At 46.7% G+C, this 227,644-nt stretch overlaps 1 protein-coding gene across 1 annotated transcript; it reads left to right on the top strand.

Moving 5' to 3' along the window:
* Nucleotides 1-6,822: 6,822 nt before the first annotated feature.
* ATP1B4 (ATPase Na+/K+ transporting family member beta 4) lies at nucleotides 6,823-223,978 on the top strand. The gene is made up of 9 exons (XM_086918519.1): nucleotides 6,823-7,081; nucleotides 8,625-8,689; nucleotides 68,097-68,256; nucleotides 102,794-102,922; nucleotides 121,134-121,238; nucleotides 137,108-137,304; nucleotides 176,400-176,456; nucleotides 178,223-178,318; nucleotides 222,963-223,978. Exons 2-9 carry the CDS (start codon nucleotides 8,627-8,629, stop codon nucleotides 223,122-223,124), a joined length of 969 nt encoding a protein of 322 aa, XP_086774645.1. The 5' UTR covers nucleotides 6,823-7,081; nucleotides 8,625-8,626; the 3' UTR covers nucleotides 223,125-223,978.
* Nucleotides 223,979-227,644: the final 3,666 nt, after the last annotated feature.

Genomic DNA, 227,644 nt, shown 5'->3' with positions numbered 1-227,644 from the left:
GCGCGTCATCAATTATGTGTGTCATAGCTGATTCCGTGCTGTGGCCTGCTCGGAAGCCTAATTGGTGTGAGTTGAGGAGGTCAAAGGGCTCGATGTGATATGTCAGTTGGAGGTGAACACTTTTTTTAAAAATATGGCCAAGGTAGAGATATTGGAGATATGGCGATATTTGTTTGGGTCGGTAGGGTCTGCTGTGGGTTTCTTTAGTATGGGCGATACTTGTCCCACTTTGAAGAAGTCCGGGAGGCATCCTTGTTGAAGTGAACTGTTAATGATTTTGGTCCAGAGCGGGGAAAGCCATGGGATAAATTCCTTTACAGCGTTTGCAGGTAGAGGGTCAGAGAGGTGATTGGAGTGCTTCAGGGTACTGAGGATCTTGCCTATAGATTCTTCCTTGTAAGTATCAAAGGACGACCATGTAGCCTTGTTTTTAGCTCAATTGGTGTTCTGCTGAGGGGGCTGGAGTATAGGCTTAGATTAGTGAGGAGATCGTTCTTGATGTTATCTGTTTTTTGTTTAAGAAATTAGAGAATTCTTCACAGGACGGTAGAGTGCTAGTTGTGTTATGTAGTCGTTGAGGTTCTCCCTTGGATTGAGTTTTGATTAACTCAAATAGTTTTTTTTGCCGTTTTTTTTGCTTGGTCCAGTTGGTGGCTAAAGAAATCTGCTTTTGAGCGTTTGATTTTTCTAAAATAAGCGTTTCTCTTTTTCTTTAGTGTTTTAAGGTGCATAGCCGAAGGGGCTGATCTTCAATTGCGTTCCGCCAGTCTCATAGCTCGTCTATCTTCGATAAGCAGCCCGTCGTACCATGGTTTTGAGTTTTTAGAGGAGACTCTCTTTAACTGAAGGGGGTCAACTTCGTTGGCTATCGTGGTCATTGACTTGAGGTAGTGGTCGGTGAGAACCTGAACATTGGTGGTGCCGGTAGGGGGTAGGAGAAGATTTAACTGGGAGAAGGTGAAGAGTTGGGATTGAGTTTCTTCAGGTTTCTTTTCCAGACCTTGAGTTTGGAGGATTGAACCAGGCTGAGTTTTACATTTTCATTGATGAAGAATATGATAATTATTCACACCTATTATATTATTCACACCTATTATATTATATGTATTGTTTTTTGTATGTAATAATTCACAATATGATATATAAAAGAAATAGTCTCTATTAAAAAAAAAGATGATATAAGAAGAAATAAAATCAGAGAACATATCAATACTATTATAGTGTGATTTCAGTCATTAGCTTCTAGCTTTTTCTCTCTTAAGGACATCAAGCACAAAACCCGGTGTATTCTAGCTCTTTCTTACCACGGGCGCATAGGGTACCAGATGGACGACCGCACCCCGGGGCGCGACCAAGACCTGTTTTAGCGCGTATATTCAATTTCAGGGATCGTGACGTTATTCCACAAACGGCGAGGGTGGCGCCGCCCATACGGATCCAGAATTCCGAAATTTCAATTTTCCCTGACTACACGACGGCGGTGGCAGCGCAGCGGAGGAGTTTCCTTGAGGTGAAAAAGACACTGAGATCTCGCGAATTGCCCTATTCCATGCTCTTCCCGGCGCGCCTCAGAGTGGTGGCTGATAAAAAAAACCTGTTTTTTTGGCACTCCGGAATAGGCGCATGACTGGCTCGAGGGGTGGCGTCCGACGGAGGGCTCCGGCAGACAGAACGGACGGCAATGGCGACAGGGAAAGACCGATGAGGCTGAAGCAACCGGACAGGAGGAGAACGATGAGGCCAGCATGGCCAAAGACGCTGGGGAATGACCCCTACTAACACAAGGGAAGTACTTTTCTTTTTTTCCTCTGTGAAATATAGACTGTAAAGCTGAACTTTACTGGTTGGAAGTCACCTCCCTTACTTGCTAACGAGACTATTGGCAAAGAGCTGGGACTCTGGAACTGTTGGGGCTCTATCTGGTCCTCCTTGGACTTTCACCCCCCCCTATGCTTTTGTAGGCAATGTTGTTTTTTGACAGGGATAATGAGCACTCTGCTGAGTTGGGGTGGCGGGCAGTTTGGAGTCCGCATGGCAGGGAGGCAGGGAGGGGGGGAAAGTTTGTTGTTTCCTATGTTCTATGTTCATGCGATGCTCAGATATGTAACGAACGGCACGGTGTTTTGATTCGCAGAAACTGACTACTACCTCATCCACACACTGATCCACGGGGGCCTTGGAGACTCTAAGTCTGATGATGGGGGATGACTCACACACTGATCTAAGAGAAGGCTCTGAGGGAGTAACCCCGTCCCTATTTATACTCACTTGGAATGTTCGAGGTCTGGGTGACAAAATTAAACGAGGCCTGGTTCTGAAATGCAGTAAAAGGGAAGGTGCGGCGGTGGTACTCCTACACGAAACACACCTCACTGGCACGGCTACAAAGGCAATGGACAGATGGGGTTTTAAGATGGTGGCCAACTCCGAATTCACCTCCGGATCTAGAGGAGTTGGCGTCTTGGTTAAAAAACAATTCCCTTTACTCATTCAGTCGGTTAAATCTGACAACGCAGGTAGATTTGCTGCAATACATGCACAGTGGGAGGGGAAGCCCTTTAATACTGTCTCAGTCTACATACCACCAGCCTTGCAGGCGATGGCCCTAACGGACCTTAACGCCTTCTTACTGGGGCTTCCTGCAGGAGACTTACTTTTTTGGGGAGATTTCAATTTGGTGGCTGATAATTTAATGGATATAGTCCCTCCCAGGTTAGCTGTGTCTGGTACATCACGGTTGGGGGGCTTTTTGACGGCCATGGGCTTGAGGACCTTTGGAGGAAGTACAATCCTCTGGAGCACCAGTTCACCTACCACTCCAGCATGCATAATAGCCTCACTAGACTTGATTATTTTCTTGGATCGGTGGGTGGCCCTGGCACTGTTCAAAATGTAGAAATCCGGCCTCACAGCATTTCAGATCATTCCCCTCTGCTGATTAACTATGCACATCATCGGCCCAAGCGGCGTCGGACCTACCCAATCCGCTCTGGCTACCTCCACAATCATAAGATTAAGAAAGAGCTGAAGGCGGGAACGAAACACTACTTTCAAGACAACACCGATTCCGTGTCCTCCTCCATCACCCTGTGGAAGGCCTACAAGACAGTGATTAGAGGGCAGGCGATAGTCTCCATCATAGCGCACAAGCGTGCAGGGCAAGCGGAACTGCTAGCTTTGGAAACGGCACTGGCTGAGGCAGAGGCACAGCATGCAACTGACCCGAACCCCACTACGGCGCACAGCTTGCAAGTAGCACAACACCGTCACAGAGCACACCTGACTGAGGGGGTCAAGCTACAAATGTCCAATGCACGACACAAAATGTACGAGGCAGGTGACAAGGCGGGCAAATTACTTGCATGGCTGGTCAGACGTGACAGGCGTGACAGGTGGATAGCTCAACTTCAGGTGGATGGAGGGGACCCTATTAGAGATCCACATACAACAGTACATATGCTAGCACAACACTACATGACTAGGTACTCCTCTGCTTCCACGATATCGGAGGAAGAGTCATACACCTACATCAAGGACCTTAGAATGCCCACAATAACCGCGGAGGAGGCGCAGGCCTTGGATGAAGACCTCACGACGAGGAGGTGCAATTGGCGATTAAGGCTCTGCAGGCGGGTAAGGCACTGGGACCTAATGGTATACCAGTTGAATTGTACAAACAACAGGCAGGCACGATTGCGCCACATCTGCTGCATATGTTTAACGAAAGCTTGGAGAAGGGGGAACTTCCATTGGATCAACGCACGGCTACTATTGTAGCTATACTAAAACCAGGGAAGCCGGCTGACCAATGTGCGTCCTACCGCCCGATCTCCCTCATAAAGCTGAGGCCAAAATACTCGCTAAATTACTGGTGCGGCGTCTCACGTCCCACTTACCCAGACTCATACATAAAGACCAGTCTGGCTTTATGCCCGGCAGGAACACGGCGCTCAATTTAAGGAGAGTACATGGCGTACTGGCGCGTGCAGAATATCTTCTGGGACCGGCTGTAATACTGTCCCTGGACGCGCATATGGCGTTTGATATGGTCCACTGGCCCTTTCTATTTGCGGTCCTATGCCATTTTGGCTTTGGGCCAGGATTCTGTGCCTGGATCCGCCTACTGTATGAGAAGCCCATGGCGCATGTTGTTGCTAAAGGCCACATCTCGGCGGACTTTCAACTGTCCAGAGGCACGCGTCAGGTTTGCCCACTGTCCCCATTACTGTTTGCCATGGTCTTGGAACCGTTGGCGGAATGGATAAGATGGGAGCCTACTATCAGGGGCCTCCGTTGGACTGATCATTGGGAAGATAGAATATCCCTATATGCAGACGATATCCTACTATATCTCACCTCTCCCAAACGCTCAATTAACACTCTCCTGGATGTAAGCACAGCATACGGCCGAGCATCTGGCTATTCGATCAACTGGTCTAAATCCACCATGTACATACTGCGTGGCCCACCACCACGTTTACCGGACACCTGCCCATTACGGACTGCAGACAGTGGGTTTAAGTATCTAGGGATATACATTACAACTAGCCCGGTTGACTTCTGTGCACATAACCTACAACCCCCCCTTGGTCGTCTTAAGCGTGACATACGGCATTGGGAATCGCTGCCGCTGACCCTGCTGGGAAATGATGGCCTTACCCCACTTTCTCTACATTTTAGAAAATTCACCCTACCCCGTACCAGCCGCATATTTCAAAACCATTGCAGCACAGGTCTCGGTGTTTCTGTGGGGTCCTAAGCCCGCATGTATAGCGCAGGCCAAACTAACACGAAGCTGGTATGACGGGGGCATAGCGCTACCAGACATCAACCTTTACTATTGGGCATCACAGTTGAAGGTTATTAACCAGTGGCTCCATCTCTCGCAGACCGAGCCGGCTCTGAAGGCAGACAGGGCACAGCTGGGGTTCTCTGGTATGCTTGCCCCCCTTTACGATAAATCCCTGGTCGCTACAAAGTTTGGCCCACTACGACACATGCTCACTATATGGTACGCGGCACTGACCAGGTTGAAATGGCAGGGTGTGTTAACGCAGTTGACTCCGTTGTGGGACACAAAGAAGCTTGGGAAACTCAGGCACTCCAAGGTTTTTGACCGCTGGGATGACAGGCATCTCAACCATTGGGGATCTATGGCAAAAGGGACATGGGTTTCCCTTTGAGACACTGCGACAACAATATGATCTGGCACCGTCAGAACATTTCCGATATATGCAGATATGCCATGCATTAACAACAGCGCTACCACCCGAACAGGACATCCCAGAAGCATCCCCGCTCGAGGACAGAATACTCACCGACAATATGCCATCAAAGGCGACATCACTGACATACCGTAAGCTAATAAATAATTTACCTGACCCACTCACGGCCTTGCGGGAGAAATGGTCACATGAATGTGGAGACATTGATGACTCGGAGTGGCAAGAGGCAATTGCGTCTCCGAAAGAAGTGGGCATCTCCTCACGTCTCCGCTTGGTGCAGCTACATATATTACACAGATCTTACTACACTAGAGACACACTGCATAAGATGAAACGGATTGCACACCCATACTGCCTGCGGGGATGCGGTGAAGTAGGGACCTTCTATCACACAATATGGGACTGCCCAAGAATTGCACACTACTGGGTTCAGGTGATGCGCACCATGTCTCAATCAGAGGAACTTTCCGTACTGCCTGACCCCAGGCGTTGCCTTTTAAATATATGGGAACCCAATGACCTCACACGCTCTGGGCAGGGCTGGATGACACTTGGCATGATGATGGCAAAGAGGAATATAGCGCAGAAATGGGGCGGACAGAGTCACCTACACTAACGGCTTGGAAGCACGATATGGACGCTGCGATGATTTCAGAACGGGCAGTGTTCTGCAATAGAGGGTGCCCCAAAAAATAAAGTAGGATTTGGGGGGCATGGAATAAGTATAGAGGGAACATTTGTGAGCCACCCTCAGATAATGACAGTTCCAGCTCTGATACGGAGTGATACCGCGAAGATCATGTACTTGATGACTGCCCATGTTATGATCGATGGAATGAGATGTGCTTGTACTTGTGAAATAATCATAATGGTTTCTGTTGACGAACTACTGTGCTTGAATTGCTTTGTAATTTTGCTGAATAACGTATCGCACTGTTTTAAAAAATGCAAATAAAAATATTTTTTTTTTTAAAAAGTCAAAATGGCCTGAAGTGTGTCACTGCATATGCACAACCATGTAACCATGTAAGCACACAGTGGATAGATAGACAGATAGATAGAGATAGATAGATAGAGATAGATACATTTTTTTAAAATGTGTTAGGCACGACCGCCGAAAAAGTACTGGCAACGCAAATACCTCGTCCCTCACCTTTAAAAGGCCAGACCTATTAGCTTTGCCATGCTTGTTTTTTTCTCTTTCTAAGTGTTTCTTTAGCATGAAATCATGTGACAATTAAAGTCCATAAATTGTGGCTGCTGAACCGTATTCTTATTAAAGGCAAACATGTAAAAGGAGCAGTTCCTGCTTTTTGCCATCTGGTTATCACTGCCACTTTGATATGTAAAGTGTGTTTTGTGCAGGCAGCCTGGCCTCACACCTGACTCACAGCCCCCACATCAAAGTCGGAGCATGTGAAAGGGACCAGACATTTCCTCTTTGTGCTGATAGTTCCAGTCCCCTCTGATCCTTGTTGTTAAGTATCTCTGGAAACTTGCCATGGCCAACTCACACAAGCAGACCTGGCTTGGTCCTAAGAGATAAATATAGCCCAATTGCTTAGAGGATTGTGCCAACTTCCAGTAAGGGACCATAGTGACTGACAAGCACATATTGAACCAAGACCACTTCAGGCTGTGGGACTGGTGCCCTGCTCGGAGCGCCCTAAGCAAAGGGAGGAATTTGATTTAGGTTCGAGTAAACCTTTTCCATTCAAGTCGATCAGTTCGTTCTCAAGAGCCACCCTACACCTGCCAGTGCAATCTCCCACGTCATATAGTGACGGTGTTGTGTTCTGACCACCTGAGGTTCATCTCTACTCTGCCACAGCTGCAGCAACTCTGAAAAGCGCCAGGTATTGTGAAGTGTTGCATTTCTATGTTTGTGAGCTGGACGTGACTTTAGCAATGCTTTTTGTGCGTCGAAACGGAAATTGCAAATGTTGTGCACTGCTGTCCACTGTTCTGCAATGCTGCACACGTTACTCTAGGAGTTGTTGATCCTGTGTTGCAACATAGATTTAAGCCTTTTAGCTGTATCTAATATGAAAAATAAGACGCCCTTTATCAGATCAGCAAGCGAATTATGGATTCCTGGCACATATATGTATTTTTTGTTTTGGAATGACCTGTGGCACTAAATCACAAAAGCATCAAAGTGTCAGAAAATAGACAGCCATTAATAAGGGTGGGTGTTGATCTACGTAAACTTGCTGGCCAAAAGCTAGGGAGTCGGCGTTTTCTTTGTAGACAGAACATAAACATTGTTTTTGCTGTGGGAAAATAACACGATCAAAATATAGAAAATATCTGCAGTGCTTAATTTGAGGTGGTGGGTGCAAGTGGAGTCCACTGAATCTTTTATAGAGAACATCACTTACTTTTCCTCAATAAACTTTGATCCAGAGCAAGAGAGAGAACAACACAAAGGAGGGAATGAAGAAGGAAGAGAAACACAAATACAGAGACAAAACAGCACCAAAGGGATTAAGAAGAGATGATAAAGAGCCTGCAGGAGTGAGATATTGAGGCAGGAAGGATCTGATGGCGGATTAATGAAGCATGACTTGTAACCAAGACTTGGCTGCCTTGCAGCAGCACCCCACCTCAGCGCCTGGATACCCTCAGGGGTGATAAGCAGCGCTGTACAAATCCTGTTTGTTTGATTGGTTAATTAGCACCTCAGCCTTCGATGGAACCGGCCATGGACTTCTGAGCAAAACGTTGGACTCCAGCACTTATGTGCTGACAAATTAAGCTCTGGCTAAATTTGATATCTGTGAATAATAGGGCCACTTGAGCAGCTCTGGTAATCCAGCCCTAGAGGCTGTATTCTTTAGGTTCAAGCGTCGATTATTCCACACTATATAGGATTTAGTTGGTCTTTATGACACTTATAATCCCAATATATATTCAGATATTGCCTGATATTTACCATGGAGAGAGCCTTCAACACCAATGTTGGAGATGACTGTGGGACGCAATAGCGAGGGAATGACTTTTTGATTTAGAGTCGATGGTTTACAAAAAACCCTCCGATTTGTGGAGGAACTGCTAGATCCACTGGTGCACATTCCTGTGCCATTGGGATAGCATTGTTGAGGACGTATGCTGGCATTATTCTCTGGATTTAAAATGTCTGAGGATTTGGCATTGAAGCCTATCTATAGATGAGGCCCCGGGATCAGCGATGAAGATTGGATAAGAGTTATCTCCGACAGCAAAGGCTACCACAAAAATTAGGAAAAGGTGTCTGCTACATAACCATAATTAAAAGTAAAGTGGGATCTATGCTAGTTTTATTGTTTCTGCAGCTAGGATATGGCTATATTGAAGTTCTAATGCTTTAAAAAAAATCTGTTTCTCTGCTAATTGTCACATTTTTTTGTATCCAAAAAGCCATGGCCATGAACTATGTTGCCTGTGAGAGTGAAGGTTGCCATGGGAACAGCCTGCAAGTGCCGGTGAGTACCAGAGTGTCTCTTCATTTGGACATACATGTTTGTGTTAAGCATTTTGTCCTAGCAGGTTTACTTCCAGAAACCTATTTTTTTTAAATAAAATATCCTATGAGACCACAATTAAGAGTTGTACCAGCCCTCAATGCACATACTTATGCCACCGGATAGCACTCCCTAACCTCTTGATTGAATTCTATGCATAATGTGTGGTTCTCTCCCCACAAACCAGCAGGCTGCAACTGGAAGCCGCCAGACACGATAATACTTGTGGGTAATATCTCTTTGGTCTAGTGAGCATTATGTAATGAATAAAGATTACTACCAAATAGTAGTAGTCCACCCTCCCTTCCACCAGTAATTCCACTCATGTATGTCTCATGGACCGTCAAGCTAATTGGAATAGGGTGTAAACTATGTGTACTGCTTATACCAGAGGTTTGCCTAAATCAACTATGCTACGGTCTTGGATGAGGTGGAATTGTCATGTGTCAAGGTTGTTTTTTTACTTCTACTTATCCTCCAATAAGCAATTACAACTTTACTTCCCTGCAGATGCTTATTAAAAATAATAAATCATAATATTTCTGATTTAAAGGGAATAGTACACATTTTTCTGATGATAGGTGGCAGATTTTGTGAGCTGGCTTCATGGTCTCGCAAACTGATGGAAAGAGGACAATAGATCAATGATAAACTGTAATGACATGTTGTGGAGGTGAGCATAAATTGAGACTTTCAAAATGTTCTGACATGTCAAATGGTGGCTGGTTTGTCTTAAGATATGTTCGCTCCCCACTTTTTTAAGCTTTCTAAAGTCCTTTTTCCTCCACGTGCCTTTCCAGTGCCAGGGAGCTGTGATTTTAGAAAAGTTCATTTTCAACTTAAGTGAAAGGGAGATTGTGGTATATCATAAATTTCATGGCAATGTAATCGATTTTGACTACAAAATGTATGTTTTCTGGAGGAGATCGTGCAGTTAGAAAAATAGGCAATGGGAAGCAATCAATAAGAAGATTCTGAGGTCCATTTTCAATGGTCAATTCCAGGATTGTGAGGATTTTAGTAGATTGGTTTTCTAGATGCGTGGATGCTTTTTGAGAAGAAGCTCTAGAAGTGATCCGACAAATCCGCAATTGGGTTATCTACAAGACACATGGAAATGGAAGTCTCTTTAATGACAGGGACTTTTCCCATGAAAGGGAAGGGAATCATTGTAGTGAGAGACCACTTTCTGATGTGAAGTTCCATGGAGAAGATAAGAATTGGATGCTGTGGTTCAGAGTCAATTGATCCTCAATGAATTATTTCATGAATTTTGTGACATCTCCTGTGGGATGGGGGAAGGGGGGTGATGTGTTAGTGAAAAGTTGTGCGCTGATGTCAGGGTGAACACCCTAAATATTGATTCAGAAATATCGACTGCCCAAAATATCGAATAGAAAATATAGAATGGACAGAATATTGAATGACCAAAATATAGTTGGTTAGAATATCGAAATTAAGGTAAGAAATATCAATTCTATAATATCAAATTTAAAATATCGTTTTACCATAATATCGATTTTTTTTTAGTGTTATGTATGCTAGTATATGTGTTAAAAATGTATATTATATTTGTAATGTATGTTTGATTTTTTAAAATAATGAATGTTATGTTATTTAATTTTTGCGTAATTTAATTCCATGGCGGGTTGTGGGTTTATAGGGGAATAGGGTGGGAAGTAATTCAATTACAGTAAATTAAATATTAGTATTTATAAATTAATAATTCTTTTTAATTCAATTTTGCGTTTTATTTCTGTAGCGGGTTGTGGGTTTATAGGGGAATAGGGTGAGAAGTAATTTAATTGTAATTAATTAAATATGTATTTGTATTTATTGATAATTAATCAATTGTTAATTAATTATTAATTGGTAATTATTTTGTATTAATTGGTAATTACGTTTTAATTAATTGATAACTATGTTAATTGTTTTAATTTATTATTTGGAGTTGGTTGTGGGTTATAGGGGAATAGGGTGGGTAGTAAGTTAATTGTAATTAAGTAAATATGTATTTATATTTATATGTATTAATAATTAATTATTTGTTAATTAATTATTAATTGGTAATTGATTTTTATTAATTGGTAAAATTTTTATTTTATTACATTTTTGGTATTGAAAATGTATAGTTTTTTAATGAAGTATTAATAGGTAATTAATTTTTAATGAATACCATTTATTGTTATTTATAATTAATTAATTATCAAATATTTTGTAATTGGTAATTAATTTTAATTAATGTTAAATTGGTATTGATAATAAATGTATTCTTATTTAAATATTAAATCATTACTTTCCCTACTGTTGCACTCTCTGGAGTGGGAATAGTCATTTTTACCCTCCCGCTATCCAACGCTTTCCCTATTGTTGCACTCTCTGGAGTGGGAATAGTAATTTTTACCCTCCCGCTATCAAAAGCTTTCTCTACTGTTGCACTCTCTGGAGTGGGAATAGTAATTTTTACCCTTCCGCTATCCAACGCTTTCCCTACTGTTGCACTCTCCGGAGTGGGAATAGTAATTTTTACCCTCCCGCTATCCAACGATTCCAACTGTAACACTCTCTGGAGTGGGAATAGCAATTTTACTCTTCCGCTATCCAACGCTTTCCCCACTGTTGCCCTCTCTAGAGTGGGAATAGTAATTTTGACCCTCCCGCTATCCAATGCTTTCCCTATTGTTGCACTCTCTGGAGTGGGAATAGTAATTTTACCCTCCCGCTATCCAACGCTGTCCCTACTGTTGCGCTCTCTGGAGTAGGAATACTAATTTTTATTCTCAAGCTATCCAGCACTTTCCCTACTGTTGCACTCTCTGGAGTGGGAATAGTAATTTTTATGCGTGTAACAAGAGGGAGAGAGAGGACTAGTTAGCTAGTCCGAGTCTCCGAGGGTTTATATGTGATTAAACAAAGAGGACTAGCTTAAGTTGACCAAAGTGTTACAGTACTCAAATTAGTTCTGTCACGGGCACCTTGTTGGTGTATTCATGAAGCCCTCACCCACCAACCTAGTTGGTGGCATGCTTCATCATCGGGCCCACCCAGTGACACCTAGTATGTCCCGGGTGTGCTACGACGCCTGATTACAGCGGAGCTGGTATATTGCTGAGAGTGCAGTGAAGTTGGGTGAGTTGTGATTTAAAACGGCTTGGTGGTGGTCCCAGTACCCGAGGGTAAATTAAATTTTAATAACTGGGCCGTCACCAGCGGTTAAAAGTAAGGCTACAGGACGCGTGAGGGTGGCGAGTTACTGCCCCCTGCATCCTTCAGATGGTCAACATGTTTCAGCCAGTGCCTTAGAGTATTCTGGCTTTCCTCAGGACCGTTTTTTAAAAGGTGTGATGTGATAAAACAGACTTAGTGTGGTGGTACAGACTATGTGATACACTCACTAAGGCGTTTTTCTATATGTGAAAGGGGGATTCCCTTCTCATGCATACCTGTACAAACAAACATTAAGAACAAGGACAAAACATTTACAGAGAGAGTCAGTAGTCAATTTAGACATATGGTCAACAATGCTTAGGTTGTCGGATCTATAGTGCAAGGTGAGAGGACTATAGTCGGCTAGGTGTGATGTACTGGTGGTGCCATCAGAGTGAAAATACGCAACTAATTAGGAGCGTGGTGTGGCTAAAACACGGAAATCACACTGAAAGGAGTTGACTTAGTGTGGCAGAGCGCAAGAAAATTGTTCTTACGCTTTGGGTTATTAGCCAAGGCTTCCTGGAGGGAAGCGGTAAGGGGATGACCCTATGGGAGAAAAAGAGATAGGCTGTAGGGGTTAAGGACCTGTGAGGAAAGAAGCGCTTACCCAGTTTGTTGTTTGGAGGCTTGTCAGGTTTGTCATACTCACAGTCTTTCTGGTCAGTGCCTGCCTTGTACCTGTTGTCCCGCCGTCGTCCTCCGGTAGAATGAGCCTGTCGGCGTGTGGGCTTTTTATACTATGGTTAACGAGGTAATGATGAGCACCTGTGGGAATAGTAAGGGTGGAAAGACTATCCCTTTGTGTTGTTGCTGCTCATGCTCGTGGTTTGCACACTAGTCTCTCGTGCATGCTCAGTATATCAGCGCGATTGTTATGTTGTTGCTCATGCTCATAATTTGCACACTAGTTTCTCGCACATGCTCAGTATGAATGCGTGATTAAAATGCAGGTGATTTGTACTCTAGTCTTTTGCATATGCTCAGTTTGATAGTGCGATTGCATTGAGGTACATGTAGCAACAAAAATGTGCCGCCGTTGGTACGGGGAAAAGGGGCAACACCCGTGTTAGGTGTGGCATGGTCTTATCTGCGCTATTTGATGGCTTGCCTTGTCTATCGTGTTTGTCCTTCCTCTTAAGCCTAGCCTCTTTACTTGTTCCTTCCACTGCTCACATTTAAACAACTATTATTTACTTTTTGCTTAAGCACTCCACACGTATCTGTTTTTTCTCCAGTCCGTGTTGTTCTCTCTCGTCCGTGTGGTTCTCTTGCGCTCCTTTCTCATCCATTTGCTTCTCTTCCCCAACTCCATGCTCTGTGTTGCTTCTGTGGTGTTCTTTCTCTCTGTGCTCCCCCTTGCCCTAAATGTGGTATGTCCCCCTTTCTTCTCCCACCTGCTCCTCAGTTACACTACGTTCCTCCTCCTAACACCTGCGTTTTTTGGGGGGGACTTATGAGCTGAAATATATTTACAGTTTTATTTCCTATTCGATGTGGAGTCTATCATCGGGAGTCAGTAAATGAAAGCATAGGATGCCCACATGTTCTGGCGGTTCGCGTGCATTCTCACACGTGCGCGTAAGGCATTGTACCTTTTTTTATTTCTTTGTTTTGATGATGCTGCCCACCGACACAACATCGTCCAGCACCACCAAAAGTGATTGGCAAATGTACTAGGTCCCAAAGGAGAGACCTATTGGATTTGCCAATACTTGGTATATACTGTTCATCAAACATCACCAGGCGCAGCCAGATAACACCACGCACCAGCTAATCTTACATTTTCTTTGCCAGGTATTATCAAGACACTACTATTACCATACCATACGAAAATATGATGAAGGAATATGAGAATGGACCCATACAGAAATTAAAACAAATGGTTTTATTACATATGTATATATCTGTATTCAACTATATCTATATATATATATACATATATATACATATATATGTGCTCACAGGGTTTCGTCTTTATTGCCTTTCCCCCTGTGGCCAAATATCTTTAATGTGTCCCTCCCTCCTCCTTCCAGTTCTCCTTTTCAATCTGTTTCCTACTCCTTCTCTATCCTGTCCCCCCCATAGCTACTATATTATGGTATAGACATGATACACACATCCCGCATAATGTAACGTTGTGTTCCTTTATCCCATTTCTGCGATACACTTTCTCCCTTTTTCTGTCTCTTGTGCTCCTCACTTGTCCACTTCTTCACTCTTCTAATCTCCACGAGTATTATTTTTCTCAGGTTAGAGGCAGTGTTGAAGGAGCTGTCAACACATACAAGCCAACCTGTAGGGATTATTATATGGAGCAGTGGGATGTATTGTGAATGGCCTTCACGCAAACTGATGCTTTCCAATTGAAAGGCTGGTTTTGGTTGGCCACCTTAGTATTGATTCTGGCATCAACATTATCATTTGGGCTTTTGAATAATGTAAAACTAACCAAAAGCGTATCTGATAGCTCTACATACACTGAGACACAGAGGAATCAAAAATAGGTATTTTTCCTCCTAATCAAGAGAAGAAAGCTATTTTGAGGTGGAGAGGTCAACCCGTTGAGAACTTGTGACCCAGACTTTTCTCTTGATACCTTGAAGAGTAATTTTCAACCTGAAGCTTGTGTTCTATTTTGCATATAAAGTTTGACTCAGAACTGGAGGTATTTTGGAACCTAGGGGCATATTATCAAGAACAGCGTTAAAATTATCACCGCTTTAGCGGCAGGAAACTGCCGCTAAAGCGGCAATAATGGGCTTGATAATATGCCCTTGTGAATTCCCATAGAAGCCAATGTTCTGGTGTGAACCTGGGCTTCAATTGGAATTCATAAGGGCATATTATCAAGCGCATTATCGCTCCTTTAGCGGCAATTTCCTGCCGCTAAGGCGGCAATCATTTTACCGCCGTTCTTGATAATATGCCCCCTCGTCTTAAATTGTTCTAAACATCAATGGTAAGACTTTTCATTGAACCTTGCCTTCCTTAGAAGCAACTACAGGGCCAATACAGGCTTCTACATAAAATTTGTTATAAGTTCTCTCGTAGGTAAATTAGACATTCCATTGTGTACCACCTAGGGCCGAATTATGCATTGTGATTGTTTGCGCCCGGCGCACCTTTTAAAAGGTGTACAGGCGCAAGCAATCGTAATGCGCTTTATTATGTTGAATGCGCTGTCCCCAGGGCAGCCGCGAACTCGCGCTGTCCCCGAGGCAGCGCATTCATGTGAAAACACAGAGCGGCTGCTCCATGTTTTCACAGTGCAGGCAGCACCCGGCCGGCTCTTTCAAAGGGGATTAGAGATCCCCTTGCAGTTGGGTGCAGTCAGTGAGTGACTGCGCCCGCCTGCAAGGGGATGTCTGGGTGATCCATAGGATCCCCTTTACCCCCTGCAGAGGGCTGCTTTCAGGGGGCGTACTGACAGTGCGCCACCTTTTAAATGGTGCACCTTCAATGCGCCTTCTAAGGGCTTCTTTGACTCTGCTCCCACTTCTGTAATATGGCGCGGGCAGAGAGTCAAAGGAATGCCCTCATTTGCATAGGCCACACCCCCATTCAAATGAGGGAACACCCTCTGTTGATAGCGCTGACGCTTTAAGTGCGCCAGCGCTATCGTTGTTATAGAAGGTGTTGCACAAGCGTCTGCGCCCCTTTCTATAATACCAAAGTGTCCCGGGGTGCGAAATGCCCATTGCACCCCCGGGGCACTTATTGTAATACGGCCCCATATATTGTAGAATGTTTCGTATTTGATATTCAACCAGGGACACATTTCTAATGTTGATGGGGACTGTAACTGCTTTTGCAATAGTAGCTTTATGAAACTCTGACACTGACAGATAACTAAGGGGGTCATTAGGATGGCGGGCGGACTTTGCCCGCCCGCCATCCTCGTGGTAATAGGGACCACCCGCCATAAGGGCGGGGGTCCCGTGGGGAGTATTAGGATGTGCCCGCCACAGTGGCGGGCACATCCTGCATGTTAAGCATTGTGGCGGGCGGTGCTCTGAGCACCGCCCACCACAATGCTTAAAAAGCACTTTTGCATTTGCATAATCAAAGCGGCAGGCACCGCGCGGTTTATGCAAATGTGTGGCCGTGTGCACCCCCCTACTCTCCTTCACTCTGGGGGCCCGCAGGGGGCCCCCAGAGTGAAGTCCGCATGCCTTTCCGTGGCGGCCGCCACGGAAAGGCATTGAAGAATGCCTATCATATTATGGCTGGCGGTGTCTGATAGACACCGCCATCATATTATTCCTTTTCCACCCCGGCCGCATGGCGACCGGGGCGGAAAAGCGGCGGACGGTCTTTCCGTCCGCCGAGGTCCCCCCCGCCATAGTAATATGGCGGGGGGGAAATCAAGAGTGAATGTCGGGCGGATTGCCCCCGCCAGGCTGGCGGTGGCCACCGCCAGCCTGGCGGGGGCAATCTGCCCGACATCATAATAGGCCCCTAAGTCTCAACAATGTGACATAGTGATGGAGGCCACAAATGAAGCCATGTGCTTATTCGTAGATATATCGAAGTGAAAAAGGACTCTGAGAGCAAGAATTACCAGTATCTCACACAGCGCAGTGCAGCAGCCGCATGAGAAGGAGAGAGCAGGAAAGCGCTATATTTACAGAAATACAGCACTCTCCTCCCCTTTCCCTAGTGCCGGTGCTGAAATCAGCTGCTGTTCGCCACGGACACATCTTTTCACCATGGTTCAAGGGTGTCTGTGTTAGTCTAGTATAGGTTTTGTACTAGAGGGTTACCCTTGCAGCACAAAATACTATACTTAGACTGACTTTGAAACTTTTCCCACTATGGATGTGTGATGTACATTGCAGAACACATGCAAAGACAGAAAATAAAGGAGGAAAAAAGCCTTATTGCTTCATGGCACCTGGTTCTAGTGCGTGCTATTTTCTGACGCTAAACCTTGTCTAGCTTTTTTAGTAAATTGGGTTTAGTGTTAGAAACCTTGGTGGTTGCATGGGAACACCCTTGCACCACCTAAGATATGCCCCCTTGGTGCTAGATAATGCAAATCAGCACTATGCGCTGCTTTGCGTTACTTTTACATTATTTTACCCCGATTTGTGCCACTTATGTGACGCAAACACTGCATATAATCTTTATAAATCTGCCCCTGAAAGAATTAACCTTCTTTGCCAGTGTGATGTTGTGTTGCCACCCTAGAGGTTTTGGAATTAAGCCTTGACTTTGCTTGCTGTGGATTTGGGAGCAAAGGTAATTTTGGCTCACTGTTGTTGCGACAATTGTAACAACAGTGAGCCAAAATTACCTTTTACATTCAACATTATAGAGCGCATTGTGATTGTTTGCGCCTGTGCACCTTTTAAAAGGTGCGCCGGGCGCAAACAATCACAATGCATAATTCGGCCCTAGGTGGTACACAATGGAAAGTCTAACTGAAAAAGCAGTTTACCTTCCTCCGTGCCAGAATTTCCTGTAACACATACTTACTGTATTCTGATGAGTTCTTGCTTCAGACAGTTCTAACCCCACTTGAGTGGTACTGAGAAACTGTAGTAAGTAGCCTTTCAGGCATTTAATAACCGTTGTACTAAAATATTGAACAGGGTTAGAGGTATACACAAACCCGGGGCGGTGGGGAAGCTCACAGGTTACTAGGGCGTGAGGAGAAAATTACTAATCCTGTACGGTCTACGACTGTATACGGAACTAAATGAACTGCTTGTTAGTTAATATACCTCCCAGCTCTGTGTCCTTACATAGAAAAGAGAGTGATGAAGGGTGTCAAACACGGCTGAAAGATCAGGTGATCAAGAAAGGTGTATCTCTTTCGTCCATCATATCATAGATTGATGATTAGATAGCTATGGGTATGATTATGACTTTTGGTGGTGCGGTGGCGGGTGGCCTGCCACTGCCACACCCGCCCTGCCAAGTCGCTGCCACGCGCCCGCTAGATTGCAAGAAATTGTGATGGTCTAGCAGGCAGGCGGCGTGGCAGTTCCATCAGCAGTGCCTCTTTCAAAGCAATGGGAACCCCGCACAGGCTCCGCATGGCATGGACTGTCAAGTCCATGCTGTGCAGGAACCTGGGCTCATGCACACAGGGGAACATGTTGTGCCCCCCCCCTGCATGCACCCCCAGGCTGAGGGGGCACAGGGGGCCCTGCAGGACCCCCTCTCATGGAGTAAAGACCTCCATAAAAAAACACTAGTGGTCCTGAAACTTGTAATATGCATGGCGGTGCCGCAGCAGTACCACCTGCATCTTACAATGGCCCTGACCGTCGTGCCACCACCAGGGAATGGTCTTTCCCTGGCAGACTCAGTGCAGTTCACTGCCGGTGCAGCCGTAGCTCGACTGCCACTGCCGTGCCACCACGAGTCTGCCGGTCCTTGGACTGCCAGACTCGTAGTTATGCCCAAATTGTGCTATGTCTGTCCCCTTGTTAACAATCACCAAAGTGCTGGCTACTCGAAAGGTCTGTAATTATATAATGACATCTTTTTCCAGTTTATTATTCAAAAATAAACCGCCATGGCCTTATTGTTAATATGTTGCTTTTCGCCAAGTGAAAGTATCTATCTAATGACCCATTCATGAATCTTCACCACCTGGTTGTTCAGTGCAGAACAACAGCAATAAGATCAGGTGAGAACCTGCAACCAGGTAGTGCGCCTGCCATCGTCTAAAGGAAATCTTTGTTCTACCCCAAAAAAAGAGAAGGTTCACTCTTAACAGGAAGACAACTCTCAGTTCAATCTTGTGTTTATTTAGATGATCAGGAGGTACTTCATCACACCTTGAGAGAACCCCATCACAAACTTAAGACAGACATCAGACAGACTTAAGACAGACTTAAGATAAACTTAAGACAGACTTAACACAGACTTAACACAGACTTAACACAGACTTAACACAGACTTAAGACAAACTCCTAACTTAAGTCGGTCTTAAGTCTGTCTTAAATCTGTCTTAAGTTTGTCTTAAGTCAAACTTAAGACAAAATCCTAACTTTACTACTACTAAATGCCTTCTGTGAATACCAAAAGTAGTAAGTTTAGGATTTTGCCTTAAGTTAGTTCTGTGAATCGGGCCCGTCGAGAACCCAGGCGCCTTGTTCACTTCTGAAGCTGCCGGGTTAGTCAGATAATGTGGCGCCTACTGTTTGTTGCTGCAGCATTCCACTTTGATCAAAAATGTTGGCAGGTGGATTTCTTATTAACATGAAGCTAATTTAGCCTTCCTTCTGCATGCTTCAGGGGGATGGGTCACTTAAACAAAAATAATAATATAAAGCTTGCGCAATTCTAAAAACCTTGCAGTTCTTGCAACCCTTTATTTTAACACCAACTCATAGCGTAATCCACCCCTTCTTTAATTGCTGTTTTCCATTAAAATGGTCACAGTTTTTTTAATAAAAGGCGTGCACTTCCTTGAGAGTCACACACAGGCTAATCTAACAAAATGATCTTTTTAAGAATGGTAACGAAGGGTATATATGTTCTACCTAAGGCAAGACACTTCTGCTTTTAACATTTTGTTTTACTGGGAAACAGGTTTAAAATATGTAACTGATTATTATGGTATTTAATAATAATATATTATATGTGTTGTATTGCGTTGCGTTATGTAAAGCTCTGAACCAGGGCCAGTTGGAACCGTTACGAAGACCTATCCATTGTCCACCTATGACTCGTCATTTGACAACACAGTTAGAAGCAGAAATGGGGGAGCATGAATGGAAAAAATTACAGAGGACTAGGGAGACCTTTGCTGGTGATAATAATTTAGAACCAGGCTTCCGTTTTTGGAATATGAATGTAAGAACATCTTGAACCCAGTAGAGCCCAAGGCACCTCGAAGACACAATCCAAAAGAACATGATGTTATTTGGTATCAGATTCCACTGGCAGGCGTTGGACTAATATAGTCTTAGAGACCGCCGTAGCGGGCTCTACTGGCCATTAAAGGCGGGCCTTTAATGGCCTATAGAGCCCGCTACGAAGGATATTAGAACATTCCGCCCCTAGAGGGCAGAATGTTCTCATTTGTAAAACAAAGACTTCACAGAGGAGCTGAAATGCCCTTGGGCTCAGAGAGGCCTTTGTTCATAGCTGTTGCTTTGAACAAACATTAGAATGTTTTATTGGTGCAATGCAATGGCCTCCTCCTCAGATTCCCTCACTGCCACCCAGAAAAAGTGCCCCTCATTTCTCCATAGCCCCTCTCTGACATACATTTCATTTGTTTTAAAGTGCTGGTAAAGGCTGGCTTTACTAATACACTCCCCTATCAACATAAATTGCACATCTGTTCTTTGCAGCAGGCATATTAACCCTCTCTGCTACTTTATGGCGAGTCAAAGCTTCCTCTAGACAATACTCCAGTCTCTCTCTCTAGCAGAAACCTTAATCCCAAGAGTTATCATGACGTTGTTATTGTTGCCTGAAAGTTGGAGGCACAAGGATCTCTGCAGCAGGTGCTTCTAAATCTTAAGTTACTCCTAAACACAGCGCCCCCCTGAGGTCGGTGCACTCCTGCCCCCTCCGGGTCAGCGTCCAGTGCAGGGGCACGGGTCGCACCGCCCTACACCCGCACCTGTGTAAGGGGGTCGAGGTTTGAACTGTGATGTGATCATACGTCAGTTGTGTTCATGTTTTGTTAGCTGTGATTGTGGCGTGTGTCAGTGGTGTCAAACATGGATGTGAATATAGGGTTAGGGAGTTGAGTGGGTGTAAGTATGGATGTGGGTAGAGGTGTGTGGGTCACAAAGTAGAAACATTGTGGCTGCGAGGGGGAATTCTGGGAGAGATGGTTGAGCTCAGTAGTTGCAGCAGCAAAGGTTTGCGTGTGGACAACATCCCCAAAGGGATCTTTTCTGAATCGTGTGGCTCCTGTGCCCCCCTCCCCCATCCTGACATATGTCAAAGATGATTGTAAGGGTTACCTCAGTTCTATGAAGATAACCTTAGCTGACGTGCTTTAAAAATATCACACAGGCATCTCACCTTCTGAGTGCGCTGTTTTGATCTGTGCTAGTTCACCTCTGAACCTGTTGAATCCCTGGGCTCAGGTTCCTCTTTTGGCAAGCTTGCTAGAACCAGACAAGTCCCAGATGCATCCTTGATTAGGAAACAGCCACAGCAGGAAGTAAATATGCGAAAAATGAGACTGTGGAACGTTTTTCATGTGTATGCAGTTTCCCTAAACAAACTCGAAAGCAGATCCTATCACATTTCAGAATGTCAAAATATCATAAATGTCTTGGCTATTTTAATACATGATTTATTAATAGCACATTGCAGAATGATTTATGCGTTATACAAGCACATTTCATACTTGGGTTAAAAATAGGCACATGTCCTAAGTTTTATAGGTCAAGCATGAAACATAGTTGTGGTAAGTTAATGTATGCTACACATTTGAAAAAGCATGCTGGCTAAATCACGTGCCAACTAAGTGTATGTGTGGTTGGTATGGATGCATGCACATCTATTTGTACATGTCAATCACAAAAGGGCCAAAACAGTTCTCTTTACCCAGTCCTGTATCTGTAACAGTTAACAACAATAGGGATTCTAGAATGTTGGTTTGTCTGATGACGTCAGTGAGGGTTTTAAAATCTATTGTGACATCAGTCAATGGATGGTCATATGAGGGAAGAAACGCGGTGCAGCACATAATGGCGGGTAGGGGAAGGTGTAATTACAACTAATTAATTCAGTGGAAAGGCTGACAGAGGTTCTAATTGAGTTTATCCTTTGAGACACCTCATCCACAGGAGGCAACCCTCAGTTTGTTTTAAATGTACATAACATGGATATATAGCAACCTGGTTGATCCAGAATACCATAGAGTTATCAACACGTTACAATGAGAGAAAGAGGTCATTAGGCGAAAATCTCCCACACCTTCCCATTTAAATCAGTGAATCAAATACACTATGTATAATAATACAGGCAGGACACACCAAGCAATACTAAGAAAACAATAATACAAAAGATACTTGCATCATGATGATTTTATTATGAAAGAATACAATCTTGGAAACACGATGGAGTCTGAGAAACCCTCCTCTGGACCACCCCACCAGGCCCATAGACATACTGTTTCTTATCTCCTCCATCAGTGTTGACAGGCATGTTTGACTCAGAACGCAGACTACTGTATGGCGTTGCCTACATCCCAGTCCTTTTTTTCCACAGTTACGCTTCCCAAATTCTATACTCTTCATCTTCAAGTGTCACTGCATTTCGGACGGTTTTCACCACTTTCATGGGTTTAGTGAATTTTTACTACTCCTCTCGGTGTCTTCATCTTAACTTATTCCCCATTTTTCACATCCAGAGTACTTGTCCTATTCCTCTCATGATAATGTTCTTTCCTTTTCTCTTGATATGCCCACTCTTTCATCCTCCAGTCACTGTCAACTGTCACATCCACACAATCTTTATTTCCCTTTATCCATCCTAGAACAAACATAGTACATACATGGCAACATTTCAAATCAATAAAGTAGGAGATTAAAAAAAATAAAATCGGGGAACTTATTTCCCCCGTTTACTTCTATTAAAGCAGAGGCAAGTTTACAGAGAGACAGCTAAAATAAAGCCATTTTTGGCTTAGAAATTGGAGTGTCTCCCACTGTAATCAACTCTTTTGGCAGGCGTATTAGTATTCAACCTCTTCTTTCTAAACAGCTCATACTGATGCATGACAGCCTGTAAGCTATCAGTCGTTTTCTTAAATCTTTTTAAAATAAACCATTAGCTCTTGCCAGTTGTTTACTCTCTTTGAATGTTTTATTAAATCTCTCTACAACTCTGTTGTGTTCAGGGTGATACAAGGCACAATTCTAGTGCACTATGCCTTTTAACTTTAAAACTTCCATCTGCTTCGAACAGAACGGAACTCTGTTACCAATCAGAACCGAGGTCGGGAATCCTCCTCTAAAAATATCTCCATATGGACTTCGAGACAGCCCCAAACTTATATCACCAACTGCTTTCACCTCTGGTAAATGAGAAATACAGTGAGTGCCTCCCCCCAGGTAATGGTCACAATATCCATTGCAACCTCCTCCCAAGGATCACCTGGAAGACTTCGGCAGACCATGGGAAGTTCCTGGTGTTCAATATCTTTGAATTATTCAACATCCCCTTTAAGCTCTCACAACTCTATCCACCTGTAAATCTATGCCAGGCCATCATAAATCCAGTCTCAATTGTTCCTTGATCTTACTCATGTTTAAGAGCCCATCATCTGACAACTCAAATCATTTTCCATGGTCTCAGCCCGGAAGACTGCACTCACTTATCCAACTTCCTGAATAGAATTCAAACTTGGATGGGAACCAGCCACCTAAAACTAAACCCAGCAAAAACTGCATTTCATCTCATCTCTCCAGAGAAAGCTAACTTGCTGATCCAAGACAGGATGGATCTCCTCCCAGACATTTAAGGTCACCCTTCCATCATTCAGAATGGCACATGTCTGGGATTCACCCTTGACAAATGTCTGAGCCCCCAGAACCATATCTCCTCCATGGCTAAGAGTGCTCATTATAAGTAAACAAAAGGAGAGAGAGTTTTTTGTGGAACCCCTCCTGGTCCCCTAAGAACTAATCCAAACAACAACAAGCATTGCAATAGCCAATAGGTCTTGCCTTTGGGACCTGCTGCATAACTAAATAGTTATAAAGTCCCAAAGGCGAGACCTTTTGGCTATGCCAGTGCTTGCTTTTCTCAGCTTGGCCTGAGCATTACCCGATCCTGAATGTCTGCCATTTTTTGCCCCGATTAACATTAGCCACACCCCTTCACTTGCCAGGTTAGCCCCACCCTGGAAAAATTTCTGCGGACGCCCATGTGAGCACCTACTGAAATAGCCATAAGGGATAGAATGTAATAGGCTTCTGGTAGAGTTCTGGTACACAGAACTATACTTAGAAGATTTAATTCGCCTTCATTAAAGCACCAATAAGTAGAGACACCACTTGTGGGACATGATTATCCCACACTAGAGCTCCCAAGTACACAGGCACTAATGGCAGGGCTTGTTATTCACTAGACCTCACAGCCATTACTGATAGGGCTTGATTGGCCCACAAAAAAAGTACACATCCGCAAAGGAACCACCAATGCAACATATTGGGCACACACTAGAGAGTCCATGTAGATAGCACTAGGTTCTACCTTGGGACAGTGCAGTGACCACAACTAGTTTTTACAGCACTTGATGGATTTACATCAAAGCACACATTACACATATGCATCCCATGAGGAATTTAGCCTCCACAATAGTCGGTCATTTGGGCATTAAACCAAAAAAGACCACAAAATCTGCAGTTTGAAGCCGCAAATCAGCTGTCCATTATCGGCCGACTCTTATATCAGGTTAGGATGCCTGCGGATGGTGGCTAAGAACTTGGTCCTCCATGCAGCTTGTCTCCGCGACCTACCCAGCCCCAATCCTGAAAGCCTGTAGGATATTGGCAGCATACAATCTGAGGGGTTTGATAAGAACTGTGGAGTTCTTGGAGCTACAGCATACCAATCAGCTCATTTGAAGCAGAAAAAAAGCAGATTAACTGATTGTGGAAGCCAGGTTTTATATGAGCTGGGGGTTCTAAGGCAGGCACGTAATGACAAAGAGTTCAGTATAAGAGTTCTACTCTCCCATGCAAGCCTCCATTTCTGGAAGCACAGATATCAGTAGTCAAGTGTAAACTGAGTCGTGGATTAATGAAAATTCTTTACAATTTACCGCTATCCATGCCTTTTAATTCCCACTCTGCACCCCTTGTATGGGATTTACTATTGCACATTTCTTCACACTCATGGTAGAGATATCTACACAATTGTGCAGGCTATATATACATTTGTTCGGAACCAAGACGTTCTGTTTTTCCTACAGGAGACATCTTATCCAGGCAACCACATTATACCTCTAGTGTAGCACCCATGAATAGCTAAACAGGATAATCACAGCTTATGTGGTGCTCAATAATCTCACCATCTAAAGTTAGTTTTAAGGATGGCCCGTCTGCTCCAGCCCATTAGCCTCCTTCTGCGTCTGTGCCCATTGTAGGAAAGGTTCCCAGATGTCGCTGGGCCTGGAGGTGGGTGGCATGAGCAATTTGAGCTCGCAGAATGTGGTCAACTGAGTGTGTCCGTATCTTACGTCTGCTAGCCAGCTCCCCTACATACCGCCACCTGTCTTTTGGCAAATAATAACAGCAGCGCATGCAATGTACGTGTTTTTGGCGAAGTGTCTTTGACATAGCCTAATAAGCCTATTGTGGATGACGGAACTTCGGACCATCCGACAATTTGGTTTACTGAAATAAAAATTGTTGACCAGTACTCGGTAAGCGCCGGACAGCCCCACGCCATATGTCGGAACGTGGCCGGGGAAAAGCCACAGCGCCTGCAGCTCTCATCTCTAAGCCCCATCCTATGCAGGCTAATAGGAGTTCTGTAGAATCAGCCTATAGTCGGGAGAAAGTTTTGCGAGTTGCCCACAACAGAACTCCCATTGCGCTTCAGTTAGTGGGGTGGGCAAGTCATAATTCCAGTATTGCATGGATTTGGGATGAACCAGTGGTGCTGGGTCTTGCATTTGCTTATAAAGTCTTGTAACTAATTTGCGAGGGGACGGGGAGCCTACCAGGTTTTCCAATGCGGGCAGCACTGGGGGGGGGGGGGGGGGGGGGGGGCGACGGGAAATCGCTACTAAGAGCCTTCGGAGTTTATGATACAAAAAATAGCTCAGAGAAGGGCACACTCTGTTTATCTTACGCCGATGGACGGGGCCTGAACTCATTATTGGGAAATAGATCAGCAATTGTATGCAGCTGTCGTTTTTGTGCTAGGGTTTTACTAATTCCGTCCGCGATGCAGGGCAACAGAGGGTTGTGAGCTAATGATAGTGAAGGGGTATATAATATTAGGATTTCTGCCCTTTTACGCAGCTCCTCCCATGCCCATCCCAACATACTTGCCGTATCTATGTCGTCTCTGGGGCGGCCCGCTGGTCGACAGACAGCCACCTGTAAAGGGACAGGTGCGACTGCGTCCCGTTCCACCGCTACGTGGGGCTGGAAGGGCGTTGGGTGCACCCAGAAGTGAAAATATTGGGCCTGAGCACATATAAACGCATGCCCGGTGTGCCCATGCCCCTCTGACGCAGTGGAAGTTTCAGCATATCCCAAGATACCCTGGCCTGTCCACCCGCCCATGCCAAAGTAAACAGATGCGACCTGAGAGTGTTAAAAAAATGTGACATAATAGGAATCGGGATATTTACAAATAAGTACAGAAATTTGGGCAGAACGACCATCTTGGCTACAGCTAGCCTGCAGGTGAGGGACAGCGGCAGTCTTACCCATATCTTGACCTTCTCCTCCAGCCACATAACAGTCCGCCCATAATTTAGATTACAGATTTCCTGTGCATTGCGGCTTATCCATATGCCCAGGCACTTAACTGCTTCCGCCTCCCACTTCAGGGGGTACTCGGAATCAACCCGCGGTGTACTCTCTGTTAGGGGGAATATCACCGATTTCGACCAATTCACGAGACTTCAGCCAGGCCCCCAAACCGAATGAATTCTCGCAAAATTGGATCCATATTATCTTCCGGGTTAACAAGGTACAGAGGTAATCAAAAGAAGAGTGACCAAAAGGATAAGGTATATGAAAGAGGTGGGTGTCGCACGTGAAGTCTGAGGCCAGTTGTAAGTGGTCCGATGGTAAGACCAAATTTCAAGAAAAAATACACTGTTTTTTCAGGAAACCCTCACTCACCCTAGTGGTGACATGCTTCATCATCGGGTCCACCGGGAGAGATCGAATACCTCCCCGGTGTGCTGCGACGCCAGGAGACTGCGGAGCAGGTTTTTGTGTGAAGATGAAGTGTGAAAAAATACTGAGGTTTAAAAATGTCAAAGGTTGTACCAAAAAAACTTTATTCCCTGGTCAACCTGACATATTAAAATAAGATATGTGAAGGGAAACTAGCCAATTACTTTATACTGGTGTTTACCCTGTAAAGAAGGTCAACATGTTTCTGCCCGTTTTTATGTGTTACTTTACTGGGCTTTCATCAGGACCGGTAAGCGAGTGTGCCAATGACAGGAGGGGCGCGCTAAGGCCCGCCCTGCCAATGGTCGTGAAAGTTAAAAATAGCACTATGTGTAAAAATGGTGCAAAAAGAAAGAGAAACAAACTCATAAGTAGTGGGGTTTTACCTCTTTTGCGAGGAACCTAGGAGTTTGTAAAGAAATAGATCCACGCCCCATAGAACACAGGAGGGGGGTGGGAGCGACAATGGCACACCGCCCGCAATGCTCAGCACCCGCTCTGCACCCTCGCTGGATCTCGTGAGATATAACAAGGTACAGAGTCACATCATTGGCATATAAAGAAATAAGGAGGCTTCTGGAACTGAAGCCCATATCCCATGCTGTGTGATGTTGTCTGATGCAGGTGGAATGCGGTTCCATTGTTATTGCAAACAATAGCGGGCAAAGGGGACAGCCCTGCCTTGTTCCTCGTGATATGGGGAAGGGATCAGAAAGTAAGCCATTCACTCTGATCCGGGCACTGGGGGAGGCATAGAGCAACCGTATTCTATTTATAAAAAGCAGACTGAAGCGCATGCGACCCAAAATGGCGAGTAGATAGGGCCACTCTAGTGTGTCGAACGCTTTCGTAGATTCTAAAAATACGACTGTGGCATGGACGTCAGGGTGCAGATAATGAAGGACTGAGAAAATAGTGCTCAAATTATGCAACGTCGATCTCCCAGGGATGAACCTCGATTGGTCAGGTATTGCAACCATGGGCAACAGAGGCTGCAGCCGATTGGCAATTAGTTTCGCTAATATTTTAACATCGACATTTATTAGGAAGAGTGGCCAATAAGAGTCCATCTCCATTTCTGGATTTCCAGGTTTTAACAAAGTGATAATTACAGCTTCCCTCATGGTAGTGGGTAGGATTCCCTCTTCTAATGCTTCCTCATACACCACCAGCAACCGGGGCGCCAATTCCCCCACATACGTTTTGTGAAAAGCTGTGGTTTGGTCATCAGGGCCAGGGGCCTTATTAAGGGGCATGCTCTTTATAACCTGGGTGACATTGTCAACCGTAAACGAGAAGTCCATATATTTCCTGTGAGTGTTGTTTAACCAAGCTAGGGCAGTCAAATCCATGAATGACTGCAAGCCCTCGGGGCAAGTCTTCTGTGTGGCAGTATAGAGATGGGAATAGAAACCAGAGAAAGCAGCTAAAATGTCCTTCTGTCCCCTGATCATAGAGTCTGGTGTGGTGTGTATTTCATGAAATGTATGTCGAGGATCTGGGTGGCTTTATCATACCAGCCAGCGTGGTCTGTCTCCCTCCCCGTATCTCCTTGCCTCGGCATATTTACCCAAAAATTTTACCTCCCGCTGTGCTTCCTCGGAGTAATCCAACAATTTGGACTTCAGTAGGCCAGTGGTTTCCGGGTCGCCAGAGTCGTAACATTTCTCCTCCAGTGTCTTTATACTAGCCTCTATTGAGGCAAGCGTGCCTCTTATTGCCTTTAGCACTCCTGCCTGCCTGGCTATACATTGGCCCCTAATAACAACATTAAAAGCCTCCCAGACTGTAGCTGCGGTATCTACCGAGCCTGTATTTAGGTCGAAGTAGTCATTTATAATAGATCAAATCTCTTCTTTAAAGGCGTCGTCTAGGAGGGCATGTGGTGGAAGGCGCCAGGCAAATGCGCGCCTTGGTAAATGTGGAATCGATAACTTCAAAAGACATGGAGAATGGTCGGATAGGGATCTCAGCATGTGTTCCACCCTTGTGGTCCAAGTGGCAAGATCCCAAGACACAAACTAGTAGTCCAGACGGGACCAGGCATTGTGATGACCAGATATGCATGTACCCTCCCTATGTGAGGGATGTCTAGCACGCCATATATCAAGCAAATCTCCATCAGCCACTATCGCCCTAAGGGCAGCACTAGCTGCTGGATGCAAAGTGTGGCCTGTCCCTTTCCTATCTAGGTCATCATCCATGATGGCATTAAAATCTCCTCCCCATAGTATAGTAGTGCAGCCCGTCACCCTAATCTCGGTCCAGACAGTGTTAAAAAATTCTGGGGAGTCAACGCTACGGCCATAGATAGCCACAATGTCCATAGAGACACCACATAAGAGCCCCTGTACCAGGAGAAACCTACCCTCAGGGTCCCCGTGTATCTATCCCTCCTTCCAGTCCAACCCCCACTTGAGCAGAACAGCGACCCCCCTTGCATAATTGGAATATACTGAGAAATACACATGTCCCCAGCGATTATGGTGGAGACTCTGTGATGGCGTAACTTTAAAGTGAGTCTCCTGCAGTATGCTTATATCAATATTATGGCTGGACAAGTAAGCATGAATCAGTGTTGATTTCCTACAATCATTTAACCCTCGAACATTCCAAGTAAGTTATTGTATTCGCAGACATACATATAGCGCTTACTCACAGCCCCGTGTGTGCAGCCAAAATTCCGGTACGCCAACCGTGCATGACAGCATTTTGTCACCAAATTGTACTTTATACTGGTAGTAAACAATGGAACCACCCCTACTTCCCTCCCACCACTCACTCTAACCCCCTAAACTGTTGTGTTCTTATCTAGGACCCTAATTCGATATTTCCGATTTATGCCCTTGTGAGGTTATAATCAATAATGTCCTGACAACGGCATAAGAATCAGATTCATATTCAGTAATAGCCCATGCAATACAGTACAGCTACTCCCATCGACTCCTAGAAAGCACAACGCGTTCTTTAAACAAACAAAGCCTTCAACAGCCCGGGAAACCCCCCCCTGCTTTTACGTAAAACCCGGCACCTTTCAGGTATAAAATACCAACAGTTGCCTTAAGCAAACACACGGTGGTTTGGAGCAGAGTGGCCATCTACTTGCCCGAGAGCCCAGCTGATTCGAGTGCCCACGGAAGCCGCCCCTCCTGTTTGACGCACTGAGAGAGACGCTGTCTTTTTCTCCAGCCGAGAAAATCCAGCTCCGGTGTTTCCAGCCTACCCTTGTGGGTTGCTGGAATATCGATTCCTGAGGAAAGAGATGCCAGACCTCCCACAGGTACGGAGCTGACTAAACCCTTAGGAGAATTCTTGATGCAGATTCTTGGCAAAACTATCTTAACCACCTTAACTTAACATCGCTACTTCCTTGTCCCCTCCCGAGTATTAGGCTTAGGTCAGGTACACCGGGGTAGGCTTAGTTAGAAGCACTAGTTGAGTATTTTAGTCAATGTATTTGTGTATGTATATATTTTATCCATTTTAAAGTATCATATGGCTAAGAAACCGTATCAAAGCTTTTACAGTATTATTTCATAATACTACTTTTACTGTACGCACTTTACTTTACTCTAAGTATTGCAATTCACTTCTCTAGTATGAGAAAGAAGACTGCTCAATAAATAACACCTTTTTATTGAAAACGCCCGTCTCTATATTTCTCTGCACCCTGGTGAAACTAAGTATGCACTGCTGACTGAGTGAAATATCTGTCTATTGTTTTCACACGACTCTAGAGATATACTCTTATTCTGAGGGAGCAAAGTTGTCATGTTTATGCGGTTGTCGGAAACTAAATCCCTTCTTGTCTGAGCCAGGGAAGCTAATCCCTCTCTATTCATCCAAGAAAGTTTCCAGTGACCTCTGAGCTAGCTGGTGCAAACCTAAATTATGTTTAGCATAGTCAGTAGAGACCTAGATGACCTCAGTCCTACGTCTACACTGCTGTTTATGTTATTCCAATGCGCAGAGCCTATTGGGAAAATTGGAACTACACTACAAAACAGGTTGTAGTATACCGACCCTAAGAAAAAGAAAACACATATGTAGGTATATCGAAACCGGGATATCTCCCATGGGGGCGCAGCAGCACTGGCAAACTACCTTGCTTCGTACAAGGTGGCCGGGAGTTCTGCAGGTGATGCTACCCGCCCACACCCACATTCAACAAATCTATAATCAGCAGCTTTAAGGGAAAACAGCAAAACATCTGATAAAGGCGTAATCAACCATGCTCAGGCCCCACACCCTAGTAGTGCCAGCAGTCAGTAGATAGACCATACGATACCCAGGTTAGTCATTGTCACTTAGACGATCTCCTGATGACCCAGCAACCTCATGAGTTCCTTTAGTCTTCCTCCCTTCTACGTGCTTGGCAAATTTCAGTGCAGATTTTGCGTCAGCGAAGAAATGTGAGGTCCCGTCAAATATCACCTTTAGCTTGGCCAGGAACAGCAAGGAGTATGGGATTTCCATCTGTAATAGGATTCGTTTGCCCTAGAGAAATTCTCATTGCGTGGCCTGCCCCTCTGGGGTAACATCAGAATAGAACGAGATGCTGTTCCCTTTATGCATGATCTTTCCTTTCTCCCTAGCCGATTGGAGAACAAGGTCCCTATCATGATAATTTAGTAGCTTCGCTATGATAGGCCGGGGCGGTGCACTGACAGGAGGCTTCTGTCCCAGTGATCTAAGGGCTCTCTCAACCACAAAAGCCGTGGATAAGTGGGGGTCAAACAGATCATGCAACAATTCCATTACGTATGTCTCCATTTTAGATATGGCCGTCGTCTCAGGAATTCCGGTAATGCGGAGATAATTACGCCTCGATCTTGCTTCCAAATCGTCATTTTTGGCTCTGATGACTCCTAGCAATTTGTCCATATGGAGCAGTTGCTCCTTCCTCTCCGCCTGGAACTCGTGATACTCCGTGTGGGGATTTTCCAAGACATCAAGCCACTTATCATGCGCCGACACCTGCGACCTGACTGAGTCCAACTGCGCAGTTAAAGTGTCAAGTTTAGTGTCTATGTTTCGGAGGCTTGAGCGCATTTCTAGCATAAGTGATTTCAGGTCCTCCCCTTGATCTTCCGCCTGTGAATCTTGTTGACCCTCCACCTGTGCATCCTGCTTTGGCTCGGCATGTCGGGTGGAGTGCTTAGTTTCGAAGTTTGGTTTTGGTTGTTTAGCATTTTGCATTCCCATGGCGGAGGAGGCACTGCAGCCGCGATAGTGGAATTCAGTATTGGCTTCACACGACAATGTAGCAGGAGATCTCGGTGTCTCATCCCCTGTGTTGAGAACATCAAAGAGAGGTGAGATGCACACCGAAATACTCCCACTTTAATCGTGAAACTTAACCTTGTTAAACTGTAAGGGCGTGCATGCCCGATTCACGCTCCGTCCCATTGCACTTTTTGCAATATAACTGAAACACTAAGGGAACTCAATGTTGGTTCCCCTTCGAGCAAGGGAGATATGGAAGATATGTGAGCTGCTGCTATGTAGAAACATTAACGTGACACAAAGATTTGGTGCTTGTGAAAAATGAGTCGGCACTTCGAGAGCCTGGGTAGGGAAATAATGGATGCAGATAACATGTCACGATACCCCCGAAGAAGGGTTAATCCCGAAATGCATTGAGTGCTTTTTAAATAAAAGACGTGACATGTGGAAACCCTCTTGTCTCCTGTGTTTGCATAAAACACCTTCACATTGGATTCGAATGGATAAACTGAATTGAAGTAATTAATTTAAAAGGATGAAGAGTAAACTGGATAAAAAAATTAATAAGTTGAAGATTAAAAAAGGATTTGATTGATTGGATTCATTCAAGCAATTTTGGCTGTGCTGCTCGAAGGGGAACCAACATTGAGTTCGCTTAGTGTTTCAGTCATCCCCTGTGTTGCCAGCTTACGGCTCCTTCCTAATATCACACCGTGGGCATCTGTGATCTCACTCTTCACTCCAAGTTAACCACACCGCCCAGGTCTAGTCTCCTATCCAGGTGAGCTACACCACCTCCTCCCGGGCACGCATCCTAGTTTTTGTGGCACCACCTGTAACCCACAGCAGGGCCACGTCTGCCTCTAATCCTCTCCAGGTCACCCCGCAGCCCGGGCCTCCAACCACCACTGGTGGAGGAGTGGAGGAGTGTGGCTCAATGGTTAGAGCGGCAGACCCTGATGCAGAGATCTGGCCCAGGACCAGGGTTCAATTCCCGCCTCGGCGGGTCTTGGGCTCAATTTCCTCGGACCTGACAATTCTCGCCTCAGTGCCTATTCTAATCATGGGCCCCACGCTGCAACTCTGGGCAATAGCTTGCTTAACCTCCACATCGGCCCCAACAGCGCTAGGATGCCTGGCTTCACCCTGGGGGTGCCCAGGAGTGGACACTTCACAGGGAAAGCCAGGAGGGGTTCCACAGAGGTATGAGTAATAGCGCCAGGAAACCGCTTGGTGACAGTGCGCTCTACAAATACCTTGACATTTACATTTACCACTCACACCCGGCCCTCATCATCTAGTAGCACAGGCGCAGCAGCGACCAGGGATCTCGGTGAAGGAGAGTGCGCGCAGGGAGCCTCCTCTCAAGATGTCACGACTATCCTCCGCAGTCAGGACCGCATCAATAGCCTCTCCCAGGGGCCACCACAGTTCCAGCCATCACCCAGCCGCTTTATTTCACCCCTGTAACAGCCAGGGTGTTACACACATCAGGTCTGCTGGCCAGGTGGAACTCAGATGTGATGCCGGCGAGAGTCTGAAAATGGCGGCCAGGGAGCCAAATGCCAGGCCTCAGCACGTAACCCAGCCTCTATTTGCAGCACCGGAGTGTGAGGGCAGCGTCCGTCTTCTCCGACCTTTTCCGCAACCATTACTACCTCAGGCCGGGTAATCACAGCAAAGTCACCCTTGTCAGCGTAACAGCCAACAGCCGCACAAGGCCCGTTGGGCCCTCAGGGGGAGCGGCGCGAGCCGTCTCCCCCTGGGGTGTTCGCACACATGGAACAGTCCATGCGCGAGGTAGGGAAAGAGCGTCAGGCAGGTTAGCGCGCGCTAGGTTGTGAGGAGAGTAGGTCGTTAGGCAGAGGCGCGAGTAGGGAAGAGACGGCGAGGTTTACACCTCAAGCGGAATCCCACCCACCCACCCTAAAAAAATTATAATTATATATATATATATATATATATATGTATATATATATATTTTTTGTAGACATTCGCCACTTCAGGGCATGATATTCCCTAACAGATAATTTGAGGCTAAAATTTCGAGGGAAAAAGTCTAGAGTGGGCTTCTCCAGTCATTAGTGGGGGGGTAGGGGGACTTATAGAGAACAATTGAGGGGAAGGATGTAAAGAAAATGTTGGGGAAGTTTATTTCAGGTTGGGATATAAGAAAAGTATATTGATAGTTTCGGTCTGAATTCATATTTGTAGTGCAAAAGTTAAGATGACAAATGGTTTCGCTTTCAATTGCCAAATTGCATATTATAATAATAATAAACGGTTATCTGATGGGAATTCATATATCTTGAATAAAGTGGCCTTTTATGCTATAAAGAAAAGCGTGTGGTCTTGATTTTGTGGACGATGAGAGCCGTGAGCTCGATATTAGACCCGCCCGATCCTACGGGGCAGACAGTCACAGACGCTGTGTCCTATTCAATTTCCGCTATGACGCATGGGCACTAAAACCGCAAATGTTGTGCCTCCAATGTGCTCACCATGGGTACCTGCACAGCCGCTGAGGAATCTCCGGGGCTCTGCCCGTCAGCGCTGGGCCTCTGCTCCCGTCGCCACAACGGGCAAGATTTTGGCGTACCCCGCCAGTCGCTCCACAGGGGCACGCAGTCTTCCGTTCTCCGGATTTCACTCCGCCCGACTCAGCCGCAGTGGCCAGGTAACTCGTCGGGTTAATCACAGCAGAGCCCCAGCGTGTTCAGTGATGCCTGCAGTGGGCATTGGCAGGCCAGCATCCACCCGTAGTGCAGGATTTATGAAGGATTTGATCCCAGCCGGCAGAGCACGGTCAGAAAAGCGGCCATTCTGCTGCGCTGTCGGCCACCCCACCACCTGAATGGAGGCATGTTTGGCAGTAAATATAAGTTCCAAGAATATTTGATATTTTATGATATCAATTCAAATTTTAACATTTTTACATGTAACACGCATGACGTAAAGTATAAGCCTCTGAGTTGCCTTTTTCCTAAAAAGTGTTAATTCTGTTGTGGCCTTGTTGGGTCTCATGTTCTTTTAATTTTGTATGTTACTTTAATGGCAGTGTGTTTATTTATGAGTCCAGCACATGCCACCATGACTGATGTTCCATCCTGGAAGGGTGGCATGTGGTAAAGGTTAGAGGCAGTTGTAGCTTGCTGTCGCTCTGGCCGGTCTTTACGTTGGATACTTTTTCTTCAATAAAGAAATTCAATAAATTGGATTGTGCATCCTCCTTTCACTGGCGACGATTGGTTAATGAACCCTGAACCCGCACAGAACTATTTAGAAGGTTTTATTTACCTTTTGGACAGCTTTCATAACTACGTGTTCAGCCAAGCTTTGGCGAAATAACACTGTTCCTTTCAGAAACACACATATAGTTTACAGATGAGATTGCATGGACAGAAATGTTGCAATATTCAATCAGAACATATGGGTGATGTTTACACTCCTGTTGTTGGCTGTTTCATTTTTTGCTTCTAATAAAAGTAAGAACATAAAATAATGAATAAGCCGAATTTAAAAAAATGTCTTGCATACTCAACACTTGTGTTGTTTTTAAGAACTTTAAACAAGTGACGTTTTAGATACTGGTGCTTAATTTAACGAACTCTGAAAGCTGAGCAATAGTAGCCTGGATTCGAGCACGTATTACGCATACTACTGTGACGTCATCAGCCACCATTTTCACGGAACTAAGTTTTGGAGGCTTGAAGCACAGCCTATTGACAGTAGTAATTCGCACATCACTTCCATAAATATGAGTGACACCGCCTCAAAAAATAATATATAAAATGTGCACGCTGCAGACAGTTCACAATTCACAGCTTCCTTGGGTGGGGTGACCAGAATTTTCAAGCCAAAAACGGGGACATTTCACAAAAATAGAAGAAGGACTACAATTTTACTTCAAGTGATGAGAGCGCTCCTCAGCAGAGAATTACAGAACAGGCAGTAAGAACATACATAAAATCCAATTTTCAAACCCAGTAGCTTGCCTGTGAATTGCATTGCTTTCTTGAAACAACTGCTAACTATCCCTGCTTTGTATAACCTAAAAAACACCTGCCACAGTTTTCAGTCGACCCTCTCTTAAAACCCGGACATGAGCTAAATTTCTTAAAATCTGCTGGGACAGCAGGTGAAAAACTGGGACCGTCCTGGCAAAACGGGGACGCCTGGTCACCCTATCCTTCGGGCATACGCATATTATGAATATTTGATGTGGCAGTCACACGCAGTAACAAGTAACACATTCACATGATTTACACAACATACGTTTCAATATGAGCACCGTAAAACAAGCGGCAGCAATCTATAGGGATGCAGACAAGAGCACCAGGTGGCTCTCTATTTTAATCACAAGCTATTCAGCTGCAAACTATCATGGGTAATAACTGCCACAGAGATGCGCTTTCATAGAAAACGGCACAAATGTCTTTCATAGCTAAAAAAAACCACAACAACGCCAAAAGTAATGTTTGCTCTTGGGTATCACACTGACGTACTGAGGGGGACGGATACATATGAGTGACGGCTTTGGTTGGCGTCTCGACAGACTCAGAAGCATTTCAAACGACATTGTTATTATGTGGTATATTAGGTCTGACACATTGCTTTGGAAGAGTCGGCTAGCAATTCGAAGAATCATTTTTGTGACTCAAATGAAGTTGGAAAACATGCGAGTTGGCAGATCGCTCCCCACGCCACCACACAGCCGCCAGCTGCCTCGTGTCCTGCTTCCTGCCGCTGCCTGGTTCCCGCCGTCTGCCGATCCCTTCCTGCCGCTACGTCCCTGCGGCCCCGCCCCCTGCTCCCCATTGGCCACCCATCTCCCGCCTCCCAGATGCTCCTCCCTCCCTCTCCCCCTCTTATGGAGGCCAAAGTCAAGCCTGTCTGCGCCCATCCGCGCCTGGACAGCGACCAGCGCCAGAAAACCCTGGACCCCGTGAACGCCACAACACCAAACTCCGCTACAACGCCAGCACCCACTACGCACTCAACGCCGGCAGTAACCACACCTGCTTCCAAGCCGCCCCGAAACTTTCTCACAGACCTTTCTCCTGCCACACCTACAGCTTCACCTGTGACAGAACCACCAAACATCCAAGGACTAGACCCAACCACCTCCGCTGCATACTCCTCAACACCCGCTCCGCACGCAAATACAATGCGCCATCGAGCACTGGTATCTGCTCGACACCTCCGCCCCAGACGTGGCCTTCCTGACCAAGACCTGGTGGAACGACTCATCAGCGCCCGACATCGCCATAGCCATACCGGACGGCTACAAGGTCACCCGCAGGGATCGTGCCAACGGAATCGGAGGAGGAATATCCATTGTCCACAAATCCACCCTCAAGGTCGCCACCCACGCAGACGACACCCTCAACACCGCCGAACACCTGCACTTCCGGATCCACACCGCCCCCAACACCACCCTCAGAGTAACACTCATCTACAGACCACCCAGAACCCGAGCTCAATTCAGCGACTCCATCGCCGACCTCGCCAGCACCCACGCACTTGCCTCCGGCGCCCGACATCGCCATAGCCATCCCGGACGGCTACAAGATCACCTGCAGGGATCGTGCGAACGGAATCGGAGGAGGAATATCCATCATCCACAAATCCACCCTCAAGGTCGCCATCCACGCAGACGACACCCTCAACACCGCCGAACACCTGCACTTCCGGACACCTGCACTTCCGGATCCACACCGACCCCAACACCACCCACAGAGTAACACTCATCTACAGACCACCCGGACCCCGATCTCAATTCAGCGACTCCATCGCCGACCTCGCCAGCACCCACGCACTTGCCTCCACGAACTACATCCTCCTCGGGGACCTGAATTTCCACCTGGAGAACAACAACAACGCCAACTCCGCCACCCTGATCGCCAACATCGGCCTCGGACAACTCATCAGAGCACCCACCCACGCTGCTGGCCACACGCTGGACCCCATCTTCTCCACAGGCGCCCACGTCGCCTTCGACCACACCACCGAACTCCACTGGACCGACCACCACTGCATCCATTTCACCTTCAACAAACCAACCACGCACCACCGCAAACAACAGCTGCCTCGCCGCTGCTGGAGCAAAGTCACCGAAGATCAGCTGATCATCACCCTCGCCCAAAACCCACCCACCTACCCCACCAACCCAAACACCGCAGCCCGCAACCTCAGACAGTGGATCGACGAATGCGCCAACACCCTCTCCCCACTCAAGAAACCCTCCAACAAGCACGCCATCAAGAGAGCCACCTGGTTCACCGATGAGCTGCAGACCTCCAAACGCGCCTGCCGGAAACTGGAGAAGGTATGGATCTACGAAGGCACTCCAGACAACCACGCAGCCCACAAGGACGCCACCCGCAGACATCACCACCTCATCAGATTAGCCAAGAGATCCTCCTTCAAAGACCGCCTGGATAACAACGCACACAACAGCAAAGAGCTCTTCAGCATCGTAAAGGAACACTCCAACCCCAACGCCAATGACATACCGCCCTCACAAGAACTGTGCAACTCACTAGCCATCTTCTTCCACTGCAAGATCGCTGACATCCATGACAGCTCCAACACCATGACCGCCCCGACCACGCCACACCCCACCTCCCCTGTGAACACCACCAGCGCCAACCGCCTGACCTCTTGGTCCAACGTCAACGATGAGGAGACACGCAAGGTCATGAACTCCATCCACTCAGGATCTCCGTCAGACCCGTGCCCACACCACGTATTCAACAAAGCAGACGCTGCCATCGCACCCCAACTACGGAAGGTCATTAACATCTCCTTCGAAACAGCGACATTCCCGGAAAGCTGGAAACACACAAAAATCAACGCCCTCCTCAAGAATCCCAAGGCGGACCCCAAGGACTTCAAGAACTTCAGGCCCATCTCCCTGCTCCCGTTCCCGGCGAAGGTCATCGAGAAAATCGTCAACATGCAACTGGGCCGCCACCTGGAAGACAACAACATCTTGGACCCTTCCCAGTCCGGGTTCAGACGAAACCACAGCACGGAGACAGCCCTCATCGCAGCCACAGACGACATCAGACATCAACTAGACAACGGCGAAACATCAGCCCCCATCCTCCTGGACTTGTCAGCCGCCTTCGACACGGTCTGCCATCGCACTCTAAAGACACGCCTCCTAGTAGACGGAATCCAAGAGAAGGCCCTTGACTGGACCACGTCCTTCCTTTCCGGCAGAACCTAGAGTATCTGCCTCCTGCCCTTCCGATCCGAGGCCACAGACATCATCTGCGGCGTCCCCCAGGGCTCATCCCTCAGCCCGATGCTGTTCAAAGTCTACATGGCCCCCTCGCACAAGTGCCCCGCCAACATAACCTCAACATAATTTCCTACGCCGGCTACACCCAGCTCATCCTCTCCCTCACCAAGGACCCGCACACCGCCAAAACAAACCTCCACGAGAGAATGAAGGCCGTCGCCGACTGGATGTGGAACAGCCGTCTGAAGCTGAACTCGGACAAGACGGAGGTACTCATCCTCGGACCCACCCCCTCAGCTGGGACGACTCCTGGTTCCGACCACACTGGGAACAGCACCAACACCCACCGACCATGCACGCAACCTAGGATTCATCCTTGACTCCTCCCTCTCCATGTCTAAACAGGTCAACGCCGTCTCCTCCTCCTGCTACAACACCCTCCGCATGCTCCTCAGGATCTACAAGTGGAACCCGACCAAAACAAGAAGAACGGTGACACAGTCCCTCGTCAGCAGCAGACTGGACTACGGCAATGCACTCTACGCAGGAATCCCAGCCAAACACCTACAACGACTACAACGCATCCAAAACGCCTCCGCCCGACTGATCATCAATGTCCCCCGCCGCAGCAACATCACCCCCCACCTGAGAAACTAACACTGGCTCCCCAACAAGAGGATCACCTTCAAGCTCCTCACCCACACACACAAGCACTCCACAACACTGGACCAACTTACCTGAACAGCAGACTCAGCTTCTACAACTCGACCCGCCAGCTCCGCTCCGCCAGCCTCGCACTCGCCGCTGTCCCCCGCATCCAACGAACAACCTCCGGTGGCAGATCCTTCTACTACCTCGCCGCCAAGACCTGGAACACCCTCCCTACCCACCTAGCACAGACCCAAGACCTACTCGCCTTCAGAAGACTCCTCAAGACCTGGCTCTTCGAGCAGTAGTGGCACCCCCTCCCCTCAGCGCCTTGAGACCCTCACGGGTACGTAGCGCGCTTTACAAGTACTCTGATTGATTGATTGATTGACTGACACCATGTACTGAATTCTGACCTGTACACATACACATAGAAATTATCACTGCAAAGTCAACAGGTACGACTTTTATTTTATTTGATTTATTTTGAGCATATGCCATAAAATAAAAGAAAATATGACACTGTCTAACTCGGTGACAGTATGCTTGCAATAAAAACTCGAGTGGCGGGGGAGGAGTTTCGCGGGCAAGCAAGATGGCCGCGTAAGCTCGGAGCTCCGCGGACCCTCCGACCCTCCCCAAAGATCCTGGAGACTATCCTGTTCCACAGTTGTGGATTCCAATTGGTGAATGGTCGCAGACGCGGGAACCGCTTTCCGCTTCCAAATCCGACGTTTCTGAACAAAGTTACGTCGTGTTGAACTTTGTGCCATGGATGCGCCATTGTCCTGTGGACGGCTGATGATCGTAACGACACGACGCATGATTGAAATGCGGAGCGAGAATCCTCGACCTCGACTGGCGGAGTGTGCATAGCTGCGGAGTCGCCTGCTGCTGGCTTGCCTTTGTGGTGGCTTCGCCTCGGTCCTACGCAAGTGCCTACTTTGTTCTCGCTGGGTAGCCCTTTGTTCTCTTCGAACCCATCATGGCCGGCAGGGGTGACCCGGACAGGACGGCGAACAGGGGCGGTAAGAGGACGACTCTGCAACAGTCAAACAAGATCGACCGCTATGCCCAGCAAAGGACCTCGCCTTCCGTGGTGGCTCAATCCAAAGACTCCCTACGTACGGGCTCGCCTGAAGGTTCGGAGCCCACTTTAAGTGACATCATGGGAGCCATCACCAGCATCAGGACGGAGATGCATAAACAGCACGAGGTCCTGGCACACAAGGTGGACACCCTGGCCATTGATCTCAACCTGATCAGGGCCGATTTGGGCAAAACTAATGATCGGGTGAAATCCCTTGACATTAAGACCTCCAGCCTAACGACCGATGTCTCGGACCTGCAAGCGGAGGTCCGGACCCTACGATCGATTAATGACCAGTTCTCCAGACGGCTGGAGGACTTCGAAGGGCATGCTAGACGACAGAACGTCTGCCTCATTGGTGTGCCGGAGGGAGCGGAGGAAGCGGCTGTTGACCTCTTTGTGGAGGACTTGGTGCAGACTCATCTCGCACCAGCCGGACTCAGTAACTTTTTTTCGGTTGAACGGGCTCACAGGATACCTGGCGGCCCCCTGAAGACGGGTGTCGCACCAAGACCCATCATCGCCCGGCTCTTCAATTTTAGAGACCGTGATGTTATCCTTCAAGCTTCCAGGCGACATGGGCCACTTAAATTTCAAAATGTTGAAGTGCACTTCTACCCAGACTTCACCAGGGCCGTTCAGAGACAGCGTCAGAGCTTTGCAGGGGTGAAGCGGCGCCTCAGAGACATGGGGCTCAAGTACTCTATGCTGTTCCCCGCTAAACTGCGGATCGAGCATGATGGCCGAGCCCTGTTCTTCGATATGCCTGAGTCTGCGAGCCACTGGCTGGACACTTTGCCGCGACGCCGAGAAGAGCATGATGAACACTCCGAAGGTGCATCTGGAGGCCTTGATCTACAAGAATAGTTCTTGTTGTGCTTGCTTAAGCGGTTGGTGTTCCCGATGACTGTGACTGTTGATACCACAGCTTTTCCACTTTTGTTTCTCCTATCTCTTACATGGGGGGTGGCAGGGGGGGACTGCGGGGATTCCTTACTGCTCTAGGGTCTTTTTTGTAGTTTAGTTTATGGGGCGACAGGCACATTGCTGGTTGGGGGGGCTTTTTAGTCTGCTGCAGGGGTGCAGGGTGGGGGGTGGCGGTGGGGATGTTTCTGTGTGTTTTCTTTGTTCTCTTCTTCTGTTTCTTGGGCAATGGATCGTCTGTACTGTTATGTTTCACTTGTTGTTGAGGCTTTTCGGGGTTGAGCGGGACCTGGGGCACGACGATGGGGGGTAGGAAATTGCAAGTTCTCAGTTGGAATGTCAATGGCTTGGGTGACCGTATTAAGAGAGGGGAGGTGCTGCAGTTGCTTAAACGACATATGCCAGATATTGTTCTCTTGCAGGAAACGCATTTGGTTGGAACCACGTGTAGAGCGCTCAATCATAAAGGGTTTAAAATGGTGGCCCATTCGGGGTTCTCTTCAGGATCTCGGGGGGTGGGTGTTCTGGTGCGTACGTCCCTTCCGTTTGAGATTGACTCTACTGTGATTGATGAGAGGGGGCGGTATGCCGCTGTTGCGGGACGATGGGAAGGGCGTGCCCTGACATTACTTTCGGTTTATGTTCCCCCGGGTTTGCAGACTGGCACATTCCAGGACCTTGGTGGCGCCATTTTGAATCTGCCCGCGGGGCTGTTGATTGTGGGGGGTGATTTTAACTCGGTTTGCTCCGGGTCCTTGGACCGACATCTGCCTAGAGACCTCCGTAGCACCCAACTGTGGTTGCCCACCTTCCTTGAGACACTGGGGCTGGTCGATAGTTGGCGACTTCTGCATCCCACCCAAAGCCAGTATTCTTTTCACTCCGGCGCTCATGGTAGCCTTTCCAGAATCGACTACGTTCTCACCCTGGCGGCCCACGCGCTGGCGGTCTCCGAGGCCCGTTTTTTGGCACGGGGTATTTCCGACCATTCCCCGCTGTGGGTCTCATTCGACTTTAATATCGTTATGTCGGAACGACCAGTGGTAGTTAACCCATGGTACTTCCGGAACCCAAAACTCGTAGTCTCCTGGCTAAGGCCATTGACCTCTATTTCACAGAGAACGTGGGGTCGGTTGTATCGGTCGCCACTCTGTGGGAAGCATTTAAAACAGTTCTGAGGGGAGAGGCCTTTACTCTCATAGCGGAGGCCCGTAGAGTCAGAGATGCCGATATGGTGCGAGTCGAGGCGGAGATCATGGAGTTGGACTCCCGGTTAGAGGCGGGCCCCGAGCCTGCCCTATTGCACAGTCTCTCCCTTAAACAATCGGAGTACCGTGATCTTGCTACCGATGCTGCTCTCGTCCTGGGTAAGGAACAGCAGGGTCGGCTTTACGACATCGGCGATAAGGCCGGGAAGTTGCTGGCCTGGCTGGACAAGAAGGAGAGGGCCAGCGGTGTCGTCACTGAGATACTGGGAGGGGACGGAGTGGTGGTCACTGACCCGAGTGCCATTGCTGAGTCCTTTGCGGATTACTTTCGGGGTGTCTACGCCTCTTTCTCGGACCGGTCTGAGGCCGATTCGATTGCCTTCCTTTCTGACATCAATCTTCAGTGCTTGTCGGACGCGGATCGGGATGATCTGGACAGGGACGTTTCCGTTGATGAGGTCGCACTTGCGATCCGTTCCTTGAGGCCTGGCAAGGCGCCTGGTCCCAACGGTATTCCGGTTGAATTGTATAAGATTAGATCGGATATAGTGTCCCCACACTTGCGCAATATGTTCCTAGAGGCACGGGAGAATGGTCTACTTCCCCTTGACCAGAGGTTGGCCACCATTGTGGTCATTCACAAGGAAGGGAAGCCGAGGGATTTGTGCCGGTCGTACCGTCCCATCTCTCTCTTGAACGCAGAGCCTAAGATTCTCGCCAAGATGCTTGCCAATCGTCTGATTGGCGGTATCGGCGACTTAGTGCACCCGGACCAGTCGGGCTTTATTCCACACCGCAACACTGCTCTTAACTTGCGTAGACTTCACGGTGCCCTGGCTAGGACCCACACGCTCGAGGAGCTGGCTGTCTTGGCGTCCTTGGACGCCACGATGGCCTTTGACTCCCTCGAGTGGAGTTACCTGTGGGCAGTGTTGGCGAAGCTCGGTTTTGGCCCGGAATTTGTGGGATGGGTTAAACTTCTATATGCCGAACCGCTGGCTAACGTTGCCGTTAATGGCCATGTGTCGGCGACTTTTGCTCTTCGTAGGGGCACCAGGCAGGGCTGTCCTTTGTCGCCTCTCCTGTTCGCACTTGCGCTTGAGCCACTCGCGGCCCTGTTGCGGACTCACCCGGATCTGCATGGTATCAGGTGGGCCCCTGGTTTTGAGGACAGAGTCTCTCTATACGCAGATGACATTCTGCTGTACCTCACCTCCCCCTGCACATCCCTTATTGTGGCCTGTGATGTGCTGCAGCTTTTTGGTCGGTATTCTGGCCTTGTTATCAACTGGACCAAGTCGTACCTGTACGTCCTGAAAGGGGGAACACCGCGCCTCCCCAGGGGCTGCGGCATCCAGGTGGCGAGCCAGGGCTTCAGGTACTTGGGGATTTACATCTCCAGTGATGTGAAGGCGCGCTACGAGCACAATCTGCTTCCCCCTCTTCTCCGCCTTCGGCGAGACGTGGAGGGATGGCGCAAACTTCCGCTCTCTTTGCTTGGGCGCGCGGCATTATTTAAAATGATGTCCTTGCCTAGGTTCCTTTATGCCCTGCAAAACACCCAGGATCCGGTCCCAGCCCGATACTTCCGGGAGATCGAGGGCCTACAACATGCCCTGCTTTGGGACGGCCGACCCCGCATTGCTATCACGAAGCTCACGCTTCCGTGGTATGATGGGGGGATAGCGTTACCCGACGTGTGAAGGTACTATTGGGCCTCCCAGCTAGCGGCTATCAACCACGGTCTGTATGGTCCGGAAAACAACCCTGGATACGTCATGAATAGATGGCTTCTGGGCGGCGGGAACTACTACAGGGCGCTTTACTCGAGGTCTCTTGATGGGCGGATGTCGGGTCCAACGAAAACCGCGGTCCACATTTGGAGGGCAATTACCAAGGCTCAGGGATGGAAAGGTAGACTGACCAAATTGACCCCATTATACGACTCGGACATCCTGGGCACACTGTGGCATACCAAGGGTTTTGACAAATGGGACCGGATAGGCATTTCCAGGGTGGAAGACATGTTGTCGAGAGGCGAGATTAAGACCTTTGCCCAGTTACAGGAAGAATTCCAATTGGGTGACTCGGAATTTTTCCGGTATGCCCAGTTACGGCACGCATTGCTGTCTGCCAGACCGGAGGAGGGGGCGATCCCGGACAGCTCCACATTGGAGGATAGGGTGCTGGATGGCCACATGCCGGACAGCGCCATCTCACTGTCCTATAAAAAACTCATCAATGTCCACACCGACCTCCTCCTGGGTGTGAGGGGCCAATGGATGCGTGATGGGTTGGAAATTGATGATGAGGACTGGCAGAGTGCGGTATCCTCCCCTAAGGAGGTTGCCATCTCTTCCCGTCTCAGACTGGTGCAGCTTAAGATTTTGCACAGGGTTTACGTAACTGGTCCCCGACTTGTGCACATGGGCTACTCTGAGGACGGGCTTTGTCGCCGTGGCTGTGGTGCCCTTGCCACCTTCATGCACATCATTTGGGAATGCCCCGCAATAGCCTCCTACTGGCGACGCGTGCATTCAATCATGGGTGAGGTGACTGGGGTAGCGGTGAATGCGGAAGCCAGGAGGTGCCTTCTTAACATCTGGGATCCGACGGACCACAATGTGGCCCAGACTCAATGGGTAACCCTTGGCAACATGGTGGCTAAACGTGACATCGCGCAGAAATGGGGAGCTACGACAGCTCCTATGGTTGTACAATGGAAAGCCAATATGGATTGGTGTATGTTTAGGGAGAAGACCGTTTATGTTGCCAGGGGTAAACCTAAAAAGTGGCAGAAATTGTGGGGGGCCTGGAATGCATACAGGGGAGACATCTGCATACCCCCAGAACCCGCTCCACTGGAAGAACATCTGTCGCCGTAGCCTGTGACGCCAACTGCAATGCTGTATATAAGCTATCCTGTGTTTTCCTCCCTCCCCACTCCTGGCCTTTCTCCTGTTTTCAAACATGTGCTCCACATACCCCCCCGGCCCCTCCATATCGCCTCACTGATGCTCATACTCCATTGCCTAAGTCTTTCGCGCCTGAGCTGGCGCTTCTCTTCATTTCTTATTTCTCTGTGTTTTTCCTACAAAAGTGAAATCAACCTTCATTGTTCTGTTGTATTGATTTTTGCACTACTGTTTTTTCTGATTCAAAATGCTGCCTTGCCTCCGGGATGTCAGGCTAAATAGCTGTGTGCACTGGTTTTGAATAAAGGTTTTAAAAATTTAAAAAAAAAAAAAAACTCGAGTGGCAGCAGGGGGGAGGAGGGGGCTGCGCGATTCACTTGCAAGAGCGAAAATTGCTGCCATAGGGCTCGATCCCGCAAGTCAATCACCAGACGTGCACGCGTTGCCATTGTAGGCAATGGAACGTGTTCACGTCTTTGGCTGAAAAGCCAAAGTGATCGCAAAAGGTCTTTTTGCCTTTGCAGCGCATGCTCGCTATGTAGGCAAGACCGAAAAAGGAGCTATTCCAAAAAGGAAAATCCTTTTTAAAAAGAACCCTCACTCACCAACCTAGTTGATGACATGCTTCCTCATAGGGTTCCCACCCGATGGGTCAAATTCCTCCAGGGTGTGCTACGACGCCTGATTACAGCGGAGCAGGATTTTTTGGGTGTTCAGAGTGAACAGTGAAAAAAGGTGATTTAAAATTATCTATATGCACCCAGAAATGTTAATGGTGGGTCATAGGACAACATTACAAACGACGGTGAATGTCTTCTATGGTATAATTGTCCATGGACATCCATGGGGGTAAACAGACTAAATATCGAGTTTTTTATTTCGACCTACAAGAATATCAAGTTGGAAATATCGTAGGGACAGAATATCGAAATCAAGAATATTGACAATTGGCGCATGAGGTGGAGAGCGACCTTGAAGTACTGACTGTAGACGAGATTGGTCGCACGCCCCCCCACCCCCCCCCCCCCAGTCAGACACACAGCTCGGGGGACAACGAATAGCGGCTGCACATGCTGACAGGAGCCACGTGGAACTCGGTGAGCAATCCGAACAGAGGTGTGGATCTCCCTAGGGCCACACGACGACGGGGGAGACTCACACCCCCTCCCCCCCCCCTCACTTTGTCCGGAGTCTGGAGCTGAGCTGTACACTTGCCCGGTATACACACTCAGGGGGCGATGAACGCTATGGACACCACTATTGTACGTAAACATACCATAAAGTTCACTCTACATGACTAAAAGCTCGGCGAATAGGCCTGGTAGACGTGGAACTGACCCACATCATAGGCGGCACTAGCCAGCACACACCTGGAAGATAGCCACGACCACCGGGCGGCGGAAGTAGCGCCCAGAGGGAGGAAGGGAACAATAGCGCCAGGCTCGGTCAGCAACAGGGAGGGAGAGGAGGAAGGACTGCCACTGCACCACTACCAAGGTTGGTCGTGTACGCCTGTCTCCCCGCGACTCAGACTCACCTCCACAATAATGGGGAAGAAAGACCCGCCGCCAAGGCCACTGAAACAAGGCCCTATGGACAATTTTGCAGCACCACGGCAGGCCAGGGAGAACCCGGACGTCTCATCTGGGGCCCCCGTCGACACTGGGATTCTGCTCGCAGCGATACAGGCGTCCAGAACGGACATTCAGGAATCAGGGGCGGCACTGGAGGTCAAGATCGGCGAGGTGGGATCGGAAGTCACTCTCCTGCGCCAAGATTTCAGAAACCTCTCGGCCAGAGTGACGGAGACAGAATCTCGCATCGGAGAAGCAGAGGACGCGATCACCACGGTCCGGAAGGAAATGGCAGAACTCCAGGCATCACACCGACAACTTCTGTGGAAGGTGGACGATGCAGAAAATAGGGCACGCCGCAACAACCTGCGCTTTGTAGGTTTTCGTGAAGGAATTGAGGGGAACAATATGTCGGCATTCCTGCACAAGTGGCTCAAGGAAACCTTCCCAGGGGCACACTTCTCGACGTGCTTCGTGATTGAAAGAGCCCACAGAGCACTGCTGGCGAAACCCCCGGAGGGGGCGAGACCTAGACCAGTGATCGCACGTTTCCTCAACTTTGCCGATAGAGACCTGATCTTGAGGGAAGCTAGGAAACTAGGTGAAATCAGGCTGGAGAACACTAACATCATGATCTTCCCCGACTACAGCCAGGAGGTGCAGAAACAGAGGCGCTCCTTTGACTCGGTGAAGACTAAACTCAGATCAATGAACGTTACGTACATGCTGCTCTTCCCGGCGAAACTCAAAGTCATCTACAAAGATAAAGCAATCTTCTTTAATCACCCGGAGGACGCATGGCAGTGGCTGGAGGAGAGGCCGATCTTCAATGGCAGGGAAACAGCTGGTCGCGAGGAACTGGACAGAGTCGTGAGAGAAAAGACACAATGGGGCCTGCCCAAGCAACAAAGAAGGAAATCTAAAAGGACATTCGCCCGTACTGCAGGAACCCCATACCATGCACACGCATCTGCAGGAGGCCGAAGGGGGAGGTCGGAATCCCCGGGGGCCTCCAGCACAGCTGATCGGAGACTGCGGGGAGATAGCAAACGGACCTGCTCGGAAGGAGACGACGAGGAAGGTACTGAACTCAGAGACTCGGAAACCGAGGCGGACGACCTGACCAGCCATCGGAGTTCTGTCCACCCCCTAGTGACTGAGATACACAACCTGGAGCAGGAGAACTCCGACAAGATGAGTGGGGCCGACACCTCGACACAGGATTCCCACTCCTGAATGCAGCTGCAGTGGACTATTGGAATCGTCGGCCGGGACGACGGCGACACGCAAGTTGTCACCACCCCTTTGTTTCTTTCCTTTGTTTTTCTATCTTTACTTGGGTTTCTGTTGTTAGTTTAAGACGTTTCCTTAAGGTCTCACATTCTGTCCACGGTTGCGCCTGGGCGCGACGCCCAGCAAACGTACTGTACTACATCCTGCCGGGGTGGGATAGTGAGATCTAACTGAAAACAGGGAGGGAGTGGGAGGGCGACAGACCGACTCCTACGGACAGCTCGGACCTCTGGGGGGATGAGACTGGACGGGGAGGGAGGTGGGGAGGGGGAGGGGAGGCAGGGGGAGACAATTTCAACCAGTTGGGGCATGGGGGGAGAGGCAGGGGGGGGGCAGCCACAATCGTACGAGCTAAAGCACCACTATTGGCACACATCCTGGAAGTCCATGAAACATAAGACTCACTCCACACCATGGCAGGTACACTAACTGACCCACCACGGGAGAGCAGGGGGGTGTCACTCCTCACTTGGAATGTCAATGGCCTGGGGTCCAGAGTAAAGAGGGGGTTGGTGAACGCATATATCAAGAGGGTGGCTCCGGACTTTATACTCCTACAAGAGACACACCTAAGAGGCGAAAAATGTGCATTTATAGCTGGAGGGAGATACACAGTCTTGGCACACGCAGGCTACACTACTGATTCGAGGGGAGTGGCAGTGTTGATAAATAAATCATTCCCGTTCGAGGTGTCACGCACATGGATAGACCCGCAGGGCACCTACGCTGGGGTACAGGGAATATGGAAAAGGCAAACATACACAGTGCTCTCGGTATATGCCCCGCCGAAACTTCAGGCGCGGACTCTCAGAGCGATCGCTTCCATCATTATAGACACCGCAGACACATTCCAAATAGTGGGTGGAGACTTCAACGACGTAATGTCGGAGGAGCTAGACCGTACAGGGCCAACTCGCAGGGGTGGGGCGCCAACAGCACTGTCGCAACATATGACCAACTTGGGTCTCACGGACATCTGGCGATGGCGCCACCCTACTCGTGAGGCATACTCCTTCTACTCTGGAGCACATAGAGTATTCTCTAGATTGGATTACATATTTATGGCTAGGCAGTACCTTACTGCTGGAGACGAGGTGGAGTTTAAAGCGAGGGGAATTTCAGATCACTCGCCAATGTATGCAAAAGTGGGATCGGTAGGGGGAAAGGGAGGTTCAGAGTGGCGTTTGGCAGCTTGGGATCTCCAAAAGCCAGAGATAGCACGGGGTCTCAGGGCCGACATCAAAGTCTACGTGGCGGAGAACGAGGGCTCAGTCGAATCAGGGTCAACCTTCTGGGAGGCATTGAAACCAGTCCTCAGGGATAGGGCACAGAGTAGGTTAAGGGCAGAACGGAAGAGGCAGCTGGCAGAGACAACGGAACTAGAAATCACAATAATGCATTTAGAAGAGGAATACCAGGCACATAAGGAGGAGACTACCCTGAGAAGACTGCTAGACAAACAGCATGAATATAGGGAGATAGTTTCGAATGAGGCACGGACACAATCCTTGGCAACACTACATCGGTTATACGACATAGGAGACAAGTCCGGCAAACTCCTAGCCTGGTTGGGCAGGAAGGAAAGGGCAGCAAGATGGGTGGAATAGATTAAAAAGTTAGACGGAGGCCTGGTAAATACAGACCGAGAGATAGCTGACGCTTTTGCAACCCACTATGCGCGCTTCTACACAGCGCGGGAACTTGGGACGGAGGACGAGGCACTTCAGTACATGGGGTAGGTTGACCTACCTACACTGCCTCCCGACACCAGTTTAATACTGGAGGCGGACATCACACTTGACGAGATATCAGAGGCAGTAAATAAACTTAAAACAGGGAAAACACCGGGACCAAACGGGTTCCCGGCGGAATTTTTTAAGTGCACCGCAGATCTGTTGTCACGCCACATCAAAGCCCTGTACGCAGCTTCCTACCAGGAAGGCCGCCTACCACCAGACCTCACACTGGCTACCATAGTCCCTATGTACAAAGAAAGGGGGAGAAGGAGGTACTTAAGAACAGGTCATCCTCCTAAAGAGATTAATGTAGCAAAAAAGAGCCCAATATCTGGGTTCAGGGACCTGTCTTGTGTGGTGGCTAACTTCCAGATACTATCTTAAGTGTAGCCCAACAAGAAAGAAAAAATGTCTTTCTTATAGTCCCCTCACTCACCGGAGTTTCCTCACGGTGACATGCTTCATCATCGGGGTCCTCCCAGTTCTCTACGAAAAGGGGCGTGCTACGACTTGCGAGCTACGTAGGAGCACTGAGTAGTGAAGGACTATGTGTGGTGTAAGGAATGTGAAGTGGAGTGGATGGGTGTGTGTGTGTTTAAAAATACTGTGCTAGTGGGCCTCAATGTTTTATTCTGCTCCTAGACCAGTATGTTAAAAATGGGGTTATACTGTGTACCAACCAATAATGTAGTTGGGTTCAGTATTTGGTCAACATGTTTCACGCTACCCCCAGCGTTTCTTCAGGACCATACAGGGACCAGCCCTGTATTGTACCACTCCTAAAAAACCTAAAGTTAGGAATTTATTAGTGCAACATATATTTACAGTGATTAACGTTGTCCCTATTCGGTACACACGTGGTTCTACATACATACGCTTGACTTTTAAGGCGAATGTATAGTTCAATGGTGAACCTGTAAAAGAATGAATAAAGAACAATTAAAAAACACCTCGCCCCTATCTCTGCCGAGATCGGGGACTTTTTTCGTCCTTCACAAACATGCACGTTTTTGATACATGCACATATATGCATACAGACTATATGGTGTGGTTTCACCATATTGGTGCGTGCATACTTTCAGATCCGGTGTCTGTTCGCCAGATGCCCAACAAGTGAACTTAACGTGGAAAAAGACAAACGGAAGTGACTATACATAAAACAGTGGTCACACATTTAACACACAACCAAAGGAAACGTTTGAATATTTACTTTTGTTGGCGCTTAATAGCACATCATGGTCTCTTAGGGGGGCGGTATTGCCTCGGTGGAAAACAATGCTAGAAGGATTTTTAGGGTTGTAGAAGACGTGGTTAGTGATCGAGCGTCTTTTACATATATCATTTAGTTAGAGGTCTAGTACTCGCTACCCTCTCTTGGCGGTTAGGTCAGATACACTTACTTCCTAATCAGCAACCCGCGCCGTGTTACCTATCAGCTTCCCCTCGGACCGCATCTTGCAATGTGGTCCGCGGGTTTGGTTTTTGTTTGTTTCGATTTCCGGGTTGGAACTAGACCGTCGCGCTCAGGCGGCCATCTTAGATGGATGCAAACGAGCGTCACATGCGTCTTTCTTCCATGCCGTTTGTTACTCGCCCTTATTATCGAACCGGCTTTTTAGAAAACACAATGTTTGGGGTAATGTTATAATAAAAACAAAGAATAAAAATGAAACAATGGGCATTCTTCACAAATAGGGATTGAAGAAAACGTGGACAAAAAAGTTACCACAGGATTAGTTGATATGGTTTATGATATATAACAAATAAACCAAGGATGGAGTGAAAAAATGGAGTTTGAGAAGTATTGTTTTAATCATCTTTTTCTATAATGGTTTTAGGGGCATTATAGTTCTAGGATGTTATTTTTCATGAAAGTTATTTTTCAGCTCTAGGATTCAGGTACATTAGTTTCAGGATGTTATATTTCAACGATTGAAGACACCCCAAGGTATGTCGTCATTCAACCCACTTATATCTGTCTGTAATCTGAAAACCCAGCGTTGCTCTCGTTCGTGAAGAGTTTTTTCAATGTTGAGCATAGAAGCAACATACGTTGTAAGAAATCCACCACACGCATGACTAACCACTTTATTGAGAAGAATCACACACCAAATGACATGAGATGGGTAGTCCTTGAGTGTGTGGTAAATAAAGACAACATTGAAAAAACTCTTCACGAACGAGAGCAACGCTGGGTTTTCAGATTACAGACAGATATAAGTGGGTTGAATGACGACATACCTTGGGGTGTCTTCAATCGTTGAAATATAACATCCTGAAACTAATGTACCTGAATCCTAGAGCTGAAAAATAACTTTCATGAAAAATAACATCCTAGAACTATAATGCCCCTAAAACCATTATAGAAAAAGATGATTAAAACAATACTTCTCAAACTCCATTTTTTCACTCCATCCTTGGTTTATTTGTTATATATCATAAACCATATCAACTAATCCTGTGGTAACTTTTTTGTCCACGTTTTCTTCAATCCCTATTTGTGAAGAATGCCCATTGTTTCATTTTTATTCTTTGTTTTTATTATAACATTACCCCAAACATTGTGTTTTCTAAAAAGCCGGTTCGATAATAAGGGCGAGTAACAAACGGCATGGAAGAAAGACGCATGTGACGCTCGTTTGCATCCATCTAAGATGGCCGCCTGAGCGCGACGGTCTAGTTCCAACCCGGAAATCGAAACAAACAAAAACCAAACCCGCGGACCACATTGCAAGATGCGGTCCGAGGGGAAGCTGATAGGTAACACGGCGCGGGTTGCTGATTAGGAAGTAAGTGTATCTGACCTAACCGCCAAGAGAGGGTAGCGAGTACTAGACCTCTAACTAAATGATATATGTAAAAGACGCTCGATCACTAACCACGTCTTCTACAACCCTAAAAATCCTTCTAGCATTGTTTTCCACCGAGGCAATACCGCCCCCCTAAGAGACCATGATGTGCTATTAAGCGCCAACAAAAGTAAATATTCAAACGTTTCCTTTGGTTGTGTGTTAAATGTGTGACCACTGTTTTATGTATAGTCACTTCCGTTTGTCTTTTTCCACGTTAAGTTCACTTGTTGGGCATCTGGCGAACAGACACCGGATCTGAAAGTATGCACGCACCAATATGGTGAAACCACACCATATAGTCTGTATGCATATATGTGCATGTATCAAAAACGTGCATGTTTGTGAAGGACGAAAAAAGTCCCCGATCTCGGCAGAGATAGGGGCGAGGTGTTTTTTAATTGTTCTTTATTCATTCTTTTACAGGTTCACCATTGAACTATACATTCGCCTTAAAAGTCAAGCGTATGTATGTAGAACCACGTGTGTACCGAATAGGGACAACGTTAATCACTGTAAATATATGTTGCACTAATAAATTCCTAACTTTAGGTTTTTTAGGAGTGGTACAATACAGGGCTGGTCCCTGTATGGTCCTGAAGAAACGCTGGGGGTAGCGTGAAACATGTTGACCAAATACTGAACCCAACTACATTATTGGTTGGTACACAGTATAACCCCATTTTTAACATACTGGTCTAGGAGCAGAATAAAACATTGAGGCCCACTAGCACAGTATTTTTAAACACACACACACCCATCCACTCCACTTCACATTCCTTACACCACACATAGTCCTTCACTACTCAGTGCTCCTACGTAGCTCGCAAGTCGTAGCACGCCCCTTTTCGTAGAGAACTGGGAGGACCCCGATGATGAAGCATGTCACCGTGAGGAAACTCCGGTGAGTGAGGGGACTATAAGAAAGACATTTTTTCTTTCTTGTTGGGCTACACTTAAGATAGTATCTGGAAGTTAGCCACCACACAAGACAGGTCCCTGAACCCAGATATTGGGCTCTTTTTTGCTACCATAGTCCCTATCCATAAACTAGGAAAGCCCAAAGACGAATGTGCCTCCTATCGCCCCATCTCCCTCCTAAACATGGAGGTGAAGATTCTAGCTACGGTCCTGGCGGGGCGTCTGAGATCGGTGCTCCCAGATCTCATACACGCAGACCAATCCGGATTTCTACCAGACAGAGCCACTAAACTGAACCTTAGACGCACGCACAATTGGCTCCAAGAGGTTAAGGACAGAGAGGAACCCCACTGGTTCCTATCCCTGGACGCAGAAAAAGCGTTCGATGCGGTACACTGGCCCTTTCTCATGGCAGCACTACAGAAGTTCGGCCTGGGCCCGAAATTCCAGGGGTGGGTAAGACTTTTGTATACAGCACCGACCGCACGCGTCAGGGTGAATGGTCGACTATCCAGGGAGTTCCAGATTTCCAGGGGCACGAGACAGGGGTGTCCACTGTCCCCTCTTCTATTTACGCTAACGATCGAGGTCCTGGCGGCCAGGGTCAGGCAGAACCCAGACATCAGCGGCTTCACATGGGACAGACTAGGGGGAGCACAAGAAAAAATATCATTGTACGCCGATGACGTCCTACTATACATCACCAAACCCGAGTGCTCGATCCCGACGCTGTTTGAGGAATTGGAGGGATTTGGAGCGAGGGCGGGTCACACCATCAACTGGAACAAATCTGTTCTCTATGACCCACGGGGGGCTGATAACTGGGGGGCCATACCCGAGCAGCTGCTCACTACTGCAGACGGCTTTCAGTACCTGGGCACATATATTACGATAGATAGGGCACGCTCATTCTGTAAGAATATAGAAAGAGTAATGACAGACGCAACTAAAGACATGACCAGATGGAGGCAACTGCCGCTCACCCTACTAGGCAGGGCGGCCATGTATAAGATGATTACTCTCCCTAAGTTCCTCTATGCCCTCCAGAATGAGTACTATCCTCTCCCAGCCAACACAATCTCCAAAATACATGCAGACTTACGTTCATTCCTATGGCTGGGGAAGCAACCCCGTATTGCCCTCCAAACACTCCAACGGCATCAGTACAGTGGGGGGATCTCACTACCCAACCTTGAGGCGTACTACTGGGCAGAACATCTGACCCCCATTAATGACTGGATACACACCCCAGCAGACCACTCGACATATGCGCTGGAGAGACATAAGCTATCACCACATACTATACATTACTACCTATACGGGGGTAAGGTGAGGAGGTCGCTCTTGCCGGCCACAACGATCACTCTGAGGGCGTGGACACGTGCCACGAAACGCATGGGCTGGGAGGGGAGGTTGACACGTCAGACGCCGCTCTGGCACTGCCAATGGCTAACAGAAATAAGGAAATTGAAGGGGTTCCAAAGATGGGATGACATAGGGATCTCACACATCGGGGATGTGGTGTACAGGGGTGAATTGAAATCATTCCGCATGCTACAGACAGAATTTGGCTTGCACCGTTCACAACTATTTAAACACACTCAGTTCGCTCATGCGTGGAGGGCCCAAAATGTCACTCTGGCAGACGTGCCGGAATACGCACCACTGGAAGGCAGGCTTCTCCAGGAACAGATGGTCCATCAGGAGGTCTCCCTCACATATAAGACACTAACTAATCACATGTTGGGCGACCTCTTGAAATTGAGAGGAAAATGGGAGGCAGAGGTGGGGGAGATGGAAGACCTAGATTGGGAATTGGTCCTGATGCACCCCCGGGAGGTTGCGATCAAATCACGGCTGCGGCTCATTCAACTGAATGTGCTACATAGGACCTACTTTGATAGAATGCGCCTCCTTAAGACCGGGAAAATCACTGACCCCACGTGCCTCAGGTGTCGACAATGTCAAGGAGACTTCTATCACACCATATGGTCATGCGACAAAATACAAATATATTGGGCACACATCTTCACGGAATTGGGAGAAGTTTTGGGGGTAGAGTTGGTACGAGACCCAAAGTTAGCTCTGCTGGGCATGACAAACGAAGTGGACCTGCCACGCCCGCAACTAATATTCCTAGTACTGGCACTAGTGGTTGCTAAGACGGACATAGCGAAGTACTGGGGGGCCGCAGAAACACCAGGGATTGAGGAATGGAGAAGGGGCCTGGATCTTTACATGGTAGCGGAGAGGGTGACATATAAGGCGAGGGGTTGCCCCAAGAAGTTCAGAAGAGTGTGGGCCAAATGGAGGCAATATCACGGGATTGAAGTGGGACAGTAAGAAGCAATACACTAGACATTGTATGTAAGAGACTGGATTGGGACCTAACATGAACCCGTAAGGACATGACTACGGGAGCAAAGAAGAGCCAAGGGTACACTGTATTGGGCTACGGAATACTGCTGGGGAGAAGGGGGTGAGAGGGCGGGACTCGGGATTTGATGACCAATGACTACACATCAAGGTGCTTGACTGATACGATGTGGCAAGCTAAAAGTTGGGGAATGTTTTCTTGGTTCTACAGACCACAGTTGGGTGGGAGGGGGATAAAAATGTAAAATGCAGGCATCCGCCGTGACACGGCAAGCCCAAATGGGGAAAGGTGCAAAATGCTACTGGAAACAAGCACAGCTACGCCGCCCGGCCTCCGGGATGTGGGCTGAACGGCTGTGTGATAAGACATACCCTGTGAAATGCCGCGGGGATTGGATGGTAATCCTGTTTCTTTGGGACTGATAATATTCGTGTACCTCCTGCAACAAAAATAAAGTTTAAAAAAAAAAAAAAAAAGAATATTGACAATTAAAATATCGACCTGAAGGTAAGAAATATTGTTTTTGTTAATATCGACGTTAGTAATATCGGTAACAAAAATATTGATGTTACTAATATCGATATTAATATTAGTGTTATGTATTTTATATGTTTGCTTTTATAATTTTTGTTAATTATTGTACTAGTTTATATTATATGTAATACATTTTTAGAAGTTAGTAATAATTTATTTTAAGTAAATTATGCGTTTTAGTACCGTAGCGGGTTGTGGGTTTATAGGGGAATAGGGTGGGAAGTAATTTAATTATAGTAAATTGATTACATTTTTTTAGGAATTAGTAAATATTTTTTAATACAATTTGCGTTTCAGTTCTGTAGCGGGTTGTGGGTTTATAGGGGAATAGGGTGGGAAGCGGGTTGTGGGTTTATAGGGGAATAGGGTGGGAAGTAATTTAATTGTAATTAAGTAATTATTTAATTTTTATTTATTGGTATTGATAATTAATTTTATGTTAAATAATTATTAATTTAAAAAACATTTATTAATTGGTAATTCTTTTTTATTAATTGATTAATTGGTAATTATATTAAGTGTATTAATTTATTATTGAAGTGTGCTGTGAGGTTATAGGGCAATAGGGTGGGAAGGAATTTAATTGTAATTATTTATTTTAGTGTTGAGTATTGATAATTAATTTAATGTTAATCAATTATGCATTGGTAATACATTTTTAATAATTAATATATTTTTGAGGGGTAATTAATTTATTGTTTGACTATTTAAAATGTATTGGTATTTATCAATAATTTTTGGGTAATTAATTATTAATTGCTAAATGTTTTTTAATAATTGTTGGTATTGAAAATTATTTTTTTGTACTTTTATTATTATTTGATAACCATTTTTAATAATTATTATGTAATTATATTTATCATCAATTTAATTGTTAACTAATTATTAATTGGTAATTATTTTTAAATAATTATATATTGGTAATGTTGATTAATTTATTGTAATTTAATAATTAAATAATTAATTTTTACCAAAAAAGTATTTTTATTATTTGTAAGTTATTTTCATCCCTACGCTATCCAACACTTTCCCTACTGTTGTACTCTCTGGAGTTGGAATAGTAATTTTAACCCTTACGCTATCCAACACTTTCCCTACTCTTGCACCCCCTGGAGTTGGAATAGTAATTTTAGCCCCTACGCTATCCAACCCTTTCCCTACTGTTGCACCCTCTGGAGTTGAAATAGTAATTTTTACCCCTACGCTGTCCAACACTTTCCATACTGTTGCACCCTCTGGAGTTGGAATGGTAACTTTAACCCCTATGCTATCCAACACTTTCCCTACTGTTGTACCCTCTAGAGTTGGAAAAGTAATTTTAAACCCTACGCTATCCAACACTTTCCCTACTGTTGCACCCTCTGGACTTGGAATAGTAATTTTTACCCCTACGCTGTCCAACACTTTCCCTACTGTTGTCCCCTCTGGAGTTGGAATAGTAATTTTAACCCCTACACTACGCAACACTTTCCCTACAGTCGCACCCTCTGGAGTTGGAATAGTAATTTTAACCCCTGCTCTATCCAACAGTTTCCCTACTGTTGCACCCTCTGGAGTTGGAATAGTCATTTTTACCCCTACGCTATCCAACACTTTCTCTACTGTTTCACCTTCTGGAATTGGAATAGTAATTTTAACCCCTATGCTATCCAACACTTTCCCTACTGTTGCACTCTTTGGAGTTGGAATAGTATTTTTTACCCCTACGCTCTCCAACGCTTTCCCTACTGTTGCACTCTGTGGAGTTGGAATAGTAATTTTTACCCCTACGCTATCCAATATTTATTAGTTAATGTAGTGTATAATTTATTTACATTTTTTTAAAAATAATTTGTTATATATAGTTTTGATATTCTTATTTATATTATTGTTGTATGTGTATGTATGTATTTAAAATGTATAATTTTTTTACAATTTATAAGTTATTAGAATAATTCATTGTAGTTATTGTTTAATTTATTTTTTTACATTATATGTATTACTTATCATTTTAAACATATTTTTAACTATGTTTATTTTAATTATATGTATTATTTATTTAATTTAACATTATTTTTAAACATTTTTTAAAAAACGATATTTTTGAGAATATTTTTTTCCGATATTTTTGTACTTACCATAATGTAGATAGGACTTCGATATTCTTGACATCGATATTCCTCCCCTGATATTTTTAACATCGATATTTTTGACGCTGATATTATGTCAGATATTCATCCATGGGGTATTTACAGTGACATGGTCTACATGTTTCATACTTTATAAGTGTAGTCGCAAGGCTTTCTTCAGGGCCAGTGAGATAAGTGTGTGCACTCACTAGGGTGTCAACAAAAGGAGAGGGTGCTGCACTGTTCCTGGAAAGAGATGAGGATTTAAGGAAGGTTTTAGGAAAAGATTTACCTGGCGTGACCAAGGGTGTTATAATGGTACCCTGGGGCATCCATTATGTTGGATGTAATTGCCTCACACACCCCGAAGAGTGTCATGCTTCATCATCGGCGGTTGCTCCTCGTCGGGGAGGCGGTGCAACCCCCGACGGGCTCACCTCAAAGAGGGGCTCTTTGGCGGAGATCTTTTTCCAACTGCCTTTTGGTGAAGACACTGTTACCAACCATTTCCCTATGATTAGACATCAGACACAAGCATTTTAAACTAACCTATTCAACTCGAGGGCACTACCCACCCATATTGTTGCCACTGTTGACCTAAACCCACCCATTGGTCCCCCTACCCATATGCTCCCTGTTCCAAGCACACACAGGGATCTTATTCAGACACTGGAAGGCTTGTACACGGCCTGGTTAATCCTTGGTTTTTAAAACCCCCCCCACCCACACCTTAATCGTCTGGGGGTTACCTGAATAGGTTTAGTGATCTACAGCGCAGCACTCCAAGCAACTGATAGATGACCAACACCAGGGAAACCTTTTTGCTTACATGCATTAACCTATTTTGTACCGTTAATGTATACATTACCATGCATATTAATTATATCCCCCGACACCTCATGCATACATGCCCCAGACTTGTCTGAACTACAGGCTGATCCTCTTCATTATGTCCCCATTAAGCGGAATTAGCGGTACCAAAGCCAGTGCACTCCGCTACCTCGACACCTTCTTAAGATGGCCGCTACAAAACCGGCCGCGCACACGTGATCTACATCAGGGGGAGGTACTCAGACGTGACGCGCAGGGTGTCCGCTGTTGCTGAAATAGCCCCGCCGCCGAGCTCAGACATCTACTCGAGCTCGGCGGTAAGGGGTAGGTCAACGCACACGGACTCGGAGCGCTGAAGGTGAGTGCGCTTAGCGCTACACGCAGGACATACGCGGAGCCCTTCGTCCCATACTGATTACTGGGCTTGAGGCAGCCCACTCGTTGTAATACAGGGACGCTCTCTTTCCCCTTTTGTCCACCTCCTATCTAGCCACATCTTAAGGGCTCAACTCTGGAGTACCACACCGCCGATCCCTCATGTGGCCTCTAATATATGACCATTAGGTGAGTAGGGCAATATACTAAGTGGGTCTAGTGTCGGTTTTGTATTCACAGGTCACAGTGTATGTTGCCCACTTCATTTGTTTAAACTGCCCACTGGTGTCTGCACTTTAGACCTGCCCATTATTGCAAACACTACAGGAAGGCAATCATGGATATACTGCTGCATTTTTTAACAAGGTCACAGTGTATGTTGCTTTCTTTATTTGTTTAAAACTACCCACTGGTGTCTGCACTTGAGACCTGCCCATTATTGCAAACACTACAGGAAGGCAATCATGGATATACTGCTGCATTTTTAACAAGAAATCTCCATGTTTTTAAGCATTACCCTCACTTATCACAGTCCTAGTCACAGTTCTAGTTATTGTGTGTGCTACTCACCTTGAACATTGCACGCTCAGTACACTTGGCATGCGATGGATGTGGATAATCACCCTCAGTACCACCAGCATGTCAGTATATATGTATACATTTTCTCCCTGGCATTCTTGTGACTCAGATATTTGTATTGAATATAATGACTGTTTCCTTATCCCTTCTCTATGTATAGGCATAGGAGGATCCACTAAGGTAACAAATACAACATATATGAGATTAGCATGTTGTTGTTTTCACTTTGGTCCTGAAGAATCGCGGTTACTATAGCCCTAGCGAGAAACATGTTGACCACATGCACTCCTAGCCTCTTCTAGGGTCACACAACCCTAACTAGTTGACACCTAGGAAGCTAGCCCCACCTTTTAACTGTAGCCAGAGGACCCCCAGAATAAAGGTAATTCCGGTACCCCTTGCTACATTTTTAACCAGTTCAATAGGAAGACACCATCCTGCCCACAAAACCCCACTTCACCAAAAGGCAGTTGGAAAAAGATCTCCGCCAAAGAGCCCCTCTTTGAGGTGAGCCCGTCGGGGGTTGCACCGCCTCCCCGACGAGGAGCAACCGCCGATGATGAAGCATGACACTCTTCGGGGTGTGTGAGGCAATTACATCCAACATAATGGATGCCCCAGGGTACCATTATAACACCCTTGGTCACGCCAGGTAAATCTTTTCCTAAAACCTTCCTTAAATCCTCATCTCTTTCCAGGAACAGTGCAGCACCCTCTCCTTTTGTTGATATCTCTAGTACTTAGTACGGACACTAAGCTGCTACTGGACCTTCCACCACCTTGAGTGGTAAATAGTGTCCTTTCGCCTCCCTCCCTTTGGAAACCCACTCACTAGGGTGCACACTTTATAGACGAGGTGTCCCTCTTGCACATAAACAATCAAGGATGGTGATTTGTAACTTTTATGTGTGCTGCTTTGCACAGCACACATGGAAGTTGCAAATGATCAATTTTTCATGATTGTTAATGTGCAGGAAGGGACGCCTTCCTGCACATAAACAATCATTCATGGAGTTTTGCTGTGCAGCACACATAGAAATAGCAAAAACTAGGAAAAATAAAGACTTTCTCCTTGTTTCACCATGTTAAGACCTGGTTTACCCTTGATAAATGAGGTGGCCCATATTCCTAAAAATTTTAAGTTAAAACTGAGATCCACAGCATTATTATTCACATTGCGTAGAATATATTCTAATTTATTTGTGGATCCTTTCACAGTATGCTTAAAGTTATACAAGGTAAATGTACCCCTACCCTTACCTATATCCATGAATCAATGCATTTTTTTCTGCATTCTACGAAACAAGCTCAGTTCAGGTTGGACTTTAGCTCTTGAAGAAAATCACTTTCGGTTATGTCCAATTTTGTCAAATTTCGTTTAGAGCTATTTTGATTTCTAGTAAATTAGTTAAAGGGATCATTTGCTAATCTCCTGAGGCGGAAGCCGGGAGACGTCCATTTTTAAAAATTGTATTTTCACTTGTGTGTCACCCTTAATCCTCCTGTAATTTTAACTGTGCACTCACCCGGCTGCTAGCTCCTCCAGCGGGTAGAGACGCTCCTGAACAGCGACTCCTTCGCTGCACCGACCTAAACGCTCGAAAAATCTACATTGCACCGCCATTCCCGGCGAGGAAGTGAGGCCACGCCCACATTGAGGCCACGCCCACCCGCCACAGTATTTAAGCGCTGCCTCAGCGCCAACTAGCCAGAAACTGCTAATCTCCTGAGGCGGAAGCCGGGAGACGTCCATTTTTAAAAATTGTATTTTCACTTGTGTGTCACCCTTAATCCTCCTGTAATTTTAACTGTGCACTCACCCGGCTGCTAGCTCCTCCAGCGGGTAGAGACGCTCCTGAACAGCGACTCCTTCGCTGCACCGACCTAAACGCTCGAAAAATCTACATTGCACCGCCATTCCCGGCGAGGAAGTGAGGCCACGCCCACATTGAGGCCACGCCCCTTTCCCCACCCATAAAATGTGCAACCACAGGACGCGCAGCGGACGAGCGCAGCGGGAGCGCCGTCTGCGCGCCGAAGGCGCGCCTAAGGCAAGCCCGTCTGCGCTCGTCCGCGCACGACCGGGCCTAGGGCCAGACTCTATGCCGGTCCCGTCACCCACAAAGTTGAGCTACTCCCGCAAGGAGCTACTCAGCCTCAGACCCAAGAAAACCAGCGCATGCCACGTCCAGCAAGACCCTAACACCCCCTACGTCAGCTGCACCATTTGCAAACCGACGAAGCTACACCTCCCTAAATCCCCGATCCCACCGCCGGTCATCAAAATGGCGACAATCAATTGCAAATCGCTCCCGAAGCATGCCCTGCATATTAATCACCTGATTGACGACCTAAACCTGGACATACTCTTCTTGACAGAAACTTGGATCACGGGCCATTCCAATGCCGATATGGTAGCGGCTCTCCCCCCCGGCTTTTTCATCCTGTCCCAACCACGCCCTTTAGGTAGAGGAGGTGGAATTGCCATCATTTTCAGGGAACACCTATCCGGCCGTATTAACACAATGACAACCCCGGACGCAGAGAGCTGTCTCTTCACCTTTCAACTCACTCCGACCAGTTCCCTCTCAGGCCTTCTGGTGTACCGGCCTCCTGGCCACTTCGCCCCCTTCGCAGCCTCCCTTCTGGAAATTGTTTCCTCCTCAGCCCACCTCTCATCAAACTTTCTCCTAACAGGGGACCTCAACATTCACTTTGATGATCCGTTGGACACAGGCGCCGCCGACCTTATCAGCGACCTGGCTTCCCACGACCTTCTTCTCGCCAATTCAGGTCCTACACATGTCAAAGGACATCTTCTCGACCCAGTGTTCTCAAACATCCCTTCCCTCCAATTTACCAACTCCCAACCTCTCCCATGGACGGACCATTTTGCTTGTCACTTTCAACATTCCTGGAGCTATCAGGAAACCCCATAAAGCCCCCACCTTCTCCATGAACAGATCGTGGGCCAAACTCTCAACAGGGGACTGGGCTACAGTGCTGGAATCTTCTACCCCGAGCCTTTCGATTGACCCGTCCGAGGCCGACACCCAAGTAAGAGGCTGGCTCCACTCCTCCCTTGATAGCCTCATTCCCCTAAAAAATCGGGAGATCAAAGACAGGCCAATAGGTCATGCCCAGTGGTACACCCCGGAACTCCGTGACCTCCACAAGGAATGTAAAAAAGCGGAAAGATCGTGGAGGAAAGACTGGCTGCATAGTAAAAAAGACACCTACAACACAGCAGTAAGACGATATAAATCGGCCATCAAACTAGCCAAGTCCACCTTTTACGATAATAGAATCAAAAACGCGTCCAACTCTACTAAGGAATCCTTCCTGATAGTTAAGGAACTACTTAACATCCCCTCTGCTCCCGCAGCCTCTCCCCCCCCCACCGGACAGATGTAAGGACTTAGCTGCATTTTTTGACTCCAAAATCACGCGGATCTTGGAATCCCTCCCCCCAATCAGCCCCCCCATCCCGGTGGAGTTAGACGCCCACACTACCAGCCCGCGGCTGTCCTCCTTTAGAGAAGTCTCCCTCGATGAGGTCACTAACACGCTGGCTAAAATGAGAAGTGGATCCCCCTTGGACCCAGCACCCGTCAGATTCTTAAAAACTGTTTCTCTCAGCACCTCACCTATCATTAGGGATCTTATAAACACCTCTCTGGCCCAAGGCATAGTGCCCTCCTCCTGGAAGGGCGCAGTCGTCAAAGCCCTGCTGAAAAAACCCAACCTCAACCCGGACGACTTGGCCAACTATAGACCCATTTCGCTCCTTCCCTGTTTCAGCAAGGTGGTGGAGAAACTGGTCAATGTGCGACTCTCCCAATTCCTCGAGTCGAATAAAATACTACGGCAGTCACAAACCGGATTCCGGCCAGGCCACGGCACAGACACCGCTCTCCTCTCCGTCATCGAGGAGACTAGGTGTATCCTGGATTCAGGAGGATCAGTGGCAGTGATCCTCCTGGACCTCAGTGCCGCATTCGACACGGTGGACCACCGTGTACTGCTCCACCGCCTGGCTAAGGCAGGAGTTGTGGGAGCCGCACATGCTTGGATCAATCCTTCCTCACGGGACGCTCATTTCAGGTGTGGGACGGTAACTCCCGATCAGACCCCCTCCCGCTCACGCGTGGTGTGCCCCAGGGGTCCTCGCTCAGTCCCACCCTGTTTAATGTCTACATGGCCCCGCTGGAGGACGTGGTTACCCGCTATGGGATAAAAATAGTCAATTATGCCGACGACACACAACTCGTCGTCTCCCTGTCCCAGTTGGACAAGAACCCTGAAATCTTACTTAACTGCCTGCAAGACATACATACCTGGATGTGTGAATCCGCGCTGAAACTGAACGGGACAAAAACAGAAATCATGTTGCTGGGCAACAAATGGTCTTCTGTCCCCCCCTCAGCCTGGCCAGACTCCTTCGGTGACATCCCCACGCCCAAGACTGAAATTAAAACACTGGGCTTCTGGCTGGAGCAGGACCTTTCCTTGAAGACCCAGGCAGTTAAGACCGCGGGCACATGCTTTGGTCTTCTCCGCTCAATTCGGAAGATCCTCCCCCTCCTGCCCCCCCTGTCCAGGAAACTTCTGGTGCAAGGGCTCATACTTTCACGCCTGGACTACGGCAACGCCGCATATCTAGGTGCTCCTGAAACCACCCTGACCAAACTTCAGCGCGTACAAAATGCCGCGGCGAGAATCATTCTCAAACTTCCCCCTAGAGCCCATACCACACCGGCCCTCAAATCGCTGCACTGGCTACCGGTCCGCCAGCGAGTGGAGTTTAAGGCCTTGTGCATCACGCACAAACTCATTAATGGGGTTGGACCTGCCACCCTCAAAGATATGATCACACCTTACAAAGCCCACAGAAACCTCCGCTCGGACAACGAACATCTGGCCACAGTCCCAAGATTCAAGAAGGCGCGCACCGGTGGACGACGCTTCTCGGTCAAGGCCTCCTCCACATGGAACGCACTCCCTCGTCTGTTGCGTTTGGAACCTAGCCACACGGTGTTCCGCAAAAGACTCAAAACCCTCCTCTTCCCCAAATAGTTCCTGGTTCTCGCCCGTCCCGGATTTTACAGTATTATAGCGCGGGGATGCCTTCGGGTCACCAGGCGCTTTACAATCTCAAAATAAATAAATAAAATATCAATGTTGACTACTGCTCTACACACATGATTTCGACCCCTCTGGTCTTTGATTGTCTTATTGAGCAATTGTCCATACTAAATCATTCTAAAAGTTGGGTTACGGAGTCCATATAAGAACTCTTTAAGTAATTTGCAAAGTTCATCCTTTGGGACTGATTATCATGTGGTTTGGAAGGCCTCCTAACTGCATTTGCTCTGTCCGAATCGGATCGGGAACGCGTCTTTCCGACCAATTCGGAAAGGTTTCCGAGCGACCAATTACGATGCGAGTTAAGCATTAGGAATATTCTAATCGGAGCCCAACGGCATTTGGAATGACCGAGCCATATGGAGCAGACTCGTACCAGGCACTGTGCTGCAGGTATCAATCGAAGAGCCAGATCTTGAGTCTTTGCAATTTCAATTTATGTTACTATCTATATTACAGTTCAAGCATTGTTGGCCTTTCCGTGAAGCTCTGTCAGGGGAACATCAATTATGTGGGGTTCATGATGAAACGTAGACCCATATCTTATGTCTTTAACCCATCTTCTAAATAAGGGACGAAGGCTCTGACACCCACTCTATCTCAAGAGCTGTCAGTTATTTGGATTATGTCATCAGGTTGTTAAGGTGTCGAGGATAGATTTTTATCAGAACACATGTATTGTATGTTGAATGAGCAGGTCAATCAGGACCTTGTTTTAAACAGAAAAAGTGATGCTCACATTATATGTAAAGCGCTCTGATACCCACGGGTTTATCTAGTGCTATATAAACCTATAAATATATAAATGAAGGGCCCCACTGTCCTGTGTAGCCACAAATAGGATTGTCCGGTTGGTGTATTATGCATTGCTATTGATACCTGGGTAGGGCACTCCATCCCAGTGATTAATGAACATACACACGCAGGATGCAAACACCTGGAATTTATAAACCAGTGCTTGTAATATGATTCATTATTGCAGTCACAAATAACTAAAGTATGAGGACTTTTCTTGTTGAAAAAGCTTTATTTTGATGTTCGAAATGTTATCCTTCAAGTTTGACAGCCAATACTTGTTTTGCCACTTACTTGGTGCGCAGGCCTGAGACTTTTTCAAGGCTTGTTTGTGAAATGTGTTAGTAACTAAGGGCCTGATTACGAGTTTGGCGCAGTGGAGCCAAAGACTGCCGACCGTATTACGAGTTGGAAATGCACATAATACAGTCGGTGGTTCTTTGCTGTTCCGATGGCGGTGCCTGTTTTCCTGGCACCGCAATGGAACAGCAAAAAAGTTTCAGTACGGCATGGACATGGATGTCCATGCTGTGCTGGAACTTTGTGCTTTGAACTATTGTGCTATTATAATATTAATATTGTTGTTTTTATGTGTTTTTTTAGATTGCTGAAGGGCAGGCAGCTGCCTCAACAATCAAGAATTGCAAAAATCATGACAAAACAAGCATTAACAAAGGCAAAAGACCTGTGGCCAACAGCAGACCTATTCGCTTTGCCAATACATTTTTACTGACATCTATAAATTGTTTAGCTTGTGCAGTATGAAGTAGATTTATCAGTGATCACAACACTAGAAATCCCTAATTGAATTACAGATCAGTGGTCTTCTTAAAAGATGTTCATTACAACTGGTGATAACAACAGGTTGAATGCTACTGGTGCCAAGTAGGAGCTATAAAAAATGACTTATTTTCCAACCCTTCCAGGAAAACAAAGTTGGAGGCAGCCAGCAGTCTGTTGATGGCAAGGTTGACCGTCAGAAGAAGGAATCCAAGAAAACATGGGGAGAGTGGATGTTAGATGCAAAACACTTCATATGGAACCCCGAAACGAGAGAGTTCATGGGGCGGACGGCTCGTAGTTGGGGTAAGCCTGTCCTAGATGCCATTTAGGCATGGTTCTGCATTCCCTATCACTGGTGCATCTATTTGCTGCAAATCTGTTCTCATGTTCAAGTTCACAGATCTCTGATAATTTCCAGGAGGCAAAATTGTATTCAGCTACTAAAAGTGCCTCGCTGTAGGTAACTGCAACAGGCTCTTTTATTTTCCTTGTACACACATTACAGTGCAGTTCTGGGGTTGCCTGGCTCCTCTTTCCTGTTAGCAGCACCATTTTGAAGGGTTTTTGAGTCCATTGTTGCTTATTTTATGTTTATGCTTTACTATTTTAACATGATTAGTTTGATTTATTTTGCCGGTAAGTGTCTGTATGCAAGGTTTGTTTTGAATTTACCTTCACTAGGCCCAATTCACAGAATGAACTTAAGACTCAATCCTAAACTTACTACTATTTTGGTATTCACAGAATGCACTTACTACTTTTGGCATTCACAGAATGAACTTACTACTTTTGGTATTCACAGAAGTTAGGATTTTGTCTTAAGTCTGTCTTAAGACAAACTTAAGACAAATATACATTTCCTATAAAAAGCAGATAAAAGCAAACATTGCAATCTGATAATAAGGAGATAAGTAAACTGATAAGTACATAAAAATGCAATTCCAATGAAACATAAATAGAGTAACTTCCAAGTTCTAGATTATTCTGGTTGGGTGGCTCCCTGGTATGGATTCATTACATAAAGTTTAGTTATGTGTGCTGCAGATTTGAGGGTTTTTTCATGCTAAGGTTTTCCATCTGGTGTCAGAACTGTAGGAAGTGGTAGTAGCAGAATGGCAGGATGCGGATGAAAATCCCTCAATCGCCCCAAAAAGATAGTTCTATTGTTGTATATATTTCCAACTTTATGTGGTCATCCAACTTGAGAAAAATGGGGGTAGGGCTAGGAATATGAAAAAAAAGAAATTAGCATCCTAATATCATGTCTGTACACATCTGGAAGTTATTGGTAGAATATGCCCTGTTTCGCCTACATCCTATTACAAAAATATACATATAACGGGTCATCAGAAAGCCCACTCATAACAAACAGGGAAATAATACAAGGCAACACAATTTGTGTTTTATTTACCTTCACCTTCAATGATTAGGGGGTGGCGATCTTCTGAGCTGATCAGGATATTCCTCAAAACAGAGAAGAGCAAAGCCTGTTTGATTGTGGAAACTTAACGGCCGAAGCGCCGCACCAGCCACTAAGGGCCGGGCCTTGCTCCGCCTGTATCCCGGCCGGGCTTGGCTCCGCCGGGCCCCTCCCACCACCTGCGATGCCCAGAAGAGCGCCAGGAGGCGCATAAAGGCAGCGCCAGGCCAGAGTTCAGCGGGGGTACCTGTTTGATTGTGGAGACTTAACGGCCGGGCTTTGCTCCCCCGAAGCGTCGCATCAGCCACTAAGGGCCGGGCCTTGCTCTGCCTGTATCCCGGCCGGGCTTGGCTCCGCCGGGCCCCTCCCATCACCAGCGACGCCCAGAAGAGTGCCAGGAGGCGCATAAAGGCAACGCCAGCCCCTCGTCCCGCGGGACGCGCCGGGCAAAGCCCGGGCAAAGGGTGGGCCCTCTGAGGCCTGAGGAGGCCTGAGGAGGCCGGGACGGGCTACAGACCCTGGATCTTTTCTATGAACTACATCATTCATGTGAGACTTTGGACTTTTTTAAAAAGGTTTAATCTGTGTTTTATTAATTCTTGTTTTCCTGTAAAAATTGTCTGTTATTAATGGTGGTCTGATCGACTAACTTAAACGTAGGAGTATAGTTGGTATACTTGTTAGTGTTAGTGCTATGTCTAGACTCACCAAAGATAGGCCTGCTGCTGGGCTGAACACTACGAATAACTTTTTGGTTAAAAAGGTTAACCAAATCAATAATGAGCGCAGGGCTTCTTTAGGACGTAGTAACCCTCCTGTATTACCTGCAAATACGCACACTCAAGTGATAGAAGGGACAGAGGGATTTACAGAAGGGAACCCTACTCTAAGTAGTGAAGGGACCCCTAGTACCGTGGTACAGGTACAGGTACATGCAGAGGCGCGTTTAGATCTGCATAATTCCTCTAGTGAAGAACTAGACTCAACCCCTCTAACACCAAGACCAATTAGACAGTGTAGAAAGATTCCGGCAAAACGAAGGAGAAAAATTACAAAAAAAAGAGTTGCTAGTTCCCGTCCTAAAACTAATATGGTTGATAACCCTGCGACAGGTGTTAGTAATTTGGAGGGTAATAGTGAAGGAGGGTTTAGCTTAACTCCTAACCACTATGAGAATTTGATCAGCACACTAAGTAAGATGGAGGAGAAAATTACTGAACTGGTTAATCCTCTATTAACTAGATTGGATGCTGTAGCCTCTGAGGTAGAAAGACTGAGAGGATTGCTGGCGGCACACCTGGCTCCTGCCATAGCCCCGAAAGCAAATGCACTAAATACTAATTCTAACAAAGCTGAGAAGGGAAAGACAGTTAGGACAGAGAGTGCACAGCAGCGGTGTCCCAAAGGTCCGTCAGAAACCAGGGCCGTTAATAATAATTTGTCACCAGCAACTCAGATACAAAAACAAGCACCAGCTACTGTGAGTAGTGGACCAGGGTCAATTCAGAGAATAAGACCTAGGAATGTAAACCTCCCGCCTGACTGTGTGCCCTATGTGGTGGTGTTGACAAATGTCCCACGGTTTGAAGAATATTCTGGTTCGCAACTTGGGGAGTCTCAAGACTCATTGAAAAATAGAACAGTGGCCTGGTTAAACAAAAACAGTGGTTTTCCAACTTATTTCTTTGACCAAATTATTTCAACAGAAAGGGTTAACTGGGTTGGCCCCTCGAGGAAATCAACAACAGGGGATTGTGCGGTTATTAATTTTAAACACCCACAACATGTTGCTACAGTACTATTGCGTGCATCTTCATTAGTATATAGCCCAAATAGCGTCTGTGTGGGTCCACTGGGATATTTTTATGCACCCGGGCCAATACCCCTAAAGACTTTTGAAGTTTCAGGCTAATGTCCCAAACTCGCCCACCCACACCGGCAGCACCATACATGTATAATACTGCTAGCCAGGGGGTAAACAGTTGGCAGCAGTTTGCACAGAATAATAATGCTGCCAATCAGAGTTGGAGAGGGTTTAATGTGGCCACTCAGAATAGATTTGAGTTGTTTTCGGGTTGGATGCCTGTGATTGACTTGAGGAGCAGGAGGGTCAAAGTACATCACGAAACCCTGTAGACCAGCCAACAGAGGCAAAACAGCCCATATTACACAAAATAATGTTCTTTGTTGGAATATTGCTGGTTTGGCCACTAAACTGCAAGATGAGAACTGGGTCAAATATATTAAATGTTTCCAGATTATATGTTTACAAGAGACCTGGTCAGTAGAATGTGATCTTTTTATTGAAGGATATAAGGCATACTTTGTACCTGCTAGAGCAGTAAGCAGGGGTGGGCCAATGGGGGGGCTGGTCACGTTTATTTCTGTAGCTATGACATGTACAAAACAAAGAAGGGCATCAAGTAACCCTGGTATTTTAGGCTTAGTGTTAGCAAAAGATAATTGTATGGTTGGGTTGATTAATTTCTATAATTCTATCAATAATTATACAGCTCCAAACAATCTAAAAACCTTAAATGACTATGTAAGCACTTCTATGAAGGACTGTTCACATAACCTAATGATCATGGGATATTTTAATGTTCACCCCTGTGGGGATCTTTTAATGAAAACTCTTCAGGAAATGCATTGTGCCAGAAATGAGGGCCTGCATTTGGAACATAGACTGGAGGGGGATTCTTTTAATGATTTACTAAACGACCATGATCTTACATTAACCATGGCACTGTGTGACCCCTTGAAGCGTTTTGACACTCCGACCTTTATAGGGCATGGGAAAGGGACATTTATAGATTATGTGCTAGTTACTTTGCCCATGCAGGTCTTTACAGATTCATTTATCATTGAAAATAATTTCAGTGATCACAACCCTTTGACTATCCACCTTAAGGGTCCTTGGGTGGTCAACACAAGTTGTAGTCAGTCCATGGGCAGGGTAAAGACAACGGATGGAAGCCGCCGCCTAAAATGGGCTATGTGCACTCCTGATCTTATATATAAAAGTATTAAAGATACCTGTAGTGAGGAAATTAACAGCTGCACTCAGGATGACTCTAGCCCTATGCAGGTACTGTCTGCATTTCAATGTCTAACAGACAAAGTTTCTATTCTAATGACAGAGCCAGCAAAGAAATCTGGGAAAGAGGGGCCGCGTTGGTTCAATCAGGAATGCTCTAAAGCTGCACGCAACCTGGGATCTGCCTTGGCAGCAAAACCACGAAACAAGGAGACAGTCAAAGGGTGTCGTAAAGAGTTCAAACTAGCTACTGCCCTTCGCAAAGAATCTTTGAGGAACGAGGCGTGGAATGAAATCTTGGATCCACAGACCCTGAAAAATAGTTCTAGATTCTGGGCGGCAGTCAAGAAACTATTTCTGGTGCAAGATCCAGGAGATGGATTAGAAAGTGTCATAACTAAGGAGGAGTGCGTTGCACATTTTAAGCAACTATATGGAGGTTTGGTGGACAATACTATGTACATTGACCCTGATAATGGGACAACACCCCTTAGAGTAAATAGAGGTGAGGTAATGGAAGGGATAGAGGGGCTTACAGCCGGCAAAGCACCAGGACCAGATGGAATACCCCCAGACCTCTTTAAGTCTGACCCCAAGTTCTGGGCACTGATTGTTGAGGCTGTTATCAATGCAGCCGCCAGGGTCGGGTGCCCATTTTCCTGGGGGGTTTCTACCATTGTCCCGATTTTTAAAAAAGGGGACAGGGATAGCCCACTCTGTTACAGGCCTGTCTCCCTAATTAATTCTATGGTCAAAATAGTGGGGAGAATAGTACTGCAGAGACTTTCTGACTGGGTGATGGACAATAACATCCTGTCTATTTCCCAGTATGGCTTCTGCAGTGGCCGATCAACCATAACACAATGTATAAACCTCTTCTCAATACTCAGTAAATACTGTATTGCCCAAAAAGGCACTGTCCACCTAGCCTTCATGGACCTATCCTCAGCCTTCAACTGTGTGAACAGGGGAAGGCTCTGGGGGTCCATGAGGGAGAAGGGAGTGGACAGTGGGATTGTAAATTTTCTAGTAGACCTACATAGTAATACAAATGTGAATGTTAGGTACTCCCAAGAGTTGAACATAACTGAGAATTTTAGAACTGGGAAGGGTGTGCGTCAAGGTTGCATATTATCTCCCTTCCTTTTTAACTTTTATATAAATGATCTTGATAGCGTTTTGCAGGAGGTGAAATCCGAGTGTCCGAGGGTGGGTAGAAGGAGTATCCCCGTTCTTTTATACGTAGATGATGCGGTTTTAATATCTAGCACTGAAAAAGGCCTTCAATTGTTATTCAATGCTTTTAAACAGTTCATGGAAGAAAGAGATTTGCTGGTTAATAACTCCAAATCATTTATTATGCAAGTTGGTAACCGACCAAGAAGACATTATACTTTTAAACTAGATAATGAAGTAATTCCTTTTTCTAATACATTCTCTTATCTTGGAGTCCTTTTTGACTCTAAATTGTCATGGGGTCCACAACTTGTAAAGAAAAAAGGTGATGTGGCAAGGGTTAACGCTTCCATTTTTAATTTTGCTTCTAAATCAGTAGCAACCGCAGCCTATGGCAGTGAACTTTGGGGTTACATGGCTTTTGAACAATTACAGATAGCAGAAAATGCATTTTTAAAACGCCTTTTGTGTGTCCCGGCCGCCACTTCTAACTTTGCAGTCCATGAGGAGTTGGGAGCAGAATATTTGAGCGATGTTCTCTCCTTACGCCCATTGACTTGTTGTTTTAAATTATGGCTAAGCCGAGACATCCCCCTAACACACCTAATTGTAAGTGATTTCATCTCTCATGATAAGGCATTAGGTACCCCATCGCTGAAGTACTTAAAAACAAGTTTCTGTGAGCTGGGCAGACCTAAACTATTTGACCGCCCGACTGAAATTGTAAAAGGGGATGTTGAAGCAATTAAGCAGTGTTTTCTCCTGAGACGGAAGGCCGTGAGGGAGGGTGCTGAGCTACAGAAAACAAGAGTAAGGAAATACATCATGGTTAAAACTTGTATGACAATGGAGCCTTACCTACTCGCTACATTTAGTACCCATGAAAAGTTCTTGTTAACAAGATTTAGAATGAATTTGTTCCATCATCTGCTTTTAAGACCTAAAAATGCTGCTTATAGTAAACTACCTGTATCCTGTGGCTGCGACGGAAAGTCTCCACAGGATATGTTGCATTTTATGTTTTTATGTAGATTTTATGATTATCCACGTAAACGCTACTTGCTTGATCTTTTATAAAAACTTAATTTTAATCAGATACGACCAGCCTTTTTATATTTACAATTGCTGCACAGTGATAGTATCCTCCAAGTAATTGAATTTTTAAAATTGTCTCTTAGAATGAGAATCTGTCTGGATCAGTGAATGTTAATATACAATGAATTACAGTCTTGTGGAACAGGGATATTTATTTATTTTTGTAATTATATTTCATCAATGTTTATGTCTGTACAGTATGATATGTGTACTTTTATGGTTGAATCGAACCGAAATAAAGCCTCTTTTGAATCTTTGAGAAGAGCAAAAATAAAGTTAACTTGTGGAGACACACAAAAAGTGTTTTTCACAAGGCTCTCAGGTTTAAGAGCAGTTATATCAAATGTGGGGGGCCAGGATTTGTTAGGTCCAGCATATAAGCTCCTTACTATATATAATGGCCCAACAGTTCTATAAAAAGATCTCCGGTAAAGTGCCCACTTGGGAGTGCCCGTTGGGCATTGCAGTGCCGGCCCGACAAGTAGCTTGCCTAATAATGAAGCATGACACCCATACGGGTGTGTGATGGTACTTGCTCCTATTGGAGCATATTCCCCCATTGATAAACTGTGTCAATACACACTTATTCTACCATCTTTAAAAGGAACTGCAAACTCTTGTTGGATCAGAAGAGACCAGTGCCAAGATTGAAAAAATTGAGAACTACACTTCTGTGCCACGATGCTCTCATAGACAAAAAAATTAGAAGCTGGGTCCCATTTCTTCACATTGTGTCTTTTTTATCCTGAAATGTCATTCAATACTAATAATGAAGGGAAACATTTCTGGGAGAAAATTCTTGAAGGTCATGAGGATGTTTCCTCGTGTTAGCTAGAAGCAACAAGGGTCCCGGGGCTCCAAGTAAAATATTGGGCTTGCATAGAGGGGTGATGTCAGCAAGGCAACACAAGGCAGCCCAATTAGCTCCTCTGCACTCAGGGCAGAACCTAAAAAGTGCTTTGTCATCGACCCTTGCATGTGCAGGGTGCCAGTGTGTCTGGGGTCTGAACCACAAACCGAAAAAGGCCAGTCCGACTGGTGATTGTCTGCTTTTGATAGTCTTCTACAGTTTGAGAGAGGCTTGTTGTGGGAACTCATGCTCAAAATTTTGGCTTCCTTTGTGCCAGTAGAAGTAGTTGGAATTTGGATGTTTTAAAGTTTTTTTGTTTCTGCTGAGGTTGCCAGCCTTGATTTCTCTTCGACTTCCTTCCTTCTTCATCAGGTGTATTTTTTGAGCATTAGGAGGTATCTCTGCTTCTAAATAAATAAATAGTGCATGGCTGCAACTTATGTCACCAATTACCATTCTAGCAATTGTGGCATCTTTTTACTCATTGAAAGCCATTGCTGCCTGGCACATTAACAGGCTGTCAAACCTAAGATTAACGTATCCGGGGGCGTGGCCAACTGCCGAGCATGGCGGCAGCTTAACTCGGGAGCTCCACAAGGCTGGCCGGCCCGCGCAAATATCCGTCTACCGATCCGTACACTAACCCGCCCGAAGGGGTGAAATCGGCTCCGGGAACCAAGCGGCGCACATTGAGCCGCCCCCGGTGAAAATCCGACGCTGAGAAGTGCTCCGTTCGGCGACGGCGAAGTGGGGCCTCCGCCTACCCAGCAGCACCGGCCTGGAGTGCTGGACGTGCCCGACCGGAAGTCCACCCTACCCGGCCGGAGGACGTCGGCTCTAGCCGGCACCCACGCCCCACCGTCAGACGGCAGGCACCAGCACGGCATCTGATCAGCGCGGCAGCCAGCGGAATCGAACACGGCTGCTGCACCTGGGTCTGGCCGACAGTTCCTCCTGGACGCGGAATAGGCGCCCTCGGGGGCGGAAGAGTCCCTGCATCGCGGAGGAGCCATCTTGAGGCTACGCGGCCGGGCGGGCCCCCCACACGCACGACAAGGTAGGGCGAAAGGCGCCTAGGTCCACGCAGCCCCCCCGCAGCTCAGTGAATTGGACTCTGGCCCGAGATAGCGTGGGGAAGGAGGGACGCTCACAGCCTGGCAGCATCTGCGCCTAAAGCGCCCATAAAGACTTAGGAAGCGGCGGTGCGACCCACGTGGAAGGGACACCGCCATACTCGAACGATACCTACGAGGTGCCCATAACCCAGACGCCACCAGCGGCGCGTCTCGGCCTCACATCGAAACAAACTGCAGCGACCACGGAGGTGAGGGGCACACACGTGGCGGGACAATAAGACTGAACCCCAAGCAGATTAAGACCTGGGCCTGGCATCAGGGGGCTGCGGTGCGCCCCGATCCGAACTCCTGCAATCTGCGACAACGGCGCACACCCAAGGGACGGTGAAAGCAGTGAGAGGCTGGACCAAGGACCGCTGGACGGACCGGACAGTGCAGAGCCAAACACAGCGTCATGGCAGGCAAAAACACGAGGAGTACAACGACGCAAGCGAGGCTTGATAAATTTGCCTATACCCAGAGTGGCCACTCGCAAGGGCCTGGGCGTCATTCCAACGGTGCATCCGCAGACGCGAATGGGGCTGGGAAAGTTACACTGGAGGCCATTATGAAAACCCTCACTGAGGTCCAGGCGACAGTAGGCACCATCTCCACCGAAGTGAACCTGCTGAGAGCAGACTTTAAGAAGATGTCAGAGAGGGTATCCCAAGTGGAGGTAGTCACAAAGTCGCTCATTGAAGACACCTCAGATCTACAGGTGGCGATGGAGCGACTGGAAAAGACCACCAAGCAACTGCAAGAAAAACTGGATGACCAGGAAGGGCGCTCACGAAGAAATAACGTCCACATCCTAGGCCTTCCGGAATCGGAGGGGAAAGGCGCCATGGACCTATACATCGAAGACCTTATCAAGACCAAACTGCAGCCTAAAGGCCTGTCCAACTTCTTCTCCGTTGAGAGAGCACACCGGGTCCCTGGGGGTGCGGCCAAACCAGGAGCCTCACCGCGGCCGGTGCTGGCTAGACTCTTCAACTTTAGGGACAGGGACGCCATTCTGCAAGCAGCCAGGGTGGCACCGCCTGTGAAAGTTCAAAACTCTACTTTGGCCTTCTTCCCAGACTACACGGCCGAGGTGGCCAGACGCAGAAAATCCTTCACTGAAGTAAAAAAGACGCTGCGTGACAGGGGCCTGCCCTATTCGATGCTCTTCCCCGCCAAACTGCGGATTGTGGCTGAGGGGAAGACGTGGTTTTTCGACACGCCTGAGGTGGCACAGGAATGGCTGGATGGCTGGAGGCCGGTGGGCAAACCCCAGCGCCCGCACAAGGAACGCCAAGACCGCCGCAGCGAGAGGACGACGGAACACCGGGCGGCCAGCCCGGCTACTGAACAGGGCGCAGCCGGGGGATTAGACTCTGATCTTGAGAGGGACCCGTTTGATTCCGGTCAGCCTAGCAGGGGTTGACTACCTGAGCTGTATACGACATGATTTGGACACAGCCCTTGGGACTTCGGACCGATGGAACTGAGTAGGGCGGGTTATGGCCGGTGCCTGTAGGGGACTCACCAACCCCACAAGCAAGTAAGACTAGATAGGGAGGGGACAAAAGCACTCTGCCAAGTTGGGGATGCGGGCGGGACTTCGTCCGTGGAGCAGGGGAGCAGGGAGGGGGTGGGGGGGGAAGAGTTGTACTGTTAAAGTTAAAGTTAAGGTTACTGGTCATCATTATGATTGTACAAGGCACAGTTACACTAATAGCCGTCAGCGCCAGGTATCACGGAGTGCGGCTCCGCACACTGGCCTCACCACATTGCTGCCCATTGGCATCATGGGTAATGAACCCAAATGGCACACCAAGCACAAGCAGCACCCGCTGAGGGCGCCCCTGTAACGACACTGGTGCCCCCGCTGAAGCTACTTACATGGAACGTCAGGGGGTTGGGGGACAAAATTAAGCGTGGTTTGGTACTGCAAACCATCAAACGCCATAAATCTGAACTGGTGCTACTTCAGGAAACACATCTAGCGGGGACCACTTGCAAAGCACTGAACAGGCGTGGCTACACCATGGCAGTACACTCCGAATTCACCACAGGCTCCAGAGGCACCGGGATACTCCTCAAGAAAAACTCATCCTTTTTGGTCACTAGCCACAAGACAGACGATCAGGGGCGTTTTGCGGCACTCTCTGGCCAGTGGGAGGGGAGGGCCCTAAATGTGATATCTGTGTACATCCCCCCAGCGCTTCATTCTACAGCACTGCCGGCTCTTGGGCAGTTTCTCATCGATCTCCCGGAAGGTGATATGATCCTTGGGGGAGACTTCAACGCTATAACAGACCCCTTACTAGACACCTTTCCCATACGGGATCGCCAGAGAGGGACTGCCACGCTTCCTGGATTCCTGACTGCCATGGGCCTCACGGATGTGTGGCGTCACTTGAACCCCACGGCGAAGCACTACACGCACTACTCAGCCCCCCACGATAGCCTCTCACGTATTGACTTCTTCTTCTTTCTAGGGGTGGGATTAGGCTCCATAGACGGGCTGGAAATTCTGCCGAGAGGCATCTCTGACCACTCCCCGATCTCCCTGCACCTTTCTACCAAAGAACAAAAGCGCGCTAGAATGTACCCAATATATCCCAATTATCTGCAGATTCCTGGTATCAGGAAAAAACTTAAATTGACTACAACACACTACTTTGATGAGAACACGGGCTCGGTCGCCTCACCCTCGGTGCTGTGAGAGGCGTACAAAACGGTCCTACGAGGGGCATCCATATCGGCCATTACTGGGCATAAAAGGGAATCCAGAGCTGAACTGGCTAATTTAGAATTGGCACTACACACGGCGAACAATGCACACATGGCGGACCCCACCCCTAACACCGCACATGAGTTACAGCTCCGACAGCAGCAGCACCAAGCACACCTCACTACAATCACTAAAGGGCACCTTGCGAACACCGCACACCGCATATATGATGTGGGTGATAAGGCAGGGAAAATGTTAGCATGGCTGGACAAGCGGGGCGGCAGCAACAGGGGGATACAACGACTATATGATGCTGGGGGCCAGCTACAGACTCACCCGGAACGGATAGTACACACCCTAGCGCACCACTTCCAGGGGATATACACACCGACACGATCGGTCACAGAACAGGAGGCCCTGGCGTCACTCAGCCACATCTCAATCCCTGTGCTCGCTCCTGAAGCGCGGCAGGAACTTGATACAGACCTGACGGAGGGAGAGATCCAGTTAGCGATACAGGCATTGCAGTCCGGTAAGGCTCTGGGCCCCAACGGAATTCCTGTGGAATGGTATAAGGCGGTGGACTCGGTGCTGGCCAAGCCTCTCTTGGACATGTACAAAGAGAGCGTGGAGACGGCACTGCTTCCGCTCGACCAACGCACGGCCACTATCGTGGCCATTCCCAAACCAGCCAAACCACCGACAGATTGCGCCTCGTACCGTCCCATTTCCTTGCTCAATACAGAAGCAAAGATCCTGGCGAAACTCCTGGCCAGTCGTCTGACCAAGCATCTGAGTACCCTAATACACCCCGACCAATCGGGCTTCATGCCTCACAGGAGCACAGCGCTGAACCTACGGAGGGTGCATGGGGTGCTGGCGCGGGCGCATCTTCTTACAGACCAGGCTGTGATACTCTCCCTAGACGCAAAAATGGCGTTTGATCTGGTGGAGTGGGAGTACCTATTTGCTGTCCTGACCCGAATGGGATTCGGCCCAAAGTATCTTGCATGGGTGCGATTACTCTACACCTTGCCGGTGGCGCAGGTGGTTGCAAACGGTCACATATCATCGACCTTTCCACCTGGGCGGGGAACCAGACAAGGGTGCCCGCTATCGCCCCTTCTGTTTGCGTTAGTGCTGGAACCGTTGGCAGTCATGCTTAGAGTGACGCCGCTATTCCGGGGCATCACTTGGGAAGACGGGTGGGAGGACAAGGTCTCCCTATATGCGGACGACATGCTGATCTACATGACCAGACCAAATGAAGGGGTCCCTGCCCTGTTGGCTCTCTGCGATGAACACGGCAAGGCCTCGGGCTATACCCTGAACTGGTCCAAGTCCATACTTTATGTACTCAAGGGCCCGGGTCCAGTGCTGCCAGCCGACTGTCCCCCCAGGATAACCACCACCTCATTCAAGTACCTGGGTATTTTTGTGACTACCGATGCTACGCAGTTCTATACCGAAAACTTGCAGCCGCCTCTGCAACGCTTGCGTGCTGATGTCAGATACTGGGCTACACTGCCGCTGACCCTCCTAGGACGGGCGGCGCTTTATAAAATGATGGCTCTCCCAAGGTTTCTCTATGTGCTCGAAAATTCCCCTTATGTGGTGAACCCACGGTACTTCCGACAGGTCGCGGCATTGGTTTCCAGTTTGCTGTGGAGTAATGGCCCAGCACGGATAGCGCAGAATAAATTGGTGAAGAGCTGGTACGAGGGGGGGATCGCGCTGCCCAATCTCCAACTATATTACTGGGCGTCCCAGCTTAAGGTTGTTAATCATTGGATACACGTCTCACGGGAGGACCCCGCGTATAAGGCGGACTGGTCACAACTGGGGACTGAAGGCATGCTTTCAGTGCTGTACAACTACCCGCAAATAAATGCCTTACTTGGCCCAACGCTTCACACGGCGACGCTCTGGCATGCGGCACAATCGCGTCTAGGGTGGAAGGGTAAAATCACCAGGTTAACTCCGTTGTGGGACACTAAAACGCTGGGTAACCTGCGGACATGTAAGGGGTTCGCACGTTGGGATACCATAGGGATCTCGGTGGTGGGGGACCTCTGGGACAAAGGCACGGTTGTTCCTTTCCCACAGCTCCAACAGCTATACGGCCTGGGCCCCTCTGAAACATATCGGTATGTGCAAATCAGGCATGCTCTATTGCAAGCAATCCCGCCAGACACCACACTCCCAGAATCATCACCACTGGAAGACAGGCTACTGACCGAATTTATGGAGCAGAAGGCGACCTCACTCACATACAAAAAACTGATTAATAACCTGCCAGATCCCACACAGAGACTTAGAGAAAAGTGGGTGGGAGAACTGGGTGAAATGGATGACACGAAGTGGAACGAGGCACTTGCCTCGCCACGGGAGGTAGGCATTTCGGCCAGATTCCGCCTAGTGCAGCTTAAAATTTTACATCGCACATACTATACCCGCACACTACTACACAGAATACAAAGGGCACCACACCCATACTGCCTCAGGGGTTGCGGGGATGAGGGAACTCTCCTCCACACGATATGGGAATGTCCACAAATCAGGGAACTATGGAGGCAGATTATGCGAACAGTCTCACAGGCCATCAATGTATCTGTCCTGCGGGAACCCCGTAAGTGCTTGCTGAACATCTGGGACCCTACAGACCTAAACAGGTATGGACAAGTATGGGTCACACTGGCGGTGACAGTGGCCAAACGAGACATTGCGCAGAGGTGGGGGGCCCCGGAGTTGCCGACGGTGGCAGGGTGGATACGAAACATGGAGCTCCTAATGGTGAAGGAAAGAGCAGTATATGTGTTAAGGGCATGCCCCCGCAAATGGAATAAGGTGTGGACGCCATGGAACAAATATAGGGGAGAACCGTGCGAGGCCCTGCCGGAGGGTGAGGACTCAGAATCAGAGGATGATGAGGACTAGTAGCAAAGGGTATGCCACCACGATGATGGGGGGGGCCGGGAGGATGCGGGAACGCAACGCTACCTTAGGCGAAATGCTGAATAACTGAACCTGTAGATAACTGTATGTGGATGAACGCACTCAATTGCTCAATGATGACCATAGTTGGGTTTTAATGTTTTCTGTTTTTTCTAAAACTTCGAATTGTTGATTTCAGACAGATATGTCAGAAATGCATTGTCGGGGAGTAGCTTATGGATAAGAAGCAAAATTGGGCCATGATCTACATATGATTGTCTCTCCTAACTATTCCAATACATGGCCGTGGCAGACACTGATAGTTGCTGACACACGATATGTTAAGTTCTTTTCTCATTGATGACACATGCTAATGATATGTAATTGCAACTAACGAATGAAAGTATGAATATCTCTTTTGAACTCCTGACAATAAAGAATTTTCACAAAAAAAAAAAAAGATTAACGTATCCTTAATCTGGGTAGCATTAATGTCTGCTTTTCACAACACTACAAATCACGTTTATCAAGGATAACCCTTTGAAAAGGAAAGCTCCAAATGGTTGCCATCTTGCCAATGTACCAAAACGAAAGCCTGTAGATGGGGTTTAAGGAATTAGTTTGTGAGCATAATTTCCTCCCTATGGCTGCACCTTTACATGTGAGGCTAATAGGAAGCCCTTGCACGATATCCATCGTCCTTCTGATCTCTCTGTAAAGTCGGTTTGTACTCAGTACATGCAACAAACAAGGCTAAATACATGCAATACAAGGCCTATAGCCTTTATGATTGGTGTGGTCACTAATAATTGGGGCCTAGGATTGGATAGCAAATCTTTAACTAAGCAAAGCCTGGGGAGGAGGCAAGCAAAGGCCTCAGTTTGTACTCGGCTGATAGCAGAATAGTTTTATGAGTTGCATCCTGGCTGTACAAGTGCAAATCGGGAGTTTGAATCTATGCAAGGCACTATCGTCTCTCCTGAGTCCAGTATATGAGCGTCATTACATAGTATGATAGTAACTACTTAGAAAAAGTGGAATGAAACACTATTAAATGTAAGTGATCATTCAAATGACAGCTAAAGATATCTTTGACACACCACCACATAGGTATTGTTTGTTTCACCACTGTGTTAATACCCCTGAGTTGTGTTCTCTTAACATGCTAAATATTCTAGGCAAAGGCTCAGAATACCATCACTGTTACCAAGCATTGGCAAAGTCAATGGGTCTCGCCTATAAGAACTATTGATTTTGGCAATGTATATTTGCTGTGTTGTACACCAGTGTGGCTACTCTTCAGCATGGTCAAAAGTTAGTGGCATGGAGTGGCCTTGAGGGGAGTGGTAGGAGTAGAGTGTCATAGACTGGATTTGTTGGAGTAGAGTGTTGTTGAGTGGAGTTGGGGGAGTAGAGTGTCATATAGTTGAGTAGAGGGGAGTAGAGTTCAGTGGTTCAGTGGCAGAGAGTGTTATAGAGTGCAGACTAGTAAAGTGGGGTGCAGTAGAGTGGAATGGGGTGGAATCAGGTTGAATGGGTTGGAGTGGATTGAGGTAGTGGGTGCATTGGATTGGAGTAGATTGGGGTGGAGTGATGTGGATTAATTTGATTGGAGTGGGGTTGATTTTAATGGAGTGAGATGGATTGCATTGAGGTGGATTGGAGTAGGGTGAATTAAAGAAGGATGTATTAGATTGGTTTGGGGTGGATTGGATTGGGGTGGGTTGGATTGGATTGGGGTGTTTTGGAGTGGGATGTATTGTTTTGGATTGGAGTGGGGGCAGACTAGAGTGGTGCAGATTGGAATGGGGGAGATTGTTTTGGATTGTAGCTGACTGTAGTTGGGCAGATTGGAGTGGAGCTGATTGGAGTGGGGCACATTGCTTTGGACTGGTGTGGGGCAGATTGCTTTGGGTTGAAGTGGGGCAGATTGTTTTGGATTGGAGTGGGGCAAACTTTTTTGGATTGAGTGGGACAGATTGTCGTGGGGAAGATGTTTTGGGATTAGAGTGTGGTGGATTGGATTGCACTGGGATGGATTGGGAAGGGGTGGATTGGATTGGGTTGAGGTGAGGTAAGGTGAGGTGGATTGAATTGGAGTGGGGTAAATTGGATAGGGGTGGGTTGGATTGGTGTGGGGTGGATTGGATTCAAGTGGGGTGGATTGTGGTGCACTGGAGTGAAGTGAATAAGGATGGAATGGGTGGACTGGAGTGAGGCAGAATAGGGTGAGGAAGAATGTAGTGGGGCAGATTGGAGTGGGGCAGATTGTTTTGGGTGGAGTAGGGCAGATTGGAGTGGTGCAGATTGTTTTGGATTAAATGGGGCAAATTGCTTTGGGTTGAAGTGGGGCAGATTGTTTTGGATTGGAGGAGGCAGATTGCTTTGGGTTGAAGTGGGGCAGAGTGTTTTGGATTGGAGGAGGCAGATTGTTTTGGATTGAGTGGGGCAGATTGTTTTGGATTGGGGTGCGGCAAATTGCAGTGGGGCAGATTTTTTGGGATTGGAGTGGGATAGATTGGATTGGTGTGGAGTGGATTGGATTGGAGTCAGGTGGATTGGAATGGGGTGAATTAGGATGAAGTGGGTGGACTAGGGTGAGGAGAACGGAATGGGGCAGATTGGAGTGGGGCAGATTGGAGTGTGGCAGATTGTTTTAGATGGAGTGGGGCAGACTGGAGCAGTGTAAATTATTTTGGATCGGAGTGGGTTAAATTGGAGTGAGAAGATTGGACTGGGGTGGGGGATTAGAGTGTGGTGGTGTGGAGGTGTTTGGATTGGTCTGGGGTAGATTGGATTAAGTGGGGTGGATTTGTATGTTGTGAGGTGAGGTGGATTGGATTGGAGTAGAGCGGATTGGAGGGGTGTGCAATGGGGTGTACTACACAATTATGTGTTAAAACATCGTTTCAGACAACACACATAAGAAAGAAACAATGTAGCTTTCCAATAAAATAATCCTCTTCGTTTGAGAACAGTGCCTACAAGTAAAAACAAAAGAAAACATGAGTGCAAAGTAATCAAATACTTGGCAAAATGAAAAAAGTTAACTAACAGGTTTTCCGCACTTAGCTGCATTTACTAGACGGCCCTCTAAGTTTAGCACTGGTGACCTGGGCTGGGAAGCTGACATGTTAGTCCCTCTGGGGAATAAAATGTAGTGATCCAACAGTATAGCGCTGCGAGGCCAAGGACAGAGCCCCCCGCCCTGGGCCTCCTAGCACTACATAATGGCTACAAAGCTCTGAGAAAGGGGCCTTTCTCTAGACCTTGCAGCATGATGGAGAGCTGTGAGGCCCACCTCGCTTGGAATTCGCAGAACTGGTTAACGGCCCAAATACCACCTCCCCTGTGCCTGCAGTAGGGAGACACACTGCAAAAGAGCCTTCTGTTGCCTGGAAATGGAATACAGAAAGGGCAGGCAAGACTTCTCCACAGGTTTTTAACAGAGGTGCTGCCCCGCCATTGTCCCTTAGAGCAGATATAGTTGCTGACTTGGCTGCCGTCACGTCCCTACCTAGTCTTTCCCCTCCCGTCACAAGTGCAGCCCAAGAAGTGCCGGCGCGCCCTGACCAGCGAGGTCAATACACCTTGCTTAACATTGACAATGAGATTGGGTTGTGGGGGGGACCCTGAAGGAGCAGGTGGGCTGACAAAGAAAGCGTAGCCTTTCAGACAGAAGCAGGCCCCTTGTTTTGAACTGAGCGCGGGGCCTTGGGCAGCTGCCCACGCTGCCCATGCCTAGCGCTGGCCCTGATAATCGCACATGGCCAAACTGCAGGCTCACTCTCTCCAACCCAAAAATCAGAGTGCCTACCTCCATGGATGAAACCACACCTAAGCCACCTTACTCATGGAGCTCTTCAATTGTACCTTGAGCAACACTCTCTTATTAAGTACGCACTAGTGTTTGCAGATTTTCTTTAAACTCAATCCATAGACATTGCTTTTATTACATTATTACAGAGTTGTGGGCAGACGCGGCCTCATGCCCAGAACAGTCCACTGCAGATCCTGCAGGGTACTTCAATTTTAGACACGACTGCTTGGATAAAAGAGGCAGCGGCTTAGCCACCCTTTACAGCAGCCCGCTTAAAAACATTTTTATAGGCTACAGCAGTTCTAGGGCTCTAGAAGCATCGTCATTCCAAATCCAGCTTACCAAACATTACTCCTTCAAAGGTCTTCTTATCTATCGTCCCCCAGCCCATAGCCTGTCTCCACCCACATCCTGGGTCAATTCTTAGACAATACAGTTGAATCTTCCGACTGCACCATCCTGGGCGATTTCAATCTTCACTTAGAAAATACCCAAAATAATGACACCACCCAACTTAAAGATGTGATGGATGGCATGGGCCTTATCCAACGCACCAACAGCGCTACCCACAAGGCAGGCAACCTGCTGGGCGGAATTCTTTCCAATAACATTTTCCTTCAAACACTCCCTTCCCTTCCTCTAGTGTGGTCTGACCACTCCGTGTCATGTTCATCCTTAAATCCCAAGTGGACACACACGCCCCTTCTCAGGCAACTACATCTAAACCATCTCGCCTTTGGCATACCATTTCATCAGAATCTTTATAATCATCTTTAGCAGAGCTCCAGTCAAAAATCACAAGAACCACAGAAGCATGCCCTCTGAACTGTGGTTCTCAGATAGACTTAAACTGCAGAATCAGACGTGCTGCAGGCTGGAAAGAAAGTTAAGGCTCAGCTATGGGTTCACTGATAGGGGATCTTATAAGCAGTCTCCGGCAATATACAAGGAATTTATCCTTAAAGAGAAAATTCACTTTCACACCAACATATTTGAAGCCTCAAAAAATTCATCCAAAGATCATTTAGAAGGCCATGAATGTAGAAATCATATCTTTCATTGAGATTCACGAACACCGTGACCCCATCCAGTTTGGCTTCAGAAGCCATCACAGTACCAAACTTACTCTGATCACAGCATCAGAGCAAATAAGAGAGGCAGTCGACCAAGGGGGTACTGCTGCCCTAGTCGTATTAGACCTCTCTGCATCTTTCGACAAGGTCAATCATAACATTCTTTTGGATCATCTCACCTCTATTGAGATTAAGGGGCAAGCACTCACACTACTGAACTGACCAAGAACACTCTGTGGCTCTGGAAGATTTTAACTCTCCCACCTTCACATTACCTTGCGGTGTTCCCCAGTGATCATTGAGCCCAGCCCTTTTTAATAAATATGATCTAATCCTTCGATTTCTCTGTAGTGTCCTACGCCAATGACACCCAAATTGTCTTATCTGTGGCCAGTGATCCAACCAACACAGCTACGCGCTTTTACAACTGTCCCGGTCATGTTGAAAAATGGATCGCTCTAAACTGCTTGAAGCTCAACTCCATTAACCCCTTCCATGCTCATGACGAGCTCAACTCGTCATGCAGTACACTGCTCGTGTGCTCATGACGAGCTGAGCTCGTCATGAACAATGGGATTCAAGGGAGGTCAGCATCCGGGTTGAATTGCTGTAGCATTCAAGGTGTTAAAACAGAGGTTCTACTCTTTGGAAAAAAAATCCCCTTCTGGTCTCCAACCTGGTGGCCGCAGGAACTTGGCTCTCTTCCTACTACCAGTAATAAGGTAAAAAACCTGCAACAGTTTTTGGCAGTAAACACTCTTTCGAGGGCCACATTAATACTATCACTTCTGCCACCTTCTACACGTTAAACCTCTTAAGAAAGATCTTTCCCTTCATCCCTCCCAACGTGCACAAAACTGTGACTTCAGCCCTCATACTATCTAAGGTTGACTATTGTAATGCCTTATTCGTCAACACCAGGAAAAAGTGCCTTACCAAAATCCAGACTCTACAGAACGCAGCTGCCCACTTGCTTTTAGGCATTCCGAAATATGAATCTGTTTCTTCAGTGGTCAGTCTCCTTCACTGGCTTCCAGTCAAGAAGCACGTGGATTTCAAAGCCTTGGTCATTGCCTTTAAGTGACTCTACGGCATTGGCCCGGATTGCCTCAAGCAAAGCTTCCAATGGTATATTCCATCCAGACCACTCCCGTCTGCCACAGAATACAATCTCTTAGTGCCTAAATTCAAAAAAACTTGCTGGGGAGAAAGAAGATTAATTATGGGCACAATCAGATTCTGGAACTCTCTCCCCTTAGAATTGAAACGGAAAACTAATCTGTTCGCTTTTAGAAAAGCCAACAAACCTGGCTTTTTCAGTCAATAATTCCTACCATCTTTCATCCTCTATAAGCAGTTTTACCACCTCAGAGATCAGCGCCTACACACCTCCAGGTATGAGTCGCGCTCTACAAATGTTCATTTCATTTCAAGGACAACAGCGTTTTCACCACAAATGCAGTAATAAGGAATGAGCATTATTAAATTGTAATAATTATAGCCAATTAGGGGAATCTACAATATCATGAATGATGTGGCAAAGGAACATCGAGTTGCAAATTGAAGGTGGTGGAAAACATTTTGGAAATGCAATGTTGTGCATTAGTGGCCCCATGGCCAAGGAATCTGTTTGCTCTATAGGACTACATGCTGGTGTTGCCTAGATATAAATATGAGGTATGTTCAAGTTAGGAACATTTTACCAAAACAGAGCACCTTTGGCACATTTTCAGAACAAAGCATTACTAGGTAAGTTGTTTTGAATTTTTCTGCATGATTATGCTATTTAAAGGGCATGTTGTCATTTTCCAATTGTTATCTTAATAAATCTTCTAACGCGAGGCACTGTGGGAAAATGCATACAGAACAATCTTGCGACATATATTGTTACCAGTGTCTAGTGCCTAGAAGGACACACCATCGCACACTGATAGTTGATGGTAAATAGCCATAAAGACACTGAATAACTTGAAAAGACACTCCGGGGAGGTTGCATCGATCTGGACAGAGATTGTGAGTCCAGTGAGGTTGAAAGGGAGGATAATGATTGCCAGGGATGGACTAAGGAACCAAAGCAGTCCTGGAAAAATGCCCAAACCATCCCTACTACCTTCGTCTCCTTGTGCAATGTCTCACTTTCCATCTTTCCATACTCTCTTTTGCTCCTCTCTCTCTTAATCTCTGATCACTTTCTCTACCGTCTTTCCACTTCTACTCTCTTACTCTCTCTCTCAAAGCTTTCCTGTGCCTGCCGCAGTTAACTCCGGGGAGCTGGGGAAAGTGACAGAGGCACCAGGAGAAGCCCTGGGCTTTCAAGATCGGAGTACAAGGGGTACACACCACCAGGTAAATGCCTGGTGGAATAAAAGGCCTGCCTGGCCTACATGAAGATGGGGGAAAGAAGGAGGAAGGTAGCAGTCGCGGCTGGTGACATTTGAAATAGGCGGGGCGTAAAATTGGCGGTGGCTGGACAATAATAACAGACAGCCTCATAATAATAAAATAATAAAATAAATGTAAAAGAAAACTTACCTTGACTTGGCTTCCCGCTCTGGCTCTCGACTCAAGTCCTGTCCCGAGGGCCGAGACTGCAGACTCCCGCGCGCCATCCTGGATTTTTTTTAATGCCTCGTCGTCACTGAAGGCTGCAGGCAGCCTCCCTCCCCTCCATGGCAGCCGGCGCTGATTGGTTCGGCCGGCTGCCCTAAACACGTCATTCCTCTTGGTCTGCATGCTGCAGAACAGAGAGTGGGAAGAGGCTTGGGGGAGCGGCTTTCCCACTGTTGCTAATACCGTCTGTTTGGACAGCCTCTCAGGCTGTCCAAACAGTCCGTATTCACAACAGTGGGCAAGCCACTCCCCCAAGCCACTCCCCCCTGCCCTGAGGCTCGAGGAAGTTTGCTGACTGATTTCTCGCTGTGCGAGAAGGGCAGGCAGAAACAAATGGTAGTTATAAATAAATAACTACCATTTGTTTCTGCCTTCTTCTCGCACGGCGAGAAAACAGGGGGGGCGGCGCCCAAACGCCCCCACGGTAAAAGCGCCACTGGAAGGTAGACAGAAAAACAGTAACACGTGGAAAAGGCAGGGAGGAAAAGAACTTTAAACTGAGATAATTGGGCAAGGAGAGTATGTTGGTGACTCAAAAGGGAATGATGTGATACACACAGACTGCTCAGACTTGGTTTGCAGGCAATCCTGAGATGCGGCAACGACCAAACTGGACATCTGAGAATAAACTGTACCACAACACATATTCTTCTCCAAATTAAGCACACACTTTAAGTCATCGGGCCCGCCATCCTTGAAATGCGGTAAATCTACAATGTAGGAATTCAGGGCGAGTCAAAAATGCCAAGTAGCCAGCTCTGCATTACCTGTTGAAATACAAACTCAGTCCAAACTCTATGTATCACCACCAACCCCAATAAGAGCACTCCCCAAGTTAAGGTTAAGGTGAATTTCAATGTGGTTTGAATCCTTACGTGGGTTATGGCTGAGAAGAATCCGATTTACTAAAATCATGTCAACCAGTGTGTCAGCTTCCTAGACAGCACCCTGTAACTATCGTCTGCAATTAAGGTGATGACGTACCAAATGGTGAGTGGGTAACTACAAATAGCAGTTAATGCTCCTAACTCACCTAGGAGCAGGAATAAAAATTATTTTAGGCCCACTAGAACAGTATTTTTAAATCACCAACACCCACTCCACTTCACATTGCACAACACTTATAGTCCTTCAAAAAGTGCTCCTACCTAACTACGCAAGTCGTAGCACGCCCCAGTTCGTAGACAGCTGGGATGGCCCCAATGATGAAGTATGTCACCATGGGGAAACCCTGGTGAGCAAGGGGACTCAAGAAATAAATTTCTCTTTCTTTTTTGGCTGTTTTCTGACCATAGTGGCCAGAAGCCTAAAACCACGAAGTAGGTCCCAGAACCCAACACCTTGGGTTTGTGTCTTACTATACGTTCTTGGAGGGCGACCTAGTCCTTATCCTCCTTCTCCCCCATCTTTTTGTACTATCGCCTCACTCTGCCACTTCCTCATACTTATGCCGCTTAGTGTGATGTGTTGCCTCACAACTCAAACTTCTACTTAGCAAACAGTTGCTATAATATCAATAATATCTCAATATCTTGGATTTCTTTGAGCCTGCTAACCTTTTCCACATCACCCTAGAACATAACAATGTTGAAAAAATCCCATAAGACGCCAAACTCTTCTTTAGATCTCAAAATAATATAAAAGATCTCATTCCACGGCGTAAGCAATGCGATACAATGAAAAATCAACTTTGAAACTTTTTGCATGCGCACTAACAAAACACCAATATTATGTCTCAAAATAAAATCAACAAAATCACAACACCCAAACCTTTCAATAGATTGTAAATCAAGTCCAATCACAAAAAATCAACTGCACAGTATATTTTATAGCACTTCAACAACACCACACGAATCCAAAACCTGAGCTACTACAATGCACTGGTTTAATGCAATGCAACACAGCATAATGCAACACATCTCATGCTAACTGCGCAGAATGCAAATCTCCCTACTGATACTCATGTACTTCTACTCAAAACAACCGCAGGAATACCTGTATTCATCCAATTGGGTCCAGGACAGTGGAAATGGCAGTGCAGCTAAATCGAAGTAATTAATATTATACATTTTAACTCTATCCCAAAACAGTGGCACTAATTTGCTCTACCGACAACTATTGATACTAAACCATTATTTTAAGTGCTCAAAGTTGGGATTGGGGAACTCGTGTATAGATGGCTAGAATAGAGATAAGCGTGGTCAAATCAAATTTACAACAGACAGGGTTCAAAGTCAAAAACCATGAACCTTTATTTAAAATGTAAGAATTATGACCGAAGGCAATAACAGTTAGTTCAAATCAGACTGACAATAAATATCAAAATGCAAATAAAAGGGAATTAGCATAGAGCTCAGGTCTAGCACAAAGCATAATAATGCATTAGCAAAAGACAAAAATGTTATCTGCTCGCTTAAAGTCAAGAGAAAGTCCGTAAAATATTTAAGAGCAAAAAGGCACAGCCTGTCAGAAAGACAAGCTCAATGGGAGTCTCAGAAAAGTCTTGGATCACATACAAAAAACTGATTATTTCATATGGTTAAATGAGTGGAAAATTATGCACTATCTCTATAATAGCATTGTCGTTGAAGTGTTGCTAGACAGATAAGCGAAAACAAACTTTAAAATTCCTTCACCGATGTCATATTTTTCAAGACATCATGTGCGCAAAAGCAAGTTTCCCCAGTTAGTCTATATGAAATAGCATTGGGTCACCAAGTCAGAGCTGTGGGGGTACATTTTGAAGGGAGGACCCCATTTTAAACTATAACCCCAAAAACGTTTTAACCAATGTGTGTCATAGAGATGGTACATATTAATAGTACATAATAATAGTACCTATTAATAGTACCTATTGATTTGTGTCCAGTCTTCTCTGGGTTAGTTGTAAACTCAATGACAATGGAAGAAGTTTAATCTTGGCATAGGCAAAGCACCTAATTGGCAGTGGATCCTTCTTTCTGGAAAGGTCACGTGACCGAGGCATGCTGCAAGCTTCGCTCGCTCCAGGTGAAGGCCAGTTAATCCTAAAATGTTATGCTGCACATACAAATGTCGGTCAGGAAGTGCTCAGCAGTAATTACAGGACAACTTCAGTCAGTCAGTCAGAATAACTTTTTTCAGTCTAGCTATCTGATAAAGTATAAAAGAACATTAATGAATACATCAATCACGCTATAGTCCTCATACCATAATCAACATAATCTTAAAATCATTAAAAAATAAGTTAGATAAATAGTTGTTAAACACATAAAAACCCATACAGACAAACAAGCATAGATGTGCATCATATAATACATGTAGCCCAGAGCTTTGTGGTGCGTTGGATATAAGCAGCAGTTAAAAAGCAGATCTTCACAGTAGGGAGAGATTGTAAGTAAATAAAAGCAGCTCTGCACATATCGAATATTCGCCTCCTTTAAAAAAGGTAACAAGTATAATTTTCTCAGTAATTAATGAAATAAAGTGTCACGTGCTTTGTGCTGAGTGATCATCACAGGGACAAACTGGTAGGTGGTGGTGCAAATGATCCAGAATGTGCACCGGGCATAGTCCTAAACTAATGAGCAGCAATCTGAGATGCTGGTCACACACCCACAATAAATATGGTTCAGTGCTGGTTCAATGCCAGTGTTCGTATAGAGCCTCAGGTGCACCTTGGCAGTTGGCTTGTCTACTATCCACCACCTTCTCTCTTCCATGCAGCCAGCTAGAAAAGTGTTCTTCAAAGAAGTGAGGGACTAGCTGTTACACTGCCGGGGGAAGTAAACAAATCTTCCCGCCCCAGTCTTAGGCAGGTGTTATAAATGTATCTTACCCAGGGGATAGGTAAACATTGGGCAAGTTCAGGCAGTCAGCAAGGACAGCCCTATTGAAAGATGTTGACCACATTCTGAGCCACAGGAGGAGTGGTTGCATTTTTATAAAATCATTAATATACACAATCCCAAAATCTGAATGGCATATGAATTTATTTGCATACATTAATTAAAACCATTAAATTACAATAAAAACATTAAAGGAAAAAGACAACACAATTCATAGAAGTTAAAAACTCTGGTAAGTTGACATAGTTGAGTCCTAACATTTGATTCGGTGCTTCTTCACATGTTTGCTGTTGGCCGTTGCTCTTTCTCCGGTCCCCTGTGAAAGTAACAGCCGTCTCGCTACTCAAGTCTACAGGACTTATTTTGTCACCAGTCTGCACGGTGATACTCTTTCTCTTATAGAGGGCTTGTGCTTTTCGGATGTGTTGGAGAGTGTTCTTTAACAGTTCAATGTTTTTTAAAAATAGTCCAGTATCAGCGTTTGGACCTTATGAGGGCTGGGGTGGGGGGCAGTTCCGGGGTACATAGCACCCCTGATAGATTGTACAAATCTTCCGCAGCGGGCTAGGATGTGAGATTCTATTTGTGCAAAACATACTGCAGAGGCCTCATGGCAAGTGATTACTTTTTCTCTCAGGCATAGGTCTCTGAGAAGGATCCTCCTTTCTGTGGCTAAGGCCGGGCAACAGCACAAGAGGTGTTGACATGATTCACATTTGTAGTCACACAGTCGACATGGGGAACAGTGTTTAGGGCGTGGCTTGGATGCCGAGGAGGTAGGCAGCGTGAGCTCGGAGCTCCGTGCCCGATCCCGGAAAATATCCTGAAAATCCATTCGAACCCCAAGATAAAGGACATAATCCGGTACTGGACGGTACTGCGGAGGGTCCGGGACCCGCGGAAGACGACACCGAGCCTTCCCGCAGCAGTATCGTAACTTCGAAAGCTGAACTCGGCCGAGAAGTCGCGGACCCCAAAATGGCGGCGATGGCATGAGATCGCTGGTGACGGAGACATCTGCCCGGAGACCCACTGAAGATCGCTCCCGGACACGCTAGAGGTGCTGGCGGCCGCGTCACGCCTCTCCCCCGGCGCTGGCAGAACTTTGGGCGCGCCCTTGGGCGGTGGTTGAGGACCGTCTCCTGACTGGGGCGACAACGGAGCGACAGTGACTCGGAGACGAGGACCCCGGATCTCAGGCGCAACTGGCGCTGGCCGAGCCACGACCGCTCGGTGCTTCCTGCCTCTTGGTGACACTTCTGGACCTGAGGACCCGGCCGGAGGGAGGTGCCCGGCGACGCTTGGAGGGCGACCAGGAACATATTTTGAGGACCACCGCCCATCCCGGCCCAGATGGGGAAACCGAAGGGGAAGGGAGATGGCGCGACCGACACTGAGGCGGCGGAAGGAGCGGAGAGAGACCAGGCGGCGTTACAACGGATGCAGGATCGTATCCTGGAAGCCATCGCCACCACAAAGGATGCCCTGCAGCAAGATATAGCTCAGGTGGCGACGGGCTTGGGCCTCCTGAAGGCCGACCACGGCAAACTGAAGGACAGGGTGAAATCCGTGGAGTCCACGGTTAAGGATTTAGCCCCGGCCCAGGCAACGGTGAAGGCCCAGATGGCCGATGTGATGGACCGTCTGAAGGTACTGGAAAGGAGGGCCGAGGATGCGGAAAACAGGAACAGGCGCAACAACGTACGCCTAGTGGGCCTGCCGGAGAAAATTGAAGGCGACGACATGGTGGGCTACTTGGATAACTGGCTGCGAACGGAGGTGGCACCTGAAGGTCTGTCCCCCTTCTTCTCCCTGGAGCGGGCGCATAGAGTTCCGGCGCGTCCGCCAGCCTTGGGCCTTCCTCCTCGCCCGGTGGTGTTCAAGTTGCTCCATTACCGGGACAGAGACTGGCTTTTACAGAGGGCGAGAGAGGCAGGGCCCTTTCAAGTGGAAAACAACAGTGTCACCATGTTCCCGGACTACACGTTTGAGACTCAGCGACTTCGGGCAAACTTCTTGTCCCTCAAGCGAGAGCTCCGCCAGGAAGGCATCAAGTACTCCCTGTTGTTTCCTGCCAAACTACGAGTGGTGGTGGACGAAAAGTCTTTATTCTTCACGACTTCCGCGGATGCATGGGACTGGTGGGACACTTATAAGGCGGGAACGGACGGTGCCAAAGTCAGGGAGGAGGAGGCCAAGGCGGATAGGCCGATCAGACAGTCCCAACGGATCAGGAAGAATCGCAAGAGGACCGGGAAACCCTCGATGTCACAGACGGAGGCGGAGAGGCAGGCGGCCCTACAGGCGGTGGTGGACTTATCTAGAGCCGCCAGGACTCAATCTGGGAAGGGCACGGATTCGGAGGCCCCGGGAACGGGCTCAGAGACAGAACAATCGGAGTTTGGTGGAGCCCGGGGCCCTATTGTGACGCCGCAGACCTCGGGAGAGATATTGGAGGTGTGCTGAACTGGTTTGGCGGAATGGACTCGCTGGTTGGACACCGGGGCGATGGACCCACAGCAGTGGAAAGACATATTGATTGAGGTTTTGGGGAACTGTAATGTGGGGATTGTGGGGTGGAGCACGCGGGGCTGATTTGTTGGTGGTCTTATAGCATTGAGCCGCGCCTTACTGGCCCCTAAGGTCATCGCAGTGGGGACTGCGAATATTGCCACCTTTCCTTGAGGGGTGGTCGGGAGTGTTGGTTTGGATGGGGGTACTTCCAGTTGCGGGGGGGCCTGTCCTGGGGGGGTGGGAGTTGCGGGCCATTGGGGTTGCTCGAGGGGTTGTTGTTGTTGGAGGGGTTTGGCTTCCTGTTTGGAGAGGGTGGGGGGGAGGGCCCGTGGTCGCGGGACTTAGGCGAACACTGTTCTTTGTTGTATGGTCCGGTTGTGTAGGGGGGAATGGCTAGTACTGGAGCATTGAAATGTGTTACCTGGAATGTGCGGGGCATGCAGTCCATGACGCGCAGACATAAGGTTCAGGCATACCTCAAGCGTAGGGGGGTTCACATAGCGTTCCTGCAGGAGACGCACCTAAATAAGCAGGAAGGGGCGGCTCTACAAAGGCGCTGGAGGGGGCAGTTATTCTACACGACATTTTCAGCATTTGCGAGGGGGACATTGATTTGGATACGGGCGGGGGTCCCCTTCCAAGTCTCGAAGTCGTCGATAGACCCAGAGGGCAGATATGTGGCTGTGGAAGGAAGGCTGAGAGGCAGGATGATATCGCTATGCAATGTGTATGCTCCTAATGTAGACCTGCCCGCTTTCTTGTCTAACGTTTCGGGCAAATTGGCGGGTTACTTGGCAGGGCCGGTCCTCCTGGGGGGGGACTTCAACTCGGTTGAGGATGTACTACTAGATAGGTCCCATCCCCCGCTTCGCGCATCCCCAGCACATAGGATCGCCAAGCGTAGATTAGAATGGCAGGAGAGCTGGGCCCTCACGGATGCATGGAGGGCGTTGCACCCCACCACTAGGGATTACTCCTTTCACTCGCACCTGCATGATTTACATGTGAGGCTGGATGCGTTTCTTTGTTCGGAATGTGTGCTCCCTGCGGTGGGTGGGGCGGAATACTTGGCAAGGACGATATCGGACCACAACCCCTTGTTGATGTCTCTGGAATGGATGGTGACTGTTAACAGCGTACCAACATGGCGCCTGCAACCTGACACCCTGGACGACTTGTTGTTCAGGGAGGCCCTGAGTGACCGTATTGAGAGATATTTTGAGGAGAACAGTGGTTCGGCTTCCACGAGGGCGGTTGAATGGGATGCTTTCAAGGTGGTGGTGCGGGGACACTGTATTGGGCACACGGCAGGGGCACGGAAGACTTTGTTGGATGACTTAGATAAGGCTGAGACGCGGCTGAGGGAACTTGAGAAGAGGCGCCCGAATCACCCAGAATTGCAGGAGGGGCTTAGCGGGGTGCGGGAGGGGCTGGCGGTAGAGCTAGAGCGGCTGCGTAGCTTCGACCACAAGGCGTACGTGACGAGGGCGCATGCGGAAGGTGATAAGGCGGGGGCGATGTTGGCTTGGCTTGCTAACCCTATCCGGGGGGGAGGGCCGATCATGAGGATCCAGGTGCCAGGGGAGGAGCCCTGCCACTCCCAACCCGGGATCCTGAACAAGTTCCGAGCCTATTATGAAGGGCTTTATCTGAGTGGTGATACGGGAGGGAAGGAGGAGCTTGAGGAGTTCTTGGACGGGCTGGAGTTGCCGCGAGTGGAGGACTCGGAGGCAGAGGAGTTAGGGCGGCCCATCTCCCTCGGAGAAATAGGTTGCGCTGTAAAACAGATGGCTAGAAACAAGACCCTGGGCCTTGACGGTCTACCGATCGAATTTTATGGCAAATACCTGGAGCATCTTGCTCCACGGCTGCGCGAGGTATACAATGAGGCGCAGGAGAAGGGCCGACTCCCGGGCTCCATGTGCGAGGCCCTTATGATCCCACTCCTGAAGCCGGGCAGGGAGGGTACGGTGCTGTCCTCGTACCGTCCGTTATCTATGTTGACGACGGATTACAAAATCCTCAGTAAAATTCTAGCCAACAGATTGCTGGTGCATATGACGAGCCTGGTTCATGGTGACCAGTGCGGTTTCATACCGACACGCAACACCACTCATAACATCCGCAGACTCACGAGACTGATGGGTGTGGACTGGCCAGACACCATCTCCCCATTTGTCCTGTCCATCGACATTGAAAAGGCATTTGACAGCCTCGAATGGGGATACCTGTATGAGGTGATGCGTCGCTTTGGACTGGGAGACGGATATATACGGTGGACCGAGGTCCTCTATACTGAGGCGGTAGCAAGGGTCCGGGTAGGTGCGCTGATCTCGAGACAATATCCGATCAGGCGTGGCACTAGACAGGGTTGTTCCCTATCCCCGCTACTGTTTGCGTTAGCAATGGAACCCTTCGCTGCGGCAGCCAGACTGGGCCGCCACTACGCAGGTTTGCCTTTTAGGGGGAGGCCACACCTCATCTCCCTTTATGCGGATGACTTGTTAATGTTTTTGGCTGATGCCGGCGCTGAACTCCAGGGGGCACGGAGGCTACTGGAGCAGTTCGGTAGGTTATCGGGCCTGAGGGTCAACTGGCCCAAATCCTGTCTGTTCCCCCTGAGGCCGGGAGAGCCGTGCCCACTCACTGCTCAGGAACTCCGATGGGAGCCGCGCTGCCTACATTATCTAGGGGTTTATGTCTACCACACCCCATCCGACCTGCTAGATGGCAACGTAACTCGCTGTATTAACGCCCTGCGTGGATCTATGGACTTCTGGGCGACTCTACCGCTCTCTCTGGCTGGTAGAATTTCCCTGCTAAAAATGATAGCCCTGCCCAGGCTTTTGTATTATTTTAGGACACTGCCGGTATGGATCCCGAGTTCGATTTTCAAACGCCTGAGGTCACTGATCATAATGTTCCTGTGGGGCACGGGCAGGAGACGCATAGCGCTCGACACGCTGTTACGCCCCAAAGATGAGGGAGGTATGGCAGTGCCGGACTTCGAAGGATATTACCTCGCTGCCCAGCTGCAGACTTTTACTCAGGAGGTGGCGAGAGTATATAGAGGTCCCGAGGACGCGAGAGTCGAAGGCACCCCGCGACACGTTCTGGCGTATATCACGCTGCACCAGAAACTCCGAGTGGGAGGCCTGACGGTCGAGGAGCAGACTTTCCGTCTATGTTGGGACCGGGCCCGTACGCGGGCAGGTGTCCGCCTTATGTACGCCCCCGAAATACCGCTGGGAATGATCACTGCCCTCCCACATGGAGGTGACTGGTCGCGCTTGCTCGGGTGGGAGGAGGCGGGAGTACACGTGCTGGGTGACCTCTACGAAGATGGGATGTTGCTGCCGTTTCGGGACCTACAAGAGAGATTTGACCTGCCGAGGGGTGACTATCTGCTGCACGCGGCAGTCACAGGCGCCATGCGAGCCCATTGGGGGGAAGGGCAGCAGGAACCGGGTACCTCGATGGCATGCCAGTACGCCATGATGGCGGCGGGAACCTTGAAGGCTGTCACGTGCCTGTATTCGAGAATGCAGCGGGAGGCCTTGCAACCTTTGGCAGCCCTGAAGGCCAAGTGGGAGTTGGACCTCCAGGTGGAGATACCGGACACGACCTGGGGCCAACTGCTGAGGAGGGCGCGGAAGAGTTCGAGGAATGCCAGATTTCAATTGATCCACTTTTATGTTATCCACAGGGCATACCTCACGCCCGGGAAAATCCAACAATACTTTGGGGCGACCGACGCTGCTTGCCCCAGATGTAATACAGCGGGGGCGGATCTATGTCATATGCTGTGGGATTGCCCCTCTCTGGGCGACTATTGGCAGGAAGTTGGGCGGGCCCTTAACGAGGCGACGGATAGGGATATTCAGTATACTAAGGCAGTTGGCATCCTTCACTGGTTCCCACACACACCTAGAAATACGATGTCAAGTAAATTTATAGATTTAGGGCTTATCTTGGCCAAGCGGGAGATCACACGAAATTGGAAGTCCAGAGTGGGGCCCACGTATAAAAGATGGTATGGGGAGTGTCTGAGATGGGCCGCGTGTGATAGCACCCTGCGATACCAGATGGCCTGGAGGTCGAATGACGAGAAAGCACTGGAGAGAGCGACTGCATGGGAGATGATGGTGCAGGCGCTCAGGGATGTGGGCGATGAGGAGCAGGAAGGCGAGAGCGAACTAGCAGGAGCAGACCCTAACACTATACAGGAGAACACACCTTAGCGATTGTTTGCTTCCTCCTGCAACACACCGGGCACTGACACATGGTTACACAAGCGCAGCACGACCACGGGGGAGGGTGGGTAGGAAGCTGGATTGGAGGGATGTTGGGGTACCAAAATTTGGGGAGGGGGAGGGGCGTAAACCACAAAAGCATTCCAGGGTTATGTGCACAATGAAGCGGTCAGACAATGTAAGAAGTATGAGACCAAGACGGAGATGAAGCTGCCCGCATCACAAGCGGGGAAAGCCCCCCGGAAGGAAGACACAAAATTCTTCAATTGAACTGGTCCATGCTCATACTGATGTTGATGAATATCTTGTCTGTACTTTTATATTGGTGATGCAATAAAAATGATGTTAAAAAAAAAAAAATGGGGAACAGTGTTTACAACGCAACTTTTACAACGCAGTACCTTTACGACGCAACCATTACAACGCAAGTCATTACAACGACTTGCGCTGGGGGGCGCTCTAGGATAGAGAGTAGTTTTAATTTACTATCCAACACCTTCCCTACTATCCACGGGGACTGGAGTTGGAATAGTAAATTAAACTATTGACTATCCAGCGCCTCCCAATGCAAGTCGTTGTAACGACTTGCATTGTAAAAATTGCGTCGTAAAGGCATGCGTTGTAAAAGCATGCGTTGTAATGACGTACATCCGTCGACATGCTCCTTCAGTATTTTGGGTTGCCCAGGCCCTGCGGAAGGCATATAAAGGAGCTAGTACTTTTAGAGACAGATAATAGCCTTTTAGTAAAACCCTTCTCATTTGTTTCCAAACCCTCCTGATCGCTTAGTCCCCACACCCCAGCCCCATAGGAGGCAACAGCATTTGGCTTTATAAATGCCCATGAGTTCCTTAATGGGCTTCTGACCTAGTCTACAGGCAAAGATGAGGATAGCCACTACAGGCTCTAATGGCAACGGCTCTACTGGACTTCAGAGGACCCTACGTTAGATGTGTGTTGAAAGAAACTCCTAGATATGAAAACATGGGGACAGTACTGACCTTATTGATGTTGACTACACAGGTTGTGCTATCTTTTTCCCTTGCACCAAAGACCATTGTATGTGTTTTGGCCTGGTTGACCTTTAGGTCTAGGCTGGTCATGAACTGACAGAAACGGTCCAGCAAGCGTTGTAGACCGATTGCTGTCTTGGCTATTAGTACAGTATCATCAGCGTAGCTTAACGTGGGAATGCTGTGATCACCTTTATGAGGACAGTCTACCCTAAGCTCTAATAGCTGTTCGTCCTGGCCATTTGCCTACAGAGGGAAGAGGAATGGGGCCCTGGCGTATCCACCTAGCCACGCTAAAGGCTGTGGTTGTTTATCCCCGTTCCCCAGGCCACATCTCATGCTGGCAGTGTCAGTGATGTTGTTGTGAAGCTCCCTAAGGAAATTAACAATATGCTGCTCGACTCCCATGTCTGTCATGATGCTCCACAGGTCCAAATCTTCCTGAGAGATCAACATTCGATGTGTAGGAAACATCCCTGCATCCCTGTGAAACATTTACACTATCTGCTGTGGGTATTCTTCACAAAACAGTGCACTGTCACAAACATTTGTGATACTCACCCATTCAGAGTCAAGTGCCTTGAAAAAGTCAGAGCCTTGTTGAAAAGTGGTGTAGGTGTTGTGAAAAACAACAAAACCTGGGATTTTGGAGCAGTTGGCTAGGATAGGCATGGACCACAGTAGCAAATAATTTACAGGTTAGCGCATTATTTGGGGCCATAAACCAGAAAACAAGTGAAGATGGACGGTACCAGACATTTGCTGGGTGAACATAACTCCAGACCATTGGGGGTGAGAGCTCATAACACTGGGTTTTTAAAGATGCCAGGTGGGACATGGAAATTGCGAGAGTAGAAGGAAGCATAGTACTGATGCAGGTACATTAATAGTTTTGATGCTAGCGATAAAGCACTTGTCCTGCTTCTGTACGACTCTCTGGTACCATAAATCGTCAATGGAAAGAAGTATGATGGTAAATAAACCTTACAACAATTTACTATTACTGTCTTAGATGTTTTGATTTGGACTAGTGGGGCATAGAGTTACCCAAATATGGCACCGGACAACAATTCACTGAGATGAGTCTGTCCAACATTTGTTGTTGAAGGAGATGTCTCTCACACCTGTAAAGCTTATTTTTCTGAATATCATCGGAGAGTATGTGATAATGACTTGACATAACACGACAATGGCAGAAAGGTGGACATTGTGGATGTTTGTAGTTGAAGCTAAAGAGAACATCAGCACATCCTGCAGGTAATGATATGGCCAAGGTGGACCCTCGGCGTATCTTATTGCAATTGTGTACACTGCTAAATCTGTGCATGCCATTTTTGGAGAGGTTTTTCAACTCTTTAACAATGACATTTTCTATTATTTACAGCTTATATATTATTGTTCTACATCATCTTCTATGCATTTCTTGCTGGAATGTTCTCCTTGTGTATGTATGTATTGCTGCTCACCATAAGCCCATATGTGCCGACCTACCGTGAAAGAGTGTTTCCACCAGGTACGTACCTACAATCATGTTCTTGTACTTTTTATCATTTACATTTGCATTTTATTGTCAATTCTTGTAAAACAATCTGCAAGACATCTTACTTTGGTTTACTGATGGCAGCATTGATTGCAGCCTGAGCCATGTCACATGTGGCCCTGCTGCAATGACTGTAGATCACTATTTGGAGGTCAACAATATCATCCTAACAAATGGTGTATTTGTAAAGTGCATCTTCAACCACAAAGTTATTTTGCTGCTGAATAACGTGTTTGTTTTTACCCAACTCAATGGTGCTTATTTTACTGACCTGGAAAAGATAAAAGGCTCAGTGAACCCACCTGGGTTTGAACCTATGACCAGGAGATCAAATGCAGATCCCTGGAGGGTTAGTCCACCTAGCCACCAGTCCTGACCTACAAAACTATCACATTCACTACATTGCCTACTTCACCATCATCAAGTTAACTATGCATTTACTATTCTTAGCTCAATGTCCACTTTTCTTGATAATGTTGATAGCGCACACAACCGATGTACTCCCTGTTATGTTATGTTATGTTATGTTAAAAATACTTGTTACCGCGTACGGTCACCAATTGGTTTCATGGCGCTCAGAGACAAGTGGAGAGAGGAAGCAGGAGGGTAAAAGGGGCTAATCATGGGCTAGATGGAACAGATGAGTTTTCGAGTGTTTACGAAAAGTGATCTAGTCCGGAGTGAGCCGAATTGAGAGGGGAAGGGAGTTCCAGGTAGACGGAGCAAGGAAAGAGAAGCAGGCACCGCCGTGTTTCTTCCGTTTAAACCTGGGAGTGATCAAGAGATTGTGAGCAGAGGACCGAAGGTGCCGTGAGGGAACGTGAGGGTGAAGGCTGAGAGAAATAAAGGAAGGGGCAGAAGCAGATAGAGATTTGAAGACAGTGCATCCCATTTTGAAAATGCAGCGGTACGCTACCGGGAGCCAGTGCAGTCTTTTCAACAAGGGCATGACATGTTGGTATTTGGGCTGTTGAAAGACCAATCTGGCTGCCTGGTTTTGTACCAGCTGGAGCCGGTGAAGGTGGTATACGGGAATCCCCACGTACAGACAGTTGGCATAATCAATACGTGAGGTAACCAGGGCCATGATTACAAGGATGAGAGCCTCTGATGATAAGAACCTTCGGATTTTCCCGATTCTGCGTAGGTGATAAAAGCAGGCCGAGGTGACAGCGTTGATTTGGGGCCTCATCGATAGGTCGCTGGAAATGATGACACCAAGGCTCTTCACAGAGTTGACTGGGCAGGGGGGGGAACGCAGGGCTAGGGGCCAGAAATTAGGACTGCAAGGGTTCGTGGACCCACCGATCAGAGCCAACTCAGTCTTGCTGGGGTTGAGCTTCAGCTGGCTGAAGTTCATCCACTCATAGATGGTGAGCATAATTGATTGAAAATTAGAGCAAGAGAGAGGGGAAGAGTTGATGGGAAAGATTAGTTGCAGATCATCTGCGTAGTTGAAAATAGTGACAGAAGAGTGACGAAGAGAGGCTAGAAGGGGCTGCATGTACAGGTTGAACAAGAGAGGGGACAAAGCGGAACCCTGGGGGACACCACAGGAAAGTGAGATTTGGGGGGCAGAGAAGGTGGACAGCTGGACCGATTGGGAGCGGTGTTGAAGGAAGGACCCAATCCAGGACAGGGCCAGGCCCTGGATGCCCGCATTTCTGACACGGTCGATCAGGATAACATGATCGACCGTGTCAAAAGCGGCCGAGAGATCTAATAACACCAAGGCCTGGGCCGAGTTCTTGTCCGCCCCCTGTCTCAGAGCATCCATGACCGCTACCACCACTGCCTCCGTAGAGTGGGCCGGTCTGAAACCTGCCTGCTGGTCATCAAGAAAGTGAGTTTTCTCGATGAAGGCGCTCAGGCAGCGGGTAACATGGGTCTCCAATACCTTCCCCAAGTAGGGGAGAAGGGAGATAGGACGATAATTACCTAAGACAGCAGGGTCAGAACCGGGTTTTTTCAGGATGGGTACTACCACTGCTTTTTTGAAAGCATCGGGGACAGAGCCTGTAGCAAGGGAGCGATTAAGCAAATCAAGTGGAGGACCTGGGCAGGCCATGAAAGCATCCTTTAAAATTTGGGGGGGGGGCAGCTGTCATGGGGAGAGCCGGAGCTAACTACACGTAGTATCGAGAAGAATTCATCTAGAGAAATAGGAGGGAATTTGTGCAGACAACAGGGATTCGAAGGAGGGAGAGCACCTACCTTAGACAAGGAAGGGGGGGAATATTATTTTTAATGGTGGAGATTTTGTCTATGAAAAATGAGTTGAGAGAGTTACACAGACAGAGTATGGTGCTGCCCACTGGGCCAGGGTCAATTTAAGAAGCTAAAGGTGTCAATTTTATATGGCAGTAATGTAGAACACATTTGTTCCTACAAGAATGGCAGACAATGTTGTCTCAGCATTAAAGGTTTCATTTTAATAAGCTTAGCGATACAGGAATTAGTTCAATGTAATCAAAGTTATTTTGGGCCAGATGTACGAAGTATTTTTGCATGCGCAAACAGGTTTGCAACCCGTTTGCGCATGCAAACATACCTAAGGGGTGTGTACAAACCCTAATTAGCGAATCGCAATTTATTTGCGACTCACTAATTAGGATTTACGACCCTCTATTAGGAAGGGGCATTTCAAGGGCGTCCCTTCCTAATACCGAGTCTAAGCCCTATGTATGTCTGTTTTGCGACCCTAATTAGCGAGTCGCAATTCATTTGTGACTCACAAATTAGGATCTGTGACTCGCTATTAGGAAGGGGCGTTTCAAGGCCGTCCCTTCCTAATACCGAGTCTGAGCCCTATGCATGACTGTTTTGCGACCCTAATTAGCGAGTCGCAATTCATTTGTGACTCACAAATTAGGATCTGTGACTCGCTATTGGGAAGGAGCGTTTCAAAGGCATCCCTTCCTAATACCGAGTCTGACCCCTATGTATGACTGTTTTGCGACTGCAATTGTGTTTGCAAAACCGTCGTAATTTACCACCTACTTCAAGTAGGTGGTAAAGTATTTGAGAAGGGGTCCCCAGGGGACCCCTTCCCCTTTGGGAATGCATGGGAAAATATTTTTTAAGGGCAGGCAGTGGTCCCATGGACCACTGCCTGCCCTTAAAAAAAATCAAACAAAAATGTTTCTTTTTTCTTTTAAATGCCTCCCGTTTTCCTTAAAGGAAAACGGCTGCATTAAAAAAAAAAGCTGCTTTATTTAAAAGCAGTCCCTGACATGGAGATCTACTGATCCCAGCAGGCCACCATCCCTGGGAGGGCAAATTGCGAATGACTCATTAATATTCATGAGCCTCGTATTTTGCGACCCCATTGGGAATCGCTAACAGTGTCTCTGACACTGTTGACCATTGGCTTTTGCGACTCACAATTTTTCGTAATTTGCAAGTCTCAAAAGCAAATGGTCATACATCTGGACCTTAGTCCCTAAGTTAGAGTGCAAAGCTCGGTTAAGGTGCATCATTAATTGAGCACTCAATTAAGTTCAGATTAGCACAATATAGAATTTAAAATGGGAAAGAAATGTTGCATAGATTCACCTTATACAGGAAGGGGAAAGGGCAATCTCTTCTACACCAAGAAATCACAGTGGTACTTGGTTCACAGCCTCTAAGCCAATCAAAATAACGCAAAAGAGAAACATTTACAACTCAATACATTCAGCAAGAGTCTCAGAATTCTGCTACATCAAACTTTCACAAGAAGCATCTGCACATGGAACAGTAAAGTGACATGGTACGTGATTCTCGCTAGGACAGCTTGGTTTAACCTCGAGGGTGTATACTGTATTCAGAACAGTCTGTGACTGTCTTTGCCCTCCTATGTGCAACACATTTTATTTATATCCTACTGAGACATGAAAATACAAATCTATTCGCGTGATACAACAAAACGCCACAGCAACGATGGAGTCTGTGGTCCAGTTTGGCTAAGTCAGCTAGAATGTGAGTTTTCATTACTGAAAAGCATTTGAATTCAGCAAAACAACTATATCAATGTCGATATAGAGGATGCAATATTTTTGTCATGCAATTCATGGCATGTAATACAGTTACTCCCATTGCCTATGCTTGTGATGCGCACATTAAAGTGCTTCGGTGATGTACCAAGAGCAAAGTTGTGTTATACGAATTACGCAGACCCATCGTGCACTTGATGTGCCCTGTTCACTTCTGTGAAGTGTGTGTATCGTGTCATGTAAGTAACCCATTCCGGAGCAGTTCTTCCTTTGGTAAATGGGGTCCTAAGTGCTTCATTCCTTCTCTGCAACAATCCTAATTCTCGCTTAACTTTGCACCCGAATACGGATTTCGAGTTTTGCAGTAATAACTCCTGCATCTGCAAATATTTACTGCACTTGGTTTTCGCCACATAAAACATAGCTGAATTTATGGAGGAAAACTGCAAAAATTCATAGTTTGTAAATGCATCATGGGGGAAACCATGCAGTATTAACGTGCTGTCTCCAACGCTTAACCCATTCTATGCTCATGACGGAGCCGCTCCGTCATGAGCCTCGGTTGAGCTGTGCTCATGACGGAGCGGTTCCGTCATGGCCCGCTCAGCGCGCCTGCGCGGAGCGAATTTCACGCCTGCGCTGAGCGTTCCATTGAGCGGGAGCGTTCGTGACGGAACCGCTCCGTCACGAGCACAGCTCAACAGAGGCTCGTGACGGAGCGGCTCCGTCACGAGCATGCGAGCGCCACTCGACCCCCCCACCCCCTTAGCGCTGCGGCGGAATTCCCACCGCAGCGAAGGGGTTAAATTGAGCTGGTGGTTTCCGCTGCACAGCACCGGCACTTAATTCCCAACACAAGCATTAATGACAGTGCACCACATGGTGGCTCTGTCTGTCTAATTATAACCCCTTCCGTGCTCATGAACCACTCCGTCACGAGCCAAGGACGCGCTGTTCTGGTGACGGAGTGGTTCCGTCACGGCGCAGCCACCCCGCCCACGCTGCAGGAATTCCACGCCTGCGCGGCCGTTCTAATGAGCGGCAGGGCCGTGACGGAACCACTCCGTCACAAGCACAGCGCGCCCGTGGCTCGTGACGGAGTGGTTCCGTCACGAGCACGGCGGCGCCGCGCGGTCCCCCTCCCCCCAGTGCCGCGGCAGAATTACCGCTGCGGCCAAGGAGTTAAGATGAACACAACAACAGTGTTTAATAATTCACATTAGAAATGAATGATTCTTGCCACCCACACCTTTCTTGTAGTTGTGGGTGGCATGGAATAGCCTGAATTGTCACACCTGTAGGAGCGAAGTGGCTATTTGTTTTCTTGGTACTGTCACTGGGAGCACTGGCCGGGTAATGGGCGGTGCAAGCTTCTGTTGCCTCCTGCAAAGGGCCCTGGCTAACCCTATTCTAAGATGACGTTCTCAGAATGAAAAATGAACTAGTACCCCTGCTCTGTCAGTAATCCCAGGTGCAGGAATTTAGAATGATACCACGATTATTGTAAAGAAGAGTTGTGCCGAGATGGTAAAGCACATGATACGCAAATTAAGGTTCTGCTTATGTAATGCCCAGATAGTACTGTCCTATGACACGTTAGATGAAGCTAATGACAGCCTGGTACCGCCAAGCATTAGAAGATAAACAAAGGGTGGACCAAGGAAGCAATTGCAGCTGCGCCTTTAAAAGCATTGAACAGGGGCGTAGCTTCAGGGCTGGAGGTGTTTGGGGCATTACACCCCCCTAATAAATGTATTCTGTTGTAAATAGTTGGGTACAGTTGCTTTAAGTCGGGTATTGTGAGGTGTTTGTTGGATTTCACTTGGGATTTTTACATAAACATACAAACAAAAACACTTTCACACCCAAACGCCCACTCTTGTCTCTGTTTTAACACCTTAGCCGCGGCTGTTATTTCGCAGTAGTGTGGCCGATCCGCAGAGTGGGCGGGCCGCGTCAGCCCTTGGACGTTCGCAGCACCAGCGAGGTAGTGCTTGCAACGGCTAACATCCAACGGTAGCAGGGAAGGGGTCAAAGGTCTTAAAATGTTTTTTTTTGCAAAATATTGAGTTCGAAGTACCACTCACAATCAGCACTCCTCTCCCTTCCTACTGCTCCTTAAGGGCCCCTGTGGCACTGCTTTTGTATAATGTATTTTGATCAGCAGAATTGTTGGGCAATCTATAGCTCACCCCTTCCCCCACTCCCATCTCACTGACCAAGCTACGCCCCTGGCATTGAACACCAAGGATTTTAAGAGAAATGAAGAAAGCTGCAGCAAGCTGCCAGATAATAAATCTAGTTATGTAAGTTGGGTCTGCGCCACGTAACCTAGGAAGATCAGATGCCAAAACACTCCACTTTAACAGATTCCTTTCCGGGACTAACTTGAACCCAGAATATGGAATAACATCCCTAGAATGATTAGACAGGGTGGCTCCTAAGGGGCTCTGGCGTTTTAAATATCTAGAAGCAGGGAACAGGCCCTAAAAAAAGAAGTGGGGGGAGTAACCTAGTTTAGTGACCTCATTCACTCATTCATTTGCATCAGGTGTGAGTTCCCAGACTGCTCCCAGCCAAGACTGGAAGAAAAGGAGGCCTGATGACCCCTCAAATTCGGCCTTTGTGGGCCATGCAGGAGTCTTAAACAAGAAAGCCCCCTCCCCGCCTGAACTTGTTGCTTGTTGCAGATGTAAAGCAGACAACGTGCAGGCGCTGCTGAAAGTGTCCTGGTGTTTGTGGAAATTAAATCGGGACAGCGTTCACCCCACTCGTGCCCTATCTAAAAGCATAAACTTGGATTAGAACCTTCAGTGCTGCTGACGTGGAGTCGCTTCTGCCGTGAAGCCTTGGCCTCTGCCCCCTCTACCTCTTGAATGGTGTATGCCTCCCCTGTGAGACCCTCCCGACTGTGAATGACCTTGGCCCCTGTCTCTCCCGCCCTTCCCTTGAGAGCTGCAGCAGGCCTGCACAATGACCTCTAGGACCTAGATGGCCCCATTAATCCTGACCTTAACCTCTGACCCTCAGCGGTGCACGAACCTCTACCCCTCTGAACAGGGCAAAAGCTGCCACTGGACATTTTACAATTACTTCCCTTTGCTTTGACGTCCTTCCAGGCTACGTTTTTTTACGTTCAGGAAAAAATGAAATTAATATATGGGTCCGATCGGAAATAATGGGCAAGAAAAAAGATGTTGTTTTATTAGAATGGAATGTCCTGCAGCGGAAGAAGCTCAACGCGCGCGCCTCCCACTGCTGCTGCTGTCGAAATTTACGACTCGCTCCCCCTGCTGTGTTTCATCTCCAGATCAAGATCAAGTGTGCCTTGGCCGATGCCTTTCAAGGCAGCTTCACCCTGACCTTGAATCTGGGGCTAAAAGTCTTCTGAGGTCTGGCCGGGGGGAGTATTAGCTCAATATTAGAGCACACTTTATCCCTCCACCGATGCACCAGCAAGCAGCACAGAGGCAACGTGAGAGCAGTCATACTTGGAGAAGTGTGGCTCACTGGTTAGAGGAGGCGACCTGGAAGCAGAGGTCAGCCCGGGACCAGGGTTCGATTCCCGGCTCGGCGGGGTCTTGAGTCCCAAAAATGTCCACGGACTCGACAATTCTTGCTCCGGTGCCTACTCGATTCATGGGTTCACACTCTGCGACTCTGGGCAATAACTTGCTTAATCTCCACAACAGCCCCTCGCGGCGGGATGCCTGGCTTTCACCTTGTGGATACCCTGCCGGGGTTATCTCACAGGGGAATACCAGGACAGGTTCCTTAAGCAAGCGCTTAGATACCGGGTCGGTGATTTGCGCTATATAAATATATGTACATTTACAACACGTGTTTAGCCCTCACGTACTCGGGTGAGTTGGCTCTTGCCAACTGACCCGAATTAGACGTCAATGACCGGAGTTCCCACGTGCAAAACTTTTCGGACTCGCTATACTAAGCAGGACTCGCTTACGCTACTCTAATTTCACGCCCTGAGGAAGCCCCTTGGTCTGCTGGCCCTACGAGGGGGCGAAACACGTGTTGTCTGTTCTTTTTCTTACCTGCCCTATGATCCATGTTGGCTGTAATTGACTCTGCCTACATACAAGAGTCAAAGGCCAAATAGATCCTCTAATGAAGCAATACATTGGAATCATTCCAGATAAAAGTGTGACGACTTCTACTTGTTCTGACACTTTATTAAACAAAGCAGCACCAGTACTACCTGCACCAGTGGCCCTGAAATTGAGCGTCAGCCCCATTACTGCAGCACCAACACAACCTGAACAAAAGGTACTAATGCTGAGCAACACAATTAGTACTATCTATACCCGGTGTACTGATGCTGTTAAACCGCACCAGTGGCCCTCACACTGAGCGACAGCACCATTACTACCTACACCAGTGGCACTGACACTGAGCAACAGCACAAGTACTACTGCAACTATGGGACAGACACTGAGCAATACCATCAGTACTACCTGTATCAGGGGCACTGATGCTGAGCAACAAAACCAGTACTACCAGTACCAGTTGCACTAACGCTGACCAAAGGCACCAGTACTACCTGCAGAAAGGGCACTGAAACTGAGCGACAGCACCAGTACTACCAGCATCTATAGTACATAAATCCTAGGGCAGCTTTGGTAATATATGCACCAGGAATACAGACACGATGTGACAGCTTGATCAGTGATACTGACACTGCGCCACAGCTTCAGTACTACATGCACCTGACATACAGACACACGTTGATAGCAGTAGTACTACCTACCTCAATGGTACGGATGCCATGCAACAGTACCAGTACTACCTACACCAGGGATACAGACACAATGTGACATCGTGGAGTACCACCAGTAACAATGGTACTGACATACTACTACTGCTTCAGCACTACCTGCATCGTGGATACACATGCAATGTGACAGCATTAATACAACCTGCATAAAGGGTACAGGCGCTGTGCGACAGTATCAATACTAACTGCTCCAGGGACACAGAGACAATTTAATTGCATGAGAGTGATCTGCATCAAGGATGCAGACACTTTGTGACGACATCAGTACTACCTTCATCAGGGATACTGGCACATTGTGGCTGCATGAATACCACCTGCATCAAGAGTACAGACGCCGTGCGATAGCATTAGTACTACCTTACAGCAGCAGTACTACCTTCATCAGGGATACTGGCACACTGTGGCTGCATGAGTACCACCTGCATCAAGAGTACAGACGCCCGCGCGATAGCATTAGTACTACCTTACAGCAGCAGTACTACCTTCATCAGGGATACTGGCACACTGTGGCTGCATGAGTACCACCTGCATCAAGAGTACAGACGCCGCACGATAGCATTAGTACTCCCTTACATCAGCAGTACTACCTTCATCAGGGATACTGGCACACTGTGGCTGCATGAGTACCACCTGCATCAAGAGTACAGACGCTGCGCGATAGCATTGGTACTCCCTTACAGCATCAGTACTACCTTCATCAGGGATACTGGCACACTGTGGCTGCATGAGTACCACCTGCATCAAGAGTACAGACGCTGGGCGATAGCATAGGTACTCCCTTACAGCAGCAGTACTACCTTCATCAGGGATACTGGCACACTGTGGCTGCATGAGTACCACCTGCATCAAGAGTACAGACGCCGCGCGATAGCATTGGTACTACCTTACAGCAGCAGTACTACCTTCATCAGGGATACTGGCACACTGTGGCTGCATGAGTACCACCTGCATCAAGAGTACAGACGCCACGCGATATCATTAGTACTACCTTACAGCAGCAGTACTACCTTCATCAGGGATACTGGCACACTGTGGCTGCATGAGTACCACCTGCATCAAGAGTACAGACGCTGCGCGATAGCATTGGTACTCCCTTACAGCATCAGTACTACCTTCATCAGGGATACTGGCACACTGTGGCTGCATGAGTACCACCTGCATCAAGAGTACAGACGCTGGGCGATAGCATTGGTACTCCCCTACAGCAGCAGTACTACCTTCATCAGGGATACTGGCACACTGTGGCTGCATGAGTACCACCTGCATCAAGAGTACAGACGCCGCGCGATAGCATTGGTACTCCCTTACAGCAGCAGTACTACCTTCATCAGGGATACTGGCACACTGTGGCTGCATGAGTACCGCCTGCATCAAGAGTACAGACGCCGCGCGATAGCATTAGTACTACCTTACAGTAGCAGTACTACCTTCATCAGGGATACTGGCACACTGTGGCTGCATGAGTACCACCTGCATCAAGAGTACTGACGCCGCGCGATAGCATTAGTACTCCCTTACAGCAGCAGTACTACCTTCATCAGGGATACTGGCACACTGTGGCTGCATGAGTACCACCTGCATCAAGAGTACAGACGCCGAGCGATAGCATTAGTACTCCCTTACAGCAGCAGTACTACCTTCAGCGGGGATACTGGCACACTGTGGCTGCATGAGTACCACCTGCATCAAGAGTACAGACGCCGCACAATAGCATTAGTACTCCCTTACAGCATCAGTACTACCTTCATCAGGGATACTGGCACATTGTGGCTGCATGAGTACCACCCGCATCAAGAGTACAGACGCCGCGCGATAGCATTGGTACTCCCTTACAGCAGCAGTACTACCTTCATCAGGGATACTGGCACACTGTGGCTGCATGAGTACCACCTGCATCAAGAGTACAGACGCCGCGCGATAGCATTGGTACTACCTTACAGCAGCAGTACTACCTTCATCAGGGATACTGGCACACTGTGGCTGCATGAGTACCACCTGCATCAAGAGTACAGACGCCGCGCGATAGCATTAGTACTACCTTACAGCATCAGTACTACCTTCATCAGGGATACTGGCACACTGTGGCTGCATGAGTACCGCCTGCATCAAGAGTACAGATGCCGCGCGATAGCATTAGTACTCTCTTACAGCATCAGTACTACCTTCATCAGGGATACTGGCACACTGTGGCTGCATGAGTACCGCCTGCATCAAGAGTACAGACGCCGCGCGATAGCATTAGTACTCCCTTACAGCATCAGTACTACCTTCATCAGGGATACTGGCACACTGTGGCTGCATGAGTACCGCCTGCATCAAGAGTACAGACGCCGCGCGATAGCATTAGTACTCCCTTACAGCATCAGTACTACCTTCATCAGGGATACTGGCACACTGTGGCTGCATGAGTACCGCCTGCATCAAGAGTACAGACGCCGCGCGATAGCATTAGTACTCCCTCACAGCATCAGTACTACCTTCATTAGGGATACTGGCACACTGTGGCTGCATGAGTACCGCCTGCATCAAGAGTACAGACGCCGCGCGATAGCATTAGTACTACCTCACAGCATCAGTACTACCTTCATCAGGGATACTGGCACACTGTGGCTGCATGAGTACCGCCTGCATCAAGAGTACAGACGCCACGCGATAGCATTAGTACTACCTTACAGCATCAGTACTACCTTCATCAGGGATACTGGCACACTGTGGCTGCATGAGTACCCCCTGCATCAAGAGTACTGACGCCACGCGATAGCATTAGTACTCCCTTACAGCAGCAGTACTACCTTCATCAGGGATACTGGCACACTGTGGCTGCATGAGTACCACCTGCATCAAGAGTACAGACGCCGCGCGATAGCATTGGTACTACCTTACAGCAGCAGTACTACCTTCATCAGGGATACTGGCACACTGTGGCTGCATGAGTACCACCTGCATCAAGAGGACAGACGCCGCGCGATAGCATTAGTAATCCCTTACAGCATCAGTACTACCTTCATCAGGGATACTGGCACACTGTGGCTGCATGAGTACCACCTGCATCAAGAGTACAGACGCTGCGCGATAGCATTGGTACTCCCTTACAGCAGCAGTACTACCTTCATCAGGGATACTGGCACACTGTGGCTGCATGAGTACCACCTGCATCAAGAGTACAGACGCCGCGCGATAGCATTGGTACTCCCTTACAGCATCAGTACTACCTTCATCAGGGATACTGGCACACTGTGAGTGCATGAGTACCACCTGCATCAAGAGTACAGACGCCGCGCGATAGCACTGGTACTACCTTACAGCAGCAGTACTACCTTCATCAGGGATACTGGCACACTGTGGCTGCATGAGTACCACCTGCATCAAGAGTACTGACGCCGCGCGATAGCATTAGTACTCCCTTACAGCAGCAGTACTACCTTCATCAGGGATACTGGCACATTGTGGCTGCATGAGTACTGCCTACATCAAGAGTACAGACGCCGCGCAATAGCATTAGTACTACCTTACAGCAGCAGTACTACCTTCATCAGGGATACTGGCACATTGTGGCTGCATGAGTACTGCCTACATCAAGAGTACAGACGCCGCGCGATAGCATTAGTACTCCCTTACAGCAGCAGTACTACCTTCATCAGGGATGCTGGCACACTGTGGCTGCATGAGTACCGCCTGCATCAAGAGTACAGACGCCGCGCGATAGCTTTAGTACTACCTCACAGCATCAGTACTACCTTCATCAGGGATACTGGCACACTGTGGCTGCATGAGTACCGCCTGCATCAAGAGTACAGACGCCACGCGATAGCATTAGTACTACCTTACAGCATCAGTACTACCTTCATCAGGGATACTGGCACACTGTGGCTGCATGAGTACCCCCTGCATCAAGAGTACTGACGCCAAGCGATAGCATTAGTACTCCCATACAGCAGCAGTACTACCTTCATCAGGGATACTGGCACACTGTGGCTGCATGAGTACCACCTGCATCAAGAGTACAGACGCCGCGCGATAGCATTGGTACTACCTTACAGCAGCAGTACTACCTTCATCAGGGATACTGGCACACTGTGGCTGCATGAGTACCACCTGCATCAAGAGTACAGACGCCGCGCGATAGCATTAGTACTCCCTTACAGCATCAGTACTACCTTCATCAGGGATACTGGCACACTGTGGCTGCATGAGTACCACCTGCATCAAGAGTACAGACGCTGCGCGATAGCATTGGTACTCCCTTACAGCAGCAGTACTACCTTCATCAGGGATACTGGCACACTGTGGCTGCATGAGTACCACCTGCATCAAGAGTACAGACGCCGCGCGATAGCACTGGTACTACCTTACAGCAGCAGTACTACCTTCATCAGGGATACTGGCACACTGTGGCTGCATGAGTACCACCTGCATCAAGAGTACTGACGCAGTGCGATAGCATTAGTACTCCCTTACAGCAGCAGTACTACCTTCATCAGGGATACTGGCACATTGTGGCTGCATGAGTACTGCCTACATCAAGAGTACAGACGCCGCGCAATAGCATTAGTACTCCCTTACAGCAGCAGTACTACCTTCATCAGGGATACTGGCACATTGTGGCTGCATGAGTACTGCCTACATCAAGAGTACAGACGCCGCGCGATAGCATTAGTACTCCCTTACAGCAGCAGTACTACCTTCATCAGGGATACTGGCACACTGTGGCTGCATGAGTACTGCCTACATCAAGAGTACAGACGCTGCGCGATAGCATTAGTACTACCTTACAGCAGCAGTACTACCTGGCTCAAGGGTACAAACTTAGTGTGACAGCAGCCACTCTCTTTTCTCCAGGTGCACAGTAACAATTTAGAAACAGCAGTCCTAGCTATACCAGATGCACAGAAACAATGAGGAAGTTAGAGTATTGCCTGGCTCTTGCAAGTGTGCAGACATATTGTGACGGCAGCAATATAATGGGCATCAGTGGGAGCAACAGTACTACATGCCCAACTGTAAAGAAAGTGTCACAAGCAGGCCTTTGAATAGGCAGCTCCTGCCAGGAAATACGTGCCTGCACCCCTCTGATTTAAAAGGGAGAGTACCAGCACTTCTCAGAACATCCTTTTATTGGGACAATGCCAGCATATCTTGGTAGCAAACAAATAGACCTGCACTTCTATATTATCAAGCCCTGCTCACAACAGCAGAACCTGCACCATGACTACAAAAACAATGCTGCAGTGGCAGCAATATGTGCATAAGGACTGCTGAACGTCACCAGGTGTGCATACATTCATGACAGCAGCAACCTTCCCTGTACAAGTGACGAAAGCACTGGCTGAACCAGGTCTAAGCAGTTTTAGAAGAAGAACACTGCACCAGAGACAGAGAGTGCAGCAGAGCCAGCACTCCCTGCCCAAAGTGTACAAAATGTAGCAGCAGAATTACTATGTGCAACAGATATTTTAAAACAAAGGGACGGAAGTAGGAATACTTACATCACATGATGGGACTACTGTACTCGACACCTTACACCGTGTTTGTGCCTTTGAATTTTAATCGAGTGAGACCAGCCTTATTGTACCCGCAATTATTAGACTCACCTAAAGTCTGCTGCGTTTTACCCTGTTTCTGGCAGGGGTGTATTTTGCTAATTTGTGATAATATTATATATATATTTTTTGTGTCACTTTAATAATACCTTTTCCTATAAATTTGGTCCTAAAGACAGGTTCGCAAATTGTAGAAAGATATTTATGATGATAATGATTAGATTAATGGTTTTCGGCGCCCCCCCATTATTTTCTACCAACATAGCAGACCCTAAAATTGAGGTTTTTGTTTGTAAGGTTTTTTTAGGATAAGCCTCCACATTCTTCACACACAGCCAGATGCCTCGCATTTTCAATTTTTAGATAATTGTAATGCAGGTTGCTATTCATCTAGTTTTACAAGTGGCGTTCTGCTTCTATATGAATTCGTAGTCTCTGGATAGCTGATGTATTTACTAAAGATTTTTAACTGCTTTAATTGTTTGTTCTGTGCTTTTATGACTGGTATTGCAAATCAAATGAAGAGCATTTGATTTGTTTTGACCTACGTCACGCGAGCCTAAGAGTTACATCAGCAGGTCCCAGTGCACAGGTGTGGTGTCACACAGTTTGGAGAAACATTGTGACAGATTCCACGTTAACTGCTCCAAGTGAGCAGAAGTTACAGGGCAGCAGCAATACTGGCTGACTTCACCAGAACTACCTGTCAGATGAGTACAGAAACAGTGCAACAGCAGCAGTGCTGCCATCAAGAGGAGTACAGGAAAAGCACAACAGCAGCCGTGCTGCCATCCAGAGGAGCACAGAAAAAGCACAACAGCAGCAGTGCTGCCATCAAGAGGAGTACAGGAAAAGCACAACAGCAGCCGTGCTGCCTGCCAGAGGAGCACAGAAATCGCACAACAGCAGCAATGCTGCCATCCAGAGGAGTACAGGAAAAGTACCACAGCAGCAATGCTGCCATCCAGAGGAGTACAGGAAAAGTACCACAGCAGCAGTGCTGTCTGCCAGAGGAGTACAGAAAAGCACAGCACAACAGCAGCAGTGCTGCCATCAAGAGGAGTACAGGAAAAGTACCACAGCAGCAGTGCTGTCTGCCAGAGGAGTACAGAAAAGCACAGCACAACAGCAGCAGTGCTGCCTGCCAGAGGAGCACAGAAAAGGCACAACAGCACCAGTGCTGCCTGCCATAGGAGTACAGGAAAAGCACAACAGCAGCGGTGCTGCCATCCTGAGGAGTACAGAAATCGCACAACAGCAGCAGTGCTGCCATCTACAGGAGCACAGAAACAGTACAACAGCAGCAGTGCTGCCATCCAGAGGAGTACAGAAAAAGCACAACAGCAGCAGTGCTGCCTGCCAGAGGAGTACAGAAAAAAGCACAACAGCAGCAGGACTGACTGCCATAGGAGGACAGAAAAAGCACAACAGCAGCAGTGCTGCCATCCAGAGGTGCAGAGAAAAAGCACAACAGCAGCAGTGCTGCCTGCCAGAGGAGTACAGAAAAGCACAACAGCAGCAGTGCTGCCATCCAGAGGAGTACAGGAAAAGCACAACAGCAGCAGTGCTGCCATCCAGAGGTGCAGAGAAAAAGCACAACAGCAGCAGTGCTGCCTGCCAGAGGAGTACAGAAAAGCACAACAGCAGCAGTGCTGCCATCCAGAGGAGCACAGAAAAAGCACAACAGCAGCAGTGCTGCCATCAAGAGGAGTACAGGAAAAGCACAACAGCAGCCGTGCTGCCATCCAGAGGAGCACAGAAAAAGCACAACAGCAGCAGTGCTGCCATCAAGAGGAGTACAGGAAAAGCACAACAGCAGCAGTGCTGCCATCAAGAGGAGTACAGGAAAAGCACAACAGCAGCAGTGCTGCCATCCAGAGGTGCAGAGAAAAAGCACAACAGCAGCAGTGCTGCCTGCCAGAGGAGTACAGAAAAGCACAACAGCAGCAGTGCTGCCATCCAGAGGTGCAGAGAAAAGTACAACCACAGCAGTGCTGCCATCCAGAGGAGCACAGAAAAAGCACAACAACAGTAGTGCCGCCTGCCTGAGGAGTACAGAAAAAGTGTAACAGCAGCAGTGCTGCCTGCTTCTGGAGGACAGAAACAATGCAACAGCAGCGGTGCTGCCTGCTTCTGGAGGACAGAAACAATGCAACAGCAGCGGTGCTGCCTGCTTCTGGAGGACAGAAACAATGCAACAGCAGCGGTACTGCCCTCCAGAGGAGTAGAGAAACAGTGCAAAGCAGCACTACTGCCTGCACCAGGTAAACAGAAACAGTACAACAGCAGCACTGCTACCTGCACAAGGCAAACCGAAAGAGTGCAACAGCAGCACCGCTGACTGCACCAGGTACACAGAAACAGTGCAACAGCAGCACCACTGACTGCACCAGGTAAACAGAAACAGTGCAACAGCAGCACTTCTACCTGCACAAGGCAAACCGAAAGAGTGCAACAGCAGCACCGCTGACTGCACAAGGCAAACCGAAAGAGTGCAACAGCAGCACTACTGACTGCACAAGGCAAACCGAAAGAGTGCAACAGCAGCACTACTGACTGCACCAGGTACACACAAACAGTGCAACAGCAGCACTTCTACCTGCGCAAGGCAAACCGAAAGAGTGCAACAGCAGCACCGCTGACTGCACCAGGTAAACAGAAACAGTGCAACAGCAGCACTTCTACCTGCACAAGGCAAACCGAAAGAGTGCAACAGCAGCACCGCTGACTGCACAAGGCAAACCGAAAGAGTGCAACAGCAGCACTACTGACTGCACCAGGTACACACAAACAGTGCAACAGCAGCACTTCTACCTGCGCAAGGCAAACCGAAAGAGTGCAACAGCAGCACCGCTGACTGCACCAGGTAAACAGAAACAGTGCAACAGCAGCACTTCTACCTGCACAAGGCAAACCGAAAGAGTGCAACAGCAGCACCGCTGACTGCACAAGGCAAACCGAAAGAGTGCAACAGCAGCACTACTGACTGCACCAGGTACACACAAACAGTGCAACAGCAGCACTTCTACCTGCGCAAGGCAAACCGAAAGAGTGCAACAGCAGCACCGCTGACTGCACCAGGTACACAGAAACAGTGCAACAGCAGCACCGCTGACTGCACAAGGCAAACCGAAAGAGTGCAACAGCAGCACTACTGACTGCACCAGGTACACACAAACAGTGCAACAGCAGCACTTCTACCTGCGCAAGGCAAACCGAAAGAGTGCAACAGCAGCACCGCTGACTGCACCAGGTACACAGAAACAGTGCAACAGCAGCACCACTGACTGCACCAGGTACACACAAACAGTGAAACAGCAGCACTTCTACCTGCACAAGGCAAACCGAAAGAGTGCAACAGCAGCACCGCTGACTGCACCAGGTAAACAGAAACAGTGCAACAGCAGCACTACTGACTGCACCAGGTACACACAAACAGTGCAACAGCAGCACTTCTACCTGCGCAAGGCAAACCGAAAGAGTGCAACAGCAGCACTACTGCCTGCACCTGTCTACAGTATATCTCAGTGTCACACTCAACTCGTTTACAAATTCATCCAGAAACAAGAAAACAAACCCAGTGTGCTAGCCTCGCCCAACACAATACAAAAAAGTAGAAAAAAAATCAAAGCTCCAAAAACACTTAACAGCATGTTAAACTCTCTAAAATTGTAAAATCAAATTAAGTGCCTCCACGCTTCGTTATGTCATATAATTAAATTAGTGCAGACTCCGCCACTGCCTGGAGAATGTTCCCACAGCACCACAGTGCTCTTTGAATATTTGAAATGCACCTTTTGTATATTAGTAATTGTAATGCCTAAGTTTTGACTGAATTCGACTGTATACGGAATAACTCTGAATGTCTTTCCTCCAAGGAGTAATGATTAGTCCCCACACGAGTGGGTTTCACGTGGCCTTCAACGCGTCAGAAATTTCCACATGGTCACCATATGTAGAACACATGCACAGATTTCTTGAAGGTATGTTTTTATTTTTTCATTACATTGATAAAATAGTCTCAATCTATCAGTAGCTAAAAAGGTTGATCCTGGAAAGCGTATTGTATTTAAAACTGAACTTTGACATATTTTTATGGTATATATAAAAACAGACATGTCTATTATTTATGCGCATGTTCAAATTGTAATCCTCTATTTATTTCCATTGTTGAGTGTCGGGAAGGGCTATTACTTACAAGAGGCAAAGCTTGAATGGGTCATGATGCTACTCCTCACCCACAACAATGGTAATAAATTGCATATTACACTCTGCACATTTGCATATAAGGTTTATGTCATGGCATTTTTTTCTTGTATACAACTTCGTAAAACCGATATATACCCAAAAACTGGTTGCAAGTGGTTAAAGGTGTGCCTTAAGTCAAAAATCCCTCTGAACAGGCCTTGTGACTGGTAGGAGAGTTGCTTCCATGTATTGACTAGTTGGAATATGCGATCGGTGAGGCAGATATATATATTTATACGCCTAACCTCCCTTCGATGTGGTAAAGGAGCCAGGAATACGTATACTTAAGCGTGGATTTCACATTTATTAGCCTGCTACCGAAAATCCATCAGACGCGTTTCGACTGTCCTGCAGCCTTGTTCACCAATAGTGAGGTGCCATTTTACAACTATGTTTACACAGCGTGACGTGGGCATACCCCTCGAAGCAAACACAGAACATTATGATGCTCTTTCTAATTGATGAAGAAAAGGGAATTTGAATCAATTAAATTAAATTAATAGAGCAAGGTACAATCAAGCCCTAGTGGGCAAACTTCAAATATTCACTTTTCCCAACGCTCCAGTAGTGCAATGCCCTGCTCCATATTTACAAGGCGTTGTTCGGCCACTTTGCGTGGCTTAATGCCGCCTTGTAAATATGGACTTCCTTGCGCAGTTTTCTGCGGCAAAGGGGCGTACAATGGGTGTTGCTGTGGGCGTACCCATGCAGCAACCACTGCTTTTTGACTCTGCCCCTGATTTACAAGGATCTTTTAATCTGAGGCAGCGCCAAAAATCTAACGCCTTTGAAAAGGAGGCGCAAAGAGGAGAAATACTTTTATTTTTCCTTGTTTTTTGCTCTTTCTTTGTGTGCTGCATTGTGCATCGCACAAAGAAGGAGCAAAATGCCATTAATGATTGTTTTTGTGCAGGGTCGGTGTTCATTCTTTCACTAACACAATCATCTCGGCAACACAGGCCCCCTTGCACCTTATCTTGGATGGCTTCAGTTTTGGGTAATTTGTCAAAAAAGTGTAGTTGTTCATTTTGTCTTCTTGCGTTATTCTGCTGCTTCGGCCCCATCCTATATTACATTCTATTACACCTCGGCTGAGCAATCCAGTAGCTCCAGATTGTTATCGTCAGTTAGTCATCGCACTAAGCTTAATTTTATGTGTGCCGTGCTTCTTACTTATTTAGGTGCTTAAGCGAGCTCGTTAGTAAGCAGAAACGCGATTTTAAACTCGATTTTACAATATTTTCGGGGTTTTTTTTAAACTGTTTAATATCGTTTAATTGATTCCCTACCTTATCAGGACCATTGCCCACACACTTGCACTACAATTGTGCCCCCACTGCTCTTTTAGCGGGCCGAGTTGACCGGTGAATCCTTGTGTAGCCGCCATATTGGGTGTAGTTGGGGAGGTCTGCCTGTGACATCACGCTGAGCGCTCTAGTGCTCAGGCGGCCAGGTCAGGTGAGCCCTATTTAAACCTACCATGCATACGCACAGTGGTGACGCGCAACGTGCGCGTCCGACTCGCGCCGGAGACGAGCCAGAGTCCTGCCCGTCTGCGCCCGTCAGCGCTAAGGTGGCGCTCGAGGCGGGGGACTCTGTGCAGCTTCATGGCTCTCGTAAGGCTCTCATAGGTATGTCCAGGGAGTTACTATACTCCTATAATACGACTCCCATGCACTGTCATGGGGTTGTAACCCCGGCCAACTGGTATGGACCCGTGTGCTGTGGTGAGTGTAAGCTTATGCTGACTCCAGAGCCTGTCCCGGAAGTTCCCTCTCACAATCCTGTGCTGCGAGGAGGACTCATTAATGCCCGATCACTTTGTAGAAACGCTCAGAATATAAACAACTTGATCGTTGAGACCAATCTGGACTGGCTCTTAGTCACGGAAACCTGGTTAAGACCTTGGTCCAATCCTGATTTAGCTATAGCTCTTCCTCATAATTATCGGATACAGAGCATGGCTAGGAGTGAACAACGAGGAGGAGGGCTGGCCATAATTTATCGCAGCTCACTTAAATGTTCCACCCACGAATAAGCGGTCATTAAAGGTGACGAAGCTTTAGCCTTTTGCTTAAGTATCCATGATTCTTTCACCTTTTCCGGCGCCCTCATTTACCGTCCCCCTGGCTCTCCTACTGAGTTCCTTGAAACTGTGGGAGATGCACTGGCGATTTGGTGCACAGATACTCACACTTTATGGTGTTAGGAGACCTAAACCTGCACTTAGACTCCCCCAAAGAGCCAGGAGTGAGTGGCTTTACAGATATTATTGACATTCTTGGTCTTACTCTCCGAAACCGAGAACCGACCCATGTAGCTGGACACTTGCTGGACTTTATTTGCTCCAATTCGGCTAGGTTGATGGGTAAATCGCCGCGCCCCCAAATTTGGTCCGACCTCTTTTTCATCCCTTTTGATATTGCACTAAATAACTATGTCTCAGCCGACTCCATGAAAAAGAGAAGATCTGACAACACGTATAAACCTAACTGGAAGAAATTTTCCAGCAGACCAGATCTGATAGGAATGTTAAAAGAAGCCATGCCCGCTTTAACAGGCAACACTTCAATAGACAATCAGAAATTCTGTGACTGGATAGGTACGACTGGCGATCTATTAGGACCAGCTGGTAGGAAAAATTCAGCTGCCATTAAGGGCAAAAGGAATGCCCATGGTTCTCGCCTGCCCTGAAGTTAGAGCTGGGAGAAGTGAGAGCACTTGAGCGGAGATGGCGTAGGAAATACGAGTGGGCCCCTCGTAATATCTACAAATCAGCCAGAAGGCATTACCATGCAGGGATTAACCTAGCCAAGAAAGCCTACTACCTTCAGGCTAAATCCACGGCGGGCTCTGGACAAAAAGAAATCTTTAAAATAGTAAAGGATTTCACTAACCCATCGGCCCTGTCACAAGAGATTCCTCCATCTCAAAACCTTTGCAATCTGATCGCTGATTACTTTGAAAATAAGATCCTCGACATTGTGAAGACCTTTCCCCCGACATCTTCTTCTCCAGAAAACCTAGAACAGGTTGAAGGAAATAAGACAGTAATGAGGATCCCCTGCCTCGAATCATTTGCGCCTGTCTCCCTTGAGGAGACCTCTAAAGCCATTCTGGCCAGTAAATCTGGATCTCCTTTTGACCCATGCCCCCCTTTGGTTTTGCAGGCATTGGTGGAGGTTGTTAATCCTACCATTAACAGCATTATAAATTCATCGCTAGCCACAGCAGAAATCCCCAGTGAATGGAAGCTCGCAGCAGTTAAGCCCCTTCACAAAAAGGCCCTAGCTGACCCAACGACCCTCTCTAACATGCGGCCCATATCCCTGCTCCCATTGCTGTTCAAACTGGTGGAAAAGTTCGTTAACAGTCAACTTACGAGCTTTCTGGAGGAGAACAACATCCTACATTCCAACCAGTCAGGGTTTCGGTCGAAACACTCTACAGAATCTGCCCTGCTGTTCACAGCAGAGACCCTTCGAATGGCCATAGACCAGGGAAAGAAGGCTGTCCTGATTTTATTAGATTTGTCGGCAGCCTTCGACACGGTTTCACGTAACATCTTAGTGAACCGGTTGGTGGCCGCAGGAATAGGAGGGACAGTCTTGGGTTGGCTTAGGAACTTTCTAAACAACAGACCCCAAATTACAGTTCTGGGCAAATTCCAGTCGGAAGCTAAGGTGATCCGCTCCGGGGTCCCTCAGGGCGCGAGGTTAAGCCCTGTCCTCTTTAATCTATACATGGTACCCCTGATTGAGCTAATTGCATCATTTCATATTAGTACAATATCATATGCAGATGACACTCAGCTTATCCTGGTACTGGATGGGGAACTGCCTGGGGCGGAGGAAAACCTGAAAAAATGCCTAACAGCCACATTTAAATGGATGACTGAGAACCACCTCAAATGCAATTCCGGCAAGACGGAGATCTTGCCTTACGGAAATCAAAATCTCTTTTCCCTGAAAAACTGTGGCCGGACGGTGCTGAAGCCCCCCCTGATACCATCTTATCTGCTCGAAACCTTGGCATTAAATTTGATGACCAATTGTGCTTTAAACAGCAAGCGGTGGCCGTAGCTGGTATGTGTTTCCACATAATTAAATCTCTGAGGAAGTTTTTTGACCTTCTTCCTTTGTCAGACAGAAAATCAGTCGCAGTTGCCTTAATAACTTCGAGGCTGGATTACTGTAATAGCCTATATGCTGGAGTCAATAAGTCTGTACTCCATAAGCTACAGATGGTCCAACATGCTGCTGCCCGGATGGTGCTACGCTGGCCCCGTAAGTCATCTGCGTCAGCTGTGCTTAAAGCGCTGCATTGGCTACCAATTGGCAAAAGGATCCTATTTAAGATCTTGCTGATCACATTTAGAGCTTTTCAACAGCAAGGGCCCAAATATCTGTGTAACGGTTTTAAACAGTACCATCCCACCCGTTGCCTGAGGTCTGCTAGTCAGAACCTACTAATAATCCCCAGATTCAGACTGGCTACCAAAGGAGGAAAATCTCTCTTCGTACTGGGTGCTAGGGCTTGGAATAAGCTTCCATCTTACCTTAGGTTATTGTCCCACGAAACTCAGTTTAGGGGCGCTTTAAAAACTTGGGTGTTTTCTCTTACAGATGTGGCCTGCAGAGCATTGGTGTAAAGTGTATAGCATTCTCCATCGAGTTGATCTCTTTCCCTCAACCTTGTCATCTGGTTGTTTGAGCGCCAAGATACTCCTTAGAGTGATAGGTGGGGAGTGGTGTGGCTCACTCGTTAGAGGCGGCAGACCCGTAAGCAGAGGACGGCCCGGGACCAGGGTTCGATTCCCGACGCGGCAGGGTCGTGGACCAGGGTCAGCGAGCTTGATAATTCTCGCCTCGGTGCCTACTCCAGTCAGGGACCACACTCGGCAACTCTGGGCATTAGCTTGCCTCATCTTCACAATGGCCCCCCCAGACCGCCGGGGATGCTTGGTCGCACCTTAGAGATACCCATTAGGGACCATCTCTCAGGGTGAGCCAGGACGGGTTCCCCAGCGGTCGAAGCGCGGAGATACTCCTCCGGGAGTTGACTCTAGCGCTATATAAACCCGCAATTAAATTAAATAGGTGCGCTATAAAAGTGTCCTTTACATTTACATTTACATTTACACAGATGGACCTAAAGGGGTAGTACCAGCCCCCATTCAGCTCTATGCTGTCTCACAGGCCCCTCATCGCCGCCCTCCTAGGGAGTCGTGCACAGGACATCCCAGGCAGCAGGTCATCTTTTCTCCTGCGGCCTGTTAACTTGTGCCTGGTTCTGCTGGCAGACTCTGAATCAGCCTGCTTCTTTTTGCAGGGTCTATCTATGGGGTGGTATTGTCAATGGTCGGTGTCTTCTGACCCGTTTATTCTGGTCACTCTTGTGCCAGTTGGGGTTCTCTTCTCCCCGCTTCTATTTTCCAGCCCCCCATTCTCTCTCTATCTGGTCCAAGCCTACCTCAACACAGGGATTCCAACACGATATAATAATAATAATAATAATAATAATAAAGGATTTTATAAAGCGCCTGGTGACGCCATCTCGGCGTATCCCCGCGCTGTGGAGAGAGAAACAGGGGAAGTGAGCGACCTAAAGGGCGAAAAGGTGAGTCTTCAAGAGTCTCCTAAATACGGCCTCTGTCTCAGCCAATCTAATGTGCAAAGGAAGAAGGTTCCAATTTTTGGCCGCCAGCGCCCTAAAGGAGCGCCCTCCCATTCTTGCTTTGTTTATACGGGGGGCACACAGAAGCCCGGTACCCTTGGAACGCAGTTCTCTGTTGGGCACATAGGGAATTGCAAGATCCTTCAGATATTCAGGTGCTACCTGAGAGGTAATCCTGTAGCACAAGAGGAGCGCTTTAAACAGGATTCTCTTTTTTATAGGGAGCCAGTGAAGAGCAGCTAGAGAAGGCTTGGAGGCTGCTCTTCTGGGAAGCCTGAGGACCAGACGGGCCGCTGTGTTCTGGAGAACCTGAAGTTTTTTAATGTTCTTCTCAGTGGTACCTAAGAGAAGGACATTCCCGTAGTCAATGCGGGAAGTGACCAGGGCTTGAGTCATCGTGCGTCTGGCCTCTAGAGGAAGGAGGTCTAGGGTGCGATTTAAGGTCTTCAGTACACCAAAGCACTTTCCTGTTAGCCTCTGGACGTGGCTGTCATAAGAGAGTCTGGGATCAACCCAAACACCCGGGTTCTTAGCTTCCTTGCATGGGGAAGGCATGGTACCTAGACAGGAAGGCCACCAGTCCCGGGTCCAGCTGTCCGAGTTACCCCCAATCACCAGCACCTCAGTTTTAGAACCATTGAGCTTGAGGCAGTGTTGGTTCATCCAGCCTGCAAGCTCCTGCATACATGTTCTAAAATTAGCAGCAGCCAAGGTGGGTGTCTGGGATAGGGAGATGAGGAGTTGCGTATCGTCGGCATAAGATACAATATTTATGCCGTACGATTGAACCACCTCCGCCAGTGGAGCCATATACAGGTTGAACAAGGTGGGGCTCAGGGCAGAGCCCTGAGGCACCCCCTGTTCCAGGGCAATGCTGTCAGAAAGGGAATTGCCTCTCTGAACCTGGAAGCTTCGATCTATAAGGAAAGATTTAAGCCATCCCAATGCCTCCTTTGTGACCCCAGCCTGGTTTAGACACTGTAGCAGGGTGGAATGGGCCACAGTGTCAAACGCAGCACTGAGGTCAAGCATTATGAGTGCCATCGTATGACCCTCATCAGCTCCTGCCCTGAGCGTTTCAGTAGCTCTCAAGAGGGCTGTCTCGGTGGAGTAATTAGTCCGAAAACCGGACTGGGAGCTGTGCAGGCATTTATTAGCTTCAAAGTGAGCCATAAGTTGTTTGTTAGCAATTTTTTCGGTCACTTTGGCCAGATAGGGTAGTAGAGAGATAGGTCTTAGATTTTCCAAGGTGTCCAGGCTTACATTAGGCTTCTTTTTGATAGGTAGAACAATAGCCTTCTTCCAGTCAGTAGGTAGGTGCGCAGAGGAGAAGGACAGCCGAATAATCTGCCTGAAGTAGGGTTCCAATACCTGTAGGCCCTCTCCGAGTACTTTCGGGGGAGCAGGGTCCCGAGGTGAGCCAGATTTGACGCTTTTACAAATGTTTATAAGCGTATCGGGAGTGGGAACCGAGAAGCATTGGAGGCAGGACTCAGTGGGCTTAGTAACAGCGCTCTCTGTAAAATCATGGCCAGACGGCAGCTTATCAGAGAAACTGGTGTAGATGTTAGTGATCTTATCTGAGAAATAACGAGCAATCTTATTGCAAGTTTCCACTGAGTTGTCACAAGGCGCATTGTCATTAGTGAAGACAGAAATTTCCTTAAAAATTTTAAAAAGCTCTTTGGAAGAGTTCTCTGCCTCCCCAATGCGTGTCTTGTAATGCATGGCTTTAGAGATACGGATTTTTTTGTAGTATTCCTTTTGCGCTTGTTTATATTGAAGTTTAATAACTGGGCAAAAATTAGTGCGCCAGTCACGTTCTAATTTCTTGCATGCAGATTTGCAGGCTTGCAGTTCTGCGGTATACCAGGGAGTGGTTTTTCTGGGGCTGGTGAAATTTTTTTGGTTGCGAATAGGGGCGGTTTTATCCAGGGCCCTTAAAATTCTGTCCTGCAACTGACTGTAAGCTATTTCACAGTCAGTGCTTTCAAGAGAGTCTCCTATTCCAATCAAATTATTGAACGTATCCTGAGAGAAATTTTTCCATTTCCGGCGCTGGTACCGAAGAACCGTGTCATTTTTATTCAGATCGGGCTCAGATCTATGCAGGTAAAAAGGAACAATAGAGTGATCTGACCAGGGTACAGGAATGGGAGAAAGGGCATGTACTCTGGAGACGTTCCCAAAAATGGGGTCGAGAAGGTGACCTTGTCTGTGAGTGGGCTCAAAATTTATAAGATCTAGCTGCAGAGACTGGAGAGCAGACCTAATGTCCTTGGCTCCAGAATCAAGGGGGTCCTCAAAGTGAGCGTTCAAGTCGCCTAGCACCAGGAGATTATTCTTCCTAATAGCAAGGTGAGCAGTGTTTTCGAGAAGGCTGGATGTAAAATCATACAGTCTCCCGGGAGGTCTGTACACAAGAATGCCAGAGAAGGAAAATTGTGAATTAACTAAAATAGTAAAAAGCCCAGCTTCGCAGTGATCAATGGTCAGAGGCGATAGGGAGCACTGCAGGGGGGTTTTTGTGGCAATAGCAATACCGCCTCCCCTGCCATCCTTCCTGTCAAGTCTGGTCAAGGAAAAACCAGAAGGCATGGCTTCAATGATGTCCGGGTCGGAAAGTTCCCCAAGCCAAGTCTCCGTGAAAAACATCACATCAAAGTCATCATCCTCCAGTATTTGATGAATTTGTATAGCGTGTTTACCCAGAGAGCGGCAGTTAATCAAACCAGCCTTAGTTCGTATTGAAGAGCCAGCCCTGATGGGTGGTTTGTTAGGCGTGAAAGAGCATGTAGGACAACAATGCACAAGCAGCGCCTCCATGGTGTGAAAGCAGGATAAGGTGACTCCAGGGCGGAGGTCTAATAACGCCTGTCTATCATACCGTATACTCTGGGATGTGGAGTGGCCAAGAGTCGTCGCCCCGCGCCCCGTCCTGTCGCGGACGGGCGCAGACGGGCTGGACTTTGGCTCGACTTCGGCGCGCTTCCGGCGCGCCCGCTGCACGCGTCCGCTGCGCGACCGCGGACATCTGCACATTTATGGAGGGGGTAGGGGCGACTAGAGCGCGGATGTTGCAGCCCTGAGCCCGGAAGTGATTGGGCTCCTCCTCCACCCTCCGCAACAAACGTCCAAGATGGGCGCGGCGGACCGGGGCGGGAGTAGGCGGTCAAGATATCCCAGCAGCTGCTATCAGCCAATAGGTGAGGCACAGGAGAACAGTTTACACATTAAAACACCGAACAATATTAAAATTAGCCAAAACGCGCTAAGTTTAAAAAACGCTGCCACTACAGCGCTGTCAGTGCATGCTGTGTACACGAGCGTCAGCGGATAGAGCAAGCCACTGCCACCGGCTTTCTCCTCTCCACAGCGCGAGTGTTTTAGAGCAGGGAATTTAAAGAAAACAATACAGCGCGACTAGAGCGCGGATGTTGCAGCCCTGAGCCCGGAAGTGATTGGGCTCCTCCTCCACCCTCCGCAACAAACGTCCAAGATGGGCGCGGCGGACCGGGGCGGGAGTAGGCGGTCAAGATATCCCAGCAGCTGCTATCAGCCAATAGGTGAGGCACAGGAGAACAGTTTACACATTAAAACACCGAACAATATTAAAATTAGCCAAAACGCGCTAAGTTTAAAAAACGCTGCCACTACAGCGCTGTCAGTGCATGCTGTGTACACGAGCGTCAGCGGATAGAGCAAGCCACTGCCACCGGCTTTCTCCTCTCCACAGCGCGAGTGTTTTAGAGCAGGGAATTTAAAGAAAACAATACAGCGCGACTAGAGCGCGGATGTTGCAGCCCTGAGCCCGGAAGTGATTGGGCTCCTCCTCCACCCTCCGCAACAAACGTCCAAGATGGGCGCGGCGGACCGGGGCGGGAGTAGGCGGTCAAGATATCCCAGCAGCTGCTATCAGCCAATAGGTGAGGCACAGGAGAACAGTTTACACATTAAAACACCGAACAATATTAAAATTAGCCAAAACGCGCTAAGTTTAAAAAACGCTGCCACTACAGCGCTGTCAGTGCATGCTGTGTACACGAGCGTCAGCGGATAGAGCAAGCCACTGCCACCGGCTTTCTCCTCTCCACAGCGCGAGTGTTTTAGAGCAGGGAATTTAAAGAAAACAATACAGCGCGACTAGAGCTGTTTTGTAGGTTGGGGAGCACTAACTGTATATTCTCAGTTGGTAACAGCCCCACATTTCATGAGGCGGTCGATCAGCCGCTATGTCCTCTGCACTGATAGGCCAAGTGTATGTTCTGCCTAGAATTCACCAATGCTCAATTTACAGTTCCACCGTCATGTAGAGGTCTCCAGGCCTAGTTTCTTCATGCCCCAGGTTTCTATTTCCATGAGGCAAATCCCCACCTCCCACACGCCTTTTTCTGGAACATGACAACCACTCAAGTCTCCCTGACGCTACCTCACCTGCCAACCTCAGCTGCCTCAGCCCGGGTCCCTCACCCCCAGGATCACGCCACTCGTGATAGGGCGCCGCCTCGGCCTCCCGAACCAGCGGCGAGAGGCTCATCTTCAAGCCTACTGTGCACTAGGCTACAGGAGGCCGCCCCTTCCTCCACAGGCCCTGGTGACGCAGAGATTCAGAGATTCAAAGTCCCCTCACCCCGCCCCCACCCCTCTTCTGCTAAACGTTGTGTATAAATTTAGGCAGTGGTTACCCGAATGTTGTCATGGCTTAGTTTTTTTAGGCGGGCGCTTATTTGCAGCAGGTTGTTTAGGGACTTTAGCCCTTTCTTGTGGGATCCGAAAGACTGAGCTTCCATCTTGTTTTCGGCGCTTCATCAGATTCCAGTACAAACTTCCTGAATATCATTGTTGTCCATGGATCAGTGTTGTGTGTACTGGGACCAAGAGAGCAAATTACAGGAACCAAATTGTGAGGGAGAGAGGAAGTAGGAAAGAGTAATCGGGACAGCTCTAGACATCATTCTGCCATTGTATTTTTTCTGTGGTGTTAATGCCAACTCTACTTCGAATATGGAGAGTAGGGACTACTTATCTGTGCTTAGTTACCAGTCTGGACTGTACAGTTTTAATAGGTAGTTTCTTAATTTACATCTGATCAGCACCTCACCATAGGATCAGGCACCATTTGTTTCAATAGAAGGCCCCATTAAGAGAAAGTTATGCCTCTTCTCAGCCCCTGGCTCTAATTGATGTAGGTGCCGAAGCAACAGTCCTAGCGACACAACAATACTCTATGCTCTGTCACACTCATGGTGAAGCAGGGAGGGATAAAACGGCTGGCCAATGAGATGGAGCCGCGTGCCTTACTCCTTATGGGCTCAATATGCTCCTGAATTGGTTCTAGTCTGAAAAAAGACAGCTGGGGCAGACACTGTTACGCTGAGAGCCATGAATGGGTGCACTGCTTTCACCTCTGTCTATGGTAGGGGCAGCAGCGTGTCACCAGTTGTTTGTCAGAATATCAGGCACACACATATCTTTTTTACAAAACAATTGTAACCAGCATGTGAACTCCCAACAATTCTTGAAGATAAGTATACAATAGGCCAGTATAAACATATTTTCTTAACTCCTCATCTTAAGTACATTTACGATATCTATGTATTAGAAAGGGACAGATAAGTGCAGTTAAGAACAGTAAATCTATGCTTAGTCATAAAACTTTCATCCACGATATTTTAGTAATTATATTCTGGCTACTACATTTTTATAGCATGTTTACTCCTCAATTCCTACTTTCAGTCCCCCATAATGAGTACAATAAAGCAAGTCTGGCTAAGTTAGAGATGACTACAACAAGTTATTAATTAATTCAATATACATTCAAAAATGACTATTCCCTGCCGCCCAAGCCATTTTTAGGTCTCGCTGAGTCAGCGCATATGCTGCTCGGCTGAACATTTAGTCTGTGGGCTTTCAAAAGTCCTACCAGAGACGCTTTTTCTAGCCACGGGCGTGCGGTTTCGCGCACAATGACGAGCAGAGGCGCCATATGGCTTTTCTCTCTCGTCAATGTGCGCGCACATCGCACACCACTCGCCAGACATGCAGCTGTTTTTTTTTCACTTTTTTCGACGCGCGCGCGCACCACTCGCGAGCTTTTCGTTTTCTTTCAGCGCGCGTGTTGTGTTGCGGCGCTCACCTCAGGCAAAGAGTACGTGGGTCCTCTGGTCCACACATCCTGACATCATTAGTGGTGCACCACCTTCTATGCTAGCTAGAGCTCAGACAGGGCGTCGTTGTGCGTGGTTGGCAGGCATCGGGGTGTTTTTCAAAAGCCTGCCAGCCCCCCAGCAACGTTTGCCGTACAACAAGAGCGACATTCTGACGCGGTACACGGGACACAGGACACAGGGGGCTTATCAAGGCACTCCTTGGCGGTACTAACCAATAAATATATCAACGAGACATACATTCAGTTTTTTCAGGACCGCATTGGTTATCATATAGACCAGTTAGCACGTGTTCATATACACTTTGGACAGCTTTAAGGAAGCTGATTTGGTTGATCTACTTTGGCTAGAATGGGTACAACTATTTTTAGCTGACAGCGTTCTTTGCATATTGACCGGTTTGGTTGAAAACATTTCTGTTATTCTATGGTGTGGAACAGTTGGATTCCTTTGACGACTTGTTGGATGACATACCTAACTTAGGCTCTGATTCTAAGGTGATGCGATCAAAAAAACCACCACTACCTTCTTCAGTCTTGTCAGCGCCCAGGAAGGCACAGCTGGAAAAAAGCCTGCCTGAAACGGACCGGTCACCCGTTGACCGGTTACAGAGAGCACTGAGGTCTCCAGATCAACTCCGACTCCGGACCGTCACCCCAAGCACTGAGCAGCAGGGCACAGACGACTGCACACTACGGAGCATCTGCAGAAGCTGTCAGTGCCTGTGTGAGTCCACACACTGGACAGCAGCTACACCGTCAGCCCAAGCTGAGCCAGCAAAGAGCTGGTAAGTTGCAGGCAGGCAAACATTATATACAGCACATAAAAAATCGATAGAGTGCTCACTTATGCAACAAGCCTTATTGGACACACCGTGAATTCCATCTACATTCTCTTCTCCAGCAGAATGGCATCCAACACAATCCGTCACAGAAATGGAAAGTCAGCACTCTAGTTTTATAATTAAACCCAGGAAATTGCGGACTTTAAGTCCCAGCTACTATCCTCCTGGAGTACAAGACATATAAGAGCAATAATGCAATACATAACTTCAGAATCACTGCTGTAACAGAACAAGACGATGCTGCAAACGGGAGAGACTAATTCCTCATAAGAACAAGCATTGGCATAGCCGATAGGTCTCGCTTTTGGGACCTTATAAATATTTAGTTATGCACCACAATATCCTGAGTGCAACGACATCAATTGTTGCAAGGCTAAACACTCATAAGGTCCCAAAGGCGAGACCTATTGGCTATGACAATGCTTGTTATAGCTTGGGGGCCTGGAATAGTCCAAACTCTTACACTTGTAGGAGTGTGATGGTTAGTAGTTGTGCTGTTACTGTCATTGGCAGCATTGCAGGGACAAGTTTGGTGCAAGCTGCAGTAGCCTCCTGAAGAGAGCCCGGGCATTTAAAAAAAAAAATGAATTAAGAACTGCATCAAAATGGAGCTTCCAGCATATAGAACACCTTAACCATTATCACAACAACACATCAGGCCTTATCTGTAAATAATTATGTATACCTAGTAAGTATCCACTGGCAGAGTAGCACAATATTTGAACGTGAGAATAAATTATAAATACATTTTGAGAAATGAGTGTCTCGGGATGTAAGGTCCAGGCAGTAGAGTTGGACTCCTGTATGTCAATCACCAGCTGGGTTCTGCATTTTGCAAATTTGTATTGCCCATGACATATATTTAGTAGCAGTAAATTCCGTTCCGCTCGCGGAATTTGCGGAATTTGGGTAATTTTGCGTTCCGCGTAGAACGCGAAATTGCCCAAAATACTGCATTCCGTGACTTCGCGAAAGGTTTTGCTTGTTCGCTTTCTCAAAATGCGTGTTCGCAAGATATTTCACCCCGATCAGGTAAATAGCAATTACAAACAGAAAAAAAGTATCGCGAACAAGCAATTTTGCGTGTTCGCGGATATTTTTACCATTTCGCAGAGATTTGCAGAACTCAATTAAGCAAATTCCGCCCACCCCTAATATTTAGCTCTAGTTTCGTGTACAAGTTCAACTAAGTCTGCAGATGGCTCGACTTATGCATGGAAGGTATACACAAAACGTGATCTTAGACACGTGAATCCTTTAACTCTTTTGTACATTTCAACATAATGTGTAATTTCATGCATGAAAAAACCCCACACTTAAGGCGTTGGCAGTGAGTGTTCCAGGGCGAGTTCTTGGAAAGATTGGGAACACCTACAAAAACCAGTAGTTGGGAGTAGTCACAAACTCTGCTCCGACACAATACCACCCTGGAAACGGTCAGTGATTCACTCCTGTTGCAAACAGAAATAACTCAATTTCCACAGTGGCAATGGAAATAGAAAACCAGCAAAACGAGTGGAGGTGTGAGCATAACCTGGACAACCTTTGGGATTTCCCTAAATGCCTAAATTGACAACACCCATTCAAGGTCCTTAACCCCCATTTACCCTAACTGAGATTCGAGCAGCACTATTGGTAAGGAAGCCTCACATGGGTCATGGGTCAAATTACATCCCAGCATATGTTTGTCCTGGATGGTGCAATTCGGGTACCATTTTATTCCAAGATATGAATGGTATCCTTAAAACTGTTTTTTTCATGTAGCATGAAGAAGTGGTGTTATTCTTGACTCTGCTAGTTATTGTCCAATTTCCCTCCTGGATTTAGCTGGAAATAATTATATTCTCTAGGCTCTTTATAACTAAACTAATCGTGGAATAAGGTTGGTGATAAAAAGTCTCAATAGAGGCCCATATTGCTTTCTGTAAGTGCTTTGAAAGTGAAACACACTACATAGTAATACAAAGGGCCCCCTGCGTTTTTCCTTCCTTAGACAAGAAGAAAATAGCCCTAACCTGATAAATATTTTACAACAATTTTGTACATTAACACTTCCACTGCCGTCCACTATCTTAGGTCAGTGCCAGAGATGTCTGTTATGGCTAGATTTACTAAGGTTTGCACGGGCACTCATGCTGCATGACACAAATCGAAGCACCTATTTACTATCCACTGCAAGCACCATACAAAATTGGAACCGTACCTGCCACCAGCAGCGTAGCGTGGGTTACCAGTGGCCAGTTAAAAATTTTAAAAGAATGTATTGCCCCCTAACCTGTTTACCTTTAGCTTAGGAAGTGCTAACGGTCCATGGGTTAGGGGGCGCAATACTTTCTTTTAAAGTTGTGCGCCCCCTAAGAATTTGGAGCCTGCGGCAACCGCCCCTGTGGACCCCCACCCCACGTTACGCTACTGCCTGCCAACATTACTAAATCTACCCTTAGTCAAGTCTGCTTTCTTCTGAAGTGACATCCAGGAGGATTCAATTTGCTCTAAACATGACAACCCAGTTTTGAATGGTACTTTGACACCAGTTTTGCAGTTCTTGGATGACCAAGGCCTCACAAGTTATCTGTGCACAAGCAACTGTGTACCTCTTTACTCTTAAAAGGGACTAGTTATTCATCAAAAGATACTTGTTTGTGAGATCCTTCTATTTTTAGGATGTTTTCTATTGTATTCTATGAACTGTTTGGTTACAGTGTGCATTTCATTTGGTAACATAAAAAAACAAGTCCAAGCAAACTTGTACAATTTTGGTAATGCAAAACAACACCCTGTTGCACTAGTATTTGTAATATACATCCATTTATTCGAGCCCTGATCTTTAAATTACCCCTTATGTATTTCGTTTTTTTTCAAGTTGGTGATGGTTTGACACAGGCTGTTAGTGACTTTGTATTTTATTGTCCTTCAGCTTATAATGATAGCCTGCAATCAACAAAGAACATAGAATGTACCCCTGGAAAGTACTTCAGACAACCTGGAAACGATGATGAACCGAGGAGAGCCTGCCAGTTCAGGCGCTCAATGCTCCAGAACTGTTCTGGGATAGAGGATCCCACCTTTGGCTATTCTGTGGGACAACCCTGCCTCCTTCTGAAGATGAATCGGGTAAAATAGCAATGTCAAATGTGTGAGGGGCGGCGGGTTGCCAGTGAAGTGACTGCCTAGTTCCAAGAATTGCTCATAAAGAATTTTCACCTTTTTTGCTCAGATTGAAAGGAAAAAGCTTGGCCAGCACCAGGGGGTGGCATGGAGAACCCACTGTCTAGTCAGGGAATCAGATTCAAGTTTTTCCAATTTCCTTTATAACTTGTGCAGAGCATCTACTTGGGAACTAAAGCTTCAGTCTGCACTGGCTGGTAAAGCCATGTCTAGGAATACATCATTTGCTGGATTCATTTTTCACAAGATTCCACAGATTGCACCACAGATATGTAGTACAACTGTGGACATAGATGCAGTAACAACACCCCCTGCCCAGCACAACAGCTTATTCTTGAACAATTAGAGAAGAATGCTCCTCCAAAAAATCTAGAGTAAATCTGTTTACAAAAATGTGTAATTGTTCTTGCTTTGCTGTGGGAGGGCACCAATACTAAGGCTATATGATAAAGATATTAACCATCGCATCCCGAAAGCTGTTCCCATTGCCTCCACTGAAGTGTGCGTGAACGCGCACTTGGGATTCACATTTTCCACAGTTTATGTAATCCTCAATAACCCCTGAGTTCTGGAGCTCATAACCTTTCTTGTTTTAACCGGTCTCATCCTGTGCCAACATCTTAGTGTAAGATGTTTGTTTTTGTTTGTCTGGCAAGGACGATGTTGTTGGTCAGTCTCTAAGCTCTCCACAAAAGAGTAGGTTTGGAGAGCCTTTAGTTCCACCCATAATGGTGACCTCAGCGTGGGTTCTAATGAACCCAAAAAGGTGTGCGAGACGTGGACTAAGTTGGTGTGTTTGAGTGCTGGGCTGTGGTTAAGAAGGGTTGGGGGACAGTATAGTATTGAGACCAGAAAGAGATGGAGCTGGCCACCATTTCGGTGTAGGACAAAATATCCTGCCTTCCCCTACGCACTGTTTTGACTTCCATCTCGATGCGTAGTCGAAGCATCAGTACTTCATCCTGAGAAGTCACTAATCTGGGAGTAGTAACTAACCCTGTGGTGCCAATGATCATCACACCATTCCCACTGGCGTAAGAGAAGGCACCGACCCCGTCTTAATGACCAGCCATTGAACAATCCCAATAAGTGTCCATCCATGCAATTTGGTGTACGCTAAGATAATATTGGCAGTGTATTTACGAGGTCTAAACTGGGCAATCTCTTGCATTGCCTGATAACAAGAGACTATAACACAACTTTCTGAATCAAGTTGGTTTCTAGGGTCCAAACACATCAGGATGTGTTGTATTATTCATTGTAGTTCTCTTGTGAATTCCATATTCACCATCTATAAAACAATCATGGGCTTATTTCCAAGCAGCTTGCGACACCGGTACGTCACTTCTTCCCATGTTAAAAGCAGTGGCGTAACATAGGCCCGCAGCCCCTGCAGTGCGTGGGGAGCCCGAGCTCCAGGGGTCCTCCTCAGAGCAGTACCCTGGCCTGAGAGCTCCCGATTCAGACCGGAAGGGGGCCCCTCCATGCACTTTGCAGGGGATTGTTTATTCAAGCTCATACTTTAAGCACATTTCCAAAATATCAGTGGTGTATCAAAACGGATCCTGTTTTTTAAACATGAACAGATCTATGCCTTCCTTTTCACAAAAAATTATTATGAACAAGTCCACAACTTCCGGTAACAGAAGGAGAAGTAGCTCGGTTGAAGGCATGGTATTGTGTTGTATTGTATCGGTTCTTGAATTACTCTTCAGGTGAACGCAAAGAGATCCGAGGTCCAGCTGAAGCCGCTAGTTCAGGTGGGAAAAGCACAGATCGGGATCAATTTAACTTTCCCACCCACCAAAGGTGCATCCATCGTCTGGACACTTTTTGTACATTCGGCCATTTAGGATTTTCTCGTTGTGACTTAATCTCTGAAATGGAGATCCTTTTCTTCCAGTGTGGCAAGGCCGCAGTCTGTATCTGACAAGCGCTTTGCGAGTTTGAATACCTTCTTGCTGAGTTGAAACAAATATGCTGGTGCAGAGAAGCTCCAAGCAGGTTGAACTTCCTTGTTCAGTCGAAGTCTCGCCTTTGCCTGATCAGGTAAGGTGGTTAGTTCCGGTCCTCTGGAATTCAGAATATTTGTAAGTCCCAAAACTTGTCAGGAGTAAGTCACTTTTTGCTCAGCTCTTCACCAACAGCTCTCAGTTTTCAGGGAAGGCTGGATCTAGCAAAGGCTTTTAACAGGGTTCAGTGCAAGTCCAGTTGGAACTGGGCAACTGGGAATCCAGGAAAAGGTGGTTCTTCAGCTTTTTGTATCCCTGTAACCACACAGGTCAGCACACTGGCCCTTGAAGTCGACTTATTTGCCCTGGGTACAAGACAAACCAGATGTTGTCCTTTAGATTTCCCCTAGCTTAGAGGATGCAAGGTCTTGTTCTCTTCTGATCTTCTGCAGGTCAAGCAAGTTTTCTGAAGAGGATTTCTTGAAGTACCACATTTATGGGTTGCACTACCCAGTGGGTGGGGGTCACTCCAGGCTCTTTTCCTGACCAATGGGGAAAAGTTCCCACAGATTACTTTACCCACTGTTACAGCAGTTCCTGTTTGCCCTACAGCAAACAATCCTACAGTGTAGTCCCCTCTCCTCCTGTATCTACTCCAGACCCTATTTTGGGGGAAGCTTCCCTCTCATGATCTTAGGCTCATGTTTGTCAATGGATGGCTAGATCAGCACTACAGTCGCGGTGTCTCATTACCTCGCAAAAATACTTAGCAGGAGCTGGTCTTTCTTGGATAGAAAGATAGAGCCAGCCCTGCATGCGTTATTGTAGTAGCACTAGACTACTCCGATGTAATGTTCGCAGGAACCACCGAAAAACATATCTAAGCTGCAAGTAGTCTTAAGTTCAGCTGCTGGAGCAGTAAAATCATACCTCATCTACATCTTTCCTCATAAGCCTGATACGATACACACCGCCTTTCTATGCAGTCCAGCGTGTAATGTAAAATCCTTAGCATCACTCATAAGATAATTTGTGGAAAATCCCTGATTACATTAATAATTAAATTACAGTACAGAACATGAGTAGTTCTTCTAGTGCCATGGTAAACAATCAATTGAGGTGTCTAACATCAATTGTGTACATTCCTGATCATGCAAGCACCCTTTGGAATCTGCTACCTCATCATGTGCATGTCACCAGTCAACTCATTCATTTTCAGAGGGCAGCTAAGATTTTATTTTTTTATTTTATAACACATTTATTAGTTTTAGATGCAAAAATAAACCATACCAGAGCAATTGTGTGCCAGTTAATCAGTACAGTCAATATGATCACATTAATGGTTACATAATCCACCCCTTCCAGTGACACAGGAATAATTAGGGTCATCCCTCCTCTCGCAACAGGTTCGCAGTTAGTATAGGCTCTCAGCAAATTGATTCCAGGGAGCCCATATCTTTTGATGTTTCTTGGGCACACCTCGAGCCTTATACACAAGTTTTTCCATTACTGCACATTTGTTCGTGCCCCAAATCCATTCATGCAAGGGGGGCCTCTCCTTCCAGTGCCTGTTCCTGTCTCTCTTTCCACCACAGCGATGAATGAGCATGAAGCGCGCCCCTCTCCCAATGCGTCCATAATTCCCAACAGTATAATTTTAGGATTGAGGGTAAATATCCTCCCTATAATACACCCCACAATATTGTTGACCATTTTCCAATTGTTCGCACTTCGGGGCATTCCCAAGTTGCATGGCGACGACGGGCAACACCGAAGGCACCCGGGTAACCGGAATGTCCCATATGTCAATATGCCGCAACCTGGCTGGGGAGTAGTACATCTGGTGTAAGTACTTGAATTGTATGAGGCAAAAGAGCATGCTAATAGTTTAGGTGCCATTTTCGCCCATGTACACTCCTTATCATGGGCACCCACTTCTGTCTTCCACCTTGCCCTCTGGCTCATCAGGGGGGCTGGGGTGTTGGTGAGTAAGGATATGTATAGTCTGGAGATACCAACTTTTCCCCAGTTGTGCGGGACTGAACTCAGAGAGCGCTCTCAGTTTTTCTTCGTAACCTTCCAGGGCATGCTGTAGGTACTGGTAAATCTAAGAGTGTAGGTGGAATTCAGTCACTAATTCCCGGGACAATGTCAGATGGCCTGCACCCAGGACATCTCCCATTGTGGATATACCTTCCAGGTTCCATCTGTGAAACCTCTCCTGGCCTGCTATCTCTGATGGCCACATCTCTTTGCCATAGGGGGGGTTGCCCCGGTAATGGTGCCAAACCATTTCATATAGCGGAGAGCCGCATACCAGCATCATATGGGAAAGCGAATGATGCATTTATTTATTTTATTTATCTTGAAGGTTTTATATAGCACTGGCTAAACCCGGAGGTATTAGAGCGCTTTACATAAGCATCTGATCATAGTTACGGGTTACATCGTTACAAACGTTACACAGTTATTAGAGCATGGCAACATAGTTACTTGTAAGTTCAAGATAAACAATAAGCACAAATACGAAAGGGGAAAAGCAAGCAAGGGGAAAGATTCAGGGGATGGGGGAAGGAGCTGGGGAAGTAGACAGGTAATGAAGACGGGAAAGAGGAGGGGAAGGGCGACGGGGACACAAACCGGTAGACGAGTCAAAGCAACGTCCAAAGTCCAGTAAGCTGTGATCCCACGGGAAGTTGTATCACTTCCTTATCTCTGTTGCGAGAGGCACCCTTTACGCAGTGGACTCTCTCAGAGGGGTGTCTGAGACTCCAAGGCCTACGTACTGGATCATTCCCCAAAAAGGGGAGAGGGAGTGCTTTGGCAAGGGTTGCAATTCCATACCTCAGCTGTGAGTGGCTCCCTTGGCGCAGTGGACTCTCTCAAATAATAATAATAAAGGATTTTGTAAAGCGCTCAGTAACGCCATCACGGCGTGTCCCCGCGCTAATGGAGAAGTGGCAGACAGCGAGACTCCAGAGTATAAATATTGGATCTTTCCCCAGCAAGGGGAGAAGGAGTGCTTAGTCAAAGGGCACAAAGGACAGGGAGCTAGGCAGACTAGCAGGCAAGGGGAGAGATTCAGGGGAGAGTGGATAGGAGCTAGGGAGGTAGACAAAGGGAGAAAGAGTACTAAATGGGAACAAATTTAATTAATGAGTTATTATATAGCGCTGGCTAGACCCGATGGAATCAGAGTGCTTTACATGAGGGACAATAATGTTGAGAATTACATCAGTTAAAAGTTACATAAGTATCAAGAAAAGCATTTAAAGAACAGTGGGGACAAGGTGAATGGAGCAGGAAGGGTAAGGGGATAGGGTAAAGGGGTAGGAGGAAGACAGGACGTAGAGACGAGGGGAAAATAGTTACAAAAGATACCAGAAAAAACTTTTTAGGAGCATAGAAGAAAAGGAAAATGTGGTGAGGAATGGAAAAGGGGTGAGGGCAAAAGGGGTAGTGTATAGATACAGTGGAGAGACGAAGGGAAAGTTTGTCCAAGGTCCAGCTGGGTAGGTGACGGCCGAGGGGGAATCCTCGGCCCATCCCCTCTTCAGCTATCAGGTAGCTTCACCCGGCATCGGTCAAATGGCTAGGTCTCAACACCAAAACATTAAAGAGGCAGAGGGCGAGAAGAAGGGAGCATAGAGAGGAAAGGGGTGGGGTGAAAGGGTAGGAGGGGGAAACGAAAGAGAGACGAAGGAAAGTCTGCTTAAAACCTGGCTGGGTAGGTGACGCCCGAGGGGGAATCCACAGCCCATCTCTTCTTCAGCTAACAGGTAGCTCCACCGGACATCAGTCAAATAGCAGGGTCTCTACCATCGAGGGAGGGTTCAGAGTACATGTCCAGGAGGGAGAGCAGGATCAAGGTCAGGTGAGGGATGTGGTTAAGCTCAGGACGCTGACCAATTCTATTGTCTGGGAGCGTTAGAGCATCGTGGAGAGACCAACTGAGGCTGCCCACTTGAGGTCAGGCAGGGGGGTTGAGACCTTGGTGTTGATCAGTCGGTCCCACAAAGCATAGGGGGTGTAATCTAAGCAGTGGAGTGGCAGGAGGACAGGGCCAGTGTCTGCATGTTTTCAGAGGGGGTGAGTGGCAGGTCTGGTGTGGCGTCTCCAGAGTCATTCTGCAATAATCAGGGAGTCCTCCCGTCCTGCAGCCCCATCGAGCATACCAGCTCCTCGCGTACATAATGACATCAAAGAACAGGCACAGTAGCACATAAGGCGAGAACTCTATTCTGCACCAACCTCATAAGCCTAAATCTAGTAGACCACAACTCCTAAACATTACTTGCATTAGGAAATAAACTTAGTAACATAACCTGCAGTAGGGAACAAATCAAACCTAGACCACAGTAGAAAACATAAGACAGTAGGTAAAACCTAGTAAGCATAAAAGCACATCTCTAAGCATAAATCAAGGTGCATAAATCACACTACAAACATTACCTTTCCTAGCACCTATAAAAAGAACACTAGGGCCGTGCGGCCTACAAACCTAATAGTCCCCTGGGCCAACTCGCCATCTAAAAGGGGCTCAAATGCCCTCTGTCCAAAAAGTCAGGGCACGCTGCTAATACAGCTACGGTCACGGGGGCACACTTGGCGCAAACCTAAACATGGCAGCTGCCCACTACTTGCTGGGCAACTGGGAATCTTCAATGAAGGGCCTAAACGTTGCAGCTGGCACTAAGTGCTGCACAGCTGTGCAGGCCAAGGTAGGGATGGGGCAAAGGAGTGCGTCTCACTATTGGAGTAAAAAGACATGTCCCCTGAAATAAAGAAGAACCTAAATGGTGTAGCTGCCCACTACTTGCTGGGCAGCTGTGAAAGCGAAAATGGGGCATGAGCTCTCACTGGCCCTCAGGACAAATTTGTCCCCCTTTGTTGGAGCCATTCGGGCTTTAGTAAATATGACGGGGAGACTTGCTATATAGCAGTGTGCGTAAACCATGTGAATGGGGAAAGTCCAACTCTAGCCTATATGCGTGGTCGCACCTGTCCGCCCAATTCCATTCATGAATATTCCCTAGTTGTCAGGCCTTATAGTACAGCTTAACGCCCACACAACCCAGTATAAACACTTATAAAGAGCGACAACATTTTTCAATGCAGACCCTGGCTCACTTTCCAGCCCAGAGAAAACTGCTAATTTGCGTCAGCAGATCTATGAAAAAGGTGGGTGGAATCAGGTGGGTATAGTGCTGTAAAACGTAGAGGAAACGAGGCCGGGATACTATTTTAAAAATCACTCACCACCCCTTCTTGCCAACGATAGCAGTAGTTTAGCCCATTCTTTCATGACATGTCTCGCCTTAGTCAGTAATGGGGTGATGTTGAGATCCAAATATCTTTGTTGTGTGAGAGCTACAGACATGCCCAGATAGCAAAAGCTGTCGCCCGCCACCCTCCACCTGGAATCAACCATCTACCAGCTGGACGCCATCCAGAGGGGTACAATAGACACTTCCCCCAAGTAACTCTTAGTCCTGATGCATCTCTATAAATTGCCAGGATTTCGATTATCCACAGGATTGGGCCCAGCAGTCTCTGAATTAAGAGAAGCATATCGTCAACGTACCAAGAGACACAGTCTTCAGCACCTCCCTCCCACCTGAATCCACTGAGTCTAGCATCCATCCAGATGAGCTCCGCGAGGGTTTCCAGCACAAGTGCAAATAATAATGGAGAAAGCAGCAAACCCTGCAGTGTGCTCCATTCTACAGGGAACATAAGCAATAAGGTTCTGTTTACACGAACCTGGGCCCAGAGGTCCTCAAGCAGGAGAGAGACACCAGCACCAAAAAAGAGGTTCAAAATGCATTTTGTGAACTCATGCTAGTAGGAAGGGCCAGTGTACGGTAAACACCCATTCTATGTCCACTAGGAGAAATGCAGCATCCCTTGAAAGTTCGTCCGAGTGGGCTAAAGCTAGATGCAGGTAGCGGAGGGATAGTCTGGTGCTCCTGTTGGGCATGAAGCCATTTTGGTAGGCATGGACCACAGAGTGTATCACCTAGCCAAGGCAGGTCACCTAACCCTTAGCGAGGATTTTGACTTCTAAATTAATAAGGGAGATGGGGCAAAAAAAACGAAATTGTACGGCTTAATGATCACTACATTTTTTGCCCCCCGAAGGTCCTGGGCTAGCCTTCCCCATTCAAACGCACCTTGATAGAACACCAGGAGATGTGGGATCAATAGGAGGAGTAATGTTTGAAGAGCTTGAGGGGGAACCTTTTTGGGCCTAGAGTCTTCCTGGATGGCATAGACGAGATCACTTGCTGGATCTCCACCAAGGTAATTAGAAGATCCAAATCCTTGCTCTCTGCCTCCAAAAGAAATTGCAGGGACAGATCCCAAATGAGGCAATTATCTCCCTTGGCAGGAGGAGGCTCCTGCCTATTGTACAACGTTTTAGGGTGTGAGTCAAACTCCCTCGCCAGGTGGTCTGCCCCTCTAAGTGTCAGCCCGTCCGTGGTCCGCAGCTTAGGCACCAAGGTGGCCTGCAGTTGCAAGCCAATAAAGCAGTTTGCCTGCTTCACCTCCCATCTGCTTTAGCGCTGGGAAGCTCTTGGGTAACCACGCGCTTTACAAATGTCTTTCATTCATTCATCTCATATATCTTCCCCCGGGAGTGGAGCCAACCCATTCATACTGTATCTAAAAGCTTCTGCCATAATGTTAAGTACCCCTTTGTATCACGTTTCTCTCGTGGAAACCATAAGAGAATTGAACAAATCTGTTGATCAAAGTGATTTACATCAAAAATTGCATATCTATGGTTTCTCTCCCATATATTGTATATAATTGTACAAAAAGTGTTTTTGTCTTTTATAGTGTTAGTAGTTTGAATGAGTTCACAGTATGATTGCAATGTCTTTTTGGTATGAATGGTGTATATAGGTGAGTTGTGACATGATTATCTTTTGTATTGTTCATTTGTAATGTGCTTCAAAAAAGTATCTTTGAAATGAAAAAAATATTTTGGAAAAAATAACAAAAATGAAGAATTGTGCAAATAAAATGCGGATTTGAACTGATTTAGTCTGAGAGATAAATTCCTTCCTGCATATAGTCTTGTCCATATGCGTGGTACGAAATAAGTGCAGTGAAATCACTTGGCAGTATTGGCATTTAGTTTTGGATTAGTAGTTAAGGCAGGGTTTGGCCTTACTGTCTGGAAACCCATACCCAGTTTTGGTTTATCGATAATGTGAAGTGGGCCTGATCGAGATGGTAGTGCAAGTCCGATGTGGGGGGACCAGCATCGCACGGTCTAGCTGTGTGATCTCATTCTCCAGTCCGAATAGTTCACCTTCCCTGCATTTAGTTGCCCCGCATACGCATGCGAACGTGCTGTCTCTAAGAACTGTTTTGAACACTTTCCAGAGCATGGTTGGTGATGAGGCAGTACCCTTATTAGGCTGAAAGTACTCAATAATTGTAGTTCGGAACTGTTCCCTAAAGTCACCGTCTAAGAGCCATCAGGAATTTAGCCACCCAAGTCGCCTATCCCCATCGGCCCGCTACATACTGTCAGTAACACTAGTGAGTGATCCGAAAGGCCCCTTGGGAGAATACGCTCCTGTGTGGCACGTCCAAGATCTGAGGAAGGGATCAGGAAGCAGTCTATTCGACAAGAGGTACCATGGAGAGGGGAATATCATTTTTCTGTCTGCTTGGTGGTGTAGTTACCAGATATCAATAAGCCACATGGCATCTGCTCATGATGGAAGGCAAGTGGAACTCGCGAGCAGAGTTCATGTCCTGCAGTGGATCCATTATCATTTTACAGTCGCCCCATCAGAGTAAAGCCTAGTGTAGCTTCGGTGAGCAGTTGTAATAGCGCCTCCAGTATCGAGTATAGTATGTGTAGGAGTGTATACTTCACCTAGTTACAAGGCCAACCATTCCATAGTCCCACAAATCATCACAAACCGTCTAAGGGGATCTGTGTGGACTACGTGTACCACCAAGGGGCACGTCCTCTTGAACAATATTGCCGCTTCGCTAGAGCCCCTAGTGTATCCAAGTGATAAGCCCTCAAGAAGTCGTGCCTTCCTAAGCAGGAACATTCTGTGCCCAGCAAGTGTATCTCTGGTAACATAAGAACCGTTGAGCGATGTTGTCAAGCATAAGAGAGGACAGTCCCCTGTTTAAGTTTATCAGTGAGCTTGTTCACATTTCAAGTGACTATGGTGGGCTGCCTGAGGGTCCAACCATCTGATCTGAGGCCATTCTAAGTGGTGTTTCAAGAGGTAGAGATTCTGTTGTTTTAAGTGATATTTGTTAAACATCGTGGGGCATATTTACAAGCCCCTATCACCACAGGAACATCACTTATAAAGACGTTCCTGTGGCGATAGGCCTTTGCCTTATTTAGAAGGCAGTGTTAAGCCACTTAGCGAGGCTTAACGCTACCTCGTAAATAAAGCCCCCTTTCACGCTATACTTAGCGTGAAAAGGTGGGCAATGACTGCTGCGTGAGCGTTCCGCGGCAACACCTATTGATTTTGATGCTGCCCCCTAATTACAAGGGTGGCGTAAATACGGGACAGTGCCAAAATTAAGACCCAAAAAAAACCTGGGGTCATACTTACAAGCCCCTGTGGTGTTGCAAAAGGTGAGATTATGATATTTTAAGTGATATTTGTAAAACATCATCGGGCATATTTACAGGCCCCTTTCAGCACAGGAACCTCACTTTTTTTGACGTTCGTGTGGCGAGAGGGGCTTTGCCTTATTTACAAGGCACTGTTAAGACACTTAACGTAGCTTAACGCTGCTTTGTAAATAAGAACCCCTTTCATGCTATACTTAGCATGAAAGGGGTGGGCAATGGGTGTTGGCGTGGGTCTTCCACCGCAACACCAATTACCTATGTACAAGGGTGGTGTAAATATGGGGCAGTGCCAAAATGAAGACCAAAAAAACCTGGTCTTCACATGATGCAGCGAGAAGAAATGCTCTACTTCTCATTTTTGCTGTTTTTATGTGTGCTGCATTGAGCAGCCCACATAGAAACAGCAAAATGCCATGTATGATTGTTTATGTGCAGGAAGGCGTTCCTTCCTGCACATAAACAATCATTAAAAGATTGTGATTTGCATCTTCTATGAGTGCTGCACAAAGCAGCACACATAGAAGTTACAAATTGCCATTTAAGATTGTTTATGTGCAGGAAGGGACACCTTCCTGCACATAATCAATCATTTCCTCAGCGCAGGAACCATTGCACTATGGTGCAAGGGTGTCTGTGTTGGCGCTAGGCAGCTGTAATTAGCGCCAGTGCAGGGAGAAACGCAGTGCTGCACCGTATTGTTGTAAATACGGTGCAGCCTTGCTTTTCCAAAGTGGCGGAGTGCGGTGTTAAACCAAGAAGGCTAACGCCGCGCTCCGCCACTTCCCTTGTAAATATACCCCCAAGTATTTAGCTGACTCAGGGATTAACCACTTAATGAATAAAAAGATGATGATGGAGACTGATGTCATTTTTTAAAACAAAATATGACTTAGCCATAGTTGCCACCAATAGAAAAGAGAAGATTCCTGTTGATGAGGAGCGTACCTTAATGACTCAGAGGAGGAACAGTGGTAACACAAACACATTTAGCCTCTGTATTCATCTTTTTTCTGATTATACAGGTGCATAACAATGCACTTTTGCAGCCCTTTTCGATTTGCGGACAGGAAATCCGTGGTTCTGTTTCTTTGCAGAAAGTGTTTGGGAGGGTTGTGTGAAATTTTGATTGGAAATGAAAATATTTTGAAACATCAGAACTGATTCACTGAAAGATTCTTCTTCAAGTGACTGGGTGGGAGTTGGAAAAAGTGTGTGGTGTGCAGGATTGGTATATAAGACAGTGTATATTGACCAACAGTCAAATATTAGTAGATAGAATACATTATTCTTTAATTCAAATTCAGTACAAGTGACTAGTGTTGAGCAATATTATTAAAATTACATCTAGGTGAATCTTCCACACTTGCATGTGGCTGTTGAAGGGCAATTGAGAAGCATGGATGAACATGATGTCAAAATGCAATATTAAAATAATATCAGAAGAGCATAACGTAATTGATGAAGTGCATGAATTAATTGTAACTAGGGATATTGCTCTAGTTATCATTTCAATGCATTGTTCTATTCTATTTCTGAGCGCACACAGCCATTACAGAGGGAGAACATCCATATGCACATTAGCCTTTCCTCCTACCTATAAAGAGGTGTTCCTGTCTAGTCTGTTCCTCTCTGAATCAGATTACAAGCAACCACGGACTCATTCAGACCTTATTGTCCCTCTTCAGTAAAGTCCAGCACGAGTCCTAATGGCATATCCCGTTGGAGAGTTTTGACTTCCAAAAAACAAACTAAGGGCCTGATTTAGATGTTGGCAGATGGGTTACTCAAGCACATTGGTGACGGATATCCGGTCCACCGAAATATAAATACCATAGGATATTATGAGATTTGTATTTTGGCGGATGGGAAATCCATCTCTGTTGTGACGGTGTAACCCATCCGCTGAAATCTAAAGCAGACCCTCAGTTCAAGTGTAGAAATCTTCACCACAACTTCGTCCAGCTGCTCCCCGGCGACACCTCGGACACCACCAGCTGCCTTGCCCCACTAAACTTTACCTTCTCAGGCAATTTGCCTTAAAAATGATTTTAAGTCTGAAGGTTAGAGACTGTGTCCAATCCACTTTGTGTATCTGAACCGTACTCCATTGTGGTCAGCCATAACTTTTGACTTGATCGTTTAGGCTCTATTTTTCACCTTAAACGTTAAGAATTCATAAATCCAGTTCTACTGATTGAATTAATTTCTTTATATTTACTCTATTGTTCTAAATTGGTGAGGGATTTATCTTGTGGTGGGTTTCCACTTCATTACTCTTTAAATACTGCATAAATACTTTACACATTGCCTCTACGTTAAGCCTGACTTCTTTTGTGCCAAGCTACCAGAGGGTTAAGCATAGGTTAATTTAGTTGGGGGGCGCTAGGTGGCGCACTAGCTGAATGGCCGCACTTCTGTGAGGCTCCAGCTGCCTGGCTACAGACATCCTGCAATCATCCTGTTAACCTGCTGACACCCGTCCCAAACTTGGCTCGAGTGCATGCAAAGGTGGGAGGAAGACTCGGTGAAAGTTTGGTGCCGCTGCGCTGAAATACGGCGGAACTGGAGCTGTTTGAAGTTTGGCCGTGTCCTACTGCTGGAGCCTGCTGCTGAGCCCTGCCGGACGGCTCTACACGCGAGGCCGGGGCGCGCCACGAGGGAGAAGGCCAGGAAGGCGCCCGAGGTGCTGCAGAGCGGCGGCGGCCGCCCGGAGAGCAGCGGACCGCGGAAAGGTACGGCGCACACCCCCCCCCCACACCCCCCCACCCACACACCCACCACTATCTACGACTCCTGGGGGGGAGGACAGGCGGACTGCTCTAAGAGTTGGACCCTCGGGGCCTCTGCTTTTGCCAGTCACCAAGGCGGGAGACCGATCCTGGAGGAGTGACCCACGCTTCCCTTCACGGGCAGAGTATCCTGGGGACATGTAAGGCTGCACAGCTGACTATGCGTGCAGAGATTGCGGTGATTATTGGAGGGCCGCGTCGTGGCGCAGTGCTGGCTGCCTTACCCTGCCTATAACTGGGCGCGCACAGGTGGAGGCAGGCCTCTTGGACATTACTCTTCACTGCATCGGGACCAGTGTAGCCTGGAATGGGATGTGGCATATAGGTGCGACTGGCACAACGGACCATTCATGATTGTGGGACACGGTGAGGCTATTTGAGGAAGGGGACTGAGGGCCGCTGCGGACCACTATCATCTGGTGTGGGAAGTGACATCGGACAGGCGCGCCCACGGCGCCGGAGATCCTGTGAGGACCCCTCCCCCCCGCCCCCCCCCCCCCGGGCACTGCCTGTTGCCCGGTGTGAGAGACTGAGGGGGACGCGCTGGCCTCCCGTGCCTGAGGCCCGTTGGACAATATTGGCCTGCTGCACGCTTTGCTACCCTCGGGCCCCCGAGGAACTCCCCGGCTGCATATATCCCTGGCTCTAAGTGATAGGAGGAGGGTGTTGAACCTGTGTGAAGACGCCAAGGTCACTGTGTGCGTGCCTCTTTGCCTCCCATACCGCTAGCCAGAGTGTGAGTGGCGCTGCAGCTCCCCCCCATTGCCTGGCTACCATGGGGAAGCCGGATACTAGACAGCCCAAGCTGCAGTTTGAACCTGCGACGCAAAAGAAAGTGACCAAACACGTAGGTGACACCGGACAACCTCGGAGCCCAGCAGCGGAGGTTTCTACCCAGGCCCACACAGCCCCTGACATTGCCTTGATGATGCAGGAGATCCGCCAGGGCTTTGCTACTGTTGTGGACATGGTGGATAGGCTATCCGCCAGAATGGATAGCATAGTCCAGGAAATGGATGTCCATGAAAAGCGCATCGTGGAGGCAGAGCGCCGGATATCTGAACATGATGACACCGCGGCGGCACATACTTCTCGACTCTCCAGAATGGATAATCTATTAAGAGTAATTGCCGCCAAGAATGAAGAATTGGAAGCGAGAAGTAGACGGAACAACGTACGCGTCACGGGCATTCCGGAATCGACCAACACGGGGAAAATGGAGCTCTACGTTGAGAAGCTACTAACAGCAGCAGTGGGGGCGGAGGCTCTCTCGAACCAGTTTATTGTGGAACGCGCCCACCGTTCGCTAGGTCCCCAGCCCAAGCCTGGCGCACCGCCACGGCCCATCATTGCACGCCTGCTCAACTATCGAGATCGAGATGCGGCACTACGAGCAGCCAGGATGGACCAGAACCTCACTTATGATGGAGTGCCCTTCTCTATATATCCTGATTTTACCCCGATGGTCCAGGAACAACGGCGGAAGTTCCTTCCGGTTAAGAGAAAACTTCGGGATCTGAACATTGACTATGCCCTTTTATACCCGGCCAAACTGCGAATAACCCATCAAGGCACACAGCATTTTTTTCTTAACCCTCAGCAAGTTGAAGACTATATTAAAACTTTGCCTAAACGTGGTAGGCACCCTGTGGATGCTGACAGACACCAGGACTCCGGTCCTGAATGAATGGGCGAGGGCCCTGTACTGATCTAAGACGCCGGTCTTCTGCATTGCCGTTGCTGGCTTGTTGTGAAGCAAAGGGCATCACGGTGTGCGGTGGTTCGAATTACTTCTGAGGTACCGTGGACGGGTGCCGGACAGCAGGTGGTAATGTATGCCAGGCCCCCACCCCCCAAACTCCCTCTCCCTCCCGGAGAAGGACGATGAGGGTATACATGCACGGAGCGGGAGGAACAGGGGTGGGTGACCGTGCGCCTCTGATGGCCCCTATTGGGTGTGCCCCAAGGACCTTGACTTTTGCTCTTATATTGTTTACCTGTTCTGGTTACTATGTGGGTGGGGGGTGGGCAAGGGATGCTGGCGAGTTGGGGACGCTTCAGTGGGAGGAGGGTGCAGGGGGGGGACCTTGCATGGTATGACTGCTGATGATACAGGGTGGCTTACTTTAGCAGCGCTGGGTGGGTGGAGACTCTTTGGTGGATTGCTGAATGCTGCTGTTCAATCTGCATGCCTGGTACTATTGTGGGAGGGTGTTGGGGGGGGGAGGGGGAGGTATTGTGTAGGGAGATGTGTTTGCTTTTGTTGTTGGTCCGTAACATGGAGGTCCAGTGACGGAAAACTGCTTCTACATATGGGTGGGAGGTGGGTAGGGGGTTTACTTAGCGACACCTGTTTTGTTTTGGTTTAGAACATGTGCACTAGTTCTCGTAAAATGGCTTCGAAGTCACGTTTGGAGATGGCTAGCTGGTGGCCGGGAGAAGGATGGGTCTACTTTGTTATGTGTGCAATATGAGGGGCTGAGACGCAGTACTGCAGCTAAGGGAGGAGCTCATGGGCGACGATTTCCAATCCCTCCGGGTAACAATGTCTTGGGGAGTGATCTGAGGGTTGTGAGCCTCCCTGATTGTGTCTACGCCTTGTTGGATGCCTTGATTCCTACTATATGTATCCATTTACACCCATGGGGGACACAGACCTGAATGTACTCACTTGGAATGTGAGGGGGCTGGGGGATCACAGAAAGAGGAGACAGATACTGGGATATCTAGATCGCCATAAAATACACATTGCTTTTTTACAGGAAACGCACTTTGCACCTAATGGACCACACACCTATGGCAGCAGGTGGGCCTCATGCACTGCCTTCTCTTCATATTCATCATATGCACGTGGTACGGCTATACTGGTCAAACGGAATACACCCTTCTTTCTGGCAGGCTCAAGGACAGACCCGCAGGGGAGATACTGCTTAATGTGGGGCAGGGTGGGGCGTATAGCAGTGACACTGGCCTGTTGTTATGGACCTAATGTAGATGATCCGCAGTACTTCACTGCCTTATGGGCAGCGATAGTTGAGACGGGGTCCCAACACATTATATGGGGGGGTGATTTTAACGTAGCCTTGAACCCCACTTTGGACAGATCACATCCCGCCCCGCATCACTACACAAAAGGGAGGGAGGTCATTCGTGCGACTATTGATGACAACCATCTTATAGATGCATGGCGTTCACACTGTGGGGCGCTGGAGGAAGGTACTCACTTTACCGCACAGGCGAAATCGTGGGCTAGACTTGACTATATACTCCTAACGTCCCAACTCTACACAGCACTGGTACACGCAACACACCTCCCCAGAACGTATTCGGACCACTCTCCGGTTCGGATCACATTGAAAGGTGCCGAAATGGGGCCCCCTGTCACGGCATGGCGCATGCAGCCCTCGATGCTCCTAGATATGGTATTCCAGGAGGAGCTTCGCGAGGAATGTTTAGACTTCTTTCAACGTAATAAGGACTCAGTTAGGGATGTTGAAACTATCTGGGATGCATTTAAAGTCACGCTTAGAGGCATTTGCATCTCAAAGGGCTCGGGGTCCTAAAGAGCATACTGAATAGATTGCGATCCCTGGAAGCTGACTTAGGGCGAGCTGAAAGGGAACTTAGAGCAAACCCTGGGGGCGAAGCGCTCGCTCTGATACGGGAGAAGCTATCGGACTACACCGATGAGGCTGCCCGCGAGGTGAAATTCAGGAACAAATACTGGGTGGCGCGACGATATGGAGAGGGCGAGAGGCCTGGGAAAGCTCTGGCTACTACGGTTAGGCTTATGAGTTCGCCCACCATCATACTGGAATTAGAAACTGCTGGGGGGGTGTTCCTTAGGGATACCACACAAATACTGAATGAATTTGTAAGTCATTATAGTGCGCTTTACACCTCCACCAGAACGGGGGAACTGACCCTTGAGGATTACCTGGCGGATGTCTCCTTGGGATGGCTGAGCGACTCACAAAGGGCCTTTTTAAGTGCCCCATTTGAACTTGATGAAGTCAGGGAAGCTGTCATGCACATGAAATCGGGCAAAGCCACTGGGCATGACGGCATCCCCATAGAGTTTTATAAGACATACATCGACTTCATGGCGCCAGTCCTGCGGGAGGTGTACGAAGATGCACTAGAGGTTGGGTACCTCCCCGCTTCCATGAGAACGGCCCTTATCATATCCCTGCTGAAGCCTGGGAAGCCTGCTTCACGCTGCGATTCATATAGGCCCCTTTCCTTACTTACTTGTGACGTGAAGATACTCGCCAAACTAATTGCGACGCGCATTAGTCTCCTACTGCCAAACCTTATACTTCCTGATCAGGCTGGGTTTGTCCCCGGCAGGGCGTCTTCGCACAATCTTCGCACCTTTTTCTCAGTAAATGATTCTATCCATGAGGACTTGCCAATGGCAGCCATTTTTTTAGACGCCACTAAAGCGTTTGACTCGCTTGAGTGGGATTATGTATTCCGGGTGCTTGAGCGGATGGGCTTCCCTGCTATTTTTATATCCTGGATCAAGCTGCTGTATACTCGTCCTATGGCTAGAGTACTCATTAACGGGCAGTTGTCCTCAGAATTCCCTGTCTCACGGGGGACTAGGCAGGGATGCCCCTTATCCCCGCTCCTGTTCGCCATAGCCACTGAACCCCTTGCAGCTAAATTACGTCAACATCATCGGGACAGTGCGCTGAGGTGCTATCAAAGGCAAATCCTCATCTCAATGTACGCAGACGATATTACACTCTATGTACGCCACCCCGGCGAGAATCTGCACCCCATACTTAGGGAGTTCATCCGCTTTGGAGTTCTCTCAGGTGTGCAAATTAACTGGAGCAAGTCCTGCATCTTTCCACTTACTGCCTCGACGCGTGAGTTTCAGCTGGAATATCTCCTTGCCTGGTGCGAGGGAGATTTCAAATACCTGGGTATTCATATAGAAAAGGATAGGGAAGCCCTTATGCGTGCCAATTATGGGACGGTGATGAACAAAATCAGTGACAATGTTTCCAGGTGGATAACCCTCCCCTTGTCCATGGCGGGGAGAGCTTCGCTGATTAAGATGGTGATACTCCCCCAGCTCCTGTACTTATTTATGAACATACCATTTGATCCCGGGACATATTTTTTTAAACAGCTGCGCTCGGAATTACTCAGATTGGTCTGGGGAGGGAAGACGGCCAGACTTAAATGGGAGATACTGGTTAGGCCGTACTCGCAGGGGGGTTTTGGGGTCCCGGATTTCGAACTCTATTACCAGACTGCCCAAGCCCACTTTGCCTATTTTTGGATACGGCAGCCTCGCTAAATGCCCCAATTGGCGGCCGAACATTGGCTAGCACACCCGACACCGATCGAAGGAGCACTCTACTCCCCAGTTGAAGGTAGAGATAAAACCCCGAACACGGTCCTAAGCACAGTGACGGCATGGAATCGTATTACTTCGAAACTGGACCTACAACTGATGTATGCCCCACTACTCCCTTTGACGTACCACCCGCAGCTGCCGCTCCTGCAGGAGGCTGGCTTTCGTAAATTATTGACTAAACTTCATGTTCAAACGTGGGGGGATTTGTATAAAGATGGCACTTTTCAAACTAAAGACCAACTATATGCCGGGATACAGCCGACGCCACTGGAGATATTTTACTATATCAGGCTTAGGCACGGTCTGCAGGCGGTTACACCTGATTTCCCGCGCGAACCTCCTGTGCTTCTCCCTCTGCAGCATATGCTTCAACTTGATAGCCCCAGCAAACTGGTGTCCACGTTATATAGGTCGGTGCGTGTTAATATGGAATACACTGAGGTGCCTGCTAGGGAGAAATGGAACCAGGAATTGGCCATAGCCCTTACTGATAAACAATGGACATTTTGCCTACAGCAAACAGAACGCATTTCATCCAGCAGCAGATATAGAATCATTCACTATAAATTCATTCACAGATTATACTATACACCTGCGCGACTACACAGATTCCAGCTAAGGCCTAGTGACGCGTGTGACAGATGCGGGGCCCCGGGGGCTGACTTCCTGCACCTTGCATGGGAATGCGCTCAGGTATACCATTATTGGGAACAGATCTTCCAGGCACTTTCCAAAATGATTGATGAGCCGGTAGCGCCCACTCCATTATTGGCACTATTAGGCTACCTTGAACCTCTCCAAGCTGCTCACCGCAAGTATGTGGCGATGGCCATGTTATTAGCCAAGCGCAGAGTAGCCTGCAAGTGGGGAAGGGGGAGGGCGCCTAAATTTAAGGAGTGGATGCGAGACATGGTGTACTGCCAAGAACAATTGCACACTTACACTGAACTGCTACCTCCCGCTTCCAGACCCACTGATATTTGGGCCCCGCTGCACTGCTATTTAATCACAGATTCTCCAATAGATGCCGAGGGTTGAGGTTGGTATCCTGGGAATTTGATTTGCTACCCCCCTTACACGTGGAGGATATGGGGACGTGTTAAGATACTGTAAGGTCTCATACCACCTTTGAATGTAGACATGCCATCACACCGGGGCGCATGCCTCTCCATCTTCGTGACTGAGTTATCGCACATGTTAAAGTTACTTACAATATTTACAGAAAATGTAAGACGAATTGATGTGTCTAAAGTTACGTTTGTACTTGTCACTGAATTGATGCGCTCATTATGCAATACTACATATACCGACTGTTGAATTTCATTTTTCATCCTGATGATCTCCACTACTGGCGGCCGGCCTCCGGGTTGTAGGCATGACGCTGTGTAACCCTGACAGTACTCAATAAACGTTTTACACCAAAAAAAAAAAATAATAAAAAAAAAAAATAGGTTAATTTAGTTACTTTTTGTGGTTCACTCTATCAAGCATTGAAACTGTTGCTTGAGCAGGATTTTACCCCCCTCAACCAACAACCCAATTTCTCACAACCATCATAACCAATAGCATTGCTTTGGGTATTGTTCAAACCCACCTGTTCTATTTTTTAGCACGTTGCATTACAGAAAAGAACCAGCCAACACAATTCAATTTGGTCTCACCCAGAAAGTGGTAGTGAGTTAAACTGCTAGATCCAAAGAAATTTCCAGTGGTGCAGATTAAATACAAGCCATTTATATTATTTTCATTTACTCATTTATATTTATTCAACATTTTCAAAAGCAGTACTCCCATGTAAAGGTGTCAGCACGCTGTATGTAGGACAACTCTATTGAGATAAAAGGGATGAGGTCTCTTTCAAAAAGCTATGGTTTTCAAGGTTCCAGTTCAAGAACCAAAAAGCATCAAAGTTTGCCCAATATCCAAAGTCATACAAGGAATCATAGGCATGTCAGGATGTAATAAGCGTAAGTAAGATTACATTAGCACCAATAGAGCAGCGAAGTAAAAACCTAAGGTTTTTCAAAAGACAAGTAGAGGAGGAGCGAGTTTCTGACTTAAGGGCTGTAGGAAGGTGGCTACCTGACTATGGTTACCCGAGATTTCTTTGCCTTGTGTTTAGCTGGTTTTCGACTTAGTTGGCCTGGTCCCCTGCTAATCAGGTCCCCAGGCTATCTGCTCTCTCTGTAAAATGGATTCCATGTCCCCCAGGTGCATAACTAGATTGGATTGGGTCACCTTATCAGCCCCTGTACAGAGCACTATAGGTGCCCAGGGCATAGGTGCATCCAAGGCCTACCAGGGGCTGCAGCATATCTTTTGCCACCCCTGGCTGGCTATCTAAAATTGACACAACTGGCTGATCACTCAGCTGGGGCAAGGTGGTGTAATCACCCCTTGCTTAGATATAGTATGCCTATATCTAACCTATCTGGACGCATATATACCTATCAGTCACTCCTATGGCAGGCCTTAACAATCCTGGAGGCAGAGTACTTGGTTTTATGTGAGATGGTACTCTAGCATGAGCTGAGCCTGTCTGCAGCTGTCGGGACCAATTCCCTAAGCTGTTCCAAGATAATGCCATACCATATACTATTAAGCGCATTATAATCCTCGCGGTTATATGTCAACTTTGGTTTGGCTTTATCAAAACATGTCGTGTAAGGTGTCATACTATTTGGAATACTAACCCCTCGCCAGTCCTGGTGACGGGGGTAGCATTCCACCCCTCTAGAGGGAGACGACATGTTACTTTGCTGAAACGCGGTTGATTTTAAAAGGAGCCTCAGATCCACAAAATGGATGCTTCTGCCACAGACACAAGTCTGACCTCCTGCTGCTGACCGAAACTCCGCAGAGGAGGCCTGGACAAAGGCTTTCCTGTCGCAGGGAGGTGTTACACCACCCCAGACAGGAGATAGTGGATTGTAGCAGGGAGGTTTGAAAGAAACCAGACACTGCCTGGGGCGCACAAGGCTGCCCCTTGCATAATCCGGCCAAACCGTTTCTGGGGCACACAAGCCCCTGTCCCAGCGCGGCCTGGATCAAAGGGAAAGGGGTGTGTCCACCCCCTTCCTGGGTCCCACCCATAGGAGGGGACCTAGCAGGTAATCCAGCCCCCTAGATTGATATAAGAATGGGAGCAGTGCCAACGCACTCAGATTATCCTGATGAAACATTTGAAACAAAACTCTGGACCCTTCGACATCCTACTCAACGTAGAAGACTGAAGAATCTCTCTTGTGGTCAAGGAGTGACCACCCTGTGCAAACAGGCACAATTCAGCACCTCAACATCTGATTTGTTGCAGTTCCCGCCGGAACTCGAGCAACAGAGATCAACGAGATCAAGCTTGCCTGCCTTCTTACAGCCCGATCCACAGTCCCTGCAGAGCTGAGACCCGTGGAGGTGACAGGAAGCATGGGGCACGCCATCTTGAAAAGACCACGAGATGCTGACTGTGCAGCCCACGAGTGACCCTCGAAGCTGTACACCGGGGTTTGAGAAGCCCCAACCCTGAGCCACTCTTGCACCGAAGCTCACCCCTCTACACTTGACGAGTGCTGCGTGGGGCCCTTCTGCTTTCTTTGGCTTGACGCATTGGCCTGGTCACTTGCCAGCTGGCTTGTGGCCCCTGTCCCAGCAAAAACCTAAAACCGACTTGTGATTCTGGTTGCTCCAAACTTGCACCCGCTCCTCTGAAAAGGAGCACCCGCTCTGACCCTCCTGGTCCGAGTGAGAAGCAATCTTCCAGTCCTGCGTGGATTGCTCTTGCCAAGTGTTGTTTGCTCCGATCTTGAAGCCGACAGTGCTGACGGTGAGAACCTGCGTTGGACAGCTCGTGACCCGCTCCTGGACATCGCAGATTCCCCAGAGCCCACGTGGCAGTGGAGAGAAGCTCTTCGACAACCACCTGATTGCGCCCGACATTGCCTGGTTCCGTCCTGGTTCCACCCTGGTCACTGCTGAGTGACTCAGACTCTGTCCCCTCTGCTTTCAGGTACTTTTCTACTCTGATCCACCCTTGGATCACACCGGACACTTCTCCTTCACATCGCCTGCAGCATCTTCAGCTTCAAGCACCAAGAACCTGCGTGACGAAACCCGACGCCACTTTGACCCTATTCACCCGCTTCCTGTGGCTGAGGTAACATTGCAACGCCGGTGTTCCCACACTGGTACACACCTCTAGGGTCTGTGTCTAAAGTTTTGTCCATCTAGGGTCCGCGGAAGTATCCTTAAACTCTATTTGTGTAACTTTTACGCACCATTGACTTTGCATTGGTGCATGCGTGTGCTTTAAGCGCTGCACCCGAATCCCGCAGGCTTTTCCCGACTTCAGCATTGCTTGTGCCAACTGCTCCCAGCGATTCCCTAGTCCCTAGGCCTAACCACTGTCCGATTGGTATCTCTTATACCACTTTCTTAATATATGGTTTGAGTGGCCACCCGTCCTCATCCCTAATTGTGCAACTTTGTATGTTATACTGTGCTTTTGATTTAACGCTTGTGCCCCTTTGCTCATAAAGAGTACTGGGGATTATTTTAGTAATAAACACATATATTTTTATAATATATACTTGTGTGGTGTCCTTTCATTTGATATTACAGGATTGTGATTGGTAAAACAGCTCGCTTAACACGACCTCTTGAGTTTAGCCTTTAAGGCTGCTTAGTCTATGCTACCATTAAGATAGCTTGTCTATAAGGTTGACTTACAACCAGACACCATAAGGGATTGTTTGGACTGATACAAGGTGGTTCCAGAATTGGAAACATCATATATCAGGCCAACTTCTCACATTGGTGCGCAGCGGTGCGGATTTGAGCTTGCTGTTGTTTTACCATTGTAATCTTTTTATCAAATTGAAAGATCACATCAAGTACCTTAGGTACATATAAATCAAAAGCTTAGCATATTTAAGTTCTACTGAACTTAGTAGTTGTAGGTTAAAGGGATTAGCACACCCTGACTACAACTCACTAGCAAGGTACAGCAGGAAAACACTTAGTGTAGGTAAGTGCACCACTTGCACCTCACTAGCAGTCATGTCTGACACAGGAAGAGCTTCAGGCTCTGCCCCTGTGACAGTTGACCTTACCAAGGCAACTTCCACCTATGACAAACTTAGCCACAAAGACTTGAGTGCCTTGTGCACTGCAAGGGGGCTAAAAAGGGGTAGAAACCCCACCATTCCTCCCCTGATAGCCATCCTGGAAAAGGATGACTTAGATAAGGCGAGTGCAGCTCCCTTAGACTTAGGAGATGGAGTGAACACCCCTGAGAATGAGACAACTCCAGAAGAAGAAGAAGAAGAGGAGGAAGAGGAGGAGGATGGCTCAGTAGTAGATGAGCCTGATCAGGATCAGAGGGGTAACCAGGTTGTAGTTGCCAGGCTTAACCAGGCTAACTTAGACCTACATGGGAATGGAGAGGGCCAGCACCTCCCCAGATCCTATAACCTAATTCCCACGGGCAATAGAAGGGTGAGATCTCCCTCAGGGGATTCTCACATTTCTAGTGTCTCCAGAAACTCTCAAAGGGGAATGACTTCCCCCCAGAGAATAGAGCATAAGGCCAGGATGAGAGCTGTAGAACTCCAGATAGAGAGGGAAGAGTTAGCCCTGCCCCAAGCTAAACTTGCTTTAGCAAGGTAACAGAAAATGTGTGGCTTAGATGCCACTGGTGGCAGCAACAATAATCCTAGAGAGAAAGACAGGTCCTATAATACTAGAAACCTGACAAAGATTGTGCCCCCCTACACAGAAGGGGATGACATCCACAAGTGGATACCTGCTCTTGAGAGAGCCTGCATGGTACAGCAGGTTCCTGAGGAACAGTGGGCAGCAATCTTATGGTACTCCTTTTCAGAGAAAGGGAGAGATAAGCTCCTCACTGTCAGACATGAGGATGCTAAAAACTACAAAGTCCTGAAGAGTGCTCTAATAGATGGGTTTGGCTTAACCACTGAACAGTACAGGTTGAAGTTCAGAGACACCCAGAAGACACAGACACAGGACTGGACTGATTTTGTAGATTGTGCTACTAAGGCTCTGGGGGGTTGGCTACATGGCAGCAAAGTACGTGACTTTACGGGATTGTATAATTTGATTATGAGGGAGCAGATCCTAAGTAATTGTCAGAACCAGCTCTTACACCAGCACCTGGTGGACTCAGATTTGACCTCTCCCCAAGAATTGGGAAAGAGGGCAGATAAATGGGTCAGAACCAGGATTAGGTCTAAGACTCAGGACAGTAACCAGAAGAAGGAGTCTACCAAGCCTCAAGAAAAGGGTGGGGATAAAAGTAAGGAAAAGACTTCCCCAGGGCCCCAAAACTCCAAGAATGGGGGTGGGTCCCAAGACACTTCTTCAACCCAGAAAAAGCCTTATTGTCATGCCTGTAAACAGGTTGGGCATTACAAAACAGACAGCTGTTGTTCCAAGAATGGCAATAAAGAGAATATACCTCCAAAGCCAGCTCCAACACCTCCTGTTACTGTCAGCAGTAATCCCCCAGGAAGTGGGAGCACACCCAGGAATCTGGGTGGGTTTACTTTTGGAGCCCAGGTGGACCATGGCCTACCAGGTCCCCATCACCAAATAATCTTGTTTATGAGTCTGGCATGGGGTTTGCCAACTTCTCTGATTGCCCAAATACCTTGAGCAAATATAGACAAGAACCCACCATCCATGGTTTAAAAGTTGAAGCCTTTAGAGACACAGGAGCTAGCATCACCATGGTGGCTGACTGTATAGTCCCCTCTAAGCAACTTTTATCTGGTGCCACATACCAGGTAACAAACATTGATGGAATCCAAACAAATCATCCCATGGCAGTAGTAAGTCTCAGCTGGGGAGGTGTCACTGGCCTAAAGAGAGTGGCAGTGTCGCCAAACTTGCCTGTAGACTGTCTACTAGGTAATGATTTGGAAATCTCAGCCTGGGCTGAGGTTGAACAGGAAACCCATTCTAGAATGGTAAACGCCAATGGAAAGGTTAGTGGGGCTGTAATGGCTACAGCCCCAACCCAAGATGTCCTTCCGGAAAAGGTTGGTAGGGCTGTGCAAGACTCAGCCCCATCTTTAGCAGAAGCTCTTCCTAAACAGAATAGCAAAGCTGTTATGATAACAGCAGAAACCCAAACTGAGTCTCCTTCTGAAAAGGTTGGTGGGGCTGTGATGGCCACAGCCCAAACTCAAACTGATACATGGGTAGTGAAGCCTGAAATGATGGATCACTCCACCCAAACTGAGAGCATGGAGGATGAAGAAAAATCTCCCCCTCACCAGACATTAGGGCAGGATCAGGCTCCTCAGGGAACTTATCTTACCCCTGATGAAGCAACTGCCCCAGAGGTTGTTAGGCCTGGCCTGACAGAGCCTCTGATGGCAGTGGACCCTTCTCAGGTGGGACCCAGTCTGGAGCAGGTAACATGCCCCTCTCTACCTTGCCTTAGTCAGCCCAGGGCTGCAGAGGACAAGAAGGACAGTGAGACCCAGAGGGCCCCCTGTCAAATAAAGCACCCCATCAACAGATTAGGGGCACCAAAACTAGTAGCCCTAGTGAGGTGAAAACTTTAAAAACTCCTGAGGGAGCCCCCTTAAAAATAGTTAGGGACCTCCCACAGATGGATTCTGTTGGGCACAGCCAAACATGGGACCCAAAGGGCCCAAACCTGAACTGTCCCTCCAGCAAGCCAAACAGAGGGACCCCGCCTCCAGCTTTAGGCAGCCAGTGGTTGACCCTGAGAGCACAGTGCAACTCAGTTGAAGAAAGAAAGGCACACATGGTGGAAGATAATTGGAGGAAGCTGAGCCCTAAATTAGCGGAACCTCACTTCAATACTCCATATCCAAACCAGCCTTTAACTTTGCATAAACACACCCAAGGTAGTGATTCCCTATGGTGGAGACCCTCAATACCCCAAGGGTGAGGGACTGCTTAGTGGACCATGAGACAGGGGGTACCCATGCTAGTGCAGGTACTTCCTTATATGGCTACTCAGGCAATATAGGCTTACCTGGCCAAGGATAGCCTTATCTCCTTTCGTTTGGGGGGGGGGGGGGGGGGGGGGGTTGTGTAGGAAGGTGGCTACCTGACTATGGTTACCCCAGATTTTTATGCCTTGTGTTTAGCTGGTTTTCGACTTAGTTGGCCTGGTCCCCTGCTAATCAGGGCCCCAGGCTATCTGCTCTCTCTGTAAAATGGATTCCATGTACCCTAGGTGCATAACTAGATTGGCTTGGGTCACCTTATCAGCCCCTGTACAGAGCACTATAGGTGCCCAGGGCATAGGTGCATCCAAGGCCTACCAGGGGCTGCAGCATATATTTTGCCACCCCTGGCTGGCTATCTAAAATTGACACAACTGGCTGATCACTCAGCTGGGGCAAGGTGGTGTAATCACCCCTTGCTTAGATATAGTATGCCTATATCTAAACCTATCTGGACACATATATACCTATCATTCACTCCTATGGCAGGCCTTAACAATCCTGGAGGCAGAGTGCTTGGTTTTATGTGAGATGGTGCTCTAGCATGAGCTGAGCCTGTCTGTAGCTGTCGGGACCAATTCCCTAAGCTGTTCCGGGATAATGCCATACCATACACTATTAAGTGCATTATAATCCTCGCGGTTATATGTCAACTTTGGTTTGGCTTTATCAAAACATGTCGTGTAAGGTGTCATACGATTTGGAATACTACCCCCTCGCCAGTCCTGGTGACGGGGGTAGCATTCCACCCCTCTAGAGGGAGACGACATGTTACTTTGCTAAAACGCGGTTGATTTTAAAAGGAGCCTCAGATCCACAAAATGGATGCTTCTGCCACAGACACAAGTCTGACCTCCTGCTGCTGACCGAAACTCTGCAGAGGAGGCCTGGACAAAGGCTTTCCTGTTGCAGGGAGGTGTTACACCACCCCAGACAGGAGATAGTGGATTGCAGCAGGGAGGTTTGAAAGAAACCAGACACTACCTGGGGCGCACAAGTCTGCCCCTTGCATAATCCGGCCAAACCGGTTCTGGGGCACACCAGCCCCTGTCCCAGCGCGACCTGGATCAAAGGGAAAGGGGTATATCCACCCCCTTCCTGGGTCCCACCCATAGGAGGGGACCTAGCAGGTACTCCAGCCCCCTAGATTGGTATAAGAATGGGAGCAGTGCCAACACACTCAGATTATCCTGATGAAACATTTGAAACAAAACTCTGGACCCTTCGACATCCTACTCAACGTAGAAGACTGAAGAATCTCCCTTGTGGTCAAGGAGTGACCACCCTGTGCAAACAGGCACCATCCAGCACCTCGATGTCTGCTTTGTTGCAGTTCCCGCCGGAACTCGAGCGACAAAGATTGACGAGATTAAGCTAGCCTGCCTTCTTACAGCCCGATCCACAGTCCCTGCAGAGCTGAGACCCATGGAGGCGACCAGAAGCGTGGGGCACGCCATCTTGAAAAGACCACGAGACACTGACTGTGCAGCCCACGAGTGACCCTCGAAGCTGTACACCGTGGTTTGAGAAGACCCAACCCTGAGCCACTCTTGCACTGAAGCTCACCCCTCTACACTCGACGAGTGCTGCGTGGGGCTCTTCTGCTTTCTTTGGCTTGATGCGTTGGCCCGGTCACTTGCCAGCTGGCTTGTGGCCCCTGTGCCGGCGAAAACCTAAAACCGACTTGTAATTCTAGTTGCTCCAGACTTGCACCCACTCCTCTGAAAAGGAGCACCCGCTCTGACCCCCCTGGTCCGAGTGAGAAGCAATCTTCCAGTCCTGCGTGGATTACTCTTGCCAAGTGTTGTTTGCTCCGATCTTGAAGCCGACAGCGCCGACTGTGAGAGCCTGCGTGGGACAGCTCGTGACCCGCTCCTGGACGTCGCAGATGCCCCAGAGCCCACGTGGCAGCGGAGAGAAGCTCCTCGACAACCACCTGATTGCGCCCGACATTGCCTGGTTCCGTCCTGGTTCCACCCTGGTCACTGCTGAGTGACCCAGACTCTGTCCCCTCTGCTTTCAGGTTCTTTTCTACTCTGATCCACCCTTGGATCACACCAGACACTTCTCCTTCACATCGCCTGCAGCATCTTCAGCTTCAAGCACCAAGAACCTGCGTGACGAAACCCGACGCCACTTTGACCCTATGCACCCGCTTCCTGTGGGTGAGGTAACATTGCAACACCAGTGTTTCTACACTGGTACACACCTCTAGGGTCTGTGTCTAAAGTTTTGTCCATCTAGGGTCAGCGGAAGTATCCTTAAACTCCATTTGTGTAACCTTTACGCACCATTGACTTTGCATTGGTGCATGTGTGTGCTTTAAGCGCTGCACCCGAATCCCGCGGGCTTTTCCCGACTTCAGCATTGCTTGTCCCAACTGCTCCCAGCGATTCCCTAGGCCCTAGGCCTAACCACTGTTCGATTGGTATCTCTTATACCACTTTCTTAATATATGGTTTGAGTGGCCACCCGCCCTCATCCATAATTGTGCAACTTTGTATGTTATACTGTGCTTTTGATTTAACGCTTGTGCCCCTTTGCTCATAAAGGGTACTGGGGATTATCTTAGTAATAAACACATATATATTTATAATATATACTTGTGTGATATCCTTTCATTTGATATTACAGGATTTTGATTGGTAAAACAGCTCGCTTAACACGACCTCTTGAGTTTAGCCTTTAAGGCTGCTTAGTCTATGCTACCATTAAGATAGCTTGTCTATAAGGTTGACTTACAACCAGACACCATAAGGGATTGTTTGGACTGATACAAGGTGGTTCCAGAATTGGAAACATCATATATCAGGCCAACTTCTCACAAGGGCTTAATAAAACCATTAGGAATATTAAAAGACATAGAAAAGAGGGGGAGAAGAGGGATTGTGTGGAAAAGATCAGGGTTGAAATAGATGGGGACGCTTCCAAAGGACTAGGTATTGGTGGGTCAGTAAGAAATGGCTGGATTGTAAGCCCTGAAGCAAGAAGAGTAGTAGAGGGAACCACACTTACAGAGGAGTGGGTATGGCACGCGCCAAGGGAAAGGCAGAGAGTGGAGGATGGAACAGAGTGATTGTGGTTATAAATACTTGGATTCTGAGTTCTAGTGTGTGGAATAGATCTCATGGGCTGTGGTTTGTGACAGTTGTGTAGCTGGGCTGAGAGATACACACGACTCCAGAGTTGTGTATCTATTTCAAGTCCTGCACTTTACAAATTGGCAACAAGTTGGTTGTATGCCTGAAGGAATATTCAGATTAGTCCATGCATAAAGTTCGGATATGTCCTGCTACCAGGCTTGTGTGAGGAAATTTATGACTTCAGAGTTCTCAACACTGCTCCCCAGCAACCTGCCACAGTATTGTAGGTACTCCAAATTTGTAAAGTAGACCACAATTTTTGTTCTTTAAAACCTTACCTCCAATGTCCCTTTTGAAACCCTAGCCGCCCCCCCCCCCTGTGCAACACCATCTCCGCCCGCACTGTGCGGTACGCAACATGGAACGCAGGCATAGCTGAAGATGGCTGTACGGCACATGGGGCCTTATTTATGAAGGCCTTGCGCTGCCGGTGCGTCACTTTTAACATGGGAAAAAGTGACGCACCGGTGGCGCAAGGCCTTCATAAATAAGGCCCATGGTATTCAGTGATTCCATAAGTTCATACTTGCATGCTCTAGCGCGTCGCTGTCTTTCAGTACATCGGTGTGCAAGGAATTCAGGGAGGAGAATGAGTATGTTTATGTGGGTGCATTGAGGATTATATTTCGGACATACTTCACAGAAACAGCAGGCAGGCAGATTGGTTAGTGACCAACTTGATTTTTGTTACTTTTAGCATTTGAGCTATTAACTCATAACCATGTCGTACTGTGGAACCAGTAATCACACAATTGCGTTTGAAGTCACTTAAAGAAAGTTGGAAATATTTATCGCGCCTCTTGTGTACAATTTTTTCCTTATCTTGGAGACCTAACTCTGCCAGTAACCATAAATAAAATGTGCAGAGCTCAGTCCTTGATTTATACTGCCCCACCCGCATTCTTTCCCACTCGTGAGGATCTCAGCATGAAGTGGGAGGAAGGCAAAGAGTGTTTCATTAATTACATATCAACTTTTGATGACAAAGACTTAACTACAGGAAAAAAAACAATTGTTACATTATCTGGGTCCTGGTGGTTTAAAGATTTAGGGCCTCATTTATGAGGCTGTGCATCATTTTTACGCCGCCGGTGCGTCACTTTTTGTGATGCACCAGTGGCGTAAAAAATGCGCCTTGTTGCGCCATATTTACAAAGTGACGCATCTAGGTAGATGTGTCACTTTGTAAACCCCTGCGCCACATTATACCTGCTCCAGGTATAATGTATGCAAGGGGGGCGTATTGATGCAAGAAAGGGTCATAGAAGTGACACAGTGAAATCTATAAGATTTCACTGCGCCACTTCTAGGACACAAATGCGTCAATTTCTTACGCCTGCCTCACAGCTGGCGTAAGACTGACTCAGGGCCTTTCACATGGGGCTTGCCCCATGTGAAAGGACACATTGCTGGAGTTAAGTCACTTTTGTGACACACTACAGCAATGCGTCACTTTTGCACTTACAGATACGTCAGAAATACTGACGTATCTGTAACTCCTTGCGCTATGATGCGTCATACTGTAAATAAGACGCATCATTTGTGTCACACGGAGGGCGCAGTGAAAAGTGACGCATCGCTGTTTTCACGCAGCGATGCGTCACTTTTCCTAAATGAGGCCCTTAGAACCCTATGAGGGAAAGACCACAAAGCCAGCAGGAGCTGCTCGTGCATGTACAAATGGTGAGGCGGGTGGGAGGGGAGTCGAAAGACAACGAGGGAAAATAAAAAAAAGAAAACCGCTTACCTTGCGGTCTGCGGGTGCAAGGTAATAGTGTTGTTTTTCATTTTCCCTCGTCATCATCTATTGACTCCCGTCTCACCATTCTTGCATGCACCAGCCACTCCTAAGGTCACGAGATGTGTTCTCACATGCAATAGAAAACTTAGATACTTACGCGTTTTTCCTACTGTATGTGTGGGAAAGGATTGTCTCAAATTTTACCACAGGAAAAAGCGAAACTATTGATGACTACATCTCTGTCCTCGAGAAGCTGGCTTTATAGTGTTGCTTTGCTCAGAGATGATTTGATTAGACGTCAAAGCATCATGCATGCTAACAATTCTAGTATTCAGGACAGATTACGGGAAAACGTTGAAATATGATTGAAATATGCAATAACCACAGCACAGGCAGCAGAAATAAGAGGAAGGTGTGCAAAAACAGTTGTAAAGGAGGGGGCGGATAGAGAAGGCATTGGAAATATGAAATGCAGGGAAGGACGAAACCACAGTCCCAATATCCCTAAAAGTCAATTTAGCCAATAAGAATAGAGACAAAGATGAGAGTATGAGAACAGCGCCAATAATCTTCGCATTAGGTGTCACAGGTGTGAAAGCTTAGAACCTTTGGCCAACAGTAAAAGAGTGTAGACTTACCAGGCATTTGGTCAGGGCATGTGGAATGAGAAGTGATCAAGCTAGGGATAGATGGGTGATTAAAGAGAAAAATGGATAAAGCCATTGAGAGAGACACAAGGAAGGAGAGTGTGTATTGAATGTAATTGGTGATGATTTGGGAGTAGATGTAGTGAGGAAGAAACCTGTGTGTTAAATGGCAATTGGGCATCTTAGAATAAACAAAGTTGCAGATGTTTTATCCCCTTTTACTATCATTAACAAGGAGATATGGTTGAAATACTTTTTTGAAAAGTAATTGGAGTCAGCAGATATAAAACCAGGGAGGCTCTTGGGAGAACCGATTGAAGTCTTGGATTACTGGAGGTTACTCTTTGAATGTAAAGGCAGGAAGATGGTAGTAAAGGTGTATGGGGCAGCAATGGAACCTGAAGTGCTTGGATGGATGAATCGAGGAGAGCTTGATATAGTCTTGGATCCTAACAGTCCGAGATGAATCGAGGAGAGCTTGATATAGTCTTGGATCCTAACAGTCCGAAACCTGTTCTAGTTGTGAGAAGAGGCGTGTATGTTGGTATAAGAATTGCTGGAAAATTTCCTTCCATATTTTCAGGGACAATATTGAAAAGTTACATGGATATATGCTTAGTATAGTTTTAAAAGCCGATTCTGTACCTTAGATCCACAAAGGGAGAAACGTTTCCATGTCTGTGATAGAAGCGGTGAATCAGGAATTGTACAAATGGCAGGCTGCTGGAATTATTGAGCCTGTGGAATTATCTGAGTAGGAGACTCTCCTGTTGGTGACACGATGAGTGAATAGCAGGTATGTTTGTGCATGGACCTAGGGATTTGAATGCACATATTCTGGTGTATACGTTTCCAATGCAAGAATTATTGAATTGTTTGCCATTATAAGAGATACTGAGTGGCTTTCCACCTTAGACTTGACCACTACTTATCACCAAGTCAAAGTGCATACTAGAAGATTAACACATCACAATAGGGTGCTTTCAGTTCTGTAAAAAACCTTTTGGCCTGATGTTGGTTGCAGACTGTTTCCAAATGTTAATACTTCGGGGCAGATTTATGTTAACTGGCGCATCCCCAGGGATGCGCCAGTTAACATGCGCCACAGTGCGCCACAGCTCAGCCAACCATGGTGCGCCGCATTTATAATGCGGCGCACCATGGTGCAAAAACGGCACAGATGCGTGACGCATCTGTGCCGGAAATGCGACGCAGCTCCAGCAAGGCTCGGGGGTACACCATGTGCAAAATGCTGCATCAAGACCTACGCCTGCTTCAAGCAGGTGCAGGGTTTTGACGCAGCATTTCCCTCAGCCACTTTCAGGAGGCGTTCCTGCGCAGGATCGCCCCCCCTCTGCGCAGGAACGCCTCCTTATGGCGCACTGCTTTACAACGTGACGCATCTCCTAGATGCGTCACGTTGTAAATAGGGCGCATTGTTTGCGCCGCAGTTGCGTCAAATAAAGTGACGCAATTGCGGCGCAAAGAGGCGCAACGGCCTCATAAATCTGCCCCCTAGTATCTGTAAAGGACTTACTACCGGGGAAAACCACATTTGTACCTGATGAGAAACTGAGTAAGTAACGAAAATTTGCGAAAAGAAGGGTTTCAAAATGGAGGGCTCCAAGTGTAAATTTCCATGCCATATTGTTACTTGCTTGGTACAGTAGATCAGTGGTGAAGGAAGGAATTCCAGGAAGGAACATTTGAAGTTCATTAGAGAAACGCCTGAAGAATAAGAACGAAGTGAGAGCCTTCTTGTGGCTTACAGAATTCTCAAGAAAGTTTGTAAGAAACTTTGTAGGGAGAAATTATTATGCCATCAGGCACTTGTTCAAATCCATGTCATAGTTTGAGTAGATTCACAAGTGTGGGGAGCCATTTTGTAATATCAAAAATGTTATTTGTGGAGAAGCACCTCTGCGTGGTTTTGATCCTGCTGGAAGGAATATTGTCACCACAGATTCAACCTGCAAGGGTCCTTGGTAGTGGAGGCACCAACGAGGTTGTCCTTGCATTCGCATCTCAAATCTCACTCCTTGAACCCTGCAAAGGAAAAGTACTCGGTGACTGAAAAGGAGACTCTTACTTGTGTCTAGGGCCTGAGAATTTTTATTAATTCATATGGGGGTTTCCGGTGGTATTTCAGAGTGATCACAAACCTCTAATCAAAGTTATAACAACTGAGCGCTTATTCCACGCTACTCGAACCATTACATGCATGTGTGGACTCTAATTAATATGTACGATATATCTCAGGTATGAAGAACAACGTTGCAGACTTACTGAGCCACATGCCATTGCCAACGAGCACAGGTGAATGACTGTAGTGAGTGACAACTGCCTGGAATTTGAGACAAATTGGTGAACGGTCTTGAAAGTGAAGAGTGGAAGGAAGGTTTGGAAAAAGATTTGTGTTTGACAAGTATAATTAAGCTTGTGATGAAAAGACGGCCAGTGAAGGGAGGCATTGATAAGAGTAGGTAATATTTTAGGAAATAAAGGATGAGTTATCTATACAGAATGAGTTGTTGATGAGCGGAGAAGATGTACTAGCTGTGAGAAGCAGGATTGCAGAACTGTTCATGAAGGGTTCCTGGGATAGTTATGGCCAAGAGGAGAGTTACAAATGATATTGCCTACAGGGACGAACACAACCCTAACTCTACTGGGAATATTTTGTAGTGTAGTTCCTATATTCCCTATAGGCTCTGCGCATTGGAATAACATATCCTATAGATGTAACGTAGGACTTATGTCTACTAGGTCTCTATAAAATATATTATACTTAATTGTGAGTGCCAGCTAGCTCAGAGGTCACTAGAAACTTTCTTGAGTTCACAAGAAGGGATTAGTTTCTGACAACCACATAAACATGACAACTTTGTTTCCCCAAGATAAAACTGATCTTCAGAGTCGTGGAAACAATAGATAGTTATTTTCAATCAATCGTGCATGCTTTGTTTCACCAGAGGTGCAGAGAAAATAGAAAGATGGGCGTTTTCAATAAGAGGATTTATTGAACAGTCTTCTTTCTCAAGCATAAGAAATGAACTGCTACAATCGCAAAACTGGTTGCAAAATATAATGCATACAGTAAAAAGAGTAGGATAAAATAATACTGTAAGAGCATTGTATGGTTCCTAAACCATAGAAAAATACATACATAAAATATCAGGGGCTAAAAGTACTCAACTGGTGCGTCTAAAATACGCCTACCCCGGTGTACCTAACCTAAGCCTAGTACGACGGAAGAAGTAAGTGAGGTGTAGCATAAATGTAGTATTCTTTGCCAAGAATCTGTCCAAGAGTTCTCTTAGGGTCTAATCAGCGCCGTATCTTGATTTGGAATGAAGAAGGTCAGGCTCAGGACTCGATTTCCCAACACCCCGCAAGGGGAGCTTGGAAACACTTTAGCTGGATTTCTCGGCAGGAGAAAAGACAGCGTCTCTCTCAGTGCGTCTGCTGGAGGGTCGGCTTCCTTCGGCACTTGCAGTAGCAGGGCGAGTCGGGCAAGTAGATAGTCAAACTACTCCAAACCATTGTGTATTTACTAAGGCAAGTGTGGGGATATTTATACCTTGAAGTTGCCGAGTTTGACGTAAAGGTGGACATAATAACGTCATTAAAGACTCTCAGTTCTTTGAAAACTCCAGGAGTTCTTGGACAAGTCAGTATTCGAGCAAGGGGAAGTCCCTAGCCGCTGAAGCTGAGTTTTCCAAGAAATCGTTGTAGATTTTTGAAACTAGTGGAAGTAGCCCTGTCATATTTGGACTGCATGAGATATGTCTAAATATGGTTATGATTCTTATGCCTATATAAGGACATAGTGATTTATACCTATATAAGAGCATGAATCGGGGAAATTACAATAGGGTCCTAAAATGTTCCAAAACAATTTAGATGTTACAGCCTAAAACAGATTCCTGATTAATCTAGGATACATAGTGGCAAAAAAAGAAATCTCACAGAAATGGTGCAGCAAAGCATGCCTGAACTTGCAAGACTGGGTGCTTGGAATGGAAATAGTGTAGAACGAGGGTGAAAATGGTGTATGAAGAGAGAGTATGCTATTGTAAATTTGAGAAAATATGGGAGGATGCTACATAACATAGAGGGACACACAAAGTAGGAGGAGAAAAGACGGTCAAGGTCTAGGGAGGAGGCAAAGACAAAAGTCAAAAATTCAGAAGGATGTACGACGCAAGAGCCTGTCTATAGATATTTGAAGTAAGAGAAGGAATTGGAGTCATGCTAATGAATGTAGTATATATAGCCATGTGATGGTAGTGAATCGGAGAGAGCGGACCATGGAGGAGGAAAGGTGCAAGAAGCACTGCATTTGTTGTGTTTGTGTTTGTCCAAGACGTCATCTTGTTTAAAAATAAATAAAACATTTCCCCGAAAACAATTAATATTGGTGGCCAGGTATGAACAAAGAGGTGGAGGTGTTGGTGAGAAATTGTATTGAATGTGAAAATTCAGACGAGTTCCAAATCATTTTCACACCACCCTTGAGTCCTACCAATTGCACCAGTATACCATTGGAATCAGTGGGAATGTTTACTATGAGTCCTATGTAGGAAGAAAAAAGTGACCCAAGATATCTGTCCGAAAGTATAGATTCAAAAAAAAAAAGAGCTGATGCAGAAACAGTCACCAAGTTCTTGGATTGTTTTTTTTTTCTTGGACGAAAGTCTACTAGAGAGTATTGTTAGTGACAATGGTCCACAATTCATGTATGATTATGTCAAGGGTTTTTAAGGAGGAACAGGGTGACATACAACTACGTCTGTGTATCATCCAGAAGGGAAGGGAGAAGTAGAGAGCTTTAATAGAGTTCTCAATGGAGTGATACAGTTAGTTAGAAGCAGTAGAATAATTTGGGAGATTGAGGTACAGAAGATGGTGTGGTCATATAGAATTGAGCCAAAGTGGAGTGACAGGTTGTCTTCCCTTTATTTTATTGTACTTGTAGAGTGTAACATTCATCCCAGTGGATATCACGGTGCTGAGAATAGCTAAAACCCATTAAAAAAAAAGATATTTAGTTGCAAAAGGCATCAGCAATTACGTCCTAAACAGCCTCTTCCTAAACCTCATATGGTCGTCAGTGAGGCGAAGGTCTAACGGAAGTTAATTCCAATTTACGGCAGACAGATATGAGAAGAAACATGCTAAATATTTCATTATTAAAGGATAACTTAGGCTAGACAGGTGGAGGAGTGGTGGCCTGAGGAAGTCAGGAGGAACCTAGTTATGTCTCAGCAGTTTTACAAGGGTGGTGATAGTGCAAGGCATGGTGTGAAGGATGTGGTTTTGAAAATTGGGCAATGTTGAGGGTCATGGAAGTAGTTTTTCCAATCATATGAGAAAGGAAAAGGTGTTCTGTAACTCTGCCTTGTTGGGTGATGCTAGGGTATTGCATTTGGGACAATTATCCAGGTGTAGTAGAGTGTTTAGATGGAAAGCAGAAAGAAGTGAAGGATTTGGATGTGAGGAGTTGGAAATTGTGGCTTTCTGAGGTAGAGAAGATGATGATCAGTTACACCTTGAAAGGGAGAATGAAGATATTGTGCTGGAAACGTCAAGTGCTGGCGAGGACGAAGGAAAGAAAAGGAGAGAAGATGAAGATTTGTAAGAGAGATTATGAGACCTAAACAACTTTACGAGTATGTATTTGAAAAGGTCTGTTGAGTGTTTTCGGAAAGCAAAGAGCTTAAGGATTGTTCTTATACCCTCTGGTCCTTGAACGTGAGCTCAAAGCAGGAGAAGGTCCTAGTGGCAGTTTTTGTCTTTTACATTTTAGGAATTTCTAGATTTTGTCTGTTTTTATCTCTTGTTTCTTTTTGAACCCTGCAGTGTGAAGGTTTTCTTGCAGGTATTGTGATGTATGGGATATTACTTACCTTTCTCTTTCCGTGTGCTGGAGCTCCACACACCTTCAAATAGTCTTATCTTCGATCCTGTCTATGCAACACATTTCTGTTTTTTCTTTTAATGAACACCGCTCATGAGCTGTACAATATTGTATTAGTGCCGGACTATTTCCTGTTTCTCATGACCAGAAATCAGGATCCGTCAAATTCCCAGTTTGCCCTTGGAACAAGATCCCGTATGCCAATCATATAAGTACCAATTGTATGGATTTCAGCACATATATTCGCATGTGTGCGTCTCTTCGGGAATCTTTGGTATTGTACTGACTGATGAATTTTTTTTGTTAAATAATGAAGCAATGATTGCAATGGTTGCTGCACAAACAATTTATGTGCAAGCCTATAAAGAAAACATTTGTAGCCGCTGTATCTATTCCTTCGAGGTTCTGCACATCGCCCACAAGAACAGCATATTGGAATGAATATGTTATTTCACTGCATATCTTTAGTCACTGCATTTAATAAGTTTGTCCTGGAAAATGTAATGTAGGAGACACTTGCCCTACTGATGAAACATATAGTGATGTTACCATAAGTAGGCGAAGCACTCATATTTGCCCCTCGCAATAACATTTACATGGACAGACCAGGTGTTGTTAACCATTATGCTGTCATAAACCCCGTATGAACCACTATGCATTATCTCTCCTCATTATGATGCACATAAGGCATGAATTTAGCCACCATTTTGACTTTGTCTTTCTATTATTTAACGATGAGAATAATGCAGGCTACAGTGAGCGAACCACAACCAGTGTGGCTTGATATAGCAAATTGTTAAAGGCATGACATTTATGATATAACCCGGGTTACTTTTTTTTGTGCAGATTGTAGGCTATGAGGCTGGTGAAGGAACTCCCATCTATGTAACCTGTGAAGTCCCGGTAAGATCCTGTATGTGGAATGTTGTGTTCTACTTGGATGTGTGGTGCTTCACCCAGGAGATATCAAAGCACAATGAGACTCATTGAAATCAAAATAAAGCCTCGTTGAATTCAAAGGGAATTGCAGAATGATTAGGAGCAATGTGTGGCTTACTGTGGCATGCTACACCTGAAGAGAACAACGATAAATACAACTATTAAAAGAAAAAAAAGTAGATTTAGAAATATTCTTCAAAATGCACCACATTCTGCAAACATCTGCAATTAGAAGAATTAGTTCTTTTTTGGCTAAAGGAACTAAAAAAGTCACGACTCGGAGCGAGGTCATAAAGTTATTTTTTTAACAATTATTTGTATTAGTAAGAGGGCAGTAATTCATAATGCACTCCATACCAAGAGACAGGCATAATTTATTGCATAGCTGCAATTCACAGCACTGGTTATGCAATACATTAGTGTTCCCTTTTGCTTGTTTTCTCCTACTGAACCATAGTAAACAGGAGACAGAGGTTGAATACAAAGGAAGAAAGTAATAGGGAAAAGAAACAAATGAATTCCCAGAAACACCCCTCAAAAGAAACACAGAGCAACAGGCAGCCAAGTAGGAGAACAATAAACCACAGGCGGGTTCCTAAATAATGTACTATGCTGGAGGCAGTAGGTAATACGTTTCATTAAGATGTTCAACTTTCGATAACAATTTGTATCAAAAGGGTGTTCCATTGATGGTATATAGGCATTCCTATGCAACCACCCATGGTTTTTGACACAACCCCCTACTCACTAATAATATCAGACAGTTTGCACCAAAAAAGAATCCTCTTTTAAGCAGGCCTAAAAAGAAGAAATGTTTTTTTTTATTTCTCCTAATTTTTACGACTTTGTATGTGTGCTGAACTGTATGTGGGAAACGTTTTTCAGTTTATCTAGATGACGTTTTTTCTACTGAAAGGGTACCTTTACAGTACACAACCAATATTAGACATTACGCATACTCCTTTGCACTATGGTGCTATAGTACTAGGCAACCTGTTTGTGCACTAACACTGAAGAAGAGACTACTGCACTGCTCTCTCACATTGATGTTCTTGCGATTCAAACTTTAAAATCTGCCCCCAAGTAGATGTCAAAAACCATAGGTGCTTGCATTGGAACATCCGAGTATCACACATGTAACGCTCCCTTGAAGCAAGACTGTAGTAAAGCAGCACAACATTTTCTATGCTAAAAAACAGAGCTTTTCCAATGCAAAACAAATGATAGATATGGGTGGGGTTGGCTTGGATGTACCGATATAAAGGTCTTGAGGAGCGCCTCAGAATATAAGTGGATACTGGGCATGAATATACAATAGAGAGGTTTGTAAATATCCACGGTCATGACTGTATAAATGTTCAATCCCTACAACACAGGTTCCCATCTTACTCCTACTTATGATGGTGAAAAAGTTCACCATACTTGTGAATATTCTCCCGTAGTATTTTCCGTCTGTGCAATGGCTGTGGAGAGATCACGATTCTGTGCCTCAGGGTCACACTTTACACCAACAGATGGCATTGTTGCGCACCTAGGGTGTCGTGAACATGGCTTTCGACAAATCTGAATTTTAATACTGAATTCAAGACGTCATTCAAGAAAATGAACGAAATTGAAGGGTTTGAACACAGAAGTGGATAATGACTGTTCCCAGGGGATACATTTAGCTTTGTTGGGTTGGGTAAATGATGAACTGGTTTTAACTTTAACAATATACTTTGTTTTCCTAGCGTGGTGAGGCAGGAGATCTAAACTCTGTTAAACTCTATCCCGGAAATGGAACCTTTGACCTGATGTACTATCCTTACTACGGGAAACTCACTCATGTAAGTAGTGCGCCTGTCTGCTTCTCTTTTCATGTCAATGGCCGTTTGCGTGATCTAGTCTGCGGCCGTCGATGCAAAAACGTAATAAGATTTCTTAAACCCATTCCCAAAAAGGGGGAAATATCATATGAATGCGTGTCACTAGGAATCGTGGGAAATTCATAAAAACAAGTCAACTGCTAGCAATCCAATTGAGTAAAAGTATTTAGAAAATTATTTCCAAAACGATATTTCGACAGTATGCACTGGTATACAGGTATATATAAAAAAAATGCCTACGGAAATGAAATACCATAATGAATGAGATGGCCGTCTGTTAGCGAGATTACGATCAGATATTTCTTGGCAGTCAGGGCAAAGAACTGTATATTCCATGCAAGTTAGCATTTGTACAATTATGCAGAATAATATTCGTGTGTCAGTAGAGGGCAGTGCTGTACTAGGATTCTTTGCTGTTCCCAAAGGATCTGGAATCTTGCGCTTTGATGAATAGAAGTAAACTTTTTCGAATAACATGGATTCAGGACTGTCTATGTTAACGTCCTGCACACCACAGTTCTTACTGTGCACGACAAACAATAAATCTACAGTCGTACGGTATCTTCTAGTAGGAAAGGCATATATAACGAACAGATACACCAGAGGTGTATCTGTTTCTTAGGTCTCGCCTAACGAACACAGCGCATGCACTGCATCACCTTGACAAGCCTATTGTTGTCGGTTTAGTGTGCGAAGGGGCCAAAACATGTGCGCGCCTGGACAGGCAATGTGTACGCGCATGTCGTCTCCTCTCTGCCTCTCACGCTCCTACCATGCGCTCACACACTCCCATCGTGCGCTTAATTTAGCTTTTAGTTTCAGTTTCACTGCCCCGCACTGAGTTCTGCCAGTTTGTGTGTCTCTGCTCAGCACACGCGTGTGTGTGTGCTTGCGATTCCCAGTGTGTCCTTGCTTTTGTGTAACTGCCATTTCCAGTGTGTAGCTATGCTTCTGCGACGTCCCCTGTGCATTTGTTTGTTTGTATCTGTGACCCCCTGTATATATTAGAGTGTTTTGATGACTCAGTGTGGGTTTGTGTGTCTGTGATTGTGCGATTCTCTGGGTAGCAGTGTGTCCAATGTATCGCCCTGTGTGCCTGTGTGTGTTTGCAGTTGTGTGGCTGTGCCTTAATAATAGCTGCCTGTAGTCCGGTGGTTTAATGCCACATTCAATCCTTGAGGCATGAAAGGAAGCATCCTCCATCTGCAAGGTCTATGGGCTGCCCACTACCTACACCATGGGTTCCCACTTCCAAATCTTATATCCATCACCATGAACTCCCAACCCCACTACCTTCTACTACCCAAGCCTCGAGCATCCCCATATTATGCACCCAGTGATGTGAACATCCCTTCCCAACACCCACGATTTCCTGTAGTCCAGACACTTTCTATACTCACTGCTCCATGCAGCAAATCCCCACCTACCAGTAGAACCCTCAAGGAAGGCCACCACCTCATCCAACTTCCTTCCACCACCATGTCCTCCAACTCACTTCCTCACACCTTCCACCCCCTTGACTTCTTCCCACGTCTCAGAACTCTCAACTGCCCACTTTTTCTTCAAGCCTGAAGAAGGTTCGTCCCACCTCACCCCTAGCCGTAGTTTCCTATCTTATATTAATCTGCAATTCATGTCTCGCGCTATGCCTGGCCAATCCTCTCCGGTTACAAGCCACACAAACTTTGCAGCTATAGAGGCTGGTGCGAGCAGCAAACTTATACCATTTTCTTTGCTCTCATGCAAACGCCCTGCATTTTGTACCCACGCTACAAATTCTGCTCTTTACTGTGCTGTTTGGTTTCCAGTTGTTCACCGAATAAACTCTCCGAACCAGACTTACTGCGCGTGAAGCCCTGGAGTAAGTTCTGCTCAGCCGGCTCCCCGGTTGTGACTGCGCGGTGTGCTTGTGCGCTACCTACCTGGGGCAAAGCGACAAAAAAAGCCTCCAGGTTACGAACCTTTGTGGCACCGTCCAAGCCAGGGAGAAAGAAATGAAGAGAGACAGGAAGGCGCAGCTGAACAGGAGAGAGACCGGTTGTGAAAGCAAGAGACAACGCGAGTGGCACAAGGAGAGAAGGCAGACAATGAAATAATGAAATCTTGACTGTTTACACTGTAGGCAGCACTGCCTAACTCGGCTCTTAAAGATCAGGTCCTGTTGTCCGATTCTGTGCTACTTCTTATCTACCTCAGACAGATGAAAAGCTTAACCAGCCCTGCAGGGCATTCAAAAGTGTAATCTGGTAATCTAATCACACTTTAATCTCTGTACCAGGACACTTTGCCTACTGAGCCATAGTTAGGGAAGGAGTATAAAATATATTTTTTAAAAAGCCAAGTGAGGCAGGGAGGTGTGTAGGAACCAACTCAGGCAGTGTGTAGTGACGTAGAGAGTGCAGGGGGTGGGAATGGGATGGGGAAGCAGCATACAGAGCACCAAACAAAAAAATACACACACACCTGTGGAGTGATCAAAAAAAGAAAAATGTTGTTCCCTGAATATAAGCAGTGGCAGCCTACAACTCATCCAATTAGAATCATTGTAAAGCAGCCATTCTCCAGGGGAGGAATAGCGCAAGAAGATGAAGGGACACCTGCCAGACTGGGAACACCTGTAAAGGTACACAAGAAGAGTCTTGTAGTGTAGTAATAGCATATTTGGAAGGAGGTGGACAGAGAACAGATAAATCAAAGACGATAGTTTTTAGATCAAAATTCTGGTACAGCAGTTAGACCACAATTTCCATGTATAATACAAGTAACATTGGGATCTAAGGGCTTCAGCAACCCGCCCCCTCCCATTGTGTGTGTCATCCGGGGCTGACAGAAATTCCCGGGCACACACAGAGCCGCACCGAGTACTTCACAGTTCTTTAAAAGACCATTTACTCGTGAAAGATGGGTGGCCGCCAGCTTTCCTTTCATGTAGCCAAGGGCTGGAACAAACTCCCAGATAACATCCGGCTGGTAATGAACCATCTCGTATTCGGGAAGCGATTGAAGACATTTTTGTTTCACTGAGTATCTTCTTCTGCCCATGGTCTCGCAGCGCTGGGATGCCTCAGGGTGGAAGGGTATACTCAGATGTGAGTCCCTGGCTCACTGCACCATCAGGATTCAAGCAAGCCGGGCCGAAGACGGCTGAAATGCCAGAAACCGGTCCCCGGAAGCTTGTTTCCTTCCCAGTATAAGAATTGGCTTGGTAGTTTGGTCTGCCCTGTTCCCATGATGCACTGGGCCAGGGACAGACTAATTTGCATGTAGCCAGGTTCTGAGCTGGGATGGTGCAGTGAGCTAAAAAACGGTGATGGATCAAGCCCTGATCTTTGGACTGGGTAGGAGTGTTCTGCTTAATTCAGATACTCTGTCCATCACCACCCCCTTTTCTGAATCGTTTTGTCCACCATAAGCGTGGAAGGGTATACTCAGATGTGAGTCCCTTGCTCACTGCACCATCAGGATTCAAGCAAGCCGGGCCGAAGACGGCTGAAATGCCAGAAACCGGTCCCCGGAAGCTTGTTTCCTTCCCAGTATAAGAATTGGCTTGGTAGTTTGGTCTGCCCTGTTCCCATGATGCACTGGGCCAGGGACAGACTAATTTGCATGTAGCCAGGTTCTGAGCTGGGATGGTGCAGTGAGCTAAAAAACGGTGATGGATCAAGCCCTGATCTTTGGACTGGGTAGGAGTGTTCTGCTTAATTCAGATACTCTGTCCATCACCACCCCCTTTTCTGAATCGTTTTGTCCACCATAAGCATGGAAGGGTATACTCAGATGTGAGTCCCTTGCTCACTGCACCATCAGGATTCAAGCAAGCCGGGCCGAAGACGGCTGAAATGCCAGAAACCGGTCCCCGGAAACTTGTTTCCTTCCCAGTATAAGAATTGGCTTGGTAGTTTGGTCTGCCCTGTTCCCATGATGCACTGGGCCAGGGACAGACTAATTTGCATGTAGCCAGGTTCTGAGCTGGGATGGTGCAGTGAGCTAAAAAACGGTGATGGATCAAGCCCTGATCTTTGGACTGGGTAGGAGTGTTCTGCTTAATTCAGATACTCTGTCCATCACCACCCCCTTTTCTGAATCGGGATGCCTCAGGGTAGCCATGCGCTGTACAAGAGCGTACTCATTCATTCATTCAAAGATACTTTCTTGTGTGTTCACCCCTTCTTTGAGCCCCTGCATCTCCACTCTGCATATTGCTGGAAGAATCAGCCCCCCCCAATTTTTTTTTAGTAGACCCCCCACACCTCCTCTTCCGAAATTTTACGCTACTTGCGCCTCTGGTCACAGTGGAGTTTGGTGGGTGGAAACACTGAACAGAAGCCTTTTTGTAAAAAAGTAAGAATACTTAACACCTATACATGTAATTTTATGAAGGTTAAAAACTGAAAAACAGTTCAGAATGCAGACACAAGCAGATTAAACAAGCATTTGCAATAAAAAAGATCTCACATTTCCGCGAGTTTAAGCTATTGGCATTGTAAATGAGAATGCCTTTTATTTATGTTTTAAAAATGAAAAACAAAAATAAAAGGCAATGTCATCTACAATGTCAATAGCTCAAAGTTGCTTAACTGCGAGACCTATTGCATTGCAAATGCTTGTCTATTACATGCTATTAATTGAGTTTTTCCTTGAAGCTAACATTGGTAAGTCTGCCTCATAGAACACACTACCGCCTGTAAGTGTGGTGGAGCAGACCCTAACTACGGCTCGTGCTGCGCTGACACAGAGGCGCATACATTGCATCACTATCTGGACTGCGCCACAAGCAGGTACTAATTCTCCTTATTAACCTCCTTTGCCACGCCCCAGCCGTAGGGTGTGGGTGAAGTGGGGCCTTATCTCACCACAGCTGCTGGGTGCTTCACAACATCCCTTCCCCTCTCTGGAATGTAAACTGAGCTCTTAAGTAAACGCTCTCACCTTATAAACCAACACACATAGTCTCATCAGGAACGTAGCTGAGTCAGTGAGACTTGGTGGCAGGGCCGTCTTAACAGCATGATATGCCCCCGGTAATGCAGTGCACTGGGCCCTGCCTACACAACCACTCTCAGGAATAAAAATGTTTAATGGAAAATTTGTGTTACATTTTGGTCTGCGTAGGGCCCCCGAGCAACTGCCCAGCATTCCCATGTGTTAAAACGGCACTGCATGGAGGTGTGAATAGTGGCGGCTGGCATGTCCTGAGGGTGGTGAGGTGGGTGGCACAAAAAGATATTCAGTTAAGTAAAACACACTTACCTTCCTGCAACGAGCGTGACATCCTCAATCGTCTTCTCTCCTCGGGACAGGCTCCCCAAGCCAATCCTGGCCTGCTCTCATGCTGTTACAACTAATACTCCACATTTGTAAAGCACGAACAATAACCCGTAAGGGTCTCTAGGTGCTGTGGGCCGTATGGAAGATTAAGCAAGCTATTGCCCAGAGTCACATGGTGCTCGGCTAATCTGCCACCAGAGCTGGGGATCGAACCGGGAGCCCCCAGGTTCTGGAGTCAGTCACCCTGGCTGCTGCGCCATACCTCTTCCACCAAAGGCAGGCCACCCTCCTCCCTGCTGCTGCTGCCAGTGAGCAGGCCCGCACTATCCTGACACTCCATTCGGGGCGGCATGACGAAACATAAAATGCTATTTAATTACCATTTTATTTTTTGTCTCTGGGGGAATTTCAGTGGGGCAACGCTCCTCGGCTATAACGGAGGAGCCGTCCCTGGGTGTGAATCTCAAACTTCCCAACTAAATAAAGTAGTGAGCTGCATGATGGAAGGGTGAGATGACCAAGGGTTAGGATGGACTGTTTCCATGAGGAACAAGGTCAGTACCGATTTGCATTAGGTGGACAGTTGTCTATAACGAAACAGTGGACGAAAAACAATAGCTTGGAATACTACACTGAGCATTTGCCACTAGTGAGACTATTTGCCGGCATCCACCCCATCATCTTTTGTGTGACTCTTTGAGAGTAGTATACTTGGAATCCTGAGATTGGCCCAGCTTTCCAAGCCTACTGCTACCAACATTTGTGAATTCTAAAAAATAGTAAATTTGCATCGATTCAAAAAGTTTCTGCTCCCAAAAATGAGAAAGTTAAAAGCCCATAGTGAAATAAGAATGACAAGAAAAACCCGACACGGACATAGCAAAACAGACTCAGGGCCTCAAAACCCAGGCACCAAGCCAAGGAAGCATTTGGTGGTTGTCATCCACCAACCCCCCCTCCCAAAGCTACCCCACCAGGGCCAAGTATTTCTGCCTGGGAACAAAATAGCGTGGCCCAGGGCTCACTTATTTTAAATATGTTATCACTGAGCACACTTTTCTTTGTCTGCTATGAGAAGCCTTAATGGTACAGTTGTCAATCGGTGCATGTTGGCAGGGCTCCATGTTTCCAATTCTCACCTTTCACAAATCATTATCAAGTGGCTGATGGCCCTTGTACTTAAACATGCACTTGGAAACATTACTGGCTTGTCCCTCACCTTCTTACCCAACAACGTCATTAGTGAACTAAGAGGCAAGTCAGTACTCCTGTAAACCTTAAACACGGCCTAGATTCTTATTATAGAAGGAAAAAACACAATAGTCTATTAAATCAAACATAAGAGGTGCTTGTACCTCGCACATCCTAAACTCAAGTATTCATTTTGCTCTAATGAGTGGTAGTAAAGAAAAAGAAGGCTCTGTGAAATAAAATGTTTGCCTAGGATCACACAATTTGGACAAGCCCGCCGGTAAAGATTTCATGTTACCTGTTTTCACATTTTGAAATTCAGACACCAGATGTATATCTCGTCTCTCTTTCTTTCCTGTTTTACATCAAAAGTCACAGTTTTGTCTTTTATTGTTGATCCACACCTGAAACTGACACAGACACGGCAGGCCCATTTGGGGGTGCTCTAGACCCAACTTCCAAGCCAAGAATGCATTTATTTGGGGGGGTGTCACACCCCAAACACTTCCCTGATGCTACACCCTTGAGTCTCATCATCTTTAGCTGCATGCCAAGTTAATTCTTAAGTCATCATTTTGGCTCCTTTGCGAAGGCTATTCACCGCCCTCTTGGAAATGCCTTGTGTTCTTCATGCCCTGAGGAGCTGGTGGCCATGTGTGGAAAGCCTCTGAGCAATATCATGCCAGTCCCACACTCCGCATCTGTCATAGTCTTCCACACGGATATATATGTTTGTAGGCTACAGAGTGGCCTTTTTCCTGAACCCTGATAGTCTTTTAAGCCACAAGATGTTTCGATTCACTGCCCCATCCTCAGTGGGCCATTACCAAAGTGAAAGTCCAGCGTCCATTTTCATAGGCGGCCCAGAATTTCCAACCTAGCTAGAGGTCTTTTATGAGGACGAGGTCACCTTGACATAATGGGGGCAGCATACCTAGTCTCCATCGTCTTGCTTCTTGGTTGTTCTTCACTTGCCTTTCTTTGCCAGCAGTTATCTCCAGGCTGGCAGGCTCACCACTGGAAGGTTGCTGGGATAGGGCCATCGTTGCTGAGCCGAACATGATAGTTGCAGACAAACAATTAGGGTGTTTCTAAATATTCTCAGAAAGTTTGGGGAAGTCCTTATCCTGGTCCACCCCCAATCCACTGGAATGTATTGAGGTTGTGCATGAAGCGCTCTACATAGCTATCAGCTTGGGGTGACGCATCATTAGTGGATGCCTAACTGATCATGGTAGTCTTGGATTCACCTCCTTGAAAAGGAGGCCCATTATCAGTTTTATTTTCTCTGGTGAACCAAAGCTGGCAATGAACAGTGTGATTTTGGGATTGAGGTGGTCGAACGCTGTGGACATCCTCAATTCTACCAGCGGAAACTTCGTGTGGGTGTCCCTCATAACTGTATGTCCCCATTCAGGGAAACAGCCATTGCTGACAATGGTCTAGGGTGTCATGTGCAGTTCTGTGATGATCGAAGCAGGTCTTCCTGCGCGCTCGTTGAGTTGGCAGACCTGATACTCTTTCAATACCTCCACAGTGGCCTCATCCATTCACTGGAAACATAGGTTCTCCCATAGCCTTGACTTTACTTAGTGGGCCTCGGTACCCTTGATGTGTTAGAGCCATTAATTTTGCTTGCAATGCTCATTAACTACTAACTTCCGCCTCTTGAGGATTAGTCCTTCTTTTGTAGAACTCACCTTGGTCCCAGCTCACTATAATCTCAAGAGGGTGTCACAGGCTTGCCTATTGTGCCCTTAGGTGTTTTCTAGATAGTTTTTTTTTTCCAGCGGTGTTGTTTGCAAGGCTTGCTTCATATTTTGGAGATACCTGTCCTGAAACAAGTCAGTGGTTATTTTGTCCTGGTTCTTGGCTTTGGCGCACGATGATTGGGGTTTTGTCTGGATGTATTCTTCTGTCTCTTCCACTTGGATGTGAGCCGCTCCTGCCACCTCCTTTGGGTGTACTGATAAATAGTCAGCAGGTCTTTTGATGCCAGGGTGGGAGACAATAGGGAACCAATACTGTTGTAATTGGATGACTCACTTCTCAGTTCTGGGGAGGGGTGTTAGGATGTCTCTGCAAACAGGTTCATGAGGGGCTTGTGATCTTTCGTACAAATAAAAGATGAAATGAGCACACCTTGTACCTAATGGTGAACATTTGACGTTTTATTTGGTGTATTGAGCCTCTGTGTTCTCGACTTACAAACAGTACCACTGCCTACTTTCCCCTTGCTTGCTCTTTGAGAGTGACCACCTCTAGTCCCACGATGCTTGCATCTATTACTGTTTCTGTGTAATATTGGGTGTTAAAATACACTACACCACGGTGCTGTAAAGGAATGCTTTTCTTGACTTTCCAAAATGTCTCTTTGTTCACAGGCCCTCATTCCTATTGAGCTCTCACCTTGTTTAAGCTCTCAGTGGTATAACTATCATTTCCAAATTGGGTAAGACTCGTCCACAGTAGTTGGCCATGCCAAGGAAGCTTTGCAGTTCTGTTGTTGTGGTGGGGCCGGGGTGTTACTGATGTCAATAGACTTCCATAGCTACAAAAAAAATGTTTTCTTTTGAAAATACATTTTAAAAGTACTCGATGTGGTACACAATTGCATTTGTCTCTGTGCAAGGTCAAGCCACAGTTTAATATCCTTTGAAGGCTTGTTAATGATATTCAACAGTTTTAGATAATACCAGGCTATCATCGCTTAAATTGCAAACCTCTTTTAGCCTCAACAGGATCTCTCAAGGCATATTGAAACCCCTCTGCGGCAGAGGAAAGGCCAGGTTTCACCCTGTGTTCCCTCTGAGTTTCAAGTGTATTAAATGCTGTGATGTACCTACTCTCTGGGTGTAACAGTATCTGGTGGTGTCTGATTTCAGATCCAGTGTGGAAAACCACTGCCCAAGTTGAGGTCATCAATGTCACCCATTGAGGGGGTTAGGATGGTACTTCCTTCTGACGGCCTGGTTGGGGCACCACATACCTGTGCACATTTCCTGGAGCCTCTTCAGATTCATGTTCACCAGCAGGTCCAGGTGAAAGGGCACTCTCCTGCGCTGCTGGTCTACAAACTGTTTTATTATATATGCAGTTTGATGGTGGTATCCTTAAGCCAGCCTAGGCCTCAGAATAAGTGGGTGAGGTACTTCAGGCTGTTTTCAATGTGGCATGTGTAGACTTCTTTGGCAAAGAAAACTAGACCTAGACCCTCAGTAGTGCGACAAGTCAGTGCCCCACTCATCTGTGGTTACATAGAGTATAGTGTCTTCTTTATCAGCTCTGTGTCGCACTTGGACCTTAAAGTTCCTGCTAGAGGCAGGGGCACTTGCCCACCGTAGTCATATATATCTTCCTACATATAGGCCATAGCTTGGGACAGGAGCATATTGTTCTGTACTGTTGCATGTCCATCAAGTTGACAGATGGCCTTGTGTCGATCAACACTTTAATGAGCATCCCAATATTTTCACGTTGCACATGAATCCTTTATGTCCTCATAGTCACTGTCTACATAGTTGCCATCTATGTTGGTGCTCTGTTAGCACCCAGAGAATGATCCTCTTCAAAAGTGGGGTTCCACAGTGGGGAGAGTTTTCTAGGTCGACCCAGGCAAAGTGGTTGGCTGTGTTGCACTTGGAGCATGACTTTCTGTTGTTAATGTTTATTTTTTGTGAATTTCAGTGGGTATTTTGCAGTGATTTTCCAGCTTATGAAAATCAATGTTCACAAAATTATGGATGGCATTTTTATCGCAGAAGGGCCATTGATAACATCAGGTGATGTACATAGGAATTTCCACTTTTTATCCGATATTAACATCTCACCAGCAGTGACAAAGAATCTTAGCTGTCATGGGCAGGAGAAGTATCAGTTTGTATTGTGGGCTACACAAACAGTACAGACCTTCATAGAATGAAAACATGAAAAACATTTTCAGACCTAACTTCCTCACCTGAAAATTTGACAAATTAGAATACTACTGGACTATGCCATTCAGGGCCATTTCTGGATATGTTGCTACTACAGCCACTGTTAAGAACAGCTGGTCATTCTATCACTTTGTTATTTTGAGGGTGGGAGGCAGACTATTGTGCTACTATCAGAGCTAGATGGGCGGCCATGCTCCAATCAAGCCACCATGGTCCTCTTCTAATCATGACCTCCCACTGCATGGGCTGGAATGATCATTTTTGCAAGAGCTGATTCTGGTTTTCAGTCTGGCTCCAAATGTTGATGAGGATGCCTAAGTTCTTCTAGAAAGAAGAGGGAATTTATTGTTGAGTCCTCGATAGGGGAAGTTTGAAATGTAGCAATGACAGTGGAGAAGGGAGTCGCACTCTGCAAGAGAAGGATTGCCATTGATAAAACCCCATCTCCAAAATTCAACAGAATTCATGTTTTTCTCTGGCAGCGCCAGGCTGTGGATGTAGTTGGGCCCTTCACCTCTGTCCATCAAACTATTTACACACTATATTAGAACATTGGAATGTTGGGAGCTCCGTTGAAAACAATGGAGTGCTCCGGGCTTACAATTTATTTATTTATTTATTTTTTATATTTATAAAGCGCAGCATATACCCTAGGGCGTCTTGGCGCTAGTAGAAACTTGTTACTTGTGGTGAGAAACGTGGGGACAGAGGAATCATTGATTGAACAGCCAAGTTTTTAGGAGCTTACGGAAGTGAAGAAGGGTGGGGCTCTGCCTGATGATTAGGGGTAGAGTATTCCAGAGCTTCGGTGCTGCCACCAGGAAGCGTTGATCACCCCAGGATACAGTCTTTGTACGAGGAATGACCAGTTGGCCGAGGGTAGCTGAACGTAACATTCTGCTAGGTTTGTATGGTTGGAGCTGCTCTTTCAGAAAGTGAGGTCCTTGGTTATTGAGCGCCTTGAAGACGATACAGAGGGACTTAAAATGGATTCTATTTCGAACGGTGAGCCAGTGGTAATCCTTTATGCTTCTTGAAATTGATTCATATTTTGTTTTGCCTGAGAGCAAGCGTGCTGCTGCATTTTGGATAGTTTGTAGTTTGGTTATTACTCTGGATTGAGCATTGAGAAAGAGGCAGTTACAATAATCCAGGGCAGAAAATACTAGGGAGGTGACCAAGGTTTTAATGGCAGGCTCCGGGAGAAAAGGTCAAATTTTTCTGATCATCTTTAGTTTTAGATGTGCTGTGGAAACTGTTTTATTGGCATGATCCATGAAGTGTAAACCTTCATCGAAAACAATACCAAGATTCCTTACTTTGGCGGTTGGGGTGGGAGGGGTACCGAAGGCATCTGGCCACCAGCTTGATGGCCAGGCTGGGAGAAGAGGTCCAAATATGACCACCTCAGTTTTATCTGAGTTTAATTTGAGACAATTAGTGGCCATCCATTCTCCTATGTCGATAAGTCCCTTCTTAAATTTTTCAGCCACTTGAGCTCCGTCACCTTTGATTGCCAGTACCAACTGGGTATCATCGGCATAGGAGGTTAGGCTCATCCCATGTGCTTTGATGATTTTAGCAAGGTCCGACACATAAATGTTAAAAAGTGTCGAACTAAGGGATGAGCCTTGGGGAACCCCACAGGGAGATGAAAGTTGCGCCGATTGAAATGGGCCTAAGATGACAGCCTGCGTTCCTTTGGCTAGAAAGGAAGCAATTAGATCTTTGGCAGAGTGGCAGATTCCGAATCCCTCGACACGATCGACCAAGATTGTATGGTCGACCGTGTCGAAGGCCGCTGATAAATCCAACATTACCAGAATGGCTGTTCCCCCCTGATCCCGAATTACCCTGATATCATCGGCGGCCTTAATCAAGGCTGTCTCTGTCCCATGGTATTTCCGGAATCCAAATTGCGTGTCATCCAGGAGGGGTGATGCATCAGTAGTGGATGCCTAACTGATCATGGTAGTCTTGGATTCACCTCCTTGAAAAGGAGGCCCATTATCAGTTTTATTTTCTCTGGTGAACCAAAGCTGGCAATGAACTGTGTGATTTTGGGATTGAGGTGGCCGAACGCTGTGGACATCCTCAATTCTACCAGCGTAAACTTTGTGTGGGTGTCCATCATAACTGTCTGTCCCCATTCAGGGAAGCAGCCAAAGGCCATGGTGACAATGGTCTAGGGTGTAATGTGCAGTTCTGTGATGATCGAAGCAGGTCTTCCTGCGCGCTCTTTGAGTTGGCAGACCTGATACTCTTTCAATATCTCCACAGTGGCCTCATCCATTCGCTGGAAACATAGGTTCTCCCGTAGCCTTGACTTTACTTAGTGGGCCTCGGTACCCTTGATGTGCTAGAGCCATTAATTTTGCTTGCAATGCTTGTTAACTACTATCTTCCGCCTCTTGAGGATTAGTCCTCCTTTTGTAGAGCTCACCTTGGTCCAGGCTCACTATAATCTCAAGAGGGTGTCCCAGGCTTGCCTATTGTGCCCTTAGGTGTTTTCTAGAAAGTTTTTTTTTTTAGCGGTGTTGTTTGCAAGGCTTGCTTCATATTTTGGAGATACCTGGCCTGAAACGAGTCAGTGGTTATTTTGTCCTGGTTCTTGTCTTTGGCGCACCCAGTTTGGGATATTGTCTGGATGTATTCTTCTGTCTCTTCCACTTGGATGTGTGCCGCTGCTGTCACCTCCTTTGGGTGTATTGATAAATAGTCAGGAGACTTTTGATGCCAGGGTGGTAGACAATAGAGAACCAATACTGTTGTAATTGGATGACTCACTTCTCAGTTCTGGGGGGGGGGGGTGTTAGGATGTCTCTGCAAATAAGTTCACGAGGGGCTTGTGATCAGCGGCCACCCTGGATTCTCTTACGTACAAATAAAATATGAAATGAGCACACCTTGTACTTAATGGTGAACATTTGACGTTTTGTTTGGGTGTATTGAGCCTCTGTGTTCATGAGTTCTCGACTTGCAAACAGTACCACTGCCTACTTTCCCCTTGCTTGCTCTTGGAGAGTGACCACCTCTAGTCCCACAATGCTTGCATCTATTACTGTTTCTGTGTAATATTGGATGTTAAAATACACTACACCACGGTGCTGTAAAGGAATGCTTTCTTGACTTTGTTGTGCACAGGCCCTCATTTCCTTTGAGCTCTTACCTTGTGAAAGCTCTCAGTGGTATAACTATCATTGCCAAATTGGGTAAGACTCGTCCACAGTAGTTGGCCATGCCAAGGAAGCTTTGCAGTTCTGTTGTTGTGGTGGGGCCGGGTGGTACTGATGTCAATAGACTTCCATAGCTACAAAAAAGATGTTTTCTTTTGAAAATACATTTTAAAAGTACTCGATGTGGTACACAATTGCATTTGTCTCTGTGCAAGGTCGAGCCACGGTTTAATATCCCTTGAAGGCTTGTTAATGATATTCAACAGTTTTAGAGAATACTAGGCTATCATCGCTTAAATTGCAAACCTCTTTTAGCCTCAACAGGATCTCTCAAGGCATTTTGAAACCGCTCTGCAGCAGAGGAAAGGCCAGAGTTCAACCTTGTGTTCCCTCTGAGTTTCAAGTGTATTAAATGCTGTGATCTACCTACTCTCTGGGTGTAACAGTATGTGGTGGTGTCTGATTTCAGATCCAGTGTGGAAAACCACTGCCCAAGTTGAGGTCATCAATGTCACCCATTGAGGGGGTTAGGATGGTACTTCCTTCTGATGGCCTGGTTGGGGCACCGCATACCTATGCACATTTCCTGGAGCCTCTTCAGCTTCATGTTCACAAGCATGTCCAGGTGAAAGGGCACTCTCCTGCGCTGCTGGTCTACAAACTGTTTTATTATATATGCAGTTTGATGGTGGTATCCTTAAGCCAGCCTAGGCCTCAGAATAAGTGGGTGAGGTACTTTAGGCTGTTTTCAATGTGGCATGTGTAGACTTCTTTGGCAAAGAAAACTAGACCTAGACCCTCAGTAGTGTGACAAGTCAGTGTCCCACTCATCTGTGGTTACATAGAATATAGAGTCTTCTTTATCGGCTTTGTGTCGCACTTGGTCCTCAAAGTTCCTGCTAGAGGCAGGGGCTCTTGCCCACCGTAGTCATAGATATCTTCATACATATAGGCCATAGCTTGGGACAGGAGCATATTGTTCTGTACTGTTGCATGTCCATCAAGTTGACAGATGGACTTGTGTCGATTAACACTTTAATGAGCATCCCGATATTTTCACGTTGCACATTTGATATCAGGAATCCTTTATGTCCTCATAGTCACTGTCTACATAGTTGCCATCTATGTTAGTGCTCTGTTAGCACCCAGTTATGTTATGTTATGTTATGTTATGTTATGTTATGTTATGTTATGTTATGTTATGTTAGCAGGTATTTATTAAGCGCACGTACACCCTTGGGTTTCATGGCGTTGGAAACTGAAGACTGTTACGGCTGAGACACTAACCAACCGCTTGCACAAATAGCCATGTCTTCAAGGATTTTCTGAAGCTGATGAGATCCTCACAGCTTCTGAGCGCCAAAGGTAGGGAGTTCCAGAGTCTTGGGGTCAGATAGGAGAAACTGCAGCCACCCAGACGTTTCCTTCTGAAGGACGGGGTGGTGAGCAGGAGGTGGTGGGCTGAGCGGAGGCTGCGCCTCGGGGTATATTTGGTGAGCCTGCAGCTGATACATTTGGGGCTGTGGCCGTGCATAGCCTTGAAGGCCAAGCAGCCAGTCTTGAAGGACACTCTATGGGCTATCGGGAGCCAATGTAGTTGTGCTAGGCAAGGTCTGGCGGACGACCGCTTAGGTTGTTTGTATATCAGTCTGGCTGCTTGATTTTGGATAGTTTGAAGCCTTTTTAGCAGACCGGCAGGTAGACCAAGACAGTTGGAGTTGGAAAAGTCGAGCCGTGAGAGTATTAGTGCTATTACCACCTGAATCAGAGCAGAGTGGTTAAGTAGATTGTATTGTATTGTATTGTATATTGGATTTATATAGCGCTTATCACCCAGGGGTCTCTAAGCGCTTGCCTTGGGAACCCGTCCTGGCATTTCCCTGTGAGATAGCCCCTACAGGGCATCCCCAAGGTGAAAGCCAGGCATCCCGCCGCGGGGGGCCATTGTGGAGATTAAGCAAGCTTAATGCCCAGAGTTGCAGAGTGTGAACCCATGATTAGGTCAGGCACCGAAACGAGAATTATCGAGTCCGTGGACATTTGAGCTCAAGACCCTGCCGCGTCGGGAATTGAACCCTGGTCCCGGGTCTGACCTCTGCTTCAGGGTCTGCCTGCTCTAACCAGACGAGAGGTCGTCGTCGATGGTGACCCCCAGACTTTTCACGGAAAAAGAGGGGGCCGGGGAGCCCGAGTTCAGGCGGCCAAAAATGCGTGCCCCAGCTAGACTTACTGTCGCCAGGCAAGACCAGCTCTGTCTTGCCTGGGTTGAATCTCAGATGGTTCATATCCATCCAGCGCTGGATGTGAAGCAAGGTGGAATGGAACTCGCTCACGGCGTTGGGGGAGCTAAGGGAAAAGATGATCTGGAGGTCGTCGGCGTAGTTGAATTGTGTAATATTTTTGTTTCTGAGTGAGTGAATCAAAGGTCTGAGGTAGAGATTGAAGAGCAGCGGGGACAAAGAGGAGCCCTGTGGGACCCCGCAAGTAGAAGGGAGTTTGGGGGCAGTGAATTCTCCAAGCCTGACTGCCTGGGTGCGGTCAGCAAGGAAAGATTTGACCCATTCTAAGGCAGATCCTCGCAGGCCGGCCTGCTCGACACGGTTTAGGAGGATGGTATGGTCAACCGTGTCGAACGCGGCCAACAAATCAAGGAGCACCAACGCTTGATGTTCGCCCCTGTCTGCGTTAGCCCTAAGAGTGTCCATTACTGCTAGAATCACTGCCTCCGTAGAGTGTGCTGGAAGGAAGCCGGCTTGGTTTGGTTCAATGTAATCCGAACGTTCGATGAAGCTGGATACACAGTTGGCAACATGGGCTTCCCGGATTTTAGCGAGGAAGGGTAAGAGGGAGAATGATCCTCTTCAAAAGTGGGGTTCCACAGTGGGAAGAGTGTTCTACGTCGACCCAGGCAAAGTGGTTGGCTGTGTTGCACTTGGAGCATGACTTTCTGTTGTTAATGTTTATTTTTTGTGAATTTCAGTGGGTATTTTGCAGTGATTTTCCAACTTCTGAAAATCAATGTTCACAAAATTATTTTATAGATGGCATTTTTATCACAGAAGGGTCATTGATAACATCAGGTGATGTACATAGGAATTTCCACTTTTTATCCGATATTAACATCTCACCAGCAGTGACAAAGAATCTTAGCTGTCATGGGCAGGAGAAGTATCAGTTTGTATTGTGGGCTACACAAACAGTACAGACCTTCATAAAATGAAAACATGAAAAACATTTTCAGACCTAACTTCCTCACCAGGAAATTTGGCAAATTAGAATACTACTGGACTATGCCATTCAGGGCCATTTCTGGATATGTTGCTACTACAGCCACTGTTAAGAACAGCTGGTCATTCTATCACTTTGTTATTTTGAGGGTGGGAGGCAGGCTATTGTGCTACTATCAGAGCTAGATGGGCGGCCATGCTCCAATCAAGTCACCATGGTCCTCTTCTAATCATGACCTCCCACTGCATGGGCTGGAATGATCATTTTTGCAAGAGCTGATTCTGGTTTTCAGTCTGGCTCCAAATGTTGATGAGGATGCCTAAGTTCTTCTAGAAAGAAGAGGGAATTTATTGTTGAGTCCTCGATAGGGGAAGTTTGAAATGTAGCAATGACAGTGGAGAAGGGAGTCGCACTCTGCAAGAGAAGGATTGCCATTGATAAAACCCCATCTCCAAAATTCAACAGAATTCATGTTTTTCTCTGGCAGCGCCAGGCTGTGGATGTAGTTGGGCCCTTCACCTCTGTCCATCAAACTATTTACACACTATATTAGAACATTGGAATGTTGGGAGCTCCGTTGAAAACAATGGAGTGCTCCGGGCTTACAATTTATTTATTTATTTATTTTTGATATTTATAAAGCGCAGCATATACCCTAGGGCGTCTTGGCACTAGTAGAAACCAGTTACTTGTGGTGAGAAACGTGGGGACAGAGGAATCATTGATTGAACAGCCAAGTTTTTAGGAGCTTACGGAAGTGAAGAAGGGTGGGGCTCTGCCTGATGATTAGGGGTAGAGTATTCCAGAGCTTCGGTGCTGCCACCAGGAAGCGTTGATCACCCCAGGATACAGTCTTTGTACGAGGAATGACCAGTTGGCCGAGGGTAGCTGAGCGTAACATTCTGCTAGGTTTGTATGGTTGGAGCTGCTCTTTCAGAAAGTGAGGTCCTTGGTTATTGAGCGCCTTGAAGACGATACAGAGGGACTTAAAATGGATTCTATTTCGAACGGTGAGCCAGTGGTAATCCTTTCTGCTTCTTGAAATTGATTCATATTTTGTTTTGCCTGAGAGCAAGCGTGCTGCTGCATTTTGGATAGTTTGTAGTTTGGTTATTACTCTGGATTGAGCATTGAGAAAGAGGCAGTTACAATAATCCAGGGCAGAAAATACTAGGGAGGTGACCAAGGTTTTAATGGCAGGCTCCGGGAGAAAAGGTCGAATTTTTCTGATCATCTTTAGTTTTAGATGTGCTGTGGAAACTGTTTTATTGGCATGATCCATGAAGTGTAAACCTTCATCGAAAACAATACCAAGATTCCTTACTTTGGCGGTTGGGGTGGAAGGGGTACCGAAGGCATCTGGCCACCAGCTTGATGGCCAGGCTGGGAGAAGAGGTCCAAATATGACCACCTCAGTTTTATCTGAGTTTAATTTGAGACAATTAGTGGCCATCCATTCTCCTATGTCGATAAGTCCCTTCTTAAATTTTTCAGCCACTTGATCTCCGTCACCTTTGATTGCCAGTACCAACTGGGTATCATCGGCATAGGAGGTTAGGCTCATCCCATGTGCTTTGATGATTTTAGCAAGGTCCGACACATAAATGTTAAAAAGTGTCGGACTAAGGGATGAGCCTTGGGGAACCCCACAGGGAGATGAAAGTTGCGCCCATTGAAATGGGCCTAAGATGACAGCCTGCGTTCTTTTGGCTAGGAAGGAAGCAATTAGATCTTTGGCAGAGTGGCAGATTCCGAATCCCTCGACACGATCGACCAAGATTGTATGGTCGACCGTGTCGAAGGCCGCTGATAAATCCAACATTACCAGAATGGCTGTTCCCCCCTGATCCCGAATTACCCTGATATCATCGGCGGCCTTAATCAAGGCTGTCTCTGTCCCATGGTATTTCCGGAATCCAAATTGCGTGTCATCCAGGAGATGGTGTTTTTCAATGAATTCAGAAATCTGAATGTTCATGGCTTTTTCGATCACCTTTGCCACAAAAGGGAGACTCGCAATGGGCCTGTAGTTTTTTAGCTCATTTTTATCCAGGGAAGGTTTTTTTAACAGAGGATTTAGTAGTGTGTTTTTTAAGGGGTCTGGATAAGTGCCTGCTAGTAGGGTAGAGTTGCAGACTTGGGTGAGTAATGGGATGATGGAATCCATTACCGGCAGAAGCACTGAGAGTGGACAAGGGTCCAGGGCCGATCCTGATTTAATAGTGGACACTATGATTTTGATTTGGTCCATTGTGACTGGATGAAAGCTGGAGAACGTGTTGGCTGGAGGTGGGGTGAAGGAATTAACTGTCCTAGGGAGTGATTTTGCCGAGAATGCCTGATAGATATCGTCAACTTTGGTAAAGAAAAAAGAGGCTAAGGAGTCGCATAAAGATTGTGACGGGGGGAGTGAGATCCGGGGAATTGCCTGACAGTGATTTTGTGATTTGGTACAATCGTCTACTGGAATTTTTGGATTTTTGGATTTGGTCAGTGTAGTAATCTTTTTTCGCCTTTGTAATCATGGCTTTGTAGAGTGCCAGGGATTCCTTATAGGTTGCTTTGCTTGCTGTATCGTAGGTTTTCCTCCATTGTCTCTCCTTATTCCGGTTGGTTTGTTTTTGTGCCCTTAGTTCTTCATTATACCAGGGGGCAGTGGGTTTAGATCTATTTTTAGATAATTCTTTGGTCGGGGCTGATTGATTCGTGGCCAAACCCAGCCAGGAGTGGAATTGAAGTAATGCTGAATTGGGGTCGGCAGATAGTACTGGACAGGTATGGTCCAGTTTTGACCTTAGGTCGTCCAGGTTGATGTTTTTCCAATCTTTAAAAGGCTTTTGAGGAATAGGAGTGGGTTTGTTATCGCGAGGAGTATTGATGGTGATAGTAGCAAAAATAGCGTGATGGTCAGTCCATGGCAGAGGTAAAATATTACTTATTTGTAGGCCTTCTAAATTGGAGAATATCGGATCCAAAATGTGGCCGGCTAGGTGAGTAGGGGAGGTGACCCGTTGTTTTAACCCTAGTATTTCCAGGTCGGAAATTAGGGTGACCGTATCAGTTAGATGGAGTTGGTCCAGATGAAAATTCAGGTCACCTAGGACGGTAAATGCTCTCTCAGTGGCAACTGATTCCATCATTGTGTTAATGCTGTTGAGAAAGGCTGTTTTTGTTCCAGGGGGACGATATATCAGTATTCCTTTGAAGTTAAACAAAGGTGATAACTTGATGGCAAACTGCATGGCTTCACATGAAGTGGATGGGATAGTAACCGTTCTGACAGGGTAAGAATCTCTGGCTATTATAGCCAGCCCACCCCCTCGTTGTCTGAATCTATCCTGGCGGTATGCTTTGTATCCGTCCGGTACTGCTATAGCTAGGTCTGGCTCTGATGATTCATCAGTCCATGTCTCAGTGACAAACAGAACATCCAGTTTAAAGTCAATAATGAGGTCTGAGATCTCTTGCCTATGCTTAACGAGTGATCGTGCATTAATGAGGGCAATTGATTTGACAGCTGTTTTGCCATTCCTTGCAGATACCTTATTTACGACAGGTAGTCGTAAAGGTATTGTGTGGTTACAGTAGGGGCAGTAGGTTGCAGACTAGCTATGTAGTTCTGAGGGTTCAATTTTTGTACAGCAAGTGTTGGGCGCTGGCTGAAGTGTCAATAAGCCATGTCTTGTGTACGTCCTGTCGATATCTGGCGTCGGTCGGGCAGGGGTTGTGGCCCTGGGCCAGGTCCCGGCGCGGACGGGCGCAGACGGGCTTGCAATGGCTGGTATAAGCCTGGAGCTCCAACATTCCAATGTTTCTTTGTTCGCAGCTCTGGCTGTGAACAAAGGCTTCAGGGAGCCTGAGGGGATTCCAATCCTCTCACGCTCCCATAAGGCTTTTATTTTTTTTTGTTAGAACATTCTGCCCTCTAGTGGCAGAATGTTCTAATAGGCTTATAACCCTTCGTAGCTGTGCTATACCGGCTATTAAAGTCCCTCTCCCTTGTTAAAGGCCCTCGCCTTCGGCTCGGGCCTTTAACGCTGGAGAGGGCCTTTAATAGCCGGTATAGCCCTCCACGGCAGGCTATAAGGCTATATTACAGGCTTTCTGCATTCTTCAAAAGGAGGGTTAGGCAAAGCTGCTACTAAATCAGGGAACCACAAATGTATGTTAAAGAAATACATTTGAGGAACAGAATTGACAATCCAAAGCAGTTTAAAACACATCAGCAGAATAAACACCAAGGGTGATCATCATTATCCAACAAGTCATTACAAGTATTCCTGATGCCATTTCAATTACCATCATCAGTATCAGTGATATGAATTATGTTAATTGGAAATTGAATAGTTGTTGTCGAAGCCTGTACTTCTTGACCCTAGGGTCTAGGTGGACACTAGTCATTAGGGAAACTCCTTCACCCGTTGAAGACTCTGCAGAAGAGGTAGCCATTTTGATGGTTAAATGTTTAACTCGTCAATGTATTTTCGGTCCCCCAACATCTGTTAGCTAAGAGCACCAGGGCACAAGTCGTAAAAAAAGAAGTGGGGGGCGCTGTAACCGGAAGTGACGTCACAACAGGAAGTGACGTCACAAAAGGTGCAGAGCTCCTCGTCCCAGAGAGGCCAAAGAGTGAAGTCCAGCCCGACTCGAGCCCTGAAGAGCACGCAGGGTCCTAAACAACAATAATATGTTTAATTGTTGTTCAATTTTGTACTGAGTCAGAACATGGGCAGTGTTTTCTTTTTTTTCCCCACAGAATGGAGCAGGGAGACTTTTAGAAGGCTTGTAATAAGGAATCTTCAATTTCCATTGAAACATTTTTAGTACAGGATAAGGTGTCACATTGGACCGAATACGCCACTAAAGACTGTATAATAGTAAAGTTATACTGATTATTCTTGAAAACTTGTCTACCCTCATTTTGAGAATGAAAACTCCTAGGTCCTGAAAATGTTTTACTACTAAAATAAAAATAACTGAATTACACATAAAATGGTGAATACCAATAAAAACCGCTAGTGGGACCACATTGCTAAGAAAAAGGCAGCCTATATTACAGAAGCACCAGAGATCAATAGTTAATTTGAGCAGGTGGTTGCCAGTGGGGCCACCAGTACATATTTTGGTGGACTGGCAATTTTTTCGACTTCGATATTTGATTTGATTTAAAATGTATAAAGCGCAGCTTTCACCCAGAGGCCTCTTGGCGCTTAACAGTGACCAGTAACTAAAACAACTAATAAACTAATCATGATTAAACAGCCAGGTTTTCAGAGATTTTCTAAATCTTGATAGAGGGGTGGCTGCTCCCAGATCTTTATGGAGACGGTTTTAGTTATAAGCAGTACAGATGACAAAACTTCTGTCTCCCCAGGAGGACAGCTTCATGGGGGGGCTACCGGATATCTTGCAAAGCTTTTAGCGAAGAGCCCTGCCAGGCCGTTACCAATTAAACCTTTCCTTCAAATATGGTGGGCGTAGACCAAAGAGAGCCTTGCAAGTAATGCAAAGTCCCTTGAAAAACATCCTCTTCTTTACTGGAAGCCAATGTAGCCTCCTAATGGCTTGTGAGCCCGAATAGACTCTAGGGACCTTCATCAGCATCTGAGCTGCTAAATTTGGAAGAATTTGCAGTTTTTTCAGTGATTTTTCTGAAGATTTTGATTAAGGCCATTACAGTAGTCTACTCCGTCCGGAGAAGACTAATGCAGTAACAACTGTTCTTTGAATGTTAATCTATCATTGGTCAAAACACAGAGGTTTCTGACCTTCTTGGCTGATGTCGAAAGAGAGATGCACTCTTCTGCCACGAAGGGGTTCAGAAAGATGTTGTTGCCGAATAGGTTTACTTCTGTCTTAGAAGAATTCAATATATGACAGTTTTGCCCATCCATGGACGGACCGCGCTCATATAATACCAAAAGGCATTACTAATATCTGGGTCCATTTTGGACAGCGATACCTATATCTGTGTGTCATCAGCGGAAGAAACTAACGACAACCCAAAGGGCTTGATCCAGGTCGACAGCGGTGTAACAAACAAGTTGAACAGAGTCGGACTGAGCGAGGTCCCCTGTGGGACCCCGCATTGTAACAAAAAGGGTTCAGATGTAGACTCTTCCAAGGAAACAGGTTGATTACGACCTGTAAAAAAAGAACGCAGCAGGGCTGAGGTTACACCCTTTTTGGACTTGGCCCTTTCTGCAGGGTCATCCCTGAACTTTTTGCCTTCCTCCTACATTCTCCCTGACCTGTTTTTTATTGGTTTAATGACTCTGGGCACTTTACCACTGCTGACCAGTGCTAAAGTGCCTATGCTCTCCCTGTATAAAAAGTGTATACATTGATTGGTTTCCATAATTGGCTTATTTGGTTCACTGTCAGTCCCCAGTAAAGTGCATCAGGAGTGCCAGGGCTTGTAAATACAAATGCTGTTAGTGGGCCTGCAGCACTAATTGAAACAGCTCTTTAAAACCACTGGAGTCAGGCTATCCTGGCTGAAGACGGCTAATATCCAGAAACCGGTCCTAGGATGCTTGATTCCGGTCCAGGAAAGACATGGCTTGGCAGTTCGGACTGGACTGTTCCCATGAGGCACAGGGTCAAGACTGATTTGCATATGGCCATGTCTGAACTGGGGTGGCTTGGTGAGCAAAATAACGATGGATTAATCCCAGATCTGTGGTTGGGGGTAAATGTTTTGCCATTGTGCAACATTCCGTCCATCATCTTGAGTGTTTTGTTGTTACTTGAATTACTGGCAAATTTAATTTGCTTAGAGACAAATTCAGAATTTTACCCTGATTACAGGTTTTTATATTGTGCTATACTTTGCTTATATCGTAAGTTCTCCTACAACTTGGCTCCTGCCTACGCCAACCTTTTTTAGCAGCCTTTAAAGTATCAATAAGCCATAGTCTCAAGGGTTTGCTTCTCCTGGATACTTTGATGTTTTCTTGGTCTAATTCATTAACTGCATTTTCAGCCAAACCGAAAAACTTGCTGACACTCGATTAATGCCCATGGTCTCTTCTGGCTGAGAATCAGCCAGAAAAGTGCTAGGCTCTGAGGCTTGAACCTTATGTATGAGAAACAAAGGATTTTCCAGTAGTCGTGGCAGTGGGAAGGTTACCGGCCAGATTGATATTTCAAGATATTACCTCATGTTCAGAACAAGTTATGGGAAGTGTAGTAGGGGTGGTGAGGGCATGATTGTTGGTAAAAATGCCATCAAGTGTATGGCCCGTGTTGTAAAGTAGATGAAGACACTCCAAGGTGCATTTCAGATAAGAATCTTCTTTTATTGCAGTACAGAATAAAGACGTGTATCTCATCAGCTGACCAGACACCAACTGACCAGACTGGAATATCAGCTGGATGAGATCATACATTAAGAACAGAGAAACATTCTATGCATAGTCATACCAGTGAAACTAAGGAAAGTCTATGAATGACTCTAAAATGTAAAATGCTATTTACAACACATCTCCTTCCCTAGGAATACTAACAAGCATTTACAATGCAACGGTTTCGCCTTTAATAACAATATAGTTATTATGGACCACACAAAAGTGGCATCCAATGAGCATTGAGCAGACTACAGGAATATAGTGCAGCAAATTCTCTTACCATCAACCCGGACAAGACACAAATACTTGTAGTCGGTCGCTGTAAAAATAAACGAGACCTATTGGCTATGCCAATGCTTTTTTTTATTGGGCTGACGAGTATTATAAACTCAGGTCGAAAAACATAATGAGAAAGAACAGCAGTGGAGTCTGGAATGTTGTCCCTTCTGAAACTTACTCTAAAACAGAAAATGCTAAGAAATCACAAAGTATTTCAGAGTTGTCTAAATCATTTCTGAATGATTATTAGAGCAAACACAGGGATAATGGCAATGTAACACACATTCTTTTTAACGTTTAACCACCCTTGTTCCAGAATTGTAAAACGTAAACAAGTGGACACTAGACTATTTTTTTCTAAAATAGGAGACAAACCTAGAAGATCCCGGTTTGTATTTTCTAGGATTTAATACTGAATCTAAGTGTGATTTGACTATAAATGCAGCACAGCCTCGTTGTGGTAATCTTTTCTGAATATATTTGTTTTATTATATACTAAACCGATCGCCTGTATTTTAGTTCGCTAGAGGGACCACGATTTAACTGCAAAGTAAACGTTTTCAGCAGTGTAGCATACCGTGGTTTAAGGGGCATTTTTTTTAGCCAATAATTTAGTAAATCCTTAACCATTCTTTAAAGTTTCTCTTAAAGTTTCTCGGACCGCTGGTGGCAATTTATGTATTTTGTGCCCTGAGTTCTTTTGTAATGGGCATTTTACGTGATTAGTGAACTGATGTTTTTGGACCGCTTTGCTGAGCGCTCACACCCAGGCGGTGCTAATCCCAGTGTAATAAAACCATCAACTGACAGCCATCACAATGCTAAATTATTTTCTGCAAGCTCAGAAGGATCGTGATGGCGAGTTATCATTATAATTGCAAGTTATTATTTGTCATTCTTTAAAAAATCTCAGGTAATGAACTTGCATTTGGCTGGTGTTCAAGCAAGCGTGTCGTAGAATACAATCAACAACAACCACACACACAGGAAGACCTTACACACACACACACACAGATATACATGCACATACACAAACAAATATTGTGTCTCTCTCACACACACACACGCACGCACCCAGAAATACCTTACATACACACACAGATATACATGCACATACACAAACAAATATTCGGTCTCTCTCTCACACACACACGCACGCACCCACACACAAGCATTCAAACACACAGATTCATCCACACCCATGTACACGGGCAGCACTGCTGTGAAATCATGGGTCTCTCGTTCAGAGTACACAAGCCCTTCCGAGAAGATGTCTGGATGTCAGACTGGCACGTTTTTGGAGGGGGTAGTGGCGAGAGAGGTTTCGGGCGCTCCCTCCCACATTTACCGAGATAGCTGATGAGAGCGTATACCCCGCATAGCTCTGCATCGGAGTATTATTTGCCTGGGTCCTGGTGTGGAAACACGCTTTTCTTCTATAGTGCTATTGGTTCTCTCACAGCAGCGATAATGTAGAGTAAAGCTTTATGCATTTTAAAATGGCTTTCCCGATATGTCCCTTGTGTCTTACTTAAGGTCATGCAACAGCAGAGACAAGAAAAGGGCGGGTGCACCCTCGCTCCCAAGTGCTTGTGGAAAGATGGCTGCCCTGTACCACCGTGGGCGCTGCTTCCTGTGGGGCTGTTTGCATTGGGTGTTTGCGCGGCCTTGTACTCGGCACCTGAAGAGAAGTAACCCACAGTGCCAGTAAGTGTTTGCTGCTGAGAAGTGCCTGTACTCCCTGCTAGTCCTGCAACCTTTCTGGCCTTCTCCCTTTGAATGGTAGAAGTGCAGGTAGCCGGGGCCTGGCAGCGTTGTGCTTGGTTTATGCTCCTGTGCTTTGCAGCAGAAGTCTAAGGAAAGGCGTAGCTCCTTGCAGTGCAGGCCAGGCGCTAGGCGCTGGCACAGAGCGGGGAACGGATCTGCTGTTAAGAGAGTGCATTCTCTTGCCCAGTCAGACCCTCGCACCCTGTAAACATCACAAAGAATAGTAAATGTCCCACGGCTGAATATTCCAAATCTCGCTGTGAGAGGCATACAGCCGCCATGTTTTGCATACATCAAGTGTGTTCAAACCACCTTTCCAGCCGGCTCTGAAAATGCAGATCTTGGTAGCACTGCGCGATGCCTGCATTCGAGCAAGTAGACATTGTATGTGATAAACCTATGCTAACTCCAACAGGCGTGTCTTTCTGGTGTGGAAACGCACTTTTCTTCTATAGTGCTATCTGTTCTGTCACAGCTCCGATAATGTAAAACAACGCCATCATATTTAAGTAAAGTTACTGAAACAGTTTGTTATCTTTTGAATTTAAATACACAAATCCCCGCTGATGACGTATCAATAACCACAAGTCGTAAATGCGGGCAACTGAATATTTGCCGTCACTATTTGACCCATATTGCTCAGAACTGCTCCTCGTTACACTGTGCACATGCAGGAGTGGTCGGGGTGCACCACAGAACAACACTGTACTACAGACCAATTATGGCCCGGCAAATAAGGCCCGTTAAATACACTGCATAACCCCGGACAGATGTGCGCGGTGCGGGCTTTGAAGTCGGGCTGCTCCTTTCCTGCAGCTGCGTTTCCCGCCTCAACTGAGACTGTTGCATTAATGTTCAGACGTATATTCTACGGGGGCCTTAAGTCACCCTTTCTGTGAGGTCCGGTGCTGTGCAGGACATGAAGTACAGAAAGTGGGCGAGAATCGTCTGCGATTGTTGAAGGCGCCTGAAAGCGCAGCCCAGAGCAGAGATGGTTCCGCTTGGTGCCTACATTGGGTTCTTTTTCACTGTGAGCTTTTCGGTGGTATTACTTCCACTTCCAATGAGTGTGCCCACCGCAAGGCTTTACGCGCGCAGCTTCGGTTTGAGCCGCGATTAGTGGGTTGGGACTGCTTGATACATGTTTGCAGTCAGAGAACATCCGTGCTTTACAGATTTAGATGTAGACCGAAAACGGACTTTTCGCAGTTTTTTCCTCCTTTTGCATATTTTGGCTCCGCCTGATTTGCGCTTCAAGCTGTCTGTGGCACATCTCGTCCAAGATTAAGACCATCTGATTGCAAGTCTCTTGCAGCTATCTGCGAAAGCTGTGACTGATAAACCCTTACCTTTGTGTGAGTTACACTTGTGTGCAGACTCCGTCCTTTCTGCCACACAATACCGATCTTTATGGACTGCTGCGAGTCGGTAGCGTTTCAAAATGGCGGAGAGCTCTTTGTATTAACTCTTTTCTGTATTTCACGGGCTCTTAAAATAAGGTGTAAAGTGGAGGTGCTAGCTGGATTTGTGTATATTCTCAATGCAAGCAACATTCTTCTTGTATAGACATTTAACTGAGCGATCGTGAATATTGTCTTACAAAACGCAAGGTAAATAAAAACAAGTCAGGTCCCGGGCCGGCCAGCCAATCACAGCGCGGCCCGGGAAATGACGTCACGGGGGTGTCCCGGGCCGGCAGCCAATCGCAGCGCGGCCCGGGACAAAGGGGCGGGGCTTAAAAAAAGCACCAGAAACGCCCCCGAATCGCGTTTTCGTGAGAAAGCGCGATTGACAGCCTCTGCCTCCCAATGGCTAGCCTCCATTTATGGAGCTAACCAATTGGAAACAGAGGCTGTCCTAACCTCACTACTAAACACAAAAGATTTCGACTGGGAGGGGCTTCGCCCCTCGCCAAAAGTCGAAACCTAAAAACATAAAGAAAGCACAGAGTAATAATTAACAAACATAATCGTCCAAATACAAATGTGGACAAAAAGCTCTTGAACTTCTTAAGATGGAATTGCTCACAGATTCACCAGAATTCATACAACTTGAAAAATTAGAAAACTGAGAAGCATCACCACTACCATCCTCCCTCCTATGAGTAGAGGGATAAGAAGAGTGGAAAACATATATCCACTATTGTCACACAAGGTCTCATTCCTTTCCTTACCAGACATATTACAACCTTTCTTGTACAATGCAACCCTTCTATAGTTCCATTTCTCACCATTCTCTAAGACAAGGTAAGGAGGAAATACTCTTTTCACATAGAATGGACCTCTAAACTTAGTTAAACCTTTCGTAACTCGACCAGGTTTAACCTTTACTAAATCACCTTCAGAAACAAACAAAGAAGACAACTTCAAAGTGATTTGGGTCGAATCATCACAATCACGATTCTTCAACCAATAAGGGGTCAACTTTGTACTTGGAGGCCTGCCTCGCATCATTTCAAACTCTGAATTAGTATCTTGTTTATGTGGAGTAGAGCGATAAGCCCATACCATCTCTTGTATTTTCTCATCTGAAAAACACCCCAAAGCACTAGCCATTTGTATTATTCCCTTGATTAACCTGTTGACTCTTTCACAAATACCATTGCCCTGTGGGTTGTACAAGCTTGTTCGATGATGACTAATACCAAAATTTTCTAAAAAAAACGTCATTTTACTCGAAGTTAACTGTGTCCCATTGTTTGTTATGAGAATTGACGGCAAACCTTCATCAAGAAAGCACGGGGTTTTCCCAGGGTAGGGGGGGGGAGGGGAAAGCAGGGGGGGGTTCGGGGGTACAACCATACCTCTAAGAATAAGCTCCAATCTTTGTGTGTAAATACGTTTTTGAATATAATGTTCCTCACTCATCTGAAGTCAAATAGCAATAAGTGTCACATAATTTTTTTTTTTTCTTTGTCAGCCCTACCAAATAACTTAAACTCTCACCATAATGAGTAAACTCAAAATATTATCCTGGAACGTTAATGGTCTCCGCACCAAGCCTCGTGCTAATAAAATCATGCAATACCTTAGAGATACTGATGCGGGAATCATTATAGTGAAGTAGTGTGGCTCACTGGTTAGAGGCGGCAGACCCGAGAGCAGAGGACGGCCCGGGACCAGGGTTCGATTCCCGGCGCGGCAGGTTTCTGGACCAGGGTCAGCGGACTCGATAATTCTCTCGCCTCGGTGCCCACTCTGATCAGTGATCACACTCGGCAACTCTGGGCATTAGCTTGCCTCATCTTCACTAACGGCCCCACCAGACCGCCGGGGATGCCTGGTCTCACCCTGGAGATACCCATTAAGGGACCATCTCTCAGGGAAGCCAGGAAGGGTTTCGCAGCGGTCGAAGCGCGGAGATACTCCTCCGGGAGTCGATCCTAGCGCTATATAAACCTGCAATTAAATTAAAATAAATTAAATTAAATTAATTAAATTAAAATTATCCTCCAGGAGACACACTTAATTGAAAGTGAGATACTTGATTTGGTTAGAAGAAATAGATGGATAAAATCCTCGATTTCAACAACACAAGGTTCTAATACGCGGGGGTCTCAATTCTTTTCAAAAAATCCATTACGTTTAAGATAAAACAGCAGAAAGTAGACTCCGGAGGGAGATGGGCTATCGTAGCTATAGAATTAGGAGACATCAAGTTAACTCTTGTGGGATACTATGGTCCAAATATCGATGATCCCTCAGCAATGAAAACCCTCTTCAATCACTTGCTTAGTTTCCCGGACCCGGTGATTATTGCAGGGGATTTTAATATCACTTTGAACCCACTTCTAGACAAATCCCCCAACAGTAGACAAAAAACCGTTTCTAAATCCAGAAATTGTCTTCTGGGTTTAATGAATCAATATGACTACATTGACATCTGGAGGTTTAGAGAGGGTCAAAGGCAAGTTTTTTCATTCAGGAACGCAAAATATAGACATAGATCTAGAATTGATTTTATTCTTACTAGTAGAGCTCTAGCTGAGGATACTACCTCAATACATTACACTCCAATGCACCTCTCTGACCATTCTGGAGTTGAGTTAGAACTAAAACTGGCTACGATTCCTCTTAAAAAAATATGGTCTTTTGACAGGTCGTTACTTTCATCAATAGAGGATATTGAATTTTTACAATCAGAAACACGCCACTTCTTTATTACTAATGAAGGTACAGCTTCAATAGGATTAATATGGGATGCATTTAAGTGTACACTAAGAGGTCTCATTAAAAATAAGGTAGCCTATCCAAGAAGACAATATACAGAAGAAGTAACTTCCATTGAAAGTAATATTTTGGCAGTTCAGAATGATATTGATAATACCCCTCTAACAGGCAATCATAACGTTGCCGCAAAACACGCCTAGTTAGATAGGCTAAAGTTTTCACTATCAGCAATTCTTGAGAAACGTGTTGTGCAGAGATGGGAGGCGAGTAAACTCTCGCATTTCCAATATGGTGAGGGGGCAGGGAAATTACTTGCCTGGAAAACAAAATCTGACCGGGTTCGTAACAATATATCCTCTGTCACATCAGCGGGAGGCACCTTTTTTAGGGACGATGATATTAGGGTAGCTTTCAGAAACTTTTTTCAATCCATATACCAGGACGACCTTAATCTTACTCAGAATGACATAATTAGTTGGCTCGAAGGTATCTCTTTCCCATCTTTAACAACGGAACAGTCCTGCTCTTTGGATGGGGAAATAACTATTGCAGAGGTAGAGGAGGCCATAAGGAAAGCAAAGACTGGAAAGGCTGCAGGCACAGATGGTTTGCCAAGTGAAATTTACAAAAAACTCATTACAGTAGTCTCTCCAGTCCTGGTTACTCTTTTTAACCAAATTTTAAGAGAAGGCGAGTTGCCACCCGAATCATGGAATAATGCCTCCATAACCCTCATCCTGAAGCCTGGTAAACCCTCCTCAGACTGCGGTTCATACCGGCCTATCTCTATATTAAACGCCGACTATAAAATCTTTACATCTATACTGGCTACTCGGTTGGGCCGGGTTGCTCCTGATGTCATAGCTCCGAACCAAAAAGGGTTTTTAAAAGGGAGACAGCTTTGTGAGCTTACGTATGAATTACTAGGCTCGATAGATATTGCTATAAAGGAGGCAATCCCTCTGGTTGTCCTCACGTTGGATGCCACCAAGGCTTTCGACAGGGTGAATTGGCTGTACCTGTCGGAGGCCTTGGGAAAGTTCAACGTGGGAGACAGATTTCGGAAAACGATAAATCTTTTATATCGAAGCCTATCAGCTTCATTGTTGATAAATGGAGGCTTGACGGAGCCTTTCATGGTCACGAGAGGAACTAGACAGGGTTGTCCCCTGTCCCCCCTCCTCTTTGATATATATATCGAACCTTTCGCTCAAGCACTAAGAGACAGTATACTCATTAAACCTTTTATTTATGGTGGTTGGGATAAAAAGGTGGCACTATATGCGGACGATATTATGATTTTTTCTACGAATTATGATGAAGCATACCCAGAGATAATCGAACAGGCCCTCAAATTTGGCAAAGTGACAGGGTATGAAATTAACGCCCTAAAGACAGAGTCAATGTCCTGGAATATCAATACAACGGATAATTACGGGACATCCAAAACCCAAATTCGCTATCTGGGGGTGAACATAGTTAAGGATATCAATTCGATTGCTTCTCTTAACTTCAACAAAGTAGCTGCAGAGTGTAGGAAACTTATGAGAGACTGGTCTCATCTTCCGCTCTCTGTCTTAGGTAAAGTAAATTTGGTGAAGATGAGTATCCTACCGAAAGTTTCTTTTTTGTTTAACTCAATTCCACTTTATTTTGAACCAAAATTAATCTCAAAACTACAGAGCGCGATTACTAGCTTCATTTGGAACAGTAAAAGTCCTAGAATCTCGTGGAAAAAAATTAGGCGTCGGAGGGAGAAGGGAGGGCTGGCTGGACCAGACCTTCAAATATACGCATGGGCGTTTCAGTTATCACATACGCGTATGTTGCTTAAAATCCCTACATTAACCGGGATGGGCCCTCTTTTTTCTACATTATTGGAATGTGAAGGAGTAAATCAAGCTGGTTTTTTGTTTAAATTTGGCGACCCCAAATTCTTTAAGAAGATAAAGTTGAAAGTTTTACTAGGGATTGTATCTACTTGGTACAAAGTTAGGCAAGCGATAAAGCTTGGATACTACTCTGCTAAGGCTCCTATATGGAACCAACCCGTTCCCCCCATGTGGACAACAGATGCCCTTAATAATCCGCTAAAAGAAGCTGGCATCTATAGTTGGGATGACTTGTTTGTGGACGGGTCTTTACTTTCATGGGACTATCTAATTAATAAAGTAGGCCCAAGTCTGTCGAGATTTAAATATATCCAGAACTCCAGCTGGTTACAGTCATATAAAGAGCAGCCAACACTAAGCAACAAGCAGCCTATAGGTGGCTACAGCGATTTGGTAACTTGCCTTTTAGACAGCCCAGCGGCAAAGAAAGAAATCTCGCGCTGGTACAATAAAATAATAGATGAAATAGATATCAACTTTCAGCTACCGACAACACTGTGGGCTGAGCTAATGCCAGGCTTGGATGTGGAAGAGCTCTGGACTGCTTCTTGTTCAACGCTTTGGGACTTAGTTAAACCCTCGTGGCTTCGTAGGAACCACCTCTTCACCATACATAGGGCATACTATTCCCCACATAGGTTAACTAAGTTCTCGTTAACAGGACCAGTTCTATGCCCTAGATGTGGGTTAATCGCAGCCTCGGATATACACATGTTTTTAGAATGTCCAATTCTATCGGATTATTGGGAAGCCATCAGGAATAAGTTATCACAATCTTTGGGGGAATATGTCTCTATTGATCTCGCACTTGTTATCTTTGGTCTTAAAAGTAAAACCCGCAATGCAGCAACCAACTTGGTATTTTATTCCATCCTAGCGGCACCCAGGGAGATATGTAGACACTGGAAAGATGCTCAACCGCCCACAGTACACGAATGGCGAACGTCACTCCTTCAAATCTCTAAACTAGATTTAGCCAGTGTAGGAAATCCCAACAGGAGAGCTTTTTGGGCCATAATTGGATAGCAGTGTCAATACCTGTTTTTTTTTTTTTTTTTTTTTTCCCCCAGGTCCTCTGATTATTGTGTGCACTGCCTATCCTAGTTACCATGACTAACAGTCTTGGTGCGAAAGGGGGTCTCGATAATTCGGGCACTATCCACTAAGGCATCGCCTGAAGCAAGTTCATGTTTGGTCTGTGTGTATGTTGCTTACGGGAATTGGTCTTCCTCCTTATCGTTTGAATTCCCGTTCCAGTTATATGCTGAGTTAGCACAGAACACGACCATTCTTCTCTTTGCTCTGTGGTGGTCTTTTCCTTGGTTTTGATAGATTGGAGCTATGCACGCAAATGAGGATAAAAAAAAAATAAAAAAAGACTTTCCTCAGAAATTTCATTGTGCTGTCAGTGGTAATCTCTCTTACAAATGAAACAGTGAGCCATTTAGAAAAGACATCTATGACTACAATCGCAAACCTCTGATTAAAGGGTAGCTCATCCATTGGACCAATAAAATCCAAACATATGCTATGCCAAGATTGATCTGGTACACAAATCTTTCCAAATTGTTGATTTGACACTAACTTTAGTCTTTTTTCTCCTTCTCTACAACTCTCACAATTCTCAACGCAAGATGCAGCATTCGAATCAATAGAAGGCCACCAAAAATTACTTTTTATCCTGCGTTGAGTAAGGGTCTGTCCCAAATGACCCTCATGAGCCAATTTTAGAAGCTTGTGCCTCAACAAACATGGAGGAATGAATCTGTCACCTCTCATTAAAACAACATCACTTGACACAGATAATTCATCTAATATCTTTATGAAAGGTCTCACTCTTGGCTCCACTGTGCTCTCACGCGTAGTGCCCTTCTTCACCATATCGATAACTTTCATGAGCACTAAATCTTTCTCCATACAGGAAATCCACTCCTCCTTCGAGAATGAGCCTTCACCCAAAGAAACTAAATCTTGAACATAAGCTATGTCACTTTCCTCCTTAAAATCACCTGAACATTGATCAGAAACCTCTTCTGCTGCTCGAAGCCTGGACAAACAATCTGCCTGTACATTCCGCCAACCTTGAACAAATGATAATTCAAATTGATAGTCCTGCAACCTTGACGCAAGTCTAGCTAACCTGGGCGAACCCTTACCTGCACCTCCAGGAGCTAAAACATTTATTAGAGGTTTGTGATCCGATCTCAAATGAAACCTAGTACACCAAAGATACGTTCCAAAGTAATGGGTACCCCTACACAGCTGCCAACGCCTCTCTCTCTATGACGGAATAATTCCGTTCTGACACACTCAATGGACGGGAAGCATATGCAACGGCATTTTCTTCATTGCCATGTTTCTCTAACAACACTGCACCCAGACCAATGCCGCTAGCATCAACCATCAATATTGAATTTCTTTTGATATCAAATGGCGTTAACACTTTAGCATCACACAGTTCCTTTTTAATAGCTTCAAAACACATGGTATGTTCATTGTTCCATGAAAACCTCACACCTTTTTTAAGAGACTCCTCAACACAAACGTTTTATCTGAGAAGTCCCTTAAGAACTTCGCATAAAATTCAATGAGCCCCATAAACGATCTTAACTGATCTTTATCTATTGGACAAGAAGCAGACTCAATGGCAGACAATAGATTCTTCTTTGGTTTGATACCATCACTTGTGATGACATACCCTAAATACTCAATCTCTTTTACTAAGGAAGAGCACTTTTCCTTACGTAAAGTCAAACCTGCATCACGAATCCTAGACAGAACAGATCTAAGTATATGGTTATGTTCACTAATAGTGTCTCCAAATATGAGTATATCATCTTGAAAGAATAAGACTTTTTCTAAGCCCTTAAAGATTTCTGTCACCATTCTCTGGAACACACTGGCCACTGAAATTAGGCCAAAAGGTAGCCTTGTAAATTTAAATGTCCCCTCACTAGTGATAAAATATGTCAGGTATTTCGATTCCTCATGGAGACGTATCTGGTGATAAGCACTTTTTAAGTCAAGCCTGCAAAAATATTTTGCACCATTTAATGTTGACACAAGTTCCCCAATGTTCGGTAAGGGAAACACGTCAGCCACAACACACTTGTTTAAAGACCTGAGGTCAACACAGAATCTTATTTTATTATCGGCCTTCTGTGTGATCACCACCGGAGAAACCCAAATTGCTGCCTCAACCGGCTCTATTATACCCCCTTGTAGCATCTCTTCGATAACAGCTTTTACTTCCTTTCTCGCTGCCATGGGTACGCTCCTTGCTCTACGCTGAATTGGAACGCCCCCTTTCTTCAACAAAATTCTGTGTTCGTATCCAATTAGCTCACCCAACTCATCTCTAAACACCTCTTTAGCTTCTGCCAAGATGTCATCAATGCTTAATTCATCAATCACCATTACTTGCTCATTAGCTCTCGGATTTACAATTATGTAAAGATCATATTGATGCACCCAACCTAATATGGATGGACCATCCGCTGACTCATAAACTTTTCCAATAGTAGACCTATTCTTGAATTTAATTTCACTCTCAAAATATCCTAGAAGTTCAATGTTTTCCCCTGGGTACCCCGTGGGAGAGATATCACATTCTTTGAGATCCTTTTCTCCCCACACCTCTCTCAGGACAGAAAATGGAATTATAGTCCATCTTGACCCAGAATCAACCATGAGGCTAATGTTTTTCTCATCAATTATAAAATCTGCCCTCGGTCTCTTTTCCCTCTTCTCTTGACAGAGGTTCACATTCATATCTTCCACAACTAATAATTTGTTTGTGTCTCTTTTAACTATACATTCATATTCGGGAATCGTCGCTATTCTCGACTTCACTGTACTCTTACACATTCTTGCAAAGTGACCAACGTTGCCACACTTCAAACATTCCTTGTTATTAGCAAAACAAAACTTCGCATCTGAACTGTGTGAATTACTGCCACACTTAGAGCATATTCTGTATGAACCTTTGCCTACAAATTTCTTCTTCTCTAAACTGTAACTTTTTTTCCTTACTGCAGCAACCGCACTTTCATCATTACTGTCGCTATCTACCAAGTTCTTTGATGAAACAACAGCAATTTTTTGTTCAGAATTACATTTTTGGAGTTCCCTCGTGTACTTTTCAGACTCCTCAACTACTTTCGCTAGACTTATAGCAGTTTTTAAATCGGGTTTTTTCGCTGCCAACAACCTCTCTTGGATCTTACGATTGTTACAGTGCACGATTAATTGATCTCGAATAAGTTAATCCGTCATTTGTCCAAAGCTGCATTTTACAGATAGTTCCCTTAACCGTGCAACAAAATCGTCTATAGATTCCTCTTCACGTTGTTTGTTTTTATAGAATTTGTACCTATTCATCACTAGGTTCTCTTCTTTTGCAAATCTTATTTCCAGTCTCGCAACTGCCTCTTTAAATTCATCCAATCGAGCCTGACCACCAGCTTGTAAGACTTGCGGAAGATATTTAAATATTCTTTGACCCTCCTTACCTAACGTTGTCATTAAGATCGCTTTTTTCCTTTTTGTTGAAAATTCTTCGCCATCTAATGCCTCAATATAATTGTAAAACATTAATATACAGTCTTCCCATGCTATTACAGGATTACCTGGTTCAGTTAGAAACTAAGGAGGTAGAGCTACATTCACTTGCTGAGCAATATTATGTTAAATACAGTCCACTCTAGTGATAAGAATTATTAACTACAACCTGTAAAGAAATATTTGTTATTGTATAATTGAGAATAAACAGTTACTACGCATGTATTTTCAAATAGTAATCAAACAACTGTAAAGAAAATACTGTTATAAAGTATATACTTTCAAATAACATCAAACTGTATCTTCTCCTTGAAGACAATCCATGAGATTTTGATCCCGTTGTGGATGTTAAGAAAAAGTCACCTCTAAATCAGCTCCTAAAAGGATTTTATTTCCGTTTGCGTCTTCTTTTTCTAAAGTATCTTCCTTATCTGGAATTATTGCCGTCAAATTACGGTGTTTGCCGACTCCGTTTCTTCAGAAACGTTATTTTCCCTTAACCAAGATGGCCGCCGACGTCTAACATCATCGCGTATGTCACGTCTATCTCTGCGTGATCACCGTGAACACCTGACTCCACCGCGTACTCTCACGTCAATTTTGCTGATAACGTGCTCTGCATACTACGTACTCTCCTGACAGCGCTCGTTTTCCTCTCCACGTTCGGATGAGCTACGCAACACAACGGAAGGTTTTGCTCTCGCGTGACTCCACTCGCGCCAGCATTCAAAAGTAAGCACCAGCAGGCCGATTAAATGTTAATGATGGATAACATCATCATATTTTTTTAACAAAATTAACGCGGTAGCTCAAATCCTCACCTGAGTTTCACGGGTGGTCATATGACTTTCCTTCTCAGCGTGGATCCTTTTCTTGATGGATACACTCTCTTCTCTGTAGAATTCAATAAAATCTTCCACTGCAAACATATAATTCTCTCTTTCTGGTCAGCCTTTTTGAACTCTCGCCAAAATGTTGTAAAGTAGATGAAGACACTCCAAGGTTCATTTCAGATAAGAATCTTCTTTTATTGCAATACAGAATAAAGAGGTGTATCTCATCAGCTGACCAGACACCAACTGATCAGACTGGAATATCAGCTGGATGAGATCATACATTAAGAACAGAGAAACATTCTATGCATAGTCATACCAGTGAAACTAAGGAAAGACTATGAATGACTCTAAAAGGTAAAATGCTATTTACAACAGCCCACCTGGTACGTGGAACCACCAACCATATGGGTGAATCCAAAAGAGGAAAGAGTGTTGACCAAAATGTCAGTATCAGGCTCCGATTGATTCTATAAATGGAAGTTGTAGTCACCCAACAGAGTAAAATCTGATTGGTCGGAGAGGATTTCAAAAGTGACTCAATTGCATGAATAAAGGGGGTTCTTCATCCCGGCGGGCGGGATAAAATGACTTCATTTAAATCACAGCGTTTTGGTTAGGTCGACATTGAACAGGAGCGCGTCGAGCTCGAACCAGGCTGGAGAGGAGACAGCAGGGAAGGAGTTGTGATAAATAACCACTATTCCTCCACCCTTCTTGTGGGGTCTGTCCAATCTGAAAATGGCATAATCAGAGGGTACCACAATTGTCATCTTTGGGCCTGATGACTAATCCATCCAAGTTTCAGTGACAAGAACCAAATCATCTTGGTATACATCTAGTAATTTAGAAAATTATAAATGTTGCTTGACCAATGACCTAGCATTTATCAGCACATAGCTAGCCCTCGAGTCCGAGAAAAGCTTTTACTAGACGCTACAGTCACTGATGATGGTCCAACCCTTTCAGCATCCCGATAGTAACCGTCGTATTTCAGGCGGGACAAAAGGAATGAATGATATCTTGAAAGGAGCATTGAACACATCGCAAGTAGAGCAATTTAACGGTGTGACGGCACTACTAAGAAAACCCAGGCCCTGAGAGCAGATTAACATGGAGCGAGGTCGGCCCCAGCGGGGTAAAGGAAGGCACTGGGGGAGGAGGTGGGAAAAGGGCTCCCCAATAGCTGGTTGCAAAACAGGGCCAGTCAGGGAAGAGGAGGCCGGGGGGAGGGGGGTAATAGGGTGAACCAGAGCACCCCTGCAAGAGGAGCTGGTGAGAGACAAAAAACGGAAGCAATAAATAAATAAAATGCTGCGTCAAGTAAACACCTGCGCCGGTAACCAGCTCAGGCAGCTGCTGCGCAGTGTCGAGTGAGCACAATAAAATGTTCAATTCTATAACAGATTTAAATTCCAGGAGCGCAAATAAGCAAATGCATTATTAGCATAGGCAAACATACTGGGCAAACAGCTCCGGGCAGAGTATTAAACCGGTGTTTAGTTTCTGTACAAAGGTCCTCAAACTCCGCTCTCAATAACTATGGGCCCCGAGACAACGAATCTGGAGCTACCCGAGGAGCGGCACGCGGCTGCCGTGCCGGCCGTCTTCATCCTGCAGTATGAGGCGAGCAGAAGAAACTCCCCCAGCGGAAGAACAAAGAAAGAATCCTTTCCTTCCAACGCTCCCTGCCCCGCTTTCAACCCAAGGGACAACAAAAAGGCCCCTGTACCATTTAACACCTATTTCAAGCAGATGGTAAATGCTGGCAGATTTAGGCCCATTAATGCCCCGGGAAGATGGAAAAACGTCCTTTATTGGACCCAGTATTGCCAGGTTCGTCATCGCAGTGGAGGAGCGTTGGCCCACTGCTCCTCGAGCAATGCAAAAAAAAAAAAATGAAAGTAGCAAGGCGCTATCATCACGCTACTATCATTTTTATTTCTCCTTGCGGTATTCGGAGTCAAGTCGGATAGGGCAGGGCTGAGCTCGTCAGAGTGAGGAGCGGTGTGTACTCCCTAAATGCGCATGCCTGTTTCGCTGAGGCATGCGCACTTAGCATGTTCTCCACCAGGATGTGTTGCACAGCCAGGTGGAGAACATTACCTCCTCGTCCAGTCTTCCTCGCCACAGTAATCACACATGAGCCTCTGGCTCCACACAGAACTCCAAGTACAAAAACATCGTTCTAGTCTCCCTCTCCCTCCTCCAATATGGCCCCCAGTGGCTCCAACCAATCCCATAAAGGGACACAGAAGCACCAACACGACCTGTTCTTTTTTTCTGCACTTCTCCGAGTGCTGTGTTCCCTGCTGGTCAGGTGAGTGGGGCTGGGTTCCTGCTTTAGCGGTTCCCTTAGTCCGTTGGTATCTGGTTGGGGGAAAGTAGTGTTTATTTAGCTTTTGCGGTGTATTTTCATTTTTTATTTGCATGTGTACCTGGTTTGATATTTGGTTTTTTTTCCCCCTTCTTCTGCCTATGTGCCACGTGTCCTGCTTAGCGGACGTACGTGGCGTTTATTGGCGGCTGTGTGACTACTGTCTGGACGGGACGCCTTGTGTCCTGTCTGCCGTTTGGTTAATTTCCTTTTCCTGGCCGCGCGTCCTGCTGAGCGGACGTTGCACGGCCGGGGGCGATGTCTGTGGGGGCCGGAGGCTTCCGTGGGCATTTTCTTACCTGCTGCCGGTTGGACGGCATGGTTTGCTGCCTCTTCGCTCTCTGCTTCTTCAGGGGCGCATTCAGGGCTCGGCTCGGCACACTCTCAGTCTGAGGCTGCTTTTTCATAGGTGTGCGCGCAGCTTTTCCGACTGCATTTATTCTTTGAGCATGCATCGAGGAGGGGTTTTGTGCGGTTGCTTAGCAACCTCTGGTCCTTATTTCACCGGGCTGTTCTGCCTTTTGCCTGTGTTTGTTTTGACCCTCGTTCAGGAGGCAGGCGGTCATGGATGTTTCTTCTGAAGGTGCTTCTGATTCTTTGGCCGTGACTTCTGGTTCTGGGGTGCAAATTCCTTCGATGGAAATTTTACAGCAGATGATCAATTCTGCTGTGTCTGCTGCCTTGAGCGGTCAGGTGCCTGTCCCTCCTGCAAAGAAGGCGAGGGTTGATGGCGCTGCTACTACTGCTGATTCTGAGAATGAGGAGGAGGTTGATGTCAGAGGTCGCTTTGTGCAGGGTGCCGACCTAAAGGAGGTGCTGGTTCACACCCGAGTGGTCACTACCGATGCCAGCCTGTTTGCCTCCCAGGACAATGCCCAGATCCGATGCTTTTGCACGATTATGCCTTGCCGGGATGCCTGGAAAGTGGACGCACTTTCGTTCCTTTGGCCGAAGGGTCTGTTGTATGCCTTTCCCCCTGTTCCCCTGATCCCCTGATCCCTGCTGTGTTACGGAAGATCAAGAGGGAGGGGTCCTTTGTGCTTCTGGTTGCTCCTTGTTGGAGCTGTCGCCCTTGGTTTCCCCTTCTATTGGAATTGGCTGTGTCTCCGGGGTGGGCATTGCCGTTCGTTCCTTATCCTCTGCTGGGTCCTCTTCTTCCACTGCCTGTGTTCCGGTCCCTGGGTCTGCGGGCCTGGCTCTTGAGAGGGATTCTCTGATTCGTGAGGGTTGTTCGGTGACTGTGGCTGGGGTCATTCAACAGTCCCGACGGCCTTCTACGCTTAAGTCCTACGAAAGCACTGGGATAATTTTGCTTCTTGGTGTGTTGGTCGGGGGCTGTCATTGGAGTCTTTGGATCCGGCTCGCATTCTGGATTTTCTGAATGATGGGTTTGGGTTGGGCTTGGCCATTTCGACTCTGCGTGCTCAATGGGCAGCCATTCGGGCTTTTCATGTCCTCCCTTTGGTTTCTATTTCTCCATTGGTTGCTAGACTGTTTAAGTCTCTTTCTTTCCAACGACCCCGTCCTATCATGTGTCCACCTCCTTGGGACCTTCCTTTGGTTTTACGTTCCTTGCAGTTGGCTCCTTTCGAACCTTTGGAGTCGGTGGACTTGAAATTTTTGACACTCAAGGTGGTGTTTCTTGTGGCGATTGCTTCTGCCAGGCGTATGGGTGAGTTGGGTGCTTTCCTTCGTTCTGCGCCATTTTTGTTGGTTTTGTCGGATCGTGTGGTCTTGCGCCCTCATCCTACCTTTGTTCCTAAAGTGGATTCTTATTTTCACCGGTCTGCTGAGGTGGTTCTTCCGGTTCTTTGTCCTGATCCGTCCTCGGCTGAGGAATCCCTTTTGCACTTATTGGATGTTCGTCGTGCCTTATTGATTTATTTGTCACGCACGTCTTCCTTTTGTAAAGTGGACAACTTGTTTGTCAATTTTGGTCTGTCACGTCAGGGCCTGAAACCCTCCCTCTCCACGATCAGTCGTTGGATTAAGGAGGCCATTATGTTGGCCTATGCTTCGGTTTCTGAGGTCCCCTCCCTTCCTGTTCAGGGTCGTTCCACCAGATCTGTTGCTGTATCCTGGGCTTCTTTCAAAGGGGTGTCCATGGAGGATGTTTGCAGGGCTGCTACGTGGTCTTCCCCGCATACCTTCATGTCCCATAACCGCCTCCAGGTTGGGGGTGGGGGTTCTGTTTCTTTTGCCTCTTCTGTTTTGTCAGCGGGGGTACCTTGAGAGGTTTTCCTTTTTGTTGCTATACCTCTGTATATTAAAATATGTTTTCACTGCACTGCTGGTGTGGTCTATTTCCTCGTTGATGCACTGATCTGTCAGGAAAAGTGTCTCCCCAGAGCACTCTCAAAGCGTTTCAATAAAGTTCAAAAAAAGTTGCAATGCATGTAGATCATTTTCCAAGTTATTCTTTACTTGTGCATTTTTTTGTGATTCTTCTCATTCTTTACAAGTATTTTAACTCATTGGCCCAATGCATTTCGGGCTGAGCCCTTCCTCAGGGGCCCTGTACAATCCTGAAACATTGATAACAAAGTACAGTTTCAAAAACTAAATCTTTACACTTTTGTGCATTTCATAATTAAACAATGTTTAACATGTGACAACATGCTAGGGGGGCGAAAAATCAGTGTTCGGAATGTTTTCTATGCCAATGTAGCGTTTTTAACAGTGCTCTACGATGTTAAATTGGAAAGTGCACTTAAAGGTGTCTAAACGGTGACTGGGGTCGTCACGATTTTAAATAAAAAGTGCTCGTGGAAAAATCGTGCTGCAAACCTGTTCAGACGAGTCTGCTGGTCGCTCTGTGATAGAAAAAATTTCTGAAAACGAACGAAACGTGACATGCGTTAAAAAAACGGGTCTGCGTGTGGCAGCATATTCTGTCGAATATACTAGCGTGAATGACGCTTACCGAAAACAATAGTCATGAAGATCCGTGATGGAGTCCGGTGTGGATGTTAGAGTTCCGACTTGTTTCCACGTTGGATAATCAAACTCGGGTCGTGGAGCTTCTTAAATGTAAACTAGAAGCTGATAGGGTGCGATGTGCGCGCAGTCACAGTGAATGTGATTGGATGACGCATGGTCACGTGAACGCGTGGTGTTTGCTAGTGTATCTCGGTAATACGAAATGACATGAAGGGAAAAATGTGTGGGGGAATTGAGTGGCTAAGGGTAGAAGTCTAAATGAATACTATACACGTGTGGAATCAGTAACTGAAATAGTGAAACTTGCATATTTCGATAATGGGGAATGGGTCATTCACTACAGATGCAAATAATAGAATAAACATTCAATGCGTGTTCTGTCAGTTAATTTCTGTTAGTATAATTACAAATAACAACTAAATTCTAAACGTTCGTTTAGTCCTCTTGGCGCTGTCGATTACAGTTTGTTGATCCAAAAAAGTTCCCGTCTTAGTAAATGTTGATCATTGTCTCTTCCTGGAAGTAAAGGGACTATTTCTAAAATGCAGAATTTCAGTTGACTGGGGTTATGTTGATGGTCATTAAAATGTACTGCCACAGTGGATTTGTGAGATTTTAGGCGAATGTTGCTACGATGTTCTGTCAACCTGGTCTTTATTTTTCTCGATGTTTTGCCCACGTATGGGAGTCCGCATGGACACTTCAACATATATACGAGGTTGGTACTATCGCATGTGCCGTTGACTCTTAGTTTAATTTTGCTCCCACTAGATGGGTGATTGATTTCATTGGTCTATTTCCTTACATGAAGCTGTTTGCTTTGGTATCGGCTCATGTGTGATTACTGTGGCGAGGAAGACTGGACGAGGAGGTAATGCCCCGGTTACTTACCGGTAATCTTCATTACTCCGAGTCCATGTCTTCCTCGCCACAGTATAGTTTCCCTTCCCTCCCGGCCCTGGTAGTGGCTTCATGTCTGCGGCTTGGTTCTTCAGGTCGTGTTGGTGCTTCTGTGTCCCTTTATGGGATTGGCTGGAGCCACTGGGGGCCATATTGGAGGAGGGAGAGGGAGACTAGAACGATGTTTTTGTACTTGGAGTTCTGTGTGGAGCCAGAGGCTCATGTGTGATTACTGTGGCGAGGAAGACATGGACTCGGAGTAATGAAGATTACCGGTAAGTAACCGGGGCATTCCCAGGCACTGCCTGAGCAGCCAAACAGGCCACTCAGACCAATCTCGACACTGCTCATGCAGCGTTGTAATTGGCTGGGAGAGTCCGGGAGCCTGCTGCATGCCCGAGTGAGGACAAAGGAGAGGTGGCGGCGGCCAAAGGTAAGTATTTTATTATTTATTTTTCTTCCCCCTCTGGCCCACCACCCCGTTCCGAGGCAGCCACCGCTGGGTTCAAGTTGCTTTCCATCCTATGAGAACAACTGATAATGACGTAATCCAGATTAAGTCACGGTGAGCTACCTGCCGGAACCAATAATTCCGACCAAGATGTCCCCCTGCAGAGTTAACGAGAAGCACTGTGTAGGGAAATCTCATTACTAAGAATAATATTTAAATTAAAGTATGAACGGAGGCCATTGTATAATGTGCTATTAGTTGATCAGATGTATTTTCTTCTTCCCTTTCAGGTTAATTACACATCTCCTTTGGTGGCGCTGCATTTTACGGAAGTGAGGAACAATCGTCAAATAACCGTCCAATGTAAGCTAAACGGCAAGGACATTATAAACGACAACAACAACGACCGTTTCCTTGGCAGAATCATCTTCACATTGGAAATAGGAATTTAGGAGACATGAACATTTACCAGAAAATATACCGCCTGTTCTTGTCGTGTTAAATGGCGGACCTTTTAAGATGGCTGGAAGTCTGCATGGCCAACCTGCCTGGAAAATATATTCGGTGTATGAAACCTATCAGTGAGTTTAAACTGAGACCCCAGATGCGTGAAGGTGATCTGAACGATGAAACTGAAGATATTATCTCAACGACACCAGTGCAGTAAAAGGGATATTTGAAGAAGGTAGAAATATATGGAGATGAATTCTCAAATGAGTAAATCTGTTACGTTAAGACATTGCTTGGACGTAGAATTACTCCTTTTGGAATTCACCAACAGTCTCCATGTTGTGCTTGAAAACCTACAGCAGTCACAAGTTTACAGATGGCAGAAGTTGCAGATATCCGGACCTTCTCCACAAAAACCTTCGTTGCTTTTCAGTTTTGACAATGCAGGGGGTCTTCTGCTGCACAGTGACTGGTTTCCCTTTGCTGCACCCTTGAACATTTTTAACAATACAAGAGTGGTTGGCATCGCATTTGTTGAATGGTTTTTAAGTAAAGGGTAAATGATAAAAATCTTTACATGGAAACTTTTTCATGTGTGGAAGACCCTCATCTTACATCCTAACAAATTTATGAGGTCTTCTGATTTACCTTCAAAAGATGGAAAACATTTACTGCTGCCCTTGTTAGAAGTAGATTTCCATGAAGTAAGAGGTTGTGAGGAGCTGTGAATACCCACAAAATGTATATGTTTGTGAGCACATGCCTGCTCCCCAGGTCTGTCAGTATGTTTACTCACAAGAATTTCTTTTTCCTCATGGTTACGTTTAGTAACAAAAATAAATAAACATTGAAAATGTTTGAATAATGTAACCTTAACAATTTCACAGACAAAAGTACTAACCCATTTCTCTATGTAAAATGTATGCATCAGGAGACATTCTGTGAAGAGTAGAGGCTTACAGGGTAAGCTGTCCACCACTCCACTCACTAACCAGTCATATTACACTGTCTACTGCCAGTTGTATTGTCAATGTCAGGGTTCAAAATGGTAATCATAGTATATTATTGATTACCGGGGTATATTTAGTGTCATGATTTTGTGTTGTGTCCTTCTGTGTGAACAAGCTGCAGCACAGGTCACTAGCTGCTAAGATGGGACATCTCTGCCCGACCCAGATGCACTCGGCATGCACTTCCAGGTCACTCTACGACGGATCAACTGTTTTGGGCAATTCGCAGTGTTTTCTTCTGAAACAAAGTCCTCCTGCATAGAGTGGTTACCGCCTCAGCATTCACAACTTCAAGTAGTCTCACCTAAATTGAAAATTGATTGCAAATTAAATGCATATGATTGCTTTACCAATAGATAATTTGCATACACATTGCTTATGCATTTGCCTTGAATCTAGGAATAAATTACTTGATAAAGAAATATAAGAGGTCTATTCTGGTGCGGAGATTGACATTGTCAGCTCATCTTTATTAAGGCATGATGATACAGTCTGTTAATGTAACTCGCCAAATCATTGTGACTGAATAAGCACAGTGACACCAACCACACATATCTCTCCTCACACCTTAGGCGATCGCTGTGCTATTCAGTCCACTGACTTAGTATCTCCAGAGCCTACGATGTCCACAATATCAGTGAATTAATCGGCTTTTGGACCCACAGCGTCATTCACTTCCCTAATCTCCACATGGTTACATAATGGGACCCTTGCTGGGGAATCCTCTCTCGCTCCACCGCTTCATCTCTCTTGTGGTAAACTTCCTTGCTGGATCTCCCCTAATTCGCCCTCAGCGCAGTGGTGTCCAGTCTCCAACCCTACTGTGAACCTATTCCACCCAACCCACGCTACCGCTCCATGTCCACATCCCTTCAACCCCACATAAGCCCTATCACAAGCATTATACTCCCTGCCCCTCTCTCCTCTCTAATGGGTAATCCACTAGGCTGCACTGACTCACGCGCTCCCCCCGACTATCCCATGGCCACTCCGACCCCTCAGCTATCCACCAAGACCCCACAACTCCTTCCGGAAATCCCCACTCAACCCTTATCCAACAACCAACACTGGACCGCTCGTCTGGGTGAGATCTCAAGCCACCTGCACCTTCTCACGATGGAACACCAGGATTTGAAGGCCATCACTATCGAACATCTCCCTCTACTTAGAACCCTTAGTACTATAGGAAATCGACCCAGAGTCCTTACTGGCACAGCTCCTGCCCTTGGCACGCACACCATTCTCCAAACTTTGGAAACTTTACTCCTCCCAAATGTCCCCTCCCTCCCTAGAAGACCGAAGGCTAATCTTTCGATCAGTGATATCCGTGATCTACTCCTCTCCTATTCCCAACCATTAGGCACTGATAAGACCTGAACTAGGCAAATCCAAGCCATTCACGCTAACCCTTACAGAGAATACTCCCACAACCTGAGAGGCATAAATAATGACAACCTCAAGCGCATCAACATTCTTCAGACTCAAACTTCTCACTTGGCTGATCAATTGAAATGCGTACTTTTTCTCAGCTGCAGATCAGCGAGTAAACACACCTGATATCTATGATCCCATCCTAGCCAACGATCTTGACATCATTATCCTGACTGAAACCTCACTAAACTGCTCCTTTACCACTTTTCTTGACCTTCTAGTCCCACCTAGCCATGACATTATTTGTATATACAAATCTATGAAATAGGGTGGAGGAATAGCCTGTATTCACCGAAATACACTCTCGGTTACACAATCAAAAACCACTACTCCAACCTCCAGTGAATACCTTGGCATCAACATTTCCAGAAAAAAATGTCCCTGCCTGCAAACTACACTCATTCTGATACCTCTCCCCCTCAGCCCCCTGGAGACAATCTTTCCCATTGAGCATTTAATGGAAATCATCTCATCCAATGACGACCCTCTAGTGTCCCAAATCTTCTTGGGAGACTTCAACCTCCTCTGGTCTGGCCCCAACCATCAAGCAGTGAATTGTCTTAAACCCCTCCTATTGGATCATAAACTGACAATTGTGTGACACCTCTACTCAGATCAAGGGAGAAATTCTGGATCTCATCATTTCCAAAGGTAGCACCATCACACTGGACTCCATTATACCATGCGACTGGTACGACCACTACTGCATCTTCTTCATTAACAGGAAGGCAGTCGCGGAGGACGACCAACCCAAGAAAATGAAGCAATGGAAAAGGAACCTCAGAAATGTCATCACGGAAGAGCTAGCAGCCTGTTGCACAAAGGCCTGGACTTCCCAATCAGATATGACTGATGTTCATTTCCTCACAGGCTTATATAATTATATAATTCCTCGATCACCGGTATCATGGATGCTATAGCCCCCTTACAACAACAAAAAATGGCTCCTCCAAAATCTCCAAACCGTGGGACAACCACACCCTAAAGTCGGAATGTCGTTATCTAAGGGCAACAGAAAGATCCAGGTGATCCATACCATCTACCGAACACCTAAACCGCCTTAGAGCAGTCAGGACCTCTCACCAAAAAAAAAAATCAAGAGTGAAAAAGCCGACTTCTCCAGATCCCAACTTAATCAAGCCAAAAACCGCCCCAAAAACCTTTTCAAAATTGTTCGGTCAAGGCGCACATACGCCCTGACCCTGGTTAAGGTTCTCCTACCTGCCACAAATTGGCCGCCTTCTTTACAGAGAAAACATCAAGTATCAATACCGACCTAGAATCAAAGAGGGCTCTTCCTCAAATTTCTGGGTGCACTGCTCCAACTGCCATCCAGGAGTTGCTTGTCCCCCCTAACTCTAGCCCACAGAACAATGCCTCTTGGCACACCTTTACACCCCTCAGTGAAAGTGACATCTACAACACTCTGCTTGTGATCAAACCATCTAACCACTTCAGCGACCCTCTCCCACCTCCCATTTTCAAAGAAATTAAGGCTGCCATCCTCCCCATCTGGGATAAGATTGTAAATACATAACGATTGCAAGGCATGTTACCTGTCTGCCTAAAAGAAGCACAAGTATCCCCATTCTAAAAAAACCTAATGCAGACAGTTCTGATCTGAATAATTTCCGTCCTATTTCCAAAATCCCCACACTGGCGAAACTTACTCCGCGCCCACATTGAGAAATTCCAACTGTTGGCTCAACATCAGTTGGGTTTTCAGAGAGGTCACAGTACAGAATCTTCACTCACTCACATCATGGATGACATTTTAAAGTTGCTAAACCAAAATTAATCCTGCCTCCTGATTCTCCTTGACCTATCTTCTGCCTTCGACACTGTTAGCCAAAGCAAACTACTATCCACGCTAGAACATAGGATGGGACTAACTGTGTTGGTATTGCAATGGTTTACTTCCTCCTCAACAGATCTCAAAGAGTCAAGGTGAATCAATACCTATTTCAGACTTCTACAGTATCTATAGGGGCTTCCACACAGGTCTGCCCTTTCACCCATACTCTTCAACTTATTCTTGGAACCATTAGCTAATACCGTGAATGTGGTGAGCATTCTTTTTT

Source organism: Lissotriton vulgaris, chromosome 4_1 (assembly GCF_964263255.1).
Source record: "Lissotriton vulgaris chromosome 4_1, aLisVul1.2, whole genome shotgun sequence".
Classification (NCBI taxonomy): Eukaryota; Metazoa; Chordata; class Amphibia; order Caudata; family Salamandridae; genus Lissotriton; species Lissotriton vulgaris.
Note: the sequence above shows the minus strand (reverse complement) of the source record. Positions and strands in the feature narration are given on the sequence as shown.

Excerpts from the sequence above, each read along its gene's own strand:
- ATP1B4 (XM_086918519.1), top strand. The coding sequence starts at position 8,627 with ATGGCCATGAACTATGTTGCCTGTGAGAGTGAAGGTTGCCATGGGAAC. Across the intron at positions 68,257-102,793 it reads GCGGACGGCTCGTAGTTGGG|CTTATATATTATTGTTCTAC; the intron begins GTAAGCCTGTCC and ends TATTATTTACAG. Across the intron at positions 102,923-121,133 it reads TGAAAGAGTGTTTCCACCAG|GAGTAATGATTAGTCCCCAC; the intron begins GTACGTACCTAC and ends CTTTCCTCCAAG.